This window comes from Heteronotia binoei, chromosome 3 (genome assembly GCF_032191835.1).
Source record: "Heteronotia binoei isolate CCM8104 ecotype False Entrance Well chromosome 3, APGP_CSIRO_Hbin_v1, whole genome shotgun sequence".
NCBI lineage: Eukaryota > Metazoa > Chordata > Lepidosauria > Squamata > Gekkonidae > Heteronotia > Heteronotia binoei.
The window spans coordinates 22,550,880-22,839,237 of record NC_083225.1 but is presented as its reverse complement, the minus strand read 5'-3'; the positions used below and the strand labels follow the sequence as shown (position 1 = coordinate 22,839,237).

Below are 288,358 nucleotides of genomic sequence, written 5' to 3'. Positions count from 1 at the left end.
GTGCTTAGAGACAGGAGAGAGGGTTTAGGCGAACCTCTCCGTCTCCCCCGTCATCCGCCTTTCTGCAGAGGACTTGTAGGTCAGCTGAATGACGGAAACTTTCCCTCTTGGTCGAACAAAGGAGGTGGGAAACGTGGGCCTAGCAAGAGGCCAGGCATGAGCTTTAATTGCAAAGAGGAAAATATGAACATCAGGCGGCTGCCACAGGGTGCCTTTGCAAGAATTTATAAGACCATTTAAATGTGTTCTTTGTGCTGAAACAGCAGCAGCGGAAATGAACGGCTGGGGCGCCAAGCCCCTCTTCTCATCGACTTCTCTCAGGCCTACCGGCCACTTCAGAAAGTTGTGTCACCTTCTGCAACATCGGCCACCACAACTAGGGGGGACTAGTCAGATGTGCACAGTATGAAAGACGTCCGCTCTCCATGAGGAGAGGTTCAAGACCAGAGCGATGGAGCCCTTTGGCGTGTGAAATGGGCTATAATGAACCAGAAAGCTCAGCGATGCTTTCTTCCCTTCCCCTATATAAGTTTATTGAGAAGCTGCAAATAATCGAAGCTTTAGTAGCCTGGAGCAAGGCAGTGCTCATGCCCTGCCCGGGAGCTGAAATTTCAACATCTCTGCAAAGTGTTACTATTTCAGGGAGCCACACAGCCTGGAAATTATTACTTGCGCTTCCAAAATGGCTCCATAACAGAAGTGAAAACCATTTCATAGATGTCTTGGCTTCCAACAAAATTTAAAAGAGGCCCTGCTTTACCGGAGAGCATCTGGTGATCTTTGCATAAATTGGCCAGCCAGGGAAAGTCCTGAGAGCCCCAAACAGAGGCCTCACCAGAGTCTTATAAGACATTCACGCCTCACTTTTCTCCCCAACGAGGGCCCAAAATGGCTTCCAGCCTCATCCTCTGTTTTCTCTCCGTTGCAACTACCTGGTGAGGTCAATTCGCTGGAGAGGGCGTGGCTGGCCCAAGGTCCCCCCCCCCCCCACAAGCACCATGGCACAGAAGGGGACTGGATCACTTAGCCAGGCAGGATGAAGGATAAATATTTAATAAGTACTTTAAGGAGCATGTAACACAACGTGTCATTTGGGCAAGAAGCCGTGGCAGAAAGCACTTCAGTCATTTCCCAGAAACGTCAGTCATCGAAAACAAGAAGACTCCACTAAGGCACAAAAGATCTGTCTCCCACTCCTGCCTCCAAGTCTCTTGTGCCAAAGAAGTCACCTTCCAGATAATGCAGGATATCTGGGCACAAACGACATCACAAAGAGGAATGGTGACGCACAACTTCCGCGGGAACTCCTTGCCCCCGACACACAACAATCAATGTCCGTGTATCTGTTTGGCCTCCTAAAACTCTCTTGTGTTTCTGTAAAAAGCAACATTTGCTGCTCTGCCTCCCACTGAGAACATCTGTCCTGATGATGATGATGGTGGTGGTGGTGGATGAAACAGAAGCAGGAGTCCAACAAAACATGAATGAACTCTTGACGTGAAATGCCCCATGCTGGACAGCCCAGCTGAGCTTAATCTTGCCAGATCTCATGAACCTTAGCAGGGTCAGCCCAGGCGGGTACTTGACCACCCTCATCTTGGAGATCTTAGAGCCGAACCGGAAGCCGGTGCATCAGCCTTGCTTTTGCCTATGCAAAAGGCAGCAAAGCAATGAAACGAGAGGGTAACTCATTACTCAGCCTGGACAAAGTCCAACAGTTGGCAGGGGAAGTGGAATTGCCATGAGTGGGATCTTAACAAATGCAAAAATTCTGAGAAAGAACAATTTGGTGCAACTATAGGTTACTCATTCATTCACAGAATTTGAGAAGATGTTGCGAAAAGCTGAAACTGCAAGTAATAATGTTACTTCAAATTGTATAATATTCTGTTAAGAGAAACACAATTTTCCTAAATGCTTCCAATATATCATTACAAGTTAATATGAAAGAAAAACCACAAGTTTCTCAGTTTTTGGTATTTAACCCCAAGTCGAATGAGAAATACATACAAAGCAGGTCAAGGGTGATGTTGGAAGGGATGTCCTGAAGTAGCTCCATGTTTCCACATCTGGTGGACCTGTGCTAATAGGCCAATATTCTGGACTCTGGAGACTGAGTCAGGCTAACAGCAGATTATTGGAGATGAGCTAAGTTTTGACCCACAGACCACGTGGTTAGGCTGTACAAAGGATGGACATGTGATCTACTCTTAGAGAAAGATACTCCAGAATTTATGAGTGGAAGCTTGTCTTGTCATTAGACAGCAGTAGAAGAAACCAGAATCTCCATCTGACCAGGACTAGATTCTGAATTGTTGTTCAGTCGCACAGTCAAGTCTGACTCTTTGCAGCCCCATGGACAAAGTCACGCTAGGCCCTCCTGTCTTCTATTTTATTTTATTTATTTATTTGATTTGATTTATACCCCGCCCTCCCTGCCGAAGCAGGCTCAGGGTGACTGAAGTCTGCTCAAATTTGTGTTAGTTACATCAGTAACACTGTCCAGCCATCTCATCTTTTGCCGCCCCCTTCTTCTTTTGTCTTCTGCCTTTCCCAGCATCAGGGTCTTCTCCAGTGAGTGCTCCCTTCTCATTGGGTGGCCAAAGTATTTGAGCTTCAGCTTCAGCATCTGACCTTCCAGGGAACAGTCTGGGTTGATTTCCCTTAGGACTGACTGATTTGATCTTGCAGTCCAGGGGACTCTCAAATTCTTCTCCAGCATCACATCTCAAAAGCATCTATTCTTCTGTGCTCGGCCTTCCTTATGGTCCAGCTCACACAGCCATACATTACTACTGGGAATACCATCGCTTTGACTATGTGGACTTTTGTTGGCAGGGTGATGTCTCTCCTTTTTATTATACTGCCTAGGTTCGCCATAGCTGTGCTCCCAAGGAGCAAAGGTCCTTACCGTTTTTGTCCTTTATCATGGCCATCTTTGCACGAAATGTTCCCTTGATTTCTCCAATTTTCTTGAAGAGATCTCTTGTCCTTCCCATTCTATTATTTTCCTCTATTGCTTTGCATTGTTCCTTCAGGAAGACCTCCTTATCTCTCCTTGCTGTTCTCTGGAAATCTGCATTCAATTGGGTGAATCTTTCCTTTTCAGCTTTGCCTTTCACTTTCCCTCTTTCCTCAGCTATTTGTAAAACCTCATCCGACAGCCACTTTGCTTTCTTACATTTCTTTTTCTTTGAGATGGTGCTGATTGCTGCCTTCTGTACGTCTCAAACCTCCATCCATAGTTCTTCAGGCACTCTGTCTATGAAATCTAGTTCGTTAAACCTATTCTTCACCTCCACTGTATATGTGATCAAGGTCATACCTGAATGGCCTAATGGTTTCCCCAGTTTTCTTCAGTTTAAGCCTGAATTTTGCGATGAGTAGCTCATGATCTGAGCTGCAGTCAGCTCCAGGTCTTGTTTTTGCTGACTGTAAGGAGCTTCTCCATCTTTGACTGCAGAGTATACAATCAATCTGATTTCTGTGTTGCTCATCAGGTGATGCCCATGTGTAGAGTTGCCTTTTAGGTTGTTGGAAGAGGCTGTTTGCTATGACCAGCTCGTTCTCTTGACAAAACTCTATTAGCCTTTGTCCAGCTTCATTTTGTTCTCGAAGGCAAAACTTGTCATTTGTTCCAGCTACCTTTTGACTTCCTACTTTGGCGTTCCAGTCCCCTATAATGAGGACATCTTTTTTGTGTGTGTTAATTCTAGAAGGTGTTGTAGATCTTCAGAGAAATGGTCCACTTCAGTCTCTTCTGCTTCAGTGGTTGGGTCATCTACTTGGATTACTGTGATATTGAATGGTTCACCTTGGATACAGACCGAGATCATTCTGTCATTTTTGAGATTGTATCCCATTACTGCCTTCCTCACTCTCTTGTTAACTATCATAGAATCATAGAGTTGGAAGGGACCTCTAGGGTCATCTAGTCCAACCCCCTGCACAATGCAGGAAACTCACAAACACACACCCCTAAATTCACAGGATCTTCATTGCTGTCAGATGGCCATCTAGCCTCTGTTTAAAAATCTCCAAGGAAGGAGAGCCCACCACCTCCCGAGGAAGCCTGTTCCACTGAGGAATCGCTCTAACAGTCAGGTAGTTCTTCCTAATGTTGAGCCGGAAACTCTGGTACTACCTTCCAGGGCCACAGAAAACAACTCCACACCATCCACTATATGGCAGCCCTTCAAGTCCTTGAAGATGGTGATCCTATCACCTCTCAGCCACCTCCTCTCCAGGCTAAACATCCTCAGCTCCTTCAACCTTTCCTCATAGGACTTGGTCTCCAGACCCCTCACTATCTTCATTGCCCTCCTCTGGACCCATTCCAGCTTGTCTATATCCTTCTTAAAATGTGGTGCCCAAAACTGAACACAATACTCCAGGTGAGGTCTTACTAGAGCAGAGTAAAGCGATACCATCACTTCACGTGATCTGGACACTATACTTCTGTTGATACAACCCCAAATTGCATTTGCCTTTTTAGCCACTGCATCACACTGTTGACTCATGTTCAGCATATGGTTCACTAAGACCCCTAGATCCTTTTCGCACAGACTACTGCTAAGACAAGTCTCCCCCATCCTTCTTCATTCTTTCTGTGGTTACTTGTACTAGCCCTCCGCTCTTCCCCAGTAGCATATTGGGCATTTTCTGACCTGAGGGGCTCATCTTCCAGTGCCATATCTTTTAGCCTTTTGTTACTATCCATGGTGTTTTCTTGGCAAGGATACTGGAGAATGTTTAGGACCTAACATTTATCCATAAATGGTCATAAGAAGTCAGAACTCAACAAGGGAGATCAAAAGATAATAAATTCTTGGAAGAATGGTGGCCACTGTCACATTTTTGGAAGAAACCCCTCTAACTTGGGGAAAACTAAACAAATGTAAGAGAATGTAAGAGAATGTTTTTATATTGATGTTATTAACCTATTTTGGCAGCAATGTGAGCAGGCAATGGGTTAAGGGCAGGGGAACAGAACTGGATACTTGTAGTGGTTGCGTATTCTCTTGTTTTTCTGTTTGTACTGTTAATGAAAAATAATAGTAAATATATATATATATATATATATATATATATATATATATATATATTACACAACTTGAATGTGTCTACTGACTTATATTACATTTAGTGTAGGATGATGTTAAGTGGCAGCACAGGGTCTAATTCGGGGTAGGGGGGGAGCTTTCGATCTAATTATATCCTTAACAGCACCCTCTTAAGGTTTTGACTGTTCAGGATAAAAATAGTTACCCTGTTTTATGGAACTTAAAATAAGCCAACTACACTCCTTGTTTCCAGCAATAGCCAGGATTATTGGAACGTTTTCTTTTCCTGCCATTTTGGGATGGGGGTGTTTCCTGTCCCATGCCTTTAATAATCCTCCCTCCCTCACCCCTCCCCTCTCCCAAATCATTCTATGGTCCTGAATGAAGAAATCACAATAGAAAAGCTGCACAGAGCCAAAAGCTAACATGCGAGATAAATTCTTCATATCCCAGCAGCTGGAAAAAGTTCTTTCTCACTTGCCAAAGAAACAGTGTTTGTATTTAGACAGGGTAGCAAATGCAAAGATCAGCTCGTGTTTCAAAGAGCTTTCTGAAATTTAAACAGCACGGAGTGTCAGGTTTCTGTCAGGAGGACCTGCTCCAGATGACCTTCGGCCAGTCTCACCTCACAGGGTTGTTGTGGGGACAAAATGGAAGGCGGGAGAAGATCCAGGCCTGCTCTCTTCAGCCCTTTCTCGGCAAACAAGGGATGGGTCCACAGCAATCAGTTCTACAAAAGTGCCCGGACTACTAGCGTGTAGACAGCATGTACAAAAAAGGAGAAGAGATTGGATTTATACCCCACTGTTCCCTACCCAAAGGAGTTTCAGAGCAGCTTACAAATCTCCTTTCCCTTCCCCTCCCCACAAGAGACCCACTGTGGAGTAGGTGGGACTGACTGAGAGAGCTCTGACTGAAAGCTGCTCTTTCCAGAAAACTTGTGACTGACTCAAGGGCAGTCAGCGGGTGCATGCGGAGGAGTGGGGAATCAAACCCCTTTCTTTCAGGTGAGAATCTATGTACTTAAGCATTACACTGAACCAGTGTAAAGAAAAAAGCCTGTAAGAAAGAACACTGAAAACTGTGAAAAATATAAGCAGCCTAGAGAAAAGGAAGACCCTCAACTTTGACGTTCTGCTTAGTTCTAAAGGATCAGAACATTGTTCAAAAGATCATTTTTAATTCTACATAAATGATTGTATTGTATAGTTCTACTTTGCCTTTTTAACCAAAGGCTTCAAAAAGAACCGTCTGATGTTTGATGTCAGCAAAGAAACTGTGGGAGAGGGAACAATACTGGGGGGAGGGATTTGTAGTGTGGAAATGGAAAGGGGGGGGGGACATCTGTTTTCCCTCTTGGTCCCTGCTCCAGCAGCAACTTTTCCTCTCTGAAAATAGCCATTGGGGACAAGCATCTGCAAAGGGACAACCTCACTGTGCCCATCTCGGAGATCCACTGAAATTGTGAGTGTATTCCTTTGAGCAAATGCATCTAGCATTGTGGTGGCAATCTTCCTTTGCTTTGAGATCTGTCAAAAATATGAATATTTTTGTACTTCCTGGTATGATGAAGACTGTATAGATTCAAGGTATATTGAGGAGGGGCATTGAATGCTATGCTGCAAATTTTATGCCTCTATCACAAAAAACAGCCCCCCCCCGAGCCCCAGACACCCACAGATCAATTCTCCATTATATCCTATGGGAATCAGTCTCCATAGGGAATAATGGAGTGCCCAGCAGACATTTCCCTCCCCTCCTGCTTTCTGATGACCCTGAAGTGGGGGGAGGGCCTCCAAACTGGAGGATCTCCTGCCCCCACCTGGGGACTGATAACCCTACTGGTTGGCCACCATGTGAGAGATAGGGGGCTGATCCAGCAGGGCTCTTATTATGTTCTTATGTCCTCCCTGTGGGAAAATGTATGATTAAAGAGATGCAGAGCTTTAAAAAAACAGATATCTTTGGATCCATGGAACAGTTATGGAGGAAAGATATCAAGTTTATAGCCAGTTTAGATCTAGCAAGATGTTAAGAGAAAATTGGTAGAAAATGTGTTTTTAGGTAACTAATTTTAAAACTACAAAGAAAAATGCTGGAAACATCTAGCTATAGATGGAACTTTCTTCCGTATGTGGTGGATGTGTAAAAAAAGCAAAACAAAAATTGGAAGGAGATAAGTGGAAAATGTAGAATATATTCAAGCTCAAATGCCCAGTGGCAGTCAAGAATATGCTATTAGTTATACTTCCTAACAAATTACCAAAAATTCCGGAAGAGATATTTAAATACATGATGACAGCAGCTAGCTGTTTATGCAGCAATACAAAAACGAGATGTCTGCTCGTGCTTAGAAAACTGGGAAAATAAACTTGCCAAATATGTAATAATGGAGAAATTAACAACTTATTTGAGAAACAGATCAATTATGAAATCCGAGGATAGATGGAGTGTGTATTATGCAGCAGGAGATAAATTTAAACTGAGAAGCATTTTACAGTCCTGTAAATATCTGTCCAAAGTCTCCTTTTTCAGATTATATTCAGCCTTGCTGTGCTCAAACACCAGTTGCCCAGCTCCTCTGTATTTGCGCCAGTCCAGATCCTGAACACCTGTGTCCTTACCTGCTGGACTCTCCGCTGTATTCAGCTCCAAAGAAGAAATTCTTAGGCACAATCTTGGCCAATCTAGGCCCTAGCACTGTGATAGAACAAGCCATATTTTTACTTGCAGATGTGGGAACAGAGGTCTCGTAGAAGGCTGTCCTTTTTGCCTTAGCAAAAACAAAGACTGAGTGGACGTTGATGGCTACTCTCCCTGGATTCACGTCAAGGAACAACGGATATTGAAGACTTTATTTCTAACAGGACTTTTTCTTGATATTGATTTATTGGTTTGCGAGTGGTATTATCACTTTAAGAATACATATATTTTGTGCTACTCAGTCTTTGTTTTTTTTCTAATCTATACTGAGTATCCATTGTTTGTACTATTCTTTTTGCCTTAGCGGCAAAGAAAATTCAGCCAAGCTGCTGTCAGCATAGGTTGGTTGCTTATGGAAGTTGTTCCTTCTCTTACGAAACAAGTTTTTAAAAGTAATTTTATAGTATTTTAACTCAGTCTTACTGCGCTGTGTTTTATCGTAGACATTTTTAAAGAGTTAACCCCTTGCAATGGCCACTGGCCCTATGCAATAAAATTGCACTGAACTATTGTAAGCAAATGATTATAATGAAGAAGCACAATGCAATTTAGTTTTAAATGTAACATCCTGAATATAAACATGTGTAAGGAAGTGGACATTGTGGAGAAACATCTTTTATTTTCTTATGAGATGTATAATGGGCTTTCCTTCTGTATTTTTGCTATATTAACTGTTCATAATTTCACTTATAGGCCAGGGAAAGAAATTGCAAATGGAGATGCCTTAAGATGTCTACCTCTGCAGATACTTGGCAGTAATAGTGAGCATGCAGAAGAGAAGAAAACATGCAGTGACTATTTATTATTATTTATTTCCATTAGACTCAGGGCTTTTTTTTTGTGCAGGAATGCACAGGAACGCATTCCTGGCTGGCTTTGTGTCAGGGGGTGTGGCCTAATATGCAAATGAGTCCCTGCTGGGCTTTTCCCACCAAAAAACTCTATGTAAAACAATGGTGATGTCAGGGGGTGTGGCCCAATAGGCAAATGAGTTCCTGCTGGGATTGTTCTACAAAGAAAGCCCTGATTAGACTTATATGTCAAGCATGCGGGTTCAATGACGAGTCGAAGTTGATACAAAGACTACGTTTATTGATAGACCGATACTTTCTGTGTAACAGGTTCTTGAGAGTAATGCTGCATATGCATTGATACAATACTTTTAAGGTTTACTTCAAAAGGATTCCAAAGGATGGGGGTGCGGGGTAGCTCTCACACATAAACTATCATAAATGTCTACATTCTCACAGTGTTATCAGGACTCTGTCCTTGCTTTCCCCAGATGTGCCGCACTCCCTACCAGGAATGTATGGGAAGGTGCTGATTACTTCTTCTCAAGTTAGTTTCATTTCTCACTACTTCTACTTTTCAGGCAATAAAGCAAGAAGGGGAGAGGGAAAGAATAACAAAGCTAGCAAAGCTGGGTCCTCCATGATACTTCACAGACCAGTGTTAGGCAGGACCCTATAACAATCAATTATCAATGGAATTTCACCATGCTTGACATTATATCCCGTCCTCCTCATGGACAGGCTCAGGGTATTTAAATATAAAGATGTGCCTCTTTGCTTTCTCCCCAGAAAGAGAAGTTACGGGGGTGAGGGGCATGACCTCTTCCACCCAAGCCTAACTCTGAGGCTGCACCATCAGGCTCCGGTTTACCAAACAGCACTCCAGGAAAGGACTGATCTTCTCCCATCTCATCTAACAGCTCTCAAGTGTGGGTGATGCAAGTGTCAATGTTTGTATGTTAATTATGATTTTTTAAATAGACAGTAACATTTTAAAGTTTTTTTTTTTAAATCTGCTGTTGTTGCTGCTAAGAGGAGTTTTCTCCATGGGTGGCACATCTGTCTTAAGGCAAAGCATGATGGGATGTCATTTATTCTGGTGAACGTGGCCTCACCCATGCCACACAGGGCACTGTACAAAGCCATGATGTCATGCATGGCAACACAGCCTTTAATTATCGAAAGACATGGCTGAGTCTTAATTGTGGTCTCTCTTTTTGATCCCTGAGACACAGTGAAGAAGAAGAAGCTTTGCCCAGTCCCAGAAACATTCCCTCTTCCTAATAACCGTTCCCTTATGGCAGCTGTCAACAAACCTTGTTCCCTTCTCTTCCATTTCTACCCATGCTGGGTACATGAAAGAGCTTACACAATGCTATTAATCACAACAGTGCCATTTGGTGTTTTGTTTCAGCATGCATGAAACAGAAATGCCAGAGCACACTCCGTGTCTTCCTATGAAGGCAACTGGTTGAGGTGCCCAAGCCTACCGCTTCCCCTTCCTCCGTCTCCCCAACACACTCTTGACTGGGACCACACTCCTCCTCGCCATTCCCTTCCATTGAATGAAACGTTCACACCCAGTGCACACGCCACACACACTCTTAGAAGATTCTACCCAACTGTGTCCCATAGACAAGGCATTCGCCTACCATATCAAGTAGGGATGGGCACAGACCAGAAAATGCTGGTTCGGTTCATGAACAGAACTAGACCGGTTCCTGGGCCAGTTCGCGATCCGAACCACAGCCTGGTTTGTGAACCAGTTTGCAAACTGGTCCAGTTTTTAAAAAGCCCCCCCCACAGGGCTTTGAGGCTCCAAAATGGCAGGTTATCTCCTGATCACCCACCAAGTTTGGACCACATTGGACTTCAGGGGGCTGAGTTACAGACCCCTAAAAAAGATCATTCAGTGCAATGCTTTTCAACGGGATGTCACCTCTGCTGGTTCAGGACTGACAAAAACTGACCTGGGTGAGCTAGAGGCCTTCAACGCACACAATTCCTCCCTGGGGTGACCCTCCACATGGCCCACATGTTACATGCATGTCAGATTTGGGGGGATCCAGGTAGCAGACCACCAAGCAAGGTAACTCCAGGAAACTGTTTTTGGGGGAGTTGTCCTGCACCATTTTGAGACACTACAGTGTGGACCTGATTAAGCTACCAGCATCAGACTCCCAGAGTACCTCCCCAGGGACCACCCACATGGCTGCAGGTGGCTGTGTCTTCCTCGGACCAGCCACCCAGCCCTGGTGACATGATAACTGATTGGGGCCAAGCCTTCCATCCTACCTGGGAAGGTGACAGGAACAACCAAGCCTGGCAACTGGGGTTCACTGCACAGCTGTGGGAGGGGGCACTGGTGGACTAGCTAAGGGAATGTGTGGGAATATGTGGCAGAGGAGAAAGGATGCTTTTTTGGAGGAGCGGAAAGGGGACCCCACAGCCAGGGAAGAGGGCAGTTAGCCCAGCCCCCCAGAAATCTGTAGATATGTTTCTAGCAAAGAAAAAGGTTGGGGAGGGAAGGGGAAGAAATGTAGCTCTGAATGCAAGGAAAGGAGAAAAAAGAGAGAGGTGATGCTTTTACTCTGGCAGTTTGTATAGAGGCCAGGAGATTCAACAGGTTTCTCCACCCACCCCAGTAATTCGCCTCCTCAGTCCACCAAAAGATATTCTTTCACATGTGAGAACAAGACTAGCAAAACCCAGATGCAAACAGAGGACAGCAATGCGCCTCCAGTGATTATATACATTCCCTCCCCCCATCCTGAGGAAGTCAGATCGATGCCTGTCATTGGAAATCAGACTTGCTTGTCAGCTTCAGACTGTTACTATTGGTCCTGCAATGGCTGTATATATATATCCCACCCATAACCACTTTTCAGTGCAAAACTCCATGAGTGGAGTTTCTTTGCCAAGAGTGCACAAGAGGTTCCGAACCAGGCAGAAAGTTCGGAGACTTCCTGGTCCGAACATGTGACTTTCAAACCGAACTTTCTGAACCTCCAAGAAGGTAAAGCCCGGGCCAGATTTTAGTTCGGTGTTCGGGTCTGTGCCCATCCCTAATATCAAGAAAGCAGAAATAACAGCACGATGCAGGTAGAAATAGTTGGCAAATGGGAATTATACTATTAAGGAACCATATCTTAAGCTGATCAGTTTCTGAAATCAGATAATTATGTCTTGTTTTTACAGCTAATTATCCTAGTGGTTACATATATATATATATGCACCAAATTGTGATGTTGTGGAAACTTATTTTTAAACCCATACTTGTAAAGAATACATTTTTATAGCTCCAGTTGTTCAAAGAGGATAATTTAAAGAATGTTAGACGTTAATACTATTTTACATTCACACCCATTCCCCGTGCACCTTGGATCAAGTTTCCCTAAGATCATTTGTCAGTGTAAAATATTTTCTGCACTACTGATGATTGACTTTGAATGCAAATGCATTCCCTAGCACTTATGATAACAGTAACAGCTTTATTTATAGTTAATAGGGGCTGTCATTGCCTTTAGAACTCAAATATAGCAAAAGCTGATTGAGGTCTCTTTGGATTAAATACCATCCACTTGTCTTTGAGTGTAATTTTGAAGACAAAAAGTTCAACAGTTGGAGATGCATCAGACAGAATGGTTGGAATAGTTGAGTCATGGGACAGAGAGGACAATAAAAGGATTCCAGAGGTTGATTCTCTCCATGACCTTGACAGGTCGGGGGGGGGAACCCTTAAGTCCTGTTCATTCTGCAAATGAGAAAAATAAATACCACCAAGCGTCTGAGGACAAATTTCCACAATCAGGTTAGCATGGCTACAATGTGGGTTTTGTGGCTCTGCTTCCAGTCAAGTTTATGGGATTGGAAGGGTGTTTCTGGGCTCAGAGGTGAAAGGCAGTGAATCACCCAGGAGGTTATCTACCACAACCCCAAGATCTCTCTCTTGGTTAGTCTCTGCCAGTTCACACCCCATCAACTTGTATTGTAGCTACGATTTTTGGCCAAAATTTTCATCACTTTGCACTTGGCCACATTGAATCTCATCTGCCACATTGACGCCTGCCCACCCAGCCTCAACAGATCCCTTTGGAGTGCCTCACAATCGTCTCTGGTTCTCACCACCCTGAACAATTTAGTGTCATCTGCAAACTTAGCCACTTCAATGCTTACTCCCAACTCCAAATCATTAATGAACAAGTTAAAGAGCATGGGACCCAGTAATGAACCCTGTAGCACTCCACTGCTTACCGTCTTCCACTGCGAAGACTGCCCATTTATACTCACTCTCTGTTTCCTATTAATTAGCCAGTTTTTGATCCACAAGAGGACTCCATGACTCTCGAGCTTACTAAAAAGCCTTTGATGAGGAAATTTATCAAAAGCGTTCTGGAAGTCATTCATTCTGTCTTTGATAATGGTTTCTACCAACTTTCTTGGTATTGAAGTCAGACTGACTGGCCTGTAATTTCCCAGATCTCCTCTGGAACCCTTTTTAAAGATGGGGATGACATTTGCTACCTCATAGTCCTCAGGAATGGAGGCAGATTTCAATGAAAGATTACTTATTTTTGTCAGGAGATCCACAAGATCACCTTCGAGTTCTTTCAGATCTCTTGGATGTATGCCATTCAAACCTGGTGACTTATTAGTTTTTAATTAGTCTATCAGTTGTAGGACCTTCTCTCTTGTCACCTCAATCTGACTCAGGTCTTTCAATACCCCTTCCAAAATTAGCAGTTCTGGAGTGGGCAAGCACTTCTCATCCACAGTGAAAACAGAGGCAAAAAATACATTCAGCTTCTCAGCCATTTCCCTATCCTCCATCAGTAATCCTTTGACCCTTTGGTCATCCAAGGGCCCCACTGCCTCCCTGATTGGTTTCCTGCTTCTAATATATTTGAAGAAATTTTCATTGTTGGTCTTTTTGTTTTTTGCAATATGCTCCTCATAGTCCCTTTTTGCCTGTCTGATCACAATCTTGCATTTGATTTTGCCACAGCCTGTGTTCACAGCTTCCATAACTTTGTTAACCGTGCAGGCCTTTTCTTATACCTGTTTGTGCCTTTCCTAACTTGTGGTATATATTTTATCTGAGCTTCTAGGATTGTAGTTTTAAATAGCCTCCAAGCCTCCCCAAGGGTTTTGACTTTCAGTTTCCTTTTCACATGCCTCCTCATCTCAGAGAATTTACCCCTTTTAAAGTTAAAAGTGATTGTGCTGGTCTTTTGGGGCACCTCCCTATTTATACAAATGGTGAAATCAATAACGTTATGGTCACTGCTCCCAAACGGTGCAATCACTTTTACATCTCTCACCAGGTCTTGGGCATTACTTAGGACCAAATCCAGGATCATCCCACCCATGGTAGGTTCTGTGACCATCTGCTCCATAGCACAGTCATTGAGAACATCTAGAAACTCAATCTTTTTCTCCCGACCAGAACACATATTGACCCAATCAATCTGCGGGTAGTTAAAATCACCTATTATGACAGTTTTTACGTTTAGCTATCTTTAATCCTTCCATCATATTATAATCATCCTCTATCTTTTGATTTGGTGGGCAATAACAAACTCCCATAGTTAAATTTCCTTTTGGGCCCACTATTTCGACCCCCCAAGTTTCAAAACGATTGGACCAGAGGGGTCCAATTCTATGAGCCCCAAAAGAAGGTGCCCCTATCCTTCATTATTTCCTATGGAAGGAAGACATTTAAAAAGGTGTGCTGTCCCTTTAAATGTGATGGCCAGAACTCTCTTGGAGTTCAATTATGCTTGTCATACCCTTGTTCCTGGCTCCGCCCCCAGTCAAGGCCCCGTCCTGACTTCCAGTTGGGGGGCAGCATGGCAATGGGTGAGCTCAGAGCCTGGCTCCTAGCACGCCTACTGCCACAATGCCCAGCTGACCCCTTTCAGGCTTCCCAGGTAATGGGAAGTCTGAGCAGGGTTGGGAGAGCGCTATAATGCTTGAGTGTGCTACACAAGGAGTGTGCTACACAAATGCCAGCACCAGCCCCTCCCAGGCTTCCCAGTGACCCGGGAGAGAGGGGCATCCCCAAGGCGGGGTGGTGCCCCAGGCAGTTGCCAACCCCTCCTGCTCACATGTTCCACCTCTGATCACAAAGGGACAAGGAGTAATATCTGGGGGAAGGGTATATATTCAGAAGCAGAGACACATCTCAAAGCAAGAAGTGGTTACAAAACTTTTGGGCTGACACTGACCCAAGTGTAGCTCTTGCTGCGGCAAAATTTTTATCTCTCGTTTTTGAACAAGCCGAGTCAAGTTAGCCTTTATTGGCATAAAATAGAAAGATAGATAGAGCAAATTGGTTAAAAGAGATAAAATGGAACAATTACGTACATATACATCAGAGTAAGCATAAACAGAAACTGTTTCTATGAGATCCTCTGGAGTACCTTTAAAACAGAATAAAGAAACAGCCACTTTCTCAGTGACACTAGATGAAGCATCATTCAAACGTCTATAGTCAGGGGTATCAAACATGTGGCCCGGAGCCCAAATCAGGCCCCCGAAGGACTCCTATCAGGCCCCCGAGCAACCAGAACTTGTCTGCTTCCTCCTCCCTTTCTCTTGCTTCCTTCTGCATCTCAATTTGATTTGCAAGGTTTGCTCAATCACACAGGAGCTACAGAGCAAAACCCTGATTTTCTCCATTGGTTGAGGCTCCTCCCCCTCCTGGTCCCCTGGGGAGGGAGGGAAAGAGCCAGAGTTTCCTTTGCCCACTTCCCTGGATCCCACGGGAGAAATACAAAGAAAGCACCTGTAAGACCAATGTTTTAAGCATGTTTTATTTTAAGGTGCTTTTAAAAAAATTAAGTCATGTTTGTCTGTATTCTTTTAAAGTTCATATCTCTGCTACCTAATCTTAAATAGGTGCACACACGGCCCAGCTCAACAAAGCCTGGCCCAGCCTGTTAAGTACCGTTTTCACGCTGGGTTTTAGCGGTTTACGTTTGCTACGCAAAAGCCATGGCATTTCCTGTAACTCCGGCACAGTTGGTGGGAAATCCAACCGGACGCTGCGGAGGGAACAGGATTGTGACTGCGAGGTAAGCTATGTGCGAAAACGGTAAAGGTCTCATTTATGTCAGATCCGGCCCTCATAACAAATGAGTTTGACCCCTGCTTTAAGTGCATCAGAACAATCCACCATGCTGACTAAAAGAGGATGTAAATGCTTGTGACAAAGATCTGTATGCAAATTACAGTAAAGAAGGATATGAGTCACTGACTCCACACATTTTTGCTTACAGAGGCAGTATCTGACTGAGTAGGCTGCCTTGGTGAATCTGCCTTAAAGAATGGCAGAGGGCATGGCGTTGCATTTTATACTCAGTATTCCTGGCCGTTTGTGTCAAGCATGGCTAATTCTGATCAATAACTGATGGGTTTAGGGCCTGACTAGAAGCAGACCTGGGAAAGATCCCAGAGAACCAAATGTTGTTAGTTTATTATTCTTTCCTGGCTTTCCTCCCGCTTTATGACTGCTTAATTAGAGGGAACAAAGCAATCAGCACCTTCCCATGAATTCTCCTCTGGGAGGATGAGCCATCTGGGCATTGCAAGGCCGAATGCCTGATAATGCCCTGGGAATGTATGTAGTTTTGATATTCTATGTGTGAACGCTCTCCTGCTTCCCCCTCCCTTTGGAATCCCTTTGAAGTGTGCCTTAAAAGTTGTGTATCAATGTATCAGTTTCATTCTTCTCAAGCACTGGCTCTAGCCAAAGTATCGGTCTATCAATAAACGTAGTCTTTGTATCAACTTCGACTCGTCATTGAACCCGCATGCTTGACAGTTTGGTTATTTTCAGTATTATTGGACGATATTATTCTGTACCATAACTGACTTGTTTGTTTAGACTGCAATATTCTGTAGCATAACGAATGTATAGGCTTATGTCCCTTTGGCCCGTAAGCATGAAGGACAGAATAAAGGAATATTGGCTGGTGGGGGGGGAGGCCCTGACAAACAGAGAAAAGGCATGTTGTTCTTGTGATCAGACATACGAACATGCAGAGAGATGAAGCTGCCTGGGATTCAGTCAGATGATCAGCCCCATAAGGTCAGGGCTCCCTACTCAAGCTGACAGTGGCTCTCCAGGGGCTCAGGCGAAGGTCTTGCACATCACTTACATCTACGGATGCGCATTCAGCTAAGCCGGACCGAATAAATACCCACAAATACCTTTTCTGTATTTGTTGGGTATTTATTCAGCTGAATCAGATTCTCTAATCTGATCTGGTGATCTGATAAGATGAACCTGAATAAAAGGCCAATCTTCTGTTTCGACAGATGTACAGTGTCCAGATCACATGAAGTGATGGTATCACTTTACTCTGCTTTGGCTAGACCTCCCCTAGAGTATTGTTTTCAGTTTTGGGCACCACGATTTAGAAGGATATAGACATGCTGGAACATGTTCAGAAGAGGGCAATGAAGATGGTGAGGGGTTTGGAGACCAAGTCCTATGAGGAAAGGCTGAAGGAGCTGGGGATGATTAGCCTGGAGAGGAGGAGGCTGAGAGCTGATATGATCACAGTCTTCAAGTACTTGAAGGGCTGTCATATAGAGGATGGTGCAGGATTGTTTTCTGTTGTCCCAGAAGATCAGACCAGGTTGAAATTAAATTAGAAGAGTTTCTGGCTAAACATTAGGAAGAACTTCCTGACCGTTAGAGCGGTTCCTCAGTGGACAGGCTTCCTCCTTGGGAGGTGGTGGGCTCTCCTTCCTTGGAGGTTTATAAGCAGAGGCTAGATGGTCATCTGACAGCAATGCTGATTCTGTGAATTAAGCAGATCACAAGAAGGAGGGCAGGAAGGGCTGCATCAGTGTTTAGTTCTCATGGCCCCTTCTTACACACTTGGGGAAATGCTGATTGCCACTTTGGGGTCAGTCAGAAATTTTTCTCCAGGCCAGTTTAGCAGGAATCCTGGATGTTTTTGCCATCTTCTGGGCATGGAGCCTGCAGGGGTCTCTGGGGATGTGTGTGGGGGGAAGGTATTTGTGAAGTCCCTGCATTGTGCAGCATGGCCCTGGAGGTTCCTTCCAGCTCTATGATTCTATGATCTGTTGGCACGGATCTAACAACGCCCCAAATTGCCAACTTGCCACAATATGGAGAGGGCAACTGCACTAGAATGACCTAGTGAGGGATGACCTTGGGGAGGGATGGTGGCTCAGTGGTAGAGCATCTGCTTGGGAAACAGAAGGTCCCTGGTTCAATCCCCGGCATCTCCAAAAAAGGGTCCAGGCAAATAGGTGTGAAAAACCTCAGCTTGAGACCCTGGAGAGCCGCTGGCAGTCTGAAAAGACAATACTGACTTTGATGGACCAAAGGTCTGATTCAGTAGAAGGCAGCTCCATATGACCTGACTTCACACTCAGGCAATAAGAACCCAATGAGATGCAATATATAACAAGTTCCATAGAAGCAAACCCTGCCCATTGTAGTAAATCCCACCTTGAAGCCCCGTGGCACGGAGTGGTCCGCTCCAGTTCTGCAGTCCAAGCTCCCTGCTCATGACCTGAGTTCAATCCTGGTAGAAGCTGGTTTCAGGTAGCCGGCTCCAGGTTGACTCGGCCTTCCATCCTTCCGAGGTCGGTAAAAGGAGTTTTACCTTTGCAGCTGTGTTCTACTAGGCCTTTGGTTGACGGCAGCAACAGTTTGTATTGGCTGGCACTTTCCTTTGCCTATCCTTCTCTGCCCCCCCCCCACACTTTCTGCTTCCCCCCACCCCACCTACCCAGTATGACAATCTGGTAGTCCAGGATGTAGAACAATGTATAGGGTGCCATCTAAGGCTTGGAGGGAAAACTAATTTAATTTGCTGTGTTGGTTTTAATACATGTTGCGCATCACCTGGGGTGAGCAGGTGATGCGCAATTAATCAGCTTTCATTAATTAATAATGGCGCCTTTATCAACTGTGGTGCCATCTGTGGAAGTCACCCAAGAGCTGGATTTGGGCTACTTCGCCCCCAAGCAGTGACTTCTGCTGGTCACCCCCACCAGCCGCAACACAAGACCGCCAGCGATAGATTTCCTTCCCAAATGCTGGGGACATGGCGGGCGTCCGAGGGCCTTCCAAATGTTAATGTTTCCTTTCGCAAGGAGGCACTTTGTTATCAGATAGTTTCCATGAAAGTCATTTAGCCGAGCTGACTGGCTGGCGTCATTCCTTCGACTTCAAAGGCGAGGAGGCACCCAGGCTGGCCGGAGCAGACAGCCTCCCCTTTATCGCCTGCATGTTTTCCAGATGCCACTTTGGGCAAGGGTTAAAATGTTTACATACCCCCTTGCATTTAAGCGGCCCGTTGCTCGTCAGATGCCACTGGGAGAGAGAGACAGCTGGAGTCTCTAAACGGAGCGCTTTGATCTTCCTCTCTGTAGAAAGAGGTCATTCGGTTTCCCCAAGAGCCACAGCCCTTGAGCTGATCCATGTGCGACTCAAGCAAGTATCTTGTTGGCTACATTTTTTCTATTTGTGTTTTTAAAAGGACTTTAAATGTAACACCTACTACTAAATTTTAATTTCATGTGTTTACCTACTAATCCATTGTGTGGCCACACAAATGCTTGCTTGTATGTATGCTTATTGTGTGTAGCCTGCCTGGGCTTGAATTCAGCAGGAGCTCCCAAGAGCACAGCTCCTGAGCCTCCAGCCAGCGTCTGCATGCAGTGGGGAGCTCTCTCCCCGCTGCACACAGGTCCCGGGGCATATGCAAATGAGATATGCTACTGAGCTCCTGCACCTTTTTTCCCTACAAAATGACCCCTGTGTGTACCCCTTTGCCTCAGCAATGTGGATAGATGGGAACTTCTGCTAAAAGCAGCCCTCGGCTATTCCTAGGGTGATAGTGTGATGGGAGTCCGGATGCAAGGAAGCCTGGGGGATCTTAACACTACAGGCTGTAATTCTGCATGCAATTAGGTTGCCCTGACGTGCCATGAGATTTATGTAGCCTAATAGCTGTAAGTGGGGTTCATTGCAGCCGGTGTTCTCTGCAGCATGAGCGGGTGTAGCAATGATGAAGAAATGAGAAATTCTGCAATGTGATAATATTGCCCAGGCAGGGGAGTGCGTCTCATGTCCCTGGCTGAAGGTGCTGCGCCCGCAAGAGACAGACAATAGCCCTGCAGAACTTCTGTCTGCATTTAGAATTATGGATCTAGCCTTCCTGACTAAGTATCTCCTCTTCTTGCATTGGAGAAAGCAAACCAGATTTGCAATCGGGAACAATATAAATTGCAGTTCCATCCCAGTCATGGGTTCAGAAGTGTTTTCATAGCTTTGGGACAAGAGATTTAAAAACAACAACCTGACAAAGAGAATCGGTGGCGGCGGGTTTTTTACACAAAGCCTGCAGAACTGCCCTGCAGCAATGAGTTGCAGCTTCCTTGTATTATACAGTGAAGTATGTAAGTTTTGCAGCTGCAAATTTTGGAATAAAGTTTCTGTTTCTAATCCTAGTGCTTGTTCTTAGATCTGTGTGCATGCTTCGGGACTTTTAGCCGTAGCAAAATATACTAGCAAGCCTGGTCACAGTTAACTCAGGGTTGTAAAAACATTCATTCATTTAGTTGCACAACACAGTGAAGGTCCAGCTCTCCCCAGCAGACTGAAAGGCAAGGGCAGGCTCATACCCTTGAAACTGCAAATCCCCACCACAGGCCAGGACAGTGCGGGGGGAAGGGGGTTTGCTAGAAATGCTTCTGTGCCCACGGGCTGACGGCACAAAAAATCAAGTTCTTTCTGTGCTCAAGGAAGCCCTCCTTGACCTGCAAAATGATGACGTTAAAAAGTCCCAGTCAGGGGGGAGAGAGAAGGCAGCCCTGGACTCTAGCAGGACAGCAGGGTGGGCAAAAGGCAGAAGGGAAGACAGTACCTTTCCATGCATGGAGCAACAACTTGCTGGATCAAGTTGCCAATCTCCTGGTGGGGGCTGGAGATCTCCCGGAATTACAAGTGCTCTTTCGACTACAGAGCTCAGCTCCCCTGGAGCTAGGGTTGCCAAGTCCAATTCAAGAACTATCTGGGGACTTTGGGGGTGGAGCCAGGAGACTTTGGGGGTGGAGCCAGGAGACATTAGGGGTGGAGCCAAGATCAAGGCTGTGACAAGCATAATTGAACTCCAAAGGGAGTTCTGGACATCACATTTAAAGGGACGGCACACCTTTTCAATTCCTTCCTTCCATAGGAAATAATGAAGGATAGGGGCACCTTCTTTTGGGGCTCATCGAATTGGACCCCCTGGTCCAATCTTTTTGAAACTTGGGGGGTATTTTGGGGAGAGGCACTAGATGCTATACTGAAAATTTGGTGTCTCTACCCCCAAACACAGTCCCCCCAGAGCCCCACATACCCGCGGATTAATTCTCCATGATTTTCTATGGGAATAAATCTCCCTAGGGAACAATAGAGTTCCCTGTAGACATTTCCCTCCCCTCCCCCCGCTTTCTGATGACCCTGAAGCGGGGGGAGGGCCTCCAAACCGGGGGATCCCCTGCCCCCACCTGGGGATTGGCAACCCTACCTGGAGCCTTTGGAGGGCAGACTCTATGGCCATGTGCCCCACTGAATTCCTGCCCCTCCCCAAACCTCACCCTCCCCAGACGCCACTCTCAAATCTCCAGGAGTTTCCCAACCTGGAGTTGGCAACGCTAGCGGTGGGCCTAATCCAGGGCCCCTCCCTTGTATGGCTCGGGTTTGGGAGGCGGGGGGGGGGGAGGAGCTGCTGCCGGCCAGGATGGGCAGGGCTGAGCTGGGGGGGTGGAGGGGAGGGGAGGCAGGGATTGGCTCTGACCAAGGAGGCTCCTCAGACACACCAGCTGGAGGCAGGCTGCACTGTGTTGTTCTGGGCACGGTCGTCAGTGCATGGGATTCTGCAGCGCTGCGGGTAGAAAATAAGTGTGCCATGGCAGCACTGTCAAGTCTCAGGGCCATTCGCCTTTCAGAAGGCCCCAGGCCTTCCTTCCCCTGGCCTGCAGAGATGCCAGCCTCCAGGGCAGCCTCCAGAAACACAGCTCATCTCCAGACCAAAGTTCCCTCTAAACTGTGGAGTCTTGTGAGCAAAAATTCTACTTCATGAGCTTCTGGTATTACAGTCGTGAGCTGCTGCATCAGTTAGTGCGCTCTGGGGCCATCCTTCCTGAGCTCAGACAAAAATGCGTGAGCTGGAGGCTAAAACTCTGTGAGCTAGCTCACCCTCACTCAGCTGAGAGGGAAGCCCGCTCCAGACTACAGAGAACAGCTCCCCTAGTGGAGAGTATGGAGCCTTTGGGGCGTGGACCGTCGGGCACTGCGCCGCACTGAGGCCTCTCTTCTCCCCAGGCCCCACCCCCTGCCAGGCAGAGAGACAACGCCGGGTCGCTTGTGCGGGCAGCAGGGAAGTGGCCACGGGAGCCGTTTAAACCGTGCTGCTTATTGAGCTGAGGCTGCTCCCTCTTACCAGCGTCATATAAGCTAGATGGACAGGAGTGGAAGCGCCCAGGGTTGCAGGAGCTGCACCTTGCAGAGGGGGAGGATGAGGCCTGAGCTGGTCCCCCTCCAAACCAGGACTGCAATTAGGCCAAGTAGGCACTTGCCTATGGGCCCCCATGCCTTTAGGGGCTCCGGGCTGGCTCCCCCCCGCCAGCTTCCCCCCTGCTTGCAGCCCTCCCATCCAGCGCCTGAGCCACTCTTTGCCCGACTTGCCTGGTGCGGCTGCTGCCGGTGTTGCCGCCAAGTTTGCCTCTCCCTCGCAGCTTTGTCAAAGGGGCTTTTGAGAAGGGGCCTGCAGGCTGCAGCGGGGGCCACAGGAAGCCAGGGCAGGCGTTCCAACTCTGAGATAATCTGCGAGGGAGGCCCTGAGATTTCGGCTGCCTCCTAGGGGCCTCCACAGGGTTGAATCCGGCACTGCTGCAAACAGGCAGGGCTAGAAGGGCAGGCGGTTCTTTTCTGCAGGGTTGACCCAGGCAGAGAGGAGGGGCCAAGAAGGGCTCTGGAGTCTCAGCCCTGCAGCTGCCCCCAAGCAAAGACTCTCTCCAGGTGGTCTGGCTCAGCTCCTTGAGTGATGTACAGAAACAGCCACCTCACAAGGAGGAGTCAGAGCGAGGGGGTCTCAGGGGACGCCACAGGCGATAGCCCTTGTCTGGGGCCCTCACAGCATCCTGCCTAAATTCAAGCCTTGGCAGAACCAGTGAGTTCTCACAGAAAAGTTAGGCGCCAACGGCATGCGATTGCTTTGCCTCCACAGTCCGATAGTGATGACCTTGCGAGAGTGTCTGTGCTGCCTCACAGCGTGGAGCGCAGCATTCTTGTTCCTGTCGCAGGAGGGGACCGGGAACTCCAGCCAGGCAGCATCACAAGATGCTCATTCACTGCAAAGGTCATACTTGACATGGAGGAGTCACTCAACCTGCTGGAGGACAGCTGGACTTGGACCCTGAAGGAATCCCCAAGCCCGGCTGGGCCAGCTAAGAGCAGGCTGCGGAGGAACCCTCTGGAGGGGGGAGCAGTGCTGCAGTTGCCAATTCTGGGTCGGGAAATTGCTGGAGATTGGGGGGGGGTGCCTGAGAGGGTGGGGACTTGAGGCCACAGAGTCTACCCTCCAAAGCAGCCATTTTCTCTAGGGGAACTGGTTTGGAGATCAGTGGTGTAATTCCCAGAGAATGGAAGGGACGGTGGCTCAGTGGTAGAGCATCTGCTTGGTTAAGCAGAAGGTCCCAGGTTCAATCCCTGGCATCTCCAACTAAAAAGGGTCCAGGCAAATAGGTGTGAAAAACCTCAGCTTGAGACTCTGGAGAGCCGCTGCCAGTCTGAGTAGACAAGACTGACTTTGATGGACCGAGCGTCTGATTCAGTAGAAGGCAGCTTCATATGTTCATATGTTTGGGTGTCCCAGGTTCCATCCCCAGCATCTCCAACTAAAAAGAGTCCAGGCAAATAGGCATGAAACACCTCAGCTGGAGACTCTGGAGAGCTGCAGCCAGTCTGAGTAGACAAGACTGACTTTGATGGACCGAGAAGGGTCTGATTCAGTACAAGGCAGCTTCATATGTTCATAGGAACAATGGATCTCCCAAAGCCTTTAGGGGAGGGACGGTGGCTCACTGGTAGAGCATCTGCTTGGTTAAGCAGAAGGTCCCAGGTTCAATCCCCGGCATCTCCAACTAAAAAGGGTCCAGGCAAGTAGGCGTGAAGAACCTCAGTTTGAGACCCTGGAGAGCCGCTGCCAGTCTGAGTAGACAATACTGACTTTGATGGACCCAGAGTCTGATTCAGTAGAAGGCAGCTTCATATGTTCATGCTCATATGATCGCTAGACCCTTCCTGGATGTTGGCACCCCTGTAGAGCAGGTTAAGTGGTCCAGAGACCTGCTTGAGCCAGAGGGGTTTGGAGGGATTCCATGATACCTACAGGTCAGTTGGACCTGAATGATGCAACACCCCCCCCCCCCGCCTTCCAGTCACTTAGGACCTTCTGGCTTCAGAAAGGAGGGAAGCTGTTTGGTGTGTTTGGGATGCGCAGAGGGGAAAGTCCAAAATTCCACTCTGGGTTCAAACCTTTGGGCTACTCTAAGGTTGCTTTTGTTCTGAATTCCATGAAGCAATTTGCCTTTTTAAAATTGCTAAGCAATAATTTGGATAAAAATATAGATCTGATAAAGGATTAGGCTGCTTGCCAACCTCCAGGTAGGGCCTGGAGATCCCCAGACTTACAATTACTCTCCAGAGTACAGAATTCAGTTCATTGAAGAAAATGGCCGCTGAAGAGGGCCAGCTGGATAATCTGCTGTAGGTTCTTGATGAAATCCCCTCCAGAGCCTCTTCCTCCCCCCCCCCCCCCCCGCTAATCTCCAAGAATTTCCCCAGTAGGATTTGGCAATCCACTATTACACTATAATTGGATGTGATCACATTTTGATTTTTTTTGGAGGGGGGAGTTAACAGGTTAAAATACTTTGAACTCTAACATAAACTAGGCATCTGTTAATTATTTATAATTACTTTTGAAAGCGCCTCACTATGAGAATCAGACGTGAAAAGGGATTTCAAGTTTTTGTCCTGAACTCTTCTCCCTGCTTGCTGGAAAATCTTTGTGTAGCTGGAAGTGCCGTTTTAGAGGGAAAGTTGGGGGCGGGGGGGGGGAGGGCTGGCGATACCATGAGAACCCCAGAAAGCCGAGGCCGATACGGGGGGCCTTTTGCTCCTTCATGACAAGAAAAATGGAGGGAGGGGGACTGCTTGACAGAAGGTCTGCAGACAAAGAGGAAATGGATTCTGTGTCAGAAAAGGGCCCAGCAGCTGTGGAAATTACTTAGCACTGAGAGGAAGACCCTCTGTGGGGACTGTGTTCCCCTGACTGGTTTGCTTGGCTGCAAGGATGAGGGCTAAATTATCAGACAGGTTGGGGGGACTGAATAAGTGGATGAATAAGGGATTTTAGATCCCTTTTAGCAGCTTTTGCTTTACTCTTGGTTTAAGCCACTAAAATTTCTTAGACTGCTATTTTAGATTGGTGTATTCCCTGGTTTTTATTGTTTGTTTGTTTTTAAGAAGGACTGCATGCCACCTTGAGTATCATTTGTGACTGGAAGGTGAGAGAAATACATAGAATGTGAATGTGGGGGTGGGGGGAGAGGCCAGGTCTCAGGGGTCTGATTCCTTTCCTGGCCTTTTATTCCCTTAGAAGCTCATTGATTTATAAATCTTGAGCAGCAGGGAAAAAATCACATCTTCATTTTTTGGATGCAAAAGATAAAAACATTTTGCTACTGCTAAAGTAATCTTAGGCTGTGGTCACACGAGCAGTTTGCTTCAGTATCATGGAGGTACCCTTGCGGATTTGAAGAGCATGATCAGACAGCGACATCTACCTTCAATGCACCAGTCAATGCCACCTCATTCTGTCCCATCTTCAAAGCGAACGGACACCAGGGAAACTGGTCCTTATGGATGCCAGCATTTTCACCCTGCATTTCTGGCTGTGTGAACTCCCTCTTGTGAAGTCAAGCTGTTTGGGAAGTCTGAACCTTCCCTTCCCTTTCTGCCTCCTTTCCCCCCTTTTGGATCAAGTAGCCTTTCTGGATCAGGAGTCCCCAGGGGAGTTATTTTTTAGGACAACCCTCCCCAAGCCCTTCTCTCCTGCTTCTGCATCAGAGCAATCCTGCATCAGAGTTGTCGTTGGAGTGTATCCCATGATTCACCCAAGGGTAAATGTACTGAAATCAATGGGACTACTTGTGTAAATCTACACTTTACCCCCTCCCCCAGGTATTCCAAAGAAGAGAGGTGAAGGGGAGGAGGCAGAGAGGGGCCGGAGCACTTGACCGAGGAATTGTGGAGCTGTCAAAAGGGAGCTGGAGCTTTGAACACACACTTATGACAAAAAAAAAAGATGCTGCAACAATCTAATTGATCAACCGTGGTGCGAGCTTGCAGTGAAGCCGGTTCAGGAAGGGATGTCTGATCAAAATTTACCATTACGAAATAAAACAGTGTAATTAGAGGCATGACCAAATTGTGCCAAGTCTGTAGTGTGACGGCAGCCTTAGAATCATTATCTCCAAGCAAGCAAAACAGAGATTCCAAAGTATACGCTAGTGCCTGATCCATATGGCCGGTTCATATAGCAGTCTCTGACAGTCTCCCAAAAATTGCATCTAAACAGAACATGGATCTCATTTTGTTTACCTTTAAAAGGCAGGTGATAAATAATCATATTCTTAATGTCAAAAAGGCTAAAATTTTGAGCCCCTGGAGAAGCAAGTCAGGGAAGAAAACTACCTTGAAATAGCCTCACAGTTGAACTCTCCACTTCCATCCCTCCTACTTTAAATTTAAGCAAGACAACACAACTGTGTAGTGCAGCGTCAGATGTTAGGTCTGGTCCAAGAACACCAGCAGCTTGATCTCCATCAACAGCTCAACTGTATTTGGTAAACCACCGCCACCCACCCACCACTACCACCAGTCAGCAGCATTTCACTCCCCTGGGTGCAGAGGGGGCGGTTTGCACCAGTCAGTCAGTAGGAGATCCTGTGCTAACTCATTCCAGTGGACCCACTGGTGGTTTTCTTGGGTTACCTGAAAGTTCTAGATAACTTTCAGAATTTCTCACCCCTGCTGTTTCAGCCAGAAAATTTTTGCTTTAATTTTGCTTCTCTCTCATACAAAAGGAATCATCGAGTATTTGTTTACACAGCGCTTTGTGTTTCCTCACACCAAATGTTTGTGTATGCATTTTCCAACATTACTTATACCAAAATTATATACATTAGTGCAATTTTTGTGGGCCCCTGGAAACCTGAATAAAAATACACGATACAAACAAATCTGCAAAACCAACAGAGGAAAGCTGAGAAATTCACTCCAGGCCCTGCAGGGAGGCCATTGGGCCAACCCCAACGTGGCATAAGACATGATTGGCAGAGTGGGTCTGGAGCGCAGCCAATAGGAAGGCTTGACAGAGAGGCTCCTGAGAGAGCTCTGCCTTGCTCATTCATTGTTGAATGCTGCTGAGCCCCCCCCCCCCAGCCTGCCCCCCTCAGAGCAGCCGGGATTAGCTGCCCTCTTTAGGGGCCAAGCAGGGTTTTTCTGACTGCCTGATGTGGGCAGCATTCGCTCACCTGCTCCGTGTTCTTGCTGGGTTTGCTTGTGTTATAAATAGGCCTGGTCTCTTGACTGGGGAGGGCTGGCAGCAATAGTGCATGTTCTTGAGAGACGGGCAGGGCTCACTGCAGCCAGCCAGAGGCATCTTGGGATAGAACAGCCTGTCATTCAATGGAGTGGTGGGAAGGCTAGGCAGGGGGTCTCAGCCGAGTGGCTGGAAAGGGATGAGGTGTGGCCACTTTCAGCAGACTCAGAGCACTGAAGCTGGTGCCGGGGCTGGCTGAGTCTGGAGCCAGGGGGCAGTGGCCCACGTGATGGCGGCTGCATCTTTAAAACCGGAGTGACTGTTGAAACACTGGAATCAACTCCCTGAAGCCGCCAAAACGAGCCAATATTTGGAAGGGGAGGGAAGACTGTGATGTGAGTGGAAGTGGGCCTGGAATATACACACACCATAGAGCTCTGGGGGTCTCCATCTGCGGCCGGGTTCCCTTTTGCCTCGAAGGAAAGATGGCCACTCTAGCAAAGGCTGCACCCTGCCTCTGCAGCTCCGCTGACAGGATGCCAAAGACCCTCCCACACATAGGGGGTCTGGACACCAGGCAAGGGTGGGGAAGACACCAGAGCAGCAACAAGACAACACCCAATTGCACCTTCTCCAACACACGGGGCCACAGTTCCTGGCTCTGTCAGTTTCTCTCAATGTTTAAACAAACTGCCATGTGCTCTAGCTGGCCCATGAGGGGGAAGGAGGGGCTGGGAGTCTGCTAGTCAGGCTGCCTGGCTTCCGGGCGGGGTGGCGGTTCTCCCGCCCTGGAGGTCCCCAGCCCACAGTGGGCCAGCAGGGGGATCCCCTCCTGACATTGCTGGCACAATGACGTCACTCACAAGGCGATGTTGTGCGCTGGCTGCTCTAGGAGCTTCTGAGGAAATTCTATGGTACGTTTCCCTCCCAACTTGCTACAGCGAGTAACATAATTGTGCTGTGCATGCTGTGCACATGAAAAAAGTCCCCTGCTAGAGGCCGCAGGAGATCTGGCAACCCTATCTGGTAGGGAGCACAATGACATCACTTCTGGGTGATATCAGTGCATCGGGGGATGCCCGCCCCCACTCCCAGAATGCCCCCCAGAGCCCCCCATTGTCAAGACATAGGGACCTGGCAGCCCTATGGCCATCAGCCTGGTGGCACTTGCAGGTTTGTCTCAAATCCCACAGCGGCCATATATAAGGTCTCACATGGGATAGAGAAGGTGGAGAAAGAAGTGTTTTTCTCCCTGTCTCACAATGCAAGAACTCATGGACACTCAATGAAATTGCTGAGCAGTCAGGTTAGAACGGATAAAAGGAAGTACTTTTTCACCCAAAGGGTGATTTACATGTGGAATTCACTGCCACAGGAGGTGGTAGCAGTTACAAGCACAGCTTGAAGAGGGGATTGGATCAACATCTGGAGCAGAGGTCCATCAGTGGCTATTAGCCACAGCGTATTGTTGGAACTCTCTCTCCGGGACAGTGATACTCTGTATTCTTGGTGCTTGAGAGGGAACACTGGGAGGGCTTCCAGTGTCCTGGCCCCACTAGTGGACCTCCTGATGACACCTGGGATTTTTTTGGCCACTGTGTGACACGGAGTGTTGGACTGGATGGGCCACTGGTCTAATCCAACATGGCTTCTCTGATGTTCTTACATAGACAGAGTTCCACCAAGCTGGAGCCAGAGATAGTTGGATGTTTTGGGGGCTGGGACTCACCAGCAAGTTATCCTTACGTTATCGTTATTTGAGCACGATCTTTGGGAGATGTATCAGCATATTTATATATTTATATGAAAAAGGAGCTTAAAAATGTAAACCGTAACAACGAACACATTTGAAATAGAGAGCATAACAAAATGTACAAAGAAATCACTTCAGTGCCGATGTTGTTAATGGCACAAGAGAGAGAGCCCCTGCCCTGACGCCTCTCCGGAGGGTCCCAAGAAGGCCCCCGGGAAGCCTGAGCTGCTCGGCACCAGGCCCCGCACCACGAAGTGGCATTGGCAGCAGTATACGCTCCTCTGGGAAAACAGTTCCAGTCCACAGTCAGGGACCTTTAAGACCAACCCCAAGTTTTAGTCAAGGGATCAGCTTTCGTGTGCAGGCCCACTTCCTCAGATACATTGGGGTGGAAGTTGCCAGTCCACCCATATGGCCTTGAGCCATTTCTGAGCTGGTGCCTGTTTGAAGTGAGTTGAGACTAGATCGCCTGTGATGAAACATTGTGAGATTACTCTAGTGTTCTATGGAAGAGGTTGTTGATACTGATTAACCGTGAAGCTGTATGGATTGTGGTTCGTGGATTATTTGATTTGAAGGAAAATGGAGTAGAGCTTTCCATTGCTTGAAGATTTATCAAAACAGGAACTACAAGTCGACTCCCTGTACTTTGGTGCTCTACTGTCTTCCACGAATGCAGCCTTTGAGAGTTTTGTCTATGTCTCTATGTATTTGTGTATTCTCCCCATTATCACATTATTGTATTGCTATATAGTTCTAGTAATTGTTGGTCACTATAACCATTTGTGGTTGTGTGTCTACTCAGTCCATACACCAGTATTTGTGTATTCTCCCCATTATCACATTATTGTATTGCTATATAGTTCTAGTAATTGTTGGTCACCATAACCATTTGTGGTTGTGTGTCTATTCAGTCCATCCAGCAGCAAATTAGCATAAAGCTTGCTAAAGTTTTTTGACAGATGCAAGGATCAAACTGGAATAACAACCTTAGTTTATATGGTCACCATTAGTTTGGGTTTAATTCTGGCAGAAAACATAGTGAAATAAATAAATTTGCCAAATATCAGAGATTGACGGGCAGAATATACCTTCAACTGCTTCATATGTAGGAGTTGCCATCCTGCTGTTCCTCCCGGAAATATTTGCCCAGTTTTAAAGTTCCTAGCATATCAAAGTTGAAATATTGGTCTGTTACAGCTTAGGGCATCTAGTATATTTCTAGCACAAATTTATATATTGCAAAGGGGGGAGGTGGAGAAAATGCATATTGGTGAGTTCTGGTGATCAAATTTACAAGTTCACATGTCTGAGATTTATGTAATACTAAGCAATCTGCAACGGCCACAAGAAAGTCACGTGCAAATATATTACTGACCTAGACTGACGTTATGATATCGATAGAACTTATATAGCATTTTGTATTAAATGCAGCAGTAGTTCCATAGCTTGTTTTGTATTTTCAGAATTTTAAAATGCTTGGAACAACAGTAAGGCAAGCACCCAGAGAACATGCAGAATTTTCATTTTGTTTCTACCTTAATTTGATCCAAAGAAGCATCAAATGTATCAGTACAAGTGGAAGCCAAAATTCAAACCAGACTTGGCATCATTTTTACTGCTAACAACAGCTGGTAGATGACTATGATATCTTTTTTTTTTTTAAATTATTTTAATTACACAGATTCAGAATTAAACCAAATATACATTGTGCATTCAAGACACAATTTGAGGTATATCAAAGAAATAAAAGAAAAAGAAAATAGTCTCTAAAGTCCAAATATTACTTAAAAGTACAGCATTTGTGCATATGAAGAATTACGTGGAACTATTTCATATTTTGATAAATACTCTACTATAGGAAACCAGATTGCTATAAATTGTGATTTGTACTTGTCTGCTGATGCAAGCATTATATTAGAAAGTTTAGACATAATAAAATGCTCCCAGAAATGATGTTGCCACTCAACAATTGATGATATCTTGATGTGGAAGGCAAAATATATGCTCTGCAATTGAGATAGTTTTATGGAAATGGTTAGTTATTATTATCGTGTGTGGGGGGGGAGCAGTGGGAATAATGGCAGAAAGAAGATCTCCCATATGTCAGCCTGTTCAGATAAGGCATATTCTTCCCATCTCGTTTAGAAAATAAGTTTCTTTAACAGTTAGAGCTCCATTCAAATTACAGGAGTGAGAACTGTAGAGGGTTAATAGGAAAATGTATTTCTTGAACCAGGGTCGTTCAAAAAAACTGAGAAAAGGCTTGAAACCACCTGAAGCTGAAGAAAGGGGCTGGATGTGGATGAATTAACACCTGCAGGTATAAATTGCTATAATATTCCAGCCCAAAGGCCTTTTACCTCTTGACTCTGGCTGGGCAAGAGAACGACAGATCCATTTTGCAGGGGCACAGCTCTTTCATGGGCAGTGACCTACAGATATTTGGGCTTAGATGGCCAGACGTAGAATATCTAAGACAATTCTCTTATGGAACTTGAAAGAGGTTTCAAATAATATAGGGTTGTAGCAGCTGAACGGTGAGTTGATGTTTTCTAGGAAAAAGCTGAAATGTCAACGTCTGATTGGCTTAATAGAATCTGAAAAAATAAAAGGTGAAAAATCACTCCTAATTTTGCAGCATGGATTATGTTAACAATCATGTTGGATAAAAGTATTCGTGTCTGTGAGGTTTTGTTATCGGAAATATCACAGCAGTGCTCATCCATATGTATGTGTTACTGTGTTATAATTTGTTAAATCATCTAAATGGTTTAGTCTTTTTTTAAAAAGAACCATTATTTGTGCCGCTTCTCTTGTTAATCTTTTTACCAGGCTCAGAGAGAGGAAAGCTGCTGGTGGTTGTGAGATTGACCAGACCGCTGCAGACTTCATGGCAGCTTCCTTGAAGCCTTTCTAGCTGCCTTCCCAGGCTTTGCCCATTTGCACAAATAATTGTGCAAGGACCGAGAAGGGGGGGGCAGGGGGCAGCCAGGCCGGCTTCCTGTTTTGCTGCTGCTGCACTTGCTGCTGTTTGAGCCTTAAATGGGGTGGCAAACTCTACAAACGACTCCTGGTCCTTTCCCATTCTAATTCTCCTGATTCCAGTACATTAAAATCCAGTTACAGCCATTCTGAGCAACACTCCAAACTTCTGGCACTGCTATATATGTAGGAAAAAATTAATAAATTATGATGTAAATTATAAAAAAACCCCAAGTTTCAGATGACCAAGGAAATCACGGGGGCTCCACGGCTATTAGTGCGGGCTGTGCACTGCCGGCCAGGTAGCCGTTTCTAGGAAAGTCTGTTACCTCATTCCTCTCCCCCCCCCCACCCCAAATGATCTCAGACTTGTCCATGTTCACCATCAAAATATCTCTTTGGGGGTGTTTTTGACACAATCTTGGCAGAGAAGACAATTCATAAGCCTACTCATCTGAGGTCATTGTTTCTATAAAATAGCACACTTATAATATCCAGACATTTCTCTGCTGCTATTAAAATACTCCGTCTCATTACTGTGCTACTGAAGACCTGGGAGAAATCCTATTAAGAAAATTAAAATGCTTACTTGTGGTAAGAGTTCAAGAATATTTATGTCACAGAAATACTGGAGTGATTTAGCAAAACGTGAATCATGGGATGTTTATATTTAAGGAGCCTGAGCACACGGCCAGTATTAATAGGTGAACTCCAGGAAACTCCCAAGTTAAATACCTTTTTAAAGGTTCAAAACACTGTTTTCTTCCAAGGAGTTTTTATGCCACCACCTTGGATGTGGAGTGGCCTTCATAGGAGAAATTAACAGTGCCTCAGTTTTGCTTGTTTCACTTTTTTAGGCAAGTTAGGCTCCATCTTTGTTGGTTAGCATTTCCCATTTCATTTTTAAATAGTTGTTGGACAGTGAGCAGATTCAGAATATAGCTGACTTCTTATAGGTGTGCTGAATATTTTTGGAGAACGAAGCTTTGAGTATTTCCTGAATACAGCTGGTTTCTAGATCTCTGCTGGTCTTTGTTTTAATAAAATAAATTGCTACTATGGTATAGGAAAAATGATATACAAAGTGTTGACATTTTCTAGGCTTCTGTTTCACAACCATTTTAGGATCCATTTTTCCTACAAGATTTAATATTTAAGCACATGTACATACTATGTTAAAGTATATTTTTCAGGAACAGGGAAGAGCATTATTTATAAATATGGCCAAATGTTGTTACCATCTCGACAGGCTCATGTGATAAGAGATTTGAGAATTTACGACGAAATATGTTCTAAAGGCACAGTTTCCCTGTTTCTGAAAAATATGCTTTGAATGTGTTTTAGACAAATTGTAGTTGCTCCTTTTTCAGTTTTTTTTGACAGTAAATATGTTCCAATAAAAGTTTTAAATAATAATCTAATTCTTTGAGCTATATAGATATATCTCTTACTTTGAAATGGTGGAGGTGAGACATCGCAGTGGAGAAAGTCAACCACATTGTGCAGGTTTATATTCCTTAGTCCTTTTATCATTTATCTTTAAGGATAATGAAGTCATTTAATAAAATAATCACAATTATTTAACTATTAACGGATGGTCACCATTACACAAAGAACTTATTTGGAGCAGTTGTTTTGCACATAAGGGACTTCTCACAAGAACATATGTCCTAATAGGAATCTGACCTCAGATTGATAAATCTGAAAGAAATGGGAGAAAAGTCTGCAAACTGACATTTTGGAAGAACACTATAAACATGTTTGTGAAATAGAACCAAACAAAAAGGGCAAATTTCCTTTATATTTGGTCAAATAGCAGCAGCAGGAGTATATCTGAGCTGGATAATAAAGATAAGTATTACATAGGTACCCGGCCATTTTGCTGGATGATACAGGAATGTATTAGTCCTGGGGACTTATGGAACATTTTTTAAAATTGTTCCTAGAATGAAGTGGGAAAGCACATGGGAGAAAACAAGGAAAAGCCCTCTGTGGAGCCACAGGGCAGAAAAGTCAGATATACTTCATAAAAGTGACTGGGTAGGGTGGAAGCGGGCAACCTAATCTTTGGAAAGAAGTGTCACAATCAGAGTCACCATTACCACTACAAGGTGATCATGTATTGGATCTGATGAGAGGGGTTTGATTGAACGGCATCAGTTTCCCTTTCCCTTTGCTGCTCCTGACTCATTTTGTTTTAACACCAAGCACTTTCTCCACTTTGTCAGTTGCTAAAATGGATAAAACAACTGCAAGTTGATTAGAGCATTTCTTTACCTTCCAAAAGGCCACATCAAGACAAATCTTTATCTTAGCAGATGCCTCTAATCTCTTTAACCAGGTTTTAAAAATAATCTTTCTGCCTTCTGGGGTCTTGGTCCGTGCCATCAAACCTTTCATCACTTCTTCTTCCACCACTGGACTGGGTCCATCTTTCTCAAATCAATTTGTTTAAGAACATTAACAATGAAACCCTTAATGGGAAGTTTGCAGCAACGGATCAGCAGCTTTTTGGGCCCTTTCTGGTCAGGTTTCTGACCAGTCATTTGTCTTCCTGGTTAAGCAGTGACAGGTTGGGCTCTGTAGAAAGCCATACTGTTTGTCTGTTTGCTTCGATTTTAAATATTTAGCTCCCTTCCTCTCTCCCTACTGTAGTAATTATGCTGTCTTTTGTCTTTACACTTATTGTGCATTTTATGTTCACAATGGATGTGTGCAAGTTGTAGTATTTATTAATAGAAATAAAATTTTAATACGAAGTAGCATAGTATATCATTGACTATATAATATTACGACTTATTTCCCAATAATTTTGTATCATTTTGTGTTTTGTAAGATTACCTTAGATTTTATGTGGAATATTTAAAAAAAAAAAACCCTAAATGTATATTAAATGTATATTCATCAACTTTAATTTATTTGAAGACATGAAATGGAAATATACCATGGAATATGTACAATATAGCAAAAGATCAGCAGGATTTAAAAGTTGTCTCTCAGTCTTGGCAGGAGGTTAAAATGCTTCCGTAAAGGTACATCCAGGTGGGCACATTTGGGTCAGCCGGAAGCAGCAGAACCCAGTTTGAGTCCAGTTGGGCACCTTCAAGACCAACAAAGCAATGAGCTTTCTTGTGCACACACAATTCCTCAGATGTAATGAAATAGAAGAAAACCCGAGTTCACCTATTAATACTGGCCGTGTGCTCAGGCTCCTTAAATATAAACATCCCATGATTCACGTTTTGCTAAATCACTCCAGTATTTCTGTGACATAAATATTCTTGAACTCTTACCACAAGTAAGCATTTTAATTTTCTTAACAGCTTCTGCTGGTACTCTAAGTCATATCGTGTTGCCCATTAAATGCTGGGAGAAAGGGGAAAGTTGAAATTTTAAAAAGTAAACAAAGCTACAGGAACCAATTAAATGTCAAATTCATGTTTGCACTGCTGAGAAAAACTGATATGGTAAGTTACTAAAAACTAAAAAGGTTTGCAAGTCATTTTCTACTCTGCCCCAAGGTATTTGACTGCTTGAGGCACAAAATCCCAAGAGTATCCCCCTCCCAATGCTGATGGGTAAGAGGGGGCAGCGCTTGTGGGTCGGGGTCGGTTCTCTCCTGCAAACTCCCTTCAGTACTGACCGTTGAAGCAGGAGACTTCAAGGCACTTGCAGAAGGACATGTCCCCCTCGGCCACTCTGCTGCCCTGGCGGGACCCCTACAGATACCACCTTTGGTGAACTGCACTGAGGAGTGAGGAGCCTGCCTCCAGAAGGCCTTGCAGCCAGCCCTGATTTCCCCCCTCTTATTAACAAGATCTCATCCACAAGATCACGGGACAGGCAGAACGCTCCATCTAAGTGGCTGCACCCACATGCATCTCAGTCCATAGACTGGCAAACAATTAACCTCCAAGGAGCTCCATTTCCCCTCTCCACCCCATAAAGATGGTGAGGAAATACGGATGTCAATGAGCCTGCCTCAGCAGAACTTAGAAGGTGGATTCTGCCACCCCACTCCCGCACACACACACAGGCCAGCTGGGCTAGCAGTTGCAGGGGGAGATTTTTGCCCCAACAGTAGCTGCAGGTCGAAAGGCCCTTGAACCCTCCAGAACGGCTCACATCCAGCCTCCTCTTGCCAGCAGGAAGCCAATCACAGGCCAGGCACTATCCACATGAATGCCCCCCCACACTCACCTCGCCACACGCCAAACACCAACTTTGCAAAAGAATGATGGAGAAAAAACAGACATGTAGAAGTAAAGAGCATACAAAAAAACCCCAAACCCTTCCTAGCTGGTGTTTGTCTGAGTCTGCCTGACGCACCTCCATGCCCAGAGCTGCCTGCCTGACTCTTAACCGGGCAAACCCAGCAGAGCCGCACACCTGTGGAAGTCAAGGCTGACCCTGCTGAGGCCACCTGAGCCAGAGGTCACCCCAAACAATCCCCCCCCTCAAATGCATTTCAGTGAACAATCCCCCCAATGCATTTTGTGCTGCCCCAGGAGGCCTTTTCAGATCACCACTGAGATCTTTTGATATTCACTAATCCAATAGCAAGTACCAGGTTCAAATCCCAACTTTTGTCCTAGATGCTGCTGCCCTGCAGGCTGGTTGTGAGGCTAAAATGGATGAAACTAGGAAACTGACTCCAAATCTGTGAGAGAAGGGCAGGCTGGAAACGTAATAGAAAGCCTTGCTTACCTTAGATTTTATGTAGAATATTTAAAAAAAAAACACTAAATGTATATTAAATGTATATTCATCAACTTTAATTTATTCGAAGACATGAAATGGAAATATACCATGGAATATGTGCAATATAGCAAAAGATCAGCAGGATTTAAAAGTTGTCTCTCAGTCTTGGCAGGAGGCTAAAATGCTTCCGTAAAGGTACATCCAGGTGGGCACATTCGGGTCAGCTGGAAGCAGCAGAACCCAGTTTGAGTCCAGTTGGGCACCTTCAAGACCAACAATGCAATGAGCTTTCTTGTGCACACACAATTCCGCAGATGTAATGAAACAGAAGAAAACCGTTCAGACTTATAGACAGAGGCTGAACACCAAATTAGCATATAACACGATGAAGATATTTTAAGATATGAAGAGACAAAACAAGAATAACAAGTTAAGTGTGTGGGATCAGCAGCTGTAAGAAGCACACAAAAGCTTATACCTTGAATAAAACCTTGTTGGTCTTAAAGGTGCCACGGGACTCTAACTTTATTCTAATGATTCCTTAAAGAAATTTTAATATAAAGCATTGAAAATTGATATCATTTAGAAGAAATTTTCCTGGAAGATTACTTCTCAGTAATGAATATTTCACATCAGAAAATGAAAGCTACGTATGTGTATACAGTCCATCAAGCATGAGAGTGAAGAAAGGAAGCCCAGTCTCTGGTCAGGAATTGCTGTTAAGGGACGGCCAAGCAGGGCTGCCTTCAGCCTCCCTTCTTCTTTCATTGGTAACTGTTTGGTTCCATAACAGTAACCGATGGCCTCCTTCTCCTCTTCCTCTTTACCTGGCAAAGTAAAGTGCAGCTGAGAAGGTGCTGCGGTCATCTGTACAGGTCGACCTAGACTGCAACTAAGAAACAAGGGACTGATTTGTTTAGTGCCACACTAAAGACAGGGCTCTGGAGGATCGCTCTTTGTGCCTAAAGGAGGCACAAAGGATGCATAAAGGAGGGCAAGTTGATGAGCAGGTTATGGATTACGTTTGTAGTTGTAAGTATCTGGGAGGTTTTGTTTTGTTTTCGGAAAGGTGACACCAAACTGAAACCTTTGAAATCTCTGGGAATTAGTCAATCTGTTTTTACAAGAAATAAAGGAGAAATTAAAGTATGCATAAAGGAAGTCCTCTCCAATAGTCTAATGGGATTTGATGAAGGTAGAACATTTTTTGAAAAAGCTGTATAACGTCACATAAAGGCAGCCTGATTTAAAGCAGAAAGCAGAGCTATGCTTCTGGAAAGTCCTGCAAATGAGTGATTATTCATTTCCAGGAACAAAAAGAAGAGCTAAATCTAAGGTTAATTTGGTCAGTGGTTTAGATATTTCCAAATTTCCCACATGGGAGCTTCCTTTAAAGATAAACAGAAACTATCTTTTAATCTCTCTCTGACACTGTTCGAAACCTTGCTCAGTACATAAACTGGGATTACCAAAGGTCTCATTTCAAAACTGTACAAGATATTGATTGGAATTAACTACTCTGCTCTGGCAAAGATTCACACAGCATGGTGAAAGGATTGTAATAATCACATACAAAACTCTGACTGGGAGGGAAAATACAATTCACCAAGCTTGATGTCTCCAATTTTAAACATTTGTTTAAATTCTTTCAAGCTTTTGCACAGATGGTACTTACCTCCAACTCACTTAAATCACATTTCTTCAAAACAGAACACTAAATGTTGGGGAAACTGGCTCTGCAGAAGACTTCATCCAGTGCTGGGGAGACCGTGCATTAATTCAGGCATTCTGGATTGAGACTTTTCACCAAATCCCCCCAATAACGGGCTACTCTGTCCCTGCAACCCCAGAAGCTGCTTTGCTCTTTAATTGGTCTCCCCCTAAAATTTAAAATTAACCAAATCAGCAGTGTTTAAAGAAAACATATACAAGATGATGTATCGATGGTACTTAACACCTGAAAGATTAAGTAAAATATACCCAAAGTATTCCAACAAATGTTGGAAATGCAGAAAAGTAAAGGGGTCCCTCTATCATATCTGGTGGCAGTGTGAATATGCAAAAAAATATTGGGCCCAGATTAATTTCTGGGCACAAAAAATATTAAGAATAAGGCTTCAACATACCCCAGAACTATATCTGTTGAATGTGTGTAAAGGGAATCTACCCAGACAAGAGAAAAAACTGTTGCTGTATATAATAACTGCCGTGAGAATTTTGTACGCGAAATACTGGAAAGTCTCTAAACTGCCAGACAGAGAAGAGTTTTTACAAAAACTATTTGACGCAGCTGAGATGGACATATTAACTGTAAGACTAAGAGGAGGTAATCTACAAGACTGTAGGAAGACATGGGATTATTTATATGTTTGGATAAAAAGTATGGGATTTACTATGAGAAATTCGGAATTGTGTTATGGTGAAGCCTTTTAAGCTCCTTGGGTGGAGGGATGGGTGGTGGTTTGTTTGTGTTTATGTATATTATAGCAGTGTATATGTAATCCTTCAATAAAGCATTTGTTTATTTGTCAAACAAAAATTGGTCTTCCCCTCTCAACAAAATAACCACAACCAAACTAATTTCCTACCTTCTTGCAATTGCTCAGACATTGATAGCTAACAAATGGAAAGACAACTCATCCCTCACTATCCTAATGTGGCCACACAAACTCTGGGATTTCTCCCTGCAGGGTAAAATCGCAAGCCGCTCCCTAATATCTAACCTAGATCAGGAGCAGAAATCATTTCAGGCTTTATGGTCACCTTTGGTAGAGTATCTTGTTGATAAAGAAATCTTGCCAAAGAATCCTTATTATGCCAAACTGAGCTTCTTTTAACTTCAGCAGTAAGAAATTGATCTCTTTTTGCCCATATAAAATAATGTTTTAGTATCATTATTATGGATAACTTTTATGTAAGTAAACCTCATTAGGCTAAGCTGATTGGAGTGTATTGCATATCACAGATTGTTTATTGCATGTAGCATTCATAAGTGATATATGTGACAGTTTGAATGTCTTTTTCTTTTTCTTTAATGTCTTTTTCTCATGTCACTGGTTACTGTCTATTGGTTGCTGGTTGTTTGTTGTATTATAATTTTTAAATATACATTTTTTAAAAAAATTTTAAAAAAATTGGTCAGGGTTAAAGAGATAAAATAGCAAAAAGTCTGCGATTGACTCTTCCCAGTGTTTTTAGAGGCTGAATGTAGCTTCAGCTTCCGAGCACGGCCAGATGGGGATGGCAGTAAGAATGGCCTTCCTCACAATCCAGTCTTTCCTCCTTCGTATTCTGACTCCCCTGCCCTGCACGGCCCTAACCTGAATCTGGGTTTTGTGTGCCTACAGTTAGGGGGATATGTAGACATAGATCATAAATAGGTAGTTATCATTCAGATATATGTATAAAGAAAATATATATGGAGACATGAGAATTATTGTTTCAAAGATGTTATATCTATCTATATCCATAAAATATTTAAAACTCTCTGAAACAATCATCCTCATATCTCCCATATAAGCCTTGCTGTGCAAACATTCCAAAAATTAAGGACCCTGAAACCCAAACCAAGAGGGGAAATGACTGAAAATAGGCTGGGTATTTGGTTTTCTACTCAAAAGGTAGAACCAGTATGTGCTGTTTTGCTTTCATATCTGTGCCTTACTAAAAGATGGAAATGCTTCTGAAATTTAATTTTTAATCATTTAACCCCTCCGTTCCTAGACAAGACTTTTTCCTTTTCCTTTTTTTGCATTTTGCCTAAATAATGCCTTTTCAGAGCCAATTTGGTGTAGTGGTTAAGTGTGTGGACTCTTACCTGGGAGAACAGGGTTTGCTTCCCCACTCCTCCACTTGCACCTGCTGGAATGGCCTTGGGTCAGCCATAGCTCTCGCAAGAGTTGTCCTTGAAAGGGCAGCCGCTGTGAGAGCCCTCTCAGCCCCACCCACCTCACAGGGTGTCTGTTTTGGGGGGAGAAGACATAGGAGATTGTAAGCGACTCTCTCTGATTCAGGGAGGAGGGCTGGGTATAAATCTGCAATTCTTCTTCTTCTTCAATAGCTTAAAGATGTGGGTTGTAGAAAATTCTAAAAGTCCCAAGGAGGTCTCTGTAGAGTGTGGGGAAAGGACCCTCTTTGCCCTTTAGCACTCCGTTGTGGAAGAAACTAACAGAGGAGCTGTTAGAACTATTCAGGGCCAGCCTCCACGATTCGGCTAAATTGGTCCTGAATCTTGCAAAATATATTTGTTCTGTAGAGCTTTAAAAGATTTAGCGTAGTTGCCTGAATAGCAAGTGAAATGTGTTGAGTAGATTATAAAAATTCCTCTATACAGTAATTTTCTCATGTGCTTATCAGTAGAGCGAATTTTAATGTCTTAAATTTTAGTTCATTCTATGATGTGTTTATTTTTACACCCTCACTGTGTGTGTCTAACTTCGAAAGAGGTGTAAAGAAAAAGGCCATATCTATATAGTCACACCAAGGTTACAGCCCTGTAGAAATTGAACATGCTTGAACTTACTTCTGAGTAGACACATTTAGAACTTGGCTGTCCAATCTGTATCTTAACAGGTGTTGCCATGATTAAAAGTTGAATATTTTATTTGACTTTCTTAGGATAAAACTATAACTAAATCCTGTAATTATTATTTTTATTTGTATAATTTCCAAAACATAATACGTACAAACTTAATGAAAAAAGCAAGATAACACGCTGTAATAGCAATAATGATAAAAAAAAATCTTTATTAGGGAACTGTTGGCTCTAAAGAAATAAATAAAATAGAGATAACATAATAAATAATAGCATTTTTCTCGGGGTTACATGCAAACCTCCTACAGTGGAACGTAGCTTATGGATTAGACCGTTGGCACCTTCCCTCTCTGTCCGAATTTCCCTGTACTCAGCTCACCCCAAAAGCCATTCGGGGGGTTGGGGTTGGAGACCTTGAAAAGAAACTGACCAGGGCTCCGGGTGTTCCACTTGGAAATGGGGGTCAGGAGAAATTAACCTCTTCCTCCTCTTCTGCGGATTCTCACACAAGGGGAGAAGGAGCTCCTTTGAGAACTGGGTGCTCTGAATCCACCCGCTGCGGATCCCTTCACTCGAGCCTCCTCAGAGCAGTTTTCCTGGGGCCAGATCTGTGGAGTATGAAGATGATGGAAACTCCATCTGTGGAGTTTGGATGTGATGGAAACACTGTCTCATTTTCCCAGGTGTTTGTGAATTGATCCGGAAGATGATCAGTTTCCTTGTCCTGATCGTTCCATCTGACTTCTTTTAGCACTTTGAAAATTAATATAACTAGCACAACTTTTTGAGCATGACTTCATTGCTTCTGCTTTTTTTAAAAAAAAACCAAGGTTTTATGTTGTGCTTTTGCCGCCGATTTAATGATTTTGGCTTGGTATCATCTGGTTTGATTTTTTTAAAAAAAATATTCAGTCAAGCACATTATCAACATGTACTAAATGGAGTAATGAATTACTGTAATCCTGATTCTAAAGTTCTACAAGGCTTTGAAGGAAAACATGTCAAAAAGGTGGTGAGCATGACATTTTAAATGGTGATTTTAAAAAGCTGAAGGTTGAATGAACAGGTTGTTGGGTATATTATTTTAGAAGTCATTTTCCATCTCCTTTGGTTGCAATCTCAAAAAGTGAAAGTGACTGGCATTTCCTTCTTGAAATCAATGTTATGTGTAATGATTGCCTCCAAATTCCCTCCTATACTTTTGTAACATATTATAAACCATTACATGAATACCGCCCCCCCCCCCCCCAAATTATCATCCACATCTCAATCCATATTTCATTGATCTTTGCTCAATCAGGCTCCAGTTTTCTTATAATTCACCCTGACCAATTGACTCTGCGCTCCACGCTCCTCATTCCCAGCCCCCCGCCCTTGAAATAGATTCCTGTATTTCTGGCTCATTTTTGTGGCTTAGCCTGATGATGTCCACGGCTTGATTGGACAAAGGTGAAGACTGATCCAGACAAACTGAAGGGCAAAAGTTTGAGGCAGTGAAATGTCTGCAGAACAAGCAATAAGGCTCTACAACAGCTGTGTGGTGTCAACTTTGCTCGATGCTGCAAAGACCTGGGGCATTACGCAAGCGGACAAGAAAAGATTTGATGCATTTGCTGGCAGGTGTTTAGGAAGGATGTATAATGTCAAACAGCACCACTATGTCAGGGACATCAAGTTTCAGAAGATAAAAGGAAATGGTATTACATACTTCCTAACAAGGCTAGAACTATGGTGGGATGTGGCTCTGACCTCTTGTGCTAAGAGTGCCCCTTGGCCAACTACCTTCAATGGCAGCCTAATGGCTCAGAACCTAATGAGCAGGGTTAAGTTAAGCTTTAACATCTGGCAGATCTATTTTGGCCATGTAGGAAGCTGGGACAATAGGAGCAGAAGAAGAAGAAATTGGATTTATACCCTACCCTTCACTTGGAGTCTCAGAGCAGCGTAAAGCTAAAGGTAGGCCTAATATGCAAAGGAGTTCCTGCTACAAAAAAAGCCCTGCATCATACAATCTCCTTCCCCTTCCCCTCCCCACAACAGATATCCTAAGTGGGGCTGAGAGAGGTCCAAGAGAACTTGTGGCTGACCCAAGATCACACTAGCAGCTGCGTGTGGAGGAGGAGTGGGGGATCAAACCTGGTTCCCCCAGAGTAGAGTCCACACTCTGAACCACTACACCAAACTGGCTCCCTGTTGGTTTACAACAAAGTCCATCCAGGCAACCACTGGATTTCCAACCAGATGCTGGGAAGTTTTCAAGCGGAGAATGATGGAGCAGCCCTTCCCTGGTGTTTGTCCCCAGCATCTGCTACCCAGGGCACATAGTTTTGGGGAATGAGACTTCACCCTGTCAGATTAACGGAAATCGCTAACCTCTTTGTCCCTTTGGGAGCTGCTTCAGAGAGGAAAGCCCTGGGCATGGTGCAGAACTCCAGACATGCAGACACGTCCTGATCTAAGAAATACTGAGTGCAAAAATACTTCCCACTGTATTCTAAAAGTATTTCTGTCTTGAATGAGAAGGGGAAGGGGAAACCCATGTACATGTCTGGTTCTGTATTGCCCCCATTACATGAATGCGAGTTTGAATGACTTTGAAAGGCCAAAATGCAGTGTGTTGAATTTAGAATCAATGGATGGAGTCCCTACAAGCAACCTTCCTTCTAATCCTGCCCCCCTACTCCCACCACTGAGCGGAGCAGTTCGCATCCTGAGCAGAAGCACCGCCGAGACTTTCCTCAAAGGGCTGGACTGTAGCACAGACTTGAGGGGAGTCTGGAGGAGGCGTTCCCACCTCTTTGACCAATGGCCAGCCGTGGTAGGAGCCTTGGGCCTCGGGGGTCAGTGTGGTCAAGCACAGGAAGTTTTTTTGGGGGGGCTCTATCAGGGGTGACATAGAGCCCACCAAGTTCTGTTTAAAACCGGTGGCTCTGGCATCACATTTTTTTTCTTGGAGCTTCAGCTTCTTGGTGGCTCAGCTCCTCTTTGGCCTTTTCCAGATTTTTAGTCTTTGCTCCTCTTCAGCTTTCAACAGACCACCCAGGCCGGCTCTTTGGGACTCAGTTGGAGCACCCAGCCGGTTGTTTGGCTTTCGCAGGCTTTTTAGTAGGTGGGATAGATGGACTCAATGGCTGCTGCTTCGTTGAGTTTCCTGCTGGTTCAGCACACTGGAGCCTTCCAGCTTTGCTACTTCCATTGTGGCTAGATGCTTTCCCTGGGAGACCCAAAGTCTCTCCTCTCCTTTCGGGTGAGTCATTTTGGCTACATTGAGGAACAGAGTTGGGATATAGTAAAATTGATTAGGTTAATAAAGACAAGTTAATATAATTGTACTTAAGGGAACCTATAATTAGGAATGGGCAGGTTCATGTTCATGGAGAGCCAGTTTGGTGTAGTGATTAAGAGTGCGGACTCTTATCTGGGAGAACCGGGTTTGATTCCCCACTCCTCCACTTGCACCTGCTAGCATCGCCTTGGGTCAGCCATAGCTCTCGTAGGAGTTGTCCTTGAAAGGGCAGCTGCTGTGAGAGCCCTCTCCAGTCCCACCCACCTCACAGGGTGTCTGTTGTGGGGGGGAGGAAGGGAAAGGAGATTGTGAGCCGCTCTGAGACTCTTTGGAGTGGAGGGCGGGATATAAATCCAATATCTTCATCTACCTCACAGGGTGTCTGTTGTGAGGGAGGAAGGTAAAGGAGATTGTGAGCCGCTCTGAGACTCTTCGGAGTGGAGGGCGGGATATAAATCCAATATCTTCTTCTACCTCACAGGGTGTCTGTTGTGAGGGAGGAAGGTAAAGGAGATTGTGAGCCGCTCTGAGACTCTTCGGAGTGGAGGGCGGGATATAAATCCAATATCTTCTTCTACCTCACAGGGTGTCTGTTGTGGGGGAGGAAGGTAAAGGAGATTGTGAGCCGTTCTGAGACTCTTCGGAGTGGAGGGCGGGATATAAATCCAATATCTTCTTCTACCTCACAGGGTGTCTGTTGTGGGGGAGGAAGGTAAAGGAGATTCTGAGCCGCTCTGAGACTCTCCAGAGTGGAGGGCGGGATATAAATCCAATATCTTCATCTACCTCACAGGGTGTCTGTTGTGGAGGAGGAAGGTAAAGGAGATTGTGAGCCACTCTGAGACTCTTCGGAGTGGAGGGCGGGATATAAATTCAATATCTTCTTCTTCTATACAGCTGGGTTGGTATTTTGGGGCATGTGAATGTGGGTTTTTTGCATAATTGCTGGTGTTTAGTCCTGGCTTGATTGTTTTCTGTTCTTACCTGACTGACCTTCCCAGCTTCCTTCCTTCTCTAGAATACCGGCTGCCCGAAGCTTTAATAGGGACAGTCCAGCTTTTGCTGCCCTGCAGGTGCTGTTGTGGGGTTATAATCTGCAGTTACCAATTTTCGCCAAGAGGCTCGTCTGGGTTTATTTACGCTCCGTTTACAGCTGTTGCAATGAAATCAAATTTAGCTACGTTGGGAATCGTCTTCAAGCAATTTTGATTCAGTGTCCCATAGATGGAGGCAGGTTCTCTTTTTGCTGTCTTTTAGTTTGGTTTTGAATTTGTGACAAATCTCATCATTTCGTGAGATGCCTCGAAAGCATCGTGCTTCCACCAGCAAATCCAGGACAATCAAAAGTGAAAACTGCCAGAAAAGGCCACACAGGGCCACTGCAATGGCAACAGAGCCAGTTAGAAGGCCAGCTAGCAATCCTCCCCCAGCTGTGCAGGGCCCTTCTTTCGCCTCTGCCGGGCCTGGGGTTGAGGCAGCGGCCGTCCTCTTATTCCATCATTTGGCCTCCCTTGTAGTGACAGCGTGCTTTATTACAGTGCTGTCTTATTGTTATTACCATCGTTTAAGGTGGGCCTACAACTGGTTACTGATACGCTGTGCCCTGTCCACCGGTGGTGCGTTTTATTTATTGTTTTTACTGTTTAATTTTAATATGGTGTTTTAACTTTGATACGTAGGGGTTTTTTTTTTAATTGTTATTTCTATATGTTGTGATCCGCCTTGAGCCCGTTTACGGGAAAAGGCGGAATATAAGCCTACTAAATAAATATAATAAATAAATAATAAAGTCCCCCAGGCCCTGGCATGGTCGGACTCCGGGCATGCCAACCCTTCCTTCCAACGCCTCTGGTTCTGGCAGTGCCCCTACTGCAACCCCGGTGGTCAATAATGCAGCCATTCTGCTGTGGATTGGTCCAATGGGAGGGCAGCGGGCAGGAACAGAGCCAAGAGCCCACTTTCCCCGTGCAACAATTCTAGTGAGGATGAAACCCAGCAAAATTACGAGAAGGAAATATACAAGGCAACAAGGAGACCTGGCAACCACTGTATGACTGGTTGGGTGCAGTGTAGGTGTGGAAATTGTGACACTAAGAAATAACACGTTTGTACATAAAAGAATGCCTAAAACAAGGAGTGAGTACTGTATAATATACTGAATAAGATGAAACAATTTCAGGAAATGTGTAGCTGAAAATGTGTAGTTGTAAGAATCCTAGAGAGTAGAAATGTTATAAGAGACAAAACAGAAAACACCAATCGTAAATGATATATAGACAGATTGATGTTTGAATCGGATGTATATGAAATGAGAAAGAAAATGTAATTAAGAGAGGGTTTTTGTCCTCATCTTCCAGCCCTGTCTTTCCCAGATCCCCTGGAAAACGTTCCCTTCCCCTTCTCCTATGACTGAAATCCAATAAAACTTTTAATTAAAAAAAAGAAAAGAACCCCAGCACCATCCCCTGCACAAGAAGAGGTGCACCAGGAAGTGCAAGTCTCAGGCAACCCTGGAGCAAGAGGCAGCCGGTAACGACCAGGTGAGTCTTCCTCTGATGGGATGCGGTGCATGCAGCTGTCAAGCCTGGTTCTTTTCCTAAGAGATGGTTGAGCAGATGTCAGGTTGAGCAAACACTCTGGCCTTTCCCCATTATTTACAACTTAGAGAACAGGTAGGCATCACCATCTGGCAGAGGAATGTTTATGGAAAAGGCCTGCTGTGTTTCAAGGATGTCCTCCCTAAATTCACTTGCTCCCTTATCAGTTGTAACGGTTTATGATACCCTATATAGTAAGCACATAACCTCTGGTATCTCAGTATTTCCATGGACCATGTTCCTTGTAGCACCTTTGAATTCCTAAATAAACCAGTCTATTTGAAAGAAAACAAAGGACTTCATTATTAGGAATCTCGGGGCTTGACAGCAGCAGGGGATTACTGGGGAGGGGGGTAAAGTGGGTCTGAATTGGTGTTCAGATCTTGGGCCTCTGAACTTGATTCTGAATTTTTCACAGGGCACTTGACTCTTAATTGACTCTGGACTTGACTGTGAATTTTGGGCACCACATTTTAAGAAGGATATAGACAAGCTGGGATGGGTCCAGAAGAGGGCGACAAAGATGGTGAGGAGTCTGGAGACCAAGTCCTATGAGGAAAGGTTGAAGCAGCTGGGGATGTTTAGCCTGGAAAAGAGGCGACTGAGAGGTGATAGGATCACCATCTTCAAGTACTTGAAGGGCTGTCATATAGAGGATGGTGTGGAATTGTTTTCTGTGGCCCTGGAAGGTAGGATCAGAACCAATGGGTTGAAATTAAATCAAAAGAGTTTCTGGCTCAACATTAGGAAGAACTTCCTGACCGTTAGAGCGATTCCTCAGTGGAACAGGCTTCCTCGGGAGGGGGTGGGTTCTCCTTCCTTGGAGGTTTTTAAACAGAGGCTGATGGCCATCTGACAGCAATGAAGATCCTGTGAATTTAGGGAGAAGTGTTTGTGAGTTCCTGCATTGTGCAGGGGGTTGGACTAGATGACCTTGGAGACCCCTTCCAACTCTATGATGCTATGATTCTAACTGGGTGTTACCCTTGCCTAAGGTAAAACAGAGGGGGTGACTCAACTTATGTACTTGGACATTTTACTGGATTCTAAATCGGGCATGGCACAGCTTCCTGACAAGCTTTCTGCCCTTTGTTCTGGTTGGGCCAGAGAGGAATGCGTTGGGCTTCCCTGTTAGATCTTGTGTTGCGGCAGGTTCTTCATCACAGTCCGCCAGGCACCTTAATTATTCAGCTGGGTGCAAATGATTTACCTGCCACAAAGGGATCAGAGTGATGTCATGCAATTACATGTGGTCTGGAGATCCTCATCACTTGCCTTCCTCACACCGGGTTATTTCGGCCAGGACTTTTGGAGCCCCAGAACTGGAGAGCTGCCATCAGCCCTGAGAAAGTGGACAAATGCACTTGAAAATTCACCATGGATTTGAGCAGCTTCATCATCAACCATGGAAACATTTCATTTTGGCAGGAGTCTTTCTACAGGGTGGATGGTGTTCACCTCTCCAAGTGGGGAAAGGACCCTGGGCTGTCCAGCGTAGAGGATGTCCTTCTGCCTTGGCTTCAACCTTAGGAGCTTTGGAGGGAATTTCCCCTTCCCCCACTCCGTGCCAGTTTTGCATATCTGGGCAGATCCATTTGAAGGAGAGGGGTCTGCGTGTCCATTGGGGACTCCCTTATGGAGTCTGAGCCACCAGGCACTATGCCCTGCTCAGGGGCTGTGGCCAGGCTCACTTATCAAATGCAATTACTCAGCTGCCCTTGTGATCTCATGAATGTTGGTCACTCCCAGGTTCTTTCCCAGCAGGGAGGCTGTGGGACGTTTTATTGAATGGCAGGTGGGTCACTTGATTGTCTAGAATCTGCCCCCATGCTTTGGCCATGCTCCTTGGTCTGTAATCAATAAATGCTGTGGTCTGTTGTTGATGTTGTTGTCCAAAATGTTGCTGTGTGTTTTGTGTTCCTCTGCAATAACTCTTCCTACTAAGCCCTGGGCCTGCAAGATAACTATTGTGATCTTAGGGATGGGCAATGGGCAGTGCCAGAATCTGGGTGGCTGCAGGTTCCTGCCTGTGTTCCTGAGCAGCCGTTCACCTCCACTGCCTTCAAGGCTCCCACTGTTTTGATATCTGAAGACAAGGATCTGTTGCTGCCACGCAAGACACAACATATCCTGGGAGAAAGATCCAGGTGGGCATCGGCCGTGTTGGTCTGAAGCAGCAGAACAAAGTAGGAGTCAAGTTTCCCACTGCCTAAGTCAGATTGACTGGCAAGTGATCTGAGACTTGACAAGTTCATCACTTGAAGGACCTATCCACAACCCTCTACCAGGTTAGTGCCGCCTTCTTTTTAGTGATCATAAGAACACAAGAACATAAGAGAAGCCCTGTTGGATCAGGCCAATGGCCCATCCAGTGCAACATTCTGTGTCACGTAAGAACAGAAGAGAAGCCATGTTGGATCAGGCCAATGGCCCATCTAGTCCAACACTCCGTGTCACATAAGAACATAAGAGAAGCCATGTTGGATCAGGCCAATGGCCCATCCAGTCCAACATTCTGTGTCACATAAGAACATAAGAGAAGCCCTGTTGGATCAGGCCAATGGCCCATCCAGTCCAACACTCTGTGTCACGTAAGAACAGAAGAGAAGCCATGTTGGATCAGGCCAATGGCCCATCTAGCCCAACACTCCGTATCACATAAGAACATAAGAGAAGCCATGTTGGATCAGGCCAATGGCCCATCCAGTCCAACACTCTGTGTCACATAAGAACATAAGAGAAGCCCTGTTGGATCAGGCCAATGGCCCATCCAGTCCAACACTCTGTGTCACGTAAGAACAGAAGAGAAGCCATGTTGGATCAGGCCAATGGCCCATCCAGCCCAACACTCTGTGTCACGTAAGAACAGAAGAGAAGCCATGTTGGATCAGGCCAATGGCCCATCCAGCCCAACACTCTGTGTCACATAAGAGCATAAGAGAAGCCATGTTGGATCAGGCCAATGGCCCATCCAGTCCAACACTCTGTGTCACATAAGACCAGAAGAGTAGCCCTGTTGGATCAGGCCAATGGCCCATCCAGTCCAACACTCTGTGTCTCACAGTGGCCACAAAAACCAGGTGCCATCAGGAAGTCCACTAGTGAGGCTAGAAGCCCTTCCACTGTGCAAGCACCAAGAATCCAGAGCATCACTGCAAAGAGGCAAAGAGTTCCAATAATACCCTGTGGCTAGTAGCTGCTGGTGGACCTCTGCTCCATATGCTTATCCAATCCCCTCTTGAAGCTATCTATGCTTGTAGCTGCCACCACCTCCTGTGGCAGTGAATTCCACGTGTTTATCACCCTTTGGGTGAAGAAGGACTTCCTTTTATCCGTTCTAACCTGACTGCTCAGCAATTTCATTGAATGTTCACGAGTTCTTGTATCGTGAGAAAGGGAGAAAAGTACTTATTTCTCCACCTTCTCTATCCCATGCATAATCTTGTAAACCCCTATCATGTCACCTCTCAGTCGATGTTTCTCCAAGCTAAAGAGCCCCAAGCGTTTTAACCTTTCTTCATAGGGAAAGTGTTCCAAACCTTTAATCATTCTAGTTGCCCTTTTCTGCACTTTTTCCAATGCGATATCTTTTTTGAGGTGTGGTGACCAGAATAGTACACAGTACTCCAAATGAGGTCACACCATCAATTTATACGGGGGCATTATGATACTGGCTGATTTGTTTTCAATTCCCTTCCTAAAAATTCCCAGCATAGCATTGGCCTTTTTTATTGCAGTCACACACTGTCTCAACATTTTCAATGAGTTATCTACCACAACCTCAAGATCTCTCTCTTGGTCAGTCTCCACCAGTTCACACCCCATCAACGTATTTAAAAATTGTCATCTTACCAGGCAGACAGCCACAGAAGCAATCCCAAGATGCAATAAACAAGTTACATATGTGGTTTTATTTGCCAAGACCCAACCTACCCATGACCCTGTAGCCTAAGTGGCTACTGTTTGGCACAGCATTCAAGCTGAACTTTGTGTGTAAACATTGAAGAAGTCCAGAGAAAGGCTTTGCTCACAAGAGGCTCAGAACAGAAAGGGCAACCAGCAGTCACGTTGAGGTTTCCTGCTTCCCTGCTCTCAGGAACCACCTCCTCCCCTGAGTTATGTGGTTGGGATCATCTCAGAAGCCTGGCAGCCCAAATACAAGGCCGTACCTGTGACTTTTAGCTCCATACCTTGGGGATCTAGTTGACAGCTGTTTTCAAGAGTTTTGACAAGGCTTGGCTTTCAAGGGGGAGTATTTTTCCTGGCTATGCCAATGGAGCCAGGTGCCCAAAGAAAGCAGAAGTTGACATGGAACTCAGAAGCAGTTGTAAAACCTTCCCAAAATAACCCCTTTGTGCACATGAGATAAGGTCAAGATCTTGAACTAAGAGGCAGTGATATTTTGGTTGAAGTGCTATGACACCAGGGAGAAGCTGATCTGGGGGGAGGATGTAAAGGAACGACAATGTGCTGCAGGAATGCCTGCTTTTGCTAATTCCAGATTAAAAGTAGACAAATTTGGATTTTACACAAGTACTTGACACAACAAAGAAGGATATGGTTGTACAAAGAGGACAAAGAGCTGGTCTGCAGAAGTGCCCTGGGTGGAAGGCAGGGAATGTTGAAGCCTCTTCTCTGCTGTGCACACAATGAGGCACGGAGGCAATGGAGCCTTATTTAAAAGAAAGCTCTTTAGAGCCAGTTTGGTGTAGTGGTTAAGTGCGCAGACTCTTATCTGGGAGAACTGGGTTTGATTTGCCAATCCTCCACTTGCACCTACTGAAATGGCCTTGGGTCAGCCATAGTTCTCAGAGATTGTCCTTGAAAGGGCAGCTTCTGTGAGAGCCCTCTCAGCCCCACCCACCTCACAGGGTGTCTGTTTTTGTTTCAGTTTATAGGTTCCATTTATTAAGAGTCTCCAGTGGGTATGCTCTCTGTCTCGGGGTCCAAGTCTGATCTGATTCACCAGAAAGCTCCTTCTAATCTCCCTCCAGGCCTGTAGCTAGGAAATTTTAAGCAGAGGGGCACTGGGGAAAGCGGTGGGGGCCGCAAAGCTCAAAATGATGTCACAAAATGTGACAAAAATAAAATAAAAACCCTCTTTTCGAATTGTATTTCCCCCTGCTCTTTTTCTGGAGTGTGTGTGTGTGGGGGGGGGAACCAAAAGACTGCGTGACCCCAGGGAAAGGGGAGGCAGGTCTGAGTACCAGATCTTGCAAAGAGGCAGGCCTGAGTGCCAGATCCGTATTGGTCCTGCAAAAGGGGGAGAATCTCCTCCTCTGTGCTCTTGTATTTCTGCAAGTGCTGACTGTGCTCTGCAAGAAGAAGGCGCCTTTCTACTCCTTTCTCCCAGATGTGCTGACGAAGAAGCCGCCTCCAAACCTGCCACAGCTGGGCAAAGAGGGAGGAAACCTTTGCCCTCATCCAGGAGCTCTGGATCTTTTGGAAGGAGCAGAAGGCTTCCCTGCAAAATCTGAGCAACTTGATCTTTAAAGCCTTTTTGCAAAGGGCGGTGAGCCTCTGCCTGAGGAAGGGGCTGTGCCTTGAGGCTCATTCCTGACCTTGGGCTTCTCTGTGGGGGACTCAAGCAGCCCCCTGAGGGGTGATCCAGGGCAGGGCTGCCTTAACGCATGGGCCTGATGGGCACTTGCCCGTGGGCTCCACGAACATAGGGGCCCCATACTAATCTGTGTATGCTGCAGTACTAATAACCATTTACATTTTTATTCCTGTGAGTAGTTGTCGTAGGGGCCCAGTACACTGCTTTGCCCAGGGCCCACAATGCTGTTAAGATGGCCCTGATCCAGGGGTTTGTCCTCCGGGGGGGCAGGCATGGAGCCCACTGGAGGTTTAGCCCAGGATCCAGGCCCGCGCCCTGCAGCTAGGAACTCCTTGCTGCCATGCGATGCCAGAACAAGTCCTCAAGGGACAGGTGGGCAAGCAAGCAAAGGAACACCCCCTTGCCTGGCTGGCTGGCACATGGATTGGGGTGGCTGGCAGGGGGGTAAGTGGTGGGGCTGGTCTCCTGTGGGCCCCATCATGGTTACAGGCCTTTGTAAGAGAACTTCTACTCTCAGGACAGCAACTGAGTGCCCCCCCTCCACACACACACTGGTTTTTGAATGCTGTAGAAGAAGTAAGACTTGTGTCCATTTTTTTCATTGCCCCGGATCAAACTGAGACCCAGATTTCCTATCTCATTACCAGTGATGATATCTCCATGCCTACAACTCTTCTGCCTATCGCACCTAATGCAATCAAGCCTATTGCCATTCAGCATCCGAAAATCATCTTTATAAAGTTTGTATCTCCAGCGCCTCATGTTACATTTTATGGCACGCATGGCCTGGCCTGACAAAGTGACATCTATGTCAGATCCAGCCCTCATAACAAACGAGTTTGACACCCCTGCTCTAATATCTATGTGGGCAGGCAAGTGAATAGAATTATTATAGGCCAGTAACTCACGGGAGCTTTCCTGCCCTTCGGGGAAAGCTCTTTTTCTTCGTGTTGCATCTCAATCGGTAGCTACTGCTTTGGGAGAGAAAGCCGTGGGTGGAGCAGAAGTGATCTGAACTCCGCCGTCGGTGCAAAGTCTCCTCAACACACAGGCCCAGAATCAGGCATTATGCGTAAAGGTTGTGGGGCAGCTGAAGCCCCATACCTTCCAAAGGAGCAAGGGCATCATTGCTTCCCAATATGGTGGGAGGGTGCAGTGTTTCCACCTCAGAGTGGAGGTGAAGAGGGAGAAGAACGCAGAACCTACCACATGACATGGGTGCTGTTTTACATGCAGTGGAATACTGGGCATCATTTTGCAAATGGCTGAGTTCTGGTATGTTGTCTTTCTGTTGCACAGCTGTAGACAGGACAGGCAAGCTGGCAAGAGTTTCCCATCAGGCAGCAACATTCTGTTCTCTAAGGGAGTTAGGGGACTCCATAGTCTACCAAGCTGTACCTATCACTGACAAACAGACACCAACATCCATCAAGCGTAAACAGGACAAACGAGTCATTGAATGTATCCCTTCAGATGCCCGTAGGTGCCCCCTTTTGTTTGCTGGGCACTGCCAGAGAAGGAGACCGTTCTCCTTTGCAATCTAGATGTGAACCGCAAGTGCTGAGACCCCTGCCTGCCCTTTCCCTTTCTTTCCTTTGCCACTTTCCTGATGCATACAGATGTGGTCTAGCAATTAGCGGCGCCTTCTGGACGAGAAGAACGATGTCCTTCAGCACCCATGCCCATGACTTGCCACCTTTGTGAAACAGCGGTGATGCTGAAAGAAATGCTTCTTTGACGGCGAGCATGTTGTTCTAAAGCTGCCACGCTGGGAAAGAAAAGCAGCGTTCAAAGCTGCCAGGCGATTGACTTTATGGCTCTATTGATGAGGAGGTTAATGCAGGGGAAAAAGAGCCTTTCATAAAAGACAGAGTAAGCTTACACATGACTTTTGATTCCTGTTTGCAAAAGAAATTTGATTTGGCAGATCTGAGAAGCACAAACTGTGCTGGTTAAAATGCTGGGTTCGTTTCACTCATGGAAAGTTTTTATTTTTAAAAAGAACAGAAATGTGGTAATCCAAACTGTGACTCAATAAAGACATCCTTAGATGATGAATTGGCAGGGGCCAACATTTCCCCCCATAAAAGCCTGCCTCAGGGAATTCTAACTGCATAACTCAAAATGACATACCTTTAGGCCTTGTTTTGTCTTAAAATAAAAAGAGAGCAGTTATGTTCACTCAGGACCTTTTTTTTTTTTTTTTTTTTTGCTTCCCTGGAGCAGCCATAATCAGAAACAGAGTCTTCTATGAAAGGAAAACATAAAATGTTTAGGTTTTTTCTTAAAAAGTACCGTTTATGTGCCCTCACAGAAGTCTAGCACAAATGGAGCTTCCTGCTTCCACTGGTTTTGAGAGCTCCTGGGATGGAAAATGTCTTGGAAAGAGGCAGGGAGGGCTCTTGGGCTCCATGACCATTTTGTCCATCAGTCCCCCCCCCCCCCGCCCCGTGGTGGTGTGGAGGGCTGCAGTTCAGTCTCTTGGCTTCCTCCTGGGCCATCCCAGGATCACTTGGCCCTCTTGGCCCTCTTTGCTCTTCATAAATCAAATCAAGTTTATCATATTTATCTCATTGGGCTCATAGGATTCCCTTTTCCCCTTCGTTGTTGCTGTTATGTTATTATTTAACTTGTTATATACGGTTGATTGTTTAGGATCACATTGCATTTTCTGTTGCTATATCTCAAATACCAGTTTGGCGCTGTGATGCCATTTACCGTTTCCTTTTGCCAAATTTATATGTACCTAATTATTGTATGATCCTTTTTATTTCAATAAAAGCTTAAAAAATTTTTTTTTAAAAAAAAGTTTGTTCTGCCCCCCCTTCTTCTTGCTTCTCTTCTCTCTCGAGTCCCCCTCTGCCCTCAACCCTCCCCCCACTCCACTCCAGCTGGCTCAGAGGGGAGCCAGCCCCCCACCCCCACCCCCAAGGCAGGCCACAGCTGGGGCACCTGAGCTTCCGGTTGGTCCCCATTGGCATTCACGGGGAAGGGGAGGGGGTTTGAAACTGCCTCACCAGCACAACAGCTTTGCCACCGGAACATATGAAGCTGCCTTATACTGAATAAGACCTTTAAGAACATAAGAACATAAGAGAAGCCATGTTGGATCAGGCCAACGGCCCATCAAGTCCAACACTCTGTGTCACACAGTGGCAAAAAATGTTATATACACACATACACTGTGGCTAATAGCCACTGATGGACCTGTGCTCCATACACTGTGGCTAATAGCCACTGATGGACCTGTGCTCCATACACTGTGGCTAATAGCCACTGATGGACCTGTGCTCCATATTTTTATCTAAACCCCTCTTGAAGGTGGCTATACTTGTGGCCGCCACCACCTCCTGTGGCAGTGAATTCCACATGTTAATCACCCTTTGGGTGAAGAAGTACTTCCTTTTATCCGTCTTAACCTGTCTGCTCAGCAATTTCATCGAATGCCCACGAGTTCTTGTATTGTGAGAAAGGGAGAAAAGTACTTCTTTCTCTACTTTCTCCATTCCATGCATTATCTTGTAAACCTCTATCATGTCACCCCGCAGTCGACGTTTCTCCAAGCTAAAGAGTCCCAAGCGTTTCAACCTTTCTTCATAGGGAAAGTGCTCCAGCCCTTTAATCATTCTAGTTGCCCTTGTCTGCACCTTCTCTAAAGCTATAATATCCTTTTTGAGGTGCGGCGACCAGAACTGCACACAGTACTCCAAATGAGACCGCACCATCGATTTATACAGGGGCATTATGATACTGGCTGATTTGTTTTCAATTCCCTTCCTAATAATTCCCAGCATGGCATTGGCCTTTTTTATTGCAAACGCACACTGTCTTGACACTTTCAGTGAGTTATCTATCATGACCCCAAGATCTCTCTCTTGATCAGTCTCTGCCAGTTCACACCCCATCAACTTGTATTTGTAGCTGGGATTCTTAGCCCCAATGTGCATTACTTTGCACTTGGCCACATTGAACCGCATCTGCCACGTTGACGCCCACTCACCCAGCCTCAACAGATCCCTTTGGAGTTCCTCACAATCCTCTCTGGTTCTCACCACCCTGAACAATTTAGTGTCATCCGCAAACTTGGCCACTTCACTGCTCACTCCGAACTCTAAATCATTTATGAACAAGTTAAAAAGCATGGGACCCAGTACCGAGCCCTGCGGCACCCCACTGCTTACCGTCCTCCACTGCGAAGACTGCCCATTTATACTCACTCTCTGCTTCCTATTACTCAGCCAGTTTTTGATCCACAAGAGGACCTGTCCTTTTACTCCATGATTCTCAAGCTTTCTAAGGAGCCTTTGATGAGGAACTTTATCAAAAGCTTTCTGGAAGTCAAGGTAAACAACATCTATCGGGTCTCCTTTGTCCACATGTTTGTTCACCCCCTCAAAGAAATGCAACAGGTTAGTGAGGCAAGATCTTCCCTTGCAGAACCCATGCTGAGTCTTCCTCAATAACCCGTGTTCATCAATGTGCCTACTCATTCTGTCCTTGATAATGGTTTCTACCAACTTTCCCGGTATTGAAGTCAGACTGACTGGCCTGTAGTTTCCCGGATCTCCTCTGGAACCTTTTTTAAAGATGGGGGTGACATTTGCTACCTTCCAGTCCTCAGGAATGGAGGCAGATTTCAATGAAAGATTACAGATTTTTGTTAGAAGATCCACAAGTTCAACTTTGAGTTCCTTCAGAACTCTCGGATGTATGCCATCCGGACCCGGTGACTTATTAGTTTTTAATTTGTCTATCAGTTGTAGGACCTCCTCATTTGTCACCTCAATCTGACTCAGGTCTTTCAACACCCCTTCCAAAATTAGTGGTTCTGGGGCGGGCAAAAAGTTCTCGTCTTCTACAGTGAAGACGGAGGCAAAAAATTCATTTAGCTTTTCAGCCATTTCCCTATCCTCCTTCAGTAATCCTTTTACCCCATGGTCATCCAAGGGCCCCACTGCCTCCCTGGCTGGTTTCCTACTTCTAATATATTTGAAGAAAGTTTTATTGTTGGTCTTTATGTTTTTTGCAATATGCTCCTCATAGTCCCTTTTTGCCTGCCTGATCACAGTCTTGCATTTGATTTGCCACTGCCTGTGTTCCCTTTTATTAATCTCACTTGGACTGGTTTTCCACCGCTTAAAGGAGTCCTTCTTACCTTTTACAGCTTCCATTACTTTATTTGTTAACCACGCAGGCCTTTTCTTATGCCTGTTTGTGCCTTTCCTAACTTGTGGTATGTATTTTATCTGAGCTTCTAGGATTATAGTTTTAAATAGCGTCCAAGCTTTCTCAAGGGTTTTGACCGTATGTACCTTTCCTTTCAGTTTCTTCCTCACATGCCTCCTCATCTCAGTGTATTTACCCCTTTTAAAGTTAAACGTGGTTGTGGTGGTCTTTTGGGGCAACTCCCTATTTATACAAACGGTGAAATCAATAACATTATGGTCACTGCTCCCAAGCGGCGCAATCACTTTTACATCTCTCACCAAGTCTTGGGCATTACTTAGGACCAAATCCAGGATCGCCCCACCCCTGGTAGGTTCTGAGACCATCTGCTCCATAGCACAGTCATTGAGAGCATCAAGAAACTCAATCTCTTTCTCTCGACCAGAACACATATTGACCCAATCAATCTGCGGGTAGTTAAAATCACCTATTACAACACAGTTTTTACGTTTAGCCGCTATCTTTAAGCCTTCCATCATATTATAATCGTCCTCTCTCTTTTGATTTGGTGGGCGATAACAAACTCCCATAGTTAAATTTCCTTTTGGGCCCTCTATTTCAACCCAAAGCATTTCTAAAAGTGAATCTAATTCTCTGATCTCAGCCTTACTGGACCGTATATCCTCTCTGACATACAGAGCCACCCCACCTCCAACCCTTCCCTCCCTATCCTTCCGATATAGCTTATATCCAGGAATCACCGTGTCCCACTGATTCTCCTCATTCCACCAAGTTTCTGAAATTCCCACAATGTCTATGTTTTCTCCCAGCACTAAACATTCCAATTCACCAATTTTACTTTGAACACTTCTAGCATTTGCATACAAACATCTATAATTTCCCAGGCGAGCTAGGCCCGCCACCTTCCTCCTGCCGCCTCGAGACACTGGCAGACAGTCCATATTGTTTGTTACCTTCACAGTGGACAACTCCGGTCCGTTACCCGGTAGAAAAATAGCAGCTAACCCTTCATCTCTTTGAGACGAGTCCTCCCGAACCAGAGACATTTCATCTCCTGTCGGCTTTCCCCCAAGATTTAGTTTAAAAACTGCTCTGCCACCTTTTTGATTTTAAGCGCCAGCAGCCTGGTTCCATCCGGGGACAAATGGAGACCGTCTCTTTTGTACAGCTCCCGCTTGTTCCAGAAAGCATCCCAGTGCCTAACAAACTTAAACCCTTCCTCCTTACACCATCGTCTCATCCACACATTGAGACTTCTAATTTGTGCCTGTCTCTCCTGCCCTGCACGTGGAACAGGTAGCACTTCCGAGAAGGCTACCTTGGAGGTCCTGGCCTTAAGTCTCCCGCCTAGCAGCCTAAATTTTTCCTCCAGGACCTCACGACTGCATTTCCCCACATCGTTGGTGCCAACATGCACCACGACCACAGGCTCCTCCCCAGCACTGTCTATCAGTCTATCTACTACACGCGTAATGTCCGCTACCTTCGCACCAGGCAGGCAAGTCACCATACGGTCAGTACGCGGTTTCGCCACCCGGCTGTCTACTTGCCTAATGATCGAATCACCAACTACCAATACCCCCCCTCTCCCCCTGCTCAGGGATGGTTCCTTGGCGCGAAAGGATTCCCGCTCACCGACCGAAGAAGAGGTCCCTTCTGAGGGCGCATTCCCCTTATCCTCAGCACGGTGCCCTGTTCCCTCTCGACCCTCACGCTCTCTGGCAGCAACGGGGCTGCTACGTTCTGAGCGGGGCTCATCTAATACGCCCCCGAGAGTCTTCCCCAAGTGCCTAACTGACCGTCTCTGCTTCTCCAGGGCAGTCACCTCGGCCTCAAGGGTACGAACTCGTTCCCTGAGGACCAGGAGCTCCTTGCATCGAGCACACACCCAAGACTTCTGTCCTTTGGGCAGATAGTCATACATGTGACACTCAGTGCAAAACACTGGTCCATCAAAGTCAGTACTGTCTTCTCAGACTGGCAGCGGCTCTCCAGGGTCTCAAGCTGAGGTTTATTCGCTCCTATTTGCCTGGACCCTTTTTTGGAGATGCCAGGGATTGAACCTGGGACCTTCTGCTTCCCAAGCAGATGCTCTACCACTGAGCCACCGCCCCTCCCCAAGGTCAACCTTGCCATTTATCTCAGCTGCGTCGCTATCAGGAAGATAGGACAATTACACCATTACCTCAAAGTCTGTTGGCCCCACCAAAGGCAAGACCTTCCCTTTCCCCTGCTGACTGTGTAATTGAATTGGAAGTTTATTTAAACCTCTGCATTTCATGGGATCATAGAGGTGGAAGAGGCCACAGAGGTCATCTAGTCCAACCCCCTGCTCAATACAGGATCAGCCTAAAGAATCCCTGCCAAGGGTTTGCCCAGCTGCTGCTTGAGGACTGCCACTGAGGGGGAGCTCAATGCTGCCCTTGGCGGTTGACGCCACTGCTGAACAACTCCGGTTGCAAAAAAAAGTCTTCCCAATATCCCTGCCCTTCATTTAGACCCATTCTTGAGACTCCTTTCCTGTGCTGCCAACAGGAACAGCTCCCTGCCTTTCTCTAAGGGACAGTCCTGCAAATATGTATACGGAGCAATCCTGTCCCTCCCCTCAACCTCCTCTTCTCTAGGCTGAGCATCCCCAAGTCCCCCAGCCTCTCCTCTCAGGGCTTCTTGGGGCGTTTTCGCACTTACCTTACACCGGAGCGACGTCCCTCTTCACCGCGCAGCGTCTGCACAGATTTCGCACTAATTGCTCCGCAGAACCTGGAAGAGCCGCAAAGTCCTGCAGCTTTTGCGTCGCAAATGTAACCCGCCAAAAACCAGTTTACATTTGCGACGCAAAAGCCGCAGGACTTTGCGGATCTTCTGGGTTCTGAGTAGCAATTAGTGCGAAATCCGCGCAGACGCTGTGTGGTGAAGAGGGACGTCGCTCCGGCGTAAGGTAAGTGCGAAAATGCCCTTGGTCTCCAGCCCCTGAGCATCTTTCTTGCTCTCTTCCTCACCCCCTCCATTCCGTCCACATCCTCGTTGAAGGAAGGCTGAGGTCCCCATCTCAACTGCTACTCTCTTCTCAACACAACAAAATTGTTCAACAAGGCTGGGGACCACTGGTTTTCATATATGGACTGACTTGATTTTACCGTATGGGCTGGTTTTAGTATAAGGGCTCTTAAACAGGCTTCCCTCCTTTGCTTAAATTGGCTGGGTGAGTTGCATCTCGAAACACTGTTTTCAGATTCGCATGGGAAGGTGCACAGAGCTGCCCTTCTGATGCTGGGGGGGCGGGGGTCTGCATGTGCCACCTCTCAGATGTTCCTTTGCCTTCCCGCTTTCCTTGCGGCTGCTCTGCTCAACCTTCACAAGTTATGCCATGCAAATATTGGTGCTTGGGAATCAAAATGGGTAATACATTTTTCTTTTTTTTCATTTTGCCAGTCTCTTTACATTATCGGAAGCTGACCTTTTGAATAATTCTAAATAAGTAGTTTTGTCTACTTTTCAGGGTTTTTTCTGCATCTGGACTGTAGGAAATGTTTCCAGTTTTTGCACATCCCCAAAGATCTGAACTGCAAAAGTTAACTGTCGTTGCAGGACAGAAATAAGTCAAGCTGAAAAGAAGCCCATTAAATCTATGGGATGCTTCAACAGTGTGATGGTTATATATTCTTGTGACTAGATAGTTACAGTTAAAGTTCTGCCTGATCCTTCCTAGGGTTGCCACTGAATTAGCAAAGATCAATGTTTGGGGATGGATTTGGTGGTCTTGCAGAGAGGAAGCCCCCCTCCCCCTGACCAGCAAGGTAATTGGTATCTACTTATTGCATATATAATTTACTTTTTGTGCAGTGTTAAAGTAGTTCAAGGATTCAGTGAGTTGTGTGAAGGAATAAGATGAAGGGTAGATGAATGGAGGAGCACCACTTTGCATCTACTTGCTTCTCTTTTGTAACAGGGAGCGAGTGCGGAGGATCTGCTCTTTCTTAAAGAACAGAAATGGAACCCCCGCACCCCCCCCCCGTGCTGTTCTCTGTGCCAAATACTAATGGCTACAAACATGCACCGTCTCAGATATTTCCTAAGAAGCCAGCTATTTAAAACTTCTCTGTTGGCTTCAAGCTTAGTCAAACCAAAGAGGAATGGAGCAGAAACTAAAGTCATGTTGCCTTTCCTTCCTAAGTATCTTTCCATCATAATTTTTGCCTAACTTATATCCTGCTTAAATATAACTTAAAAAAATAAAAGTGAAATCAAGACTTAAAATTAAAAGCCTATGGGGGGAAATGGAGAAAAACAGAAAGGACTTCAAAGGCTTATAAAATCCTAAATCTGGCAATTGATTTGTTTTTCATGGAAGTACCATTAGTATAGTTTTCAGTTTTTAAAAAACCTAATGAATAGGGTATGATTTCCATCCATGGATTTGTGCCTCAAATTCAGTTCAAATGCACAGGCAAAAACAGAGCCAGCATTACTGAAAACCCAGCCACTGAATTCTGAGAAGCTAAAAATGTAGAATTATGTCCGTTACAATGTAAGAACTGATTAATTGCAGCCTAACGGCATAAATCTATAGAATGGGTTTTAATGGCTCATTAATTGTAATGATTTTCATGCTGCTTTCATGATTTTATCTTCTTCAAAAAAGATGCCTTGAACAGAACTCTGGAGAATAAATACATAAATCCTATCTCTGAAGCCCAAAGAAGTTCAGCTTGGTTGTCCTGGAGATTTTGAGTCTGCCCCAGCTCGGATGAACAACAAATCATTTCCTTTAAGTTGAACTTCCTGGCATGAGTTCCATGATTATAACACAACAGCATGACTGAGGATAGAAGAGAAAACAAAGGGAAAGCCAATACTGCAAAAATGATTTATAATTAAACAAACAGCCTTGCAAGTGTCTCTTCCACCCTAAATTATTTTACAGGGTTTTTGTGAAGGAATGCCCCACATACGCTGCTCCATCCAAGAAGGATGGGTTACAACAACTATGAGAAACCAGAACAGAAAAAATAAACCCCGTCAAGCCGTTTTTCAGATGAAAACATGGTGGAAAATGATGAGCACTTATGGAGGCACCCTTCCCCCAAGAAAATAACTGCATAATGAATCAGGCCCTCCATCTGTCAGTGCCAATGTTGTCTACTCTAACTCCAAAGTCCAGAGTAGAGGTCTTTGACATCACCTACTCCTGGATCCTTTCAACTGGGGATACTGGATTCTGTTGCTGGTCTACAGCCCTCCCTCAATAGATCATTAGATACACAGAAAAAACTTTATCCATTCTACTAAGAAGTGATCAATGAACAAGACATTAAAATGTGCAGAGGAACATGCCATTTGGAGGAGTTGTTCTCTCGCCACTTCTGACGTCTTCATAATAAGAATGTCCCCCCTTCTTCCTTCTTTGATCAACAGCCTCTCATTGCTTCTTCACAGCAGGTTTCCCTCTTCTCTCTTTGCAAGCTCAGTTCCTCTTGAGCGAGCCCCTTGAACTTTTCTCAGGCTTTCACGTTTTAATCAAAATCCACTGGCTCCCCTGAACAAGTAGCTATGAATGGCTTGGGACAAGTTTATTGAGGAGATAACTGGCAGAACCTCACATTTGGCCAGGCAAAACAAGGCTAGGATTTATTAAAAGTTAGACAGAAGGAGTGACTCTTCGCTCAGAGAGCCATTGCCAGGAATCACACAATTAGCATAAATGATCACAATTATTGAAATCAAAAGCATGGGCAGACTCAAGTCTCCACCAGCTTGTCAGCTCTTTCCCAGAAAGTTCGGTACCCAGCAGCTGGAGACACTACATCCTTAGGGCCCCGTACCTTCAAAGCCAGCAGCTGCATTCCCAGGTGAGAATGTGCCCGTTGCTATGGTAGCAAGATAAGCAATATAACAGTAGCAGCAAAAGGTGCAAAGTAACAAGCATCTATCACACCCCCCCACCTCCTGCACACTCTTAGACACTCAAACACATGGTTCACAGGTCAGCAGCAAAGAAACAAAGCTTAACTTTGTCAGCAAGAAAGGAAATATGTCAGGCCCAGCCTGATAAAAGGGAGTGCGCTTACCTCTTTTTCTACCATTTCTGGGCTTTCCCTGTCATTTCTTCACTTCTCTGGGATCAGGGTGGGAGGGGAAGGCGGAGAGGAGTCCCCAACAGCCGAGCACAGCCATCTACTTCTGCAGGCTGGTGTCGCTGAGGGCTATGCCAGCCAGCTTGGCAAGTCGGCAACTCACAGAGATTGCTCCAGGAGTTAAAGCAGCCCCAACAACAGCACCCCAGTGCGCCCCAATGGCTTCCCTCGCCCCCTGCAATATCTCAGGAATGTGGGGGGCCCTGCAAGGCCACAGCTAAGGGGACTGCCATCTTCTGGGCATGGAGCAGAAGCCACTAGGGATGTATGTGTGTGGGGGGGGGGCAGTATTTGTGAATGTCCTGCATTGTGCAGGGGGTTGGACTAGATGACCCTGGAGGTCCCTTCCAACTCTATGATTGGTGGGGGACCTCCTGGAGCAACAGGCACCCAAAGAGGGGGCGCCACAGTTAGAGAGGGTGCCAGAGATGCAACAAGACAAAAACAGCTCTAGCAGGGGTGGGGTAGGGGCTGCTGGCATGGGCCTGGTCAGAACCCACAGCAGAAGGTCAGAGAACCCATCAGCCCACACCAGGGACCCCAAAATCCAGAGGAGAGAGAAGGGTAGAAAGGAGGCATGATAGACCCACAGCTCTCCTGCAGCCCCTGGGGGGGGGGCCAATTGGGGGGACTTTCTCCATTTGGGAGAGGCCCCCAGGGGGGATCAGGCCACTCCAGTGCTGTGGGCCCATCCTCAAAAAACCCAGGGATCCACAGTGTAGACAGTACCAGGGTAGGTGGGCAGGGAGGAATTGAAACCCCCCTTTCAGGAAACCGGAAGGTGTGCTGACGGGGGGAGGGGACTTGGTGGAGTAGCCCTGAGCTCTCCAGAGACACCTCCAGTGTAAACCCAGTGCCCCAAAACCCCAGGGATCCACACAGAAGACAGTGAAGCTAGGGGATCCAGCAGCAACGGATGGCTCCCTGAAGAGGTTCCTCAGGAGCAGAGAGGGCAGTGCCAGGGGGACCTGGAGGGGAACCTCACAAAATAACAGAGTCCAGAGGACAATCCCTGCAGCTGAAGGAGTTAGTTTTTCCTATCATAGGAGACAACGGTTGAGTAGGGGCACCCAAAGAGGTTGACCCCCTGGTCCAGTCATTTTGAAACTCAAGGGTTCTCTCAGGCAGAGGCTCCTGCAGATACACTGCAAATTGTGTGTCTCTTGCTCAAAACCCCTCCCCCCAACCCCCAGACATTACACCCTATGTTTTGCCATTGACTTCAATGGCCCATAGGGCATTGGGAAAGGAAAGGAAAGGTCCCCTGTGCAAGCAGCAGTCATTTCCGACTCTGGGGTGATGGTGCTTTCACAACGTTTTCACGGCAGACTTTTTACGGGGTGGTTTGCCATTGCCTTCCCCAGTCATCTACACTTCCCCCCCCAGCAAGCTGGGGACTCATTTTACCGACCTCGAAAGGATGGAGGGCTGAGTCAACCTGAGCCAGCTACCTGAAACCAACTTCCGCTGGGTTTGAACTCAGGTCGTGAGCAGAGCTTAGGACTGCAGTACTGCAGCTTTAACACTCTGCACCACGGGGCTCTTCCATAGGGCATAATGGAACTATATATTCTGAAATAGCTAAACATCTCTCAGACATATTCAGCTTCCTGAATACCCTTGAATCTGAATTTTACCATTTTTTTTCTTTTGCAGACCCCTACTGGGAACTGAAAGAGCCCCGTGGCGCAGAGTGGTAAAGCTGCAGTACTGCAATCAGAGCCCTCTGCTCATGACCTGAGTTCGATCCCAGCAGAAGCTGGTTCAGGTAGCCAGCTCCAGGTTGACTCAGCCTTCCATCCTTCCGAGGTCGGTCAAATGAGTCCCCAGCTTGCTGGGGGGAAAGTGTAGATGACTGAAGAAGGCAATGGCAAACCACCCCGTAAAAAGTCTGCAGTGAAAATGTTGTGAAAGCAACATCACCCTGGAGTCGGAAACAACTGCTGTTTGCACAGGGGGCTACCTTTACCTTACTGGGAACTGAGAGCAACTTTGAGCACTTAAACTAAGCCTGAGTTCGGTGGCACCTTTAGGACCAACAAAATTTCATTCTGGGTGTGCTCAGGGCTTTTTTTCTGGAAAAGGAGAGGGAAATGGAGAAACACAAGGGTGCCCCTCATGAACTTTTATTTTTTTAGAATTTTGTTTCCATGAGGAGGTTCCGGAATGCTGTTCCCCCAGGAAAAAAAGCCCTGTTTATACGCAGAATTAAACTTTGTTAGTCTTCAAGGTGTCACTGGACTTAAACTTTGTGAGACCAACACAGCTGCCCACATGGATCTGTCTTCACGGAAGGTGCCACCAGGGACGGCTCACCCACTAGGCAAACTAGGCACTTGCCTAGGGCGCTGGGAGGGAGGGGGCGCCAAATTGGGCTCCCCCACCCGCCCATGACAAACGGCTAGTTTGCCTGCCTCCCACTCTCCCCTCCACCGCCGCACTTTTCCTTCCCTTCCTGCCCCCCCATCGCCGCTGCCGCCACCGCACTTTCCCTTCCTTTCCCTCCCTTCCTGCCCCCCCGGATCACCGCCGCACTTTTCCTTCCCTTCCCTTTCTTCTCGACTCCCCCCCAACGCCGCCGCTGCCGCACTCTGCAGTGCTTTAAACCCACTATATTATAAACTCCATCAAGCGTCTGAAGAAGTCTGCCTGCACGTGAAAGCTCACACCTTGAATTAAACTTTGTTGGTCTTAAAGGTGCCTGACTGGAGTCAAACTTTGTTCTCTTGCTTCAGAGCAACACGGCTGCCCACCTGGATCTAGCTTTTGAGGGGATAACTTAATTCTTAGCTAGATTAGCTGGCAGGGATTAGGAGGGTGGAATATTCTGCATCTTCCTGCCATGTAGCCATGTGGTCATTTGTCTTTATGTCTACCTCCCTCATCCCCGCACCCAGTGTGCCTTCTCCATGTATTTTGCTTTGTTGATACATTTATTTTTGTCACACACATTGCACCTAGTAAAGCATCCTCATTCACTTCATGTAGTTTGGTCTTTATGGCTGCTTACAGACTGGCACTTTGAGCCAACTCAGGAACGCCTTAGAAATCAGCCAGAAAAATCCTTCCACACACAAACATTTGCCCCCCCCCCCCGTCTACGTCCCACACTCGCCCTGCCCTCCAGCCTCCACAGTGTGGCGCAAAAAGTTACCACTTCCAAAGTGGTAGCAAATATTTGAGCTGAATGCCAATCGCCATCTGGAAGCACAAAGGCACACGCAAGGTGCCTTTGTGTGTGAAACTGCCAAGCCTCCTCAAGCCATTTCCACCTTTTTCCCCCCTTAAAAAATGCCCAGAGCACGTGAGCACTTGACTTGGGGAGGGGGGAAGAGTGGTCTGGTTTCTGAGGCACCAGCCCATCTGAAGGCACGAAGCCACCTCCTGAACGGGATGGGGCTGCCTCCCCGGAAAGTGTGCAGGCTGAGGCTTCAGAACAGCTCTTTTTGGGGCAGCCGATTCGGGACACCTCCAATCTGGCCCCAAATGCCCACCTGTTATCAGCCTATCTATCCCTTACTGGCTGGCATTTGCCCAGGTTCAGATTTCAAACCAATTTATCTCTTCATCTGTTGAAGGGCATCTGGCTCCTAAGAAAGTACAATGATGGAAAAACAAGAAATGATGCTGTTGAGCGGGACAGGCTTAACAGACAGTCTTTGAATCACGAGTGTTCAGTAGAGCCTCATCTGTGCCTCTTGTGTAGCCCTCATGGTCTAAATGTAGTTCATATTCTCAGTGTCCAAAGAAGCCATCAGGAGCCAGGGTCGGATTAACAATTAGGCCAAGTAGGCACTGGCCTATGAGCCCCCAGGCCGATTGCCCCTCGGTTCCCCCCACCCCGCTTGCAGCACTCCCGGCCTGCGCATGCAGCCAGCAACTGAGCCGCTCTTTGCACGACTTGCCTGTAGGCTTCCCAACCCTCCCGCCCTGGCGGGGGACCCCAGGATTTCCAGCCTCTTCCCCCACTCCCCAAAAAAACGGAAGCGGGGGGAGGGGGGAAACGGCGCCAAGGAGCGTGGCGAGCCGCCCCATCTCGGAGCGGCCGACGCCGCTGCGTGGCTGCCGCCTCTTCTCCGCTTCACCGTGGCTGCTCCTTCAAGATGGGCTCAGGCTGGGCCCATCTCGGAGGAGCACCTGGGATGGGGCGGGGAGGGGGCAGCGGCGGGGCGGTGGCATCGCCCGCTCTGCCTCTGAGGTGGAGTCAGAGAGGGGGGGCAGGCCAGGACCGTGGCGGGCCGCGAGTCCGGATCCTTCTAGGACCTGTACTTGCGGCTCGCTGCGCTCCTGGCCTGCCTCCACCCTCCCCTTCTCTGGTTTCACCTCGGAGCGGGGCGGGCCACGCCGCTGCGCTGCCACCTTTTCTCCGCTTCACCGTGGCTGCTCCTCCGAGATGGGCTCAGGCTGGGCTCATCTCGGAGGAGCGGCTGCGGTGGGGTGGGGAAGAGGCAGCAGCAGCACGGCAGCGTCGCCCACTCCGCTCCGCCTCTGGGGTGGAATCGGAGAAGGGGAGGGTGGAGGGAAGGAAGGCATTTAAAAAGTTGTGAGGTCCCTTTAATTGTGATGGACAGAACTCCCTTTGGAGTTCAATTGTGCTTGTCACACCCTTGCTCCTAGCTCCACCCCAGTGTCTCCTAGCTCCACCCCAGTGTCTCCTGGCTCCACCCCCAAAGTCCCCAGATATTTCTGGAATTGGACTTGGCAACCCTACTTGCCTGGTGTGGCTGATGCTGGTGTCATTGCCAAGTTTGCCTCTCTCTGCCTTTCCCCCGCAGCTTTGTCCAAGGGGCTTTTGAGAAGGGGCCTGCAGGCTGCAGATAATTTGCAAGGGGTCCCCCAAGATTTTGACTGCCTGGGGGGGGGCCTCCACAGGGCCCTGTCAGGAGCCAGCATAGCTTGCTCAGGAATCACAATGCTCACCTCTGTTCTGAGGGGGGGGGGGGTGGACTCCAACTGCTGCTCATACTTCAGGCGAACTTATCTCACAGGCTAACAAGATGTGTGGCTGCAGGAGATGAGCTTCCGTGAGTCACTGCTTCAGATGCCCTCAGAAGAGGTGAGCAGTGACTCACGAAAGCTCCTGCCCCACAGCCACACATTTTGTGAGTCTTTCAGGCGCTCCTGGACTCTTGCTCTTTCCTACTGCTACAGAGGGGCTACCACAGAGGGGCTAGCCATCCATTGTGAGGAAATCCCACAATGACCTCAAATATGCAGTCCTGAGCTCCTGGCCAGAACCGCAGGCTACAAATCTAAAAAGTATAACAAAAATTATTTCAGTGGAGCAAGGAACTGCAAGCAGGAGAAGACACCGAGGCAGGCGGGCAGCTACTAGAATCTCTAGCAAGGCTGAAAACTCAAGAGTTTCCTTAGACTGACACGGAACATCGCCAAGTCCCATCCTCTAGCGCACAGGAGAGCCTTCCTGTTATGTAAATCTGCCAAATTCAGACAGTAACACTCGCCTCCAAGTTTCAGGAATGGAGCCACGGAAGTCTTCCCAGGATTCAGCTGACTCTAGTAGAAATGTGCTTGAGTTGGCAGAAGGACCCTGCCTGGAATTAGCAAAGTTTGAGGCAGAGATTCACCTTCAGCCAGATCTTAAGGCCAAGCACAGCACAGGCTTTGTTCCAGGTCTGAAAGAGTCCTCTTGAAGCCAAAATTTGGCCCAGAAGAGAGGAGAAGGGAGCAGAGGAGGAGGTGCCTTCATCTACAGCAGCCTCTTCCCAGCCTGGCTCTGGCCCTCTGGGAGCATTCATGAAAGGGGCTTCTGCTTCGTTTGACCTTGTTGTGCAATTGATGCTTCATTATCGTTGAGGATCCCCCCCCCCCCCATTTAAGTTTTCCCTTTGCATGTCCTTTTGGACAGCCTCCAAAGGTAACCTTCCTGTGACTCTCTCTCATGCAACAGACAAAGAGTCCTTTTGCGAACCAATTAGCTGGGGAGCAGCAAGGACAGATAGGTGGAACGAAGAAGAAGATATTGGATTTATATCCCACCCTCCACTCCAAATCTCAGAGCAGCTTACAATCGCCTTTATCTTCCTCTCCCACAACAGACCCCCAGATAAATTAATGCCCGTCATCCCTAATACCACGTTCTAGCATGTTAACTGTGGGAGTGGCTACCAGAAACATAGCAAAAAAAAAAAACCCACTATGTTGTCATCATTCTTTATTTAAAAGTTTTCATTTCAGCATATACAAAACCTTTTGGGAAAAGGCAAAAACCCACTCTGCTTCAAAACGCACAATATATTTGGTGTTGACTCCAAGCGCCCAAAATGGCCAGACCACGTTGTGGGTGAAGCTGTTTTATTAATAATAAATGCTAAATTGAAGTATCTAAATTAATCTTTAAATTTTATGTTATTAATGCAGCTGCCCTAGGAAAATTCCACAGAGAGTTTGCAAGTGTGGCTCAAAGCTTGGATGGTCAACATCCCATTCTGGGCTTTTCCTTGCCTGGCCTCCCACCCAAAATGAGCTGGGAAGTGTTGCCCAAGGATTGGCCTTTCCTCTACGCTGGGTCATCTCAGAGTGTCGAGTTTGCTGAACTGCCCCCCAAATCCACAGATGCCTTCTTAGGGCGTTTGCTGATCTGAAGAGGCTGAGAAGAAGTTCACCTTGAATGTTCAGGCAGCAAATTGGGGCTAGCCGAGCTCGGCAGCCCCTCCCGCCACCAAAGAGTAGCATTAGACACACGAGCTCCATTCTTGCTGGCTGCAGGTCGTGGACACCCAACTAGACAACAAGGACCTGCGTGGGACAGCCGCTCTTCAGACCACCCAGGGCAGCCAGCCGTACCACTTCATCCATCCCCTCTGAGCTTGATTTCCCCAATAAAATGGGGGGGGGGGGGCAGGAATTAAAAAAGGAAAGTGCAGACATCTTTTTATAAGGAACTCATAAAAAGGAATCAAGAAAAATGAGACTTGGTCGAGCAAGGGATGTATCAATATGTGATGATAAGAGAGCTCTGCTAAGGCACACCTACCGATTTCTGCACGGGCCTCGTGGCGATCAAAGACTTTTCATTTTCACAACAATTGGAAGATTTGTTCAGAGGGTGATAGAGTCATGGGTGGGGATTTGTAATGCTGAAATAGATAGGCCAATAGGGAATATAACTGGGCAATTATCCAAATTAGTATTGAGGCAAAATGGAAGATATGAGCAACTGCTCTCTGTGTGGCAACCCTTGAGCACTTGGGGCAAATTGTATACTTTTAATGTTACTTAAAAACAATTACTGTTCTACAATCCATCTCATTTTTGGTTTCACCATCTATAATAACTAAGGCGGAGGAGACACAATTGTCTATGCAGAGCATGCATCCATAATTATTTTCATGGACACAACATGAATGTTCAGTGTAAAACTATGGAGGTTAAATAATAGGTTTCTTATTAGGAAGTAAAAGAAAAGTGTGTGGGGGGGGAATCGTTCCACCACCATCAAAATCTAATCCATCCTTGTCTGACTGTCAGGCCCTGACAAGGATTTATCTCAAACGTGTGGTTCAGAAACTGTCTATTGATTTCCTAATAGTATTGTCATTACTGATGAACAGTCAATTATCCAAAGTCAGTTGAAGATGAAGAAGATATTGGATTTATATCCCGCCCTCCACTCCGAAGAGTCTCAGAGCGGCTCACAATCTCCTTTACCTTCCTCCCCCACAACAGACACCCTGTGAGGTGGGTGGGGCTGAGACGGCTCTCACAGCAGCTGCCCTTTCAAGGACAACCTCTGCCAGAGCTATGGCTGACCCAAGGCCATGCCAGCAGGTGCAAGTGGGGGAGTGGGGAATCAAACCCGGTTCTCCCAGATAAGAGTCCGCACACTTCACCACTACACCAAACTGGCTCTCTCCCTCCCCCACAACAGATACCCTGTGAGGTGGGTGGGGCTGGAGAGGGCTCTCCCAGCAGCTGCCCTTTCAAGGACAACCTCTGCCAGAGCTATGGCTGACCCAAGGCCATTCCAGCAGGTGCAAGTGGAGGAGTGGGGAATCAAACCCGGTTCTCCCAGATAAGAGTCCGCACACTTCACCACTACACCAAACTGGCTCTCCAAGGTATATTCATATTATTTTATGTGTTCATATATGTGAATTCTAAAACTAACCCATGTTTTAAAATACCAGTATTCATTAACTCTCATATATATATAATAGTATTAGTAACAAAGGAGGCCGCAGTAGAGAATTAGTCACTGTGGGAAGCAAGGCTGAATCTCGTCTCCCTGGTAATGGGCCGGCAGAAGATGCCTGCAAGAAGGAATGTGACTTTGGAGAAGAGTAACATTGGAGTCTGGGAACTAATTCAAAGACTTTTGAGTGGAAGACATTTAGGTGAGAGAAACGATGGGCTGTTAACCTACAACCTATATTTGGACTGTAACTTTCATTTTATGCCAGTCTGGCAAGACAAGTAGTCTTGTGTGTACATGCTACAAGTGTTTGCTACCTGATTCTTCATTAAAAGCTTATTTTGCATTTCTTCAAAAAGTCTTGTGAGAGATTCTGGGCAAAACCTTACACTGACACGTTTGCCAACTGGAAACTGTTCTGGTGTACCACATTCTGCCCTAATAGTGGTCTCTTGTCCACAGTACAGGTTGCACTTCAAAACAATCAGATGCTGTGGCTCACCTGTTTCTTTTAAAGCCAACCATAGCTTTTCATGATCAACTCCATCAAAAGCTTTGCTGTAATTTATGAAACACAAGCTGATTTTCTTCTGGAATTCTCATATGTCCCAGTATCCATAGTAAATGTGCAAGTATGATCTCTAGTGCCTCCTCCTTTTCTGAATGCAACCTGAATAGCTGGCATTTTTCACTCCATATATATAGAATCATAGAGTTGGAAGGGACCTCCAGGGTCATCTAGTCCAACCCTCTGCACAATGCAGAAACTTCACAAACACCTCCCCCGCGCATCCCTTTCCTGCCCTCCTTCTCATAGTCTGCCTAATTCACAAAATCAGCATTGTCAGATGGCCATGTAGCCTCTATTTAAAAACCTCCAAGGAAGGAGAGCCCACCACCTCCCAAGGAAGCCTGTTCCACTGAGGAACTGCTCTAATTGTTAGGAAATTGCCTGGGAAGGCTACTTTGGAGGTCCTGGCCTTGAGTCTCTTGCCTAGCAGCCTAAATCTTTCCTCCAGGATCTCCCGACTGCATTTCCCCACATCGTTGGTGCCAACAAGTACCACGACCACTGGGCTCCTCCCCAGCACTGTCTATCAGCCTATCTAAAACATGCATAATGTCTGCTACCTTCGCACCAGGCAGGCAAGTCACAATATGGTCAGTACGCAGTTTTGCCACCCAGTTGTCTACTTGTCTAAGGATTGAATCACCAACTACCAAAAAACCCCTCCCTCCTTGCCCAGGGATGGTTCACCAACTGAAGAAGAGATCCCTTCTGAGGGCACATTCCCCTTATCCTCAGCACTGTGCCCTGTTCCCTCTCAACCTTCATGCTCCCTGGCAGCAGCGGGGCTGCCATTTTCAGAGCGGAACACGTTTGGTAAGTCCCCAAGAATCTTCTCCAAGTGCCTGACTGTCTCTGCTTCTCCAGGTCAGCCATCTTGGTATCAAGGGTGTGAACTCCTTCTCTGAGAACCAGGAGCTCTTTGCACCAAGCACACCCCCAAGACTTCTGTCCAGTGGGCAGATAGTCATACATGTGACACTCAATGCAAAAAAATGAGATTTCTGTGTCGTCTTGCTGAATGCAGTTTGGTGGAGGTTTCTCTGCTGCTTCTCCTACTGTTTTCAAAATGGAAAGCTGTAATGTACTGAGTGACGAGACGTGTTGAAGGCGACATGCTTTATTAGTGAGTACATCACAAAAGCAAAGCAACGCGGGCTGGGTCCCGATTATATACATACCCCGGAACAGCCCTCAGTCTGGCCAGGTCCAATCCTGGTCAGTTAAACTTCCTGCCACAGATCTTGATTGGCAGAGCGTATTTGCGGAGCTACATCTGGGGACCAATGGACTTCCACTGGTCACCTCCGTAGCGACCGCTGTGTTGTAATTTCGGGACTGAAATGCAAGACACCACAAAAGCAATCTTGAAATTATTTTAAATGTGCTTGGAAAGAAAGAGAGAAGAGAAAGCTGAGATGCTCCCACGATTGCAGGAGCTGGGTTGGGCCTGAAGCCCCAGAGCAAGGCAAAGTCAGCTTCATCTGCCAGATCTCAAGCATTGCCCTGGGAGACCATGCGAAAGCAGCCCTATTAGACAGCGGAGGAAATGCAATCAAGACAGGCCGGCTTCAACTCACATTTTCCTCTTCTTCGGCTCACATTTTCCAGGCCATTTTTGAGAGCTCAAAATACAGAGGACCATGCTGTAGAAGAACAAACTGCGTTACCAAATTAATCATTACGTAATCTGTGGCCACACTGGCCCAGGGAATGAATGTTTTTATTTGTGGTCAAAGATAATTAATCATTCAAGTACGTTCTTATTAAAACTGAGGCGATTAATTCCAGCACAAAACATATGTTTAGACATTAAACCTTAAAAAACATTTTCAAAGTATAACCATCCCAAAATCTAAGGTAAGTCTAAAAGGTCTTATAGATATAAAAAGATTTCAAGTCATACAAGCAAAAAATTATACATGCTCATGCTTCATATTGTGAAATTTTCATTAATTAGAAGTCTCTCCAGGCATGCCTTATCTGCATCCGCTGTTGAGCTGTCTGGAAATGGGGAAATAAACTTATCCATATAAACCTGATGGGACGGGCACTGAGAGAACATATGAACCCTCGGTTCCACTTCTCCAACAGAACATGAACAAAATCTGTCTTCATATGGAATCTTCCTAAATAAGGAAGATATTTGGCCATATTCATGGCATATCTGGGCTCGATAGGGGCCAGGAAAGAAGGAGCTTGCATTAGATTTCGTTGTCACTCTGTACTGTGAACCCTTTTGTTTGATGGTACTTTTCACCTGGGCTCTGCTCTGAGTCAAAAGTTCCTAAGGGCCACACCTGAAAGGTTAACCGTGTTAGGTGAGGAGTCCTAACAGGGCTAAGCAAACTTTTTGGCCCAAGCGCCAGGAAAAAATGCAGCATCTACCTGGGAGGATGTTGCTTGGGAGCGCAGTAAGGGAGTTGAGGATTGTACTTGGCCGACCCTCCTTGGAGCAGGACTGCCAGCCTCTCTGTAGCAGCTCCACCTGGGCCTTAGCTGATGCTTATTTATTTGTTTGTTTCCGTTTATCTCCTGCAAGCAAGCTCAGGGGGCCTTAAGCATTCGACAAAACAAGCATCAATCAACAACAATCAATCAACAACGATAAGTTCTAAAATCAGCATTTTCAGTAGAAAATTCCTGATGCAGCATTAACAATATCTGTGCCAATATTAGGGAGGGCAACATTTCCCCTAGGGAGACCCGAGTCAGTTGGTCCTGGTCCCAGAATGGTAAAAGCAGGGCCTTAAACATGAAAGCAGATTGGCAGGTTGATCAAGCGAAGCAGGGAAGGCTGATGTTATCTTGGACGATTGCTGCCTGGCAAAATGCACCATTGCATTTTGTACCAGCTGAAGAGAGAGTGCAGTAACCTAACCTGGAAGTGGCCATTGCATGGATCATTGTCATGAGGTCATGGGGACGAGAGATAAGGAGCCAGATGGCTGACCAGCCACAAATGATAGAAGGCTGATCTGGCAGCATTGGACACCTGGGCCTCCATGGAAAGGGAGGCATCCATAATCACCCCTAGACTCTTCATTTTATTTATTTATTTATTTATTTAATTTATATCTCGCCCTCCCCGCCAGACCCCATTTGGGTCTGTGTCAATGACATCCCACCAAGGGTTGGGAATCATAGAGCTAACCAGGTATCAACCAAGTAGACTCTCCCTTATGAAGACATAGGTAAAGTTTAGTTGTTTCCATACAGGAGTCAACGCTCTGGCTAGCGGGTTGCCAGGAATGAAGTCAGTGATAATATAGTCAAACTGTGTGGACAAATGAGACTCTTCCCCCTCCCATCTTTTCACACCAAGGGGAGGGACGGTGGCTCAGTGGTAGAGCATCTGCTTGGGAAGCAGAAGGTCCCAGGTTCAATCCCTGGCATCTCCAAAAAAGGGTCCAGGCAAATAGGGGTGAAAAACATCAGCTTGAGACCCTGGAGAGCCGCTGCCAGTCTGAGAAGACAATACTGACTTTGATGGACCAAAGGTCTGATTCAGTATAAGGCAGCTTCATATGTTCATATATGTATATCAACCAGAGACAACACAGTCCATTGAGTTTGCATGTTCAAAAACCATTTGTGTAGCCTGGGCTGAGGGAAGAGCCATCATTTCAGGAGCCAGATCCTCATTACCATGACAACTAGATAAGCTATGAATTGCAGACACCAGATCTAAAGCTCCTAAAGTACAAAGCAAATAGCATCAACCCCTTCTTCCCCCTACCCCAAGCATCACAATCAGGCAGTTGAGATACATCAAAACATGCAGGAAAGAAACAACCCAAGACAGGACCCAATCCTGAGAAATACGTCCAGTGATGGTTCTCACTGTTGTGCTGAGCTGGACATCAAGTTCATGGATGTGGAGCCTGTTGAGCACCACTGAAGCACCATATTCTGCAGCACTAGACACCAACCCCAACGATGAGCATCTAACTGCTTTAGCAGACACACCCCAAGTTGTACCACATGATTCTTGGAGACTGTTGCTTTGCATGTGTATTTTCACCGCTACATTGGTAAGATGGTGTTTATAGCTCCAGGTAGTGCCAGGGAACTTTATTTATTCATTCATTTTATTGGATATTTCGCATCCCTCCCTTGTACAGCAGGGTTCAGGGTGGGTGACAAGAGTTAGAACCGGTAAAAACAGTAATTATAGTTCTAAACAATAATTACAAATTAACTATTTAAAATAGTCTCCATTGTACTATTAATATCTTAGCTTAGGTGTCTGGTTGTGTGTAAGTTGGGTGCCATTTAGGTAGACCTTCAGTTCACGACTCGCAAGATCGTTATTGAGATGGAAACAGGAGCATTCTGGTTTTTCCTGGGCTTGGGATAACCGGCCATTTACGGTACTAAGTCAAAAGGTCTAGGTCCCTAGTCAGTGTTTCCTCAGTCCTTTCTGTGGAGGAATTGTCATGTAATCGGCCTAAGCAAACTTCCAAGATATCATCTCAAGAACATCAGAGATTCATAGACTGGAAAGAACTGGAGTGAGGACCAAGCCCTGGTGTAGGCCATTATTGAGGGTTCTTTGCTTGCTGATTGACTGAGCCATAATTCCTTGGAAAGTTCTATCACTCAGCATGTTATTTAGGAGTCGAAATAATGTTCTGCAAGGGAAAACTTCTAAAAACTTGTACAGCACACCATCCCTCCAGACTGTGTCATATTATGTCTCAATATTTCAAGAGAACTTCTGACAGTTATACACACACACACAGAGCTGTTTTTTTCTGAATATCCTGGAATCAAATCATGCAGGCAGAAACCAGTGCGCCCATCAGAAGGCCTCACTGGGAGGGATACAAAACCTCTTCCGTGGACTTCCCCTGAATATGTGTGTCTGGACTCCTATTGTTCCTATCCCCCTTCAGAGTCAGGAGTTTTGAAAGGTAACGACTTAAAGCAACTCTAGCCTAACTTGCTGTGTGCATTTTTGGTGGGCACAGTAGAAGGGATGTTTGACTTGAACATCTGGGCATGAATTGTTCAAACACAAATAAAAAAAATCTGAATTTGGTCCTGGCACAGCTGACTGAGAGATTATGCTGATAATAAAAGAAATCCACTGGAGTGAAAAAAAAGGGTAGTTCTGCATAATGGAAAGAAAGGCTGTTGAAGTAAATAGGTAGACTGTTTAATGGAGCGGGGAAACCTGGAACTCTTTCAACACGGCACGCCATTCATTGTGACTGGTGCATTTTGTATCACTCTCCCCTTCCCATTTAATTTCTGTTCAGGGCTCTGGCTGAGAAAGGAGGCTCCTCAGCACAATCTGCGGGGTGATAACAATCTTTCTGTTGAGAAAATGAGACTGTGTAAAAAAAAACTGGTGTCCCACCTACTGTGCGGCTGAGGGCTTGAAGTATATCCTTCCTGTCCTGTTGGTGAAGAGATTCCATAGGATCCATTCAGGACAGAACACTAAAAGCTGCCTTTTTATCATACCCCTCGGACAATAGACGAGACAGGCAGGCTACTTTCACAGAGAAGGTATTTCACAGAGATTTCTTTGACTTTTTTTTGAGGGGGGGGGGGAGGTTTCTATGCTTTTGATCTTGTGCTATTGAGACATGCTTTCGAGAGGACAACAGGGTGTGTTTATATAGCGCAGAGCTGCTGAAAAGCTCCGCTGTAGATTCAAAGGCGCACCTGGCTTTAAGTGAGGCACACTCCGATGTGAAAAGTGCATACAAGACAGATCACAAAATTCTCGAGGTCACGATCAGGTTAAAGGCCCCACAGGTAAGGGAAAGCGGGGATGGCCCAGGAGTGGCTGAATCCGGCCAAAGCCTGCCCTGGGAAGGACCCCTCTCACGCCTGGTTCCTCCCCCCAGAGAAGCATCAGACAAGGCACATCAGACATCCATTGGGTTTTAGCAGGTGCTAACTTGGAGTGTCTTAGGTCCACCACCAGTGTTGGCGGCCCCCGAGTGGGAGTGGGGGATCTCTCGGTTTTGCAGGCTCCTGCCAGCCACTGGCCAGCCAGCCAACGGGGGAAGCCCCACCCCAACAACCACGACCCAACATGACACCCTCAACATGGTGATGTCACATGGAAGTAGCATCCCAGGGACATTGCGTGGTGATGCTCTGGTAATTTGGCGATGCTTTGGTAACCATAGAGATTTGCCAACAAATACCAGAGTATTGCTGCATGACATCTTCAATATGATGGCATCACTTTTGTGCTGTGTGCCTGTCTTTGTGGGCGAGGACGGCATTTTGTATGTGAAGGTCCAACAGCCAGCCTCACCAAGAAGCTCCTTCCGGCAGCCTCAGGAAGACCCAGAGAACTCCAGCGAGAGACGAGTAAGGTTTCGACAGGGAGGGTGGGAAGTGTCCAGGAACGCTGGGGAGAAGGGGGAGGAGAAAACTTCAAGGCTAGATTTAAAATTGCCAGAAATAGCTGTGAAAGAGACAGGGCAGCTCTGGCCTCAAGTCACAGGGAGAGAGCATTATGTTTACCACTTGCTTTATTTACCTTTTGTTTCATAGTCATTAGACTGCTTTTGCTCACCTATGTGCTTTCCCTTCTTTTGTAATCAATGACTGAAAATACAAGTCGTTATTTTTCCCTTTTATGAATTTAGTAGCACGGGGGACAGTTTCTCTCCACAAGGGAGGCCCGTGGCACAGAGTGGCCATCTGCAGTCCAAGCTCTGCTCACGACTTGAGTTCGATCCCGGCAGAAGCTGGGTTCAGGTAGCTGGCTCGAGGTTTGTCTTCCATCCTTCCCAGGTCAGTGAAATGAGTATCCAACTTGCTGGGGGGAAAGTGTAGAGGACAGGGGAAGGCAATGGCAAAACCACCCCATAAAATGTCTGCCAAGAAAACATTGTGATGTGAGTTGGTAACGACTCAGTGTTTGCACCGGGGACTTGCAGAGTTGGGCTTGTTGGGAGATACCAGCTTAGTCTTGACCGCCACTGGAGCCTCCTTCTCCCCACTGGCTCCCTCCCTGATCCCAGTTGCAGCCAGCCGGGGCCACCTCCTTGCCTTCCAGCACCCAGAGCCTGGCCCCCTGGCCCCCAAAACCAGGGGTGTCAAACTAATTTGTTATGAGGGCCGAATCTGACATAACTGAGACCATGTTGGGCCGGGCCACGCTGGGTAGGGCTGGGTATGTTCCTATTTAAGATTAGGTAGCAGAGATAGAAACTTTATAAAGGACACAGACAAACACAATTAAATATTTAAAAAACAAACAAACCTTAAAACATTAGCACTTGTTGGTCTTAAAGGTGCTTTCTTTGTATCTCTCTCATGGGATCCAAGGAACTGGGCAAAGGAAGCTCTAGCTCTTTCCTTCCTTTGCTAGGGGGCCAGGAGGAGCCTCAGCCAATAGAAAGAAGAGAGGCTTAGCTCAGTAGCTCTGCTGCGCAATTGAGAGAGCCGGGAAGCTCTGCCTCCCTCTCTTCCTCCCCAAGGGAGGGGCCTCAGCCAATGAAGAAAATCAAGGTTTTGCTCTGTAGCTCCTGTGCGATTGAGCAAGCCTGGCAAAGCAAGCTGAGATGCAGAAGGAAGCAAGAGAGAGGAAGAAGGGAGCAGACGACAGCCAGTTGCTTGGGGGCCTGATTCAGCCCCCGGGCTGCATGTCTGACACCCCTGCCCTAAACACAAAACCCTGCCTATGTGCCCCCCGCCCAAGCCTGAAATCCTGGCTACAGCCTGTCCCAGGTGCTCAGGGTAATCTCGAATAGGTGGAGCCAGGAGCGCTTAATTGGAAGAACTGCCTGCCTAGAGGGAAACAGAGAACGTCTTCCAGAAGCCTAAAGAAAGACATCTCTGGAATCTTCCAGTGACACTGGCCGTACAGATTGCATTGCTCTTGGAGAGGGGGGCTCCTCATTGTGGTCCAGCTGCTTGGGATCTGGGCTGGCTGCATAAATCCCAGGTCTTCCGTGGTAGAAGGTGGTGCTGGTGGAGGGGCCTGTGCCTTCCGTTCCCCCTTCAGTGTTGAAGGCTCACTGAAACAGGCCGCATTCATTGAATACAGGGACAAACGATCCACAACGTAGACTGTGCCTCATTTAGAAATAAAAGTTCCTGTTTAGTGCTGTTCTTTTCATCTGGAGGATTAACAGGCGGCTCTGAAGATTTAATGAAAGCAGGACGTTGTTCACTATTATTCAAGTCCTGAGGTCAACTGCATTGCCGGCAGTAGAAGAGAACACACCAGTTTTGCTGAGAAGCAAGTATCCTATGCAAAAAATATTCCTGTAACGCTGTTGTAGGCCAAATATTTGAAACACTCCATGTAACCATGGATCATAGGCAGGGTCGGGCAGTTATTTCTTTGTTCATGAACACATTTGCAAACCACTCTTTTAATGCTACACAGAATAGGTTTCCAGCTTTTTGAAGATAAGAAGATATTGAAGCTGTGCAATATGTGGCTTCGCAAAGAGAGGTTTATTCAGAATTAAGTCTCTCTATGTCCAGTTGGATTTTCTCCCAGGTGAGCATGTGTAGGATTGTACTCTCAATGATGCATACAGTCAAGGGGGTTTTGGAGTATTTTATTTGCAACATAATTTCCTGACGTCAAGTTGCTAAAAGCAACAGAGCACTATTCCATTAGTTCTTCTACTGCTTTCCCAAATTAATCCACCGCTTTTCATTTATTCTTAACCCCTGAAAAATGTTTCTGTGCCGCCTTTCCACCCAAATCGGGTTCTCAAGGTAGCAAAGTGAGTCTCCAGCACTTCTGTCTATTCAGTGGCCAGTCCCTGGGGAGGGGCGTGCACTAGAGGATTATCATTTTAGTCAAATGCCAGAAGTATTGCTATCATTGCAGAAAGCTGTGTTGGGGGAAATTTGTTTTAGTAATTCTACAAATTCAGCAGAAATGATAATCCTGCTGTGTGGATGAGAGACAGACGGGCAAGCTCTTCTGCAACAGTTCTGGACGGCAGAGATGGATTCCCAAAGACTGGCACCGCATGGGAAAGGCAGCACACTGCTTCTTTACAACTCAAAGGGAAAACACACCTCTTGGTTGGAAGGGCCACGTTCTGGGGGGCTGGAGCTCAGGAACCTGGCATCCAGACTGGGGAGCCCATGGGGGAGGCAGTCTGAAAAGAGAACGGGGTTGGAGCTGGATCCAGGAGGATTTTCTATGTGAGCGATGGAGGAGAGTGTGGCTTGTACCTCTGGGTGTGTGTGCATGTGCGCATGTGTGTGTACACTCAATAGGTACACAGCAGCCAACCTGGGCCAGATGTTCAAGGATTGAAAGTTCACTAGGCACTAATATTTCTTGTGTTGTGTATGAGGACCTAATTGAAGATTATTGTGTGTGTGTTCCTGCCTGGCTCATTGGAGCCATGAGCTTGGGGACTCAGGAACAATGGACTGCAAGATCCAAGTCCCTGCTGCCCTGCTCCAATCACGAGCCCCCTGCTGGTTTGAATGATCCAATCACGTGCTTGCGCAGAAACCCTGAGTTGCATATAGTTGGCCTCTTTGGCCCAGTTCTTCAGTCTTTGAGCGCAGCCCTCTACTGTGCTGCACCTAATAAAGAGCTATGATCACGACCACCTCGCCTCTTCCTTGCATAGAACCCACTATATTATATCTCGCATGTTCTTTTATTTTGCTTAGCTGTGCCTGGACCTGTCTTGTTACTAATAAGTCTGTGCCTTGTGGTTAATAAAGCTGTTTTACTGAGGAGCCTCACTCACTTCCTTACCCCTGGCCTAGGCTGCATGACGGGCGAGAGGGTGAAATGAACCAGAACCAGAGGTGGTGGCGTGCTGCAAGAGACAAGAGAGGGCAAGAGGCATCTTTCTGTCCCAGCTTCCTGATAGGGCTGCATGTAGGGTTGCCAATCCCCAGCTGGGGGCAGGGGATCCCCTGGTTTGGAGACCCTCCCCCCACTTCAGGGTCGTCAGAAAGCAGGGGGAGGGGAGGGAAATGTCTATTATTCTCTATGGAGATTTATTCCCATAAAAAAATCATGGAGAATTGATCCACGGGTATCTGGGGCTCTGGGGGGGCTGTTTTTTGGGGTAGAGGCACCAAATTTTCAGTATAGCATCATAGAGACACTAAATGCTATATTGAAAATTTGGTGCCTCTACCCCCAAAAAAGGCCCCCCCGGAGCCCCAGATACCCGTGGATCAATTTGCCATGATTTTCTATGGGACTAAATCTCCATAGGGAATAATAGAGTTCCCAGAAGACGTTTCCCTCCCCTCCCCCCGCTTTCTGACGACCCTGAAGCGGGGGGAGGGCCTCCAAACCGGGGGATCCCCTGCCCCCACCTGGGGATTGGCAACCCTACCTGAGCACACCACGCTGTGGAGGCCACGCTCCTGGGCCCTGCATTGGGGCCCGGACAAGCCCTGGGCTCCTCTGGCTAGAAGCAAATAATAAACTGAAACATGGTGGGATGACACTCACAACTGGAATATTAGGATTCAGGGGTAAAACTTCTTTAAAAGGGACAGGCAAATGAGAAAGGGCGGAGGCGCAGCAGTATATGTGAAGGAGGTATATACTTGTGAGGATATATGTGAATCTGAGCATGGCAGCTCAGTTGAGAGTCTCTGGGTAAAAATAAAAGGAGTAAGAAATAACAGTGATATTATTGTGGGGGTCTGCTATAGAACACCAAGTCAGGCAGAGGACTTGGATGAAATACTTCTACAGCAGATTGCAAAGTTCTCCAAGAGAAGGGATACAGTGATCATGGGAGATTTCAATTACCCAGACATCTGTTGGAAGTCCAACTCTGCTAAAAATGAAAAGTCAAACAGATTCCTGACTTGCCTTGCTGACAAATTCCTTTTCCAGAAAGTGAAGAAGGAAACCAGGGGATCTGCTATCTTGGATTTGATTCTCACCAACAAGGAAGAATTGATTGAAGAAGTAGAAATAGTGGGCACCCTGGGCAGTAGTGACCATGGTCGTTTTCGCACTCACCTTCCGCCGGCGCGACCCCCCTCTTCACCGCGCAGGATCTGCACGGATTTCGCACTAAAAGCTGCGGAGCAGAGAGAAAAGCCGGAAGCTCCCGGCGCAAAAGCCGCTCAAACTGAAACCGCCAAAAAGCAGTTTGGCGTTTGCGCGGCTTTTGCGATGGGAGCTTCCATCGCAAGAGGGGGGTCGTGAAGAGGGGGGTCGCGCCGGCGGAAGGTGAGTGCGAAAACGACCCATGTGATTTTGGAATTTACAGTTTTAGGGAAGGAAAAAGCTATACATAGTCAGACTTATAGGTTGGAGTTCAGAAAGACAAACTTTGATAAACTTAGAACTATGCTGGGTAAAATCCCATGGTCAGAAATACTTAGGAGGAAGGGGGTTCAGGAGGGGTGGGAATTTCTTAAAAACGAAATACTGAAAGAGCAATCACAGACAATTCCTATGAGAAGAAAAAATGGAAAAAGCCTAAAGAAGCCGAAGTGGCTCCATAAACAGCTCTCTAAAGACTTGAGAAATAAAAAAGACTCCTTTAGGAATTGGAAGGAGGGCCTTATAACCAAGGATGAATATAAACAGATCACCAGTGCTTGTAAAGAAAAAGTTAGGAAATCTAAAGCTCAGTATGAGCTTAGGCTGGCCAAAGATGCTAAAAACAACAAAAAAAGGTTCTTTTCTTATGTTCAGAGTAAGAAAAAGAGCAAGGACATGGTAAGTCCATTGTGAGGGCAAGAAAGTGAAATTGTAACAGGTAATGAAGAGAGGGCGGAACTGCTCAATTCCTACTTTTCCTCAGTCTTCTCTTCTGAGGGAAACGGTGCTCAACATGGCAAAAACAGAACATATAAGGAGGGTATGAAGTTCCAACCTAGGATCAGCATAAAGGTACTAATTGTCGCACCGTGGGCACCCCTCCTGGTCTCCCGGTGCCACCGTCGCCCCTCCCGGGCACTCTGGGGAGCTCCCCCGGAGGTCTCAGAAACAGGGGTGGGAGCCAGGTTACTTCACCATAGGCCCCCGTTCCCCTCCTGGCTGTACTGCGGCTCCTGTTCCTCTCTCTCACGAGGCAGCCTCAATAAGCACCAGCGAGCTTCCTTCCCGACCTCCTGCCTTCCCTTCCCTTTATCCCCCCGTCCCAATCCTCCCCCTTCCTGTGTTCCGCCCTTCTCTGGCTCCTCCCCCCCTTCAAAGCCCCAGACACCCGGGAGAGGCGAGCCGGGGCTGGGCTGCCTGGGCGTGCCTCGGGCGTCCTGGACCTCTGCAGCACGCTGGGGTGAGGCGTCTCTCGCCGCCACGGGTCAGGCGGCTCTCCTCCTCCCTGCCCAGCGCTGGGCTTAGCTTCTCCTTCCTGTTCCCCGACGTCTCACTCCGGCCAGGCTCCTCGGACCCGGAGACGGGTTCGTCGGCTGTGAGGTGTTGCTGTTGGCGCCCCGGCGGCCCAGGTGAAGGGTGGGGCCGCCCCGGGGGCTTGGGAAGGTGTGGGAGGCTCTCGGGGTGGCGACGGGGGCCGGGAGCGGCTGGCAGGCGCCGGGGGGTCCTCCTCACGCAGTCCTCGCCCGGGCTGGGCGGGACACACATAAACACCTAGTTTCTTTAAATGAAACAAAGTCTTCAGGGCCAGATAAATTGCATCCAAGGGTTCTAAAAGAGCTTGCAAATGTAATTTCTGAGCCTCTGGCTATTATTTTTGAGAATTCTTGGAGAACAGGAGTGGTTCCGGAAGATTCCGGAGGTGTGCAAATGTTGTCCCCATCTTCAAGAAGGGGAAAAAAGACAATCCGGGTAACTACCGACCCATTAGCTGGGCGTCTATACCTGGAAAAGTTTTAGAACAAATCATCAAACAGTCGGTCCTGGAACATTTAGAAAGAGTGGATGTGATTACTAAGAGCCAGCATGGGTTTCTCAAGAACAAGTCATGTCAGACTAACCTGATCCCTTTTTTTGAGAAAGTGACTACCTTGCTGGATCAGGGGAATGCTGTAGACATCGTTTATTTTGATTTCAGTAAGACTTTTGATAAGGTTCCACATAGTGTCCTTGTTGACAAGTTGGTAAAATGTGGTTTGGATCCTGTTACCGTAGGTGGATCTGTAACTGGATGACAGATCGCACCCAAAGAGTGCTTGTGAATGGTTCCTCATCCTCTTGGAGAGGAGTGACAAGTGGAGTACCTCAAGGATCTGTCCTGGGACCTGTTTTGTTAAACATCTTTATAAGTGATTTGGATGAAGGAATAGAGGGAATGCTTATTAAATTTGCAGATGATACTAAATTGGGAGGGGTTGCAAACACAGAAGAAGACAGAAACAGGATACAGGATGACCTTGACAGGCTGGAAAACTGGGCTAAAATCGATAAAATGAATTTTAACGGGGATTCGGTTTTTGTTCAGTTTTGGACACCACATTTTAAGAAGGATATAGAGAAGCTGGAACGGGTCCAGAGGAGGGCGACAAAGATGGTGAGGGGTCTGGAGACCAAGTCCTAAGAGGAAAAGTTGAAGGAGCTGGGGATGTTTAGCCTGGAGAGGAAGCAGCTGAGAGGTGATAGGATCACCATCTTCAAGTACTTGAATGGCTGTCATCTAGAGGATGGTGTGGAATTGTTTTCTGTGGCCCCAGAAGGTAGGACCAGAACCAATGGGTTGAAATTAAATCAAAAGAGTTTCCGGTTCAACATTAGGAAGAACTTCCTGACCGTTAGAGCGATTTCTCAGTGGAACAGGCTTCCTCGGGAGATGGTGGGCTCTCCTTCCTTGGAGGTTTTGAAACAGAGGCTAGATGGCTATCTGACAGCAATGAAGATCCTGTGAATGTAGGGGGAGGTGTTTGTGAGTTTCCTGCATTGTGCAGGGGGTTGGACTAGATGACCCTAGAGGTCCCTTCCAACTCTATGATTCTATAAACACAATGGAAACTAAGCACAAGGGATATAGATATTCTTGAAAAAACATTTCTGAAAGATTAATCCTTTCCTCTTCCCTCCCCTGTTCTTCTGTCTGTTTGCAGAAAGAGCTCAGCAAAAAGAGGGGGAACGGCTCTTGGAGATACTTTGATTTTAATTTGTCTGTAAACAAAACCAAGCAGTGCACAGGAAACAACTGCAATATACGTGAGGATCATTTGTGTCCTTCACAAAAAATAACACAGCAGAAATTCAGCAGCCTGAAGAGGGAACATGCCCATTTCCCTTGAATAAGCTCCATCACCATCAGCTTCCTCCGGGCACATGGCCCATTTCATGTAGCCTCTTTTAAAAACTCATTCCCATCTTGGAACGCTTCACTAAGCTCACACTGGTGGAGTGGATCTGAACACTTCTGCGCACAAGAGAAGGCCTTTGTCTGCCTTATCTGTGATCGCTGGTTGGGAGGGGGGGGCAGGAAGGCAGAGCGATAACAACAGCTTCTCTTGATGCCTTAAATGCTTTGGTCTCTCTTGGCTTGTCTTGATTGACATACCCAGGAGTGAGAGTGCCTGCTGCAACGAATGCCGTTCAGTTCTCTCCGCTTCTAGATAGCATCAGTAAAACAATCCTTAAAGTGGTCAGCAATCAATGCTGTGGAAATTTATATGTCCAAGTGGAGAGGCAGGTGGTGGTCTGGGCAGCAGCAGAGATGAACACACTGTGGAAAAGCCCCACCGCTTATCAGCCCCATCGGAGAAAGCAGCTCTGCTTCCACTCAGCAGCACAGGGGCTCCATTCACTCTCCCAGGCAGCCAGGGCTTCAGATCAGATCCCAGGAGAAGACCCACTCGCTGTGCAAAAAAAATCGCATATTCCTATCTGTTAAATTGGAAACAGGACCGATCTTTCTTGTGCAGCTGTCTCGGCATGTGAAGGGCCGATGAGTTGTTCAGACTAAAGTGAAAAACAATTTGCTTCATTCAGATAAACAACGGTACTGTTTCATAGCCCGGAGGCCTTGATTCCTGGGCTTGGGGAAGACGAGTGAAAGAATGCATTATAGCCTTCACACACGTTCACACGAGGATAGGCAATGGCTTGTTAAGAGGTGAGCCTGGGATGAAGCAGGAACAGGGTCTGACAACGAGCAGCAAGAATTGGCGGAGTCCTGTGTTCAATTCTGGTCACCACACCTCAAAAAATGATATTATAGCATTGGAAAAGAGCAACTAGAATGATTCAAGGGTTGGAACACTTTCCCTATGAAGAAAGGTTGAAACGCTTGGGACTCTTTAGCTTGGAGAAACGTTGACTGAGGAATGACATGAAAGAGGTTTACAAGATTATGCATAGGATAGAGAAGCAGGGCCGGATCTAAGGGGGGGGGCAGAGGGGGGGGTGCTTTCCCCGGGCGACGACGGAGGGGGGGCGCCAAATTGGGTATGGAGTCCATTGTATTCTATGGGACCATAAAATAAAATGGCCCATAAGGGGGCGCCATTTCTTAATTTTACCCCCCCCCCTCAAAAAACATGTAGATCCGGTAGAGAAGATGAGAAAGATGTACTTTTCTCTCTTTTTCACAAAACAAGAACTCAAGGACACTCAATGAAATTGCTGAGCAGTCAGGTTAGAACTTATAAAAGGAAGTATTTCTTCACCCAAAGGGTGATTAACATGTGGAATTCACTGCCACAGGAGGTGGTGGTGGCTACAAGCATAGCCAGCTTCAGGAGGGAATTGGATAAGCATATGGAGCAGAGGTCCCTCAGTGGCTATTAGCCACAGGGTATTGATGGAACGCTTTGTTTGGGGCAGTGATGCTCTGGATTCTTGGTGCTGTGGGGGCGGGGAGGGCAACAGTGGGAGGGTTCTGGAGTTCTGGCCCCATTGGTGAACCTCCTGATGGCACCTGGTTTCTTGGCCACTGTGTGGCACAGAGTGTTGGACCGGATGGGCCACTGGCCTGATCCAACATGGCTTCTCTTTGTTCTTATGTGACACAGAGTGTTGGACTGGATGGGCCATTGGCCTGATCCAACATGGCTTCTCTTATGTTCTTATGTGACACAGAGTGTTGGACTGGATGGGCCATTGGCATGATCCAACATGGCTTCTCTTATGTTCTTATGTGACACAGAGTGTTGGACCGGATGGGCCACTGGCCTGATCCAACATGGCTTCTCTTATGTTCTTATAAAAAATCATTAAGGATTGTTCATTCATGAGAAACCTCAACCTTGGATAGAGAGAGCTGCAGCAGACCTCTCAGTTCTGAGCATTTTACATTCCCGTAGCTAGGCTCAAAGAGTGAGATGCCTGGAAGGTGAATAATTCAAAATTGTTAAGTAGTCAGACATACTAAATCTGTTTAACTGATTTCATACTCTTATTGTGAAGAACAATTACTCTCTGTTGATTAGAGATTATTCTGTATGACAAGAGGGCTTGGTTCAAGGAAACAGCTGTATGGGTAAAGGGCTGATCCTTTCCCAAGAGCATAACACCTGTTCTTACTCTTATTATTCTGTTATCAATGAGAACTCTGCAACTCTGTTATCAATGAGAACTCTGTGGTCAGTGCTGAGAAGCTGTGGGTATCTCATGTGAAAATGTTGGCAGCATCGTGTTCTTGTAATATTTAGTATAGGAAAGGCATGCTAGGTCTGTGAGGTTTTGTCACTTATAGATCCAAACAACCTGTTGTCATAATGAAATGGTAGGACTTATTGGGATCAAATACAGAGCATGACCTTGTGCTGTTGCCAGCCAAAGCCAGGAATGACAAAAGCAATAATATTACTTAGAATTATAGGCAAAAAAAGCACGCTCAAAGAATCTCCACCCAACAAACTGCTGGTTCCATGGAAGGTGGTACCTAAGAGATATTTAGAGCATCAAGGTCAACAGCTAAATCTTACTGCCCTGTTGTCAGGGCAACATGATAACTAAGCTAGCCATGTCCAGAATGCAATCAACAACATCCCTCTTGCACATGTCTTAGCAGTTAGATATATGTTTCTTCAAGCAGCTACAAGAAATGAAAGCCAGAGCAAGCAACAACACCATGTCCGCTGCAAAACATGGCAGGCTCATCCTGACAGGGTCAAGTCATAAGTGAGGATACTGTTCTTATGGATGAGAAGCACCATTCTTAATGGGACTGAATCACACCAGATGAAAAACACACATTCACAATGATGATAGAACAGTTTAACGAGACAATTAATCGAGAAACACTTATAGTAGAGCGATGTCAAAGCAAGACATGGCCATGTCCTCCACACAAGCCTACAGAAAACTGCCACTTTAGGGAAAAGGTAAAGCTAGAATCCTAGGACATTAACAGTGCAATCCTAAACAGAATTCCATAATGAGTTCGATGGACTTAAAAGGATGTAACTCTGTTTAGGATTACACTGCTAGTTTTCTATATGAAAATGCATTTTTTTAAATGGAAGAGCATGCTGCCGTAACTCCCAGCTGCAATACACAGTGGTTCAGCCCATTTCATCACTTCAGGGGTAAGAAGAAGGATTCTTTTGCTGCTTCTTGAAAGGGAAAAGGAGTCTAGATATTATTGGTTCGATGTGCAGGTATTGGTCTTGTTGAGAGAGTAATCTTGTTGTTCTTCAGTTGCACAGTCAAGTCCGACTCTTTGCGACCCCCTGGACAAAGCCACGCCAGGCCCTTCTGTCTTCCACCATCCTTTGCAGTCTGCTCAAATTCATGTTTATTACATCAGTAACGCTGTCCAGTTATCTCATCTTTTGCCATCCCCTTCTTCTTTTGCCTTCTGTCTTTCCTAGTATCAAGATCTTCTCCAGGGAGTGCTCCCTTCTCATTTGGTGGCCAAAGTATTTGAGCTTCAGCTTCAGCATCTGACCTTCCAGGGAACAGTCTGGGTTGATTTCCCTTAGGACTGACTGATTGGATCTTCTTGCAGTCCAAGGGACTCTCAAGAGTCTTCTCCAGCACCACATCTTAAAAGCATCTATTCTTCTGCACTCGGCCTTCCTTATGGTCCAGCTCTCACAGTCATACATTACTACTGGGAATACCATCACTTTGACTATACGGACTTTTGTTGGCAGGGTGATGTCTCTACTTTTTATTATACTGCCCAGGTTCGCTATCCTACCAAGGAGCAAACGTCTTTTAATTTCATGGCTACAGTCACCATCTGCCGTGATCTTGGATCCCAGAAATGTGAAGTCTGTCACTACATCCATGTCTTCCCCTTCTATTTGCCAAGGTGTGATGTGGCCAGATGCCATGATCTTAGTTTTTTTGGTGTTGAGTTTCAAGCCTACTTTTGTGCTCTCCCCTTTCACCCTCAACAAGAGGTTCTTTAGGTCCTCCTAACTTTCTGCCATTAGAGTAGTGTCATCTGCATATCTGAGGTTGTTGATGTTTTCCCCGGCAATCTTAATTTCAGCTTGTGCTTCATCCAGGCCAGCATTCCTCATGATGTACTCTGCATATAAATTAAATAAGCAGGGTAACAATATACATCCTTGTCGAACTCCTTTTCCTATTCTAAACCAATCAGTTGTTCCATATTCCGTTTTGACCATTGCTTCTTGACCCTCATACAGGTTTCTCAGGAGACATGTGAGATGGTCTGGTACTCCCATCTCTTTAAGGACTTGCCACAGTTTGTTATGATCCACACAATCAAAGGCTTTAGAGTAGTCAATGAAGCAGAAATAGATGTTTTTCTGATACTCCTGTAATTAACACAACTGAGAGGCCTCCATTGTGGTGTGGGTGAAGTAACAGGAGGGCATATGTTAAATAAACCTTTCAGAAAATGCTTAGACAAGGCATTTGAAAATATAACTTTGGCCTCAATACTGTAGTGAAATGCCAAGATGGCAGCAAAATGCACTTTAATAGAAGAAGCAGAAAGCTCTGTATCTAATAAACCCAAGAGATAATCAAATACATATTATTGGGCAAGCCTCAGGTCGTATCCTGTTCCCCTGCCAAAGCAGCAAACCTCCTCCACTTAGAGTTGTAGGAAGGCCAAGCGGAGGCCTTACGAGAAGCCAGCAAAACCTCTGCCAGCCTCTCAACACATTTGTCCATGCTGAAAAGAACGAGGCATGGAAGTGGAGCATTCGTGCACTGTGAGGATGTAGTCAACCTATGGAAAGGATGTTGGGAGTCACGGACAGAGCAATGGCTCCATTCCTGGATAGGGCCTTGCGGTGAAGGAACCAGGGCCAGTTGAGGCCAAAGAGAGGCAATCGGAATGCAACACGTCCTCTGTACTGAAGTTTCAGCAGGGCCTTCAGAAGTAGAGGGAAAATGCATTAATTGGGGTGTCTGGCTGCCTGCGAAGGAATGCATTCCCTATACGGTTCTCTGTCCTTTCAGTTCTCACACAAAATGGCAGGCACCTCAAGTTCACTCATGACACAAAGTGGTCTGTCCCTGGGTTGCCCCATGTCTGAAAAATGGGTCTCAGAAATCTCACTGGAATGGATCAGTCTCCTGAGCATCTGCTTAGAGAGTCCACTAGACTGTTGTTTTGACTGGGAACGTGAATGGCTGTTAAATGAATGTTGTGCTTTTTGGCATCTGTCCAAAGAAAGGAGGTCTCTGTGCACAGTGACCCCATGCCTCCCTGCTTGCTCACATCAAATTTCATTGCCTGTAGATTGTAGAACCGTCTCGTCGCTGGCCAGGCCTGCAAGAGAAAGAAAAGCAGACCTTACCACTCCCATCTTCAGGATGCTGATATGCAACTTTGTCTTATAATTAGTTCAACAACCAGTAAGTTGTATGGAGCCATCCCTCCAGGGAAGCAGCCCTAGAGAGATGGAACTGAGGTGATGTGGAAGCTAAAGGCAAAGTGCTCCAAGGTCCCCCATCAAAACTTTGTCCAGACAAAGGGGGCACCGAGCTGCTAGGAAGGGGATTGTTGTCTTTAAAAGCATTAGGAGAAAATTAGGTCTTCTCCTAATAGTTTAGTTTATTCAACTTATATCCCACCCTCCCTGCCAAAGCAGGCTCAGGGCAGCTCACAATACACAATTCAGATAAACATTAAGTTAAAACAGTTAAAACAACTTAAAGAGTTTGGTGCTAATTTCCATTTAGTTACAGATGGCATTTGATGTTCTTAGACATCCTATTAGATCTTATATCTCAGCAGGTTCAGTTAAAGGCTAGCTGGAATAGAAGAAGAAGACGACGACATTGGATTTATATTCCGCCCTCCACTCAGAGTCTCAGAGCGACTTACAATCTCCTTTATCTCCCTCCCCCACAACAGATACCCTGTGAGGTAGAAGAAGATATTGGATTTATATCCCGCCCTCCACTCCGAAGAGTCTCAGAATCTCTCACAATCTCCTTTCCCTCCGGCTCTCCAGGGTCTCCTCCGAAGAGGCTCACAATCTCCTTTCCCTTCCTCCCCCACAACAGACACCCTGTGAGGTGGGTGCAGCTGAGAGGGCTCTCACAGCAGCTGCCCTTTCAAGGACAACCCCTGCCAGAGCTATGACTGACCCAAGGCCATTCCAGCAGTGCAAGTGGAGAAGTGGGGAATCAAACCTGGTTCTCCCAGATAAGAGTCTGCACACTTAACCACTACACCAAACTGGCTCTCAAGAATAGCATTGTCTTGAAGGCCTTGCAGAGCTAGGCAAGGTCCCGCAAGGCTCTGATCTCCTCAGGCAGTTGGTTCCACCAATGGGGGGGGGGGGCACCTTTCCCATTCCACTGCCTTCTGAACCTCGTAGCCCTTTGTTTCCCCTTTCTATGGGTGGGGTCATGATCTTCTCCCCACAGCTGCCTGTGGCCCAGTCCAGGCAGAACCACCATTTCAAGGGCACTGGCTCCATTGATTAGGGGGGAGGGCGTGGGGGTGCCTGAAGCTACTTCACCACCACAACAGCTCCACCAAGAAAAGGTCTGCCTCTTCTTTCCCTCTTCCTAGCAGCTACCACATCCTCAACTTTCCCTTCTCTACCTAACAAAATCTACCTTTTATCTGCCCCTACCTTTAGCTACTATTATCAATACATCTAATTCTCAGTGTGGCCCAATATCTAATGCTCAATGTGGGTCTTAAGCCCAAGGAGTGGGCTGTAGGCAAACAAGAAATCTCTTCCTACAAACTTGAGAAAAGCTCCAGGTTTGCAGAAAAATATGAAGTCTAAACAAAAACACAGGGGGGGGGGGCGGGATGGGGTTAAAGGCTATAGTAGGTTTTAATGCTCACTTACTTTTTACCTGTTGGATAGATGTTGAACAATAAGTTGCAGTAATCTTCTCCTAACATAAAACTTGGCTTGTTGTTTATATGCTGATGAGTTGTGGTTATGGTCGCTTATCTCAGTGAATGTTCATCAGATGTCAATGCCGTTGCACTGTATTGAAATTGCTAAAATTAATGTTAATATTATACTTTTTAAAAAAATGAATGTTACTGTCATGCCTTACAAGGTTGTGGTTGATTGAAACCAAATGATGCCACTGTCGCACTTTGAATGAACATATGAACATATGAAGCTGCCTTATACTGAATCAGACCCCCGCCGGTCCATCAAAGTCAGTATTGTCTTCTCAGACTGGCAGTGGCTCTCCAGGGTCTCAAGCTGAGGTTTTTCACACCTATTTGCCTGGACCCTTTTTTGGAGATGCCAGGGATTGAACCTGGGACCTTCTGCTTACCAAGCAGATGCTCTACCGCTGAGCCACCGTCCCTCCCCTTTAGTGGCTCTTCAGGGTCTCCAGCTGAGGTTTTTCACACCTACTTGCCTGGACCCTTTTTAGTTGGAGATGCCGGGGATTGAACTTGGGACCTTCTGCTTACCAAGCAGATGCTCTACCGCTGAGCCACCGTCCCTCCCCTTTAGTGGCTCTCCAGGGTCTCCAACTGAGGTTTTTCACATGTACTTGCCTGGACCCTTTTTAGTTGGAGATGCCAGGGATTGAACCTGGGACCTTCTGCTTACCAAGCAGATGCTCTACCACTGAGCCACCGTCCCTCCATTAAGGAATGTTGTATCAATGCTAAGCATTATTGAACTGACAATTTATGGATTTGTAGAACTTGAATAATGGGCTGGCGTGCAGCGTGTGAAGTTCTAAAGCTGGGCACGCCTTTGTTACAAATCTTAGCTGCTGTGATTTTTATCTATCAATGGCTACTGCTTTTTTTAAAAAAAGGCCCTTCAAATGATAGAAGCGATGCCTACAGCACAGAGGGGAGCTCTGAGGAGCAGAGCTCTGGGACCCTTGACAGCTAACTCCCCCCCATTTTGTTGACAACCGCCCCCCCCCCCATCAGAGGCCCTGCCTAAAGAGGCCCTGGTGAGGTCCTTGGTCGCAGCTTGCCTGCCACCTGCTTCTCCTGGCCCCCCCTGTTCTGGCGTCTCTTTGCGCCTTTTGCACCCAGGGCAGGCAGGCAGTATGAGTGGCAATTTGTTCAGAGAAAGTGGGAGAGAGGAGAAATGGACTTTTTTAAAATTAGAACTAGCTTTTTAAGGCCTTGTTTTGCTAACCGTTGCTCACATTATTACATTTTGATTTATCAGAGGGGTAACTGGATCAGCTCATTAGTCCTGGAATACAGTAAACAATATATTTTTCTAACACTCTGTATAAAAAAACCTGAGATTTAAATACCAGTTAAGACCTACTGGACTGAAGCTATTGTAAAAATTGGTCGAGGAAGTTGGTGACATCTACATAGATTGGCTCTTTCTCCAGCTCTTTCAAAGTTGAGTTAAAGTTTAAAGACAAAATTCACTATGTTCACTCTTAACTAGAGTGATTTATTCTTTTATTTCTTTTATTTGCTAGGTCACTACAGCTTTATTGCCAGCCTTCAAACCATAGTGTCTGTCTGAATAAGCCAGGGAGAGGGGTCCATACTGGAGAGCCAGTATGGTGTAGTGGTTAAGTGTGCGGACTCTTATCTGGGAGAACCGGGTTTGATTCCCCACTCCTCCACTTGCACCTGCTAGCATGGCCTGGGGTCAGCCATAGCTCTGGCAGAGGTTGTCCTTGAAAGGGCAGCTGCTGTGAGAGCCCTCTCCAGCCCCACCCACCTCACAGGGTGTCTGTTGTGGGGGAGGAAGGTAAAGGAGATTGTGAGCCGCTCTGAGACTCTTCAGAGTGGAGGGCGGGATATAAATCCAATATCTTCTTCTTCTTCTTTCCAGGGCTATTTGGGCATTTAAGGGAGAACTCCTTGAGGCCAGACCCAGCGGCAACAATCAGATGATGGACTATCACTCTGTTTGCACGACTCACCCAGTCTGTTGCCCCAAAGGGGGTGTCTCCTGTTTTGTGGGTGGGAATTAACGAAGGGACAGAGAGCTTGTGAGAGGGAGATAATCTAGCGAGATCCTCCTACCAGAGTTGATGGGGATTTTTCTCTTAGAGAGACTCTCAGCAAATAAACCAGGTGGTTGCTTGACCAAGAAAAGGTTGTTTCATTGAAAGAAGACATCTTTAAAGTGCACATACAGAAACAAATGCACACTGGAAAGCAAAGACACAGGCTAACAGAAATATAGGAAGGAGCTGGAGTTCAGGAGGGTTTTAGGGGGGATTATAGTTACCAATCTGGGAGAGGCAAGGTCCAGGAGAAGAGCAAGACCTCCTGAAGTCTCGCGTGTGCAGTTTGGATCCAGGAAAACACACACGTTGCATGGAGCAGAGGAGGTCCAGTTATAGGGCGAAATGCTACCTCAGGGCATGATGATACAATTGGCTCTTAGAACAATGTGCTGATAGGATTAGCTGGAAGTAGCATAATGTGTTGGGAAAGGCTGAATGCTGTTGCCAGGGATGAACAGCAGATCTGGGGAAACTCGTGATGTTTTGCATGTGTGTAGCCGAATGGGGTTGTCCCATTAAACTGTTAATGTTTCCTGTTGCAACGGTTGACGAGAATAAAGACATTAATGTTCCATCGATGATCCTTGACAGCGGGAGAAAAAAGCTAGCAGGTTGTGTGAATAGCCCACTGATTACCTCAGGAAGGACATAACCAGGGGAGATGAAGTCATTTCAGGGTGGAGATCTTCCTACGGAGGACCCCAATATATGGAGCTTAAGCATCACTTGATTTTAGGTGGGGAAAAAACTTATTAGCAACCAGGTGCTTGGGGAGGAAGATGGGGTATAAATGAAATAACTGAATAAAAATATATTGCAAGTACATAATCTCAGCTGAATCTGCTTCACAGAGTCATTATGAGGATAAAATGGAGGTGATGGAAGCTATTTCTGGTCCCCTAGGGAAACAGGTGATGACAGACAAACAGGAGATAATTAAGGAAATTAATAAACAGCAGTGATGATCTGCAAAGCACAGTTACTCTCACCATGGCCTATGGCTGCCTATATACCTGAGTTATATGGCCACAGAAATGCATGCATTTAATATGATATATTATAGCCTTACCACGTTTACATTTCAGCTTCTGCCGGAAGAGTAATTTGTACAATTAATATATTAGTCTCAAAAGAAAAGTTGAATAAATATTCAGCCTTCCCAAAAATATGGTCATTACAAGCCTTCTCAATTTGTTCTTAAACTTATAATAATACATTTGGGGGGGTGGGGAGTGGGGAGAGAAAAGTGGCTAAAAATAGGAGAGAAGAAATTTTCTTGTATGACCAAGCTATCAATATCAGAAATGTTGAAAGGCAGGCCCTGAATTAGAGATCCCTGCTGTGTTTCATTAGTTTTCCAACAAATATAAATTGAGTCTGTTTATAAAAACTGAGCTGTGATTGTGGATCGAAAATGAATTTTCAGCAACATGTTTTCAGTGCATTTCAATGCAATGCAAACTTTACTATTAAAGATGAAAAGTGATGAAGTGAATAAAAGTTAGTCTAGAAACTCACACTGATGTTTGTGTCAGTTAGGGTTGCCAATCCCCAGGAGGGGGCAGGGGATCCCCCGGTTTGGAGGCCCTTCCCCCACTTCAGGGTCGTCAGAAAGCCGGGGGGGGGAGGGGAGGGAAATGTCTGCTGGGAACTCTGTTATTCCCTATGGAGATTTATTCCCATAGAAAATCATGGAGAATTGATCCGTGGGTATCTGGGGGGGCTGTTTTTTGGGGTAGAGGCACCAAATTTTCAGTATAGCATCTAGTGCCTCTCCCCAAAATACCCCCCAAGTTTCAAAAAGATTGGACCAGGGCGTCCAATTCTATGAGCCCCGAAAGAAGGTGCCCCTATCCTTCATTATTTCCTATGGAAGGAAGGCATTGAAAAGGTGTGCCGTCCCTTTAAATGTGATGGCCAGAACTCCCTTTGGAGTTCAATGATGCTTGTCACAGCCTTGATCTTGGCTCCACCTCTAATGTCTCCTGGCTCCGCCCCCAAAGTCCCCAGATATTTCTTGAATTGGACTTGGCAACCCTAGTGTCAGTCTATATTTTCTGCGTTGCAAAACACCCCCGCAATAATTTTTACTGGCTCCTAAAGAAGATTTAGTTTTATTTTAATTGAAATAACTGCTTCCCCCCTGACTAATTCAGAATCCTAGACAGGTGACATCAGTGCCCCGTGGGGTCTTATGAAGTTCTGAGGAGCATGTAAGGCAGAGATGCTCTGCCAAGCCTTTGGTTGAGGACAGCAATGGTGAAGTGGTTCCAGGCTGGGGTCAGCAGAAACCTCAGCCAGGAGTTCCTCTTTATCACCTAAGACAGCTGTCGTCTGCTCTCCCTAGTCACTGCTGCCATTCTCACTACACTCCGGTTGCTGCAGGGGAGGATCCGCGGCCCCTCTCTCCGCCTCTTCCCTCAGCCTGCTCTTCTCTAGAGGCTCCTTCTGCCTGCCCCCTCAGCGAAGTCTCTGGCCCAAGGCAGATTCCCCTCTCCTGCTGGGAAAGGGCGCTTCCCTGCTGGAATGGGTCCGAGTCTCTCAGTCTCCAGGATGGCCCGGCTTTCCTCCTCCTGGGTCGCCACGCCCTCCTCTCCCCCGGGGTGACACGACCCCTGCATTGCCCTGGGCCGAGGCAGCTCCTTTCTCTGCAGAAATGCTCCCCTCTCCTCACACTTTACAAGTTTGGTTCCTGGTGACTATATTTACAGAGCAATTAAATCCCAGAATAGCTCTAACTGAGGATACAGGGTAGAATCTGATGTTTCATTGCCCCTGTATCCCTCACAGCCATCCACCCCTTCCACTCAAGGGACGCTGGATGCCACTGGAATTGTGAGGGGGGTTTCCTATTGCTCCCCAAGTCCTTCCTTCCTTCCCTCCCATCAAGTCAAGTGACCCTGGAGAATTTTCAAGGCCAGAGGTGGTCGGCCACTGCTTGCCACGGAGGAAGGAAGGTGCCAGCTGAATAGTATTTATTTAATTTTTTTCTTTATTAATGGGATGACTATCCTGCCCACCCCACCAAGACAGACTCAGCATGGTTAACAACATAGAAACACATATGTTCATTCACTAAAACTCTACAACCAACAGAGCAATAAATCACACCATTCGGTAAGCACCAGATGGCATCTCACCAGATGGAGAGCCAGTTTGGTGTAGTGGTTAAGTGTGCGGACTCTTATCTGGGAGAACCGGGTTTGATTCCCCACTCCTCCACTTGCACCTGCTGGAATAGCCTTGGGTCAGCCATAGCTCTGGCAGAGGTTGTCCTTGAAAGGGCAGCTGCTGGGAGAGCCCTCTCCAGCCCCACCCACCTCAAAGGGTGTCTGTTGTGTGGGGGGGAAGTAAAGGAGATTGTGAGCTGCTCTGAGACTCTTCAGAGTGGAGGGCAGGATATAAATCCAATATCTTCTTCTTCTTCTTCTATAACCTATGAATGCGCTCCAGGCCTGCTGATCCAGACCATGAGCAGTCAAAAGCAGATCTAGCCAGGATCCAGCTAATGGACAGCATCCAGCAGGAGAGGCAGAATGGAGTCAGATGTCCCAGGCTCCCCGGAAGGCCTGGCGGAAGAGTTCCGTCTTGCAGGCTCTGCAGAACCGCAATAGATCCCACAGCGTCCCGCTTTCCAAATGTGTCCTGTTGTTGCCTTCAGTCGGTCAGATAATGAACCGTTGCTGCCCTCTGTCAAAGGTCTGGTGGAACATCTCTGCCTTGCATAAGGTCCACAGGGCCTTGAGGTCACCTGGCAGAGAGTTCCACCAGGTTGGAGCCAGGGCCGAGAGGGCCCTACCCTGGTTGAGGCAGCCAGACTGCCCTAGGACTGGGAGCCAGTGATGTGTTATTCCCAACAGAGCTAGGCTTGCCAATCCCCAGGTCCCAGCGGGGGTTCTTCCGCTTTCCCTGGCTGCTTTCCGCCCCCAGTCAGCTGGCCGGCGGGGGAAGCCCCGCCCCCAAAGCCACCATGTGACTTTCCACCTCCGGAGGCTTCAGTCTCTGCTTGGAAAGGCTTCCTCTTGGGATGGGGTGTCTGTGTTACTTGGAAGAAGTTGGCTGCAACTCGTGAGTAGGCTTTTCCTTTTGACATTCTCATAGGGTATAATGGGGAATTGATCTGCAGGTTTCAGGGGCTCTGGGAGAGCTGTTTTTTGAGGTAGAGGCACCAAATTTTCTGTATATTATCTAGTGCCTCTCCCCAAAGTACCCCCCAAGTTTCAAAACGATTGGACCAGGGGGTCCAATTCTATGAGCCCCAAAAGAAGGTGCCCCTGTCCTTCATTATTTCCTATGGAGGGAAGGCATTTCAAAGGTGTGCGGTCCCTTTCAATGTGATAGAGTGCCATCTTACAGGCCCTGCAAAACTGTATGAGCACTCGAAGGGCACTAACTTCTTCCGGCAACTCATTCCACCAGCATGAGGCCACTACAGAGAAGGCCCTGGCCGTAGTTGTCATGAGCCCGGCCTCCTTAGAGCAGGGGATTGAGAGGAGATTTTGTGACCAAGACTGAAGTGCTCTCCGGGGAACATGTGGGGAAAGGCGATCCTTAGGGTATGCAGGTCCTTGGCCATATTGAGCTTAAAGGTAACTGACTATAGGAAGTTAAAATAAAGAATCCCTGTGTGGAAACAGAAGGCAACATACCTGACTTCTTTGGATCTTGTTTGATGATTTTAAGTCAAAAAATCCAGTGGCACACCAGGCAAAACTAATGCATCCCCACCTCACCTGATTTATGCCCCCAGAATGCACAACTTACGATGCTCCCCCCCACCCCCAGAACACCTGAAGATGATGATATTGGATTTATATCCCGCCCTCCACTCCGAAGAGTCTCAGAGCGGCTCACAATCTCCTTTCCCTTCCTCCCCCACAACAGACACCCTGTGAGGTGGGTGGGGCTGGAGAGGGCTCTCCCAGCAGCTGCCCTTTCAAGGACAACCTCTGCCAGAGCTATGGCTGACCCAAGGCCATGCTAGCAGGTGCAAGTGGAGGAGTGGGGAATCAAACCCGGTTCTCCCAGATAAGAGTCCGCACACTTAACCACTACACCAAACTGGCTCTCCTGATCATGATAACCATACCTGGGCCACCTATATGAATCCGACACCCCCACCAGAACGACACCATAAAGAGCTGTGCTTTTAGGGAAGGCTGCTCTCCCCCACTACGCTGAATCAGTATTGGGAGGGGGAAACTCAATGTCCGATAAAGCAGTGCGTTGCGCTTTGTGAGAAGATTAAATGTACACCAGTGGCCTAGAATTGCATCCAAGACAACTTGCTGTTCTGTGTCAGTCATATTAGTTATTGTTGTTATTCCGTTTATATCTTGCATTTCTCACATTTGTGAAACCGAAGCCAGCACACTGCATGGGGAAGGCTTCCAATATTTTAGCACACAGAAACTGAAAGCAACAGTCTGGCATCAGACCCTTTTCCCTCTGCAGAGAGCTTAGCAAGTTTTATCTCTGCTTCAGAGCCTGTCAGACTAAACATTTGCCTGCTTCAGACTTCCCGTAGACTGTTATCGACTAAATGCTGGCTCCTAGACCTTGTGTGGTGTGGGTGTGTGTAACACAGTGAGGAAAGCAAGCAACAGCGAAGGAGGCACACGGAGAGGTCTTCAGACTGACACACGAGACAAGAGCGGATCCTTTGCATGTGAAGCGAAACGTTGATGTTTTTCCGTGTCTGGTGTTTTAGTCCAGATTTCTGCAACTGCTACTACTATCATTTACGTTGAATTTCCAAGATTTACCGTAGAAAACCAACTCTTCCCAATCCAGACCACCCCAGGTAGTAAAGTGGATGTCCTGAGGTTCCCCCTCACAAAAAGATCCCCGCCTGCTGGAACGGCCCACCTGAGGTCAAGAAAACTCTCACACTTCCACAGTTCCACAAAATGAATACAAGAGACTTGTCCAGAAGTCATTTTTAGAAAATAAGTAAGCATAGTTAACATAGTTAAGGCAATCTTCTTCTCATACGGCCCTTATTGCATTGTTTTCTAATTCAGTAATTGCTTTACTTTATTGTTTTTTGCATGTATTATGTTCTACTGCGCATTGCTCTTTGGTCTTGGTAATCTAGGCTTATTGTTTGTATTAGGTTGTGTTTTAAACCCATCGTTGTCTAATTTTATGCTCTGAACATATTATACTGTTCTTATTGAATTGTTTTTAGTTGTAAACTGCCCCGAGTCTCAGTGGAAAAGGTGGACTTTAAATGAAGTAAATAAATAACCAAACATAAACAGAGGCTAGATGGCCATCTGACGGCAGTGCAGATCCTGTGAATTTAGGGGGAGGTATTTGTGAGTTTCCTGCATTGTGCAGGGGGTTGGACTAGATGACCCTGGAGGTCCCTTCCAACTCTAGGATTCAATGATTCTATAATTGTTTTTGAAACCCACCAGAATTGTCTTTGAAAGATTTCTTCTCCTCCGTTCTCCCTGCTCTAGTTCCCAATTTATTGAAGCACCCACTGACACCACCTGCATGGCCTTGATAGGTTTTTTTCCCTGAACTTGCTGCTCCCCCTGAATTTTAGTGTTTTAATTATATTAATCCACTGTCGTTTAAATAGGGCGTGGCTCATTGACACGGCAATCCCAGGAGGCAGCAGAATAGAAAAGAAAGGAGAAGATCCCACGAGAGCAAGGGCCATGGAGCAGTGGCCTGTGAGCAAGTCGGCCTGCCTGGGACCCAGGGGACTGAAAGAGTCGGCACCTCACTCTGAGGCAGGGAGGCAGCCTCGAAGGGAGGCAGAGCAGCACCGCCAACCCAGGAGCCAGGAGGACAAAAGAGGCAGTGCAGCCTCACTCTGAAGCTTCCTCCCCTTGCAAGAGTGAGGCCACCTCACCTCTTTCATCCACCCAGGTCCTGCTGCGACAGCTGATGGGGGGGGGGCAGACTGGTCTTCTGCTGCCTGGCCACCTAACGGGGAGGTGGCAGGAACAGCCCCAGTCCCCCCCCATCTAAAGACCCCCATGGGGGCAGGGATGGGGCATGGGCCAGCAAAAACCCAGTGCAGCCCCCCCCCCCGGTTCATGGAAGAATTGTCTTTCACGAAAGCAGTGCCAAAAAGGTGGGGGGCCACTGCATTAGAGCGCCTCTGGGAGAAGAAGGTGACCATTGTGCCAGTCATCAGTCTCTCTCTCGGCTTGGCTTCACGAACGAAGATTTAAGAAGGGTGCAATAGTCCACGTTTGCTGCAGGCTCGCTGGTGGCTGACAAGACCAATGCGGGACAGGCAGGTCCGGCCACAGCGGCTGCAGGGAAAGGTCTGATTTAGGGTTGGTGCTGTAGCAGTGCGATTCTTCCTCAATCTCCAGTAGAGCCCTTGAAAACAGTGCCTGAAACCACCAAGAAACACCTGGACATTCTGGGTATTGAGCAAAGAACACCAGCTCAGCTCCAGAAGACAGAAGGGTTAACTTGGACCACTAAGTATCTTACAAAGATACATCTGCAGTTCCCAGGTACTTGGTAAGATCTGGAATTGCAGAACACCATCTACCAGTCAAATATCTGACTGGCCGTTCATAATAAGAATCTTATCCTTTTCGACTCATTCTAGTGCAAGCTTCCTGAAATGTTGCCTTCTCTTTCTTTGTCAGTAAAAAAGGTAACGGCGGTCCCCCGTGCAAGCACCAGTCATTTTCGACTCTGGGGTGACATCGCATCACGACGTTTTCGCGGCAGACTTTTTTACGGGGTGGCTTGGCGTTGCCTTCCCCAGTCATCTTCGCTTTCCCCACAGCAAGCTCATTTTACGGACCTCGGAAGGATGGGAAGCTGAGTCTACCTGGAGCCGGCTACCTGAACCAACTTCTGCAAGGATCAAACTCAGGTCATGAGCAAAGAGTTCGGACTGCAGGACTGCAGCTTTACCGCTCTGCGTCACGGGGCTCTTTTCTTTGTCAGTAGAGGGCAAATGCACCACATACATACGCGCTCACTTCATTTGCCCAGTTCCAATTCCTGGAGAAGCCATCTGGAATAATGGCAAGCATCGTACGCACTAAAGATCAGGATCACTGTTTAAAAGCTGTCCCAGTAGTCTAGAGTAGGTACACTACTATGCAACTTCTGTTGATAATATTTTTGGGGGGGCCCTAGATTTCAAAGTGTGATGTTTTACATGACTTCGGAACTGAGGAGACAAGAATATTCGTGACTTGACTTTCATTGCAAATAAATGAACTCTCGCAAAATCTCTGGAACCAAAGTATTGGTTTTAAGGGATGTGGTGCCCTCTGCTGGTACGATCTGAAATAGACTATGCAATGTCCAAGTGAAGGAGTACAACACAAGGTTTGTTTTGAAGCTTTGTCACCTGCAGGCCTCAGATTCAGCAGGAGCTCACAGGAGCACAGCTCCTGAACCTTTCTGACACCCCCCACCTACCTTGTCCATTGCGGTCTCATTTGGAGTACTGTGTACAATTCTGGTCGCCGCACCTCAAAAAGGATATTATAGCATTGAGAAAAGTGCAGAAAAGGGCAACTAGAATGATTAAAGGGCTGGAACACTTTCCCTATGAAGAAAGGCTGAAACGCTTGGGGCTCTTTAGCTTGGAGAAATGTCGACTGCGGGGTGACATGATAGAAGTTGACAAGATTATGCATGGGATGGAGAAAGTAGAGAAAGAAGTCCTTTTCTCCCTTTCTCACAATACAAGGACTCGTGGGCATTCGATGAAATTGCTGAGCAGTCAGGTTAAAACGGATAAAAGGAAGTCTTTCTTCACCCAAAGGGTGATTAACACATGGAATTCACTGCCACAGGAGGTGGTGGCAGCTACAAGCATAGCCACCTTCAAGAGGGGATTGGATAAAAATATGGAGCAGAGGTCCATCAGTGGCTATTAGCTACAGCATTTTATTGGAACTGTCTGGGGCAGTGATGCTCTGTATTCTTGGTGTTTTGGCGGGGGGGAGGGCAAAGTGGAAGAGCTTCTAGTGCCACTTGTGAACCTACTTGTGATGGTACTTGGGGGTTTTTGGCCACTGTGTGACACAGAATGTTGGACTGGATAGGCCATTGGCCTGATCCAACATAGCTTCTCTTATGTTCTTAATAGTAGGCGCAGCTGCATAACAATCCCTGGATTAGGAGAGCGGGCAGGCAACCAGCCAGCTGCCAGGGATTTTGCCATGCCCCCAGAAGCCCTCATTAACCCCTGGAGAAACCCACACCACCCTTTCTCAATTTCTTTTGTGATTTTGGGTGGTAGGTGGCTTGCTGGCCTTTTGACTGGGGAGGGGGCAGCCCAGGAGCGCCCCAGGTGAGCGAAGCCTGAGTGGGCTGGCTAGATCTCTAGCCAGCCTAAGCAGGCCTCACTTGCCCAGGGTTCTCCTTTCTTGCATAGGATTGCTTTTGGCTGGGGGGCAGCGGCATATGCTAATGTGTTATGCTAATGAGTTCCACCACCTATTTTTCTACTATATTACCCCCTGGTCACCTGTGACGATGCATGTTAATTCAGAAGTGAGCCATGGAGGTTACTTGTAGGTAAACATGCTCCTTTCTCTTCTGAAGTCTGGTAGGAGGCCAATCAGTAGCTAGATGAGGATGGTACTGTTTAAACAAGAAGGATTAATATCTTTTCCTATGAGAAAGAGCCTCCACTGAGCAAACGTCCCCGCCTTGGGAGCGCTCCAATCCATCAGAGAGGCTGTTCTGAGCACCCAGGAGGAACAGGGGCAAGCAAAAGCAAGGAGACTTCATTTATATAGTTAAATATCTACATCCTGCCTTTCTTGATGGCTCAAGGCACTTGCAACTCATCACTAGAAACAATTTAAAACCAAGAATATAAAGCCGTATCTCCAGAGCCAGATCTGACATCAATGAGACCTTGTCGGGTCAGGCCAGGCGTGTCATAAAATGTAATACCAGCTAGTGAAGATATAAATTTTATAAAGGACACAAACACAAAGGTTTTTTTTTTAATTTAAAATAAAATATGCTTAAAAGATTAGCACCCTTGGAATGTTTTATTTAACAGTTTCTGATTATTGAGACCTCTTGCTCTGAATGGTTGTATCAAAAGCTGGAGACAATGTGCTGTAGCGATCTTGAATATGCCGTTCAGGTGTTGTTTAGGTATGTGTAAGTAAGTTGCAAACCTGCTTCTGATTTATTGACATTCATTACAGAAATCTCGTGGTCAATGCTTTGAGCCTAAGACCCAAGGGAAAACACGAAATCACTGGGCACTGCAAGCTTTTGTACATATGTTGCTTTCTGTGCTGGTCAGCCAATGGAGAAAAAGATGCTTTGCTCTGTAGCTCCTGTGTGACTGAGCAAGCCTGGCAAAGCAAGCTGCGATGCAGAAGGAAGCCAGAGAGAGAGAAGGAAGCAGATGACAGTGAGCTGCTTGCGGGCTTGGTAGGAGCCCTCTGGGGGCCTGATCTGGCCCTTAGGCCACACATTTGACACCCCTGCCCCAGATGAGTCACTTCCCACAAAGCCCTGGCAGATGAAGTGGCCTTTCTCATTAACGCAAGAAGCTCCAACAGAGAAGATATGAGCTCTGGGTGATGCCAGGCAGGCTACCTTTGGAGAGGGAACAGCCACTCAGTGGGTCTAGATTTTAAAGGTCTTAACCTGCCCCTGGAATTGGGCTCAGAAAAGAACTGATACTGCCCACACCAAGGTCCAAGTGTTCACAGTTTATTAGTGTCTGACTGAACACCATAGTGGCGTGAAGCTTTCTGATAATGGCAAAATTTAGCACTTTTGTTTTCTCTGGAAAAAACCACACACAATAAAATAGCAATAACAAGAGAGGTTTTTGCTTAAAGCACTTTTTAATAAAACTAGATCATTTACAATAGTGTGTCTCATAGATTTTATATGTGTGTAGATTTTTATATCAATTTTAAAATATACAGCAGCTAACATTTCTACTGAACAAGGCTTTCAGGTGCATTTATTTTTAGAATTGTTCTCCAAGACTACTGGACCCTATAAAAGTAGAGATGTAGAGTGAATTTTATTATTGCAAGTGAATTTTAATACATTATTTGTAAACAAAATTATTTTAATGAACATTATTAGAAAAAAACAAAGAACTGAAAATAGTAGCAATCATATGTAGCCAGAACTGCTTAAATATTTAAATTTATCCAAAAAATCCTAAAAGTATTCAAATTTTAGAGAACCACTGCTTGCATGTGTTTACTGCCTGAAGAATACCATAATTTAGCTACTATAAAAATATCATTTTAATACTACCTCTAAAAGAGCTGTTGTAACACTTCAGAACTGCAATGCTTCATGTACAGAAAGGCAACTATACACATCTCTCTATGAACTAGTTTTTATGTCAGATATTAATATGCTCAAGGTCAACTGTTTAAATTAAGAAATATATTCGTCGAAGTTCGTATGTCTCAGTGAATTAAACAGCCTGCCTCACCTGTGGTTTCTCATCCTAGTGCTCTAGCACCCACTTTTCATTTGGTTCATATTTATATGTATTTGCAAAAAAGAATAATGTATACAAAGTCTCTGCAATGAATATTGTGCACAGAATTTAACAAGCAGCCGGACACCATGTTAAGGAAAGAGCTGGGCAACAGAATATACAGCCTTTGGGGTTCTTCATGTACAGAAAGGCAACTTCCCTTTTTTTCCAGCGGGGCACAGTTGCATATTGGGTTCATGCGTTAATGTTATGGACTCATGGCAATTAATATAATGCATTTTATGCAGAACAAAACAAATGTGACATTTGCTGAATTTTCTTACCTAAATGTTGCTTCTGCAATAGATCGGCGAGACTGATGGGGCATCTTGCCACCACTGGGAGTGAAGATGTGGCTGTATTTCGACAAGGCTGTGGAGTTCCCAATCCAAAAACACTTGATAGGCTAATTTTATTATTTTGTGATGAGCCAATCTGGGACATGTAAGGAGTTTCTAACCTTGGCATTTGTAGCGGTGTTGACCTAGTAATTCAACCATCAAGAGTGATGTTATTTATTTGTTAAATTTCTATACCACTGTGCTGTTGCTCTAAGTGATCTACAGTAAAACATACTTGCCCTTACGGAAGTTAACTCTATGCATTTAAACGTGGAAACTGTTCATGTGCACAGGCCAGCCGCTGAATGTTCTGGAACTGGAATGCTGTGTGAACAAGAAAAGCTCCCCCCCACTCCTTCAACAGCTTTCCCCACCTTCACACTACATAAAGATGAAGGGGGAACTCTTCTACCCTCAGCTCATATGAGCAACCACCGCAGCCGATACAACACAGTGGCTCTGGGTGCCATGACATCCACCACTACTTCCCCTGGCATCCGCCAAGCTTTTCGGAACATGAGCAAGGCCACTGCAAGGCAGGGCTTGCTGTTAGCTGTCCTCATTCATAGAATCATAGCGTTGGAAGGGACCTCCAGGGTCATCTAGTCCAACCCCTGCACAATGCAGGAAACTCACAAACACCTCCCCCCTAAATTCACAGGATCTTCATTGCTGTCAGGTGGTCATCTAGCCTCTGTTTCAAAACCTCCAAGGAAGGAGAGCCCATCACCTCCCAAGGAGGAAGCCTGTTCCGCTGAGGAATTGATCTAACGGTCAGGAAGTTCTTCCTAATGTTGAGCCGGAAACTCTTTTGATTTAATTTCAACCCGCTGGTTCTGGTCCTACCTTTCAGGGCCACAGAAAACAATTCCACACCCTCCTCTAGATGACAGCCCTTCAAGTACTTGAAGATGGTGATCATATCACCTCTCAGCCGCCTCCTCTCCAGGCTAAACATCCCCGCTCCTTCAACCTTTCCTCATAGCACTTGGTCTCCAGACCCCTCACCATCTTCGTTGCCCTCCTCTGGACCCGTTCCAGCTTGTCTATATCCTTCTTAAAATGTGGTGCCCAAAACTGAAAACAATACTCCAGGTGAGGTCTTACCAGAGCAAAGTAAAGCAATACCATCACATCATGTGATCTGGACACTATACTTCTGTTGATACAGCCTAAAAATTGCATTTGCCTTTTTAGCCATCGCATCACACTGTTGACTCATGTTCAGCGTATGATCCACTAAGACCCCAGATTCTTTTTGCACATACTACTGCTAAGACAAGTCTCCTCCATCCTAAAACCATGCATTGGATTTTTCCTACCTAAATGCAGAACTTTACATTTATCCCTGTTAAAATTCATTTTATTGGTTTTAGCCCAGTTTTCCAGCCTGTCAAGGTCATCCTGTATCTTGCGTCTGTCTTCTGTGTTTGCAACCCCTCCCAATTTAGTATCATTGGCAAATTTAATAAGCATTCCCTCTATTCCCTCATCCAAATCATTGATAAAGATGTTGAACAAAACAGGTCCTAGGACAGATCCTTGAGGCACCCCACTTGTCACTCCTCTCCAAGAGGATGAGGAACCATTCACAAGCACTCTTTGGGTGCGATTTGTCAACCAGTGACAGATCCACCTAACGGTAACAGGATCCAAACCACATTTTACCAACTTGTCAACAAGGATAGTATGTGGAACTTTATCAAAAGCCTTACTGAAATCAAGATAAACGATGTCTAGAGCATTCCCTTGATCCAGCAAGGTAGTCACTTTCTTAAAAAAAGGGATCAGGTTAGTCTGACATGACTTGTTCTTGAGAAAACCATGCTGGCTCTTAGTAATCACATCCATCCTTTCTAAATGTTCCAGGACCAACTGTTTAATGACTTGTTCTAAAACTTTTCCAGATATAGATGTCAACCTGATGAGTTACCCAGATCCTCCTTTTACCCCTTCCTGAAGATGGGGACAACATTCGTCCGCCTTCAATCTTCTGGAACCTCTCCTGTTCTCCAAGAATTCTCAAAAATAATAGAAAGACGCTCAGAAATTACATCCGCAAGCTCTTTTAGAACCCTTGGATGCAAGTCATCTGGCCCTGAGGACTTTGTTTCATTTAAAGGTCTTTGTGTACTACCCCTATGCTGATCCTAGGTTGGATCATACCCTCCTTAAACGTTCTGTTTTTGCCATGCTGAGCACCGTTTCCCTCAGAAGAGAAGACTGAGGAAAAGTAGGAATTGAGCAGTTCCTCCCTCTCTTCATTACCTGTTACAATTTCACTTTCTTGCCCACACAATGGGCCATGTCCTTGCTCTTTTTCTTACTCTGAACATAAGAAAAGAACCCTTTTTGTTGTTTTTAGCATCTTTGGCCAATCTAAGCTCATACTGAGCTTTAGCTTTCCTAACTTTTTCTCTACAAGCACTGGTGATCTGTTTATAGTCATCCTTGTTATAAGGCCCTCCTTCCAATTCCTAAAGGAGCCTTTTTTATTTCTCAAGTCTTTAGAGAGCTGCTTATGGAGCCAACTCGGCTTCTTTAGGCTTTTTCCATTTTTTCTTCTCATAGGAATCGTCTGTGATTGCGCTTTCAGTACTTCGCTTTTAAGAAACTCCCACCCCTCCTGAACCCCCTTCCTCCTAAGTATTTCTGACCATGGGATTTTACGCAGCATAGTTCTAAGTTTATCGAAATTTGCCTTTCTGAAGTCCAACCTATAAGTCTGGCTACATACAGCTTTTCCCTTCTCTAAGACTAAATTCCAAAATCACATGGTCACTACTGCCCAGGGTGCCTACTATTTCTTCTTCTTCAATCAATTCTTCCTTCTTGGTGAGAATCAAATCCAAGATAGCAGATCCCCTGGTTTCCTTCTTCACTTTCTGGAAAAGCAAGTTGTCAGCAAGACAAGTCAGGAATCTATTTGACTTTTCATTTTTAGCAGAGTTGGACTTCCAACAGATGTCTGGGTAACTGATATCTCCCATGATCACTGTATCTCTTCTCTTGGAGAACTTTGCAATCTGCTGTAGAAGTATCTCATCCAAGTCCTCTGCCTGACTTGATGGTCTATAGCAGACCCCCACAATAATATCACTGTTATTTCTTACTCCTTTTATTTTTACCCAGAGACTCTCAACTGAGCTGCCATGCTCAGATTCACATAGTTCCTCACAAGTATATACCTCCTTCACATATACTGCTACGCCTCCGCCCTTTCTCATTTGCCTGTCCCTTTTAAAGGAGTTGTACCCCTGAATCCTAATATTCCAGTTGTAAGTGTCATCCCACCAAGTTTCAGTAAGGCCAATTATGTCATAGTCGCCTTCCTTTATTAGGACTTCCAGTTCCTCCTGTTTGTTTCCCATACTCTGTGCATTAGTGTAGAGACATCAGAACCCACGTTTTATGCATCCTGAGGGTTTAGTTTCCGAACAAGCCTGCAAGTTAAATTATGTAGCATATGCGCCACTCTTTGCAAATCTTTAATGTTCTTATCCCCAGTTTCTGGCATCATACGAGGCTTTGAATTATTGTCTCGCTCCCCCATACAATTTGGTTTAAAGCCCTCCTTATTAGGTTAGCAAGGCTGTTACCAAACACCCTTTTCCCTACCGCCGTAAGGTGCAAACCATCTCCCGATAGAAGACCACCATCTCGAAAGTATAAGCCATGGTCCAGAAATCCGAATCTTTCCTGCCAACACCATTGATGTAGCCAGTCGTTTATTTGAAGTATTCTTTTTTCTCGTCCTAAGCCACGGCCTTCAACAGGAAGCACTGACAAGAACACAACCTGTGCGCCCAGCTTCTTCACCTTCTGACCCAGAGCCACATAGTCTTTTCTAATACATTCAGGGCTATGATGGGCAGTATCATTTGTTCCCACATAGATCAGCAAGAAAGGATAGTAATCTGTGGGCTTGATAAGTCTTCCAATCCTTTCTGTCACATACTGGATGCATGCACCCGGCAGACAGCAGACCTCTTGGGATTACAAGTTCGGTCGGCACACTTTGGGCTCCACCCCTCTGAGTAAGGAGTCTCCAATCACCACCACCTTCCTCTTCCTATATTGGGGAGCAGAAGCTCCAGGCTTCTTATCCACAGGATCCTGAGAAACTCTCTTCAAGCTTTGTGGAGGCTGGGGAAGTAGCCCTTGTTCCAATGGTTCAGAATCAGTTACTGTGGGGAGATCCTGGAACCTGTTGCTGAGCATCAGGGGCTCAGAACATCTCCTGATTTTCTTTCTCCTTCGGGTTACATTTTTCCAGGAACCCTCCTCCTGCGTTGGGTTCTCTTCTAATTCCTGAGATACCATTTCCTCTCCCTCCTCTTCTCCTTTCAAGAGCGTCTCATGCGTTTCATTCAAATGAAAAGGATTTCCATGGATGCAAGCGCCACTGGAGAGGGGGATTTCTTCTGCAAAGAGAAAGAGAAGGCATCTCTGCCATCTGGATAGCAGTTGTAATTTTGAGTGATCTCCAGCCCTCACCTGGAAGTTGGCAACAGTGGTTCCCCATGAGGAAAGTCCTCTTCCGCAGAAGCCTGTAGTGATACCTCAGAAATCTCCCACCAACCTGGGCAAGCCTCCCAGCCTTGCTGTCTTCCCACCAACTCAAGTGAAGACATTCACTCCCAACACCACCACCACCTCAAGAGGAGCTGATCTCTGCCATCTGGAGAGCAGTTGTAATTCTGAGTGATCTTCAGCCCTCATCTGCTGTGAAAGAGCATTCCTTTTGTGTCAGTTGAAGAGAAGTAATTGCTACTGTTTGTCTCATGAACATGTCTCACACAGTTTACTGTTTGCTTCATGGCAGCATTGTTGTGGGGGAAGTTTGGGGGGGGGGAGATGGCAACAGGCCCCAGAAGAACCTGTCAGCAGAGAACTGTCTCCCTCAGAGGTCAGTGGCTGTCTGGTGGGGTTCTTGCCTGACAGGATCATTGGTGGGTGGGGGAGAGCAGAATCAGCCAATGGCATGCCAGAGACAGAGTGCAAGCCAATCCTGCATAGGCCACATCCAACCAATAAAAATCCTCAGATTTGCCACCACAGTAGGGCTTCTTCTTGATTGTAATGAAGTAAACAATAGCCGCTTCACAGACAATCCTCCCCTTATGAAAGAGGTACATCCACTTCACATCCACATGGTAGTGTGAAGATGCAGAAAAGTGCTGGGGGGTGGGGAGGCACCTTGCACTCAGATATTGCTCCAAAATATTTTTCTGCTGGCCCGCGAGCGTGCAGTTCCCATGCACAGAGATCACAACAATGTCTATTTGGTACTTGAAATGTCACAGTGCAGTAACTCACCTGTGATAAAGATACTTTCATCAAGGCCAATTAATTTAATAGTTCCGACTATTGTTTATTTCATCGAGGGAATTTTATGCCACTCCGCTAGAGCCTTGCATGAGGCGACGACAAGTAAAAACACTATAAAATTCTCATAAATTACCAATTTGAACATGTCATTAAAAATAAGCCAAAACATAAAACTAGTGTAAAATATCCATAAAACAGCCCCAAAACAAGAAGCAGAACGTCAAACAGCTAAAATAAATAAATAAATAACCCTCTTTAGTTTTTAAAAGCCTGGTTAAAAGGATAAGTTGTGACCTGGGCCCTAAATGACAGTCATGTCAGCACCAGGCCAGCCTGAAGGGAGAGGCCACCCCAAGGAGGAGGAGGAAGTGCCAGGTCTCCTCTCCTCCGAGGGCAGGCGGGGGCACAGAGAGGGCTGGACAGCGTGGAAGGAGGTGCGACTCCTGCCCTGGAAAGAGCCAGACTGGAAAAGACACTCGGGGAGCCATGGACGGAGCTGCTGCCCAACATGTTTAAGGTGAATGTAGCCAAGGGAGTGCCATGATTTGGGCCAAAGTCAGCGCAGAGGAAGGAAGGGCTTGGAGAGGGAGGGGGTTTAAACCCCCTCTGCCCACGTGCTGCTGAGGTCTGATCACCTGAACTGTGGTCCTCGTCTTAGTAAGGAACCCAGCTGGCAGCACTTTACTGCTCAAAAACACAAGGCAGATTTTGTTCACGGTTCTCCCAGCATCTCATCTAGTTGCCCCTGCAGTATCTCATTTCGACAGCTGAATCTCCCTGCAAGTCTGATTCCAATTACCTTACAGACTCCAAGGTCCCAGTCTGACATACAGCCGCTCCAGACAACCGAGAACTTCTGCAGGGAACACTGCCTGTAAATAAGATCCCTGATTATATCGGCGCACTCAAGCACATCTATCATCCCATAAGATATTATTTTCAGGACACGTTTCCCAAAACATAAATAAAGGTACCTCTTTGGGAAAGCGACATTTTCCATGAAGCGTCCATCAGACCTTTCAGTAACATTTCTGAAATCAGTAGGATTGGCTCATTGCTCCACATTTCAACACAAAACATTTCCCCCAGACATATGATTACAAACAGAACACAACAGCTTTATAAGCCATTAAAGGTAAAGGTGCAAGCACCAGTCATTTCCGACTCTGGGGTGACGTCGCATCACGACGTTTTCACGGCAGACTTTTTATGGGGTGGTTTGCCATTGCCTTCCCCAGTCCTCTACGCTTTCCCCCCAGCAAGCTGGGTACTCATTTTACGGACCTTGGAAGGATGGAAGGCTTCACACATTGCACATTCACTAATATGATTTCTCAGATACCGCAGGTATACCACTTTCATTTCTGCAGAAGACTCCACCTAACCATCCATCATCTACCTCCTTTGGTCTAACTTAATTGTAGATAATCAAGAGGTGTCACTAAAGGCCGCAATTAAGATAATTCCTATTACAGCATTTGCCATTACCATGCATGTTAAATCTTAGAGATATTCCTGTTATATTTAGATCAATTTTATTCTTAAATGTTTTATTGAATAGTTTTTGCTTTTGACTTGTACTGGTCATTGGCCGAATAAATTGACTGACTGATTGATTGATTGCTTGCTATGCGTGGAAATGTAAACTGGACGATGAAGAAAGTGGATGGGAAGAAAACTGATTCGTTTGAAATGTTCTCTCAACAGCAGTTCTGGGAGAGCTCTCTCAGCTCCACCTACCTCACAGGGTGTCTGCTGTGGGGAGAGGAAGGGGAAGGAAAATGCAAGCCACTCTGAGTGAAGGGTGGGATATAAATCCAATCATCATCGTTGTCTCCTCCTCCTCTTCAGCCCAGGTTGCCACCATTGCTAGACCAGCTTTCTATCATCTTCAGCTGGTCAAGCGACTGGTTCCCTATCTCACTTCCCTGCCCTTAGCTGCAGTGATGCAATGGTCACTTCCAGGCTAGATTATTGTAACTCGGTCTATATGGGGCTGCTTATGAACTTGACCAAGAAACTGCAGTTGGTGCAGGATGCGACAGCACATGTGCTGACAGTGCCACCTGTGCAGGGTGTGCATTCAGACAGTGCTCTGTCAACCGCACTGGCTGCCTATAGAGTACCAGATCCAGTCCAAGGTTCTAAAGGAGGAGGAGGAAGAGAAGGAGGTTGGATTTATACCCTGCCCTTCACGACCAATGTTCCCTCTAAGCTGCAGTCTTGGGAGCAAAAAATCCTTACTTTGTGAGCTACTGGCATTAAAGTTGTGAGCTGCTGCGTCAATTAGTGTGCTCCGGGGTCATCCTTCCTGAGCTAAGACAAAAATGTGTGAGCTGGAGGGTAAAAATCTGTGAGCTCGTTCAGTTTAGAGGGAACACTGTTCAAGACCCAAAGGAGTCTCAGAGCAGCTTACAATCTCCTTTCCCTTCTCCTCCCCACAGCAGACACCCTGAAGTAGGTGAAGCTCAGAGGGCTCTGACAAAAACTGCTCTTGAGAGAAACAGCTCTGTGAGACCTCAAGGTCACAGAGCAGGTGCATGTGGAGGAGTGGGGAATCAAACCAGGTTCTTCCAGAAAAGAGTCAGCACACTTAACCACTACACCAAACTGGCTCTCTATTAGAGCTATGGCTGACCCAAGGCCATTCCAGCAGGTGCAAGTGGAGGAGTGGGGAATCAAACCTGGTTCTCCCAGATAAGAGTGCACGCACTTAACCACTACACCAAACTCAGGAGTGCTCTATGTGGCCAAGATGTCAGGTACAAGTCCCTGACAATGTGATACTTTGTAGTGGCGGTGTCATGTGCTATATTGATTTCCTTATGGGTACTGACATTGCTTATGATAAGTTTGATTTTCTTACGATAAGTCAACTATTTATGATTTTATGACAAGTGCCTTAGCGATATATATGTAGGTATGTCTATGTATATTAATTACTAACTCCTTATAGTTATATCCATAGCCTTTTAGTTTTGCGGGTAACTTAGACTAATGGTTTATATTGTATATTCACTCTGGAGAGGAGGAGGACAAGCTGCTGGGAGAAGACCTCACCTAATCTTGTCTCCAAGGAGAGAAAGACTGATACCAAGTGGAGATGTCTGGGCAACTGGAATGTGGCCTTGGCAGAGAGTGCCACTGAGGCCTGGGAATAGAATTCAAAAGACTTAACAGTTAGGCGAGAAAAGGTGTTGAGCCAATGACTGGTAGTCTGTATGTGAACTGTAAATTTCAATTCTTTTCACCCTGGCAAATGCATGCTAACGGTGTTTTCTACCTGCTCTTTCAGGTTTGATTCCCCACTCCTCCACTTGCACCTGCTGGCATGGCCTTGGGTCAGCCAGAGCTCTGGCAGAGGTTGTCCTTGAAAGGGCAGCTGCTGTGAGAGTCCTCTCAGCCCCACCCACCTCACAGGGCGTCTGTTGTGGGGGAGGGAGATAAAGGAGATTGTGAGCCGCTCTGAGACTCTTGAGTGGAGAGCGGAATATAAATACAATGTCTTCTTCTTCAATGTCTTCTTTCAATAAAGGCTTCTTCTGCATACACTCAAGAGGTCTTGGGATAGTATCTGGGCAAAACCTTACACAATATGTATTGTCTCTTGTCCTGCCAAACCCATCTATTCAGAGGTAAACCTTGTTCCAGTTCCCAAGTCAAACTACTACTTTTTTCCAAACCAGCTCGCTGGAGCTGCTAATAAGGCAGCTTGATGAGATGTTATTAGAGGTGAGCAAAAAAAATGTGGTTTGTGAAAGTTCATGGCTCGTCGTTTCATGGTTCATGAAACAAAAGCTGTCACAAACATTTGTGATGTGGTAGAGACATGTGTGCTTGTGGAGACAGTGTGCTCGAGAGATTAAACTTCCAGGGGATCTCCAGCTGATTTCCCTTCTGCCCAGGGCCGCTTTGAGCCCTGATGAGAAGGGAGGAAGACGAGGACGATGAGGGCACTTGCCATTTTTCCCTGCTGAGGCCTGGGGCAGGGGGAGGGGCTGCTTCTAACCAGAGAAAGGATGGGGGTGCAAGTAGGTAGCCTTGCCAAGGGTGCCAAAAAGCCTGGCACTGGCCCTTCAACTACTCCACACCATTTTCCTGCTTTTATCTTCACTAAATTGTCTGGTTCTCAGATCTTATGGTCCTGCCCAACTGGACAGCTCTTTTATACTTAGTAATAAGAGGTGGGTTATTAGTTTTGTTTCTGGGTTGGAGGCAGGAGACTTAAATGCTGCTTTTGACTTTCCAGCCAGCCAGAGCTCTTTTTGTTATTTTTGATTTTATTATTTATCAGCAGGGCTTTTTTTGAGCAAGATCGCACAGGAATGCAGTTCCAGCTGGCTTGGAGTCTGGGGGTGCAAATGAGTTCCTGCTGGGCTTTATCTACAAAAAAGCCCTGTTTGGTGTAGTGGTTAAGTGTGCAGACTCTTATCTGGGAGAACCAGGTTTGATTCCCCACTCCTCCACCTGCAGCTGCTGGAATGGCCTTGGGTCAGCCATAGCTCTGGCAGAGGTTGTCCTTGAAAGGGCAGCTGCTGTGAGAGTCCTCTCAGTCCACCTCATAGGGTGTCTGTTGTGGGGGAGGGAGATAAAGGAGATTGTGAGCTGCTCTGAGATTCTTGAGTGGAGGGCAGAATATAAATCCAATGTCTTCTTCTTCTTCTATCAGTGTACTAGCGCAATTATGAAACAACCACTACAACATACAAAACAGTACCTCAGCATGCACACCCCAGCCCTGATATTTGGGAGGTGATAATGTTCAACTGATTCATAAAGGCTCTGAGAGAAAGGGGTTGAACTAGCTAGTTTGAGAGAGGACAGGAAGTAGTTAATAAACAGAGAAGAAAGGAATTTTAAAGGGACAATAGATATCATTAGCGCACTTGTTAATACCAAACAACATGGCACTATGAACATACATCTGTAAAACAAAACCGTCACAAATTAGGTCTGAAAAAAGATAAGCTACACAGATGGGATGGAAAAGGCTGACTGGAATACTGTATTGTCCACAGTGATGGAGTGAATAAATCAAAGAAATTCTAGATTAAACACCTAGTATGGAACCAACCAACACATGGTCTTGGAACAATTTTACTGTAGTCTTTGTCAATGTGTTACCAGAATAAAACACCAAATAGTTATTTCTGTTGAACAAAAGTAGGTTATCGATCATTCTTACCCATACGTCCATTCTGAGGAGGGCTTATCAGTGATATTCTTGATCCAGCCACTGTCTCAATCTGGGGACATTCAGAAATATTAAAAGTACAATACCATTAACAGTTGCATATTATTACGTGCACTATGCAGTAAATACAACACTATCAGTGGAGTACCCCTTACTATCTCTTGCCACAGGCAGCTTTAAAAAAAATAAACCATAGTTATAATAGATGAATTTTTATTTTAATTATAAACATGCCAATTACAAAAGCTCAAGTAGTTGTGCATAAATTTAATAAAATTATCATCAAAAAACTGTAATCACTGACAATGCAGCAGAACAAATTGTAATACAGCACAGGGGCTCCATTAAAATCAGAACTGTTATAGATCCAATACTTTTAAAACCAAATCTAATTTTTGTTCAGAAGTAGCTACTGTTATGTACTGTTCTGTGTCTCTCCTTTATCTGTGTGAAACATGAAATGTAGTCCATCCTTATTTGAGCTCAAAGTTTTATAAGCCATCTTTATTATAGGTGTATTCTGAATCCCTATAATCTCAAGAGGAGTACCATATCAACATCTAGCATGTGAAAACATCGACTGTTCCTTTTCCTTAATCATTGATCTCTTCAGAAATGTTAATAAACGTATCTGGGATCAATAGCCAAATCTACTGTTTAGAATTTTGTTTCTCATACCCATTGTATGAATCCACTACTAGACAATGCCACCAGCAATGGGGGGGTGGGATCTATTTCCTTTCCACTATATTCCCACAATCCCCACAACTTCGTGAGATCTATCCAGAGCAGTGTTTCTTCCATTTCAAAGAGATTTCCATCCACAGAGCATTTATGTGTTCCTTTACTGGACTTTTAGCTCTCCCTCCCCTGTTCAACAGGGCTCAGAGTGGGTGTAAACAATATTCATATAAACAATATTCATAATATTAGAATTATTTAAAAAAACACAACTCTTGCAGTGTTACTGGCAATCAGTAAATTTCAATATGGATTTTATTGTGTGTTGCGCATGATAAATGTTGTAACCCACCCGGAGCCTGTTCACGGAAAAGGTGGGCTAGAAATAAATAAGTTAATAAGTAAGTAAGTACATAAAAAGGGAAGCATGACATAGTGCCCCTGATCCAGGGGAGAACAGATGTCGTACAGACTAAATGGAGAATAACCAACAGGGGAAGAGGAAAGAGAGGAGGGGAAAAGGAAGGGAGGCAAGGAGGCCAGCTTAGACGGAAACTGTTGCTGTCCTCAGGTGTAAGCCTGGCAGAGCACCTCTCTTACAGGCCCTGTGGAACTGCACCAGATCCTGCAGGGCCCAATTCTTAGGCAAGGGCCAGGACCAAAAAGCTGTAACTCTGGTTGAAGACAGCCAGAAAGTTTTTGGGCCGGGCGTGACTTTCTCAGCTCCTCCAATCCTGCAACAGCTCCAAATGGCCCCTGCGGCCCTGTTCCCAGGAAGAGGACAGGAACTAGCAACACATGCATGAGCACAGGCAAAGCACCCTCCCTCCTTTTGCTCTTAAAAATGAGACACCGCCCCCCCCCCACCCCATGCTTCATACATGACTGAGACAGAATTCGGTTTAAACAAATGGGTCTGCTGTCCTGTGGGTGTTTATTCCATTGTAGACCTATGTTGCCCTGAAGGGCATGGGTTCAGTAGTTTTCTGATCCACATTAGGTAATAAAGTTGTTAAGAGGTCAAGATGACAGAAGTCTGCTAGACAGGAGTTTGTCCATTGTCACGATACTAACTCAGAACTGGAGCTGAGGGTTCACAGCAGCGACAATATGATTCTATCTAATGCACCTTCTATTGGTAAGATAAGCCACACCATAGGTATGAAAAGGAGAGACGGCTCTACACATAACAGGGTTGCCTCCAGGTATGTAATGGGTGGATCTGGCCATGCTGGAAGAGACTGAAGAGTTCATGTGCCATGGGAGGGATGGAATCATCAGGAGAGATACCTGAGTGATGGGGGTGGTGTAGACAAGAGGGCTGTGGGGGGGCCAGAGGAGACAATCAGGCAAGAACAGCAGGGAAGGAGGGAGGGAGGCTGCTGTGGAGAGGGGAGAATGGAAAAGATAGGTGGTGAGGAGTGGGATCTGGGTGGACCAGAGGGATACAATGGAGCAGATGAAGTGATTTCCTATAGTGGGAGAAGAAGCCAAGGGAAAGGAAGAGGAAGAACCAAGAGACAGAGGAAGAAGAAGAGAAGTGACTTAGAGAAGCGACTTGGAGAAGTGACTTAGGAGGAACAAGCAGAGATCAAAAGCAAGGGGAAAGGAGAGGTGCTGTGGGGCGACTGCAGTTTCATCAGATGGCTGTGCACAAGGAGAATCCTAGATTCAAAATATGGAACAACCTGGAGCATTCTGTTGTGCGCCCTCTCTGGCCCACCCAGAAAAGGGAAAGTCACTTACTTTTCTTACCGAAGGTTGTACATAATCTACTTCCATCGATGGGTCCCGTCTATTGGAATGGGGATACATAGTTGTCAAAGTAAATATACAAGTTGTCAAACTAAATGAATGCTATCAGAGATGTATATCAATAACAGTATTTCACATTCAACCCTGTATGTAATTTTTCTTTTGTTTTAACATTACAAATGATGAAATGTTGCAGCAATGAACATCTGATCTATATACTAAACTCATTTGGGAAGAATTGCTACATGTGGAGAAATGTATTTTATTTGGGGGTTTGGGCTCAATACCACCCCAACATTTGGTTTTTAATAATTGTCTCTCTCCTGGAAGCGGACAGGCAGGAAGGGGGAAGTCAACTGCCGCCATGTATTGCCCAAATGCCAAGTATTTGCCATGAAGTCTCTTCCAATTTATAGCAACCCATAATACCAGTTATCAAAGCTTTGGAAAAGCTAATCCTCATCTTGGCTAGAGACAATGAAATGGTTAGATCACACCTCGGCTAGAACCTGACACCACGCAGAAAAGGACGCTTTCACCCACAAGAGTAGAATCCTAAAATCATAGAGTTGGAAGGGACCTCTAGGGTCATCTAGTCCAGCCCCCTGCACAATGCAGGAGACTCACAAACACCTCCTCCTAAATTCACAGGATCCTCCTTGCTGTCAGATGGCCATCTAGCCTCTGGTTCAAAACCTCCAAGGAAGGAGAGCCCACCCCCTCCCACGGAAGCCTGTTCCACTGAAGAACTGCTCTAACGGTCAGGAAGTTCTTCCTGATGTTAGAATCTTAGAGTTGAAAGGGACCTCTAGGGTCAACTAGTCCAACCCCCTGCACAATGCAGGAAACTCACAAACACCTCCCCCTAAACTCACAAGATCTTCATTGCTGTCAGATGGCCATCTAGCCTCTGTTTAAAAACCTCCCAGGAAGGAGAGCCCACCACCTCCTGAGGAGGAAGCCTGTTCCACTGAGGAATCGCTCTAACTGTCAGCAAGTTCTTCCTAATGTTGAGCCGGAAACTCTTTTGATTTAATTTCAATCCATTAGTTCTGGTCTGACCTTCTGGGGCCGCAGAAAACAATTTCATACTATCCTCCAGATGACAGCCCTTCAAGTACTTGAAGATGGTGATCCTATCACCTCTCAGCTGTCTCCTCTCCAGGCTAAACATGCCCAGCTCCTGCAACCTTTCCTCATAGGACTTGGTCTCCAGACCCCTCGCCATCTTCGTTGCCCTCCTCTGGACCCATTCCAGCTTGTCTATATCCTTCTTAAAATGTGGTGCCCAAAATTGAACACAAGACTCCAGGTAAGGTCTTACCAGAGCAGAGTAAAGCGATACCATCACATCACGTGGTCTGGACACTATACTTCTGTTGATACAGCCCAAAATTGCATTTGCCTTTTTAGACACCGCATCACACTGTTGACTCATGTTCAGCGTATGATCCACTAAGACCCCTTGATCCTTTTCGCACGGACTACTGCTAAGACAAGTCTCCCCCATCCTATAACCACGCATTGGATTTTTCCTACCTAAATGCAGAACTTTACATTTATCCCTGTTAAAACTTTATAAAGATGATTTTGGATGCGATTAATTAAACTTGGTTGGTCTTAAAGGTGCTCTTGACTCCTGCTTTGTATAATAACAGTGGTGGTGGTGGTGGTGGGGGTGATGGCTTTTTTGAGCAGGAATGCACAGGAATGCAGTTCCAGTTGGCTTGGCATCAGGGGTGTGGCCTAATATGCAAATGAGTTCCTGCTGGGCTTTTTCTACAAAAAGCCATGATGGTGGTGGTGGTGACGACGATGATTATAGTGAATGGCAATAGCAGGCATGATTGGATTAGGTATACAGAGGGTTAGTGGGTGTGGAGATATCAGCGCTGGTAATGAGACAGGAAACCTAGGTCTCAGTTTGGTACTGAGTATTCAGTCCAGGAGGGTGCAAAGAAAAACAGGTTGCTTACCTGCAACTGATAGTCTTCGAGAGGTCAACTGTGCATTCACACCCTTGGCATCTAAGGCACCTGTGTCAACCCCAATCTATGATTCTTAAGCTCCATAGAGGGATTTTCACACCCTCATCTCTGAGCATGCCCAGGAACTCCACTGTGCATGCTCAGTAGGTGGCATACAGAGAACCCGCCTTCTGACTGGTGATCAACCCAATAGGAAGTGTTACTGGGCTGACTGCAGAGGGGAAGGATGGATGGGTGGTGTGAATGCACTATTGTTGGTTCATCCTATTAATTGTACTGATTTCCACTGTGTAATCTGCCTTCAGTCTCAGTAGGAAAGGCAGACTATAAAGTAAATAAATAAACATAACTGTAGTTATTTATTTTTTGCTATCTGTCAAAATTAATGGGGTTGGGGGGACGTTGGGGTTTTTTATTGCAACCTTCTGTCCCCGCTGCCCCAGTATTCTCCCTTGTTTAGCACCTGCTCCACTTCTACATAAAACATACAGACGTTCTCCATCTTTGTCGACTGGCTCATGCTGTTTCTACCTGGTGATTAAGGAAATTAACTGCAGGGAATTAACTGTAGTTCATACAAACTATTGTTCACAAATACAATTCAGAATGCAACTGTCACGTTAATAATGAAAATGCTGCTTACTGTCGCTGATGTTGTGTATGCTGCATTTGCTGCATTGCTTTCCGATATTCATCCACTTTTGTAATCTATACAGAATAATGGAACCATTTCAGTAAGAACTTCCCTCTTAGCCCATGTATTCTGATTTTTAAAAAAACCCTCACTGTCTTTAATCATGTCATGCCTTTCAATCAGCAATAGCGTCATCATGGAAAACCTCTCAAAGAGAGCTATGGAATGGTGTTGTCATGTAAGCCATTTTGGTGTAGTGGTTAAGTGCATGGACTCTCATCTGGGAGAACTGGGTTTGATTCCCTCCTCCACTTGCAGCTGCTGGAATGGCCTTGGGTCATCCATGGCTCTCGCAGAGGTGTCTTTGAAAGGGCACCTTCTGTCAGAGCTCTCTCAGCCCTACCTACCTCACAGGGTGTCTGTTGTGAGGGAGGAAGATAAAGGAGATTGTAAGTGGCTCTGAGACTCTGAGATTCAGAGTGAAGGACGGGATTTAAATCCAATATCATCAGCAATATCATAAACTTATCTTGGCTTAGAGCATATTAGCTCCTTGACTCCATCAAAATGGCTGCAAGACCACTTCCTTCTAGATGCCAGCCTTCCTAATAAGGAAGTGTCAGGCTGTGCAAGCACTAGAACTTAGCTCAGCATGCCTACCAGGTGATACTAAGTACCTTGCCTTGTTTAGTTGTTTCTTTGGGGGGAGGGCATGTTTTGAATTTTTATGTGTGTGCGCACACACCTGGAAGTGATGGTGACTTCTGGTGACTGATCCCTACTGGGGGCATGGGCGATATTCAGAGAGGTGGCTGAATAAAGCCCGCCCCTGCCTCCAGACTTTCTGGTATTCCCAGGAGGTTTAACCCAGACTTGAGGAACAACAGAGCAACTGACAGACTCAGCATTTATTGCCTTGTGACAATCTCACCGTCATTCTACAATTCTGACATTGTCTACTGCCTTTGTCGTTTTCCCACAGAAATGCTATCCAGACCAAACGTTATTCTTTCAGTTTGTTGATTTCACTATTTTTCCACTGGACAGAAAGTCCACAAAGTTTCCACATAACTTTGCACTATTTTGCATGCTTAACCACTGCCCACCAGTTATATGTAGCCCTGCTCACCGTACCCCATTGCATTGTCTGACGAAGTGTGCATGTTATCAAAGATTTCAGGTTTTCACGGCTAGTAACATCATTAGGGTTTGTAGAATCTTTCGGGCTCAAGTGCCATGTTCTACTGGAGAAAGTTTTTCTTCCAGACGTTTCGTTCTCGGCTACAGAGAACATCCTCAGTGGTGTTGCAGTCGGAGCAGGCGCTCTGACCTTCTTGGCTGCTGTGCATTGAGTGCTCTCCGCTGTCGATGTTCTCCGCAGCTGAGAACGAAACGTCTGGAAGAAAAACTTTCTCCAGTAGAACACGGCACTTGAGCCCGAAAGATTCTACAAACCCTAATGAAGTGTGCATGCACACAAAAGCTTACATTCTGAATACAACTGTGTTGGTCTTAAAGGTGCTACTGGACTCCTTTGTTCTAGGCTTGGATTAGTCACTTATTACCACCACAGCTGATTTATGGCAGTACTCACTGGCACTTGGTACTGGCGCCTGGGGGGGGGGGGCGGGGTGCTGGGCTGCCCTGCTCAGCCAAAGGAAGAGAGAAGGGACCCTCAGGAACAGCCCAACGGCAGCTCTTTAAACAAAACAAACCACTGCTCATTACTGTGCACCAGCGTTCTGCTGTTGCTGTGAAATAGCACTTGGTTTATACACGATCATATACACAATACAGTTCACGTTATTTGCATGGAGATTTTGCTCTTGCTTTCTGTTCCTGGCATGTCTGAGCCCAGATGATGTTGGGCTTGCCATTACAGCCTGTGCTGATTTATTAAAAGACGTTATTTTAGTAATATAATGTAAAAAAAAAAAATGTAAATGCAACTGCCATCAGCCTTTTCCCCCAGACCCTTCAAAGCAATGAGTCAAGAGTTATGGGTACCTTTCCCTTGTAGTAAGTTAATAAATGCCCTCTGTGTTTTTCCTGGAATTGTGAAATCTACAAATTAAGAAAAATAGGCATTATTTATCATGTTAAAACATTCTGAAAGAATAAACATCTAGAACCACCACACACAAAGAAAGCCAAACCTAAAGCAATGTAATTCTTTAGATGCATAAGTTCAAAGCTCTGTCCCTCCACAACACAGATGCCATCTCACTTCCAGGCATTCCAGGGTCACTAATTTCACGCTTCCTGCTCTTGACTCATCCTGCAGTCAGATATTTCTCGGGTCTCAAGCTTCTTCTCAGGTCCAAACTAAATGTTAATGACCGCACATGGGGCACAGAGGGCCTCCGAGGCCCCAAACCCGGGCAAATATGGCCTCCCAAAGCCATTTCTGCTACAGAGAGTAGTGTGGGAGGGACAGCTGAAGCCACCCAACCCATGTTGTCGTCCTATGCCAAATCAGGCTGCAGTGCAGTTGGGAATTTTGGTAACCAGTTTCACTTTTGAATGTGCAAAGATCAGAGTTGGGGCAGTGGAAGCCTGACTCAACTCAAACCAGATGTAACATCTGCAGGAAAGTCACAATTTGAAGAAAAGTTTAAGAATATAGACAAGCTGGAATGGGTCCAGAGGAGGGCGATGAAGATGGTGAGGGGTCTGGAGACCAAGTCCTATGAGGAAAGGCTGAAGGAGCTGGGGATGTTTTGCCTGGAGAGGGGGCAGCTGAGAGGTGATAGGATCACCATCTTCGGGTACTTGAAGGGCTGTCATATGCAGGATGGTGTGGAATTGTCCCTAAAAGGTCAGACCAGAACCAACAGGTTGAAATGCAATCAAAAGAGTTTTTGACTAAACATTAGGAAGGACTTCCTGACAGAGCAGTTCCTCAGTGGAACAGGCTTCCTCCTTGGGAGGTGGTGGGCTCCCCTTCTTTGGAGGTTTTTAAACAGAGGCTAGCTGGCCCTCTGACAGCACTGCTGATTCTGTGAACTGAGGCAGATCATGAGCAGGAGGGCAGGAAGGGCTGCACCAGGGCTTCGTTTCCCTTGCCCTTTCTTACACCCCCAGGGAAATGCTGCTCACCACTTTGGGGTCAGGCAGCAATTTGTCTCCAGGCCAGTTTGGCCAGGGATCCTGAAGGGGTTTTTTTTTGCCATCTTCTGGGCTTGGAGAAGGTGACACTGGGGGGTGGGAGGAAGGTATTTGTGAGTTTCGTGCATTGTGCAGGGAATTGGACTAGATGACCTTGGAGTTCCCTCCCAGCTCTGATCCTATGAGTGCATTCTACATAGCATAGTATAACATTGTGTTTCTTTTTAGATATTGCGGATATTTCTTGGGTCTCAAGCTTCTTCTCAGGTCCAAACTAAATGTTTGCCCAGAGGGCCCCCGAGGCTCCAAACCCATGCAAATATGGCTATGGTCAAACTCCATTAAACACCAGATAGTTGCAGATTATTTCATGTTCTAGCATTAGCTGGTTCAAGCATTTTTAATATATATATATAAATCAAGTTGTAAGGATTTGCGCAGACCCCACCCTTTCCCAAAGAGCCGCAAAGGCCAGAAACTCCAGGTACTGCAATTCAAGGGCTCTTTAAAGGTAAAGGTAAAGGTAAAGGTAAAGGTAGTCCCCTGTGCAAGCAAGTCCTTCCCAACTCTGGGGTGACATTGCTTTCATGTTTTCACGGCAGACTTTTTACGGGGTGGTTTGCCATTGCCTTCCCCAGCCATCTACGCTTTCCCCCCAGCAAGCTGGGTACTCATTTGACCGACCTCGGAAGGATGGAAGGCTGAATCAACCTCGAGCCGGCTACCTGAACCAGCTTCCACCGGGATCGAACTCAGGTCGTGAGCAGAGGGCTCCGACTGCAGTACTGCAGCTTTACCACTCTGCGCCACGGGGCTCTTGTTTAGTCACTCTCTGTTCTCACCACAAGGTGTCTCTCCAGGATAAACTAAGCCTCTGCTGTGACTTCGCTGCGAATTCCTTGGCTTGCCTGTTTCCCAGAGTGGCCACACTCCTCAGCCCCTCCCCTCAGGCCAGTCCTCCTTCCTCTCCAGGAGGCATATCTGACTTCACCTTTTCTGACAAGGCTCCTCTTTCTCAGGCTCCTGGCTCTCCCGGCTGCCTTCCTGATCCCTCTCTTGCACGATCCAGGCTGCCTGCAAACACACTCCAGCCCGGCCTCCCCCTTCATTCCTGGGCCCTCGGACTCCACCCTGCTCAGGATCGCTCCCCCCTGGGCTTCCCTACTCATCCTCTGCTGGCTATGCCCTGTCAGCCACTGCAACAGGCATTTCTATATTTATTTGAAACAATTCTATCTCACAAGTTGCTCTCTACAGCCCAGTGCAGCTTACAAAAAGAGCCACATAACACAACTGAAAACAGCACAACTGTATATTTAACAACAAAGCTCTCCACGGAAACCAAAGCACGTCAGTCACTTACCAGCAAAAAATAACACTACATCGTGGGTTAAAACTACCCCCTGTTGTTTTGGCTGCAACTAACCCTTGCTGGGAAAAGCGTGATCTGGGTGGAATGGTCTTAGGAACGGTGATAAAAATAAAAGGCTGAAGTGGGTGAAGAAAAGTGGTTGTCATATAATCAGCTATTAAAAATACAAGGCAGTAAAATAGAGCTGAAAACTGCGAAAGAGTTGAACAATAAATATTACTGGTTTCAAATGCAACAAATAAAGAGTTTGGTGGAAAAAGATATTAAAACTGAAGGAATAAAAAAAGAACAAACAGAAATGGAAATAGTTCTGCTTGGAGATAATGAAAAATTAATTTCAAAACTATATAAACTGCTTTTGAAAGGGTCTACAGGAGATGTAGTGAAATCTCAAATGATTAAGTGGGCAATTAATGTAAATAAAGAATTACAGATGGAAATTTGGGAATATCTTTGGAAGAATTCTATAAAGCTTTCAACATGTCATAGTATTAAAGAGAACTGTTTTAAAATGATGTATAGATGGTATATAACTCCTAAAAAGTTGGCAAAGATGGACAATAAGATGCCAGATAGATGTTGGAAGTGTAAAAAACATGAAGGCTCTTTTTACCATATGTGGTGGACTTGTGAAAGAGCAAAAAAGTATTGGCAGATGATTCAACAAGAAATATCTAGGATCTTGGGATATGAAATCAAGAAAGATGCAGAGACTTTTCTGTTGGGATTCTATATGGAAAAATTTCCAAAAGAAGACAGAACTATAATTTGGTACTAGCTCTCAGCTGCTAGGACATTGTATGCGCAGTTGTGGAAGCAAGAAAGAATACCAGAGAAATGGGATTGGATTATAAAAGTTATAACATGGAGTGAAATGGACAAATTGACAAGAATTTTAAAAGACTATGATTTAAAAACTTTTAAGTTGGAGTGGAAGAAGTTTAGAAGTTATATAGAAAAAGAGTGGAAAATAAAAGAAAATTGGACAATTTTTGATAATGATTAAGTCTTAAAAGAAAGAAAAATAGAAATTTTTGTTTTATTAGTTAAAGGTACCTTTAAATATTAGTATTTTAACACCAGCAAGTAACGGGGGGAGGAGGGGTTAGAAAAGTAATATATGGGAAAGATAAAAAGAAGTAATTAATAATGCAAGAATTGATTGTTACCATATGTTACTGGAATAAAATTGTTTTAAAACCAAGAATATGGTAATTGATTATGAGAACCTGTCCTCAGTTATATAACCAGATGAGAGAGGGGAATTCAAAACAGATGTTAACATCCTCGGGAAAGTTCCATAAAGAGAGATTTCTGATTGGATCCAAGAGAGCACCTGGTACCAGAGGGCAAAAGGCTATAAGCCATAGGGAAGCCATGCTAACTTTATGCTCATGCCATGCTAGTATGTTTTGATATGTTATACTTCGTCATGATGGACGACAACCAGGCCTCATTTTGGACAGCAGCTTACAGGAGCAGAGCTCCGGAAACTCTAAATTTTATTGTGCTCTTTATTTCTTACCCCTTGCAATACTTGCTTCTGGGCTCCATTGTTCAAACCCCCTGGGAGAATTTTACAATTTGACAAACTTTCTAATATTTTTTCCCCACAAAAAATGGAGAAATAACCAAAACATATAAAGCAGACAGGTGGAAATCATCATGCCACTGTGGCCACATAGCAGAAAACCATTGAAAAAGTATGATGGGAAGGGAGTAAGGTTTTATTATTACGATTATAACTCGAGAAGCATTTTAAGGTAGATGCTGAACTGATATAATTTAGTCCACCTTCTGATGATGTCAGGGGTGTGTGGCATATGCAAATGAGTTGTGCTAATGAGTTCGGGCACCTCTTTTTCTATTAAATGACCCCTGACTACAATGTATAGAATGCTTTTATGCTACTGCTTGGATTTTATGCTGCAAGAAGATTTGCCATCTAATACCAGCTATTCAAAGTAATAGACAGAACAGTTGGCTTCTTTATTTTCTCTGTTGCTACATTATGGAGATTGCACTGCATAATGAAATATTTTTAATCCTTTAATAAGTCTTTATATATATTTTAAAAGTCTGTTGTATTTGTCAGCATTTAACCTCAAGGACCCACAGGGCTGAGTATTGATCAAGAGACAAGGTGCAATAATCCAGGGGGATCCAGGCTTGGATTTCATTCTGACAGATGCCCAAGGTCATGATGAAATTATCGTGCAGTACGGGGGTCTCCAAGGTGACACACACGGGCACCATGGTGCCCACTGACACCTTTCCAGGTGCCCAAGTGTTTTTAGAGAGGAGGCAGGAGATGTGATTGGTCATGCAGTTTGTTTGTTTTTTAAAGAAGCTGCTTCGAAATCGGCTGCCACAAGCACGAGGCTACTTTGGTGGATGCAAAACAATATTTTAAAGAATAGGTTTATCTTTAAAAGGCATCCTGCTAAACAGAACTTCTGCCCAACATGTGGAAGAACCAGTGTTAGATTTATGCACAATCTGACTGACATTTTTGGTTGGCTCCGTCTTCTGGTAGCCATTTAATAGCTGTGTCCACCCCCCTGTGTCAGGATTCCCCAGGTGCCCACAGCCCCTGATGACCCCTGGTCCAGTAAGTTCCTGAGGACAAATCATTCAAATCTGTTCGCATGTAACTCACTTTTGAGACTTCTTTGGAATATTTTCTGCACAACTCATCTATTCTCATAAACAGTGACTGTACATCGGAATTCATCTGCGTGAAACAAAGTAAACGTGACCAAAAACCTTAATTACTTTGAAGTACATCAACAATCAGAAATTGTACAGGAATAAGACTGCAATGCCATTCACACTTACTTTAGAGAAAGCCCCACTGAACTTACCGCTGAGTGACTTAATGCCTGCCCCCCCTAAGTTTAGCTAATCTTGCAATCCGTTTTCATGATCATTCCTTCAACACTTGCCACCGACTGAGCAAGCACAAAAAGCAAGCCATGCGTTCTATTGAAGCTTACTGGGCAGGAGGAAAGGGAGGGAGAATGGCAACCTATTGAATGCTTTATACAAGTTTTGTCACTTTGACGACCTATGACCCCAAGGGATAGTGCCCCTTCTTTCGTTAACAAAACGATGGGGAAAAGCAGCCCCAAGTTGCAGTGACCGAGTTGCAGACCCCACACTCATCAGCACAGTAGTTTCCCCTCTGAATTCCCCCAAGGAAAACCACGGTGACCCAATCAGGAGTTTGCTTTGCATGTAACTGAAGGAGTCTGAACATTCACCTGGAGTCTGTACCTTCACCCGAAGAGCACATTCACCATTAAGTTCTCAGAATGCCTAACCACCTAAAGTGGTAAATGCAGGACAGCTTAGAGTTCTTCATTACCAAGCTAAACTCTTTTCACTTACTATTGGGACCTAGTTACACCATATGGTTTTCCTGCGTGTGTCACCAGAGCTGTGACCAGACTGGCAGCTTGGGGCACTTTGCAAGCACCAGAAATATCTGATTTTCCTATTGGTCAGATATGGCACTCCAACGCGCCATTAGATCATGTGGGGGCCGCGGTGGAGTGGTCACACTGTTGCCACATGCCATCCACTAACGTGGGTTTTTAAAAAAAGCAAACAGCCCTGATGCATGCACATTGTGGATGGGGGACCAACAGGAACGGATTGGCAGATCCACACCATCAATCTGTTTTCCTTGCACCCCCTGCGTTCAGACTTCTGGAAACGGGAGGAGGACACGGGGAGCCTTTGCCACTGTCAAAGTATTTTATTGTTGTAGCCATAGGCCACACCAAGCCACTGGATTCCACTTGGTGGCTATTTATTCCATCTTGGAGTCATCATAGAGGGGGGTAAAGTACGACTGGGAAACGGCTGGCTGGCAGCTGTCCCTGTCTGAATGAGTCCTTTAAATCCGCCTGGGACTATGCTGGGCCAAAATGCCCATCTGATTGCAGCCTAGGTTGGGTTGAATCTACATCAAGGTCCTGATTCTGGTATAAGGTGAAAAGAACTGCACGTGTATCAGCAAGAGGCACCTGCTCTGGGTTGGGAAATTCCAGGAGACTGGGGGGATGGAGAATGGAGTTTGGATCGGGGAAGGACCTCAGTGGGGTCTAATGCCGTACGTCCACCCTCCGAAGCAGCCGTTTTCTCCAGGGGAACTGATCTCTGTAGGCTGGGGAATCAATTGTCATTCCAGGAGGCTGGCAAACCAACCAGCCAGGATGTATTATAGATCCGTTTACGATACTGGGCTGGGCCGTAGCCCTGTGTTTTTATTTGTGGTTGGATTACACTAGTTCATTAGGGTGAAATACTAGTAAGACTCTAAATCTCAGCAATTTTGATCCTAAAGCTCTAAATGCAAAGTAACTTTTTTCTATACCTCTTTTGAAAGTGTTATTGTACGACAGGGAACTCTGCAAATCACACACACTTCTTTGTCACCTGTAAGATAAAAACCAAGAAACAGCAGGTGTCATTCCAACGGGCAGATGTACCCTTCTTGATTGCCTGACTGCAATCAAGAACAAGGATCCATGGGGGCAGGGGACTGGCAAGTTAAGCAAATGTGGCTGTTGACATGGTCTGGTTTGGGACCTGAGCGCACTCGGAGGCACCTCCCACTTGGCCCTGCTGTCCGCCACCAGGCCAAACGAGGCCCACCAGCTGACTCCAGCGGCACCCAGGGGAGTCTGTGTCACCCACAGGTGCAGCTCTCAACCCACCCAGGCAGGCAAGCTCTGCTGAGGGGAGTCTCATGCCTGCCGCAAGCCAGCTAACCGAGTGCCTATTTACTATAAATACAGCTGGGTTTTATTCCTCTGGCTTGACTTTTATGGTGTTTTCAGATTTTATTAGATCTACATGGACAATATTATAATTAGAGATATAAAATTTCTGGAAATTTTAAAGTCATGGAGGTGGGGAAACTTGGGCGGGGGGGGGGGGGCGGATTGAAATTTATGCATACTGACTTTCCCATCAAACCTAAACCTATTTTGCTGTCATAATGTATGACTTAGTTTGCATGTGAAATTGTATAACTGGCATATTTAGAGAATTTAAAAGTATAAATGCCTAAGTTTTTAGAAGTAAAACTGCAAATACACTCAATATTAAAGTGAGACAGCTACAAACTACTGCAACCTATCCTATATTAACATATTTCACTAATTCCACAGGAAGAGAATGTATTTTTTCCAATGCTCCTCCAAATTTTCCATTTTTCCTTTGGAAAAACTTTAAATGCTATAAATTTTGAGGGAGTAAAATCTTGACTTAAAAAGCATTTCACTCGTTTCAAAATAAAAAGCATGCATAGTCCCACCCACCCCAGCACTCTCCCAAATTCCCCAGTCTTCCCATTGGTAGAATGGGGGGAAAGTTCCTCCCCCCAATTGTCCAGGAGTTTTCCCCCTCCCCCCCAGGTATTAACGTCTGCAATTATACTAACTAGAAGTGTCATGCTAAACTGAGTCACGCCCTTCTATGATTGCTAAACTATGATTTGCTCAACTCATTCAGTCCTTACATATGTCTTCTCACCAAGAAGGGCTATACATCTTCTTTATTTTAGTGTGTTTCTCATTCAAAATAGTAGATTGGAACAATGATTGTAATGTGATACAATGAATATTGGAATGTATTTCTCTTATCCGGTAGCAGAGGAGACATAACACTGCCCAACCATTCACCCCACCTCAAAGAAAAGGATGTTGTTAGTAACCTCTGTGCTTGAGACAAATAGAACAAAACAACGTCTCACTTCATTACTCTTAGCATTCCAGAATTAAGATTACATTTACACATCACTCTCTGATTTTGACATATTTGCTTCACTGTTTCCCGCCAGAATTAAATCCAAACAAACGGTGACCATTTAAACTTAGCTTGTTATTCTATTTGGTCTTTACTTGTGTTAAAACAGGAGCGTCAAACTCATTTGTTATGAGGACCAAATCTGACATAAATGAGACCTTGTCAGGCCAGGCCACGTATGTTTTAAGATTAGGTAGATTTAAGATTAGGTAGGAAAGGAAAGTTCCCCTGTGCAAGCACCAGTCGTTTCCGATTCTGGGGTGACGTTGCTTTCACAACGTTTTCACGGCAGACTTTTAACAGGGTGGTTTGCCATTGCCTTCCCCAGTCATCTACACTTTCCCCCCAGCAAGCTGGGGACTCATTTGACCGACCTCAGAAGGATGGAAGGCTGTCAACCTGAGCCAGCTACCTGAACCAGCTTCCCGCTGGGACCGAACTCAGGTCGTGAGCAGAGTTTAGGACTGCAGTACTGCAGCTTTAACACTCTGTGCCACGGGGCTAAGATTAGGTAGCAGAGATATAAATTTTAGAAAGGACAGACAGACAGACACAATTAAAGTTTGGGGTTTTTTTAAACTTAAAACATGATTCAAGCATTAGCATTTGTTGGTCTTAAAGGTTCTTTCTTTATATTTCTCCCATGAGGTTCAGGGAACTGGGTTTCCTCAGTGTTTATTATTGGGATTATTTTTTAAGGTTACTTTCCCATAACAGTAATGCTCTATTGCTCCAGAGAGTTCCAATTTCTTCATGAAGAACTGTGAGAGAAATTGGGAGTCTAGAATTCAGCCTTCATGGACAAACTTGAGATCACGACCACTGAGTGAAGGGACAGAGAGCGGCCAATGGAATCCCACCCTCTCCCCTTCTGGGAGAAGTTCTCCTGCTCGCTCTTTCTTTCTCCGCCAGCCTTAACAGCAGCATTACAGAGAGCACCAAGCACAGACCACAGACTGCACTACTCCAGTTCCAATTCTGAATGAGGTAGTTCGGGACTGAGGGATAGCCATAATAACTGTGCTGGTCTGAAGCAGCAGAAGCAAGTTCCCTTTAAGCCCAGCCAGGTTTTCTCCAAGGTCTAAACTCCTGCGTGCCAGGTATCCGAAGGAGAGTGCTGGCAGGCAGGCATGTGGAAGTGCAGCCCTTGAGTAAAATGCAAGTGGTCCTGGAGGTGCTCAACCTTGGTTCCGTTGCCATGGATGCTGGCAGGGCCGGATCTAGGGGTAGGGAGGCAGAGGGGGGTGCTTGCCCCGGGCACTGACAGAGAGGGTGGCGCCAAATTGGGTATGGAGTCCATTGTATTCTATGGGACCATAACATATAATGGCTGGTGAGGGGGCGCCATTTTTTTATTTTGCCCCCCCCCCTCAAAAAATGTCAATCCGGTCCTGGACGTTGACCAGTGCAGCCCGCCAGAGAGAGGAGCGCGGGCTGTGTGTGCGTTGAACAAAGCAGGAGTCAAGCTGCCCCTTTAAGCCACAATCCCTGATCCCCTCGCCTGATGAAGTGCGCTTAGAGAGTGCATGAAAGCTGACGTTCTGAATCAAACTTGGCTGGTCTTCAAGGTGAAGCTTGACTCCTGCTTTGTTCAGCTGCTTCACACCAACAGGGCTGCCCAGCTGGATCTCTCTGTGGGTGCCTGAGAGAGAGAGGGAGAGCACCAAGCATAGAGGAGGTGGTGGCAGCTATAAGCATAGCCAGCTTTAATTGGATAAAAATTGGATTGGATAAAATTGGATAAAAATATGGAGCAGAGGTCCATCAGTGGCTAATTAGCCACAGTGTGTGTGTGTGTGTATGTATATATTTGTGTGTGTGTGTGTGTGTGTATGTATATATATATATATGTTTGTGTGTGTGTATGTATATATATGTGTGTGTGTATATATGTGTGTGTATATATGTGTATGTATATATATCTGTGTGTATGTATATATATGTGTGTATATGTGTATGTATATATATGTGTGTGTGTGTGTATGTGTGTGTATATATGCGTGTGTATGTATATATATGTGTGTGTGTGTGTGTATGTGTATCTTCAGTGGGGAGCCTGGAGCTGTGAGCAGGCCCAGCTGCCCTTTGCACAACCCAGCCAGCCCCAGCTGCCCCGCGGCCCCCCCTGCCTGCCTGCCTGCCTCCCTCCCCGGAGCTGCAAGGGGCCCAAGGCCTCGGGGCCGTTGCTAAGAGCCCAGGCGGGGTGCCTGACAGGCCGGCTGGCTGCCGCTCCTGGGCCCAGTCGTCTCGGCCTGGCCCGCGGGCTGCGAGGGGGAGGCGCTGGGGGGCCCGCCGTGTTGTGGTACCTGCGGGGGGGCGGCCCCGGCGGCGGCACGGCGGGCAGAGCAGGTGGCCGCAGCTGGTGAGGCAGAAGCCGGGGCCCGCGGAGGGGCCGCGCTGGAAGCAGCCGTTGCACAAGAAGCGCGCCATCCCCTCCCCGCCCGGACCCCTCCTGGCCGCCCGGGAATGCCAACCTCCCGGGGGAGAGACGGGGGGGGGCGCTTGTGCGCAGGTGCTGGGATCCCGCTGCTCTCCGGAGCTCTCTCAGCGGCACCGGGCAGGGCAAGGGGATTGCAAGAGGCTCCCAAGCGAAGGCATAAATCCAGTCTCTTTTCCTGCTCGCCGGCACGATGCACGCGAAGCTGTTGCTGCGTTCAGTTTCTCTGCCTGCCACGTGTCTGCTCTGCGCTTGTGTCCTGCTGAGGTCTCTCCGTCGTGAAGCTTCTGCAGCTCAGCAGCTTGTGGCGGCCTTTGGAGACGTGAGATGAGCGGGCTTTCCGCTCTTGCAGCTGTCATGTGGTCACAGGAAGGTATAAAGAATGCGAGAAAGGGAAGGGAAGGGAAGGTCCCCTGGGCAAGCACCGGTCGTTTCCGACTCTGGGGTGACGCTGCTTTCACGACGTTTTCACGGCAGACTTTTTACGGGGTGGTTTGCCATTGCCTTCCCCAGTCATCTACACTTTCCCCCCAGCAAGCCGGGGACTCATTTGACCGACCTCGGAAGGATGGAAGGCTGAATTGACCTGAGCCGGCTACCTGAAACCAACTTCTGCCGGGATCGAACTCAGGTCGTGAGCGGAGCTTGGACTGCAGTACTGCAGCTTTACTCCTCTGCGCCGCGGGGCTCTTAAAGAATGCCAACCACCCCTTAAAAAGCCTGCCATGAAAACGTCCCGATGCAACCTCACCGCTGGACTGGTTCTTGCACGGGCCACCTTTACCTTTTTATAAAGAATGTCTAGGTCTGGCTGGAGGAGCTGAGTCCGTGCAAAGGCAAATCATTTCCACTAGGAGGCATCATCCAGCTGCATTGTAGAGCTCAGAAAGTGCAAGACTCTCTCCTTAGTTCAAATAACACTGCCAGAATGCAAATGAGCAGGGGGGGGGGGAATAAGCTAAATACGTGAGAACTAAACAGTGTAATTCCCTAAATCCCAATTGGAAAATGCTCAGGCAAGCAGCCGCGACACTCCCACCAGGGCGCTGAGACAGGATGAGACATTCAAGGCTTTCTACAGAATCTGCAGATCTCCCCTTGGGAGTAGGGTTGCCAATCCCCAAGTGGGGGCAGGGGATCCCCCCCGTTTGGAGACCCTCCCCCTGCTTCAGGGTCGTCAGAAAGCGGGGGGAGGGGAGGGAAATGTCTGCTGGGAACTCTATTATTCCCTAGGGAGATTTATTCCCATAGAAAATCGTGGAGAACTGATCTGCAGGTATCTGGGGCTCGGGGGGGGGGGGCTGTTTTTGAGGTAGAGGCACCAAATTTTCAATATAGCATTTAGTGCCTCTCTCCAAAATACCCCCCAAGTTTCAAAATGATTGGATTAGGGGGTCCAATTCTATGAGCCCCAAAAGGAGGTGCCCCTATCCATTATTTCCTATGGAAGGAAGGAATTGAAAAACTGTGCCGTCCCTTTAAATGTGATGGCCAGAACTCTCTTTGGAGTTCAATTATGCTCGTCACAGCCTTGATCTTGGCTCCACCCCTAATGTCTCCTAGCCCCACCCCCAAAGTCTCCTGGCTCCACCCCCAAAGTCCCCAGGTATTTCTTGAATTGGACTAGGCAACCCTACTTGGGAGCGCCACTCGGGGTTGTGATTCAGCGCAGGGACTCTGTCCTAGGAGGACCGGGCGGGATCCTGCCGGAGCTCTCAGGGGAAGGGAGGGGCTTGTCGGGGCCGCTGTGCAGCGGTCAGCCGGAGGTGGCCGGAGGGCGAGTGATGGGCTGGGGTGGAGTGGAGGGCGAGCCCGCCTGGAGCTGCCGGGGCTTCCTTCCCCCGGGGCTGGCAGGTCCGGGGGCTTGCCGGGAAGGGGCGCTCGGAGCGGAGGGCAGGGAGGAAGGAGCTCCTCGGGAGGCGGCCCCAGGAGGGCAGCGGGGGGGGGGGATCCCCGGGGAGGCTGTGCCGCCGCCTCCTCCTCGGCTGCGCCCTGCTGCTCCTCCTTGCCCGGCGATGGCGAAGCGGCTCCCGAAGCCTCCCCGCCTCCTGCTGCCCGGAGCCTCGGGGGACGGCGGCGGCCCTTGCCCGGGGGAGGCCGCGGGCGGAGGCGAGCTGCTGGCCGAGGCGCTGCGGGACTTCCAGCACGTGCTGCACGAGCTCGCCCAGGAGCCTCGACGGCGGCGGCGGCTGCCTTCCCCGGAGCTCAGCCGGAAGCAGCAGCGGCCCGGAGGCGGCGGGGCCGGGAGCGCCTGGGCAGGTGAGTGGCGGCGGCGGCTGCGGGGGAGGCCTTGCAAATGCCCTCCTCGCCCAGGGGCCCTTCACGGCTGCCTCTCCCTCTGCAGCCCCTTCCCCTGCAGATGCCTCCTAGCCCACTTGCAGCCGGCCAGCGGCAGGGCTCGGATTCCGTGCAGCGAGGGAGCCCCGCAAGGACCGAGCGAGCCAGGCAGGGGCCTTGCGGTCCCCGAGGCAGCTGCTGGTGCGCGTGGAGGAGTCCCCCCCCCCCCCGTGGCTCTGCTTAGGCGGCTGCGCCACCGAGTTGGCTTCCTCCCAGATCAGCCGCGGGCGCCTGGAGTTTCCTGGGCCTCGATGAGCGGGAAGGATGACGACGGCGGCCAGAGAGCCAGTTTGGTGTAGTGGTGAAGTGTGCGGACTCTTATCTGGGAGAACCGGGTTGGATTCCCCACTCCTCCACTTGCACCTGCTGGAATGGCCTTGGGTCAGCCATAGCTCTGGCAGAGGTTGTCCTTGAAAGGGCAGCTGCTGTGAGAGTCCTCTCAGCCCCACCCACCTCACAAGGTGTCTGTTGTGGGGGAGGAAGGGAAAGGAGATTGTGAGCCGCTCTGAGACACTCTCCTTGAAAGGGCAGCTGCTGTGAGAGTCCTCTCAGCCCCACCCACCTCACAGGGTGTTTGTTGTGGGGGAGGAAGGTAAAGGAGATTGTGAGCCGCTCTGAGACTCTTCGGAGTGGAGGGCGGGATATAAATCCAATATCTTCTTCTTCTTCAGAGCAAGGTTGTGAGCCCAGCATTGCCTTGGAGGTGGGCTTGCTCTTTCGTAGACTTGGGGACAAGTGACTTGGACTGCTAACCGCCCCTTCCCACCCCCCCACTATCAACTTCTGTAGCTCCAGGGCCTCCAAGTCTGAAGAAGGCAGCAATGAGTCTCAGTGACTCCCTGTTCATCACCAGCACAGGCTGCCTTTGGAGAGGGCTTTACAGCTAAAGGCTCCAGAGCCCCAGAGGCTGGTTCTTGCCCAGGGAGGGGACCACCTGCTCCCACACAGCAGTGGCCCCGCCTTGCCTTCGGGCCTTTTTTTGGCTGCTGAGCCAGGAGGTTTGGAATCTCCACATTTTGTATTGGTGAGGAATTGTTTCCCAGTCCCTGAGATTGCTTCTGTGTCCGTTTTAGAAAATACACCCCTTGTGAGGCAAAGATGACCCAAACGGACAAACACAACTTCTCTCTTTTGTTTGGGTAAAGGGCGCAGTGGCCCCACATAGAAGGCCTGGCGACGCTTGGCGCCCAAAGCTAGGGGCAATAGGGTGTCAAAGCTTAAAGCGGCATTGTGGGAGAAAGCCCTTGAAGCGTCAGACCTTGAGCCGGCTATCTGAATCCAGCTTCCGCTGGAATCGAACTTAGGTCGTGAGCAGAGAGTTCAGACCGCAGTACTGCAGCTTTACCACTCTGAGCACTTAAACACTACACCAAACTGGCTTTTTTTTAAATTGGGGGAGATCTTAATGCAAGGATTGGTTCCAGTGACCAGTTCCTTTATGACATCTAGAAAGACTCTGTATCAATAACAGAAGGTGACCATACCTATATTCACCACCAGTGCTGCTCCAAAGAGACTAAAGCAGATTTCACTGACCTGTGGCTTGTTGGGATGGCTGGAACGGTAAACCTTCATATTTTGAATGGACCCACAAATGGGGATTTTCAAGGTGGCTTTACATGTATGACGGGAGACAGGTGTAGTACCACAGATTGTTTTCTTGCTGCCAGAAATATGTTTCCACTTTGAGCCAGTTTGGTGTAGTGGTTAAGTGCGTGGACTCCTATCTGGGAGAACCAGGTTTGATTCCCCACTCCTCCACTTGCACCTGCTAGCATGGCCTTGGGTCAGCCAGAGCTCTGGCAGAGGTTGTCCTTGAAAGGGCAGCTGCTGTGAGAGCCCTCTCCAGCCCCGCCCACCTCACAGGGTGTCTGTTGTGGGGGAGGAAGGTAAAGGAGATTGTGAGCCGCTCTGAGATTCTTTGGAGTGGAGGGCGGGATATAAATCCAATATCTATCTTAGAAGCCTTCCTACCTACCCTAGAGAGTGATTACCTACCCCTCCTTCTATGTCTTAATCTCTTATCTTTCAAAAGCTGTCTTAAAATCTAAATTGGGACACAGATCTTGCCAACAGAACAAATAGGCTGTCACGCCAAGTGGACAGTCCAATTAGAACGAAACTGGGAAGGGGTTCTTAGCTGAGGAGGGACGCATGGCCAATAGAGCGGCCATGATTGGCTATTCAGAGGGTGAGAAAGATCCCCTGATTCCCAAGGACAATCTATTTTTACAAGAAATGGAATTACAAAATAAGAAATTGAGATTTCCCTCTAAGAAATGGTTTGGGAAAGGTTGTCAAGCTGCTGAAAGATCCTGTATTTCTGCATTCTCTGCCTAAAAAATCGCACCTGATTTAGAAAACCCAGCTCTTTATCAATCTTTTTGGAATGCAAAGAAATCCTGCAAACCAACTGTGGCTAAAAAAGAGGAAAGCAGATAAAGTGGAAACATGGGGGAAATGGATCCAGGCGGCTTAAGATAAAAATCCCAAATTATTCTGGAAACTGACTTCTAAACATTCTTTCAAGAATTCCTTTCCCTTAGACTCAGGAATCACGGCCGGTGTTTGGAGATCCGACTTCCGAAAGGTCTTTGCAGAGAGCTCCCATGATTTCTGTTTACAAACAACATTTGACTTACCAGACTGACTGCCAATTTCAGCCAAAGATGTCATGGTGCTTATAAAGCAGTTGAAGAAAGGGAAAGTCCCTGGGATGGACAATATTCCCTCTGCTTTCCTAATGAATAACATTGAGTGGTGGGCAGCACACCACCTCCGGCTGGGCTTCTTTCATTTCTGGAGGCAGCAGGATGTATCCCAGTGGCCTGGAGACAGGCAGTCTTCACACCATCCTACAAGAAAGGGAGGAGAGAAGAGCCAGCCAACTACACACCTGTTAGCCTACTTAACATGATAGGCAATGACACACTAGTCATGTACTGGATAAACTAAAATGCTGGATTGAACAAGAAGATATCCTTGTTTTGGAACAGGCAGGTTTCAGGAAGGGAGTTCTCCCCACAAGATCAGCTGCTTCGCAGGCTCTTTTCAGCAATCCGGTTTAAAGGTGATGCCCAAGAGAGCCCCCGCGGAGCCCGTGGTGGGGCTGAGAGGTCTTCCTGGGGGACTCAGCTGCTTGGTGGGCTCTTTGGAGCAGCCTGCCCCCAAGAGACCCCCAGCTGAGCTGCCTGCCCCTCAGTGGGTTTTTTGCCCCTTTGCCCCTGCTTTTTTCCCCCTCGGTATTTTTCTGTTCAGGTTTATTGGACAAGAAAAAATTCTTGTCCAATAAACCTGAACAGGATTTCCAAAAAACCCCCAAATCTTTACAGATATAGAGATCCAGGGGGTTTTTTGGTGGTGGGGGGGGGGGGGGATCCTGAGATGTTTTTTCAGGTCCAATTTGCTGTTGCTTAAGAGGAGGCCCTATATTTAAGGAGTGTTTTTGAGGTTTGACTGTGAGGCCTAGAATAGAAATGGCTACAGCTACCCATGAATTATTTTGCGTGCCAAGATAAGCACCCCTCCTTCTCTACTCCAGTGGCCTCATTACGTTTTGCTTCAGCCTTAACCAAAAAGATTCCAATTGAAGTTCCAGTTGAAGAGCTGGTCTTGGCAAGAATTTTTCTTAGGTCGTTTTCGCACTCACCTTAATCAGCAGCGACGACCCTCTTCACCGCGCAGGATCTGCGCGGATTTCGCACTAATTGCCGCGGAGCACCCGGAAGAGCCGGAAAGTCCCGGCGCTTTTGCAGCGCAAACGGAAACTTCAGTTTGCGCCGCAAAAGCGCCGGGACTTTCCGGCTCTTCCGGGTGCTCCGCGGCAATTAGTGCGAAATCCGCGCAGATCCTGCGCGGTGAAGAGGGTCGTCGCTGCTGATTAAGGTGAGTGCGAAAACAACCTTAGATATCTTTTTGACAGCTTGGCATAAGCAGTTCATCCCCAGGTTAGTCCCTGAGCTCAGTCTGTCATGTCAAAACACCCCTGCACACAGACACAGAGGAGGCCCAAGTCCTGAAGTCTGGTTGGAACCATTTCAGCGCAATGTATACACTTGACTCCCGGAATTGAACAAGGCCGTCTGAAATATAAGGAAGACAATAGACTCCGTCTGCAAGTTACTTTTATTACCTTCTCAGAGTCCAGCTGCAGAGATTAAGGTCTGAAAAGAAAAAAGGAAACAACAATAAAAGCATCCTTCTCCTCGTTTCGGAGGGGACAGATCGGGTGTCTGGAGCAAGCGGAAGGCAGTGGGGGAACTCTCTAAGAGGGAGGGCTTGTGTTGGCCTTCTTGTGCACTTGGATTCACCTGGGGAAAGTGGCTGTTGGTACAGACCTCTGGATCCAAGATGGGACTGGCAAACTTTTGAGCCTTGGAGGTATTAGGCTACCCCTTGGTTCAAATGAGTTGCCAGCTCTCTGTTTGGAGCTACCCGGAGATTTGGGGGGGTGGGGCTTGGGAGGGCGGGGCTTGAGGGGGAGGGACCTTGGTGCATTCTAATCCACCCTCCAAAACAGCCGCTTCCTCCAGGGGAACTGACCTTGGTCATCTGGAGATCCACCGGCCCCTGCTTGGTGGAACTCTCTGTCTAGGGAGACCCCAACCCTAACCTGGAACAATTCTGCTGGGCTTGTAGGGCTGAGGATGTCCCAGCAGGCTGATGGGCAGGGATGGTGACCATGAAGAGCACTACCCTTCCTTCCTTCCTCTTGTGGTTCTGTTCCCCCCTCGCCTACCTCAATGGTGATCACCTGCAGTGTTTTCACCGGTTTTTACAAAAGGCTGTGGTAGACGGTTGGAGCCCGTGGTGCAGAATGGTAAAGCTGCAGTCCTAAACTCTGCTCACCACCTGAGTTCGATCCCAGTGGAAGCTGGGTTCAGGTAGCTGGCTCAAGGTTGACTCAGCCTTCCATCCTTCCGAGGTCGGTGAAATGAGTCCCCAGCTTGCTGGGGGGGGGAGTGTAAAAGACTGGGGAAGGCAAGGGCAAACCACCCCGTAAAAAAGTCTGCCATGAAAACATTGTGATGCGATGTCACCCCAGAGGCAGAAGCAACTGGGGACTATCTTTACCTTTTTATGGTAGATGGAATGATGTAAATCTTGTAAAATTATGTTTTCATTTATTATGATGTACCCCGCCCTGAGCAGGAAGGGTGGGTTAGAAATCAAACATATAAATGGATAAAACTGGAGGTTGGCATCCCTTGCAAGTGGTCCTACCTGGGCTGAAGATGGCATTACTCTGAGGAGTCCTACTGGGCAAGTGTCAGTGGCGTGTGGGGCCAAGGAGGCAGTGGGGGGAGAGCAGGGGGGACAAGCGCTGGGTTTTCCTCCTGCCTGGTATGACCCTCAGATTACATGGTGGCTGCGGGATGCAGCTGTCCCCATTCAGCCTCTTACAGCTGTGGTCTCGTGCAGAGCATCTCTATGTTGCAAAACAGATGCTAGAAAGATCTGCAGTCTGAGCTATTAAAGTTTAGAGGGGGACATAACGGAAAAAACAGACCTGCCCCAAGCAGATGCTGCCGTTGAAGAATATATGAGGCATATAAACAAAGAAAATCGGAGTGATGTCTTTGGACAGAGGAGAGGCTGTGCCCAGTGCTGGACCTGCCCCTGGGGGTACTCGCTGGGCGATCCCTTGGGGGGACCCTCAGCCCCGCCTCCCTCTCAGGGGTGTGGCCAGAGGGGAGGAGAAGGAAGGCAACCTCTGTGGGTCCCCCCTAGGGGGGAGGAAGGTGAAGGCAGGGAGGGAAATGAAGAGCTGGGAGGCTAGAAGGAAGAAAATGCCTTTCGAGGTACCTGAAAAACATTAAAGCTTGACCTGACGTGCCCCGTTCCAAGTCTGCCCGCCTCCACTTGGATAAAAATAGTGAGTTTGTTGGGTGAGCAGATGTCCAGCACACGGTGCAGCTGTATGATTAAGGGACTCTCTGTAATATGAATCTTTTCACCTCATAAATAGTATTATTTGAGCAGTGCTGCTATCGCAGGCAACAGCCAGGAATGTGAGACGACAGCGGAGCTGGCCACTCTGCCGTGGTTGAATGTTGCCAATGGTCAGAATCTTTTGGGACTCGTCTCCTGGCCCATGAGCTCCTGTGCTGTGCCGAGTGGCAGACTGACATTTAGCAAGCAGGCCTGGAGCCTTTCAGGGCCAGAGCCAGTTTGGTGTAGTGGTTAAGTGTGCGGACTCTTATCTGGGAGAACCGGGTTTGATTCTCCACTCCTCCACTTGCACCTGCTAGCATGGCCTTGGGTCAGCCATAGCTCTGGCAGAGGTTGCCCTTGAAAGGGCAGCTGCTGGGAGAGCCCTCTCCAGCCCCACCCACCTCACAGGGTGTCTGTTGTGGGGGAGGAAGGTAAAGGAGATTGTGAGCCGCTCTGAGACTCTGTCCTTGAAAGGGCAGTTGCTGTGAGAGCCCTCTCCAGCCCCACCCACCTCACAGGGTGTCTGTTGTGGGGGAGGAAGGGAAAGGAGATTGTGAGCTGCTCTGAGACTCTTCGGAGTGGAGGGCGGGATATAAATCCAATATCTTCATCTACCTCACAGGGTGTCTGTTGTGGGGGAGGAAGGTAAAGGAGATTGTGAGCCGCTCTGAGACTCTTCGGAGTGGAGGGCGGGATATAAATCCAGTATCTTCATCTACCTCACAGGGTGTCTGTTGTGGGGGAGGAAGGGAAAGGAGATTGTGAGCTGCTCTGAGACTCTTCGGAGTGGAGGGCGGGATATAAATCCAATATCTTCATCTACCTCACAGGGTGTCTGTTGTGGGGGAGGAAGGTAAAGGAGATTGTGAGCCGCTCTGAGACTCTTCGGAGTGGAGGGCGGGATATAAATCCAATATCTTCATCTACCTCACAGGGTGTCTGTTGTGGGGGAGGAAGGTAAAGGAGATTGTGAGCCGCTCTGAGACTCTTCAGAGTGGAGGGCGGGATATAAATCCAATATCTTCATCTACCTCACAGGGTGTCTGTTGTGGGGGAGGAAGGGAAAGGAGATTGTGAGCCGCTCTGAGACTCTTCAGAGTGGGGGGCGGGATATAAATCCAATATCTTCATCTACCTCACAGGGTGTTGTGGGGGGGGGGGGAAGGTAAAGGAGATTGTGAGCTGCTCTGAGACTCTGAGATTCTAAGTGGAGGGCGTGATATAAATCCAATATCTTCATCTACCTCACAGGGTGTCTGTTGTGAGGGGGGGAAGGTAAAGGAGATTGTGAGCTGCTCTGAGACTCTTCGGAGTGGAGGGCGGGATATAAATCCAATATCATTATCTTCTTCTTCTTCTTCTTCTTCTTTACACACTTGCACAGTGTGGTGGGGAGACTCAGATGCCAGCACAGGTCCCCACCACAACTGAAAAAACTAGCACAGTAGGGAGAAAGGCTGTGTCTTGGCCCACTTCTTTTTGTTACAGATACTGGTGAGCCCTCTGTTAAACTGGTTGCTTGCTGATATTCCATGATAATTGTGATCCATCCTTGACAGAAAGTGGCCTCCTACTAACTGGGATCTCTCTGCAGCTCTTGGTACGTAACACCCCTCGGAACTTGGGACGCATGATGGAAAAGGGCAGAGCAGCGGTGAAAAACAGTCTGGAATGGGAGAGAAGCATAGAGTTTTTGGAGCAAGGAGTTGTCTGGCGATGAAGCGATGCAATGCAGTGGCTCCGTGTCTGAGAGCCAGCTGCCTTCTGTGGAAGTGCCAGTTTGCAAGGGCAAGGGGCTGAATTTATTGACGAATGTACAAAGAAAGTTCCCAGCACTCTTTGCATTCAAAAGGAACAAAGCTGCAGCATTGCACCTGGGTTATATTTTCATCAACCAGGGAAGTGGAAAGTGTAGAACAGTATGGTCCTTACAAGAATCACTGAAGAAACAAGACATTTATCTCAAGACTGTAAGGAGAAAACAGCGGCCATGCTATCCTGACCATGAACTAGCCTTCTCAATTATTCTTGCAATTGCTTGCACTCCCCTTTATGTATATCCCCAATCTCCTTTATGTATATCCTTCAATAACTAAAATATTGAGGAAAATACTGAAAGGATTATTTCATTGTCAAAAGAAACTTAAGAAGATAAGAGGGAAGAGCTGTGCTTACGTTGAGCACGGACACTGACCCCTTAGCCCTTCTGTCATCTCTATAGCTGGCTCCAAACATGGTTTATCTTGATTTCAGGAAGGCTTTTGATAAGGTTCCACATACTATCCTTGTTGACAAGTTGGTGAAATGTGGTTTGGATCCTGTTACCGTTAGGTGGATCTGTAACTGGTTGACAGATCGCACCCAAAGAGTGCTTGTGAATGGTTCCTCATCCTCTTGGAGAGGAGGGATAAGTGGAGTGCCTCAAGGATCTGTCCTGGGACGTGTGTTTTTTAACGTCTTTATCAATTATTTGGATGAAGGAATAGAGGGAATGCTTATTAAATTTGCAGATGATACTAAATTGGGAGGGGTTGCAAATACAAAAGACAGAAAGAGGATACAGGATGACCCTGACAGGCTGGAAAACTGGGCTAAAATCAATAAAATGAATTTTAACGGGGATAAATGTCAAGTTCTGCATTTAGGTAGGAAAAATCCAATGCATGCTTATAGGATGAGGGAGACTTGTCTTAGCAGTAGTATGTGCGAAAAGGATCTAGGGGTTTTAGTGGATCATACACTGAACATGAGTCAACAGTGTGATACGGTGGCTAAAAAGGCAAATGCAGTTTTGGGCTGTATCAACAGAAGTATAATGTCCAGATCACGTGATGTGATGGTATCGCTTTACTCTGCTCTGGTAAGACCTCACCTGGAATATTGTGTTCAGTTTTGGGCACCACACTTTAAGAAGGATATAGACAAACTGGAATGGGTCCAGAGTAGGGCGATGCAGATGGTGAGTGGTCTGGAGACCAAGTCCTCTGAGGAAAGGTTGAAGGAGCTGGGGATGTTTAGCCTGGAGAGGAGGCGGCTGAGAGGTAATATGATCACCATCTTCAAGTACTTGAAGGGCTGTCATCTAGAGGATGGTGTGGAATTGTTTTCTGTGGCCCCAGAAGGTAGGACCAGAACCAATGTGTTGAAATTAAATCTAAAGAGTTTCCGGCTCAACATTAGGAAGAACTTCCTGACCGTTAGAGTGATTCCTCAGTGGAACAGGCTTCCTTGGGAGGTGGTGGGCTCTCCTTCCTTGGAGGTTTTTAAACAAGCTAGATGGCCATCTGACAGCAGTGAAGATCCTGTGAATTTAGGGGGAGGTGTTTGTGACTTTCCTGCATTGTGCAGGGGTTGGACTAGATGACCCTGGAGGTCCCTTCCAACTCTAGGATTCTAGAATTCTAACATCAGGAAGAACTTCCTGACCGTTAGAGCGGTTCCTCAGTGGAACAGGTTTCCTCGGGAGGGGGTGAGCTCTCCTTCCTGGGAGGTTTTTAAACAGAGGCTAGATGGCCATCTGACAGCAATGAATATCCCGTGAATTTAGGGGGAGGTGTTTGTGACTTTCCTGCATTGTGCAGGGGTTGGACTAGATGACCCTGGAGATCCCTTCCAACTCTATGATTCTATGAAAACCTTGTCTCCGTAGCAATGATCTTTATCCACACCATTTAGCTAGCGAAGGTGGCCGAGTTTTGAAAAGTGACTGGGCTGTGACTTCTGAAGCAGCTCTATAGGTTGGGTCTCATACAGTGGGCAGGATATTCCATTTCCACGAAGATGACAAATTGCACTGAGACTCTGTGGCTACTTGCTGTCTTCCAGATTGCATAAAATATCCTCACGCGGTTTGGCGTACTTGGGCATACCCATTTCTTTCCCTCAGAAGGAGCAGGCAGGCGTGTAGTAGACGGGATCCTTTGTGACATTTGGCACACAGACCGCAGCTGAGAGGCTGCAACAGCTGGGCAAAAAAGAGACAGATGGAGAAGAGGGAGCTCTGGGCTGGGAGGGACACAAAAGCCGAAGAGCACTAAGGCACAAGAAGGCAGCCCTCGGGAGGGACTCAGCCGCTGCTCTTGTCCTGCGTGATTCACATTGGCTGGCTGCTGTCTGGGCCCAGCCAACCTGAGCACTTCCGTGACAGGCCCCTCGTGCCGAGGAGTCCAGATTTCACAACAGGCCATTGACCAGCTGGCGGCCTGTGAGGAAGCCTCTTCCCATTCAAAACACCTTCTCTCTTCCAGGTTCCTATATAGCAGGAGTGGCCGACGGTAGCTCTCCAGATGTTTTTTGCCTACAACTCTCATCAGCCCCAGCCATTGGCCATGCTGGCTGGGGCTGATGGGAGTTGTAGGCAAAAAAACATCTGGAGAGCTACCGTCGGCCACCCCTGATCTAGAGGCAGTTCCCACGTGTCTGTTGCTCTCTTGTTGCTGGCCGTCCATTTTCCCTCAAGGTCATGTTTGTGGTGTTTTAGTGCTGGAACAGAGAAAACAAGGCCATGCTGCTGGGAAGTGCTCTTTCTGTTGCTCTTCTGTGAAGGCAGGAGGTCAGCCTCTAGAGAGAACTCCTGAGCTTTGGCTTGTGGACTGAAGTCTCTGTTAACCGACTCCAATTGATCTTGTTCTGCCAGCCAGAGTGGAGTGCCTGCGTCTTCTACCTTTTTTACTGATAGGAGAGCTGAAGGTTCTGAATGCTTGGCGTCTTTTATGCAGGTGCAGATTCACTCTACAGGAACAGCTTCAGTCTTCGTGATGAAAAGCTGGATTCTCCAGCCCTGCCTGCTCCAGCTGCAGCTGCTTCTGCAACAGCTATTCACAAAGGTAATGGGACAACTTTTTAAATTTTATTTTTGGAGGCTTGGCTTCTTCATCCTGAGTTGTGCGCTTGTCTTGATAAGCAGCTGCTTTGACGTGACACTTCTCCCTGTTTCTCTTTGCAAATCTGAACATTTCTGCATGCAGCGTCTGGGGGCAGGGGGTGGGGTTCAGTCAGTCTTCTGCTGGCCGACAAGTTCTTTTCCAAGAAGAACGGGACGGTGATATCCAGGTGTTGACATTTAAATATAAAAGGCCTGGCCTCTGTGCCAGTTCAGTCACAATTTGTGGTAGTTTTCTTCACAGATTGGTCACAAGGCTTCAATTTGCATTAGGTCTTAACCCCAGGATCACTTTTCGTATAAGGGGGCTAAATCCTGCACCATACGAAAGTAAGGGAGCTAAAGCCTGCACCACGTGACTATACAGTCTCTGTTGCTGGCAGTCTTGGAAGGGGAAGCATTCACTGTCCCTACAGCAGGGCACAGAAGACTGAAGTCTTTCAACCCACCTACAAACTTAACTGTTATCATTGACTCCTACAGTTGGATTTGTTTCAAGATATTTGGACTATATATGTACAGGAACATTAACATAATAGCCCCAGCCACACCCCCCCCCCCAAATTCTCCTCAGGATGTAAAGAGGACTTTGTAACAGGGAAAAAAAATCAAATTAATGCCTGCTCCTAATTTTCATCTTTTTCCTCATTTTTGTTGTTGCAATAAACACGATTTAGTGAATGCACCAGAGGCTGCAGCCCGGAGATGCACACACAAGCATTGCAAAATAGAAACAAAATAATCTAATAAAATGATGTTCCGAACTAGTCCTTGGCGTGCCAAAACAGAAATATTTCAATAAGTATTATAGATCTTATTGCAGTGACAAGGACTTTGACTGAAACTGTTTTGTAGATGGCAGAAAATGTGTCAGGAGGAGGGTGCCAGGCGGGGGGTGGGTCTGTGCCCCCCCCAGGGGAATCCTTGGTCTTTCCGTCATCTCCCAGAAGAGGAGGAGGGACATACATCTGACACAGAGGCCCTGTGCTTGACAAACCACTCAGCTGATGGGACCACTTGCTGTCCATCAAACCCCCTCCACAATGCAGGAAACTCACAAACACCTCCCCCTAAATTCACAGGATCTTCATTGCTGTCAGATGGCCAGCTAGCCTCTGTTTAAAAACCTCCAAGGAAGGAGAGCCCACCACCTCCCAAGGAGGAAGCCTGTTCCACTGAGGAACCGCTCTAACGGTCAGGAAGTTCTTCCTAATGTTGAGCCGGAAACTCTTTTGATTTAATTTCAACCCCTTGGTTCTGGTCCTACCTTCTAGGGCCACAGAAAACAATTCCACACCCTCCTCTAGATGACAGCCCTTCAAGTCCTTGAAGATGGTGATCCTATCACCTCAGTCGCCTCCTCTCCAGGCTAAACATGCCCAGCTCCTTCAGCCTTTCTTCATAGGACTTCTCCAGACCCCTCGCCATCTTCATCTCCCTCCTCTGGACCCGTTCCAGCTTGTATATATCCTTCTTAAAATGTGGTGCCCAAAATTGAACACAAGACTCCAGGGGAGTTCTTACAGAGAAGAACAGAGTCCGCTCTGCCTGCCACAGAATCAAAGGGGGAAGTCAAGGGCCTTTGACACTGCCCTGGGTGACTGGACACCTTTGGCTCTCTGCAGTGTTTTTTGGAATGTTTACTTATTTAGTCAATTTATAGCCCCTTTCCCACCCCCCCCCCACCAAGGCAGACTCAGGCTGGCTAATATGTAAGCAAATGGGAAAGAAGAGAAGAAGGGATCGTCTCCTATCCCATATGACTCCTGGGGGACTCAAGTGTCTACCTGCACATTACTGAATATTCCTTTTTATTTGTCTTATTCAATAATACCATGAAATCAATAAGGTGGGACATTTTTGGTTTTTTCTAGCAAAGCTTGGAGACACAAAAGAGCTGGAAGAGCTTATTGCTGACCTTGATAGGACCTTGGCAAGTAAGTACAAATAATGAGCAGCCTAACTTAATGAAGGTGGCTGGGGCAGGGAGTGGGATCCTGTTCCATTAATGGCTGGAGCGTCTTCTGCCAGGGGGAGAGATCCAGGTACCAGAGGAAGGCCCCGTGCGCTACAGCAGGCCTCTTTGGGCTTTTTGAGCCAGTGAGCACCACTGGAATTCTGGCACATTCTGGTGATGGCTGCTATAGGAGGCGGAGCCAACTACAAAATGGCTGCCACAAGAGGCAGAAACACGCACACAGATGAAGCCCAAGTGCAGAGGATAAGAGGGATAATTAAAAACACACTAGGAAAGAGAGATGAGAGAGAATAAAACAAACACCGAGACAATATTATTTTAATCAGCTCTTCAAAAGCTCCACCTGCTTTATAAAAACATTTGGTAGGCGCCAAGAAACAGCCCCGCGGCGCAGAGGGGTAAAGCTCCAGTGCTGCATTCGGAGCCCTCTGCTCACAACCTGGGTTCAATCCCAGCAGAAGCTGGGTTCAGGTAGCCGGCTCAAGGTTGACTCAGCCTTCCATCCTTCCGAGGTCGGTCAAATGAGTCCCCAGCTTGCTGGGGGGAAAGCGTAGATGACTGGGGAAGGCAAGGGCAAACCACCCCGAAAAAGTTTGCCGTGAAAACATTGTGAAAGCAACGTCACCCCAGAGTCGGAAACGACTGGTGCTTGCACAGGGGACTTTTCCTTTACCTTTTAAAAAAGAAAGGTCTGGCCGGCACCATCTTGGGGACCCCTGCACTCGAGCGAAGCCCCAAAGAAAACAAATGGGCTGGAGCCAGTCCGGCATCACTCAGACACTGGCCATGCCTACAGGGGGCACCCATGGTCTCTTTGTCCCTGTGGGAGTGTGTGGGTTTGAGCCCTAAGGGCTGAGCGGTCATGAGGATCACAGGGGTCATGTGTCACAGGGGACTGGCAGCTTGGGCTTAGGTGGTCTTGCAGGGTTTTAGCTCCTGAAGCATTTTAGTATTCTTCTTTAACAGGATCCTGCTAAAGATCAAAGTTTAAGGAAGGCGATGGAAGAGTGGCTTGGGGGTAGATGACAGAATATTGTTTTGATTGGCCATCTGTTATACTTAACAGGTATGTGAGCCAGGTGTTTTGGCAGGAGTGTCCAGCTGTGTCTGAGCTGATACCCACCCGGGTCGATGTCAGAGGGGGGGGGCTCCGAAGTCTGTCTGGCCGTCTCCTCCTGCCCTTGTAAGCACTCTTAACTGTTGTGTCTTTCCCTCCAGATGTAAATAACACATTTTCTGGTGTGCTTTTTTCATAAAATATAGTTCAAGATTAATGTATATGTACTTTAAGGAAAATATTTGCAATTTTATACAGCTAACTTTATTAATACGTTCTTGTTTTGTTTTTACAATGTATTTTTGTATACAATTAAACTCTGAAATGGAATTTTTTTAAAAAATGCTTAAGTGGTGGGGGGGGGGGCTGCTGTTTTATGATTGCCTTTCACCCTCTTCTCTAGGATGCGCCCAGGAGTTCCCGGGGGGGGGGGGGTGGCATTCTCCATTCTGGCACCAGTGAGGCCACTTCTGGCATAAAGACCGGATCCTTCGGGCTGCCTTCGGCTCTTGTGCCCCAACACTTGGAATAGACAAAATCTCCAGTGACGTCATCTTTCCAGGGCTGGGACCAGGATTTTGGGCACCCTAGGCGAGGCTACCCACTTGTACCCCCCCCCCCCAACCAATTTTTTAAAAAGAGAAGAAATGTGGGAAAAATACAAATCACAAAACTTTAGACTTGATGAGAAGGAGGGCAGGAAGGGCTGCATCCGGGCTTCGTTCTCGTGGCCCTTCCTTTGACAATTTGGGGTCAGTCAGCAATTTTTCTTTAGGCCAGTTTGTACAAGGAGCAAGGGCCACTGGGGATGTACGTGGTGGTGGGGGGGAGGAAGCTATGAGTTTCCTGCATCGTGCAGGGGGTTGGGCTAGATGACCCTGGAGGTCCCTCCCTACTCTAGGATTCTGTGAATACAATAAATGGCAAGGAAAGGAAAGGTCTCCTGTGCAAGCACCAGTCGTTTCTGACTCTGGGGTGACGTTGCTTTCACATTTTCACGGCAGACGTTTTACGGGGTGGTTTGCCATTGCCTTCTCCAATCCTCTACACTTTCCCCCCAGCAAGCTGGGTACTCATTTGACCAGCCTCAGAAGGATGGAAGGCTGAGTCAACCTTGGGCCGGCTACCTGAACCAGCTTTCGTTGGGATAGAACTCAGGTTGTGAGCAGAGAATTCAGACCCACAGTATTGCTGCTTTACCACTCTGCGCCACAGGACCGTTTACAATAAATGAGAGGGTTGCATTTCTCCGGACCGATTTTTGTGCCCAAATCTGTGGTCCTTCTCTGTTTCTATAGCCTGTCAGTCTGACAGCCAGCTACACAAAAGGGAGCTTTTCTTGGCAAGAGATTTGTGAAGTTGGGTCTCGCTTTCATCCAACTTCCCCTGAAAGGGGCTCTTTTTCCCCTCTTCTTTTCAGTCCCCTGATCTAATTGATGCCACTTTTCATTCCACCAAAATGGTGGTTGCGGGGGGAGAGAAACTACTTGCTGGGGGCTCTCATTCAGGAGGGAGGGAGTCTGCTGCTCCTCAGTCACTCACCATTCACCCCCTAAACCTCAGTGGTGGCCAACATTCCTCCTGTGTCTGCCTATCAAAGGAGCCTTTGCCTCCCCTCCCCCCCCCACCCACAGATCCTGCTCTGGCCCTGCAAGACCGGGAAGGGAGGGACGGTGGCTCAGTGGTAGAGCATCTGCTTGGGAAGCAGAAGGTCCCAGGTTCAATCCCTGGCATCTCCAACTAAAAAGGGTTCAGGCAAATAGGCGTGAAAAGCCTCAGCTTGAGACCCTGGAGAGCCGCTGCCTGTCTGAGTAGACAATACTGACTCTGATGGACTGAGGGGGTCTGATTCAGTAGAAGGCAGCTTCATATGTTCATGGGAGGGATGGTGGCTCAGTGGCAGAGCATCTGCTTGGTAAGCAGAAGGTCCCAGGTTCAATCCCCACTGGCATTGCCAACTAAAAATGGCCCAGGCAAGTAGGCGTGAAAAACCTCAGCTGGAAACCCTGGAGAGCCACTGCCCATCTGAGTAGACAAGACTTGACTTTGATGGACCGAAGAGGGTCTGATTCAGTAGAAGGCAGCTTCAGATGTTCATGAATAAGTCACGAATAAGGAACTGGGAATAAGGAACCAACTTCAGCCTCCTTTTAAGGGAAGGGATGGTGGCTCAGTGGTAGAGCATTTGCTTGGTAAGCAGAAGGTCCAGGTTCAATCCCCGGCATCTCCAACTAAAAAGGGTCCAGGCAAGTAGGTGTGAAAAACCTCAGCTTGAGACCCTGGAGAACCGCTGCCAGTCTGAGGAGACAATACTGACTTTGATGGACCAAGGGACTGATTCAGTATAAAAAAGGTAAAGGTTGTCCCTTGTGCAAGCACCAGTCGTAGGGGGATGGGTGGTGGCTCAGTGGTAGAGCATTTGCTTGGTAAGCAGAAGGTCCCAGGTTCAATCCCCGGCATCTCCAACAAAAAAGGGTCCAGGCAAATAGGTGTGAATAACCTCAGCTGGAGACCCTGGAGAGCCATGAATGGGGCTGTGGCTCAGTGGTAGAGCATCTGCTTGGTAAGCAGAAGATCCCAGGTTCAATCCCCGGCATCTCCAACTAAAAAGGGTCCAGGCAAGTAGGTGTGAATAACCTCAGCTGGAGACCTTGGAGAGCCATGAATGGGGCTGTGGCTCAGTGGTAGAGCATCCGTTTGGTGAGCAGAAGGTCCCAGGTTCAATCCCCGGCATCTCCAACTAAAAAGGGTCCAGGCAAATCGGTGTGAAAAACCTCAGCTTGAGACCCTGAAGAGCCGCTGCCAGTCTGAGAAGACAGTACTGACTTTGATGGACCCAGGGTCTGATTCAGTAGAAAGCTTCATATGTTCACAAGGAATGAAGGCAACTTTAAGGGAGGGATGGTAGCTCAGTGGTAGAGCATCTGCTTGGGAAGCAGAAGGTCCCAGGTTCAATCCCCGGCATCTCCAACTAAAAGGGTCCAAGCAAGCAGGTGTGAAAAACCTCAGCTTGAGACCCTGGAGGGCCGCTGCCAGTCTGAGAAGACAATACTGACTTTGATGGACCGAGGGTCTGATTCAGTATAAGGCAGCTTCATATGTCCATATGTCTGTCTGGAAGCGCATCCAAAGGGCCATCCTGTGCCAGGGGATGCCATCCAGAAAGACCAGCTCTCTCACCTGAATACGCCTGGGGGTGTGGATCTGGTTGGTGCCCGTGGCTGCCAGACCAGCAAGTGACACGTGAGCCTGCAGACACAGGCAAGATCTGGGCCACGGAAGAGAAGGCAGGAAAACTTGGACGTGATAGTGACAGATCTGTCGGTTTGAACATGGATCAGCATAGGAAGGGGGTTTTGTGTGTCTGTGTTTTAAGCAAAATGGATGCATAGGAAGGGGGGGCTGCTGCTCATCTCTTGACAGTCTCCCCACCTCCCTCCATTTCTCCCCTCCCTTTTCTGCTCAGCTGAATTCTGAGACAGGAAGCGTGGGGGATGAGAACATCTCCCCCAGGGGTTCCCTGTACTGTTCAAAGTAGACTCCCCTCCTTAGGAAATTGGTGCAGAGGTAGAGCTCTGTGTGAGTCTGCACACGTCCCGATTGGTCCTTGATGGCCAGCAGAATGTTTTTGTCCTCTGCACATGCTCAGTTTCCCCTGCACTACTAGCACGGCAATCTGAATAGCGCAGCTGTGGAATGAATCCCTCTGGCCTTTTGCCTCTTCTGCTCGCGCTGATCTGAGTCTTAGCTGTACAACATCATCCTGGTGCGTTGATGGAAGCAGGGCTGGGCGAAATGTAGAGGCTGGCAGGATCGGACCGCTTGCGTGCCTGACACGCTGCCCCTTTTTGACAAAGGGTGGCAAAGGCCCAGGTCTCTGCTTGAAAACCTGAGACTTCCTCTTGCAAAGAATGCAGAGCTCTTGCACCCCATGCTGGGATGAGGGAGCCAGGAGGTTTCAGTCACATAGCCTGCCCTTGGCATCTTTTCCAGCCCCACCTCACTGAATGGCTAAAGACACAACAGGTCACCAGCAATGTTCCCACTAAGCAGCAGAGGCTTGTGAGCAAGAATTCTACTTCGTGAGCTACTGGCATTAAAGTTGTGGGCTACTGCATAAATTATTGTGCTCTGAGGTCATCCTTCCTGAGCTAAGACAAAAATGTGTGAGCCGGAGGGTAAAAATCCGTGAGCTAGCTCACGCTCACTCAGCTTAGAGGGAACACTGGTCACCGGGTGCAGCTGCCAGCCTAAAAGTTGGTTTCCCCCCATGGAATAATCACCTGCGTCTAGAAAGTGACCATGTTGGAGAAAAGGGCCCCAGCCCAGACATCTGCCTGAAAGAGGTGTGTGAAGAACTGAACCAAATAGAACTGACCCCAAAGGAAGTTCTAGAGCTCACTGCCTAATCAAAAAGTAACAAATCCCTGGTTCCAGATGGGATATGCACCCAAGAGGGACTCAAAGAACTCAAAAATGAAATTGCCGATCTAACAAATGTACGGAGTTTGTCATTAACATCAGCCTCTGGGCTGGAACAGCCAGTTTTTGGTGTTTTTGTTTTTTTTTTTAAGAAAAAGGATCTAGAAGACTACAGACTGGTTAGTGTAATATCTGTCCCTGGTACAGCTTTATAGAAAGTGTTATTAAAAGTAGAATTTTTGCACACCAGATGAACTAGCCTTGCTGAACAGAAACCAAGATGGTGTCTGCCCAGGACAGTCCAGCACCTCCCAAGCCTTTGAGGTTTTTGAGAGTGTCAAGAAGCCTGTAGCCTGGGGTGACCCAGTAGATGTTGTATGCTTGGACGTCCAAAACATATTTCTCCAGGTGCCTTGCTGAAGCCTTCTGAGTAGACGGCAGTTATGGGTGGAGGAGATGTGTCCCTACGTGGAGGAGTGACAGGTTAAAAAAAAGAAGGAAAGGGTGAGAAGAACTAAATGGTTTTCCCTGGAGAGGGGAGTTCCCCCCAGAGGTCTGTGTGGGGGACCAGTGAGATAGAGAGGTTTGGGGATGAAAGCCAACTGTTCAAAGTGGTGAAAACACAATATGGCGGAAGGATTAATATGGGACAAGTAATGTATAGTAATGTATTACAAGTCCCCTTTGTAGTTATGTTTGGAGTGCCACGTACACCTCTGGTCACCTCATCTTAAGAAGAACATTGAGAAGCAGGGAGAAACCACTGGCCATAGGGTTGGAACATCTGGGGTGTCGTTACGGGGGAAAGGCAGTTAAAGAACTGCATGATGGATCCCTTGCAGCCCCACCACAGCTGCAGAGAGGGGCTTTTGGGAAAACCACAGAGAGCACGGGCAGGCCCGGAATGCAGTTCTCAGGAGAAGGAAGATCGCCTGCACCCCCCGCTCCTCCCCCCCCTCCGCCCATGCCGCCACTTTCCCACGCAGAAATAGTCCTGGGGGAGGTGGTTTTTGCTGCTCCACAAGCTCATAGTACTCCACATGGAGCAAGAGCAGGAAGGAAATACCCCTCCCTCCCAGCACCCTTTCAGCATGGGAGAATGGGCTGCAGGGGAGCCTTTGGGAGCTATTTGGGTTTTGTTTGGTTTATATTTGAACATATGAAGCTGCCTTCTGCTGAATCAGACCCCCCTGGGTCCATCAAAGTCAGTATTGTCTACTCAGACTGGTAGTGGCTCTCCAGCTGAGGTTTTTCACGCCTATTTGCCTGGACCCTTTTTAGTTGGAGATGCCAGGGATTGAACCTGGGACCTTCTGCTTACCAAGCAGATGTTCTGCCACTGAGCCACTATCCCTCCCCAGTGGTTAAGTGTAGTGGTTAAGTGTGTGGGCTCTTATCTGGAAGAACCAGGTTTGATTCCCCACCCCTCCACTTACACCTGCTGGAATGGCCTTGGGTCAGCCATAGTTCTGGCAGAGGTTGTCCTTGAAAGGGCTGCTGCTGTGAGAGCCCTCTCAGCCCCACCCACTTCACAGGGTGTCTGTTGTGGGGGGAGAAAATATAGGAGACTGAGAGCTGCTCTGAGTCTCTGATTCAGAGAGAAGGGCGGGGTATAAATCTGCAATTCTTCTTAAACGCCATTCCCTACAGCTGCTGGGAGGGGGAGGAGGTGGAAGAAGAGGAGGAGGAAGAGTTGGGCTTATACTCCACCGTTCACTCAGAGGGGCTTATAATCTCTTTCCCTTCCTCTTCCCCACAACAGACACCCTGTGAGGTAGGTGGGGCTGAGAGAGCTCTCACAGAAACTGCTCTTGCGAGAACAGCTCTGAGAGAAACTGTGACTGACCCAAGGTCACCCAGCAGCTGCATGTGGAGGAGGAGTGGGGAATCAAACCCAGTTCTCCAGATTAGAGTCTGCCGCTCTCTTAACCACTACACCTAACTGGCTCTTACACCAAACTGTCAAAGAAGGAAAGCGAGACTCAACTGTTTAAAAACCCAAATGTGTAGTTTGTCCCTTAGATAGATAAATGGGCATATCTATGGGAGCTCAGCTGGACTTGCAGGGTTGGTGGGAGAAGGCCTCGCATTGTGGGCTGCTGGGCAGCCTTGTCAGATGTGGGCTTCGCTGTGTGATCTCGTTGGCCACTGAGGAAAGCAGGATGCCCGTCTAGAGCCTGTGGGCACCCTTGGAATCCTGGCACAGTGTGGTGGGTGCAGCCACAACCTGCCACAGGAGGCAGAACCAGCCACACAGCGGCCGCCACAGCTTCCCTTCAGCCACACAGCCAATCAAATATCCAGCAGCCAATCAGATCAGCTGGACAAAAGCCTCACCCATTTTAAATATTTAGGGGGCACCGGGAGAGGTCCTGGCAGGCAGGATGGTGGCCATGGGCACTATGTTGGGCACCCCTGCTCTGGACGGCCCCTTAGTTTGACCCAGCATGGTCACCCTCTACAAGCTACATTCTGTATACAGCCAGTGTTTGATATAGACTAGAATTCAATTATGCAACCTGCATTCTGCAAGAAAGAGGTGTTGTGTGACCTTTCTGAACATACTGGCCTGTCCTTAGAAGTTTAATACTAAAGAAGAAGAATAAAATACAGTCCTGGGATTGTATCACTGGAGAACTGGGATTTCTGTGTTTTCCCACCTACATAGGAATAGAGGCTGAGAATAAATTGTTCCCTATTTAAAACTGCCGTCCCACCTCCAGACAAATATACATTTGTAATCACATTCATTCCCACTGGGGAACATTTTGGAAAGACTATTTGTGAGGAATTAACACTGGAAGACGTTTCTTTTTCCACTGCTTTCAGCTAAGGACAGAAATAAAGATCTGTATACAGCGTTGTTCTCTAGCTACAAAGAGACCCTTATTTATTCTTCCCAGCATCTAAATTGGGGAAACAGCTTCTTATTGTCTGGGCCCGAGTCGGGCTATGTATGGGCAGATGGCTCTGCAAAGCTGCATTTCAGTGCTTGCCAGGGTTGCTAAACTGGGAGAGGCCAGAAAACCATGATCGGCCAGTGTTGCGGGCAAAGAAGAATGATGAATGTGTCCAAATTTAGCTCGCATCCTAAAAAAGAGAGGTGTCCTCATGAGTAGATGCAGAAATCCCTTTTCCTTAATCCCTCTTGTAAGGAAGAGATGGTGGGAGGAAACGTGGACTGCCTGGTATTGGCCCTTTCAGCTGACCACAAAGTCCTGGGCAGGCCTGGCTGTGCTCCTCAGCCCTGGGGTGCGGTCACACTCACCATTAAATCCATCTGCAACGCGCCCCTATTATAATCCGCACAACCAATTTCCCAATCAGACAACAGCCAGGCTCCCGTTCTATCCCATGTGCGTCCCGTCGCTGGTCGATCAGAGTGCTCTACCGGACCTCGTTTCATGAGACATCAATCTGCATTAGCGCAGGCGCAGTGATGCCCGCTATCTGCACTATCGAGCAGATCCAGCATCTCCTCCCTTCTCCACGAGAGACCTCGCACACCCATCATGACCTCATTCTCGAGGGCGGGGATGCGCGTCACTTTTAAATGGGTCAAATCACTAACAGTTTTGCTAGTCTGTTGGCACTACTTTTCCAGCACGAGCACTACACATGCAGAAAAAACCCCAGGAATTCAAATCAGTTCACATCTACTTTCAAAAGTGAGTTTTGTTTCTGGACATAGGGGCGGGTAAACGATTTATCGAGCCAACATTCGCTCGCTCATTCACTGGCGCAGTGATATCACTTGCAGGGGGCCTTGGGAGGGAAGCGGTGGTGCACTTCCGACGAGTCGCCAACGATGGAGCGTTCAAACAGAGAAATTCCGCTCAGGAACCGTCAGAAGAATTTTGTTCTGGATTTAAAGCAGTATCAAATTAGTCCGCGCCCCAGTCGTCTCAACGCGGGACTCGAATGAGCTAACCACCATTCTCAGATGCTGACGTTTGGACAACCGCTTAAAATCCGACATGCTTCCGGACTCCACTCATGCCCGTAGTGGGATTTTCTGAACGTTTGACCTCTCTTTTTTCTCCTCTGCCACATGCACCACTTCCCATGTGAGCCAGGCGTTCCCTCCAAATACATGATCTTGCTGGCCTGCAAGCCACATGGGGAAGAGGGCTTAGCTTGACTGGGAAGTTTGGAACTTCAAGGTATTCTTTAATCTGGTTTCAAAAACTGGAGTCATGTCTGTAACTTCAATGTGATCATCCAAGGTCCAAACCGCAGCTGGAAGAGCTACCACAGATACCAGGTCTTTACCAGGCAGCCCTCCAGCTTCCATTCAGGCACAGCGGTGTGTGTGTATGTGTGTGAGGGGGGTGGAATCAGAAAGTTTCAGAAACTGACTCCCCATCATTACCCTTGAATTAAACTCCAGAAGTAAAATGCTGCTGTTGCCATCATCTCTTGAAAAAGCCATCTTTAGATCCAAGTGATGTGGCCAACTCCCACCCAGTGTCGAACTTAACATTACAGTGTAATGTAGAAGTCAGTGGTGTTCTGACAAAGCTTGCATGTAGAACTTCAAATAGACAAGAGCATGTAGCAAAAAGACATTCACAGAAGACAGTTCAAAAACAGTCTTTCCAAGGAGTGACAATATTCCAGCATTTAGTTCATGGAACCAAAAGAGCCCTTCCAAAGACATCTGTTCTAGATATCAAGAAGTTTCATCCGTCTTTCTTCAATTTGGAGGCTTATTTCAGAACATGCCTGAGATTTCCCAGAGGGAGAATCCATCTGTGGGGCTCTTTTCTGAGATGGAGGTGCCAACAGTTCAACATCCCACCCAGTGCCTCAGGAGGGTGCAGTGAGGGTACCAGAACACACAGCCTGCTGCCTGCCCTCTTATAGGGGGAGGGAGATGCTCTTGTGAGGCCCCCTCTGGAGGGGGTGGAGGAAGGCTGGGGGGGGTGCGGGGGGTGGCCTGGGGGGCAGGGGGTGCATCACCTCATGTAGCTGCCCCATGGAGTGAGGATGTCCAAAACTCACAGTCACAGAACCTTTATTGGCATAACAGCAACAATACATAACAGGGGAGGTGGTTAATTAAACATTCTAAACAGACTTCTCCTCTTATAAGCACAGTAAAGGGAGTCTGCCACCACTTCAACAGTTTCAGCCTTATTTGAGGCTAGTAAGTTTACGATCTTATTTTCATCAGATTCACCCTCTTGGGATTGCAATATAGGATCCAGATAGGATGCACGTGAATCACAGTAGAATCTACAGGATAAAAGTTCATGGTCTGTTCCTTCAGTTTCCTCCAGCCCTAGAGTTGCCAAGTCCAATTCAAGAAATATCTGGGGACTTTAGGGGTGGAGCCAGGAGACTTTGGGGGTGGAGCCAGGAATAAGGGTGTGACAAGCATAATTGAACTCTAAGGGAGTTCTGGCCATCACATTTAAAGGATCCGCACACCTTTTTAAATGTCTTCCTTCCATAGGAAATAATGAAGGATAGGGGCACCTTCTTTTGGGGCTCATAGAATGGGACCTCCTGGTCCAATCGTTTTGAAACTTGGGAGATACTTTGGGGAGAGTCACTAGATACTATACTGAAAATTTGGTGCCTCTACATCAAAAAACAGCTCCCACAGAGCCCCCGAAACCTCCAGATCAATTCCCCATTATACCCTACGAGAATCAATCTCCACATAGAGAATAATGCTCAGCAGACGTGTCCCCCCCCCCGCCCCCCATTTCTGGCGACTCTGAAGAGGATGCTGCCAACTTCTTCAAAGTAACACAGACACACCATCCCAAGAGGAAGCCTTTCAATCAGCGACTGAAGCCTTCGGAGGTAGAAACGCACATGGTCCAGACTCCCCGAGGAGACGCCAGCCGGAGAGGATGCAAGGACTACAAGTCCCAGCATGCATCTCGCAAAGGGAGGCCAGACTGGAGCGAATAGCAGGCCGGCGGTGGGCGGGTCTTTGTGACTCGGAGGAAGGGAGAAGCCTGAAGCCAGGCAGGGAAAGAGATACTGCGCCGTTCCACACACCCCCACCCCCGCTATCAGATTTTTAGAGAGCGGGGGATTAGGCTGCTAATCCAGGGGTCCCCCAGCAGGGCGGGGGGGTTGGGAAGCCTATCCAGCCCGCAGGGACACAGCGTATCAAGGAATGGCATTTTTTTCAAACCTCCCCTATAACACAGCAGAAGGAAGCCCATTAAAACGGGCCAACATAAATGCCCTTCAAATAAGGGGGGGGGTCAATCAAACAAGAAAAATACTCTGTAGGGAACCACCAGGAGGAATCCCCCCTTGCATGCCAGAGCAAGGCCCAGAAGCCAGACTTCTGAGGTCCTGAAGCTCCCTGTCAATCAATCTCTGTTTCATCCAGACAAAAGCAGGCCTCTCCCGCCAAAAGAGGGCAATTCCACAGGGGAAAGTTCCTCTCCCGCTCTGTTCATCTCCTTCCTCGCACCCCCTATGCCCCACCCCTCCCCACGCTCCCCCATTCGCTGGCCTCCCTGTCACTCTCCGTCCCCTCGCCCTCATTCGTGCCCCACGAAGTCTCCACCCCTCGCACACCCGCTGCCTCCCTGACTCCGCCCCCGGCCCAGACACACCCCTCTTCTGCGGCCCCGCCCAGGAGAGACCACGAGGAAGCTTGTTCATTTGTGGCATGACATTTCTGTGCTCCCTGCAAGTGGCTCACAGCAGAGGGCAATGAACTCACAGGGAACACAGCAGGAAAGCAAGGGAAAAGGCAACCCCCGCAGGACCTCCCCCACCCCAGACCTCGCAAGAAGAAAATGAAGGAGAAACTTGTGGGATCCTTTGCAGCAATGACAGCTCCCTGCGCGATGCACTGGTCTCTACCTTAAAGCGGTTTCCAAGCTTGAGACATGTCACCAGCTTCCTCCATTCTTTTTGGAGTCTTGCTTTTGGTGCTTCGTGCTGAGCGATGGATAACCTTGAAGCACCCCTGCTTTACCCTACCCATGAGGACAACCAGAAGAGTCTCTGTCCCATGACCAGGGTGGGAGCCAGGCTGGAAGGGGTCTAAAGCCAGGGTGTCCTCCAGGACGCTCTGGAGCTGCTCAGTGGCCGCTCTGTCATCGAAAGGTTCAAACCCGGGTGGTAGTTGGGTGTGTCAGAAGGATCCAGTGATAAGTTTCTCCAGGAGCAGTCTCTTGTAAACCCACTGAGCTAAGGGACAGACTGACAATGTGCATCAGAGAGAACAGTGTACCTCACCACTGGGTCACACCAGCCACGAAGGACACGGGATTAAGAGGCAAGTGGGTGGCTCCAGAGCACTCAGAATCCTGTCTGCATTGGCCCGAAGTTGTTGAATACGGAATCCAAAGATGGCCAAGGAGTCTCTAGTTCACAGACTGTATCAAGGTTGACAGGCAGGTCACAGCAGAGTGACAAGGCTTTCTCTGGAGAAAAGCTAGCAAAGGTATTCCAAATGAGGCTGCACCATCGATTTATACAGAGGCATTGTGATACTGGCTGATTTGTTTTCAGTCACCCAATCATCCCCGGCATAGCATTGGCCTTTTTTACTGCAGTCACACACTGGGCGTTTTCGCACTGACCTTAATCGGCAGCGACGCCCCTCTTCAGCGTGCAGGATCTGCCCGGATTTCGCACCAATTGCCGCGGAGCACCCGGAAGAGGCGGAAAGTCCCGCGGCTTTTGCGGCGCAAATGGAAACCGCCAAAAACCAGTTTCCATTTGCGCCGCAAAAGCCGCGGGACTTTCCGCCTCTTCCGGGTGCTCCGCGGCAATTGGTGCGAAATCCGGGCAGATCCTGCGCGCTGAAGAGGGGCGTCGCTGCCGATTAAGGTCAGTGCGAAAACGCCCACTGTCTCTCTTTTGGTCATTCCTTAACAGTTTGGACCCCCCATCAACGTGTATTTATAGTCAGGGGGGTTTTTTGCTCCAATGTGCTTTACTTTGCACTTGGCCATGTTGACAGCCACTCGCCCAGCCTCAGCAGATCCCTCTGGAGCTCCTCTGTGAATCTGAGAAGGGATCATCTACTGGGAATGTGTGAGAATGGACTACGCCGTTATGACTTTCAACTGAATTATTCAATAAATTGGAAAGCTTGAGTATAATTGGAACGGGCTTGTGTCTATTTCTATTGTATGACTGTTCTAAGTGATTACAAGAGCATTTTTATCCATAGTAATTTTGGGTCACACAGTAGCCTTTTTTAGCTTTTGGCCTTGCTCCACTTGGAGGTTGGCTGCCCTTGGCCGGGCTGTTTGCCCCTCTTCACCGGCAGCCCCCCCCCCATGACAGCCAGTGGGGCGCAGGGGTTAGTGCTCCAGGGCAGGATCTGCCAGAACCAGGTTCCGGCCGCGGAAGCTGACTGGATGATTTTGGGCAGCAAGGGGGGGGGGCACTTGCCCGAGGCCTCTTTCTAGAGCCGGTTGCATTTCCCCCCACAACAGGCTGTATTCCTAGTAATGCCAACATGGTTTTTTTCTCCTCAAAATATTTTTTATTGTAAAACTATTTAGATTACAGCAGATTTTAGACTATTGCAATAGAACAAAAAGCATTTCTCTTGGTAAGTAATGCCGAAAAGGTTTCCCCACCAAAGCAGCAGGGGAACTGATCTCTTTCTGGAGGTCAGCTGCAATTGTGGGTGGTCTCCCACCTCTGGCTGGAGGCTGGCAGCCCCACCCTCTGCCCCTCTGCTGGCTAGTGGGGCCACTGGTGAGGAACAGACATACCAAGATGACTGATCAGCAGGGAAAGCTGGACTCCTGCCAGCAACACCATCTTCTTTAGAGCTCAATAGCAGCCTGCACTCCAATCCACCCCCCCCCCCCCCGAAAGAAGAATAAGAAAAGAGACTGGATTTATACCCCACCCTTCACTTGGAGTCTCTGAGCAGCTTCCAATCCCCTTCCCTTCCCACAGACACCCTGGGAGGCAGGTGGGGCTGAGAGAGCTCTTGAGAGAACAGCTCTGAGAGAACTTGTGACTAGCACAAGGTCACACCAGCAGGGGCATGTGGAGGAGTGAGGAATCAAACCTGGACAGGAGGGAGGGAGGAAGGAAGGGAGGGAGGGAGGAAGGAAGGAAGGGAAGGGAGGAGGGAAGGAAGGGAAGGGAAGGGAGGAGGGAAGGAAGGCAGGCAGGCATTTTTATTTGAAAAGAGCCACCTTGATTTCTGTGTAGCACCTGGAATTTCAAATTCTTCATAAGGAACATAAGGCTGTCAGGTGAGTCTGACTCAAATAATGAGGTGAGCAAAGACCTTTAAGCTGAGATGTTCTAAGTTTGAAAAACCACCCCATGGGGTCCTTTCTTTCGCGGGCATTTCAAAATAAAGAATAAACATGCCCAAGAAGAGCAGCAGCGGAATATTCAGAAATGAGCCCCTTGCCTTTGGGTTCTGTTTGTTACTTCAGATCAAGCCCTGTGCATTTGGAAACATGAGGGATCTTCTGGCCCCAAAGTTCTCTCTGAAAATAGTGAGAAATATCCTTTGTTAGCCTCTCTTCAATGGGCAGTTCTTGTATGACATATAAGAAACCCTCAATAGAAAGCTTTTAAGTTCATAATCGTTGACTGCAGTTTTTTTAAAGACCGTTCTCTGTGGCAAAGAGTTACAGATGTCTGGGGACGAGTTCATTCAATATTTATTTCTATATAGAACATAATAATAGTCATAGTCCTATTGTTAGATCATCTTCTGGATTATCCGGAGCTCCATTCCACACTGAATTATTTCTAGGTGCTGGAGAGCATGGTAGAAGTGAAGATCTGTTGCAGAATCTGTGGTATTTCCTTGGTATCCATGGCGATAAAAGCCCGGCCAGCTGGCAGCGTCCTCTGCAGTCTAAAGACCAGGAAGAGAAAAGAGAGAATCTGACCTAGGAAGTCCGGGGGTCTCATGCAGAGGGAGGTGAGGGCAAACCCCCTCTCTCAGTTTCATTCATTATGTTTGATTTATAACCCACTTTTCCTGAAACCAGGAAACCAGCTCAGGGGGAGTGACAATTCATACATATACAATTTAAAACTTTAATACAACAAGCAATTAAACAAAACAATAAATAATAAGATCAATACAACAGTTAATTTTGATTGATCATCTTTTGCCTTGAAAATGCTACAGGCTGTCTTAAGTCAGCTGTGTTTGGGCAGCCCTTTCTGCCCCAGCGCCAGCAAGGGCCCTTAGAAGAGGAGGAGGAGAAGATACTGGATTTATATCCCGCCCTCCACTCCGAAGAGTCTAAGAGCGGCTCACAATCTCCTTTATCTCCCTCCCCCACAACAGACACCCTGTGAGGTGGATGGGGCTGGAGAGGGTTCTCACAGCAGCTGTCCTTTCAAGGACAGAGTCTCAGAGCAGCCTACAATCTCCTTTACCTTCCTCCCCCACAACAGACACCCTGTGAGGTGGGTGGGGCTGAGAGGGCTCTCGCAGCAGCTGCCCTTTCAAGGACAGAGTCTCAGAGCAGCTCACAAGCTCCTTTCCCTTCCTCCCCAACAACAGACACCCTGCGAGGTGGGTGGGGCTGGAGAGGGCTCTCCCAGCAGCTGCCCTTTCAAGGACAACCTCTGCCAGAGCTATGGCTGACCCATAGCCATTCCAGCAGGAGCAAGTGGAGGAGTGGGGAATCAAACCTGGTTCTCCCAGATAAGAGTCCGCACACTTAGCCGCTGCACCAAACTGGCTCTCGAGGAGGAGGAGGACGTCTCACGTAACAGGGAACTTTGGAGCCTGTCGATGCAAGGCGACTCCATCTGCACCCCCCTCCACACAGGAGATGGGAGTCCCTTGCAGGGAGGGAGGGGTGGCCGTACAAGAGAAACAGGCTCAGGTCACATTGAGGCCCATCAGGAGCAGAGGTTCCCCCCAGCTTATAAAGAACTCAGGTGAATGGGTCACCTGTGCATGACTCTGCCTTGCCGGGAGACTTGCTTTGGTGAGCAGACTTCCGCGCAGCATATTACAAGCCTGTTCCATCAGGCAGAACCCAGTGAGATGCAAAACATGATGCAATAAGTGTGAGTACACATACACAGCAGACCCCAGGCCTGGAGAGCCAGTTTGGTGTAGTGGTTAAGTGTGCGAACTCTTATCTGGGAGAACCGGGTTTGATTCCCCACTCCTCCACTTGCACCTGCTAGCATGGCCTTGGGTCAGCCATAGCTCTGGCAGAGGTTGTCCTTGAAAGGGCAGCCGCTTGAGAGCCCTCTCAGCCCCACCCACCTCACAGGGTGTCTGTTGTGGGGGAGGAAGGGAAAGGAGATTGTGAGCCGCTCTGAGACTCTTCGGAGTGGAGGGCGGGATATAAATCCAATATCTTCTTCTTTCAAATTCCGTTTTGTAGCTTTTGTGTCACTGCTGTTTTTTGCACTTGTTTTGCTCCCTCTAGCGGCCAATTTGATATTGCATCATTGTTATGTCCAGCGTATCATTTCCCTGCATATGTCCAGCATATCAAACACCCGGCATCGAGTCCTACAAACACGCCAGACACACAGCAATGTAATATTGAATCAGCCACCGAAGAGAGCAAAATAAAATGCACGTGGGAGAGGAAAAACAAGGAAGCAATAGGGACACATAAGCAATGAAAACGAGACTGAGGGAAGCCCCCACACATCCTTTTCCCTGCTCCACCGGATGACTGACTCACCTGCCGGCCTGGTCGCCCAGGGACCCAATGAAGATGGTGAAGGCATTCACTTGGGGGTTGATGGTCAAGGCCTCGGCAAACCTGGCTGGTGGGATGCCATACCGCTCCAGGTTGGCATCACTTAAGACGATGACAAAGTACTCGTCTGCCTCTTCCTTGGCAATCTCCCGGATGGCATGCTCTGTGCCTTCCAGTGTGTGGTCACCACTCATGCAGAACTGAGCGTGGGCGTGCATGATCTGGGGAGACGCAGGACACAAGGAAACAAGCACAGGCAGGAGGCACTACATTGACAACAGGAATCATTTGCTGCGGCTTCATTCGCACCCCACATGCTCAGACCCACCATTCCCCACAACAGCTAACAAGTCAGTCCCATAAACAACAATACATCGACACACATACAAGACAGCAAATGTTTTCCAACACTGGACTCAACAGTTATAAGAACGTAAGAAGGACCTTGCTGGATCAGACCAGAGGTTCATCGAGTCCAGCATCCCGTCTCACACAGTGGCCAACCAGTTCCTCTGCAAAGCCAACAGGGCAAAGAAGCCGAGGCCTTCATAAGAACATCAAGAGAGCCCTGCTGGATCAGGCCAGGGAGGATCCACCTAGTCCGGCCTCCTGTCTCACACAGCAGCCAACCAGTTCCTCTGGAGGGCCAACAACAGGGCAGATAGGCCGAGGCCTTCCCCTGAGAAGAGCATCAGAAGAGCCCTGCTGGGTCAGACCAGTGAGGGTCCATCTAGTCCGGCCTCCTGTCTCACACAGCAGGCAGCCAGTTCCTCTGGAGGGCCAGCAACACGGCAGAGAGGCTGAGGCCTGATGCTGCCTCCCGGCTGTGGGATTCAGAGATTTACTGCTTTTGAATGTGGAAATCCCATTTAGTCACCATGGCTGGTGGCCACTGATAGACCCTATCCTCTGTAAATCTGATGAACGCCCTTTTAGAACCATCGATACCCGAGGCCTTCACTAATCCTCTGGCAGCAAGTTCCACATTTGAACGATGTGCCAGCACGCGAATCCCTCTAGAAATCCTCCCAGCCACGTTCGACTTAGAAATGGAATTACATGGTTAATTTCCAATTTAAGAATTCGTTAAGAACAGAAAAGGTGAACTAAAGCCAAGATTATGTCTTTTGTTTCTCGAGCAAGAGAGATGAGAGACCCCCAAGGGGAAGCCAGTCTGCCATTGTGTTCTCATAAGTCTGTGGGCAAAAGACATGCGACAAATCTCTAACATACACTGGAAGACCTTCTCCACAGAAGATGGCGCCACAATTCTCAACTCCTCGCCCACCATGGGAGTTCCACTACAGTGGCCTGCCTAGTCTGTCCATCCCAGTTTCATGAAGTTTCTCCAGCTGGCCGCCTGGCAAGACTCCTGGGCCTGGTACTGACAGGGGGGGTGGGGGGGCTGCCAGGGATGAAGCCCCAGAGCCCACCCAAGAAGCTGGAGCAGCTGCAGCCCTGCTGACCCTGTATGGCCCACTGGGGAGTCTCCTCGGAGCTGAAGAGCCTGGAATTAAGCAAAGGAACTGAGACATCAAACTTCATGGTCTTGAACTTGTCGCACTGCAGCTGCCCTCCTCATTGTTCAGCTTTTCGTTCTCCACTACTACTGCTGCTGACTCTCCAGAGCTGACCTGGTATCGAAATAAAATTCAGAACTCTGGAAAACATCTTGGAGAAATGCATTTTCTCCTGGAGGGAGGTTGGCAAGCAGAAAGTTGGCATTTTAAAAGGGTTTCCCCCCCCCCTACAGAGAGCCAGTTTGGTGTAGTGGTTAAGTGGACAGACTCTTATCTGAGAGAACCCGGTTTGATTCCTCACTGCTCCACATATGGCAGCTGGGGTGACTTTGGGTCAGCTGCAGTTCTCTCAGAGCTGTTCCTCTCAAGAGCAGTTCGTGTCAGAGCTCTCTCAGTTCCACCTGCCTCCCAGGGTGTCTGTTGTGGGGAGGGGAAGGAAAGGAGATTGGAAGCCGCCCTGAGACTCTGAGTGAGGAGGAGGGTATAAATCCAATAATCTCCTCCTCCTCCAGGCTGGGAAAGAGGAACTGCCCCACTGCCTCCCAGATGCCTCTCTTAAGGAATGCGAAGGGGTCTTGCTAGAGACAAAGGGACAGGCCAGTTCAGGGAACATGGGGGGGGGGGGCTTAGAGGGCTTTTTGCTGGACAGGCAGCCCCCCCCCGCCCCTTTCCCTTGGGTTGCTTGGCTGAGGAGGGCGTTGGGCTCTGTTCTGGGGCAGGCTTTGAAAGTCATGGAAGATCTTTAGAGAACTGGAACCCCTCCAACAGAAAGCCTGTCCTAACTGTAACATCTAGTTAGGGCGTGTTTTAGACAAAGGGACAGAGGACCTACGTTTATTTCTTTTGTTGTTCTTTCCTTCACGCTGGCATAGCGCCAAAAGGGTACTTGCCAAGATTTTATTTGTAATAAGTATTTTAAACGTTTGATTCTGAAAGTGGTTCTCCCTACTGCACAGACCCCCCCCCCCCCGCCCCACACACACTGTTTCAGACACGCTGCTTTGAAAGGGACTCAGGAGGAGGGAAGGCAGGTGGTCGGCAACTGGCTCTCCCCCCAGAGGCCCTCAAGGTGACATTCTTCTGTCCCCGCGGGCTAGGGGGAGCCACTGAGGCCAGGAACGGGAGCTGGGCGTCCTGGTCCTCTCAGAGGGGAACCCCTCTGTCGATCAGACGATACTGGTGGCTTCCCTAGAAAGAAGGGGAAGCCGCTATGGGGACCCCAAGCAGAGCAAGGGGCCTGCAGGCCAGAGGGGGCCCGTTCTGCCACAAGCATCATTTGGAACGCTACTGCTAAAGGCTCTTTGGAAAACACCTGCCATTGAGCCCTACAGATGGTCTAGCCAAACACAAAACTTGGTTAAGCTCCAGTCATGTCAATGGGACGGTGTTAATCTCGCCTTTGCAGTCAACACAAAATTAAAGTATTTAACTTTGGCTGGATTGCGATTAAAAAACGACATTTCTATCGTGGCCCTCCAGAAACATGCTAATATGTTTGAAATCTACTGGCCAATCACTGTTATCCCTTCACCGGATAAGCGGTCTAATTATGTTGGCTTTGGGGGAATGAAGGGCTCCAAGTACACATTCCCCCAGATCCCCGGACCACATGAACTCAAAGGTATGCCCCTCTGCTTTCACTAGGGGGGTGGGGCTGCTTCCAATTAAGAACACTGCTGACTGCAGCACTGGACATGGCTCTTTGTCAAGATGGTCTTAAAAGTCCCACCTGTGGGCAGCCTGGACTTCCTATAATTCAACATCAAGCACCATGTACAAGGAAACAGAAGGGGACCACCAGTTGCTCCTTATGAAGTGATCAGAGCAGCCATTGTGACATCAGAAGAATCATAGAATCCTAGAGTTGGAAGGGACCTCCAGGGTCATCTAGTCCAACCCCTGCACAATGCAGGAAACTCACAAACACCTCCCCCTAAATTCACAGGATCTTCATCGCTGTCAGATGGCCATCTAGCCTCTGCTTCAAAACCTCCAAGGAAGGGGAGCCCACCACCTCCCAAGGAGGAAGCCTGTTAGAATCGTAGGAAGGGACCTCCAAGGTCATCTAGTGCAACCCCTGAACAATGCAGGAAACTCACAAACACCTCCCCCTAAATTCACAGGATCTTCATTGCTGTCAGATGGACATCAGGCCTCTGTTTAGAAACCTCCAAGGAAGGAGAGCCCACCCCCTCCCGAGGAGGAAGCCTGTTCCACTGAGGAACCGCTCTAAACTCACAGATACCTCCCCCTAAATTCACAGGATCTTCATCGCCGTCAGATGGCCATCTAGCCTCTGTTTAAAGGAAGGAGAGCCCACCACCTCCCAAGGAAGCCTGTTCCACTGAGGAATCACTCTAATGGTCAGGAAGTTCTTCCTAATGTTGAGCCGGAAACTAATGTTGATTTAATTTCAACCCATTGTTTCTGGTTCTGAGAAGAGACAGGGTCTTCCCAGTTGTAGCTCCCCTGGAGGGGAAGAGAAGGAGGAGGGGCACCTATTGACCTCTGCGTGAGACAGGAGAATGGGACAAGATGGACTGTAACGAAAGACAATCATAATTCAGAGAACAGGTTCCGTGACCAAGAGTGAGAGGGAGAGCTGCTATGGACAATTTGCTTTTACAGAGCATTCCAGCATGAGTGCCGAACAACTGTTGTAACCTCAGCTTTAAAAACAAACTGTCCTATGACCCATCAACAACACGACAGGAGAAGCTGCAGGACGGGCTGACGAGGCTTCTCCTAGCCTCAGCCACACGGAGCCCTCAGCATCTCCCGAGCTCTGAGGTGCTCGTCCAAGACCTGCAGCGGGAGGGAAATCAAAAGGGCCACACAGGAGGAAACAAAATGGCTCAGGCTGCAAATTGGTTTTTTATATAAGCCAGACTGCATTTCCACACACCCCTGCACTTCTTCTCTAGTAGGATCCACTGTGATGAATATAAGCCACCACCAAAACATATTCTCACTTGTAGCCTGGATCATTTACCTTCAAAACTTCTAATCTTTCTTTGTTATTCTTCGGGACTTTGTCACTGCTGACCAAAGCAATGTTGAAACCATCTCCAGAATGGCCAGCAATGTCATACTGCAAAGGAAAAGATTTACACAACGAGCTTCGATTAGCTGTCATATAAGAGAAAGAGACAGAGCAGGAGGGAGAGCACAACAGAATGGCAAGAAGATGGATCCTGAGCCCCTTCACTTGGGTGCCCCAAACTCCCCATCCAAAGAGGCATACAAATAATCCGAACAACAGAACTGGCTTTAAAAGAAAAACACACTGGCATTTAGAAACACTGGGTATCTCATTGGAGGTGAGATCTTTTAAGGGAAGCCAAAGCACCTCTTTTGTCCCAAGTGTCTCTACTGGGAGGGGGAGGAAAGGAAGTGAGGAGAAAGGCCCCTCATTCGCCCCTCAAGCACCCCCTCGCTGCCTTCCTTTCTTCCCATTTGGACAAACACCAATAGCAGAGGAATACTTTGCACTGCTGGGAATCACTTGTGTCTCACAGGAAAACTGGAGCCATCACATTTTAGATGCAGATTTTGGATCAGGAATCAGACCGGGGTTGATGGGAGCAGAATCCAGGCTTCTGGCTGTTTCCCAGTGGAGTCCACTCACACCCTCAGCTCAGTGCATGACTTCAAAGAGCAGAGGGCTCCCATGGAAGAGGGCAACACCCGCAAGCAGAGAGGATCGTTAGAGTGCCCCCCCCCCTGAGAAATGTCCCAGCAAACCCCTCTCCTGCACAAGGGCTTTTAGTTGTGGCAACCCAGTTTTTTCACCCCACCGTTTTTATCTCATGCACTACAAAATGCCAGCTTGAGGCTTGAGAGGCAGGTTGTGTTGGCTTGCGTTTTAGGCATCCATTGCAAAGAGATCTGTGATTTGAACCATGAAAATGTTTTTTGCAAGGAGAATTAGCATGTTTATGGAGCAAAGAGAGGCGATTCCATAATTGTTCTCACACCGTCTTCTGTGGTGCCTTAAAGACAAAGAGACGGGTGTCCTTCTGGAGACTAGAATACAGTTCCTGAAGCACAAAGTAGGAAGGAAGATGGCAGACAGAGAGAGGCCCAGGGGGAGGTGGGGGACACACAGGACTCCCCTACAGTGAAGGGAGCAGGTTTTCAGACAGGAGAAGATGGAGATGCAGGAAAGAGAGAGCCAACCTATTCTGCAAAGTGGTCTGAGGGACCATTCTGTGATCGTTCTGCCCCAAAATCCAGACTCTTCCACACCACTATAATTTAAATATATATATTTTAGATATTTTCGTTATTAAAACAATTTTATTGGTAACATATGGTAATAAATCTATATCTTACATCTTTAAAAACTTCTTTTATCTACCCCATATATTACTTTCTACCCACCCCTCCCTCCCGTTACTTGACCCCCGCCAGTGTTATTTACCTTAAAAAGCAAATATTTAAAGGTACCCTTAACTATTAAAACAAAAATTTATATCCTTCTTCTTTTTAAAACTTAATCATTCTCCAAAATTGTCCAATGTCCTTTTATTTTCCACTCTTTTTCTACATATATATTTTAGATATTTTTAAACCTCCTCTTAGTAACATATACAGTGATTTTAGAATTGGCTGGTGAACATTTTGATTTTAATCTGGATTTATGGTTTCTTCAGTAGTTTTATGCATTTGATAGTATGTTATGTTTATGATGGAAGGCACCTTGCGAACCCACACATATGGCTTTAGAGCCGTAGAACACGAGTGGATTCAGCAACGATCGAAAGACGGTCGAATGCAGCCTCCTCAAGCGCAGGGACTTCAGCTGCTGATGGGAAGTTATCTGGGCAGCTCAGCAGGGTCAGTCCTGGGGGGGTATTTGGATGGGAGACCCCCACGGAAGCCCCCGGTCGCCCTGCAGAGGCAGGCAAGGGCCAGCCGCCTCCATAGGAGAGCCAGTTTGGTGTAGTGGTGAAGTGTGCGGACTCTTATCTGGGACAACCGGGTTTGATTCCTCACTCCTCCCCTTGCACCTGCTAGCATGGCCTTGGGTCAGCCATAGCTCTGGCAGAGGTTGTCCTTGAAAGGGCAGCTGCTGTGAGAGCCCTCTCCAGCCCCACCCACCTCACAGGGTGTCTGTTGTGGGGGAGGAAGGTAAAGGAGATTGTGAGCCGCTCTGAGACTCTTCGGAGTGGAGGGTGGGATATAAATCCAATATCATTATCATCATTATCCTTATCATTCAACAACTGCACTGTTGTGAATCCCTCTGTCTCCTGCTCTGTCAGGAAGAGGTTAACTATTTTAATGCACTGCGTTTATTCGTCTTAATCCTATGGTTTTTATTGTCTGATTATGTTGTCATCCGTCCCGAGCCCGCTCGCGGGGCAGGGCGGAATGTGGCTTGAGGGCAGTTTCCCCTCCCCAGGCTTCCTTCCGCTTTCTTCCAACGCCCACATGAAGCCATAGCTGTGAAATCCTGGGCCAGGGGGGGAAAACACTCACCTTGAACTTGTGCTCATAATTCTCAAAGGCTTCCATCACCATGCAGGCCGCTTCCATGGAGCGTTCCAGCCGCCCGTCCACTCCGTTGAAGCGATACATGCTGCCCGAGACGTCCACCACCACGCGGAGGCGCTTGGGCTTCTGCAGAGGGCTCCCCAGCTTCGGGGGGGGGGGGGGAAGGAGATCATGAGCAAGAGGAGGTACCAAGTCACACACACACCCCCCCCAGTCCAGGCCGCAGCCTTCCTTCTCCCCGGACACGGCTGCGGTGTCTCGAAGTGGTCAGTTTTGCTTGTATAGTGCAAAGTTGGGGCGGGCGTGACAGTTAAGTAACATTATTTTATTTTGTGACTTGTGACTGCCGCTTTAACTCATGTTTGTCAGCCACTCCGAGCGACAGAAATGTTTAAAATGAAACAAATATGTCAAGCACTGGGCAAAATACAGATACAGCAAGATAGACTTAAAGACTTTTCTTGGAGCAAATCCACCAAAAAATACAACTGAATCACCATCTGACGACAGTGAGATCATGTGGGTGGGGCATCTGAGCCGCCCTTGACCTGGAACACCTTTTTCTTTAGGGGAGGGGCCGTGGCAAGTGCAGAAGGCCCCAGGTTCAATCCCCAGCAAGGATCACGACGGCCCCCAATTTGCTAAAGTGGAAAAATGCCACGCAAACTGCAAAGAGCAGGAGAAGAACTGGTGCAAAGATCCCACACAGGCGACTTACTTGTGGGTCAAGTTCTCCCCGACGCTTGTAGATGGCTTTTTCACCGGTCAGGCTATCAATGATTTTGGTGTCGTCCAGTTCTCCGACTGCCTGGTGCCTCAGCCACTGCCTTTCCTTCCCTTTGGCCTTCAAAATAAAAGGAACACCCCCTCACTCGGGAAGATGCCCCCCTCTCAGCGCTTGCAGGAACGCGGCTCCTCATGCAGAACCCGGAACGAGCGCTTGGCCTTGCAAAGGGAATGCTCTTCTGAGCATTAAGGGGGAACTGGCGTTATACAAGTTATACAAATAATTCTTTTCCAGCATTCAGATCTTTGCAAAACACGCAATTTTAAATATAAACTATGAAATCCTTGCTTTTTATTAACACCAGAAAGACAACAGCTGCTCCTGACAAAGGCCGCTTCTGTACACTCCGAGGCTCTTGACTGGGCACGCCGCTAGCCCCCGGTCCAGATTCCTCCCTGCACCACCCCCCACAGGCGGACTCCTCCCCCGCCCCCACAGCCCAGCCCTTGAAGGAGGCTCACCCTCTTCTCAGCCCTGAATAAGCTCTGCTGTTTCAAGTCCTATTTCCGTGCAAGAAACCAGAACTTGAAGCAGGATCCCTGAAACCGCATCACGTCCAAAGAGAACAGCCCTGCAGCGGCACCTGCCACAGACAACTCTCCGTTGTCCTCAGCAAAGCTGGAAGAGACATCGGGGGGGGCCTGGTGAAGTTCCAGCACACAGAGTCACCACTCACTGGCCGCAGTGTGGGCAAAGAACAGATTCATCGTTGGGAGTCCAACTGAAATCCAAATCCTCGCTGAAATCAAAGCCAAGACTGTAAGCTGGGATTTAGCTCCTGAGTGCAATCTCACAGTCTTCTCGGTCATTTACTGGATCCGTTTTTACAGCCAGTTTGATTCCGCCTGCATTTTTGCATATAAAATACAGCTGTGCATTTTTTGGGATGATATGCAGTGCACCGGTTATGGAGTTATTTTCAGAGTCCTCCTCGCTTCCCCGCGAGCCCAGAAGGGAGTCCGCTGGCGGATGGGGAGGGCTGCCTCTGCCAGGGAAAGTGGAAAAGCCCCGCGTGGCCCCAGAAGCCCCGAAGCTTTACCTGCAGGCTGTCCAAGATGACGCGGAGCAACTGAACTTGCCGTCGAACGGCCCCAGAGAACCTCTCGTACGTTGCTGCGTCATATTCACTCATCTTGATCTCCTTGAGCCTGAAACGGGACAAAGAAGGGGCCCTGAGCTGGGCTTCCAGGATTCCACCCACATGCTGGGTTATACCAGACTGACAAACTACGCCTGGCAGAACGCAGCAGCCCCAGGAGGATCCACCGACTAGAACTGAGATTAGAGTTCTTTGGGAGGTGGTGGGCTCTCCCTTCCATACAGAGGTCAGATGGCTATCTGACAGAGTGGTCCCTCTCACAGGACTTCAGCCTCACAAACCTCTTCCTGTTCTTCTGGAAATCGGCTGCTCTGCCTTTCAAGGTTTAATGAAGCCAACCTGGAATTTAGTATTTTAAAAGGACAGAAGTTGGGCGTGGAATTTCATTCTAAAAAATGTGTCAGTTCCAGGAACAGAAATATTGACCGGGCAACTGCTGACCTCTGTTTAAAAGCCTTTTCGCCCATCTCTCTGGCGGCTCTCTTCACTTCTTCAGGCACAGCGTCTTTCTCCGCCTGAGACACCTGGTACACCTTGTGGCCAGCATCCAGCCGGTACGGCCCCCCTTTGCCCCCCAGGCCAGCAGTGTCTCTCCCACCTGGAAGGCAATCAGGAAGGGGGAAAAAGCTTTTATTTTGAAACAGAGACTGTGCGTTTGGGAATGGATGACTGGGCATAAGAAGAAGAAGATATTGGATTTATATCCCGCCCTCCACTCCGAAGAGTCTCAGAGCGGCTCACAATCTCCTTTACTTTCCTCCCCCACAACAGACACCCTGTGAGGTGGGTGGGGCTGGAGAGGGCTCTCACAGCAGCTGCCCTTTCAAGGACAACTCCTGCCAGAGCTATGGCTGACCCAAGGCCATTCCAGCAGGTGCAAGGGGAGGAGTGGGGAATCAAATCCGGTCCTCCCAGATAAGAGTCCGCACGCTTCACCACTACACCAAACTGGCTCTCCAAATCAGCAGGTGGTGCACACAAATATCCTTGCAGATCTCAAAGGTACCCCAAAGCCAGCCTAATCCATATAACTGCTGGTTGATCCCAAAACCCTTTCACTTTTCTTGCCTCTACTTCTGAGGCGCTGACAGACCTGTCACCCTAGGCCAACCTCCTTTGCTCTAGTAACAACGTTCCCATAGTGCACTGCTCCTTATTTGCGGCACACTGCAGTTAAGATTTCTATTTGAAGAAGAAGATGAATGGATGGTCCTTTTTCTGATGGGAGGGGCTCAACTGTATCCTCATCTGTTCTGACTGATTCTAACGTTCAGAGTCCTTTAGCTGGACTTGCACTCTTGAAACCACATCTCTCCGAGACGTCTGGACTATTTTTTGGATAGTCAACCGATCTGTAAATGTAATCAATAGGGGAACATCTGGCCCAGGCCAGCCCGATCTCATCAGAGCTTGGAAGCTAAGCAGAGTTGGCCCCGGTTACTCCTTGGATGGGGGACGCCCAAGGAAGCCCACGGTTGCTACACAGAGGAACCCAAGAGCAAGCCACTTCTGAACGTTTCTCGACATGAAAGCTCGACACCGTCAGCAGAGTCAACTGGGACTTGGTGGCCCTTTCTATCACAAAGGAGGCATCTAATTCCACAAAGACACCCAGGCAGGTCAAGAGGTTTGTCAAGAGTCACTCCATCTTTGTTCCTCTTGCCACATGTATCTAAATGGCTAACAGTTATACAATGCGAATGCTGTGCTTGCTATGCTGGCTGATTGCTTTGAAGCATCCCCACTGCTTATCTGGAGGGAGGGTGGCATGTCTGGGAACTCGCACGTTACTATGCAACCAAAGTCAGAGAAGCTGGTGGAGATGTGGCCGAGGGGGTAGATAACAGGCAACTGGGGTGATGATAGAATAGGAGGGAACCCGCGCAAAACCCCCGCTGCAGCTTGGCGCGCTTGGCTTGAATGGTAACTGTCAGGGCAAGGGGTTATAAGAGCGGGGAACTGGCAGGAGAGCCAGTTCCAACAACGCCTGTACCTGCCTATGATGCTGGAATAAAGAGCTTGAACTTTACTTGTCTGTCCCTTGCCTCTGGGTCTGGCAAGGTTAAGTGGGTTGAAATCAAATCAAAAGGGTTTTCAGCTAAACATTACAAAGAATTTCCTGATATCAAAGATTTCAGGTTTTCACGGCTGGTATCATCATTAGGGTTTGTAGAATCTTTCGGGCTCAAGTGCCGTGTTCTACTGGAAAAAGTTTTTCTTCCAGACGTTTCGTTCTCAGCTGCGGAGAACATCCTCAGTGGCGTTGCAGTCCTTATCACCACCCTTCCAGGAAGCCCCACCAAACAATGGGTACATTCACAAATGAATTGCCCTCTCACCACACCCCCTCCAGCCTAGAAATAGCAGCTCTCCAGCAGCCCTAGCCTCACTCAATGCACAGCAGCCAAGAAGGTCAGAACGCCTGCTCCGGCTGCAATGCCACTGAGGATGCTCTCCGCAGCTGAGAACAAAACGTCTGGAAGAAAAACTTTCTCCAGTAGAACACGGCACTTGAGCCCGAAAGATTCTACAAACCCTAATTTCCTGATAGTTAGAGCAGTTCCTCAGTGGAACAGGCTTCCTCCCTGGGAGGTGGTGGGCTCTCCTTCCTTGGAGGTTTCTAAAAGAGACTAGGTGGCCAACTGACAGCAAGGCTGATTCTGTGAACTGAGGCAGATCATGAGAAGGAGGGCAGGAAGGGCTGCATCAGTGCTGAGTTCTCATGGCCCTTTCTTACATGCCCAGGGAAATGCTGCTCACCTCTGTGGGGTCAGGAAGCCATTTTTCTCCTTGCCAGTTTGGCCAGGGATCCTGAAGGGATTTTTGCCCTGTTCTGGGCATGGAGCCTGCAGGGGTCACTGAGGATGTTGTGGGAGAAGTATTTGTGAGTTTCCTGCATTGTGTAGGGGGTTGGACTAGATGACCCCGGAGGTCCCTTCCAACTCTATGATCCTACAGTTGTAGACTACAAAGTCTCCACTCCCACCAGTTATGCTTCATGGTGTGATGGCAAAAGGCTCTCCCAGCTGTCTTGCAGACGCATCCACAAGCTCATAGGAATATAAAACCATCAGAAGAGCTCTGCTGGATCGGACCAATGAAGGTCTCTCTAGTTCAGCCTCCTGTCTCACTCAGTGGCCAACCAGCTCCACTGGAGGGCCCACAACAGGGCAGAGAGGCTGAGGCCTTCCCTTGAGAAGAACATCAGAAGAGCCCTGCTGGGTCAGACCAGTGAAGGTCCATCTAGTCCAGCATCGTGTCTCACACAGTGGCCAACCAGCTCCTCTGGAGGGCCCATAACAGGGCAGAGGGGCCGAGGCCTTCCCTTGAGAAGAACATCAGAAGAGCCCTGCTGGGTCAGACCAGTGAAGGTCCATCTAGTCCAGCATCGTGTCTCACACAGTAGCCAACCAGCTCCTCTGGAGGGCCCATAACAGGGCAGAGGGGCCGAGGCCTTCCTCTGATGTCTCCTCCTGGCTCTCAGAGTGAGAGGATTAGTGCCTCCGAATGTGGAAGTTTCCTCAGTCACCCTGGCTAGCAGCCATTGCTGGACTTCATCAGTCTATCTAATCTCTTTTTCAATCTGTTTATTCCTGTGGCCATCAGCACATCCAGAGGATGGCAGCGAATTCCACATTCGAACCACTCTCTGTGTCAAGCAGGATCTCATTTTGCCTGTCCTAAACCTGAAGCTCATTTACTATGCCAGTAAATGGACTTGAAACCCTAGACTGGTTTGCACCCAAATACGGACAGCTGGATGCAATTTGTAGGGGGCCTGGCTGCCTTTTCAGCACTTGGAAGTGCCACTTGGGCTACTCAGAAAGTAGCAACTGCTAATGCATCTAAGAAGGCAGGAATTTCCTAATATAAATATACACATATGGGTTCAGAAACAGTCTTGTTTACTTTGAAGAAACTAAATTCTTTACAAATGTTAAGCGCTGGGCTAATGGGTGGTGGGGAGAGCTGCTGTTCAAGTCACTCTGATCCATGACTAGAATCAGCCAGCCCCCAGTGCTGTTGGCATTCCTGGCCCAAGAGAATAAGCAGTGCAAACAGAGAGGGAGACAACACGCCACGACCTCAACAGAACACGGCACTCCCTGCCAGCCCTGGGTCTGTCTCTCCCAATGATCCCGCAGAGCCCTGGAGCCCCTTCGAGACCAAGGAAGTTTCCAGGGCAGGAGCTTCTGAGAGTCAAAGGTCCCTCTCGTTGGTCTTATATATGAACATATGAAGCTGCCTTCTACTGAATCAGACCCTGGGTCCATCAAAGTCAGTATTGTCTTCTCAGACTGGCAGCGGCTCTCCAGGGTCTCAAGCTGAGCTTTTTCACACCTATTTGCCTGGACCCTTTTTAGTTGGAGATGCCAGGGATTGAACCTGGGACCTTCTGCTTCCCAAGCAGATGCTCTACCACTGAGCCACCATCCCTCCCCATCCCTCTCGACTCTTGTAGTCCTGCTGGAGACCAACACGGCTGCCACCCTCCCCCCCACCGCCAAACAACCTGGAGGTAGCCCCTGAGAGATGCCATCGGTGGACATCATGATCCTTTACCTGTCCCACCAGCCCAGGTGTTTCCACCAACGTGAGGAGCATTGTCCACATCTACTTTCCCGTGCTTTGGAGAACTGACATCCAAGCCGCTGTCTCGCTCGATGGTTATCTGAGGAGGCAAAAAATGTGGCGAAGAGGGTTAATTCATCACGCCCTATTTATAAGATGTCACCACAGAACAGATATGACTGGATCCTAAAGGAGGGATGATAACATTCCAAAGTAACGTTCCGGGGAAGGAAAAGACGTTAGTGCTTTATCTGGGGCATCAAAAAGCACGCACAAGTCAAAGTCCGTCATGCCAAGCTGGAGCTGGGTGGCCCAGCCCTTCCCCGTGCTGCTTAACCACTGCAGGAAACTCTGGGCTCCCTCTAGGACTCATAGGGCCCTCCTGGCCATGGGGGGGTGGGGGGGGGAATGGAGGCTGGGGAGGGCAGGGACCTCTTGGTGGGGGCCTCCAGAGCAGGTGTTTCCTCCAGGAGAGCCAGTTTGGTGTAGTGGTTACGTGCACGGACTCTTATCTGGGAGAACTAGGTTTGATTCCCCACTCCTCCACTTGCACCTGCTGGAATGGCCTTGGGTCAGCCATAGCTCTGGCAGAGGTTGTCCTTGAAAGGGCAGCTGCTGTGAGAGCCCTCTCCAGCCCCACCCACCTCACAGGGTGTCTGTTGTGGGGGAGGAAGGGAAAGGAGATTGTGAGCCGCTCTGAGACTCTTCGGAGTGGAGGGCGGGATATAAACCCAATATCTTCATCTTCTTCTTCTCCAGGGGGAGAACTGATCTCTGCAGTCTGCAGCTGAGCTGTGATTCTAGGCGATCCCCAGGCCCCACCTGGAGGCTGCTGGCATCCCAGGCTAGCTTCCGGCTGCAAATGAGACACTGGCAACTGACCAGGGAGTTAAAGGGCCATCCCAAACCCCTCATTTTGTCAGTCCTTCCAACTGAATAAACTGGAATGACTGGGGAGATAATGAGCCCTCCCCCCCCCTCCCAGAACTCAAAAGAGCAGAGGCAGGAGGCTTAAAATGCTGGCTCAGCATTGCGCTAATCTGAGTCTCTTCCCTTCGACAAGGTGAGATCTCTGCCAAAAACAAAGCACGAGTGGAATACAACCCTATACTTCGGTAATAAACTACTGTGCTTTCCCCCAAGGGTTTAGAGTGCAAAAATCAACCTAGTTTTCAAGCAACAAGAAATACGAAGGATCTGGGAAATGAAGTTTTACAAAATACCAAATCAAAATAAACAATTCTTTGACGCAATTCGTATCATTGACATGAATCGCCGAATGCGTTGGGAATGTTGAGGGTTGTCAGAACGCGTTGGACAACCCTTGGAAATGTCAAGGGTTACAATAAAAAATCCCACTTGACCCAGGAAATTAACCCTGTAGACCGAAAAACAGGCTCTCCAAAGTTAGTTGCTGCGATGCTGTATTTAGTTTCATTTTTCAATGAGAAACAGGCCCTGCGAGTGGCAGAACTCCCAACGCGCGCCCCCTCCCCAAGTAAAAAATTTCGCACATGCAAAGCGCGCGGCATGATGGCATCAGTGACGTCACCGCACTGGGCACTCAACGTCACTCTTTCGGCTCTGTGTGTGTGTGTGTGTGTGTAACTTTTTTTGGCCACTGTGTGACAGAGTGTTGGACTGGATGGGCCATTGTCCTGATCCAGCATGGTGTCTTTGATGTTTTTATAGGACATTGACATGATCCAACATGGCTTCTCTTATGTTCTTATAGGCCATTGGCCTCATCCAGCATGGCTTCTCTTATGTTCTTACACGTGGCCTTTCTCTCCCCTGCCGCCCTCAGAGGACACCGGGAGAGGGAAGCGCAGCTCTTTTGGCTCTCAGGGATCGGGTCCAAAGAGTGGCAGAGGCTCAGGGATGGCACAAGTGGGGAGGGGGTGTGCTAGGAGCCGGCGCCCTAGGCGATCACCTAGTTCGTCAACTCCCACTCGCAGGCCCTGGCAAGAAAATACAGGCCAAGGACTATTATACTATGGAAATAAATGGAAAATTGTTTAACTGGAAGAGTCATATGTAGAGCAAGAACAACAGCTATCCTTTTTGGCTGATCTTACAGACTGTTAATATCTCTCATGTTTTAAAAGTTTCATTCTAGGACTGTGAGGGATTCTCTTGGTTTTCAACTGCTTGGCTACTGGGAGTTTTGTTGCTGGGAGCAGCAAGCAAATCAGCTCCCTTCTCAGAAGCTCTCTTTGCATTTGATTCTGTTCTAGCAGGTTTCCCATTTCAAAGTCAGGATCCAACCATTTTAATTGCCCCTCTGGCTGAGGTTTTTGTCGCAGCCTCATGGCCCAGCCCTGCCCTGTCTCTTTGCTCGGCTCGGGCACCGGCAGCCCAGACTGCAGGCGGCAAGACTCGGCATCTCACATTTCAGACTCCATGTTCTCAGCTGAGTAATAACAGACAATTATTTCATTTCCAATCTGGTCCTTTCCCCACTGTTTCTCTGGAAAGAATCCCAACAGCAGACTTGGGAATATTCTGATCAAGACTTGGCTGGTTTATTTGATGCAGGCGGGGCTAAGAGAAGCTTAATGAAAGGATCAGACTTTTCTCCTGCATCAGTCACATCAAGGGATCTAAATAGCCCACTGAGGAGGAAATCTGAGTTGTTAATTTAAACCTGCAGGTTGTTAATGCAAACCTGCCTTTGTCTCCTTTGGGGGATTTGTAGCTGCCATTCGGGTTTTGTGCAGTCACACGGAGGGGAAGCCTCCAGAGAGCTGGGAGATAGCTGGGAAACCCCAGGAGGGGTCAACAGGAGTCAGCTGCGACTTGAGGGCCCACCAAAAGGTTTGGGCAGCACAGTTTAATATTTGGTCAGTAGATGGCGCTGACGCTTGCCTGTGGACCAGGGCACCAGATGGCAGGAGCTGAGTCATAACAACACCATAAATGGGCTACTGGAAGCCTTTTTTCTCATGACCTGTGAAAAACTGTGGGTGACCTCATCGGCCAGAGCCTGTCAGCAGCCGCACAAGATCCTGTAAACACAAGACATTTGCAGAGAAGCTGAGCGGCCCAGAAAAGACAACCAGCAGAAGCTTCTTGGCTTTCCCCATCCTGGGACTTTGAGCTCCCCCCACAACCGTTACAGGCAGACGGTCGAAGACAAATGAGGAAGGATTTATACACCCACTTTCTGTCAAGTAGAAGCCAAGACTAAAAAGCAGCTGCATGCATGCAAGTATTGCAACTCTCTTTGCTGCAATTAATGTTCTCCTTTGTATGCTCTTTTGGGCCAGGCCAGACATTGGACCCAGGAAGCTGTAGGAGACCCCAGCCGCCCTTCCCTGGGTTCGGAGTCACAATAAACACAAGCAGGCCTTTGGCTGGAGGGGGCCAAAGAGCAAGAAGCAAAAGCTCCCTTCTGTTGAGCCGGCTGGCCAATCCCAAACCAGCTGCAGGGGCTCCTTTGAAAGAAGGTTCCGGCACAGGGAGTTCCACGCAGCCCTGCCAGCCACTGCGGCAGTGCCGGACCTGAACTAGCTTCTCTTACAAGGCTGCTCCAGCCCCATTCAGGAGACGAAAAACGCAATGAGCAGAATTTGCAGGCTGCCTTCCTCTGCACACGACACCCCCTACCTGCACGGGTCTGCCGTCCTCTTGCCCAATCATGTTCCTCCATTCCTGGAGGGATCTCTTCAGGCTCTCGAAGCTGGTCTCCCAGAGCCTGACGTTGCCCCCCATATCCACAGTGACCACACCGGATTCGCCGAGCTTTGCCAAGAGGACGTCTGTGTCAGAAATCACGGACAGCCACGAAGTATAGGGAGTCAGGGAGGTTGACCTGAAAGCCAAAAGAAGGGAGGAGAAGGTGAAGCAGGGTGAGACTTTGAACGAGGTGCAACCAGAACATACCTGGATCCCTCCCAGGGACAGCAGGGGGCTCAGGTGTGGAAGGAAGGGCTGCTTCCCCCTTCTTGGTCCAGCTATTATGCCGCCCAAAGAAGCTTTAGTGCCAAAGGCTGAATCCCTGGCTGAAGGATCCTTCAACAGTGCCAGGTTCCCATGTCACAAAAGTGTCTTTAGCTGGATGACCAGTGCCAAGAGAGATGTCATGTTTGGGCCTGAGGGGTGGGGAGGGTGCGGACAACCAGTCTGCCCCCCTCCCAACCATAGGCTGCAAATGGCTCTCTTAAAGAGAGGCACAGAGACATCGCAGCACTCCTCAGGCCAAGATGCACAGGATCCAACCCTCAAGTGTTTTGCAGTTTTACAGGCACCGGGTTCAAATTAAAGCTGTGATCATAAAACGGGTGTCCCTGCACAGGAGAGGTCCCCTGCAGCCTGGGTCCTCAGCACAGCTATCAAGCCCCCTGGAGGGGGGAAACAGCCCCCCCCCGCTGCCCTGAGGCCCTCTGTCAGGAGAAGCTGCCCTGAGCCCTTGGGGGCAAAGGCTGCAAGAGGCTTGCAAGTTCAGCCTTGGGTTGGACCGTCTTGCCCCTGCCTTTCACTCCCCAGCCGGAGCTGCAGTGGCAGCCATGGGAGAGAAGTTCTGGGTTCTTCTGCCTTGTGCCCAGCTGTGCACCTGCTCAGTAGGGGCACTGAGTCCTCCCCAAAGTCAGGGCGACCAATCAGAACAGCTCTTTGCCATGATACACTTGGTTGCTTGCAGAAGACAAGGGCTTAGAGCAGGGATGGGCAAACTTCCTTAACATAAGAGCCACACAGAATAAACGTCAGATGTTTGAGAGCCGCACAATATGAATGTCAGATGTTCAAGAGTCGCAAGACAGGAAGGGTGGTAATAAAGGTTGGGAAGAAAACAAATAGATGGGAGAGGGAGGGAGAGGTGGAAAGAAAGCAACTTTAACTTTAAATGCATTCTCCAAGCTGCCAGTTAGCTTAGCTTGGAGAAGTGATTTAAAGAGACAAATGGCTTCTCCAAGCCAGCCAATTGGGCAGTGGGGGCCTTGAGAGCCATAAAAATATGTGTGAAAGAGCCACATGTGGCTACTGAGCCATAGTTTTGCCTCCCCTGGCTCAGAGAGTCAGGGGGACTTGCAGTGGCTGGATGCCTAGCCTGGCATGGTAGCAACATCACCAGGGACACCTCCGGAAGGCATGTCATTGCATTGTGGGATGCTCTGGGATTTGGGCAAAAGCCCTATAGTAGAAGCTGGTTTTTCCATAGAGTTTTTGCCCAAATAGCAGAGGACCTTGTGTCACTGGTGATGCAATGACGTCACCGAGTTGCTGGGCTTCCCTCACTGGCCAGCTGATCAGTGGGAGGGGGCAGCAGCTGGGGGCGGGGCCTGGCAGCTCTACTGGGGCTTCTCCAGAATGCTCTCAGAATGCAAAACTCCTCAGGAGAAGCGGTCCCACCTCCGAGGCAGCTGGAGATGCTTCTAGTTCATTTGAAGAAGAAGAAGAAGATGATGATTTTGGATTTATATCCCGCCCTCCACTCCGAAGAGTCTCAGAGCGGCTCACAATCTCCTCTCCCTTCCTCCCCTACAACAGACACCCTGTGAGGTGGGTGGGGCTGGAAAGGGCTCTCACAGCAGCTGCCCTTTCAAAGACAACCTCTGCCAGAGCTATGGCTGACCCAAGGCCATTCCATCAAACGCGGTTCTCCCAGATAAGAGTCCGCACACTTAACCACTACACCAAGCCGGCTCTCCTTGAGTTGGTCAAGAAGAGCCTGGCGATTAAATTTAACGCATGGCACAAGAAACTTAAAAGGAAAAAACACGAAGAAATACTTGCGAATCTTAAAGTTAAAGAAGACTCTCTTAAGAAGGATCCTAATATCAAGACTTTGAAGAAGGAGATACAGTTTTTACAACATCAGTTAAATCTCTTGGGAACATTTTTCCATGTATGGTGGTTGTGTAAAAGTGTAAAGGAATTTTGGACGAAAGTTTATGAAACACTTCAAAAAAGTTGCAGCCCTGGCCTTACTCAATGCACAGCAGCCAAGAAGGTCAGAGCGCCTGCTCCGGCTGCAACGCCACTGAGGATGTTCTCCGCAGCTGAGAACGAAACGTCTGGAAGAAAAACTTTCTCCAGTAGAACACGGCACTGGAGCCCAAAAGATTCTACAAACCCTAATGATGATGCCAGTCGTGAAAACCTGAAATCTTTGATAACTTCAAAAAATGTTAAAAACTATCATTCCTTTTAAGCTAGAGCTGTTTCTATTAAATTTATTGCCAGACAAATTGGGGAAAGTTGAGAAACATTTACTAGTTTACGTTAATACAGCTGCGAGGATTTTGTTAGCGCAGTATTGGAAAAGAACTGAAATGCCAACAACGGATGAGTTAATAGTAAAAGTAACTGATACTGTTGAAATGGATAAACTTTCTAATTTGTTAAGAACTAGACCTAAGAAGCATGTTGGTGTAAACTGGAATTTATTTTATGAGTGGTTAACAAAGGGATGAATCATTAAAAGTTGAGAGAGATAAATGAACGTCTCCAAAACAGGAGATGACGTATGTATGCTCATCGAGAGGTGGGAATCTATTTTTCTTTTGGATATAGACATCTAGCTGTATTTAAGAATGTGAGGTTGTAGGCAAACATATCTATAGTAAGTGTTGCCGTATCTCCTTTCTCCATTTATGTTTCTACTTGTTGCATTTGTATGTTTTTGTTTGTATTTGTTATTGTTCGTCACTGGTCATTTGATAATAAAAAATATAAACTGGCAAAGAGCCTGAGGTTTCTGCATGCCTTTGGGCTGCTCCACAAGAGGAGGAGTCTAACCTCTAGCCCGGGCCACCCTGCACACAGCTGCCTGTCTCTGCCCCCAACTACCCTGAAAAGAATGGGGGCTTTTGGATGCAGCCCCAAGGACAGCCTGCATTCAAATAAACCCAGCACTGTGTGGATCGGACGTTACCTTCTGCTCACACTAAAAGCTTGGAAAAGGGCTCTATATTTCCTTTTCATAAGCTATACCGAAAGCAGCCCAAAGAAGGAAGTGGAAACATTACCAAATGTAGAACGAACTTTCATAATACAAACACAGTTTTTTTTTTCAAAATGTTTCAGATCTGAAAGGAACAGATGTGTCACGATGCATAATGTAGTCCAGTGGCTTCCAAAACTGAGAAGACAACATTCAGTTACCTGGGAACAGGTATATATTTAAGTTTCTTGATCGTAAGGTCTGTTATCTCCAAATATCCAGCAGTCTGAGGAGGGGTGACATCTGCAGAAAGGAATGTGGGGAATTGGTTAACGGGGAATTCCTTCATGAAATCACATGATCTGTGTCTCACAGGAACCTTCTCCCAGTGTCGTGTCAGGAGGAAGAAAAACAGAAAAGCAATGCTAATGACTGCCTCAGATGTGAGCTCCCATTAAATGAAGAAGCAACGGCAAGCAAAGGAAGAAAGAGCAATCTTTTTTTGTGTGTGAAAGCAATTTTTATTATTCTGCAATATATTGTAATAATACTCATCTATTATTAACAGCTTAGTACCAATACATTACATTTCCACCTCCCTCCCCCGCTTTTCGCGACTTCCACCGGTGCATTTTAATTAAAATACTAAAAAGAAATAAAAGGTAATTTTAACATTTTAAGAATCTTCATAAAAAATCTCATAACTATAATGAATTAAAAATAAAGAAAAAACCATTTACTACGATTATCATCCATCTTCATTATAATCCTTTAGTCCTTATCCCAAAAATAAGATTGAAGAGATATACATTCCCATAGTCTCATTTTAAACTATAATCCTTATCAAAATAAGTTCAGAGAGAGAAAAAAAAGGTAGTCTCATTTTTTAACTATAGTCCATTTACTATCCCCCTAGCATTCAACTATTGTCAAAAATCACCAAATGTCCTTTAACCTTCCATTGTTTTTCAACATATTTCTGAAATTTTCCCCACTCATTTTTAAAGTTCTCTACATCATATTCTTTTAAGATTCTTGTAAGCTTGTCCATTTCACTCCAATGCATAACTTTCATAATCCAGTCCCATTTTTCCAGTACTTCGTCTTGCTTCCACATTGAAGAAAGAGCAATCTTGATGCTATAGCTCAGGGGTTCCCAACCACCAGGCCCACGGACTGGAACCACACCACCCCTGCTGACCGGGGACCCAGGCAGATGAAACAAGCAGGGAGGCAGCCTTGGAGCAAGGCCACGCCCACTCTTTTGTCCACCTGGGTCCCTCCCGGGCTGGTGGAAGAGGCAGTGCTGCTGCGATCTTAGCCTACCCCTCAGTTACAGACCCCCCACCAATCAGCTGATTGGCAGGGGTCTTTAAATGGGAGGGGGAGGCAGACTGGCCTTCAGCTGCCTGGCCACCTAGCGAGGAGGTGGCAGAAACAGCCCCAGTCTTCCCCCCCATTTAAAGACCCCCATGGGGGCCAGGAACAGGGCACAGGCAGGGGGGCAGCCTGGGATAGCAAAATCTCAGTGCTGCCCCTCCCCCTTGGTACGTGGAAAAATTGTCTTCCACAAAACCGGTCCCCGATGCTGAAAAGGTTGGGAGCCACTGCTGTAGCTGCTGCTGTCAACAAAGAATATAAATAAGAGTTAATTAGGCCTCCTTGCCTGTCATCTAAATTTGTCATCCACGAACTCTCTGGTGAAAGCACATTTGAAGAGCATTTCACAATAGAGGGCTTGGGGGAGGCTGAATGCTAAAAAGAGGTGTTTGTGGACTCAAACTGGTTCTCCTTCAGGCCAACTAACTGCATTTCCCCACTCTCTGGTGGGGATCCAGTGCACCTGAACTGCTAGAGACAAAAAGCTCCTTTGAAGGATGTCATAAACTTGACACAGGACACGGCAGAGACTCTCCTTCATCCACACATAAAGTCAATACCTGTGAACTCAGAGGCCACAACAACACCCCCCCCCCTCCAATTCTGCAGCCGTTATTTTTTTCTTTTGCCAGCCCAGCCTCCAGGATCCCCTGATCAAGGAAGAGAAGGGCACAGGAAGAGAAGCAGAAACGGTCACATGAACTCTTTCCTCCCTGTGAGGAGCGATTCACGAAAGCTCCTTCCCGTTCATCTTTCAGCTGCTGCTGGACTCTTGCTCTTTTTTGCTGCTACAGACAGACCAACATGGCTTCGCCTCCACATTGTTTTTACTCCCGCTGGGGAAATAATATGGATACTGCAAAGCTTTCCACAGCTACAGTAAATGGTGGTTCCGGGCAGGTGGTGGTGGCTTTCTCCAGACGGAAAATGCCAGGGGAGGAAATGGTTAACGTTTTCTTTCTATCCACTCACTATTTCCCTCCTTCATAAAGCATCAGCAGGGAAAAAAACTACGGCATTTGGAAAGTGGAACTGGGCACTTGCAACAATACACACACAGGGTCTTACTTTCAGCTGCATGATTTCACACCACGAAACTGGGCTGCTAAAGAAGGCAACATGCAAGTGGAAAACTCATGTCATACATGAACCGCAAAGAACTGACGGCAAATATGCAGAGACCAGGAACAAGGCCTTTTGTGAGAATAAATACAACGGGCTCCAGAAAGAGGTGCACCAGCCTTGGGTACTCAGCGTCCATTTGCCGTGGCATAAGGCATCATCCCCTGCAGGTGGTTGATGCCTGATGCCATGGCAGATGGTAACCCTGCACGGGTGTGAAGATGGATGTTATACCTCTTGACTTGAGCCGATCACCAAACACCTGCACAGCCCTTATACACAAGCACTGGAGGCATACATCAACAGCTGGCTAATTCTGCTCTCTGTAGGCTGGAGCCACGGCCAACACCTGGAAACAAACAGTCAGCCGTACTTCCGAGGGGATCTTCGTTAATGTAGGAGTTGAAAACTTGCTTATTCCTAGGAGGCCTCATTCCGAAGCCAGCCCGACATTCTGAGCATTCGAGGCGCACAACACAATCTATTTTATACAGCTAAAAAACATTACCTTAGCTTTCTACCAAATCAGCACAGGCAGCTTAGAAAAAGCCAATCATCATAACATCATAAAAAACATCCCTTCACTAAAATAGCAACATTTTACGAGACATTATAAATAACCAACTAAAGCTCCAGAAAAACAATAAAGTAAAAAAAGGAAGGAAAGAGAGGGTTAAGATAAACAAAGAAGAAAAGATTCTGCATTTGTCTGGCAAAGAGTTGTACAGTTTTTCAGCAACTTTCCAGTCTCTTCCACACTCAACTAGGGATCTTATAGCCTGATTTGATACCAGTTTACTCAGAACTAATCCCATTTTCTTCTGGCTAATACACATAAGATTGTGGCCTAAGTGGAACACCACAATAATCACCCTCTATCTAGGGCTGCCAGCTTCCAGACGGCACCTGGAGATCTCCCACTAGTACAACTGATCACCAGATGAAAGAGATCAGTCCCTCTCTGGGAGAAAACGGCTGGGGGAGGGGTAGGGTGGACACTAGGGCGGGGGGGGGGCAACGGTAGCTCTCCAGATGTTTTTTGCCTACAACTCCCATCAGCCCCAGCCAGCATGGCCAATGGCTGGGGCTGATGGGAATTGTAGGCAAAAAAAACATCTGGAGAGCTACCGTTGGCCGCCCCTGCTCTAGGGTATCAAATCCCCACTTCCTGTCCCAAACCCCGCCCTCCCCAAGCTCCACCCCCCCACATCTCCAGGAATTCCTAACCCAAAGCTGGCAACCCAACTTATATCCAACGCAAGACTTATATCCAAAGCTTGAGGTTTTTGGGTTACCTTTGGGATAAAGTTCCTTCAGAGGCACATCTCCAGGAGACAGAACTCTGACCACCTGGTTGGCGGCTGAGAGAGTCACACAGTTGCTCCGCTTTGCCCTCCTGCCTTGGCTGGGCCTTCCATAGTAAAGGGGGTCCGAAGGCAAAGGCTGTTTCTTGCCCAGGGTGGAGTCTCTCCTCCAGCTGTAGACCTCGTTGGAGGACTGCGGGGAGAGAGGAGAGATACAAGACCGAGTAGAGCACAGGAGGGGCGTGGGGGGAAGTCCGTTCAAGCCCCGGATGACTTAGGGGGACCTCTCATGGGGCCTTCAAGGTGCTTTGCTCTTGCCTGCCTCCCCGCCACGACCCTGGTCTCCCCTGGAGATCTCCCATCCAGCTACTAGCCAGGGCCAACCCTCCTTAGCTTCTGACAAGATCTGGCTCGCCTGGGCTCTCTGGGTCAGGGCAGGGCACATGAGAGACCCACTAAAAGGTGTGGAGGGCTAATCTCAGAAAAATCTATGGGCTCAAAAGTCAACCTCTGTAACCTGCCCCCGACAGAATGGACAGGGTCACTTTTGCCATGGACTCTGCTTCTCTTCTGAAGGAGAACACAGAGGAGGAGCAACGTATAAAACACTCAACTATTCCCCACACCACCCCCGCATCAGTGAACGAATGTACTAGGAGGCCAGGAAGGAAGCCACTGGCGGGGGGGGGGGGGGGTGTTGCATGAGAATTAGAGTGCCTGCCTTGCGGGGTGAGTCTAGCCCCAGCCTCTCCATGCAGGTGCCACCTTCTTGGTCTCTCCAGCTGGGGGGCACAGAAAAGGAGCACCTTCTCATGGCCTTGGGTGCCTGGTGGAGAGGGCACCTGCCCAAGCTGTGAAGATGGTCGGCCCTTTGCTGGGCAGGATCCACCACTGAAAGATCAGCTTCTGGGATTGGTCCTGCAAGGGACCCGCCCCCCCCCCCCAGCACAGGTTGGGCTGCAGAGCTCTGCGGTCACTATTAATAGGCTGTTTGGGACACAGAAATATGCAGCGGCAAGGCAGCAGGGACAGAAAGCTGAGTGACAGGGAGGGAGGGAGGGAGGGAGGGAGGGAGGGAGGAAGGAAGGAAGGAAGGAAGGAAGGAAGGAAGGAAGGAAGGAAGGAAGGAAGGAAGGAAGGAAGGAAGGAAGGAAGGAAGGAAGGAAGGAAGGAAGGAAGGAAGGAAGGAAGGGAGGGAGGGAGGGAGGGAGGGAGGGAGGGATATTTTGTGTCAGAAGCCCTAAGCACAAATAATTACAGAATGTTCAGATCATTGGAATAAGAAAAATAATGGGATCATTGTAAATTACAAATGTATATATTTTTTTCTTCCGTATATTCACTACCGCTTATTGGCCTGTGATGCTTTCCCCTTCTTTTATTTTTAGGATGCAGAAAAGCCATGCTGATCTGGGCCCAGCCACCACTGTGTGGGAGTGGGTGTTACTCCCCCACTGACTGGCTGGGGGTGGGGGTGGAGTTGACCCTTTCAAACGAGGTCACATCAGCCAAGTGGGTGGTGAGCAAGGCACAGGTGGTGGCAGCTTTTGCAGTGGGGAGCCCCCAACGTCTTGGGAGAAGCTGGAAGTGGGCTGGTCGGGCCTGTTCTACAAGGGGCTGGGAAGCAGCTGAGGCAGGTAAGACCAGCTCTCCAGAAGGTGCCCACAAGCCCCCTCCCCTCCAGGTCTGAGGCCTGAGGAACAGGCCCAGGCCCACCCTCTGTCCCTGCCCATGGAGGAATGAGTTAAGCCACTGCAAGGCTACCCCATGGACGCCAACATCAGCTAGTGGTACTGTGACCCCTAACTAGTTGAAAGGGTCTGACCAGACCGGAGAGAAGGGCAGAAGCAGCCTAATTACAGGATACAAGCCAGGACACACTCTTTCCAACTCAGAACCTCTTTCTTTGGTTGCTAAGCAATTCTTTATTTTCTTTATTATTATTTTTTTAAAAATCCACTTTTCTGCCCTTCCAAGAGCTTCCAAGGTGGCTAACATTTCAAAACGTGTGGTAAAAATCGCATTACAAAACCCATTAAAATCAATTCCCCCTCCCAAACACAGATCATTAAAACGATTTTAAAAAGAGTTAATAAACGGAATTAAAATACATACTAAACTGAGTTAAAATACATGCAAAACATAAACTCATTGGTTAGGAAGGAGGGAAATACCGTTTTACACAGAGAATGATTAAGATACGGAATTTGCTGCCAGAGGATGTAATGAATAAAACAGCTTTAAACAGGCATTAGATAGAATCATGGAGGATAAGTCTATCAATGGCTACTAGCTATGGTGACTGAGGGGAATCTCTGAATCTCAGAGCCAGGAGGCAACTACAGGGAGGAGGCCTTGGCCTCTCTGCCCTGTTGTTGCCCTTTGAGAGGAATCAGTTGGTCACTGTGTGAGACAGGATGTTGGACTGGATGGACCCTCACTGGTCTGACCCAGCAGGGCTCTTCTGGTGTTCTTCTATGGGGAAGGCCTCAGCCTCTCTGCCCTGTTGTCGGCCCTCCAGAGGAACTGGTTGGCCACTGTGAGACAGGATGTTGGACTGGATGGACCCTCACTGGTCTAACCCAGCAGGGGTCTTCTGATGTTCTTCTCAAGGGAAGGCCTCGGACTCTCTACCCTGTTGCTGGCCATTCAGAGGAACTGGTTGGCCACTGTGTGAGACAGGAGGCTGGATTAGATGGACCCTCACTGGTTTGATCCAGCAGGGCTCTTCTTCTCAGGGGAAGGCCTCGGCCTATCTGCCCTGTTGTTGGCCCTCCGGAGGAACTGGCTGGCCACTGTGTGAGACAGGAGGCTGGACTAGATGGACCCTCAGTGGTCTGATCCAGCATGGCTCTTCTGATGTTTTTCTCAGGGGAAGGCCTTGGCCTATCTGCCCTGTTGTTGGCCCTCCAGAGGAACTGGTTGGCCACTGTGTGAGACAGGAGGCTGGACTAGATGGACCCTCACTGATCTGATCCAGCAGGGCTCTTCTGATGTTCTTCTTAGGGGAAGGACTCGGCCTCTCTGCCCTGTTGTTGGCCCTCCAGAGGAACTGGTTGGCCACTGTGTGAGACAGGAGGCTGGACTAGATGGACCCTCACTGGTCTGATCCAGCAGGGCTCTTCTGATGTTCCGATCCTTGAGGGAATTCCAAAGAGAGCAAAAAAGATGGCTGTAGCACCTACCATGAGATCTGGGAAGCCAACCACCACAGTGGCGTAATTCTGCTCATCAGAGAGCACTCTGTTGGGCGAGCTGATCTTCTGCCCAATGGCTGCACTGAGGTTCTCTGGAGACAGCTGGTCACTGGCAACAATCTGCGGCTCAATCAGTTCTGAAGCTGGGCAAATGGAAAGCGAATAAGGAAAAGTTAATTTATTTAATCCAGAGAAGCAAAGTAGAAAACTAGGTAGGCAGGTTGATAAGGGGCTTTTCTAATTCAGGAGCAGCTAGGCAAAACACAGGAACTGTTCCTTTGAATTGGATCAAAATCTCAAAAAGTTGAGATGCAGTTGTCCTCTGGTAGTAGTAATTACGATTGTATGGCAGTATACATGGAGATCCTTAGATTGCCCGGCAGCCAGAAATTCTAGTTCTTAGCAATATGCACCACTAGGTGGTGAGCTAGAGTTGGTTTTTTTTTTAAGGCAAGGGATGTTTCAGAGGTGGTGTGCCTCTGTGTCACGGCCCTGGTGCTCTTGGGTGGTCTCCCATGCAAATACTATTCAGGGCCGGCCCTGCTTACCTTCCCAGACCTGGCGAGATCACTGGGCTCGCCTGGGCCACGATCCAGGCCAGGGCGTCTGGCTACTAGCAGCTGGCATGAAGAAGCAAGTGAGCCCCCAAGGCATCGTTTCCACACTTGAGTTAATGCTTTCCTAAGTGTATCTGGGTAACTGATACAACAAGAAATCTCCAAAATTTTGGGTTACGACTTCAAGAAAACTGCAGAGACTTTTTTGCTTGGATTACAATTAGAAAAATTTCCAAAGGAAGACAGGACTTTAATTTGGTACTTGCTCTCAGCTGCTAGGACATTGTATGCGCAGCTGTGGAAACAGGGAAAAATACCAGAGAAATGGGACTGGATTGTGAAAGTTTTATCGTGGAGTGAGATGGACAAATTAACTAAAACTTTAAGAGACTATGATTTAGATATATTCAAAAAGGAGTGGAAGAAATTTAAAGGATATATGGAGAAAGAGTGGAATGTAAAAAGACATTGGACAATTTTTTAGTATTAACGAGAGAAGAAAAATATTGAACTTTGATTGGTTAGCGGTACCTTTATAATTGAATTTAAATTTATAACTTCGGGGAAGTCAAATATTGGAGGGAGGGAGGGGGGTTGAAATACCATATGGGTTAGTATAGAAAAGAGACAATTAATTATTGTAACCATATGTTATTAATAAATTGTTAAAACACAAAAAGAAAAGCCTGGCCAGAAGGACCTGAGACCCCAAGGCTGTCTTTCAAATGCAACAGGCTGGATTTGTTATGATTGTTGTATAAATTTACACTGTTTTCAGAAGAAAAAAAAAAGTGTATCTGGGTAACTTCCTTTTGCTAAGGCTCAATGCTACACTCTCCTCCTCACAATTGCTTATTCAGTTTCCCAAGGTGGAATCACAATGGACCAGGGACTCATACCTCCCAAGTCCAGGTCCCAAACTGTATCCTGCGGCCCACAACGGAAGCCTGTCAGAAACCTTTTCCAAGTATCCTTTTTTCACCGTTATCACCAATGGCAATTGTGCAGGGCAAACCTGAGCATGCAGAAAACCTGGAGTGATACCGAGCAGGGCAAGCTGACCTCCCTACCTGTGGTGACTCCAAACCCAGCCTCCACGGGCTCCTCACTCACGGCATACAACTGGCAAACGTGACTCTCTTCAGACGCCATGTGCACAGGCTTCGTCAAAAGGTATTTCCTGCAAATTATGAGGGAGCTATTCAGAAGTGCTAAAGGGCTCAATGCTACACTCTCCTCACAATTATCTACAGGCATTTAATGAACGCCCTTGCCTGCAGCTCCATTCCAAACCACAAGAACCATCAGAAGAGCCCTGCTGGATCAGGCCGGTGAAGGTCCATCCAGTCCAGCATCTTTCCTGCCTCACAGAGTGGCCAACCAGTCCCTCTGGAGCGCAGAGAGGCTGAGGCCTTCCCATGATGTTGCCTCCTGGCTCTGGGATCCAGAAGTTTACTGCCTCTGAATGTGGAGGTTCCCTTTAGTTCACCACGGCTAGTAGCCACGGATGGACTCCTGTTCTCCATGAATCTGCCTAATCTCCTTTTAAACCAGTTAAACAGTGGGACCGCAGGGTAATGAACACTTTCCCTATGAAGAAAGGTTGAAACGCTTGGGGCTCTTTAGCTTGGAGAAACGCCGCCTGCGGGGTGACATGATAGAGGCTTACAAGATAATGCATGGGATGGAGAAAGCAGAGAAAGAAGTCCTTTTCTCCCTTTCTCACAATACAAGAGCTAGTGGGCATTTGATGAAATTGCTGAGCAGACAGGTTAAAACGGATAAAAGGAAATCCTTCTTCACCCAAAGGGTGATTAACATGTGGAATTCACTGCCACAGGAGGTGGTGGCGGCCACAAGCATAGCCACCTTCAAAAGGGGGTTAGATAAAAATATGGAGCAGAGGTCCATCAGTGGCTATTAGCCACAGTGTGTGTTTATACACACACACACACACACACACACACACATATATATATATATATATATATATATATATATATATATATATATATATATATATATATATATATATATATATATATATATAATTTTCTTTTGGCCACTGTGTGACACAGAGTGTTGGACTGGATGGGCCATTGGCCTGATCTAACATGGCTTCCCTTATGTTCTTAAACTGAGTAGAAAAAGAAACCTCACCGTGTACTAATTGATTTTCTATATTTTTATATAAATAAATTCTGTTTTACAAAAATATTCAATTGTGTCTATATATCGATTTAAACCTTCCCTGCTAGTCCAGCTAAAGGTACAAGCAATCAGTTTCTACATTCTGCATTTTAAATAAAAAAAGCACTAGCGCTTTTGCCACCGTTTTCCACATATCAACGAACCATCAGCTTACAGAATACAAATACGCTTAATATATCTCTCCTGATGGAATCTGAATAACTACCTAGTCCATTTCGGTCCTCTGTCAAGGGCGCTGGGTCTGTTTGGACGGATGTGCTATAGATCTGGCAACTTGCTGGCTTCCAAAGAATATTTCAGCATCTTAAATGTGGAACGCCATTCCATGCTGTTCGTAAGATCCTCTAACGCAACAGTCCCTTGTTGCATAAAGAAGGATTTCCTTTCGTCCATCTTAAATTACTGCCCCTCAGCTTTATTGAAACCACACCAAGTAACACCTACGCACGAAGAATCCAGTGGCACAGATGGATGACACAGTTGTCCTTTGTGCCCAGAAACAATGTGAGTGTGTGTGGAGGGGGGGTGAAGTGAAGCCACAACTAGCAGTGTTAGAATGAGCCCTGGGTCTATAAAACAGGGTCTCCCTACACAGAGATTTCAAAAAGCCTCCGTCTCCCCAGCCACAGATATCGCTAGCCTTGGTTCATCTCTGTAGGTTTTACTTGCTACGCAAGTGTCACAATATTCCTATGGCAGGAAAAAGAACATTATTATTTTATTTAGCAATTTTTCAAAATGGAAATTAATGACATAACCCAACAACAACTTTAAAATCCGATTAGTTTTGATGAGAATAAAGGAAAGCAGTGTCCCCGCTGAACTTGGTACAGCTCTAGAAGTACTTCTTTTTCACTGAGTGCTGCCCCAAACCTTTTGCAGATATTGGGAGGGGGAAGAGTTTTCCAAGTTTACGAAGACAAATTTCTACAAATTTGTGCCTGGAAGAAGAGAGACGACTCTTTGACAGGACGCTTGCAGAACTTAAGATAGTTTCAAGGTTATTGTTTGCAGACATGCAAGATGCGTCCTGAAGATCACTTGACTCAGGATTCAGTCCTTGTCAACACAATTGACCTTTCCTTATGTACACAAAGGAGTGTGGTGAAAAATGACAAAGCAGTGGCTTCTCCCCTCCCCATTTCAGCACAGAGTGTATTTGCCATTCTCATTTGGGTCGAGGAGAGACCACCTACGAGTTTCCCTCAGGAAGAGGCCCCCTGGGGACCTCTCCCAACAGGGAACGCCACTGGCACACAGCACGAGCACAGGTGCTCCCAGGATGACGGGCCTACCTCATGCAATGAAGCTGCTGCTAAACAACAGAAAAGTGTGTGTGTGTGAGAGAGAGAGAGAGAGAGAATGCAAAACTTGCAAAGGGGGACGTTCCTCTGCATGCTCAGTATATGGTGCAGATCAACTCTGTCAAAGATGTGAGGTTTTGATTGTCATCTTAGGTCAATAAACATGAAATCAAAGGGTTTCGCTTTGTCCGTGCACCCTACCCTACTTCTCTTAGGCAAAGGTGGATTTTCCTGCTTTTTCCCATCAGTGTATGCCCAGGAACAGCTCATGGTTGGGGGGGGGGGGAGGATCAGCAGGTATCAGCCCCTCCTCTTTTGCAAATGGACATGCCCACCTCTCTCCTACGTTCGTCCAAAGGAACAAGCCAGGTGCCTCCCAAGGAGGCCAAGCGCCATGAACGTGGTCTGCAAACGTGCCAAGAAGCATTGTGCGGATGTCTTTACACTGGTGTGGGAACAATCAAGTCAAGGGAGATGCATGTAAAAGGACTAAGCGAACTTGTCCCCGGAGAGCACTTATGACAGAACATCTTGTCAAGCCAGAAACATTTATGCTGACCACAGAGATACACAGAGGAGTATGTTTGTCCTACTGGTTTGTCTTGCTTTCCACAAGGAGCCACTGGTCTTCAGCCACCAAAAAGACCGACTGGAGCTTGATGGGGAGTGAGATGGTGTGAGCACGGCCCTCCAGGGCATCGAGAACAACGAGGTGGCCCCTGGAAAACAGAGGGGTGAAAAAACCAAGAGTTGGGTGCAGAATGATACCATGAGAAGGGCATTTTTTGAACCTTGAGGGCAGGAGGTATGAAAGGATAGTCCCTGCTCACCCTTCTTCTTTGTAGAACACGAGCCAGTTCTTGTGGGAAAACTCTTTGCACATTTTATGACTCCTCTAAGGAAAGCAAATGGCAAAGTTAACAATCTCAAAATACTGCAATATTTTAATAGTTTTGTTCCTTGCTAGAAATACCAGGCCCAGAGCTGGACAGCCCCAGCTAGCATGGTCTCCTCAGATCTCAGAAGCTAAGTGGGGCCGGCCATGGTCAGGAGTTGGCGGAAAGACCCCCAAGGGAGTCCAGGGGTTCTGCACACAGGCAGGCAAGGGATAAAACAGCCCCTGAACACTCCTTGTCTTAAAAACCCTACAGGGTCACCAGACGTTGGCCGTGCCTTCACAGAAAAATACCTGGCTACTATATTAAAAAGATGGCTGAAGCGAGACCCCGAAATTCACAGGGAATCTCTCTGAGAGAAAACAGTGCCACTGCCCACAGCCTTGCTTCTCTGGCCACTGAAACCACTCAAGTCCCCACCCCCACCCCGTGGAACTGGCAGCATCATCAGAAACAGGAGACCCCCCCCCTTGGCTGGCTGTGCCACAGAAGGTCACACCATGCCCCAGTGGGAGGTTCTCTGCTTACACACACATTACGGCTGCCGGTATCGAGTCATCTTCAACATAACCTGGATTCCTAACTGTGACAGCTAAGAGTGGACAACAAATGACTTCTTACATTCAGGGCTTTCTTGGTAGTAAAAGCCCAGCAGGAATCATTTGCATATTAGGCCACACCCCCTGACACCAAGCCAGCCAGAACCGCATTCCTGCTCAAAAAAAGCCCTACTTACATTAAGCTGCCTTATAATGTGTTAGATTGTTCCTTGATCAGAGCTGCTAACGTTGGCCCGGCTCTTGCAGGTCTTTTTTTTTTTATGGGGGGGTGGCAGTGGGGGGGGGACTCACCAGTACTGAGTACTGACACCTTTTTAGAGGCTCTCCCAAGCACTAAGTGGGGGGGAATTGGTGTAACCTTAGCTATGAAGGTGGGGGGAAGTGACATCAAGTCCCAGCTGACTCCCAGAAAGCCTGGTGGGGTTTTCAAGGCCAGAGACGAACAGAGGTGGTTTGCTATTGCCTGGTTTTTCAAGGAGGTCTACGATCCAAATACTAGCCAGGGTGACCTTTCCTCTGGAGGGCCACCAACAGGACAGAGAGACCGAGGCCTTCCCTTGAGAAGAACATAAGAAGAGCCCTGCTGGATCAGATCAGTGAAGGCCCATCTAGTTCAGCCTCCTGCCTCACACAGGGGCCAACCAGTTCCTCTGGAGGGCCAACAATAGGCCAGAAAGGCTGAGGCCTTCCCCTGAGAAGAACATCAGAAGATGCTGGGTCAGACCACTGAGGGTCCATCCAGTCCAGCCTCCTGTCTCACACTGTGGCCAACCAGTTCCTCTGGAGGGCCAACAACAGGGCAAAGAGGTCGAGGTCTTCCCCTGAGAAGAACATCAAGAGAGCCCTGTTGGATCAGTCCAGTGAGGGTCCATCCAGTCAAGCCTCCTGTCACACAGTGGTCAGTCAGTTCCTCTAGAGGGCCAACAACAGGTCAGAAAGGCTGAGGCCTTCCCCTGAGAAGAACACCAGAAGAGTCCTGCTGGATGAGACCATCTAGTCCATCTCACACAGGGTCCATCTAGTCCATCTCACACAGTGGCCAGCCAGTTTCTCTGGAGGGCCAACAACAGGGCATGGAGACCAAGGCCTTCCCCTGAGAAGAACCTCAGAAGAGTCCTGCTGGATCAGATCAGTGAGGGTCCATCTAGTCCAGTCTCCTGTCTCACACAGTGGCCAACCAGTTCCTCTGGAGGGCCAAAAACAAGGCAGAGGGGCTGAGGCTTTCCCCTGAGAAGAGCACCAGAAGAGCCCTGCTAGATGAGACCAGTGAGGGTCCATCTAGTCCAGCATCCCATCTCACAGAGTGGCCAGTCAGTTCCTCTGGAGGGCCAACAAGAGGGCATTGTTTAATTGACATTATTTATAGTCCACCTTCGTCTCTGGGACTCAGGGCAGATTCTATAGGCTAAATCAGTACCATCGACAGAGTGGGACATCCAAAAGACAAGGCCTTAAGTGTCTCTCTCACCTGAAGAGAGCTGGAAAACCAACCTAAGGTGAAGCATGTCGTAAAGACTATACGATACAACAAATGAAAGCAAAAACTACACAGGAGGAGCCCACTTAAAGCAACGGACAGTTTGTTTTCGTTGTTCTGCTGTCAAGGTGCAGCTGGCTTCCAGTGACCCTGTGGGGTTTGCAAGGGAAGAGACAGTCCAAGGTGGGCGGCCACGGCCTGCCTCTTGCGCAGGTACCCGGGGCTTCTTCCTTGGTGATCTCCCGTAGCAATAAGGGCTGACCCTGCTCAGCTTCCGAGATCTGATGAGACTCAGCTAGTGGTAGAGCCCACAGTCCCCAACCACCACCACCCCGCCTCTCTCTGAGCCACACGGTCACACTGCAGCCAGGCTGCCTGGACAGAAAACCCCCCTAGAATAGTCCAGGTTTGCAGTTTGCAGAAAGCCAGGTGAAGGCACGTGATCATTAGGACCGCTTGGGCAGCACCTTAAAATACGGCGACAGTACAGGTTGTTTCCAGAGGGATGAGGCCAGAGATAAGGGGGCCTGTGTCTTCGTGCATGTGGGCACAGCAATGAGCAGTGTGCTGCTGCTACCCACCAAAGATGTATGGGAACACCCCCCCCCCCCCGGCTACCTAATCATTTCCCCACAGCCACACGTAGGATCTTCCTCCCCACCTCTCCTTTGCTGCCCCACCAGGAAGTCCTTCTAGGAGCCTCCCGCATCTCTGGCGACAGCAGAAGTTGGCGTATGGTGCGAGTGTTGGTGTCCAGCAGCAGGATAGCGTTCGTCTGCAAAGAGAAAGGGGAAAGAAAGCCTGGTAGCACTCGGGAGAGCTCAAGGTGGATTTCACGCTCCTAGAAAAGAGGAGTTGGTGTCCTACACCTTGTACAAGGAGATGGCTCTCAAACACCTTTCTTGGTTCACATTTCTGAGATGCTCCCCCTCCTGGCACAGAGTTATCTCTAATTGTCTCTCCCTTCCCCCTCTCCCCACCCACCCCCCACCCCGGTCGCATTGTTAGAAAGCAGAGAAGACCATCTGCACACCTGGAGGTGCCATTCTTGAGATGACCGCAAAGGAGCCATCAGACGCCTGCTGCAGATCACTTTGTTAAGTTGCTGGATTCAAAATCAGGGTTACCAGCCTCCAGGTTGTGGCTGGAGACCTCTGGGGGCTGCAGCTGATCTCCAGGCAAAGTCATCTGTTCCCCTGGAGAAAATGGCCGCTTTGGCAAGTGGACTCTGGGGCATTCTATCCCACCGAAGCCCCTCCCCTCCTCAAACCCCACCCTCCCCAGGTTCCTCCCCCCAAATCTCCATGAATTTCCCAACCCAGAGCTGGTGAGCATTGCTAAAATTCTCCAGTTGGCGGTCTGACTCCAGCACATGAGACTTAAGAAAGGGGTGAACAGACTTAATTGAAAAGTGCCCCAAGAGTGTGAAGTGGACACGAGTAACCCCAGTCCTGGCTCAGACTTGCCCTCTATTTTGAGAAACCAAAATCTTATTTCAAAAAGGAGCACTTGGCGGGCTCGAACGGCGCAAACCGTTATCTAGCATTGGTGTGGAATTTCCTGCAAAGTTCCAAAACCGTTTCCAAGTTACAACCACACCAGAGACGGTATTTATGCCAAAGGACTTCAAGAAGAAAAACAATGAACCTCTGGATTTCCTGACCACTACGACGGCCTGCCTTTCCTCTCTCCTTGGAGAATCTGCATGTGCAACTGAACCAAAACGAAATGTGAAGATGGTTTTCCAAGTCTCCTTGAGGCACAAAGGCAGTTCTGTTCTCTCAGTTAGCGTGAAGCTGACAGAGTCAGCTGGCCAAACAGCCGGGCGGTTTTCTCCACCATCCTGGATGCTAATGATTCCCAGATGCACCAAGGGACTGGTGGGGTGTATAAAAATAGGATTTTGCGTCAGCGGTGAAGACTTCCAGTTGCAGCTTTGGCAGTCCTTCCAGGGGCGGGGGGGGGGGGGGGCCGGGACAGAAAGGCTGTGCTGCTCGGTGGCTTCTGTGATGTTTATTTTTTGCTGGGAGAAGAGAGACCTCCGGGTGACCCGGCGTCCCCAGTGCCTCCGATTCCAAACACTCCACAGATGGAACGGCCATTATTTGGAGGTGGTGCCCTTTTATTTTTAGCTTCTGCAAAGCTTCCCTTTCCTCGCCACAGTTTGTGACTTCCCCAGTGTCTTCCTGCCTTTAGAAAAGCTTAGCACCAACAAGTATTTAACTGCAACTCAAGAAGAAGAAGAAGATATTGGATTTATATCCCGCCCTCCACTCCGAAGAGTCTCAGAGCGGCTCACAATCTCCTTTCCCTTCCTCCCCCACAACAGACACCCTGTGAGGTAGATGAAAATATTGGATTTATATCCCGCCCTCCACTCCGAAGAGTCTCAGAGTGGCTCACAATCTCCTTTACCTTCCTCCCCCACAACAGACACCCTGTGAGGTAGATGAAGATATTGGATTTATATCCCGCCCGCCACTCCGAAGAGTCTCAGAGCGGCTCACAATCTCCTTTCCCTTCCTCTCCCACAACAGACACCCTGTGAGGTAGATGAAGATATTGGATTTATATCCCGCCCTCCACTCCGAAGAGTCTCAGAGCGGCTCACAATCTCCTTTACCTTCCTCCCCCACAACAGACACCCTGTGAGGTAGATGAAGATATTGGATTTATATCCCGCCCTCCACTCCGAAGAGTCTCAGAGCGGCTCACAATCTCCTTTCCCTTCCTCCCCCACAACAGACACCCTGTGAGGTAGATGAAGATATTGGATTTATATCCCGCCCTCCACTCCGAAGAGTCTCAGAGCGGCTCACAATCTCCTTTACCTTCCTCCCCCACAACAGACACCATGTGAGGTAGATGAAGATATTGGATTTATATCCCGCCCTCCACTCCGAAGAGTCTCAGAGCGGCTCACAATCTCCTTTACCTTCCTCCCCCACAACAGACACCCTGTGAGGTGGGTGGGGCTAAAAGAGCTCTCCCAGCAGCTGCCCTTTCAAGGACAGAGTCTCAGAGCGGTTCACAATCTGCTTTCCCTTCTTTCCCCACAACTGACCCCCTGTGAGGTGGGTGGGGCTGGAGAGGGCTCTCACAGCAGCTGCCCTTTCAAGGACAACCTCTGCCAGAGCTCTGGCTGACCCAAGGCCATTCCAGCAGGTGCAAGTGGAGGAGGGGGGAATCAAACCCGGTTCTTCCAGATAAGAGTCCACACACTTAACCACTACACCAAACCGGCTCAAAACTCAGGGCAAGGGAAGTGGCTACCTGCAGATCTCCAAAGGAGGAGGAGCTGGACACTGAAGCCCTCCTCACTGCTGGCCAGCCTCTTTGCCGACAACAGAACCTCCCACATCTATTCCCGCTCTTCCTGGCCTCTCTCGCACTCGCTTCAGCACAGCCTGCCTCACTGGATTGTTGCACTGTGTTGCATTTCTCAGATGGGTGCTGCCAAGGGGGCAGCCACAGCATGGGGATGAGTGATGGATTCCACGCCCCCCCCCACACCCCACAAACAGGAGTCACCCGTCTCCTTCCCCTTCCCCTCGTCAACGTTCAGCCGTGCAAAGCAGGGAAGGTGGTGATCTCATGTCACTTGGAGTTTTCCCCCGCCCCACGAATGCAGCGGAAGGAGAGCAGGAAGTCTGCCCACTTAGGCAGAAGGAAAGGAACGGAGGGAGTTCATTTCCTGGTGAGGAAGCCTCGTTTCCCTACCTGCTCTTCGTGCAGAATGACTTGTCCCCAGAGTGGCTCTCCCAGGGGGGCCACAGTCACCATAGGCTGCCAGATGCCTCCGACCGTCCTTGGGAAGATGTCATACAAGTCCACGTAGTGTCCTTTTGCACTGGACATCTCCATGAAGTATAAAGACACTGGATTGCAAGTAGCCACATAAAGGGAGGTTTTGGTTTCGTTCTCTTCAAAGAAGGAGAGGAGGAAGGAAGAGGCAGATTAGATGCACGTTCAACAGTTCTCTGTTATGAAAAGGCTGTTTGGGGACTAACACGGTTACTTTGACTTTACGCAAGAACACATTCACTATGTTTAATCTGACATTCATTACGCTTCCGGTGCTCTGAAAATCAAGGTGGAGATGGCCACACGTTTTGCCATAAGATCACTCGGCAAGTCCCAGAGTTTGGAAACCACAGGACAAAAAATGGAGCAGGCACCACCTCTGTTAGCTGTGTATCTATAATACGGTTCCTTTGTGCAAGGCCTGCCCCACCTCCCACCCCATTGCCCCCCCATTGTACCTCTTAGGGTCATGGAACAAAGGGAAAGCAGGAGGCCAGAGAACTCAGGGGCCCCGTCGCCCTCATTTCTTTAAATGAAAGCTGAGATCTGCCATCCAAACCACCTTCCACAGCAGTCATCTGCTCCAGCGGGGCTCAGCTCTGTCCTCTGAGGCCAGCTGCAACGCTGGGAGATCTCCAGTCCTCACCTGGAGGTTGGCAAGCTTACCAACCGGCCCATGGCCCCAGGGGGAGGGGGAGGCAATCTTATCCTCTCCTACCTTTTCAAGCGCTAAAACAGCTCTCCGTGGCATTTTTAGATGGTCAAGCTGTTCTATAAAACGGTGTTGGTGTAATGCGTAGTTTGGCCCTCAGCCTTTAGTTCGGACCAAGCAGCAGAGGCCTGGCTTCTGCAGTCTGCTGAAAGGGGGTGGGCTGCACTGCCTGGGAAAACCTCCAGGCCTTGTGAAACTGTTGAATCGAGGTGTTTGGGGTCAGCCCAGTGGTATACCAAGTTCGCTACAAAGTGCTGGTTATCACCTTTAAAGCCCTATATGGCCGAGGACCTGCCTACCTGAAGGACCGTCTCTCCCCATACGAGCCCCAGAGAGCGCTGAGATCAGCTGGAAAAAACCAGCTGAATGTCCCTGGGCCAAGGGAGGCCAGATTGAAGACCACCCGGGATCGGGCCTTCTCTGTCGCAGCTCCACTGCTGTGGAATCAACTCCCAGAGGAGGTGTGGGCCCTACGATGCTTAGATCAATTCCGTAGGGCCTGTAAAACCCACCTTTTCAAGATAGCCTTCAACTAATGACAAGCTAGGAAGTGCCGCTGAAAATGCTTTTAGTTACTGAATTCTACTGAAGATCTAATGTTTATAGCACCATATTGTTAATGTTAATTTTAATAATCTGTAATTTGTTTTAACCATGATTTTATAAGTATAATTTGATGTATAATGTATTTTATGTTGTGAGCCGCCCTGAGCCTGCCTCGGCGGGGAGGGCGGGATAGAAATAAAAAGTTATTATATTATTATTATTATTATTATTATTATTATTATTATTATTATTTACAAGTCTGCTCTGTTCATGGATGAAATGATGGAGGCCTCTGTTAGAAAAGACCAGACTCATTTTTCTCCTGCCGTTACAGACTAAGACCCAACGAACCCCAGAAGCAGTCGGGACTGCGTCGAAAGCGAAACGTCCCAGGATATATCAAACAGAATCCAAGGATATCAGGCAAACATGATTCATACCAGTAATTCATAAGGACACAGAATCCAACTTTTAGATATATCCCATCTCGGTTATGCTGGAGCGATTTAACACGGAACCACCGGCTGCACTGCCTGTAGCCACTATTGCAAAACACCGACACAGGAACAGCTGGCTGCCCAGAGCTTCCAAGCTGTAGGAGAATTAGTCTGTAACCACGTTCAGTGGGCAACAGCATTAGGAACAAAGTCCTGGAGTCTTCTACTGCAGACCAACATGGCTACCTTCTGAAACTGTCTTCATGCAGTTGCTCTGACCTGGATATCCCAAGCCAGCCCAATCTCTCTCGTCAGATCTCAGAAGCTAAGCATGTTTGCCCCTGGCTAGTATTCGGATGAGTGGTCTCCAAGAAATACCAGGGGCATGACACAGAAGACAGGACAATGGCACACCACCTCTGAAACATCTCTTGCCTTAAAAACAAGTCTAGCTCGCCGCCTAGTGGCCATAATGCTAAAAAAGAGCTGGCGCTTCTGGCTGCCAGACAAACTTAGGATCTCTTGGCTACTATACATACATACAACAACAACAACAAATTATTATTAATGACAACAACAATGCAGTTTTATATTATCAGTTTAGCAAAAGTGAGATTCCACTCTACCTTGTGCCACAGCAACGTCACACACTAAATTAACTTCATTCAAAGGCAGAGACCAAAACATCTGTTCTTCGGTGAAGCTCTGGGACCTGGCTTCATGTCTCTCCAGGGGGAACGCCTGCACATTTAAGTACAGTGGGCCCTGAAAGAAAGTGAGGAGAAATACCCTGAAGCTCAGTTGCTTCAGCATTCTTTACAGACAGCATCATTAAGGGCAGACCTACATACAATCCTCACTTGTTAATGGGGTGCAGGAAATCTCTCTGAGAGAAGCCAAATAGTGCTGAGTTGTGAAGGTTTCCATGTCAGGAAAGCTGAAAGCTTCTTGGGGGGCTGGATTTGGTTTTCTGGTTTCAGGGGTGGGGCTTCATCTCTGAGGCCCTGTTTCCATGCCCCTGTAATGTCTGCTCACAGCATCCATTTGCAAAGAAAGAGACTGTCGCAAAGAAGTTTAAGCCTCCGGCACTGTCTCTTCCATAACGTTCTTCCCTTGTAAACTTCCCACAAAGATAATTTCAGAGACATCAGCTCTGGAGGGCCAAAGCCCCTTTTGTCAGAGGTCTGACCAATGAGGGATCTTTGCCTCTCAAAAACGTCTACCCCGAAAGCCTTGTTGGCCTCTGAGGGGCTCCTGGAATCCAGCCGAACTTCCCACTGTTGGGAGAGGAAGGGGAGTGGGGAGTCCAAGTGGGGAGCAACGCTGCAGATGAACACGAGGGCTCAGCTGGGGTTATGAACTCTGGAGGCTCCCCTGAGGTCAGTGCAAGGAGGAAGGGGCTGCAGGAGAGGACCCTCATCTCCAGGAGGCCCCGCTCAAACCCCAGGACAGCATCAGGATCAGGAGATCAGCAAGATACACAGCATTTATTTTGTCTTATTTTCTTCATTTCTATCCCACGGTTCTTCCCAATGGAGACCCCAAGGGGCTTCTATTGCTGGATGACTACAGACTTGCAACCCAAATGAAAAACTGCACACACCTTTACATCGATGCGACGTGTTTCAGTTGGGCACAAAAGTTTCTGTTGTGCTTTGCCCAAATGGTTGACTTTCCAGTAGCCCATAAATTTTGGATCCGGCAGCGGGAACCTGTCCAGAAAACATTATGATTAATAACTCACTTAATAAGATGTGATGTCACCTATCAATATAATTATCTGAATTGAAAAAGGCTTGTTGTTTTCCCTGTCGTCACAGTCGTAAACTGCCATTAGCACAAGAAGGAGTTCCATTTCAGAAAGACCCAAAGTGACCTCTGCAACAGAAATATGTGCTGACAAATCCAGCAGCCCTTCAAATAAGCTGCCAGGGGCTAAAATGTGGGGAACTAGGAAATGCATCTCCTAGCAAATACAAATGCACTTTCTGCCTCTTCTAAAATACCTTTTTTCCTGCCCTTCATCCCCACAATAACCCTGTGAAGTAGGCTGGGGAAGACTGCTTAACTGATGGTCACTCAACTGGGTATGTGAGCCTTGGCCTTCTAGCCAAATCACAACATGACTTGTGGCTGGAACCTTAATGACGTTTTCCTGGGAGGAAGCCCCACCGAATAACATAGGACTTGCATTCTGAATAGACTCGCTTAGGAATGCTCCCTTTGCCTTGTGAAATGAAGCTTGCAGATGAGGCCTTGCTGCAAATATTGCGGCTCAGAGTCTTTGAGAACTTAAGAGGAGCAGGAGACGAGGCACCAAATGCACGTCTGAGCTACTCGTTCCTTTCAATCATTTGGAATGATGTGCTGAATTATCATTTGAATTGATGACGTATTCCTACTTGAAAACTTGGCCTATGCCAATGAAAACATTGCAGGACGCACATCTGCAACCAGACAGGCAGAAGAGGAAACCCACTGCAGACTTGAATTCTTAAGGATTGTAACAGGTAATGAAGAGAGGGCGGAACTGCTCAATCCCTACTTTTCGTCAGTCTTCTCTTCTGAGGGAAACGGTGCTCAACATGGCAAAAACAGAACATATAAGGAGGGTATGAAGTTCCAACCTAGGATCAGCATAGGGGTAGTACATAAACACCTAGTTTCTTTAAATGAAACTAAGTCCTCAGGGCCAGATGAACTGCATCCAAGGGTTCTAAAAGAGCTTGTGGATGTAATTTCTGAGCCTCTGGCTATTATTTTTGAGAATTCTTGGAGAACAGGAGTGGTGCCGGAAGATTGGAGGCTGGGGAATGTTGTCCCCATCTTCAAGAAGGGAAAAAAGACGATCCGGGTAACCACCGACCCGTCAGCTTGACGTCTATACCTGGAAAAGTTTTAGAACAAATCATCAGTCAGTCAGTCCTGGAACATTTAGAAAGAATGGATGTGATTACTAAGAGCCAGCATGGTTTTCTCAAGGCATGTCAAACTAACCTGATCTCTTTTTTTTGAGAAAGTAACTACCTTGGTGGATCAGAGGAATGCTGTAAGCATCGTTTATCTTGATTTCAGTAAGGCTTTTGATAAGGTTCCACATACTATCCTTGTTGACAAGTTGGTAAAATGTGGTTTGGATCCTGTTACTGTTAGGTAGATCTGTAGCTGGTTGACAGATCGCACCCAAAGAGTGCTTGTGAATGGTTCCTCATCCTCTTGGAGAGAAGTGACAAGTGGAGTGCCTCAAGGATCTGTCCTGGGACCTGTTTTGTTCAACATCTTTATAAACGATTTGGATGAAGAAATAGAGGGAATGCTTATTAAATTTGCAGATGATACTAAATTGGGAGGGGTTGCAAATACAGTAGAAGACAGAAACAGGATACACGATGACCTTGATAGGCTGGAAAACTGGGCTAAAATCAATAAAATGAATTTTAACAGGGATAAATGTAAAGTTCTGCATTTAGGTAGGAAAAATCCAATGCATGGTTATAGGATGGGGGAAACTTGTCTTAGCAGTAGTATGTGCGAAAAGGATTTAGGGGTCTTAGTGGATCATACGCTGAACATGAGCCAAAAGTGTGATGCGGTGGCTAAAAAGGCAAATGCAATTTTGAGCTGTATCAACAGAAGTATAGTGTCCAGATCACTTTACTCTGCTCTGGTAAGACCTCACCTGGAGTCTTGTGTTCAGTTTTGGGCACCACATTTTAAGAAGGATATGGACAAGCTGGAACGCGTCCAGAGGAGGGCGACAAAGATGGTGAGGGGTCTGGAGACCAAGTCCTATGAGGAAAGGTTGAAGGAGCTGGGCATGTTTAGCCTGGAGAAGAGGCGGCTGAGAGTTGATATGATCACCATCTTCAAGTACTTGAAGGGCTGTCATCTAGAGGATGGTGTGGAATTGTTTTCTGTGGTCCCAGAAGGTAGGACCAGAACCAATGGGTTGAAATTAAATCCAAAGTTTCCGGCTCAACATTAGGAAGAACTTCCTGACCGTTAGAGCGGTTCCTCGGTAGAACAGGCTTCCTCCTTGGGAGGTGGTGGGCTCTCCTTCCTTGGAGGTCTTTAAACAGAGGCTAGATGGTCATTTGACAGCAATAAAGATCCTGTGAATTTAGGGGGAGGTGTTTGTGAGTTTCCTGCATTGTGCAGGAGGTTGGACTAGATGACCCTAGAGGTCCCTTCCAACTCTATGATTCTAGGATACAGCAGTAGCATTCAATTGAATTTATTTATTATTAAAACATTTCTATCTTGCCTTTCCTCTTGGCTCAAGGCAGCTTTGGGAGCAAAGTTCCCCTTTGGAACATTTTTATTTAGGATGTGATTTAAAATTGCTCTTTTTACAGTACTTCAGCAAATGTGAGCAAAGTTACTGCTTGGACAACAGCACAAAGTTTGGATCCAGTGGCACCTTTAAGGCCAACGAAGTTTAATACTGGGTACTGTAGTGGGGGTACTGTAGCAGTACTGTAGTTAGGGTTAAGAACCGCCGTCTGGGGCTATAAAAGACTGTGAGTTGCTGTACTCGATGCTCAGTCTCTCTCGGGAGCCTGAGACCCTACACGTGTTTGTAATAAACCAGAAGCTGTTTTCCTGACAACGCCTCTCTGCCTCTGTTATTGATCCAACTGAAATTGGTAACGTATAGCTCTCCCGCTACAGTACAAACTTTCATGTGCACACACATTTCCTCATTTATACTGAAAAAGTTTTCCTCAAGGCTTATATCTATAGACTACGAATAAGGCCCATTTTAAAGAAAAATACAATGGGTTCTAAAAAGAGACTCCAGGCGAGTGTCTCCCCACTCTTGCTGTCTTCCCACCCACCCAAGTGAAGGCATTCACTCCCCCCCCCCCCCCCCCCCCCACAACTCAAGGCAAGCTGATCACTGCCATCTGGAGATCAGTTGTAATTCTGAGTGATCTCCAGCCCTCAACTGGAGATTGGCAACAGTGGTTCCCTAGGAGGAAATGGCTGGTTTGGAGGGTGACATCTATGGCATTGTATCTGTCTGAGGTCCCGCCCCTCCTCAAACCCTACCCTCTCTAGGCTCTACCCCTCAAATTTCCAGGTATTTCCCAACCTGGATTTGGTAACTACTAATATCTGGAAATTTGGATCAAGCATGATTTAGACTGAATAAGAGATTTAAGAACCAGAAACTTCAAGGTAAAATTGTGAAAGATCTCTGCTAGTGATTGGCATTGGTGTTTGACACAGATTTGTAGGAAGATGAGCATCACAGCAAAATACTATTGCTTATAAATATGCCTCCAAGAAACAAAGTGACACATATTACCTTCCTTCAAGAGTCTAAAATTTTCTCTAGACTGGAAGGGATTGGGTTTGGTCAGGTAAAACTCAGAAGGGAAAACAGGACATTTTAATGAGATTCTGAGTAAGGCAGTAACTGGAAGCACAATTAACATTTAAAAAATTCATCAGCATGCCCCTAATTGGGCCTTTGGTATAAATTGAAATGCCTCTTCTGGGCTTTCTCTATTAATCTGTGCATGTTATAATAAAGTAACATACATCTGGAATGCTGGCCTTTGCTTCTAATTGAATGTTTTGTAGGAAAGAACGGGGGGGGGGGGGCTTGTTATGCGATCTCCATTTTTGTCTTGGTTTTACTAAACCATGGGCAGTGCCATGTCTCAATGCTTGGATTGTAGGCAATGTCTTCATTCGTTGCAACATAAAAAGGACTGGGCGACACACAAATAAGTAACTAAGTATAAACTCAGCCTGTGGCCATGAGGATAAACTGAGGTACAGCTGTGAGGCTGCCCCTTTGAAAATGCCCCCGGAATGCCAGGCATGATCCAAAGAATGAGTGACATGCTGCCAACCGACCAAGACATCTGGAAGCCGCTCTCCTCTTCCCCCCATCGGCAGTTTTGTCAAAACGATGCAACTCGGTAAAAAAAAAAAAAAAAAACCCAGCTTGCCCAGCAACACCCTTTTGTGTTTCTGCTGGAGGAAGGGAAATATTTGTTCTTTCTCTAATACATGATTTTGGGAATCAATTTGAGGGTTGCACCGTAACAAGACCTAACAAAATATCTTGGCTTGAATTTCATATTTTAAAAAAGAGCAACGCCAAGAGGCATGAAATAGCTCCTTTCAGGGAAATTAGCCAGGATCCGTCAAGAGTTTTAGAGATGTGGATGATCACACATCTGGAAATGTTGACTCAAGTCACAAATGCTTGCTGTTCGTGCGGATTACAAAATGTCCACCCCAGAAGTGTGCTGGCAGTTTTGTGCAGGATTAGGAGCCAGCATGCACCCACGTTACAGATAAAATAATCTGGGTCAGCTGCTAACTGTAGTGAGAAATTCAAGACAGATAACGGAGAAAAAACAAATATTTCCTTTTATTGAATTTATTCAGTTATTGAATTTCATTATTGAAAATATTCACAATCTATTAATAATGACTTGGCCTGTAAGTATACAAATTAATAAATAACACAATAAAATCTCAGTCTTTGGCAACAGAGGTTGCATCAAGCATTCCAGGTTACTCTTAATTAGCAGAAATAAGCAGCTGGTGTATTCCTTACTCCTTGGCAAGATGGACGGAGGTAGGTTTTGCTCCAATTGGAATCCCGTGCTTGTGTAAGATCCTAATTAAAATCTCACACATTTCATGATTGTAGGAGTCAAAATCAAAGACATTTCTGACGACATTTGCAAGTCCTTCTGTTGGAAATTTCTGCAGAGAAAAGGGAAAAAAACACCCCCATCAGCTGCCACAGACAGAAATGACAGCCTCATTCAGACTCCCTGCTATATCGGGGGGGGGGGGGGGGGGGGCAAACTTTCTTAACTTAAGAGCCACAAAGAATAAAGTAAGCTGTTTGAGAGCCACGAGACATGAACGTCAGATGTTTGAGAGCCACAAGATGGAAGGAAGGAAATAAATAGATGGGGGAAAGAGAGGTGGAAAGCAACCAACTTTAAAGCATTCTCCAAGCCACCAGCTGGCTTGGCTTGGAAAAGTGATTTAAAGAGACAAATGGCTTCTCCAAGCTGGCTGACGGGGCAGTGAGGGCTTTGAGAGCCACACAATATGTGTGAAAGAGCCACATCTGGCTCCCAAGCCATCCCTGTGCTATATGAATAGCTCTGGGAAATGCCCCCATGTTCTCAGCCCCCTCCAAAACTGCTACGGCCTCCAGGCAGAACCTCCAAGAGCCCACACACCTTTCTTGTTGAAATAAGACATTGTGGAGGTGTATTATGGCTCATTCGGATCAGAACCCTCTTCCCCGTGAGGAGATCTGCAAAGGAGGGAAGGGCAAGTCGAACAGCACAGAAGTCCGGAATGTTGATATTGGGGCTCTGCTATTGGAGGACCATTGCACTGACTGCCCCTCATAGCGGGGCCCTCCCCTGACCTGCCAAGGAAGCATCCATGATGAGCATGACCTGGGGAACCCAAAAGCCAAACTGGACGCCCATGAAAAGGCCAGCCTCCTCCAGCCACCAACGGGGGGATTTCAGAACTGCCCTGAGAATGGAGAAGCCACAATCAGAAGAAGGCTTGGGGTGGTGGTGGTGGATATTTCTTTACAAACTTCAACTGGCAACCCGAACACAGGAAGCATAACAAGTGGGATAACAGTCACGGTTGACACCACCAGGCCTAACAGCCTTCAGACGGATTTAACCGACTGCCAACTTTCCCTCAGGTACCAAAGTCTTGAGGGTCCTTGCCCTCACACTGCCTGCAGCAGCAATGCTGTGGACTGAACCAGGGACCTTCTACATGCAAAAGAGAGGCTCTGTCACTGAGCCCCACCCGGCCCACTGGGCTGCTTTCATTCACAGATACCGTCTCTGCAAAGGGAAAAACTGCATACAGGAAAGAAGACATTGGAAGACACTGGATTTATAATCCGCCCTCCACTCAAGAGTCTCAGAGCGGCTCACAATCTCCTTTCCCTTCCTCTCCCACAACAGACACCCCGTGAGGTTGGTGGGGCTTAGAGGGCTCTCACAGCAGCTGCCCTTTCAAGGACAACCTCTGCCAGAGCTATGGCTGACCCAAGGCCATTCCAGCAGGTGCAAGTGGAGGAGTGGGGAATCAAACCCGGTTCTCCCAGATAAGAGTCCGCACACTTAACCACTACACCAAACCGGCTCTCTTGTAATAAGAAAAACATGGAACATGCAGAACACAGAAGGCACACGTCTCTTGCACTTTTTAAGGTTCGCTTCTAACTTGAAAAGGATGTTGGATGTTTGATGGAGGCAGCTGTCAAAGCTCCTCCTCCCGCTTCGACAGGACCCTGCTGCAGCTGAGGACTGGAGCCCTGCCCTCCACTGACGGACCCTGCAGCAGGCCTCAGCAGGGAAGCGGGGGGGCAGCCTTCCTTCAGCAGACAAGCCAGGCAAGGATGCTCCGCCATCCTTAGGAGAGACCTCCTCCAATGTCAGGGAAGCTCCCCTCTGGCTGGAGAAGGAAGGCCCCACCTGCCGGATCACGTCAGCTCTGGCACTAGCTCTGCTCCTGAGGAGCTCTTACCCTTCACCTTGTGGGGAACACCTTGGGGCAACTTCTGCTAAAAGACGGGATGCACACGTAACATCTCTGCAATGGATGCACGGTACCTGCAGGTGCTTGACTATATTCACGACTTCTCTCGTTGAGTAAGGATAATTAATGATTCCTTGATCAGCCAAGCTCCGGAGCTCCCCGAAAGCAGCCACCAGTTTCTGCAGGACCGGCTCCGGAACCTCCGGCCCGTACTGACGCAGCATCGCCAGCTCCGAGGTTGGCTTCGGGTTATCAACTGCGTGGCAGCTGAAGATATCACCTGAAAGAAAAAGGGAATGCCGACAGTTAAGTGAAAGCAGTAGCAAGTTAAAGGTAAAAGCTCATTTAACCTGATTTGTTAGGAGCCGTAATGATCCTCTAGGATGTTGTCGCTACTGACAAGGCGGCTCCCTCTCAGCTCTGTATTTCTTGCCCTCCAGGTCAGGGGTGGCAAACCTGCGGCCCGGGTGCCAAATCAGGCCCCCGGAGGGCTCCTATCAGGCCCGCAAGCAAGTCTGCTTCCTTCTCCCTCTCTCTGGCTTCCTTCAGTTATCAGAGGCTGTGAAATAAAATACTGCACAAGTGCCAATCTTTTAAGCGTGTTTTATTTAAAGCTTTAAAAAAAATTCTTCAATCGTATTTGTCTCTTTTCCTTTTTAAAGTTTCTGTCTCCGCTACCTGGCCTTACCTTTGATGACACAGTCCTACAAGGCCTCGTATGTGGCAGATCCGGCCCTCATAACCAATGAACATATGAAGCTGCCTTCTACTGAATCAGACCCTGGGTCCATCAAAGTCAGTATTGTCTACTCAGACTGGCAGCGGCTCTCCAGGGTCTCAAGCTGAGGTTTTTCACACCTACTTGCCTGGACCCTTTTTTGGAGATGCCAGGGATTGAACCTGGGACCTTCTGCTTCCCAAGCAGATGCTCCACCACTGAGCCACTGTCCCTCCCCCAATGAGTTTGACACCTCTGCTCCAGGCTGTGGGGATCCTGGGGTCATCCATTCCCATTCCCGTGAGGAAGGAACACAGCCCCACTTGTCCAGGGGAGCTATGAAAGTGTAACTGTTGCCTCCCCCCCGCCACATTTGGAATAAGCAAGGGATTCATGACTGTAAGATCTCCCACAGCTGCCTCCCCCTGCCCAGCCCTGACTGGGCCTTTACTGCAAAGCACCCAGAGGCTCTCTGCGCCCTGCCTGGGAGCTGGCCAGCACAACTGAGGCGGGCAGCAAAAGCCACAGAGAGGCCCACCAGTTGAACACTGCAGCAAAGAAGAAGGAAGAGAGACTGGAGTTATGCCCCCTTGCCCTTCACTACCCAAAGGAGTTTCGGAGCGGCTTCCAATCGCCTTTCCCTCCCCCTCCCCACAACAGACAACCTGTGAGGGCTGAAGGAGCTCTGACAAAAACTGCTCTTGAGAGGAACAGCTCTGTGAGAACTTGTAAGAAGATAATGGATTTATATCCCGCCCTCCACTCCGAAGAGTCTCAGAGCGGCTCACAATCTCCTTTACCTTCCCCTCCCCCACAACAGACACCCTGTGAGGTGGGTGGGGCTGGAGAGGGCTCTCACAGCAGCTGCCCTTTCAAGGACAGAGTCTCAGAGCGGCTTACAATCTCCTTTACCTTCCCCCCCACCACAACAGACACCCTGTGAGGTGGGTGGGGCTAAAAGAGCTCTCCCAGCAGCTGCCCTTTCAAGGACAACCTCTGCCAGAGCTATGGCTGACCCAAGGCCATTCCAGCAGGTGCAAGTGGAGGAGTGGGGAATCAAACCCGGTTCTCCCAGATAAGAGTCCGCACACTTAACCACTACACCAAACTGGCTCAACTTGTGGCTGACTCAAGGTCACAGCAGCAGGTGCATGAGGAGGAGGAGTGGGGAGTCAGGCCCGGTTCTCCCAGGTAAGCGTCTGTGCATTTAACCACTACCCCAAACTGAAAGGCCATGCTCTGTATACAGTAGCTCCCAGGTTTACTCAGACATCTCTACTTACGTTAGGAGGACACAGAGAGAGAAAAGGCCTTAGACAGCTCCTGCCAGGTAGCAGAGACAGAAGGGGAGCTGAATGGACCAGCTCAGTATAGCACCTGCCTACAATTTTTTGAATCTTGCCTTCTCACTCTGAACTCATTTTACACAAATGCCTGGAATGTATTTTCTCTCATTTGTATCTTGAAAACAGCTGTTCTGCTGCTTCATCAGCAAAATACGTTCATATTATTAATTTTTTTTTCCTCAATCCCGACATTCTTTCTGCGCAACCGTTTCTCCCAGAAGAACTCCAGATTGATGAAATGTAAGAAATACACAATTTTCAAGGGACCACCTTGAGCTGGGATGCGGAAGCAGACAACAACAAAACCGAGATGGCCTCCTGCGTGACTTTTCTGCCAAGGCAACTTTTCGAAACAAAGCCGGCATCCGCAATGCTGAATTCCATAAAAAAAAAGGGAAAAACCCACAACATTTTGGTAAAGGTCCCACTTACCTAGTGTTCCAAAAAAGTCATTACCCAAGAAAGGAAATCCAGGTCTGTTGGCCAAAACTATCATCCTAAAGTCTGGATGGATGACTATCACATTCTTCCTCCCGCTCACGCTCGCAGGATCTGTGGAGTAGGCAGATTTGCAGTTAATATATTCCATTTTGCAAGGTGCTACCTGAGTAGCAAAACCCCGGCCCATCAGAGGTCTGCATGATGCCCATCCCGAGTGGTCCACTCCAGCCCAGGGCTCAGGAGGCCCAGAAGAAGTCACAGATGGTGCAAAAGGCAGCTCCCCAACCCCACCCCCGTCACAGCAAGAGGGGAGATGGCTCCAGGGTATGGATAGAATAACTGCTGGGGACGGAGAAGTCTTATTCAGGTTGGCGCCTGACAGTTCAGCAGGGCTGTCCCCAGCAGAGCCACATTCCTCAAAGCCCAGAAGGGGGCAACTGGGGAAGGGAAGGGATGGTGGCTCAGTGGTAGAGCATCTGCTTGGGAAGCAGAAGGTCCCAGGTTCGATCCCTGGCATCTCCAAAAAAGGGTCCAGGCAAATAGGTGTGAAAAACCTCAGCTTGAGACCCTGGAGAGCCGCTGCCAGTCTGAGAAGACAATACTGGCTTTGATGGACCCAAGGGTCTGATTCAGTAGAAGGCAGCTTCATATGGGGAGAGACGGTGGCTCAGTGGTAGAGCATCTGCTTGGGAAGCAGAAGGTCCCAGGTTCAATCCCTGGCATCTCCAAAAAAGGGTCCAGGCAAATAGGTGTGAAAAACCTCAGCTTGAGACCCTGGAGAGCCGCTGCCAGTCTGAGAAGACAATACTGGCTTTGATGGACCCAAGGGTCTGATTCAGTAGAAGGCAGCTTCATATGGGGAGAGACGGTGGCTCAGTGGTAGAGCATCTGCTTGGGAAGCAGAAGGTCCCAGGTTCAATCCCTGGCATCTCCAAAAAAGGGTCCAGGCAAATAGGTGTGAAAAACCTCAGCTTGAGACCCTGGAGAGCCGCTGCCAGTCTGAGAAGACAAGACTGACTTTGATGGACCAAGGGTCTGATTTAGTATAAGGCAGCTTCATATGTTCAAGGCAGGGGTGAGACTTGCTGATTCCCAGGATTTCCTCCAGCACTGCTGTGTGTGGGGGGGAGGTTCCCTCACATGGCCCAGCAGCAGAACCTCTGCCTGGCCCACAAAAGGTCCCAGGTCCCATCTCAGCATCTCCACCCAAAAAGATCAGGCGGCAGCAGCAGCAGCAGCGGCAACTGATCCCCAGGCCTTCCCCTTGAGACTGTGGACGACACGGCCAGTCTGAGTGGACAATACTGACCCTGGCAGACTGGGAGGCGGGGGTGGGTGGGTCTGATGGAACAGAAGGCAGTTTCATGTCTGTGGTACTTCCGATCCAGCCCACCGTTCCTCGAAAAAGATAACATTAACAGAATGGGTTTGATCCAAACCTCTTCTGCTCCTGCTGCGGAGGGTGGTCCCCCCACCCCCACCCTAAATGTCTCCGACTCCATTCCAGAGGGTCTCCTGGACCCTGCAAGGCCAGGTGGTCATGAAGGAGAGGGGCAGCAGGAGGGGCAAGGCAGAAGAGCTCTGAGCCCTGCCCATTCTTATTACAGCATCATTCCGAACCCATTCCCTTTTTAACTGAATGGCTTTCAGTTTGCAACCTATCATTTGTGTAACAGAAACAAGGCCCCCTCAAAAGAGTCATGTACTACAATACATTTTAAACAGCACACTGTTGACAAGAATCTAATCAATTCTGCATTTCACTTCTAAGTTGTCCTTTGCAACCTCAGGGCAAAGCTGTGCATTCCTTATACAGACATACAATAAATTTGTATATTTACGAAGAAAAGGAAAAGAAAGGTCCCCTGTGCAAGCACCAGTCGTTTCCGACTCTGGGGTGACGCTGCTTTCACAACGTTTTCATGGCAGACTTTTTACGGGGTGGTTTGCCATTGCCTTCCCCAGTCATCTACACTTTCCCCCCAGCAAGCTGGGGACTCATTTGACCGACCTCAGAAGGATGGAAGGCTGCGTCAACCTTGGGCCGGCTACCTGAACCAGCTTCCGCTTTTTTACGGGGTGGTTTGCCCTGGCCTTCCCCAGTCATCTGCGCTTTCCCCCCAGCAGGCTGGGTACTCATTTGACCGACCTCAGAAGGATGGAAGGCTGAGTCAACCTCGGGCCGGCTACCTGAACTAGCTTTCGCTGGGATATAACTCAGGTCGTGAGCAGAGAGTCCAGATCACAGTACTGCTGCTTTACCACTCTGCGCCACGGGGCCAATTATTTACAAAGAAGCCTCATGCTTATTTTAGAGTCTATGGATCCGATAAAGTAGGGGGAGATACTTACTGGCAACGAGGCGCCTTCCATCTGAGAGGATCATTTCTCCACTTTCCACTAAAGCTTTCAAAATGCAGGTGACATTTGTTGGCGCCTTATCTGCCTCATCAATAACTAAAACGTGACCCAACTTGACCGCTTTCACCTGGAAAAATTATTTAGGCGTCATCACACAGATCGTAGGACATGGCATTGTCAACCTCTACAAGCCTTTCAAGAATATTTAAAATTTACATTCCAGCTATTCATGTACCCAGCTAGAAAAGAACATGGGTAGAAACAAAGACTGTGCTTCAGGCCCGCCTGTACCGTCACTGTATTGTTATCCGGCCTCAGCAATAACCAGGCAGAGCCCTGCTTTCTTCCAGGGATGGGGCTCATATCTGGGGCTCCTGTAGGCCACTCATGGGGTGAGCAAGCTCAGAAGAGTGGACTCATGGAACTTGCAATTCTTGAGGCAAGATTTTGAGGTGCCAGGCTGGAAGGGACTGGGAGCAAGAGGGAGCTTGGCAAAAACAGACATCTCGATGGGTGTGGCTGCCTGCACAGTTGCAGGGTCAGAAACAGCAACACCTTCGAACGCTCACAATTTAGGTCCTCAGGTGAACCCTATGGAGAAAGGTTAAAACGCTTGGGGCTCTTAAGCTAGGAGAAACGTCGACTGCGGGGTGGCATGAGAGAGGTTGACAAGATTATGCATGGGATGGAGAAAGTAGAGAAAGAGGTCCTTTTCTCCCTTTCTCACAATACAAGAACTCGTGGGCATTCGATGAAATTGCTGAGCAGTCGGGTTAAAATGGATAAAAGGATGTCCTTCTTCACCCAAAGGGTGATTAACGTGGAATTCACTGCCACAGGAGGTGGTGGCGGCTACAAGCACAGCCAGCTTCAAGAGGGGGTTAGATAAAAATATGGAGCAGAGGTCCATCAGTGGCTATTAGTCACAGTGCGTGTGTGTGTATGTGTGTACAATTTTTTTTTGCCACTGTGTGACACAGAGTGTTGGACTGGATGGGCCATTGACCTGATCCAACATGGCCTCTCTTATGTTCTTACGTGACACAGAGTGTTGGACTGGATGGGCCATTGCCCTGATCCAACATGGTGTCTCTTGTGTTCTTATGTGACACAGAGTGTTGGACTGGATGGGCCATTGACCTGATCCAACATGGCCTCTCTTATGTTCTTATGTGACACAGAGTGTTGGACTGGATGGGCCATTGACCTGATCCAACATGGCCTCTCTTATGTTCTTATGTGACACAGAGTGTTGGACTGGATAGGCCATTGACCTGATCCAGCATGGCCTTTCTTATGTTCTTATGTGACACAGAGTGTTGGACTGGATGGGCCATTGACCTGATCCAACATGGCCTCTCTTATGTTCTTATGTGACACAGAGTGTTGGACTGGATGGGCCATTGACCTGATCCAACATGGCTTCTCTTATGTGACACAGAGTGTTGGACTGGATGGGCCATTGACCTGATCCAACATGGCTTCTCTTATGTTCTTATGTGACACAGAGTGTTGGACTGGATGGGCCACTGGCCGGATCCAACATGGCTTCTCTTATGTTCTTATTCATAGAACGTTAAATGCTGCACTGAATGCTGGTAACTGGCCCACTGTTTCTTGATGGGAGTAAAAATGGGGCTCATACAGGGGGACAAAAAGAGGCTGTTTTACCAGCAGGAAAGGAAACGTGGATTTCACACACTGATACTACGACTGATCCTTCAGAAATCACCTTCATGTGCCTATCATAGCTATTAATTACCAAACATTTGTGCCAATATAGGATGTATATATAGTGTCCAGATCACATGAAGTGATAGTATCGCTTTACTCTGCTCTGGTAAGACCTCACCTGGAGTATTGTGTTCAGTTTCAGGAACCACAATCTAAGAAGGATATAGACAAGCTGAAAGGGGTCCAGAGGAGGGCAATGAAGATGGTGAGGGGTCTGGAGACCAAGTCCTATGAGGAAAGGCTGAAGGACCTGGGGATGTTTAGCCTGGAGAGGAGACGGCTGAGAGGTGATGTGATCACCATCTTCAAGTTCTTGAAGGACTGTCATACAGAGAATGGTGTGGAATTGTTTTCTGTGGCCCCGGAAGGTAGGACCAGAACCAATGGGTTTAAATTAAATCAAATGAGTTTCTGGCTCAAGATGAGGAAGAACTCCCTGAGAGTCAGACTGGTTCTTCAGTGGAACAGGCTTCCTTGGGAGGTGGTGGGCTCTCCTTCCTTGGAGGTTTTGAAACAGGGACTAGATTTTTATCATTGGAGTGTGTCATGCTGACAGCCACAATACACATACTGTATATCAAGATCAACTTACTATACAGAAAATCTCTTATACTCTAATGTAAGCTTTAATTGCAGGCAACTTACAAGTGGAGAATCCTCATACACAACAAGACCGTCTTTTACAGAAGGCTGCAGTGTAAGACTTTGGACAGTGGTGTCTCTAAGACCAAACAAGAACACACAGGCTTTATCCAATGCAAACAAGGGAGAAAAAGCATTAAACCACCCAAAATCTCGGCCAGCACCAGTTTTAACTGGAGGAGCAGGCTCAATATTTCAAACCATGGTATGGTCACAGAAACACCCACCCACAGATGGTCGTGTCACTAATGAGGCACTTTAAGGAAGTGTGGGATATAGATCATCATCACAGAATGGTTTGGGGAGAGGAATCTCAATCACTTCCATGTCTGGCTGCTGAGTGCGGTTGTGAGGGGCACAAGCCGTGTTCCCTCCCCTCCCCCATCATTCCCACCCACAAAGCCCAACTGAAGCCTCTTCTGGTTTTGGATGATTTCACCAGTCTTCAATTTGCCGGGACATCTGGATGTCTGGGGAAAATGGAGTTTGTTTCCTTCTCACCAACTGGGATTCCAAGCCAAGGTTTCAAAACCAGGAAAGTTTCAGACACACTCCATACATGAGGGGAAGCCGAAACACAACACCAGGCATGTTTTCACCTATCATCAACCCAGAGAGGTTTGTCCTGATGTCTAAATAAAGCCAGAGTCTTTTTACATTAAAAACTAGATTAACGGCTATTAATGAGGTCACGTTTTCACCCTTCACCTTCATCAGCAGCCCTGGAAGCTGAGCTATTTCTACAGCCTCTCAGTCTCTACCCTGAGGGGCTCTGTGGATTTTTAACAAACACTGTTACGGCCATTTTCTTTCAGTTTCTAAAGTAGATTTTTCTGCTTGACCACACATGCTCTTTTAAAAACAAATCTCATCCATTTTGACTAAAGTACACTTTGGAATGCGCAAGCAAGCATTTCCTTTTATGTGATTTTTTAAAAAATTGTGTCAAGCTTCTAAAAAGAAAACGACATAATTTGTTCAAAAACAGAGTGGATGGATTCCAGAGAGTCCCCCTTTCTCCTTCAGAGCCAGTTTGGTGTAGTGGTTAAGTGCACGGACTCTTATCTGGGAGAACCGGGTTTGATTCCCCACTCCTCCACTTGCAGCTGCTGGGATGGCCTTGGGTCAGCCATAGCTCTCGTAGAAGTTGTCCTTGAAAGGGCAGCTTCTGGGAGAACTCTCTCAGCCCCACTCACCTCACAGGGCGTCTGTTGTGGGGGAAGAAGATAAAGGAGATTGTGAGCCGCTCTGAGACTCTGATTCAGAGAGAAGGGCAGGGTATAAATCTACAGTCTTCATCATCAGCAAGAGGGCTAATTTATGTGGAACACTCTCCCCCTGGAGGTGCACCTGCCCCCCCCCACCCCTGTTGATCCTCAGGAAGTAGCTGAAGACGATTTTATTTAGGAGTGCACTTGACTAATGTAGTTTTCATTTCTGGAAGATGTAATTGAAGCTTTTAAATTATGACTTTTTGTAAGTTTTTATAATTGTTGTTTCTATTGTGTTTTTTATAATGTTTTATTTATACCGTAAGCCAACATCAGTTCTGCAAGGGAGAAAGGCAGCTAAAATTACAAACAAACAAACAAACGATGTGGATCTCTCTCCAAAAGGCCTCCCCGCCCCCCAGGGAAATATTTCTGACAGGACCTCTCTGCTCTGTCAAGAGGGTCTGCTTCCAAGTGGTCTTCCATCCCAGGCTGCTGGCCGGTTCCCACACCCATTTAGACCCAGACTAAGCCTTCCGTCTCTCAAGCGGCTACCCCAGGGCTTGCAGTCACACAGCTGCAAGTACCCAGCACACGGGCGACCTCCTGAGAGAGCAAATGATCCGGAGGAATGGCTGTAATACAGGGGAGGAGCCTGAAGGTCCCACGTTCAATCCCCACCCTCTCCAGTTCAAAGGACAAGGCTATAGGTGAGGTGAAAGACCTCAGACGGAGGCCTGGAGAGATGCTGTTGGTCTGAGGAGACAAGGCTGACCGTGATGGACCAAGAGGGGACCAATTCAGTACTCGGCAGCTTCACGTGTTCATGAAGTCCTTTCGCCACCCCCACGCTGCAGTCTTCCTCCATGCTGGGCTGCTGAAATGTACTGGGATTAAATTCCCAATGGGAATTTACAGCTGCAGATCTCCATGGTGGCTGGGAGTCTGATGGAGCATCTAGTTTGGTCTGTAGCCTCAGTAGTGCCACAGCATCCGGTGCTGCCAGACCGGGCTCTGAGCTCTGCCTCTAGCCTGCGTCAATCCTAGAATCACAGGGTTGGAAGAGTCCACAGAGGCCATCTAGTCCAACCCCCTGTTCAGTGCAGGATCAGCCTGACCTGGCTTTTAGTTTATGACCATCTAGGCCAACCCCCTGTTCAGTGCAGGATCTCTGACCAGTGTCCGTCCAGCCGCTGGTTCAAGGCTGCCGGGGAGGAGGAGCTCACACACACCCCGCCACCGAGGGAGCTGATTCCAGTGCTGAACAGCTTGGACTGTAAAAACGTTCTTCCTAATATCCAGCCCAAGCGGTAGCTAGGCAGAGCCCTGCTTTGTTTCGGGCACGGTAGGCATGAAGAAAACAAAGAAGCACACAGATGCCAAAGAATTCAATATCTCTTACCTATGTAGCTGCAAATATTCCCTTGGCCTATTCATCAGCTGAAGGAATCTGTCAACGACTTTGTTTTTCCCCACACCCTGTGGAGACAAAGACGACGCTTATCCGTAACTTTAAATTAACAGAAAGCGCTTCACACTTGATCATCGACAAGGATAATGCGGCCCCCCCCCCCCCCCCCCCAAGACTCCGTCATATTCAGCCACTGAAGCTGGCACAGTTCCGAGGACAGGCCAGCAAAGAAGGCCCACGCTGGGATGCTTCCCGGCTGCCCCAGGGTCACATGCCGGTCGTCCCAGCAAGTTCTACCCACACGGTTGGCAAGGGGGCAGCTGGGTGACCGCCGTAACACCAGAGAGGTCAACCACCCTGAATCCCTGCTCGCCTTCCACCGAGACTGAGTCTCTACACCAGGGGAGCCCCCCCCCCCCCAAAAAAGAGCAGACTGCAGTCTGCCCAGATCATTGGCTCCATCTGGGCGTATCAGGAGGGACCGGGAGTCCCCCAGCACAGCACTCCTTGACTTAAATCCACGTGCCTCGTCTTCCCCCCGCCTCCTGTTTCCCAGGAGGTTTCCACCCTGCAGGTGCTGGCTCATCCTGTGAGGACAACCTGTCTAGCACAGCCATCTCTTCTCTAGTAACAGAACTAGCGCTGTGCAGCCTCTAGAGCACGGGATGCCTGCAGTCTAGTCTTCGGCTGCCGCCAGATGGTGCACTTTTCGGACAAGGAGATATGAAGCTGCCTTCTACTGAATCAGACCCTCCTGCGTCCATCAAAGTCAGTCTTGTCTCCTCAGACTGGCAGCAGCTTTCTCCAGGGTCTCCAGCTGAGGTTTTTCACACCTACTTGCCTGGACCCTTTTTAGTTGGAGATGCCGGGGATTGAATCTGGGACTTTCTGCTTACCAAGCAGATGCTCTAGCACTGAGCCACCATCCCTCCCTTTAAGTCAGTCTTGTCTACTCAGACTGGCAGCGGCTCTCCAGGGTCTCAAGCTGAGGTTTTTCCATGCCTATTTGCCTGGACCCTTTTTAGTTGGAGATGCCGGGGATTGAACCTGGGACCTCCTGCTTACCAAGCAGATGCTCTCCCACTGAGCCACTGTCCCTCCATCTCCATCACCTACTGCCTGGACCCTTTTTAGTTGGAGATGCCGGGGATTGAACCTGGGACCTCCTGCTTACCAAGCAGATGCTCTCCCACCGAGCCACCGTCCCTCCATCTCCATCACCTACTGCCTGGACCCTTTTTAGTTGGAGATGCCGGGGATTGAACCTGGGACCTCCTGCTTACCAAGCAGATGCTCTACCACTGAGCCACCGTCCCTCCCCAAAGTTCTGACTGCACTTCTATTTGATCCGATTTTTTGTATGTGTTGGAGAATTTCAATCTACCGTAACCTGCTTCTCCACATACTCATCCCATAGTTGACCGTCCAGGTTATGGCCATGCGGCAACTACGGAGTGGGTGGTCGGGCAGGCAGCATCCTTTTCTGCTTGCTTTTTCACCCATGGGCATAAGTGCCCAGCCGAAACACCAGCTCCTTTCTAACAGCTCCACAATTCCTCCACCAAGTACTGTGATCGTTGGTTCCTTTGCAACTGTATTTCCCCACCAGAAATCACCCCCTTTCCTGCCTGATCTCACTCCCTTCCCTGCTCATTTCAGGGTGACATTCTCCCTTTTTCTCTCCCCACAGAGCTTTCCCACCAGAGCAATATTCTGCAGGGGCTTGGAGTAAGGTTCTGGGGGAGGGAGCAGGGGGAAGAATCCTGGCCACTGATACAGGAGCCTTTTAAATATAGACTGTTTCCAGCCCTGTCCCACCCCAAGAAATGGCAGAACGAGTCGTTTTTCTTGAGTTTATCATTCAAAAACACCTCTGGGTGTTCCCAGTCCTGACAGAACATTTGGGTACTACAATGAGCAAGTGGTGGCACGTGACCCGGGCACAAATATGTGGTTAGGACCACATCACTGACTTTTCTTTTTTTAAGCAGCTCAAAAACGGAAGGGAAGGTTCAGACTTCCCAAGCGGCTGGAGATCACCACAGGGGAGTTCAGATACCCAGAAATGGATCTCGCAGGCAGGGCCCCTCCTCTGAAAGGGGAGCATGTTCCCCCCACCAGGCCAGGTTAAGCAGATGTCCTTCAGGCCGGGGACAACCAGCAAACGGTGGTCCGCAGAGCGCAAAGCTCTCCGGGGCACACAAGGGGAGAGGCGGTCCCTCAGTCCCAGGACACACAGGGCTTCAAAGGTCATCGCCAGCACTTTGAAATGAATCCGGTACTTGACTGGTAGCCGGTGCAATTAGCGGAGCAGTGGTGGCCTATACACAGAATTAAACTTTGTTGGTCTTAAAGGTGCCACTGGACTCAAACTTTATTCTGTATCAGGGGTGGCCCAACTCGCTTCATGCAAAAGCCACGTGCAATAAACGTCAGATGTTTGAAAGCCACAAGGAGGGAGGGAAGGGTGGATTAAATGCATTCTCCAAGCTGCAGGCTGGCTTGGCTTCGTGAAGTGGCTGAAAGAGAAAAAAGCCTTCTCTCCAAGCCGGCCAGTAGGGCAGTGGGGGCTTCTAGAGCCGCACAATAAGCGTGAAAGAGCCACAGGTGGCTCCTGAGCCACAGTTTGGCCACCCCCGGTCTATAGCCAAACAAAAGCATGCATGTGACTAGCAACAAAACTGTCGACCACTCTCACCTGGTTGCCGACTAACAGCAGGTGCTCTCCAAGCAAGAAGTCTTTTAGCATATCTTCCATCACCATCATATGCTAGAAGGGAAGGAATAGAGTTTTGTGTGTATTAAAAGAGTCTATGCCAGGGGTGTCAAATTCAGTTATGAGTGCTGAATCTGACATAAATAAGACCTCGTGGGGCCGAGCCATGTCAGGTTGGGCTGCACCAGGTGTGTACCTATTTATGATTAGGCAGCAGAGATATAAACTTTATAAAGGACACAAAGACAAGAGATTTTTTTTAAAAAAAAACCTTAAAACATCCTTAAGGTATTAGCACTTGGTCTTAAAAGGTGCTTTTTTTTTTGTATTTCTCCCATGGGGCCGAGGGAACTGGACAAAGGAAGCTCTGGCTCAGTAGCTCTGCCGTGCCTGCCCAAGCAAGCTCTCTCTCCCCTCCTTCCTCAACAGAGGAGTCTCAGCCAAGGGAGAAAATAGAGGTTTTGCTCTGTAGCTCTTGTGCGATTGGGCAAACCTGGCAAAGCAAGCTGGGATGCAGAAGGCAGAAAGAGAGAGGGAGAAGGAAGCAGATGATAGCCAGTTGTTCGGGGGCCCGACAGGAGCCCTCCGGGGGCCTGATTCAGCCCCCCAGGCTGCATGTTTGACACCCCTGGTCTATGCAGCTCTAGGTCAGAAGGTGAAGGGGCTGGGAGCGCAAGCTGTGTTTTCATCAGTACTCCTGTTGCAGGCTGTGGCTTTCGTGTGCAGTCTCTGTGCACACGAAAACGCATACACCTTGAATAAAACTCTGATGGTCTTAAAGGTGCTCCGAGATTCAAACAGTATCTCCGTTGTGTCAGACAGGGGTCAAAAGGCTTCATCCAGATCTCGCAGTGAGCAGAGATGAGGCCCAAACACCACCCGGGTCGGAGGCTGTGCTCTTCCCATCTCTTCTTGTGGGGGAGCCCTGGGTGCGGGAACATTCCTTCCAGCATATCCAAAGGCAGTGGGGGGAGGTAAATGATGTGAACAGACAACTGGCCTTTTGAGATTGAGGAATACTTTCTTTAAAAAGAAAAAACCCTTTCACAGCAACGGGGGGGAGTCGCATTTTAGAAAGAAACTGCAGTTTGTTGTGATATCTGAATTGGGACACTGCCAATAAACTGTCGTTTCTGCCTTGCCTAGAAAGTGAACTGTAAAATCAAGAATAAGGCAGGGCTTAGAATTTGGCCCTGAAAGCAAGAACATAATCTTGATCAAATAATACACTGTACACTGCCCAAAGCGCCACTCTGGCCGGGATTGCCTGGTTCATAAATTTAATAAATAATAATAGACATATCTGAAATTATTTAACAAACCAGCAAGTAAAACTGGTAGCTTTTTCCTAAAGAAATAAATAATGATAAAAATACCTGAAATTATTTAACAAACTAGCAGGGGAAACTGGTAGCTTTTTCCTAAAGAAAGAAATAATGATAAAAATATCTGAAATTATTTAACAAACTAGCAGGGAAAACTGGTAGCTTTCTCCTAAAGAAAGAAATAATGAGAAAAAATATCTGAAATTATTTAACAAACTAGCAGGGAAAACTGGTAGCTTTCTCCTAAAGAAAGAAATAATGAGAAAAAATATCTGAAATTATTTAACAAACTAGTAGGGAAAACTGGTAGCTTTCCCCTAAAGAAATAGCTTTATTTGTTGCCAGCTCTTTATTCTGAAAAAACCAGACTGTCCCCGTCCAGGCAGAACCCCTTACTTGAGTGTTTTCATAGAAGAGCACGTCCGGCACCTTCATCCTGGCGTCGGGGTTGTGCACTGGGATGGTGGCAGCACCAATCCTCAAGACTCCCATGTTGATTTCACCTGGATGTTTCATACAAATTGAGCATTACCCACTTTTGCACAATTAGGCACACTGCAGTTAAAGAGGCAATGGGTCTCTTTTATTTCACCCAGGTCAGAGCCACAGGTGTGGAACAAAAAAAGCAGCAAGACAAAGGAGACACACACAGTTAGTGGCAGAGCACGTGCCAAGTATGCCCACCCTGGTATCTGTTGTTAAAGGGCTCGGATAAGGAAAAAGGGAGTGGGGAAAAGACCTTGGTCTGGAGAGCAGATGCCAGTTAAGTGTTGATGTTGCTGGAGGGACCAATAGTTGGTCCTTAAATGAAACTTGGAAAGAACGGAGGAATGTTGCTGGGCAGGATAAGTGCTGAATAACATGTCACTACACCATTCTAGTAAGACATTTTTCACATGTTACAGGCGGCATTGCAAAAGCACAAAACACAATATAACTTGAACTAGAGTCTGAAGGGTAAAAATGGTGCCCCGCTTGAAGCCACGAGGTCTTATCAGCTGGCATCACATTCCAAGCCACCCTCCTCCTCCCTTGTTAAAAGGAGATACCGGTGTGTGTGGGGGGGGGGGGAGAACTATATTGGAAGCCACTTCTTCCCCCTGGTCTCTTGCACACCCATTTCTCTTCCTCTGTGATCAGCCACTTGACACGTTTGCTTCAAAGGAGGAGGCACCAGGGACACCACAAGGGAAAGGACTGCCTCAGAAGTGACACAAGAGACATGTCAGGGAATGGCAAAGGAAGGGGACTCACTTTGAGACTCACTTTGAGCTGCTCTCACCGCCCCCACCCTCACCCCCTCCCAAATGGCTCACAGGCAAAGATGCATGGTATGGAAGGAACCAGAGAGACCTGCTGAGAGATCCTAGCTTCCGAAGGCAGCCATGTTGGGCTGCTGTAGGACAGCTGGCTTCAAGGAGCACCTCAGAGACCAGCAGAAAGAGCATCAGGGCGAAAGCTGCCTTCTGACAAAGAGTCTGACAAGCTCTGACCCCTCCAGATCTTCTTGGTCTCTGGAGTGCTGAGAGAGGAGAAGCTACGCCTGGTTTCTACTGGGCATGGCTGCTCATCCTTCTGCCCTCGAACAGGGGACAACTCAACAGCAATAAACCTTCAGCATGCAGGACTTTTGTCACTGGAACGCCAGCAGAGAGCTGGATCACAGATGCTGGCAGGCAGTGTTCACGTGTACAGAAGCGGGGGGGAATGTTATCAGCTTACAACTCAGAGCCTTGGCGTCTGTCTCCTCTGTATCGGCGGCGCTTCCATGAATTCCACAGTCCAGCAGATTTTTATGTAAGGCAGATGCTGCAAGGCTAGGTAGAAACCTAATGAGAAGGGAGGGGGAAAAGATGGAAATGTTATTTCCAGGAGAGTTTTCTGCTGCATTCTGCAGCCACAGACCCTAGGGGCTGCTGTGCTTTTAGCGTCTGGATATGACCAGCCTCTGTCTGTACTGCTACAATCAGCACTCCAAGCCCCACACCCAGGACACAAAACATGTGATTTGCAAGCCAGTTCTGTGCCTGCTTACTCCAAAGTAAGCCTCACACAGTAAAGCTCCTCTCTTGTGTACATATAAAGCTGCCTCCTACTGAATCAGACCCTCCTGCATCCATCCAAGTCAGTCTTGCCTACTGAGGCAGCGGCTCTCCAGTGGAGGTTTTTTACGCCTACTTGCCTGGGCCGTTTTTAGTTGGAGATGCCAGTGGGGATTGAACCTGGGACCTACTGCTTACCAAGCAGATGCTCTACCACTGAGCCACTGTCCTTCCCTAGAACATCTGAAGCTGCCTTCTACTGAATCAGACCCCCTCGGTCCATCCAAGTCAGTTTTGTCTCCTCAGACTGGCAGTGGCTCTCCAGGGTCTCAAGCTGAGGTTTTTCACGCCTACTTGCCTGGACACTTTTTAGTTGGAGATGCCGGGGATTGAACCTGGGACCTTCTGCTTACCAAACAAATGCTCTACCACTGAGCCACCATCCCTTCCCTTAAAAGGAGGCTGAAGTTGGTTCCTTATTCCCAGTTCCTTATTCGTGAGCATCTGAAGCTGCCTTCTACTGAATCAGACCCCCTTCGGTCCATCAAAGTCAGTCTTGTCTACTCAGACGAGCAGCATCTCTCCAGGGTCTCCAGCTGAGGTTTTTCATGCCTACTTGGATGGGCCATTTTTAGTTGGCGATGCCAGTGGGGATTGAACCTGGGACCTTCTGCTTACCAAGCAGATGCTCTGCCACTGAGCCACCATCCCTCCCATGAACATATGAAGCTGCCTTCTACTGAATCAGACCCTCAGTCCATCAGAGTCAGTATTGTCTACTCAGACAGGCAGCAGCTCTCCAGGGTCTCAAGCTTTCACACCTACTTGTCTGGACCCTTTTTAGTTGGAGATGCCGGGGAACAAACCTGGGACCTTCTGCTTACCAAGGAGATGCTCTACCACTGAGCCACCATCCCTCTTCATAAGCAATCCCAAATGTAGCTACTCAGGTCAACCCACTGCAGAGGAAGAGCCTGGAGGTGGGCATCTCTCCCAACTGCTCAGACCACCCTACAAGCTGGGGGTGGCACAAGGAGGCGGGTACCGTCCTCCGTCAGGTGACTGTCTCAGGGGAAACCCTACACAACTGGGACCCATTATGGCGGGGTAACGTTGCATGGTCACCGCTGTTCAGTTAGGCTTGTAATTAGGGGATTGAGCCTTTAAAACTGTGTTGCCAGTCTACTTTCAGCCTGAGGAGTGCATTAGGGAGCTTACTTCAGGCTGCTAAATGTTTTATCCTGATTCTAATGACTGGATTTTAGTGGCTGTAACTTTTTTTTTTTTAATTTGACACTCGCACGCTTTATGTCTCTGTTCTGTTTTGTGTTGTCTGCTACCTCAAAAGCAGGTGGTGTGAAGAAATGGCACACCCGATTTCCCCAACAGAGAAATAAATTCCGTCTCCTGGGGGAATCCCATGTCGTGGCTGGCCTCCCCACACGCTGCAGGCTTGCATCGTGAAGGAACCAGTGGGGGCTTTGTAGTCTCCCCACGCATGGATTCCACGCTGCCCATCCCTTCCGGGGTCAGAGGCAGGAGGACTAGAGCCTGCCTGGCCTATCAGAAGCCAGCCTTTGGGCACGCTCGGAAGGAGGGAGAGAACCCGTTTCCAGCCTTGCTGAACTTTAAAAGCGACAACACTAGAAATCCGTACCGAGAAAGACAAGCTTTATTGATTGTGCGGTAGAGGCTCTCATCTGGGTAGTGGGACAGCCGCCGGCAAACCCTCAGGAGCTGCCTCGTGGACAAGGACGATGCCAACGACTGCGTCTGTGCAAAGCAGAAATAATTTCATTCAGGAGTCCTTCTTCTATAGCTTAGGAGGGAAACTCACTTATATGAGAGGCCATCCTTGCATCAAGATATGTCTGCAATAGGTCTAAAAGTTGAGAACAGACTAGATCAGAGAAAGCAGGCTGCACTTTTCTCATAAATGTCATTTACCCCGTGGTCACCTTCTGCACCCATCCAGGCCACGTAGCCGCTTGGAAGCTGTGCCATACTGATGGCGTGGCATGGAGAAGGCACGGGAAGGGGCCAAAGTCTCTCTCTAAATGCCTTCTTGAAGCCCTGCCAATGCGACATTTGTGGAAAGGAACCACACGAACTCACCTGGGAGGTTCACGGGGCTCATGAGGGCAGCGTGGCAGGAACCCTACAGACCGGGCATGGTTTGTGACAAACTGAGCCTTGTAATTCGGCCTGTGCCCATCCCTAGCCTCCAGCTAGAATGCCCTGAACAGCACAAGCCGCTGGCATCTCCCGGGAAAAGCGCTTCAGAGGCTCCTCCCCCAAAAGGCACACAGCAGACACAAACACGCCGAGAAGGCCTTTCTCCCACAAAGGGACTGCTTTGGTTCCGCAAAGTCACAGGAAAGGCCTGGAAGCCCCCATTTCTTCACACGGAGCTTCAAAGAGCAGCCCCTCCCCCCCCACAGCAGCAGAGAGAGAACTGGGGGAGGGGGCAGTCTGCATCCCCCCCCACCTTTGCACTGGAAAAGGCACGAGAGGAGCCCCCTCGGTTATTTCTGAGCTTCAAAAGTCTCTCTGGGGCAGGTCTGCGTCTACGCAGTGACCCGTGTGGGACTGCACGGGTACCACGGTGATGAGGAGATATTTTGCTTGTCGCTCAACCGACTGCTGGAGCTACTCAACTTCAAAACCTCCAAATTTCCAAAAAACGGTAACCCACCCGGTGTTGCTAGAGATCTCATAGTTCAGGGAACAAGAGCATCAAGGATTAAGCATTCCTTCGGCCGCGAGAAAAGCGAGGCCAAGAGTCACAGTTCCCGTTTGACCAAGTCTGGATGCCAGAAGGTAAAACTTCCTACGTTTGGTGACTTAGCAAACCCTGGCTAGCAAGAAAGCTGGTTCTCCTCAGGACCTGATCCCTTCGTCATGGCTAAGAGGCTCTGCTCTGCGTGTTTATCAATCAGTTCAGCATGTTCAATTCAAGAGCCATCCCACCTGCTCTGATGCGTTGTCTCGCATCAGTGGCTTCCACATGCAACCCACGGGGGTTTCTGTCCCCCTGCAGGCTGGCCATGTAGCTCCTGGAGACTCCTACGGGGTGAGCAGACGGGCTGCTGGTTTTGCCTCTTGCTCTTCACCTCAGCCATCTCCTTGGCCCCGAATCTTTCAAGAATCTCTCAAAAGCTACAAACCATGGCCACAGAATCCTTTGATTCAGCTGGCCATCTCAGAACACACAGGCCAGTCTACTGTTTGGGAGCCCCACCGAGCGTTCCCCTCAACTAACGCTCTTTTCCTCCAGAGGCGATGCCAACAAGGCAAAGGCAATTTTGGGCTATATCAACAGAAGTCTAGTGTCCAGATCACGTGAAGTGATGGTATCACTTTACTCTGCTCTGGTAAGACCTCACCTGGAGTATTGTGTTCAGTTTGGGGCACCACATTTTAAGTCCTATGAAGAAAGGTTGAAGGAGCTGGGGATGTTTAGCCTGGAGAGGAGACGACTGAGAGGTGATACGATCACCATCTTCAAGTATTTGAAGGGTTGTTCAATAGAGGATGGTGTGGAATTGTTTTCTGTGGCCCCGGAAGGTAGGACCAGAACCAACGGGTTGAAATCAAATCAAAAGAGCTTCCACCTCAACATTAGGAAGAACTTCCTGACTGTTAGAGCAATTCCCCAGTGGAACAGGCTTCCTCGGGAGGTGGTGGTCTCTCCTTCCTTGGAGGTTTTTAAACAGAGGCTAGATGGCCATCTGACTGCAATGAAGATCCTGTGAATTTAGGGGGAGGTATTTGTGAGTTTCCTGCATTGTGCAGGGGGTTGGACTAGATGACCCTAGAGGTCCCTTCCAACTCTAGGATTCTATGATTCTAAGACATGATCTCTGGGACATCTGAACGCCTGCTCTAATTAAATATGCATCCATTTTGGAGTCTGCAGGGGGCACTTGGGGAATTTGGACGCCGTGTGGTGGGAGCAGCCACAAAATGGCTGCCACAGCTGACCTTCAGTCACACAGGGAAGACACTGGGCTACATTTTTAAAAACCTGCACAGGCAATGGAATTTCCAATGGCAAGAGCCGTGTGTGTGGGGGGGGGGGGGACACCAGGAGAGGTGTTGGTGGCATCCAGTTTGGGGAACCCTAAATCAGCCATTTTCTAAAACCAGCAAGAGCCATCTTCAAAACAAAATGAAAAAGCTGGCAAAAACATCAAAGAACAGGACGTAGGGTCACAATTAGCAGTAAGACTAATATATGGATATAAAAATAGGCTGGCAGTGGAGGTCATGTTGTGGTGCTCTTGTTTTACGCAAGCATCCGCAGGCGTCTGGCCCCGCCTGCGTGAGGAAAGGCTGCCACCATCTCCTCCTGTCCCCCTGCCTGAGTCCCTTGCGGAAGCCGTTTCCACTCCCAGCACCAGCCGCCTATTTATAGCCCCTTCTGCAGAGGGCCTGTCACTCCTCATTGGCAGGAATTTCCCCTCCGTCTGCACCGTGACTCACGGAGATGATGGCGAGGAGGAGGAGGAGGAGGAGGAGGCCGGCTGCCGCTGGACATTTCCCCGTTTCTGAAAAGGCCTCCCTGCCAAGAGGGTCTCTTCCCCCCCATCCTCATTACCAGTAATTAAGGATCACTAGACAATTTGGGCAGAAAACTGTACCTCCGCCAAGCTCCACATATATTTATCCAGATGGACAGATGGAGCGAAGGCATTAAATGCAACCCACGGGGATTAAAAGGTCTTGGTATTTCCAAAATTAGCATCAGTCAAGACGCACACTGGGCAATTATTTCTCCTTAAAGTCAAGCATTCTCAATAAAGATAACCAAGTGAGACAGTCTCTCCCTGATCCTCTTCCGTCTGGCAGTTCTCCGCTCTGCTCTCACGGTGGACTTGCTCAGCAACCGCGGGCTGGATCATGTGACACAAGCCCTGCCCAATCAGAACCAAGGAAGGGGAGCTGCAGGCCAAAGGGCCCAAGCCCCTCCCCCCACAACTCCCCGCCCCCTAGGGATTGATCCATCTCAAGCGCAGGACATCCTTAAGTCGCCTCTAAGACTGCCTAGCAGGAGACCCCGCTTGCCGGCCATGCTGGGCATAGAAAAGATAGGGAGCAAAGCACAAGCGCAAGAGGGCTCAAAAGAGGTTCTCACTCGGGGGTCCTGAGTCTCACGAAGCCTGTGTGTCAACTTCAACAGCTGCTCCACCGCAGCACTGGGCACGTTTGGCACCTGACAGGAGGAAAAACACACAAACACACCCACCGAATTACAAATGATCCCTGCTACGAGCAGGCAGACATGTCCACGTTCTCTCTGTGCGCCTCCTCAATTATCCACCCCATACAAGAAACAAATAGGGGAGGAGAGAGGCTCCAGCGGGGCTCCAGCCCTCCCAGCACAGCTCCCTCCCCCCCCCCCAACCAGACAGAGGGATGCCCAAGAAGGAGCCCAGCAGCCTCCGGGGCACACTGACCTTCTCGTTGAGAACTCTCATTTCTTCCCTCTTGCTCAGAGGCTTCACAGAATGGAAGAGGAAGAGGGTTAAGAGCTCTGGGACCAGCCACTGCTGCGTGGCGCTGCTGACGACCGGGGGCTCCGCTAAAGCAATGATTCTGAAGGACGGGTGGATGGGGAAAATGGACCTGGGAGGAGGAGAAGCAGCTTTAGGAGTTTTGTCTTCTACAGGCCTAGAAAACAGAGGAAGGCCCTTTGGGAGCTGGGTGCATTTCTGTCCACAGCACAATTCCCAGAGGGACAGCCAGACTGCTCCGCTCTCCCGTTTGTGCAACCAGCACGAGGCAGAAAACATTGTGAATAAGAAACGAGAGCGACATGAGGCCGCAGGACACACCAAGCCCGGGGCTCCACCCCTTGGGAGCTCTCCTTCAGGACAAAACTCTGCTGGTGCCCTCCGCTCCTGGGAGCAGAAAGCTCCGAGGATAGTCTTGGACCGAGAGAAGGAAAGCAAAAAGGTATTCGAAAGGACCAGGTGAAAGGGAAGGAAATCGCCAGGCAGCAGCCAAATCACAGCCCACCCATCATATCTTGCGAACGGTTTCTCTCTGTGATGCCTTTGGTCTGTGATCTGGTTCCTTCTCCTACAGGAAAACAGGACCCTGATTGCTTGGCCTGTGCTGACAGAAATCACTGCGGAGAGAAGGGCAAGTGATCCTCAGCCCCAGTGAGATGCGAGGGGAAGAAAAGCACGTCTTAAGGGCAGCTGCAGACCCCGTCTCAAAAACAGTGAAGAAAAAGGCTAAAAGGGGGGGAAAGGCTTGTTTTAAGGACTTATTTAAAAGAAACAAACAGGGAAAACAGGCTGGATACTTTGCCAGAAGAAGATGATGATTTTGGATTTATATCCCGTCCTATACTCTGAATCTCAGAGCAGTCACAATCTCCTCTACCTTCCCCCCCGCAACAAACACCCTGTGAGGTGGGTGGGGCTGAGAGTGCTTTTACAGCAGCTGCCCTTTCAAAGACAGTTTCTACGAAAGCTATGGCTGACCCAAGGCCATCTCAGCAGGTGCAAGTGGGGGAGCGGGGAATCAAACCCGGTTCTCCCAGATATGAGTCAGCACACTTAACCACTACACCAAACTGGCTCTCTATTAGAGCTATGGCTGACCCAAGGCCATTCCAGCAGGTGCAAGTGGAGGAGTGGGGAATCAAACCCGGTTCTCCCAGATAAGAGTCGGCACACTTAACCATGACACCAAACTGGCAAGAGTATTGACACAGCTGAAAGATGGACTTGAGAGAAAAGCCAATGAGGAAGAAAGACAGGTGGAACCCCTGGAAAGTGGCAAGTGAGGCCACCCAAGTGAGACCTGGGAACAGCTGGATTCATTTTGGCACAGAACCAGTGGGCACCAAGCACCCTCCTGCTCTTCTCAGAATCGCTGGCCAAAGCTTCCGTTAAAGACGCTGGGAGCCTCAGAGCGCTACAGCCTGGCCCCCCAAAGGCATCAAGCGAGACTGCACTCCCTGCCATTCACACCCAGAAATCGATTCCAGACCCTCGCGGTGGAGGCCGAGATGGAAACGCTGCTGGCAGAAGCATCACAAACACAAGGAAGACACGGAGAGGTGGGCGGGGAGATACAAAGAAACGGCACAGGAAGGGAAAGAAAGGTGTTGGTCATAAGGTGCCCCCTGCTGAAGAGGATGGAACGTCATGCGTCCAGACCTCACCCCCTGGCCTAAGAGCTATGCTGCTTGCCAGGGGAGAAAGTTAAAGACATTACAGACAGGATCCTGAAACTCATCATACCTACAGCGCATTACCCATTTGTGATGGTCCATGTGGGAACCAGTAATATGGCCTTGAGGGCCACTGGAAGCATCAAGGCTGACTCTGAAGCTCTCAGGAGGAAGCGGAAGGGAATGGGGGTGCAGCACGCGGGGTTCTCTTCAGTTCCTTCTTTCGTAGGAAGCTGCATGCGCTGGGAGCAGACGATAACGGAGGTGAACCACTGGCTGCGTTGGTGGTGCTGGATTCTGGGGCCACAGGCTAGGTCTTCTGAACCATGACCTACTAGCACAAGATGGACTTCACCTGTCGAAGTCCAGGAAGAAGGTGTTTGGCAGAAATCTGGAGAGATTCATCAACAGGGCTTTGAACTGTCAGCACGAGGGAAAGAAGATGACCAACTTAAACGAAGGAGAGCAAACAACGGAGCTCAGCCTGGGAGGGCCAGAGGGTCTAATGGGGACAAAGGTGCGAGGCTTCAGGTGGCTACACACCAATGCCCAAAGCGTGGCCAATAAGAAGGAAGAGCTTCTAATGGAGATGGAGGGGTATGGTTTAGTAGGCATTACAGAGACTTGGTGGGAGGATTCCCAGTGGATGAACATAAGAACATAAGAGAAGCCATGTTGGATCAGGCCAATGGCCCATCTAGTCCAACAGTCTGTGTCACACAGTGGCCAATATATGTGTGTGTGTGTGTGTATATACACACACACCTATATATATATATATATATATATATATATATATATATATATATATAAACATATACTGTGGCTAATAGCCACTGATGGACCTCTGCTCCATATTTTTATCTAAACCCCTCTTGAAGCTTGTAGCCGCCACCACCTCCTGTGGCAGTGAATTCCACATATTAATCACCCTTTGGGTGAAGAAGGACTTCCTTTTATCCGTTTTAACCTGACTGCTCAGCAATTTCATTGAATGCTGACGAGTTCTTGTATTGTGAGAAAGGGAAAAAAGGACTCCTTTCTCTACTTTCTCCATCCCATGCATAATCTTGTAAACCTCTATCATGTCATCCCGCAGTCGACGTTTCTCCAAGCTAAAGAGCCCCAAGCGTTTTAACCTTTCTTCATAGGGAAAGTGTTCCAACCCTTTAATCATTCTAGTTGCCCTTTTCTGCACTTTCTTCAATGCTATAATATCCTTTTTGAGGTGCGGTGACCAGAATTGCACACAGTATTCCAAATGAGACCGCACCATCGATTTATACAGGGGCATTATGATACTGGCTGATTTGTTTTCAATTCCCTTCCTAATAATCCCCAGTATGGCGTTGGCCTTTTTTATTGCAATCGCACACCGCCTTGACGTTTTCAGTGAGGATATGAGCTGCTCAAGGAAACCCAAAAGGGTCGAAGAGGCATTGCATGTGAGGAGAGGGTTGCTTTGTCAGGAAATACTGGAGGAGAAGGGCAGCAGTCCAGTGGGCAGTGTCTGGGTGAGGCTAAGGGAAGGAAGGGCAAACAGGATTGTGGCTGGGGGTCCTGACCAAGATCAGGAGGTGGATGCTGCCTTCTCGAACTGCTTGACGGGGTATCCAAACCACACAACCTGGTAGCTACGGGTGACTTCAGTGTGTGCTGGGAGACAAACTCTGCAAAGTTTCCGCAGTCGAACGCATTCCTGACCTGTCTGGCTGACAACTTCCTTCATCTAACGGTGGAAGAAGCAATGAGGGAGGGGCTCGGCCATACCTGACTTAACGGGCAAGAGATGGCAGATAATAATAATAATAAATTTTATTTGTATCCCACCCTCCCCGCCGAAGCAGGCTCAGGGCAGCTAACAGGACATGGTATACACCATGATTTTACATAAAACAATTTTAAAATACAATTAATAAATACATTTAAAAACAGTTACATAAAAATTTAAAACGACAGTAAATTAAGGTGCTATTCAATAGGTGTGTTCCGATGGCTGGATGTCGTTTTCAGGGTTCCTTATGAGCTTGCAGAAAGAGGGTGGTTTTGCAAGCCCTGCGGAACTGATTAAAGTCCCGCAGGGCTCGCACTTCCTCCGGTAGTTGATTCCACCAGTGGGGGGCCATTATGGAGAAGGCCTGCTCCCTCGTTACTTTCAATTTGGCCTTTGGTCCAGGGATCCTTAAAAGGCTTTGGGAGCTAGATCTTAGTGCTCTCTGGGGAACGTGTGGAGCGAGGTGGTCCCTAAGGTAGGCAGGTCCTCGGCCATATAGGGCTTTAAAGGTAATGACCAGATGGGATGAAGGAGGTGGGGACCTCAGGGGGAAGTGACCGTGTCTTGCTAGAATTCCTTTTTTGCTGTAGGGGACCAAGGAAGTTCATAGCCACACATGTATATTAGATTTCAGTAGGGCAGGCAGACTTTAACAGAAGCATGATGAGAATCACTCCGCGGGCAGGGCTGCTGGAAGGGCAAGGAGCAAGTGAGGGGTGGGCCCTCCTAAAACAAGAGCTCTTGCAAGCTCAAGCCATCACGAGTCCAACAAGAAGGAAGTGTGAACGGGGACCCAAAAAGCCATTGTGGATAAACAAAGAACTCCGATATCTGCTAAGGGGGAAAAGGGAAATGTTCAAGGAATGGAGGCTGGGACATAAGTCTAAAGAAGAGTATCCGTGGGCTGCCAGGCACTGTATGTCGGCCATCAGAGAGGCCAAAGCTCACAGGGAGCGAAAGCTGGCCGGGGAGGCTCACTACAACAACAAAATCTTCTTCGGATGTATGAGAAGCAAACACAAAATAAGAGAGACACTGGGATGACAATGGAGAAACTCTGACAGAGGAAGAAAGCAGAAAGGACACATACACAGCTCATAATTCCTCCTCTTTATGTTTTCCTCACAACCCTTTTAGTAATGACCACTTTGGAAAAAACCACTAGAAGTATTTTTTTTTTCAAGGCAAAAACGTTGACCAAATCACATCAGAGGGAAGCCTTGAGAGCCAGTTTGGTGTAGTGGTTAAGTGTGCGGACTCTTATCTGGGAGAGCCGGGTTTGATTCCCCACTTACACCTGCTGAGATGGCCTTGGGTCAGCCATAGCTTTCATAGAAGCTGTCCTTGAAAGGGCAGCTGCTGTAAAAGCACTCTCAGCCCCACCTACCTCACAGGGTGTTTGTTGTGGGGGGGGGGGGAGGTAGAGGAGATTGTAACCGCTCTGAGACTCTGAGATTCAGAGTATAGGGCGGGATATAAATCCAAAATCTTCTTCTTCTTCTTAGAACAGCTCGCGCCAAGTCCAGGAGCGCCTTCAAGAGAAACACGATTTATCTGGTTGTTTTATTGCTTTAATATTGTTTCGTTTACTGTCTATTTTATGCTGCGAGCCGTCTTGAGTCTGTATGGAACGGGCGGGATGCAAATATAAAGTAAATAAATAAAAGATTTGGGGGTGGAGGGAGGAGGCACTTGCAAAAGCCAAGGGATCTTTGACTCTCAAAAGCTCAAACCCCCAAAATCTTTTGAGTCTCCAAAGTGCTCCTGGACTGAGCTCCAGCTCTTAACCAAATTAAACCTCTCCCCATCCAGAATGTTAAAGAAATCACTGCCTACTCGATGGGCCCGGGGAATTCTGAGCCCATGGCCTCCTCCTCCTCCAAGGGATGGGTTACCTTTGCTGCAGGTTTTCGTCTGACAGCTGCAGCTCTTCTTTTAACTTTTCATATCTGTCTTGCCTGAGCAGGAGGCCCCCGTCATAAAGAGCAATCTCTCGATCGTGAATTAACCTGCAAAATAAGTTGAGAGAACATTATGGGATGGCAAAGCTTCATACCATGCTCATTCTGCCTGATTCCCTAAAGAAGAAGAAGAAGAAGATATTGAAACCATTTAGAAGGATGCAGAACAAATTAAGAAATGTCACCACTCTGGGCATAAAACAAGAATTTTGGAAATCATTGCTCTTACACTGGGCCACTTATTGCTTTATACAGAAGATGCAGCTGTTCCTGCATTAGGACCTTCGAGCATACTAGAAGGGAAGATGCTTGTCAGTAAATGAAAACGGCGGCATGCATCGTTTGTAAGCCACAAACAGCAGCTTACATGAGGACACGGCAGATTTCTGAATCTGGGTCTCTCTGCTGCAGACTGATTGTGAAAAAACCCTGTTTCCTGATACGGAGGAAACAGGTCTGGCCACGTGAAAGGTCAAATGAACCCTCAGATTAAGCAGCGCTTGACTCCGCAAGCAATTCCATTGCTGTTTCTATTACTGCTCAATGTAAGCAATGCACATAAAATCTAATCGTCTACACAGGAAATAAACTGCACAGTACAAAATGGTTCAAACTCACTTGCATAAATGAGCAGTAAGCAGAATCCTACTGTGTCATTTTTGCACTGCTCATAAGAACATAAGAGAAGCCATGTTGGATCAGACCAATGGCCCATCCAGTCCAACACTCTGTGTCACATAAGAACATAAGAGAAGCCCTGTTGGATCAGGCCACTGGCCCATCCAGTCCAACACTCTGTGTCACATAAGAACATGAGAGAAGCCATGTTGGATCAGGCCAGTGGCCCCTTCCAGTCCAACACTCTGTGTCACATAAGAACATGAGAGAAGTCACGTTGGATCAGGCTAATGGCCCATCCAGTCCAACACTCTGTGTCACATAAGAACATGAGAGAAGTCACGTTGGATCAGGCTAATGGCCCATCCAGTCCAACACTCTGTGTCACATAAGAACATAAGAGAAGCCATGTTGGATCAGGCCAGTGGCCCCTTCCAGTCCAACACTCTGTGTCACATAAGAACATGAGAGAAGTCACGTTGGATCAGGCTAATGGCCCATCCAGTCCAACACTCTGTGTCACATAAGAACATAAGAGAAGCCCTGTTGGATCAGGCCAATGGCCCATCCAGTCCAACCCTCTGTGTCACACAGTGGCCAATATATATATATATATATATATATATATATATATACACACACACACACACACACACACACACATACACACACACAGACACACACACATATATATAGACACACACTGTGGCTAATAGCCACTGATGGACCTCTGCTCCATATTTTTATCCAATCCCCTCTTGAAGCTGGCTATGCTTGTAGTCGCCACCACCTCCTGTGGCAGTGAATTCCACATGTTAATCACCCTTTGGGTGAAGAAGTACTGCCTTTTATCCGTTTTAACCTGACTGCTCAGCAATTTCATTGAATGCCCAAGAGTTCTTGTATTGTGAGAAAGGGAGAAAAGGACTCCTTTCTCTACTTTCTCTATCCCATGCATAATTTTGTAAACCTCTATCATGTCACCCTACAGTCGACGTTTCTCCAAGCTAAAGAGCCCCAAGCGTTTTAACCTTTCTTCATAGGGAAAGTGTTCCAACCCTTTAATCATTCCAGTTGCCCTTTTCTGCACTTTCTTCAATGCTATAATATCCTTTTTGAGGTGCAGTGACCAGAATTGCACACAGTATTCCAAATGAGGCCGCACCATCGATTTATACAGGGGCATGATGATACTGGCTGATTTGTTTTCAATTCCCTTCCTATTAATTCCCAGCATGGCGTTGGCCTTTTTTATTGCAATCGCACACCGCCTTGATGTTTTCAGTGAGGATATGAGCTGCTCAAGGAAACCCAAAAGGGTCGAAGAGGCATTGCATGTGAGGAGAGGGTTGCTTTGTCAGGAAATACTGGAGGAGAAGGGCAGCAGTCCAGCGGGCAGTGTCTGGGTGAGGCTAAGGGAAGGAAGGGCAAACAGGATTGTGGCTGGGGGTCCTGACCAAGATCAGGAGGTGGATGCTGCCTTCTCGAACTGCTTGACGGGGTATCCAAACCACACGACCTGGTAGCTACGGGTGACTTCAGTGAGTTATCTACCACGACCCCAATGTGTCACATGAATACTTTTGCTGTGCTTCTACAATTCTAACCCCTGTTGCATTTTTCACTGGACGTTTAATTTTGCTGCCTCTACTGGGTGACCCACCCTGAGTCCCTGTGAGAAAGGTGGACTGTAAAGAATGCAAATAAATAAGAACATAAGAGAAGCCATGTTAGATCAGGCCAATGGCCCATCCAGTCCAACACTCTGTGTCACACAGTGGCCAAAAAAATTATATTTTTATATATATATACACACACACACACACACACACACACTGTGGCTAATAGCCACTGATGGACCTCTGCTCCATATTTTTATCTAAACCCCTCTTGAAGGTGGCTATGCTTGTGGCCACCACCACCTCCTGTGGCTGTGAATTCCACATGTTAATCACCCTTTGGGTGAAGAAGTACTTCCTTTCATCTGTTTTAACCTGTCTGCTCAGCAATTTCATCGAATGCCCACGAGACAGGAGAAGGGAGATTAATGCATACCACTCTGAGTTCCTTGGAGAAACAGAAGGATTGAAATGCATCAAGTAAACGAAAGGAGTAAGTGAAGTGCCTGTCCTGTCACAGGATCCAGAAGCCCACTTAGGAGGCCCTGCAGGGGGTTACAGTTGGACTGGGAACATCCAGAAACACCACTGCTATGAGACATCTGACAGCTAGAATGGCTGCAATCTGTACAGTTGTGGTGGCCTTCAGAAGCATCACTACAGTAGCCCCCTTCCCCAGAGACAGGGACACTGCTTGAGCCATGCCAGGCGGCCCATATTCCAGAGAGGCACCAGGTAGTCCGAACCCATTGCTCCGGAGGGCACACGCCTCACCACTCCCACCCTTCAGGCGCCGCAGTAGCTCCCCTCGTCACACTGACCTCTGGAGGACCGCGAGGGTGCCCGGGTTGACCCTGTGGATGCCGTCGAGGATGACCAGCTTCCCTTCGAGGGCGGCTGTGATCAGCGGGGAGGGTCTCCAAGAGGTGTCTCCGTTCGGGAGGGTGCACCTTTGCTGCAGCAGGTCTCGGGCAGTCATATCCTGCAAGCAACAAGAACAGCAGAACCGCAATGAACGGGAGTGTCAAGATCAGAGCAATGTGATTCCACTCACCACGTCCATCTTCGGCTTCAACTGCGGCATGAAGGGCAAGAAAAGGCTGCCTTTCTGATTTCAGCAGTGGGCTTGCGCACGTCTGTAGTCTCCAAAAAGGAATGTTTTCTACATACACATGAAGAACCTACGCAGCTGCCCTATGCTGAATTGGGGCATGGGTCCCTCAAGGTGCTCAGACTGGCAGTGGCCCTCCTGGGAGATCCCAGGGATTGACCCTGGGACCTTCGACATACCAAGCAGGTACTCTGCCATTGAGCCACGGCCCCTCCCCCTATTTAGAGAGCCGCTGCCAGGCTGAGAAGACAATACTGACTTTGATGGACCAAAGGTCTGATTCAGTATAAGGCAGCTTCATATGTTAGTTATGACACCTTTGCCTACAGAAAGGCCAATGAACGCTCCCTAACAAGCTTGAAGACTCCTTGAGAATTATCCTCTGCTTCTCTACTGAGCTCCACACACCAAGTTTCAATTTTGTTCCATGTTCCTGATTTTCTAGCCCCAGAGTCCTGGGGGCGAGGGGAGAAGAACAGTTTCCACCACGTCACAAGTAGGGGACCAGGGAGGGCCTTCTACTGGCTGCCACCACTCTGGTAAGGGTCTTTCTGGAGGGCCCAGAGCCCCCACCCAACCCGTCTTCCATCTCAGCAAGCACCTTTTATTTGTGACTGAAAAGATGTGCAGATCCAGCAGTATAACAATATGTTTATTGTAAGTGCTCAAAAACAAACAAGTGGGTTTTAACATCTAATGCAATAGTGAACATGGAAACAGTAAAAGTGGTACAAAGCAAAATAAAAAGGCCTGGTGCAACTAACTATAAGATTTCTTCCTCTAATTCCAACTGACTCACCACTCTTTGGATGAGGGAGCTCTCATGACTGCAGCCAAGCCTTTCCAGAGAGAACTCTCCTGACTGCAGCTCCTCCAGAAGGAACAACCCTCCCTCTCTAGCTAGTTCTTTTATTAGTTCCTCCCAGGTCCCACCCCTCTGTTCTTCACTGGGCAAGTTCTACCTCCTAAACTTCTGCCCATGCACTCAGAAGGAATCCTGGAAAATGTAGGCCTCGTTACTACTTCAGTACAGGCTTTGCTGGAGCCTGTAGGTCACACTAGGCCTAGGCTCATGACACACCAGCTCTCTCTTCTGGACTTCTCTGCTGACCCATCCCATATTATCTTACATATCTGTCTCCAGAACACAATTTCATTTTCACTGCAAAAGGGGATATTTCTCAGTATCTGAGAGGGAATCTGTCCTTGTTTCTGTGAATCCATTATTTTGGGATAGAAGTAAGTTTACCTGATAGAGCATGAAGGATTCTATGCTGTATCCTAAGGCATCTGAAAACTCCTTAGCAACCACTGTTTTCCCACAGCCCTGAAAGGAAAAACGAGTAATAACAATTAATACAGCACATCAAATTATTCAAAGGGATTCATGCAGCCTGTCTGGGAGAAGTCCTTACAACAGTCAAGAAGGCCTGGGGGAAGGTCCCCAGACTGCCCACCTGACAGGTGTGGGGGGAGGGAGGGAGGGCAGAGGCTTCCTACTGACTTCTTGGCAGAGGTGAAACTCAAACCAAGAAGGGCTCCTTGATCCATCCAGGTTTAGATGAGATCACGAAGGGGCTGGCAGTCCCGGCTCAACACCTGTAGCTCTGGTTCACGTCCCTCAGGCCCACCAGTGGCTCCCCTTCTCACACTGACCTCCAGAAGACAGCAAGAGTGCCTTTGAATGACTTCTCAATGCTTAAGTAGCTACAAATTCCTTCCTTTGTATCTGCTGTTTCCCAACTTAATATTCCTCTCCTCTGTGTTTATAGCGGCCCCGTGGCGCAGAGGTGTAAAGCAGCAGTACTGTAGTACTGTGGTCTGAACTCTCTGCTCACGACCTGGGTTCAATTCCGGCAGAAGCTGGATTCAGGTAGCCAGGCCAAGGTTGACTCAGCCTTCCATCCTTCCGAGGTTTGTCAAATGAGTCCCCAGCTTGCTGGGGAGAAAGTGTAAAAACTGCGGAAGGCAATGGCAAACCACTCCGTAAAAAGTCTGCCGTGAAAACGTTGTGAAAGCAACGTCACCCCAGAGTCGGAAATGACTGGTACTTGCACAGGGGACCTTTCCTTTAATAGCAGCCCCGTGGCACAGACTGGTAAAGCAGCGGTACTGCAGTCTGAGCTCCCTGCTCATGACCTGAATTCGATCCCAGCAGAAGCTGGTTCAGATAGCCGGCTCCAGGTTGACTCAGCCTTCCATCCTTCCGAGGTCGGTTAAATGAGTCCCCAGCTTGCTGGGGAGAAAGTGTAAAAGACGGGGAAGGCAAGGGCAAACCAACCCATAAAAAGTCTGCCGTGAAAACGTTGTGAAAGCAACGTCACCCCAGAGTCGGAAACAACTGGTGCTTGCACAGGGGACCTTTCCTTTCCTTTTCCTGTGTTTATAATCCATCCTGATATCCAAACTAGTGCTGCTGCTTGATGATATAACCTAACAGATGGTACTGCCAAGCCTCCTCTGTTTTCCTCATCTTGCATTATTTTAAACCTTATCTGCCCCACAGAGACCACCTTCCAAAGCAGCCATTTCCTCCATGGGAACTGATCTCTGTGATATGCAGATCAGCTGCAGGAAATCTCCAGGCACCACCTGGAGGCTGGCAAGCCCAAATCATCAGATGCCTTCTCCACTAGCGGCTTGGCAAACAGCTGTCCGAACTGAGCAACTCCAAGGCATTCTGGATGAAGCCACTCTGGGACAAAGGGGAGCTGCTGCATTAGACTTAACAAAGGGGAGTTCAATGGTGTCACTCACTCTGGCTCCAATCAAGCAGATGTCTTTGACCATATGAGACACCATCATTTCTGCCAACAGCTGCTCATGGCTGGGAGTCCGGATGAAGCCCCCTGGCCCCGAACACAGATTGGTGGGTTCCGTCCCAGCAGGAACCTGCCGAAGATTGCCAATGTTAAGAGTTTGGTTAATTGTCTCTTCACTAAACCGACAATCCAAAGTCCTCCTTGCTCAAACAACAAAGATTTATCTTTGGAAAACTGACATAAAACTCACATCAGCTCGCATCTGTGGCCCAGCCTGAACCTCTTTCACTAACTTCAGGTTCAGTTTCTAGTGCAACTTCAGGTTCAGTCTCTAGTGCAATTCACAGCTCCATTTCTGATCTTTATGGTCTAGATGAAGAACTTCTCAACCACAGCTTCATTTCACTTAAGCTTCTCTGTGTGCTTGCTAATCTGGAGTGGAGAGGGGAGGGGCCAAAGAGCTCTGCTCCACTCCAGGACGTAAGAATCTAATGCATCTCTCAGTTCACGTGCCTAATTCTGGACAACAATGCTGAAAAGGAAGGCGTCCCCCATTTGCAAAGCTCAGTGGTAGAGCATCTGCTTGGGAAGCAGAAGGTCCCAGGTACAATCCCCGGCATCTCCAACTGAAAAGGGCCCAGGCAAATAGGTGTGAAAAACCTCAGCTTGAGACCCTGGAGAGCCACTGCCAGTCTGAGTAGACAAGACTGACTTTAGGGATGGATGATGGCTTAGTGGTAGAGCATCTGCTTGGGAAGCAGAAGGTCCCAGGTTCAATCCCTGGCATCTCCAAAAAAGGGTCCAGGCAAATAGGTGTGAAAAACCTCAGCTTGAGACCCTGGAGAGCCGCTGCCAGTCTGAGAAGACAATACTGACTTTGATGGACCAAGGGTCTGATTCAGTATAAGGCAGCTTCATATGTTCATATGTTTTGTTCATATTATTACCTGAAAGGTCACTTCTTTCCCAGCTATGTGAACCGTCACGTCAGCCTGGAAGTTCTGGTCATTCTCTCTCTTTCTGACATTTGTAACTCTTGTAGGAAGTGAAGGTTTTGTTGAATCCCGGAGCTCAAACCTCTAAGAAACAAAAGACATTTAAGCATTAACTACATATAGGCAGGGTATCACAAACCAGGACCTGAAGTTGATTTATTAGCCACAGGCCAATTCGAGCGCAGGAGGACCTAACAGGCCAAAGACAGCAGAGGCAGAATCCAGGTCCTCTTGGAGAATATTATAATTGTGGGGGAGAACAGAAATGGAATAAAGATTTCAGGTTTTCACGGCTGGTAACATCATTAGGGTTTGTAGAATCTTTCGGGCTCAAGTGCTGTGTTCTATTGGAGAAAGTTTTCCTTCCAGACGTTTCGTTCTCAGCTGCGGAGAACATCCTCAGTGGCGTTGCAGCTGGAGCAGGCGCTCTGACCTTCTTGGCTGCTGTGCGTTGAGTGGGGCCAGGGCTGCTGGAGAGCTGCTATTTCTAGGCTGGAGGGGGTGTGGTGAAAGGGCAATAGGTTTGTGGATGTGCCCATTGTTTGGTGGGGCTTCCTGGAAGGGTAGTGATAAGGAAACTGGCTGTTGAATATGACCATTGTTCTGTGTTAATTGCTGGGAGGGTTGGAAGGGGTGTGAAGATAAGGAAGATGGTTGTTGATGGTTGTTGGAATAAATAAATCCATGCAGGGATTTTCCCAGGGACTCTAAAGGAAGCAGCAGTGAGGCCTCCTTTAAAGAAGCCACCTTTGGATCCCACTGAGCCATCCACCTACGGCGCAGTTTGAGTCTTCCATTCCTGGGCAAGGTAGTTGAGAGAACAACAACTGGACACCTCCAGACGTTTGTGGATGACTCCTTGGTCCCTTCCAATCCAGCTTTCACCCTGGCTATGGGATGGAGACGGCGCTGGTCGCCCTCATGGAGAACCAATGAGAAATGCTCCCCCCCACCACAGTGAGAATGACAACTTCCTGGCTCGGAACAAACTTCAGTTTGTCATGCTGTCTGAATGTGATGCCTGTACATACAGCGACTGGGTTGTTGCCCACAAACTGGGAATCTAACTAGGGATTAATTCATTGTTTTAGACAAGCAATTTGTTAAAGTGTCCAAACCTCCAAAGTCTTAAAGTTTGGCCCTGATAGATGAAGAGAGGACAGAGCACAGTAAACCAACGAGTTCAGTCAAACCGTGGTTCACAACACGAATGAGCCAGAACTCCCGGGGTTTGCGTGATCTCTCTCCACACAGCCCTCCCATCACAGACCAGGCTGGACCTGCTAATTTCAAACTAACTGCTCTGGTTCCTATAACAAAATGTGGGTTAATTCTTACCAATAAACCAGGATCCTCTTTCTTGTCTATTCTTGTTCGGAATAGTAGCTTGTAGGCCAGAAATAAACTGCAATTGAATAAAGTGGCCAATTTGGATACTGAAAAAAATTGCAGTTAATTGGAAACCAGGAAGTCTTCGGCCTCCACAGTCCCCAAGGGCAAGAACGGGGGAAGGAGCAAAGTTTCCAAGACTTCTTCTGAGCCCAAAGAAATTCAGTTTGATGGCTGGTCTCTACAGGCTGCCAGGGGTGGGCACACAGGCCCCAGGAGGCAGGCCAGAGAAGCCGGGGACAGTTTCAGGTTTAGGGAAACTAATGCAGGAGGTCACTGCAGTTATGGTCCCCTCCCTCCCCCCCACCCCGACCTTTCTTCTTCTGTTTGACAACACACTGAACACAGAACACACACAGAGCTCCTGACAGGGCAGGTAAACTAACTGGGGCTGGGCTGTTCTCCTGGTCCCATTTAAGGACTTCCTAATGCAGATGATCCAGAGTTTGCATTCTGCAGCCTGACGGAAGCAAAACCTGAAGTAATTTTTAATTGGAAAAATGTCAAATGTTCCATTTTGTACACGCAAATATACGAAACGTACATGGGGTCAATTTTTAACATGCTCGGCAGCAACCCAAATTCTGAGCAGCCAGGCTCCCTTACGTAAAGGGAAGGGAGACAACACGGACGGCTTGTGGGAAAGGTGCCCCCGTTTATAGCCAAGTGGACGAAACATCACAACGGCGATTATTCTGGGCCCCTTCATTTTCGGATTTGCTCTCTTCAGATGCCTCCTGGGGAGGGAGAGGCTCTGATCCAGCGGGAGGTGTGCCTTCCAGGGTGCCAACTCCTGACTGGGAAGCCCCTGGAGGGTCGAGGGAAGACTGTGAGAAAGGCAGGCTCAGTGAGAACCCACCCTCCCATTTCCTCCGGGGGATCCCATTTCTGTGGCCTCCGAAGCAGCTGCCCTTCTGTTTCCCACCCCTTCTTTAGGTACTAACAGGCTGTCTCTTAGAGGAGGGCAGGGAGTGGTTCCTGTTGGCAGCAAAGAAGAGGACTGGCAATAACAGGTTTAAATTAAGGGTGGGAAGGTACCAGCTGGATATTGGGGAAAACCTTTTTTACGGCCAGAGTTGTCCAACGGTGGAATCGGCTCTCGAGGGATGTGGTGAGCTCCCCTCGCTCGCAGCCTTCAAGCAATGGCTGGGAAAACACTTGTTGGGGATGCTCTAGGCTGATCCTGCACTGAGCAGGGGGTGGGACTAATTGGCCTCTATGGCCCCTTCCGACACTGTGATTCTACTCTAACGTGAGAGAACCGCAAGCCGCAGCCCGCGGCTGCACACAGCAAACATGCACTTGTACTCACTTTTAAAGCATCTTCCACTGCCGTCTTCCCTTCCTTTCCTAGCAGAACCTCATACGGATAAAGCCAGCGGACTAGGCTCTGGATGGACATCATTGGGAAGGTGTTCTGGGGTGAGGGAGAATACAGAAAAGGCGAGCACGCCATCACTAACGCAGTAAAGGTGAACAATGCAAATTGCCGCGCTCCTAGAACATCCGTCCCCATTTCCACAAGAGCTCAGCTAATCCTGCCTTCCAAAGTTCCGGGTCCCAGTGAATGTGAAGGGAAGGAGGCCAAGACATGAGAAGCAGTGCGGGAGATTTCGAAAGGAAACCTGCAAAAACATTCCCCTGCACGATGCCTGGCGCCCAAAAGAGCTTCGCACACCAACTAAGACTGCAATCCTAAAACATTTTCCCAGGAGTAAGCCCTGAAAAGAATGGGCTTTACTTTGGAGTTAGACCTGCTTAGGATGGAGCCTGTCAAATTCACAAACATGATTATTTCCTTGAGACTCATTTTAGATATATCTTACGCACAGTGGGACACAAGTGCACATATTCCACTTGTGGGGGGTATCAACAGGCACGTCCACCCCATCCTCCTCTGAATTCAGGAGCATCCCACTAGCTTCAAGCCAAGGGCTACACAAGCAGCTCAAAGCATACAACAAACTTTTTCTGCCTCTTTGCATAGACCTACCAGAATCTTTACGGCAGACGACAGGCTGTCTAAAGGGAAATCTGGAAGCCCCAACGCAGAAGATTCTTGGCTGCACAGAGTTGTCGCAAAGGACAGCAGCTGGGAAATTCTACAAAGGAAACAACCAGCAACCATTTTTATCCTTACTTTCAGAAAACGAAGGATGTCTTTAAATTTGTGACCAGAAAAGTGTCCGGAAATCTTCCACCCCACCCATGTGCCAAGAACGACAACTTCGGTGTAGTTTGGTGTAGTGGTGAAGTGTGCAGACTCTTATCTGGGAGAACCAGGTTTGATTCCCCACTCCTCCTCCACTTGCATCTTCCGGAATGGAAGAGCTCTCACAGAGGTTGTCCTTGAAAGGGCAGCTGCTGTGAGAGCCCTCTCAGCCCCACCCACCTCACAGGGTGTCTGTTATGGGGGAGGAAGAGAAAGGAGATTGTGAGCCACTCTGAGACTCTGAGATTCGGAGTGGAGGGCGGGATATAAGTCCAATATCATCATCATCTTCCTAAACTGTTGAAACCAGCAAAGTCAGGCACTCTAGCAAACTTCTGTGTCCTTTTGATATGCAGTATTTGGGCTTCCCTAATCCAGAACTCACTAGTCTGCCAAACCCCAACAAGGCCATCTGACAGCAATGAGGATCCTGTGAATTTAGGGGGAGGTGTTTGTGAGCTTCCTGCATTGTGCAGGGGGTTGAACTAGATGACCCTAGAGGTCCCTTCCAACTCTTCTAAGATTCTAACAGGCTTCCTCCTTGGAAGGTGGTGGGCTCCCCTTCCTTGGACGTTTTTAAGCAGAGGCTAGATGGCCATCTGACAGCAATGAAGATCCTGTGAATTTAGGGGGAGGTGTTTGTGAGTTTCCTGCCTTGTGCAGGGGGTTGGACTTGATGGCCCTGGAGGTCCCTTCCAACTCTAGGGTCCTATGATTCTAAGCAGACCCTCCTCACAATCCTCCATAACTGTTTTCTTGAGCTTCACTTTTACCAAGCCTTTCCGCCCAGTGGGGAATTTAAGTGCCTGCCATCAGTCTCCTCTCCTCTCCACAGCTGCCCTGTGAGGTGGGGGAGGCGGGGGGAGTGGGGGGAGGGGCCCACGGGCTTCTGTGCCAGAGGAGGGTGGATCGGGGCCAGGTCTCCCAGATCCCCGTTGAGCACTCCAACCCCTGCCCGACCCCTCCCTGCTGGCTCTCAGGACCACCCATGGGAACCTGTGGCTTACGACGACAAGCTAAACATGCCGTAACGTTTCCACCACAACTGGAAAAAGGGGCTTATCTCAACTTATTCGCTGAAAATTCTCCTCCATCCTCTCTCAAAGACACCCTGAAAGCTACAACATGGCTTAGCGTACAATCTGAAGCAAAGTTGCAACATTCTAAGTCCATTAACGGCAGCAGTGGGTGTAAACGAATTTAATTTATTTCATCGCATTTATTTGGGCGTAATCGAATTTAAGATCCCACCGTTAATTTAGTACTTAACGAAGGAACACCGTAGAATCGCTAGAAGTTGTAGCAACGGCAACTACTCTGTTGGGCTTCAGAAGGAGATGAGCCAAGTCCAAAGAGGACAGGCCCATCAATGGTTCCCAGCCACAATGACTAAGTCATCCTCTGAAGGCTGGTCTTAGGAGGCTTTGCCCTCCCCCCATCTTGTAGACCTTTTTTGGGAGGGAGGGGGAATGATCTGGTTGGCCACTTTGTGAATGGGATGCTGGACTAGGGAAACTAATGGCTTGACCCAGGATAGCTCCTCTTACATAGCTTTCCCCTCCCACCCCCATTCTGCAAGGCAGAGCGGCAAAACAATCCCTGCTGTTGCCATCCAGCAGCCCTGGGGGCGGGATCTCTGCGCCTCGAGCCCTCCCCACACCACCCTCCAGCTGCTTTCCTGCCACTCACGGTGGCTCAAGCAGAAGCAAAAAGTTCTGAATACGAAGAACTAATCAACCGCATTGTCTGTTTAAGGAGCCACATCTATAATAATTTACAGCCGTACGCTTATCAAAAGCACAGGAGGAACGCAATTAATAGCTTCCACTCAATAAAGTGCATATTTTATATTTATAAAAACACACACATGCACACTCATGGTGGCTCAGCAGGACAGCCAGCAGCAAATTAAAACTGTGTAGACATCGTTTTAAGGAATTTACCTCTCCGTTGGAACGTTAGAGCCAATGCAATATAACAGTGCAAGATGATCCTAAAAGAGAGCACAACACCACATATCAGGCTGCGGGTGCTTGTCTTTCCTGTGCAAGAGCCCTGCTGTCCTATGATCATTCAGTAGACCACTGAACCCCAGCGTGGCACCCACAAAGTGCCCAGGCACCCCAAACTCCAATAGCCATGAACAGAACAATGAGATCCAACAAGGAAAGGAAAGGAAAGGTCCCCTGTGCAAGCACCAGTCGTTTCTGACTCTGGGGTGACGTTGCTTTAATTCACGGCAGACTTTTTACGGGGTGGTTTGCCATTGCCTTCCCCAGTCATCTACACTTCCCCCCAGCAAGCTGGGGACTCATTTTACCCACCTCGGAAGGATGGAAGGCTGAGTCAACCTTGAGCTGGCTACCTGAAAACCCAGTTTCCACCAACACACTGGCAAAATGCGGCGTTCCCCCTGGGCAGGTGCACTCCAGTCTCTTTGGAAACTGCTGCCTCATTAGCCACTCTGCCTCCACATCCCGGTCAAGGTCCCAAATTCAATGCAATTCAAGCCCTTCATGACCTGGTGGGAGCCACACATACGAAGGACCCTTTCCTTCCACACATTCAGATTTTTAATTTCTGAGTCGCCCAATCCCTGACTGCACAGAGCTCTGGGCAATTTACAGCAGATTACAAACATCAGCATCACAGTATTGAAACACAACACGAAGCCCTCGAAATCAGCAATCCCAACTAGCAGTCTCCAGCTGGTGTCCCTAATTCGATCTGGACTGATCCTCTGTCTCACAGGCAGGTTAAAAGGAGGAGGCTGAAGTGGGTAAGACGGAAGAAAAGAGGAGGGGGCCAGCCAGGATGGAAAACTGTTGCTCTCCTCAACCAAACACCCAGTGGGACATCTCTGCCTTCCAGGCCCTGTGGAATTGCAATGGGTCCCACAGGGCCCTGGTGAAAGCCAGCAGAGAGTTCCACCAGGTCACAGCCTGGCCATGTCACGGACAGCCGATCTCTCTGTCAGGTCCCTGGGCAGCAGCCGCAGCCATCAGTCTGCCAGCTACCCTGACACTCAGTGACAACCAGAGCCCAGGCCGTTTCCAACACGGGTCCAGCTCTGGGGAAGGAGCTATTCAAAGAGTCGTGGGGACTTTTAGAAGGTGCTGCCAGGCCTACCTGCCTGCCTGCCAGTGCTATTGAGGGGGGGTTGAACGGCAGGCATCTTTTAACAAGAGAGGGAGGGACAGTGATTTTAGTCTGGTTTTAACTGGAATTTTAAAAAAGCTATTATTGTAATGTAAGCCAGCTCATGATTGGCCACATCCCCACTTTGGCTGCTACAAGAGTGCCACGGGGGCGGGAGGAGGGGAGAGACAGTCATTTTGTGGCAACATCCACTGTCTTCTCTAAGGATCCCAAGGTGTGCGCATGCTGACATGGTTAAGGAACACTGACTCTCACAACTTAATTTTGTGCATACCCTTCGCTTCAACATTTTAAAAACCATAGTCTCTTGTATCAAAAGGCTTAGTTCCAGAGTATGGGATTGATTTTTAGTACATAATCTTCAATACAGAATGCACTAACTAATCCCGAGCCAACATTTTAAGATTAAACATAATACGTGAACGAAAAAGCACTGCGGACAAGATCCCAGATTTGTGACATGACTTACCTTAAAGGGAAGGCAGTAAATATCTCTAGCTTGAAATCTAGACCGAAGAGGTGGGTCTAATGAGTTGCCCAAATACCGGGGAACAGGCAGGCCCAAGGCAATCACTCGGAAGTCTTCGCTGACTCGAACAAGTTTCCATGCATCCAGCTCGGCTTTTTTATGTTCCTACATAAAAGGAGAATCCAGCAGCATCTTCAGAAAACGGATCAGGTTTCGCAAAAAAGACGGACTTTTGGCGGGGAAAACGTGGAGCTGGCACCATTGCAAACGTGGAGCTGGCACCATTCAACACAATGGAAACATCCACCCCCTATTTAATGGACTGCTTATCTTGAGTTTAGTACTTTAAGAGGTACTTCCGCAAACTGAACCCAGTTCTTGTTGCCTGTGTTTTCTCCAGGAACATGCGTTTTCTCAGGAACATGAGAGCAACATTCAGGCTCCCTCCCTTTAGCCAAGCCTGCATCTCCTCTACCCCACCAAGTCATCCCTGCCCTTCCTCCAGAAGCAGTCAAAGGAAAGGAGTTCTTCTCTTGCGGTTTTTATAAGGCCTACCATGAAAACTCTGTTCAAAGCGTGGAAAGAATTTGAAGCCATTCTAATTTGCACACCAGATCAGAACCTTGGAAGGTAAAATAAATTCACCGGTTTGATTGAGTTTGCCGATATTCGATCCCAAAGGACTGAGGATGAGCATAAATTGCAATTATATATTTGTTAAGAGATAAAAAATTACAACATAATCACAAAAATGTTACTTTGTCTTCTGCTGCCTGAAGGCTATGGTGACAGCAGCATCTGAACCTTTTCTCCCTTTCTCACAATACAAGAACTCCTCAGCATTCAATGAAATTGCTGAGCAGTCAGGTTAAAACGGGTAAAAGGAAGTACTTCTTCACCCAAAGGGTGATTAACATGTGGAATTCACTGCCACAGGAGGTGGCGGCGGCTACAAGCACAGCCAGCTTCAAGAGGGGTTGGATAAAAATATGGAGCAGAGGTCCATCAATGGCTATTAGCCACAGTGTGTGTGTGTCTGTCTGTCTATGTGTCTGTCTGTATGTATGTATACATTAACCACTGTGTGCCACAGAGTGTTGGACTGGATGGGCCACTGGCCTGATACAACATGGCTTCTCTTATGTTCTTATGTGATGCAGAGTGTTGGACTGGATGGGCCACTGGCCTGATCCAACATGGCTTCTCTTATGTTCTTATGCGACACAGAGTGTTGGACTGGATGGGCCATTGGCCTGATCCAACATGGCTTCTCTTATGTGACACAGAGTGCTGGACTGGATGGCCCATCCAGTCCAACACTCTGTGTCACAAAAGAACATAAGAGAAGCCATGTTGGATCAGGCCAATGGCCCATCCAGTCCAACACTCTGTGTCGCATAAGAACATAAGAGAAGCCATGTTGGATCAGGCCAACGGCCCTTCCAGTCCAACACTCTGTGTCACACCCAGGTGCCATCAGGAGGTCCTCCAGTGGGGCCAGGACACTAGAAGCCCTCCCACTGTGCCCCCCCAAGCACCAAGAATCCAGAGCATCACTGCCCCAGACAGAGAGTTCCAACAATATGCTGTGGCTAACAGCCACTGATGGACCTCTGCTCCATATCCCCTCTTGCAACTGACTATGCTTGTAGCCGCCACCACCCCCTGTGGCAGTGAATTCCATGTTTTAATCACCTTTTGGGCGAAGAAGGACTTTATCATTCTAACCCAACTGCTCAGCAATTCCATTGAATGTTCACGAGTTCTTGTATTGTGAGAAAGGGAGAAAAGGAAAGGGAGAGGAATAGCTCTGTGAGAACCTGTGACTAACTCAAGGCCACATCAGCAGCTGCATGTAGAAGAGGAGTGAGGAATCAAACCCGGTTCTCCCAGATCAGAGTCCATGCACTTAACCACTACACCAAGCAGGTTCTCTTAGAACTTGCAGAGAGACTGGGGGAGGGGGGGGCAGTCAGTGCCCTGAAGCAGACAAGTCACCAAACTGCAAAGAACCAGAGCTGTACGAAAGAGCCGTAGCCTCCCTGAGCTGACCAAAGGCTGCTTTGGCACCTTGTTTCCATTCAGGCCAGTAACAAATTATCTGTTGGTGAGACTAGCATGAGAGCCAATTTATTCCTAGTACCTTCAGCAGTTTGTCGTAACGTTCTGCCGAGACGAGGAAACGGCCGTCTTCGAGCTGCATCTCCCGGTTCTCCAGCAGATTATTCAGCACCGGCAGGACATTGCGCTCCGCCTTCTCCAGCCCTTCCAGAACCAGGACTCTACCTTCCATAGCAGCACGGACGGCACACTGGGGACCCACCAAACACAGAGTGAGCAGCTGCAGAAACAGACGCTCACGCCCAGAACCCAACCACGATGCCAAGAGCTACTTTTTGTTCGAACCTGTCTACATGGCTTCTTTTAGACCCCGCCCCCAGATGAAGCGGAAGGGAAAGGATAAGCGAATCAGTGATGGAGAAGGGAGCACCGAGGACGACACGCACCCTGGGCACATGTGCGGCAAACTGGGGGTGAAGCAGGAAAGGAACGGGAGAAGGAGATACACGAGGAGCTGAGAGATTAGCAGGGAAAGACGAGGAAAGGGGAGGAGAGGCAAAAACTTTGACAAGGAAAAGGCAAACTGTTCTTTCCGTGTAACTCTAAAAGCCCCCCACCCTCGGCCCACTGGAAGAAGAGACTGGATTTATATCCTGCCTTCCCATGGAGTCTCAGAGCATCTTACAATCGCCTTTTCCTTCCCCTCCCCACAGCAGACACCCTGGGAGGCAGGTGGGGCTGAGAGAGCTCTCTCAGAAACTGCCCTTTCAAGGACAGAGGCTCAGAGCGGCCTACAATCTCCTTTCCCTTCCTCCCCCTCAACAGACACCCTGTGAGGTGGGTGGGGCTGAGAGAGCTCTCCCAGAAGCTGCCCTTTCAAGGACAGAGGCTCAGAGCGGCCTACAATTTCCTTTCCCTTCCTCCCCCACGGCAGACACCCTGGGAGGCAGGTGTGGCTGAGAGAGCTCTCCCAGAAACTGCCCTTTCAAGGACAGAGGCTCAGAGCGGCCTACAATCTTCTTTCCCTTCCTCCCCCACAGCAGACACCCTGGGAGGCAGGTGGGGCTGAGAGAGCTCTCCCAGAAACTGCCCTTTCAAGGACAGAGGCTCAGAGCGGCCTACAATCTCCTTTCCCTTCCTCCCCCACACCAGACACCCTGGGAGGCAGGTGGGGCTGAGAGAGCTCTCCCAGAAACTGTCCTTTCAAGGACAGAGGCTCAGAGCAGCCTACAATCTCCTTTCCCTTCCTCCCCCACAGCAGACACCCTGAGAGGCAGGTGGGGCTGAGAGAACTCTCAGAGAACTTATGGCTGTTCCAAAGTCACACCAGTAGCTGCATGTGGAGGAGGAGTGGGGAATCAAACCCGGTTCTCCCAGATTAGAGTAGTCTGCACTCTGAACCACTACACTACGTGGACGACACCAAACTAACGGTATCTGTAGCAAACCAAAGATGCCCTTATTACTGACAGAGAAACTCCCCAAGTTTCTTCAGCCACCAATTCTCACCAGGGTACTCAAGAGAGGTCTGGGCTGTCACAGCCTCTCACCTGATCCACGTAGTAGGCGGTGCCAGCCCGGATCTCCCTCCGCTGCTTGAGATCCGTTTCTGTCGTGTCCCTGGAGAGGGCAACGTACTCCACCTCCCGCTTGGTCAGCTCCTGCAGGGCACAGCAGCACAAGAAGGCTGAAGGAAACCCCACCTCAGAACCAACGTCTTCCCTGAACGGAGACCACGACATGCAGCTTCAGCCAGCAGGGCTGCGTTTCACTGGCTTTGTTTCGCTCAAGCCCTGTCCAGCTCAGGAAACGCCACCCAGAGAGTGCAGTTTCACCAGCCAGGCTCAAAGCAGAAAGTGAACACTGACCTGCCAGGGGAGCAATAATCCTGCGTAGCCCTGCCCCCCCCCCTCCCGGCATCCTGTCAGCACAGCTCACAGCTATAAGCCAGGGGTCCCCGACCCAGCTGTTCTCAGAATGGGGCCAGGGCCAGTGGGGCATTTGTCCAGCAAGGCTTCTGACTGGCTGTGCCAATATTTTTTTCAAATGCTGCTTTGGCAGCAGCTGCCAAAACAGCCAAAGACCTTTACAGCATGACTGAAGGTAAGCTGTGGCAGCCATTTTGTGGCTGTGCCCACCACACTGTGTCAGAAATCCAAAGGGGCCCAAAGGCTCAAAAAAGCTAGGGCCCCGTGAGGTAAAGAAGGCTCCTCTGAAGCTCAACAGCGGTCACTGCAGTTGCTGGATCCTTAGTACACTCAGTCACGACCCCTTCAAACAGGCACACAAGGAAAAACTGGGAGATGAGACGCAGGCTCTGGTGTTAAAAAATACCTTGAAATGACTATTTATAACCTCTGGGGCCAGACTAACCAGGCAGTTTCCAGCAACTCCCCTCCCCACTGCAGGCCCCACAGGTTGTTCCTCAGGGCCCTGTGCCCCCCCACCCCACCCCGCCCTGCCCCAGAGTAGCACTCTGTAGAGATCAGTGGTAGGAGGGCAGCAGAGAAGCACCAGTCTGCTGAGGGAGAAGTGGGCCTGCATCCAGCCCAGTCTCTTCACAAACGCCCCAGTCCATTCACACGTATGGCACACTCCACACGGGGACCTTTCAAACCACTGCTTCAGCTCTGGGGGCAGATGTTTTAAATATTTTAAATATATATTTATAGATTTTTTAAAAAAAAAACAACAATTCACTAGAGTACATAACAAATAAAACAACCATTAAAAATTCTTGAAGTGTTTTGTTTCAAACTGGGAAAGAACCCTGAAAGACTCTTCTTCACCACAGAGCTGGTTCTCCACATGGGTCTGCGGGGCAAGGGCCAGATTAGACACCAACCAGACTTTGAGGGTATTGAAGAGCTTTTGAGAGCTTCTTTGCCTCAAATCCGGTTGGTCTCTAAGAACCTCGCTTCTTCGCCCATCATACCCTGCTCACTCCTTCCCAGGGTTTTCTGCCAGAAACCCAAGCAAATGCCTCCATGCCTTTCCCTTAGACTGGTGAGCAGCGCTCCCTTTAAGCTGAGTTAATGCGAGCTAGCTCACAGGTTTTTAGCCTCCAGCTCACACATTTTGGTCTTAGCTCAGGAAGGAGGACCCCAGAGCACACTAATTTATGCGGTAGCTCACAACTTTAATGCCAGCGGCTCCCAAAGTAGAATTTTTGCTCACAAGACTCTGCAGCTCAGAGGGAACATTGCTGGCGAGCTGTACTGAATCACATAAACTGCTAGCACTGACTTGAACATGAACATACGAAGCTGCCTTATACTGAATCAGACCCTCGGTCCATCAAAGTCAGTATTGTCTTCTCAGACTGGCAGCGGCTCTCCAGGGTCTCAAGCTGAGGTTTTTCCACACCTATTTGCCTGGACCCTTTTGAGTTGGAGATGCCAGGGATTGAACCTGGGACCTTCTGCTTCCCAAGCAGAGGCTCTACCACTGAGCCACAGCCCCATTCATGGCTCTCCAGGGTCTCAAGCTGAGGTTTTTCACACCTATTTGCCTGGACCCTTTTTAGTTGGGAGATGCCAGGGATTGAACCTGGGACCTTCTGCTTCCCAAGCAGAGGCTCTACCACTGAGCCACAGCCCCATTCATGGCTCTCCAGGGTCTCAAGCTGAGGTTTTTCACACCTATTTGCCTGGACCCTTTTTAGTTGGAGATGCCAGGGATTGAACCTGGGACCTTCTGCTTCCCAAGCAGATGCTCTACCACTGAGCCACTGTCCCTCCCCAATCTGAATTCCCCAATGAAAATCCGGCATCTTTTCAAAACCCTTACCAAGTACTGCATTGCTATAGATCGCCGCAGGGGCCCGGGGGGTCCAATAAGGAAGACGTCTTGCCCCAAAAGGTCTTTCTGCATAATCCATCGTAGATGCTGGGTGACAGACTGCGCCAGGGGCTCTGAAACTAAACAGAAAAGGCAACACCACAGATGTTTATCCCAAACAGCATAACCCACCCAAACTTTTGGCTGGTGGAAGCAGAGTATTCCCTCCCCTTGCTCTTCCCTGAGCCGCTATTCTAAAATAAGTTCACTCGCTTCTCAGCATCCACTTATTTTAGAATATGACCTTTTAAATCAGCATACAAAATACCAACGCTGGAACACTTTTCCACAATGCAACAATTCCTTTTAAACTCAAATGTGCTTCGATGCCTGAAAAATTAATTTTACAGAAGAAAAAAATTCAGACACATTTTACGGCCGTGGAAGAATATTCCACTTGGAAAGGACTGGGACATCTCCCCACCCCAGCTAGAACAGTACAGTTAGTTCAAAATACAACAGGCAGGCTATTGAAAATTGTATCAAGGGTGTGCTTTGCTACAATACTGCCCTTCCCCATATGGGCAGTTCTACACCCTTTTAAGTTTAAAACCCTTTTGATAAAACGAAGGGTCACGGCCTGCAGACAAACCGGCATGGCACAAGACGGGCACGGCTGCAAGCTGCAGAAGGGCTGGGCCAGTGCAGCGTTATCGCTGGACACCTACCCAGCAGTGACTCAAGGCAGTGAAATCAGCACCCCAATCGGAACGGAGAGAATTGCACCCATGGAGTTATGGGAGCAAAAATCAAGGCCCTGACACTGTTCTGGACACTGAAGGTCCACATTTATTATTTCCTTCTCCCCACTTAAAGTATGCCAAACATTCAGAAATATGCCAGTGGTCTTCACCTTGATGCCTTAGTGAAAACCTGCTGTGTACGAAGGTCTGTATTTCCTGTTTTAATTCTGTGTTAAAATACTAAGAGCGCTATTTCGCCCTGACTTGGAAGGCCCAGGTTGGCCCGATCTCATCAGATCTGGGCAGCTCAGCAGGATCAGCCCTGTTAGTGCTTGGATGGGAGATGCCCAGGGAAGCCCCAGGGTCTCTATGCAGAGGCAGGCAAGGACCAGCCACCTCTGAATGCCCCATGAGGCTTTTCCAATGTGGGCGTGTGTGATTGGTCAAGCGAGCCTTGTCTATACAAATGGCTGCCACCCGCCCAGTGGAGGAGGCAACCTGGGGTCAGACTATTGAAAAGCACTTTCAAAAGGAAGGAAGGAAGGAAGGAAGGAAGGAAGGAAGGAAGGAAGGAAGGAAGGAAGGAAGGAAGGAAGGAAGGAAGGAAGGAAGGAAGGAAGGAAGGAAGGAAGGAAGGAACCAACCAACCAACCAACCAACCAACCAACCAACCAACCAACCGGCTTGGTTTAGTGAAGTGCTTTAAAGAGATAAATGCCTTCTCCAAGCCAGCCAACAAGGCAGTGGGGGCTTCAAGAGCCACACAATATTTGTGAAAGAGCCACATGTGGCTCCCAAGCCATAGTTTGGCCACCCCTCCCCTAGACAAATCTAGGTGGTTTGCAGGGTGGGTGTTTCTTCACCTGCTGTCACCCATGTCAGGACGAACTAAGAAGAGAAAGGGGAACCAAACTAACAGATTTAGAGGGCATGTGATTTAACACCAGGCAACCAGAGAGTATCAAAGGGTGATGTGGCACAGAGACACACCAAGTGACCACAGCTCCCATCAAGCCACCACTTAATCAATGATGAGGATCTCTGTGATACTCTGAAGACCTCTGCCTCAAAACACAGACTGTGGTGGGATTTATCTCTCTCTTTCACACACACACAGAGATAGAGGCCACTGAACCACCAAAAAGGTACCAGCTCTCAGGGCTATCCTGCCTTGGAGCAGCCCCGTCCAAAGTACATACAAGCAGGAGGCAAGGAACAGACTTGTGTAGAACACCACCACAATGCTCCATTGTAGTAACATAATGGACAGAAACTGAAGGACAGGGTGTGACGCCCAAGAGAAAGAAACCCTGGGCTGAAAGAGAAAATTATGAATATGGAATTGAGTTAATGTACAATCTGTGCAACCAAAGGAAGCACTCCCAAGAACTTCCCCATGGCCAGCGGAGGAGTTACACTCCAGCTTCACCAGAATCCACACAGGAAACAGTGCCAGAAACCGCCTCCTGCGGCCCCCTCAGAACACCAGCAGGCAGCCATTTCCTCACAGTCCGGACCACCATGAGGGGTCCTGACCACGTCAGGGCTGCACCAGGGCTTCCGTGGGCCCATAGGGGGTGGGGCAGGATAGAAATCAAATCACATCAATAATATCAACTTCTGTTTTCTGTTTTAGGCAAAATTTAATAGATTTTCATGGACTCTAAAATTTCATTTTTTTCCTGCTGTGAGAAGATAATTAAGACATTTTCTTTGACCCTAAAAGCTTTCCCTTCTGATTTTAAAAGAAATTAAAACGACTGGACCAGTCGGCCCTGGATTCAGTGGCTGAGCTTCTTTGAGAACCAGTTTGGTGTAGTGGTTAAGTGCATGGACTCTTATCTGGGAGAACCAGGTTTGATTCCCCACTCCTCCGCTTGCAGCTGCTGGAATGGCCTTGGGTCAGCCATAGCTCTCTTATCTGGGAGAACCGGGTTTGATTCCTTGAAAGGGCAGCTTCTGGGAGAGCTCTCTCAGCCCCACCCACCTCACATGGCATCTGTTGTGGGGGCGGAAGGGAAAGGAGATTGTGGGCTGCTCTGAGGCTCTGTCCTTGAAAGAGCAGCTGCTATGAGAGCCCTCTCAGCCCCACCCACCTCTTGTGGGGGAGGAAGGGAAAGGAGATTGTGGGCTGCTCTGAGACTCTGTCCTTGAAAGAGCAGCTGCTATGAGAGCCCTCTCAGCCCCACCCACCTCTTGTGGGGGAGGAAGGGAAAGGAGATTGTGGGCTGCTCTGAGGCTCTGTCCTTGAAAGAGCAGCTGCTATGAGAGCCCTCTCAGCCTCACCCACCTCTTGTGGGGGAGGAAGGGAAAGGAGATTGTGGGCTGCTCTGAGGCTCTGTCCTTGAAAGAGCAGCTGCTATGAGAGCCCTCTCAGCCCCACCCACCTCTTGTGGGGGAGGAAGGGAAAGGAGATTGTGGGCTGCTCTGAGACTCTGTCCTTGAAAGAGCAGCTGCTATGAGAGCCCTCTCAGCCCCACCCACCTCTTGTGGGGGAGGAAGGGAAAGGAGATTGTGGGCTGCTCTGAGACTCTGTCCTTGAAAGGGCAGCTGCTGTGAGAGCCCTCTCAGCCCCACCCACCTCACAGGGTGTCTGTTGGGGGGGGAAGGTAAAGGAGATTGTGACCACTGTGAGATTCAGAGTATGGGGCAGGATATAAATCCAATATCTTCTTTATCTTCTTCTTCTGCCTGGCCTGCTGCGACTCCAGTGAAAAGGACTGTGTTGCAGGGGATGATGGGACAGAGCCCTGCCTGGGACCTTGGAGCCCCTCCTGACCCTCATGGACAACTAATGGTCTGATCCAGAAGAAAGCAGCTCCAGGCAGCCCCTCAAAATGGCTTGCAGGAGCACAAACCCTGCAGGCCCCAAAGGCAAAGCCTAGATTCTGCAAGCAAAGCCCTCGTGCATCGTTCTGCTGCAATCAGCCTCAAGTCTGAGGCAGGAATGTGGACTGCGAATAAAGTAAAGGGAAAGGCAGTCCCCCGTGCAAGCACCAGTCATTTCTGACGTTTTCACGGCAGACTTTTTACGGGGTGGTTTGCCATTGCCTTCCCCAGTCATCTACACTCCCCCCGCTCCCCCCCCCCATACAATTTGACCGACCTCGGAAGGATGGAAGGCTGAGTCAACCTCAAACTGGCTACCTGAATCCAGCTTCTGCCGAGATCGAACTCAGGTCGTGAGCAGAGAGCTCGGACTGCAGTACTGCAGCTTTACCCCTCTGCTCACCAGTAAAGCGACCACAAGCCCTATGAGGTGAGGAGCGGGAGGACTGCCAAACCAGCTCCTCCACAATGCCGGCTCCAAAAGCACAGCACGGACTCCGACCAGCCACATCCCGTGCCAAAGGTGAGCTTTACATCACCTTCCCCATCGCAAACACACCAGGTCAATTCGGAAAGGAGCAACGGCAAAGAACTGAAGAGCCCTTCATGAGCAGGCCTGGGAGCCCACAGACGGCGGCAGTGGAAGGCGTGTGGGGGTGGCGGCCGCGCAGGAGGAGGAGAGGACCAGAGGAGAGCCAGGTTGTCCCACGCTCAATGGCCCGGGCCTCAGCTTCAGCTACTGCTCCTCTGCACAGCCATTCTTTCAAAGGCAATCCCACACAACCCCACAGAAAGCTCACTAGGAACCGAACAAGAGCCGCTATCGGTGACACCTGCCAGCCACCATTTCTCACCAGGAACGAACAGTCTGTAACCAAAAGCAATACGATCGCTTTTTGTTTATTAGTTTCGTGTCTACCTTGGGGCTGTCTCCTTCATTCCTCCAGTCAATGGGGCCCAGGGGCTGCTAGACTGTCTCGAGACAGGGCACTGGAGGCATTAGACCCTCAGCTGGCTCTTGGCAGAGTATGCTCTGGGCTGCTTTTTGGTATCCCACCCCTTCTTCCCCATCCAAATTATTTTCAACAATGGACTCTGCCCCCAGATATTGGTGGGCTCTTTTTTGGCCAGCCTAAAGCCTTGCCCGACGGCTGTTCTGGCAGCTGGATTCCAAGGAGGAGGAGGAGGAGGAGGAGGAGGAGGAGGAAGAGGAAGAGGAAGAGGAAGAAGAAGAAGAAGAAGAAGAAGAAGAAGAAGAAGAAGAAGAAGAAGAAGAAGAAGATGATGATGATATTGGATTTCTATCCCGCCCTCCACTCCAAAGAGTCTCAGAGCGGCTCACAATCTCCTTTCCCTTCCCCCCCCCCCAACAACAGACACTCTGTGAGGTAGATGAAGATATTGGATTTCTATCCCGCCCTCCACTCCGAAGAGTCTCAGAGCGGCTCACAATCTCCTTTCCCTTCCTCCCCCACAACAGACACCCTGTAAGGTGGGTGGGGCTGAAGAGGGCTCTCACAGCAGCTGCCCTTTCAAGGACAACCTCTGCCAGAGCTATGGCTGACCCAAGGCCACTCCAGCAGGTGCAAGTGGAGGAGTGGAGAATCAAACCCGGTTCTCCCAGATAAGAGTCCGCACACTTAACCACTACACCAAACTGGCTCTCCACCAGGAACACCTTATTTGGACAATTACGTGCATCTGGAGTGACTGGAACTCCCCCCCCCCCCCCATATTGCTGAGATGATGTGTTGATTGCCCTTCTGCGGGGCTTGTTTTGCCCAGCAGGGCTCCAGGAGGCCCCTGCCACAGCATCGCTCAGCCCCACAAGCCCAGCAGGCAAGCTAGGCTCCAGGAGGACACCACTGCAGCATGGCCCAGCCCTACAAGCCCAGCTGGCTCTGCCTTCCTTTTTTTTTTGAGCTGGAGCCCTGGCCAAACCAGCCGGAGCAGCACTCCGGTGCGCTCCAGCTCCAAAAAAGCCCTGCCCCTCTGAGAGATCTATGGACCCAGATGGGGATAGCTTCCAAGGGCTTCCTTGTTTCTGTGCCTCTCCAGCTCCCTGACACTGATCCTGGTATTACCTTAGCTGTGACTAGAATTTTGACAGCTGTGGCTTCTATCTGAGGAGGGAAACAGAAAGCGGCATTTGGAAGACTGGCTCTATCCAAGACCACTGGGCCACTGGATCATAAAATAACAAACATGTATACCGTGTATCTCAGCATCTTACAATTAAAAGCAACAGCAACGTGTATTGCAAAGAACGGTGCTTCCGTCCTTTCCCTTTCTGCAGCAGCAAAGGTGTCAATGACTCAAGTCCGCTCGGCAAGCCCTCCGGCTGACCTGATGGCTGCGGCGGGCGTTGTGTCAGTTCGCAACGCTGTTGTGAAACACGACACGGACAAGGAGGGACACGGAGGGACGGTGGCTCAGTGGTAGGGCATCTGCTTGGGAAGCAGAAGGTCCCAGGTTCAATCCCTGGCATCTCCAAAAAAGGGTCCAGGCAAATAGGTGTGAAAAACCTCAGCTGGAGACCCTGGATAGCCGCTGCTCGTCTGAGAAGACAATACTGACTTTGATGGACCAAAGGTCTGATTCAGTAGAAGGCAGCTTCATATGTTCATATGTAAGTAGAGCCTGAAACCTGCACTGCTGAGATGGAATCCCAACCTCTGCAATGGGTGCTGCTGCCACAGTTCTGGAGCTTTCTGGAATTGGTACAGAATCATGGGATGCCTGTAGCCCTTTCCACATGGATAAGGGCACTGTATGGAAGGGAATCACAGGGAAATGTCTGGCGCCCAGGAAGCAGTCTGCGGAGGACCAATGGCTTTGCGGAGCAATGGCTCCAGTGCCAGTGGTGGGTGGCTGCTCTCCTTGTCTTGTCCTGTTAGCTCTTTTCCCCCCAGCATACGGTACTGACCAGGCTGCACTCATCCAAGCCCTGCGGCAGGGTCAGATCTCATTGGAGGGCATCGGCTGCAAGTGAGCAGCCCAAGGGAAGTTTTCTTACTACAAAACCAAATCCTGCTGGTACATTTCACATTAATAAGGGCAGCCAGCGCTATTTTTAGTAATGCCTCGAAGAAAAGAAGCTGGATCAGGCTTTTGAGATGCCTAAAATAGAAAATTCAGGAATGCAAAACAATCGGTCGTGCGGAACGGATCAAAAACGTTATCTAGCAATCCAAGAATTGCTCAGGAGTGGATATCACCCGTCTGGATCTGCATCCACTCCACTGCACTGAAGCCCTCCTGCTCCTCTTCTAGCAGCACCCAGCCAGCACTCTTTAGCTCAGAGGATTTGCACGCTTTGCTCAATTCCCACAAAACGTGGAAAAGGTTCTTTCTTAGAAGCAAAGAGGTGATGGAAGGACCTGTAGAGCTGGACGTAGCGCCAGCATTTCTGAGCGAGCAGTTCTGACATCTTGAGTCCCCCAGCTATAGCTGTCAAGTCATCCCCTAATGACCACGGAAGGTCCCCGGACACATGACCTTGTCCCAGACTCTGCCATTCCCACCTCTCCATCCTCTGGCATCCTGCAGCAAGTGGCCTGGAGGGACCTCTACACCTTCTGCATTGTCCGAAGGGCTCCAAAATCAAATGGCTTTTTAGTGAAAACTGCCATTAAAGGTAAAATCCAGTAGCGAGGTGGGAGGAAACAGAAGCTCTTTCACTTCCATGTCTCCCTCTCCAAGAAATCAAACGGTAAGAATTGCTGGTTTGACTCGCACTCAAGCATCTCGCATCCTGTGTTATCAGCTCACACCCAGGGTTGCGGTGACACGCAAAACTGCTTCCTCGCCAAGGCAGTTTTTGCATTCAGCTGCTCGGGGAAAGGACCAAAGCCACACTTCACAACCGACGGCCTCACTCACAAGTTGCACACGTACATTCCATCTTCTCCTTATACATGCGTTGGGTACTTCTCAGGTTAGTCAATGCACATAGAGCTGAATGTATGATCGGAACAACGCATTTATCCAGGCGCTGGGCTCTGCTTCCATTTGCAAAGCGAACGCACGCTGAACCGAGAATATTCCCATACCCCACATCTTGTAGAGACGGCAAACATGCCCCCCTCCCCATCTGCATGAGGCCACCTGCCACCAGCTTGGGGGTGGTCTGAGCCTCTGACTCAAAGTGGAGGCCTGGGACATGCAAGGCCATCCATGGGCCTAGCGGGAGGCAACTCAGCTGGCCATGCCTCTCTAAAGGAAGCCCAAGAGCTGTAGGTCCCAAAATGAGGTGTAGACGGCATCATGTGTTTAGTACGTTTTTATCCTGCCTGACCTTTAGGAATTCAGGACAGAGTACATAGCATGCTCTCTTTCTCGCTCCCATCCCATCCCATCCCCACCCACCCCCATTTTATCCTCACAACAACCCAATAATAATAATAATTTTTTATTTACTGTATTTTTCGGACCATAAGGCGCTCCGGACCATAGGACGCACCTTCCTCCTGGGGGGCGATCCGTTGCCTCCGCCTCCGATCCCGGCGCCTGCCTGCCTGGCTCCAGCTTCTTCCAGCAAGTGCTGGGATCGCTCCACGCTGCCCCCACCGCAAACCCAGCGCTTCGCGAGCGCCGGCTGCGGAGGAGGCAGCGTGCTTCCTCCGTGCCTGTCTGCCTGGCTTCAGCTCTGATGCTTAAAGCAAGCGCTGGGATCGGAGGGCGGAGGGAGCGATCCCAGCGCTTGCTTTAAGCGTCAGAGCTGGAGCCAGGCAGACAGGCACGGAGGAAGCACGCTGCCCTCTCCGCAGCCGGCGCTTGCGAAGCGCTGGGTTTGCGGTGGGGGCAGCGTGGAGCGATCCCAGCGCTTGCTGGAAGAAGCTGAAGCCAGGCAGGCAGGCGCGGGGGAAGCGCCGGGATCAGAGGCGGAGGCAATGGATCGCCCCCCCTCCCAGAAGGTACCTTTGCTCCATAAGACGCACACACTTCCCCCCCTTTTTTTGGGGAAAAAGTGCATCTTATGGTCCGAAAAATACGATATATCCCGCCCTCCCCGCCAAGGCAGGCTCAGGGCGGCTTACAAGATATCATACATATACCATGATATAACAATAAAATACAATTAATACAATAAAATACAGTTAAATACACATTTGTACATTTAAGTTAAATAAACAATTTAAAACCGATATAAATTAATGGTGCTACAGTTTCAGTGCATATATAAAGATGGCTGGGTATCAATAAGACTAGTTAGATATAATGACGGCCCTGGTCTTTCTAGCAAACATCACGATGGAACACAGATTTGAACCTGGATCTCCGTGGTTTAATCTAACCCTCTAGCCACAATGAAATACATTCACATTTATAGATTTGTTCAACTGCATGCCTATTTTAAGCAAGATTTTAGGGGGGAAAAAATGTGTCTTCTTACTGTAGTTCCCTGGAACAAGTTCTGGATTCTTCGGTGCTTTGAGTTTGAATGACACATCGCCAATGGTAACTTTATCACCTGAAATGTACGATTTTCACTTATCATTGCCTTTTTACATACAAAGGGAAATGGTTGCGCAGATAGCTCTCTGCACAGCACCCAAAAAACATTTCAGCATACATGTCCTTATAACCCCTTTCCCCGCCCCCCTTTATTAAGAAATAAAATAGATACACAACGAATAGCACCATAACCCCTTGATCTGTGTTCTGGAGCTGTAGCAGTACACCTTAGAACACCCTGCTAAACTAATATATTCAGGGTTCATTCGCCTTCCAGAATAAACTCCAGACCTTTAAAATTGCCGTTATTATTTTTGAAAACAAAACACACGTAAATGAAGATCTCCATCAGTCTTGGCCTATCTGCAGTCTCTCAGAATACAGCTCATTCCCCCTGGCCTGGATTATAGCCTAGGAGGCAAGTCGGATCTCATCAGGTCTCAGAAGCTCAGAAGGGCCAACTCCAGCAAGTGCCTGGATGGGAGACCTCCTTGAAATGGCAGCAGCAGTCGGGAGGTGGGGGCAGGCTTCATTCAGTCACCTCTCTAAATATCCCCAGCCCCCCTGCAGGGCTCCGTCACCAGAGCTTGACATGACTTCCAGACGCAGACACCCCCACCCACCCTGACAAAATACAAAAACACCGCTAATTCGTTGGAATCATGATTTCCCCCCACCCCCACCCCCCACTAAAACCTTCATCCCACCAGGTGCCATTAGGAGGGAAGACTGCCAGGAAATAAATTTCACAGCATCCTTCCTCCTCCCCACCTCCAAAGGCATTTAAGGAGTCCATATAAGTGATATGCCAATTTTTATTGCATGTCCTTGTGAACAAATCGAACCAGGCCTGCTTCTAGGGACGACCCATCTTAGGAAGTGGCTTTCAGAATACCTTTAGAGTGCAATTTCCCCCTAGCTATTTAGCTATTATAATTTTTACCACAAAGGAAAATACCACTTCGATTTCCCCATTAGCCTCTGGCACTCGACTTCCACCACTTTGGCTGTGATTTGCATGTCCTGATACATTACAGGAATTATAAATCTGAGGAACAGACTGTACCCAATTGTTACTAAGGTCATAAATTTCATCTCATCTACTGAGGTAATTAACAGCGCAATCCTAAACATGTATACTCAGAAGGTAATCCTACTGCATTCAATGGGCCTTACTTCCCAGTAAGTGTGTTTAGGATTGAAGTCTAAATGTGTGTATAATAATAATTTTTTATTTATATCCCGCCCTCCCCGCCGAGGCAGGCTCAGGGCGGCTATCTGACTTCTGTAAAACTGCAGCCAAATTATTAATCTAACAAAAACCAGAATGATAAAACAGGAATAGGAATCGTATCAAAGTATCCAAAACCTCCGACAGCAATGCTGATTCTGTGAACTGAGGCACATCGTGAGAAGGAGGGCAGGGGGAGGGCCTTGTGAGTTTCCTGCACTGTGCAGGGGGGTAGATAACCCTGGAGGCCCCTTCCAATTCTAGGATTCTATGATTCTAACACTGCAGATGAATGAGGAGGTTTGGCGGGGGGGGAGGGGTGTCACAAAACAATAATGTGTGCTCCTCCAGTGCTTATATACATCCTCTCCCCCAAATCAGGATGAGTATTATTGGCAAGTGGTGGTGTTGCCTAACAAGCTGGGGGGGGGGGTGTCTATTTGTGTGTTTATGGCTGAGAAATACTACCCCCACCAGCATTTGAATGCAAAAGTTCCTGGGCGGGAAGAAGAAGAAGAAGAAGAAGAAGAAGAAGAAGAAGAAGAAGAAGAAGAAGAAGAAGAAGAAGAAGAAGAAGAAGAAGAAGAAGAAGAAGAAGAAGAGCAAATTTTTACCCCGCCCTTCTCTCTGAATCAGAGACTCAGAGCAGCTTACAATCTCCTTTCCCTTCCTCCCCCCACAACAGTCACCCTGTGAGGTGGGTGGGGCTGAGAGGGCTCTCACAGCAGCTGCCCTTTCAAGGACAACCTCTGCCAGAGCTATGGCTGACCCAGGGCCATTCCAGCAGGTGCAAGTGCAGGAGTGGGGAATCAAACCCGGTTCTCCCAAAGAAGAGTCTGCACACTTAACCACTACACCAAACTGGCTCTCTGGAGTGCTTCTGACCACAGCAAAAAGCTCAGAGAGGTTTCTGCTGAGCATGTGATTCCCACATCACGCCTCCCGAGCTTTGAGCTGGGCACACTTCAGCCTGGACCTCCAAAGTCCGAATCAGTTAGTGCCCATCCCCAGGACACACACACATGTCCAGGGGGGGGGGGGGGTCTGTCCTGCAGTTGAAAAAAAAAATTGATGTTCGATCTCTACGAAGGCAGAAAGGGTTAAGAGGCAGGCAGCTCCAGGGAAAACCTCTCTGGGCTGGGGAGATACCTGAGACCTTCTGCAGACGGAGAGACACTGCAGAGCAGCAGAACAAAAGCATCACACAGACAGTAACATGGGGAGAAGAGGGAATTCTTCTGAATAAAGACGTGCAATCCATTGGCGGTGGAAAGTGCTGTCAGGTGACAGCCAACTTACGGTGACCTCGTGGGTTTTTCAAGGCAAGAGCCCTTCAGAGGTGGTTTGCTGTTGCCTGCCTCTTCACAGCAACCCTGGCCTTCCTTGGTGGTCTCCCATCCAAGACCTAACCAGAGCTGACCCTGCTTAGCTTCTGAGATCTGATGAGCTCAGTCTAGCCTGGTCATCCAGGCCAGGGTGCACATCACTAAACAACACCACAGTCATTGAGTCTGGGGAAAAGGTTTTCAGCAGGAAAGTAGTGGTGAATCTGATTTCGGTATATAAAGGGAACAACCTGCTAGACTCCACAAGCGCTTGGGCAACTGGGTTGCTTTTTATGGCAGCCCTAGATAAGCAGCTGTGGGGTCACGGGGAGCTGTCCATGTGTGGCTCTCTGGATCACCCCAGCTCTGCCTGGAAGTGGCTCAAGGTACCCACAAGGTCCAGAACCCTGCACTCAAAAGAGCAACAAACAAGACACTATGAATGGCTACAATGCCCAGACAGAGGGAACGGTCTGCATTGGGGGTGACTCAAAGCCTTTTTACTGATAACCTGCTAGAAACTGCTGCCATCACCAAATAAACATGAACATATGAAGCTGCCTTCTACTGAATCAGACCCTCGGTCCATCAAAGTCAGTCTTGTCTTCTCAGACTGGCAGCGGCTCTCCAGGGTCTCAAGCTGAGGTTTTTCACACCTATTTGCCTGGACCCTTTTTTGGAGATGCCAGGGATTGAACCTGGGACCTTCTGCTTACCAAGCAGATACTCTACCACTGAGCCACCGTCCCTCCCTGATAAAGAACATATGAAGCTGCCTTATACTGAATCGGACCCTCGGTCCATCAAAGTCAGTATTGTCTTCTCAGACTGGCAGCGGCTCTCCAGGTCTCAAGCTGAGGTTTTTCACGCCTACTTGCCTGGACCCTTTTCAGTTGGAGATGCCGGGGATTGAACCTGGGACCTTCTGCTTACCAAGCGGATGCTCTACCACTGAGCCACAGCCCCATTCATGGCTCTCCAGGGTCTCCAGCTGAGGTTATTCACACCTACTTGCCTGGACCCTTTTCAGTTGGAGATGCCGGGGATTGAACCTGGGACCTTCTGCTTACCAAGCAGATGCTCTGCCACTGAGCCACTGTCCCTCCCCTTTAGTGGCTCTCCAGGGTCTCCAGCTGAGGTTTTTCACACCTACTTGCCTGGACCCATTTTAGTTGGAGATGCCGGGGATTGAACCTGGGACCTTCTGCTTACCAAGCAGATGCTCTGCCACTGAGCCACCGTCCCTCCCCCAACAACAATGGCCAACAACACTCCATCTTATACATTTTAGGATGGAACTGAAGCTACTGGAGGGGGGGGGGCACGAGGTGTTAATGGAATAAAGCATCGAGATTCAAGTTTAGCAAGAGCATGCTCCAGAAACAGTATGAGAGAAATGAAGGAAGTGCATAACCCTTGGAGCATCTGCGTCTATAGGACAAGATCATCACGAACACAGACCATTAATGCAGATGGGGAGGGGTGAAAAAGAAGCCAGGTCAGGAAAATCTACAACAGGACTCCACAAATACAAACCTCCTCACTCACTCCAGCTGAACTCTACAATCAAAAGATCCACATCTGCACGGTCCCAAAACGTCCCTGCGATCCCACCTCAATCAACTAAAGATCAGACCGCTCTCCAGAGAGGCAGCAGAACAAAGCAAAAAAAATTACACTCATAAAAGCCAGCTCAGAAGCACCAGTGTAGACACAGCTTTGCCTTTCACCAAACACAAGGGCAGAATTCAGGATCAGCTCAGTTAATCCCCGCCCCCCCTTTGGCAGGCAGACTGCTCAGAGCTGGTAGGAAGTGCCCTCAAGTCCCAGCTGATGTATGGTGAGCCAGTGGGCTTTTCAAGGCAAGAGACGTTCCACAGGTGGTGCCAGGGGCCCAGGAATTCTTGGAGGGCTCCCACCCAAGGACGAGCCAGGACCAAACCCTGCTTAGCTGTGGAGATCTGACAAGACCAGGCTAGCTGGGGCCATGCAAGCCAGGGCACCTCTTCAGCACAAAGACTCAAAACAACTCTTCATTCATTCACTTACAACATAGTATATCATGGCTTGTAAACAGCTCAGCTATAATCACTCAGGTGAGAGCAAGAATCACCCTCCAACCATCAGAGTCACAGAGTTGGAAGGGACCTCCAGGGTCATCTAGTCCAACCCTCTACACAATGCAGGAGATTCACAAATACCTCCTCTTACACGCACACCCAGTGACTCCTGTTCCACGGGCAGAAGATGGCAAAAATCCTCCAGGATCCCTGGCCAAACTAGTCTGGAGAAAAATGTTTCCTGTTCCCAAAGTGGCGATCAGCATTTCCCTGAGTGCATAAGAAGGGGTCACAAGAACTAAGCACCAGGGATGGACACAAACTGATCCACAAATGGTGATTCATGCACAAATCAGACCGGTTTGTGGTTCATTCTGAACTTGTTTGGTCCTTGGTAGTTTGTTTGGAAGAGGTGGCAAGAATACACAGAAGAATTATACAAGAAGGATCTCAATGTCCCGGACAACCACGACAGTGAAATCAATGACCTTGAGCCAGACATCCTGGAGAGTGAAGTTAAATGGGCTTTAGAAAGCATTACTAACAACAAAGCGAGCGGAGATGATGGTATCCCAGTTGAGCTATTCAAAGTCCTAAAAGATGATGCTGTTAAAGTGATACACACATTATGTCAACAAATTTGGAAAACACAAGTGGCCACAGGATTGGAAAAGATCGGTTCATATTCCAATCCCAAAGAAGGGTAATGCCAAAGAATGTTCAAACTATTGCACCATTGCACTCATTTCACATGCCAGCAAGGTCATGTTAAAGATCCTACAAGCTAAGCGTCAATGTAGATCGGGAACTACCAGAAGTTCAAGCTGGGTTTCGGAGAGGTAGAGGAACTAGAGATCAAACTGCCAACATTCGATGGATTACGGAGAAAACACGGGAGTACCAGAAAAACGTTTATTTCTGCTTCATTGACTATGCTAAAGCCTTTGATTGTGTGGATCACAACAAACTGTGGCAAGTCCTTAAAGAGATGGGAGTACCAGACCATGTCTCCCGAGAAACCTGTATAAGGGTAAAGAAGCAACTGTCAGAACGGGATATGGAACAACTGATTGGTTTAGAATAGGAAAAGGAGTTCGACAAGGATATATATTGTCACCCTGCTTATTTAATTTATATGCAGAGTACATCATGAGGAATGCTGGCCTGGAAGAAACACAAGCTGGAATTAAGATTGCCGGGAAAAACATCAACAACATCAGATATGTAGATGACACTACTCTAATGGCAGAAAATGAGGAGGACCTCAAGAACCTCTTGTTGAGGGTGAAAGAGGAGAGCACAAAAGTAGGCTTGAAACTCAACATCAAAAAAACTAAGATCATGGCATCTGGCCCCATCAAACCTTGGCAAATAGAAGGGGAAGACATGGAAGTAGTGACAGACTTCACATTTCTGGGATCCAAGATCACTGCAGATGATGACTGTAGCCATGAAATTAAAAGACGTTTGCTCCTTGGGAGGACAGCTATGGCGAACCTGGCCAGTATAATAAAAAGTAGAGACATCAGCCTGCCAACAAAGCAATGGTATTCCCAGTAGTCATGTATGGCTGTGAGAGCTGGACCATAAGGAAGGCCGAGCGCAGAAGAATAAATGCTTTTGAGCTGTGGTGCTGGAGAAGACTCTTGAGAGTTCCTTGGACTGCAAGAAGATCCAATCAGTCAGTCTTAAGGGAAATCAACCCAGACTGTTCACTGGAAGGTCAGATGCTGAAGCTGAAACTCAAATACTTTGGCCACCCAATGAGACGGGAGCACTCCCTGGAGAAGATCCTGATGCTAGAAAAGACAGAAGGCAAAAGGAGAAGGGGACGGCAAAAGATGAGATGGCTGGACAGTGTTACTGATGTAACAAACACGATTTTGAGCAGACTGCAAAGGATGGTGGAAGACAGGAGGGCCTGGCGTGGGTTTGTCCATGGGGTTGCAAAAAGTCGGACTCGACTGTGCGACTGAACAACATAAGTTTGTTTGCTTCATTTTTGCGGTTCATTTTCCCAGACAGCCTGACGTTAATTCAACCAATTCCTAGGCAATGCTGGAGGTGGACTTCTGGGAGCCCTAGAAACACCCACAGCAGTTGTCCATAGCTTGATTGGCAGCTCTGGGAGCCAATCACAGAGCTCCCATTCTGCTTTATGGGAGCAGACACCCTGACTCAGCTGCTTTCACTTTGCAGCACGAAGAGCTGTCAGGATGACAGCGGAGCTTTCCTGGGGGCACCTGCTGGGGGGGGCTGTAATTTGGGACATTCCAAATCCTACCTTTGCCAAACTTGGTGGGCGGGTGGAGAAGAGCCTGCTGAAGACGCCTGGTGAGTTTTACACCTCCTGAACCAAATGAACCAAGGAAACACAAACTGGTTTGGGCAATCAAATGAATGAACTGAACCACCATTTTCTCAATTTGTGCTAAACCCTGATGCAGCCCTTCCTGCCTTCCTGTTCACGATCTGCCAAAGTTCAGAGGATCAGCCTTGCTGTCAAATGGCCATCTAGCCTCTGTTTCGAAACCTCCAAAGAAGAACAGCCCACCACCTCCCAAGGAAGTCTGTTCCACTGAGGAACTACTCTGACTGTCAGCAAGTTCTAACAGCCTAACAATCAGGGAAGTTTTACAAGAGCTGAAGAGCCGCAAATTGCTAATATAGACAGACTAGTAAAAATGCCTCTGGGTTAGCTTCAGCTAACTTATCTGAAAGGCTGATAATGTTAATCTCCAACTTTAGAAGACAACCTCTTTCAAAACCATATAGCACTATTAAGATTCCCCAGCACAGAGCAAAGTCAAGAGTCCAGGGCACCTTTAAGACTCGCAAAGTTTTATTCAAGGTATAAGCTTTGGTGTGCATATCTGAGGAAGTGAGCCTGCACAAGAAAGCTCCTACGTTGAATTGTAACAGGAACTCCTTTGCATATTAGGCCACACTCCTCTGATGTAGCCAATCCTCCTGGAGTGTACAGTAGAGCCCTGCACTAAGAGCCCTGTAAGTTCTCGGAGGATTGGCTATGTCAGGGGTGTGTGGCCTAATATGCAAAGGAGTTCCTGCTACAACAAAAAGTCCTGAATGGAACCTTGTTGGTCTTGAAGGTGCCTGGCTGGACTCCAACCTTGTTCAGCCCAAGATGGCTGGCGGCCCACCTGTGTCTCTTGCATCCTGGCCCCTAAGTGGCAATCAGCTTTTAAAGACATTTAAAAGAGAGCTAGTTTGGTGTAGCGGTTATCTGGGAGAACCGGGCTTGATTCCCTGCTCTTCCACTTGCAGCTGCTGGAATGGCCTTGAGTTAGCCATAGCTCTTGCAGAATTGTCCTTGAAAGGGCAGCTTCTGGGACAGCCCTCTCAGCCCCACCCGCCTCACAGGTTGGGGGGGAGGGAAAGGAGACTGTGGGCTGCTCTGAGACTCTGTCCTTGAAACGGCAGCTTCTGGGGGAGCTGTCTCAGCCCCTCTTGACTCACAGGATGTCTGTTGCGGGGGAGGAAGGGAAAGGAGATTGTAGGCCGCTCTGAGACTCTGTCCTTGAAAGGGCAGCTGCTGTGAGAGCCCTCTCCAGCCCCACCCACCTCACACGGTGTCTGTTGTGGGGGAGGAAGGGAAAGAAGATTGTGAGCCGCTCTGAGACTCTGTCCTTGAAAGGGCAGCTGCTGGGAGACCTCTCTCAGCCCCACCCACTCACGGGGTGTCTATTGCGGGGGAGGAAGGGAAAGGAGATTGCCGGCCGCTCTGAGAGGAGGGTGGAATATAAATCCAACGTCGTCGTCTTCTCTCTCAGCCAGCACGGCAACCCCCAGGGGGGCTCCTGCGACTCTTTGCCACAAGTAATTGAATCAAGGGCAGGAGGTGCGCTCGCAAGAGAAAAGCAGGGCCAGAACCTCGCCCGGGGGCTGCTGCTGAAGGGCGGCTCTGGCCAGGCCGCCCAGCTGCTGCAAGGGGCTCCCCGGCCCGCACCGGAGGAGGAATGGGGGGGGGGCGGGCTGGCCCTGCGGGGCCTTACCTGCTTTGGCCCCGCCGCCATGCGCCGCCCTGGGTCGCCCCGCCGCCTCCACTTGGCGGAGCAGCAGCCGCACCCGCCGGGCCGCCCCGCCGCCGCCGCCCCCCGCGCCCAGCTGCACCAGCCGCCACTGCATGGAGGAAGCGGAGAGGAGAGGAGGCGGAAGGGCGCGCAAGGGGGACGGGAGCGGCGGCGCACAGCCTCCCTCCGGAAACGCCGCCCCGCGCCCCATGGGCCGGCCCGGACCAGACCAGGAGGAGCTGCTGCTGCTGCAGCCTCCCGCTGCTTCCTCCGCTGCCAGCCTCCAGCTGCGGCCTGGAGATCTCCCGCCCGCCCGGCCTCTACACCGCAGGGGGCCCCGCACCTTCGCCCTCAGGGAGGCTCCCCTCGCTCTGGGCTCACAACAGCCCTGACAGGTCTCCCACCAGTAGGGTTGCCAAGTCCAATTCAAGAAATATCTGGGGACTTTGGGGGTGGAGCCAGGAGTAAGGTTGCGACAAGCATAATTGAACTCTGAAGGCAATTCTGGCCATCACATTTAAAGGGACTGCACACCTTTTAAATACCTTCCCTCCAGCAGAGATGTAGGATAGGGGCATCTTCTTTTGGGGCTCATAGAATTGGACTCCCTGGTCCAATCTTTTTGAAACCTGAGGGATGTCTTGAGTAGAGGAACGTGATGTTATGCTGAAATTTTGGTGTCTCTACCTCAAAAAACAGCCTCTCCAGAGCCCCAGATACCCATGGATCAATTCTCCATTATTCCCTATGGGAATTGGTTTCCATAGGGAATAATGGAGTGCTCAGCAGACATTTCCCTCCTCCCCCACTTTCTGATGACCCTGAAGCAGGGGGGAGGGCCTCCAAACCGGGGAATCCCCTACCCCCACCTGGGGATTGGCAACCCTACCCACCAGCACTCCCGTCAAACCCCCGCCAGCTGCTCAAGCCACTGGGGAGAGCTTGCACCCACTGCAGACAACCACAGCACCTTCCCCTGAGCAGCACAAAGTGGGAGTCCGGTCAGGCACCTTCAAGGCCAACCTCTCTTTGCTCAGGATGCTGAAGGTGGCTCCCCATTCGCAGATCCTTATTCGTTCCTTGTTCGTGAATGCAACCAAAAACACTGAAGAGAGTTTGAAAGCTCTGAACCCCAAAATAAGGTCTGGACCCCCATATATCATACACCCCCTTGTTCAGGGGACTCTGCCCTTCAAGAAGACATGTGCTGCCTCACGGTCCAATGAGCGGTTCTCGTGCCAACTGATCCAAAGCAAGGTGCCCCCAGGGCTCCCAAACAGGAAAACACTGGCACCAGGCTCTGCCCCAAAACAATGTTTCGACCAGTCCAAGTGACGCATGCCCACGCTCGGGACCCTGTCCCCTGCAAGAAGACATGCAGTATTGCCTGATCCAAACTCTTCTTTTGGGGCTCATAGAACTGGACCCCCTGGTCCAATCTTTTTGAAACTTGGAGGGTGTGGGCTGCCCCACATTTCCTCAGACAGGGGGAAATGGAACTTCCCAGTCCATGTAGAGGCTCAACAGCAGAGCAGCATACAACAGAATGAACTGTTTTTACAGGTGCAAACAGGGATAACAAGCTAGGTTTATAAGGTCATCATTGCGTAGATTCAATTCCAGGGGAAAACACCAAGTCAAATAAATAGGTCAGAATTGGCAATAGACGTATAAATAGATCCTTCTTAATTATGGGATGTTAAGAGCAACTGCCTGAGCCTGCCCTCACTGCCCTTGAGGGTTTAAGGGGCTCTTGCAAGGACAGAAACATCTCTCAGGAGATGGAGCACAATATTCTAACTAGTGAGTTCACCCAATTAGGAGAAACGCATTCTGTCTGGAAGAATTCTAGCAATGAGTGCACTGCAATTCTGTTTCTTCCAGTTGGGGATATTTCTTGCCATTTGTTTTTAATTTAGATAATAAATCTCCATTAAAAAAAAATAAATGCCTCCATTTAATTTTGGACTTTGGTTCAGCTGTGTGTGTGTGTTCCAAATATCTGGTCTATGGGAGCATTTGCCAGATTCAGCCCTGCCTCCTTGTCTAATGCAAGTTGCAGGATTAGGAAATTGCCCCACTTTTTTCTGCCATTGGTGGCAGATCTAAGGAAAGAGTGAGCTGCTGGTACAGATGGCTGGACCCTGAGCAGCTGCTGCATTCAGGGAGCCCAGATCTTTGCACCAGGTACCTGAGTCCTGCCCACCTCCCCTGGACAGCCATAGCAAACTGGAAGATAGCAGAGGAGAATACAAGGTGCCATTATCCCCCTGGCCTGGATGGCCCAGGCTATCACCTCTTGGCTGCTAAAGCAGCGGAGGAGCCCTTGGGGCACAGGAGGCCAACTCATATCTTTGCATTCTGTGGCCTTTTTTCTTTCACCCTCCCTCCCAACGGAACCTCTTGGTGCCACTAGGGTGCCAGCCCTGGCTAGCTCTCCCATCAGGCGGTGGAGGGGAAGGCAAGAGCCAAAGGGGCCAGTGCAACAGAAGGGCATGGATAATGTAGGAAGATGAACAAATGAATGAGCCTGAGATGGTGTCGTTAATGCTGTTAGATCCAGGGATTGTGTGCGTTAGGTCCACTGATGCCAACAGTGCCCTTCAGTTCTCTACATAGGGCAAACAGGACAAAAAGGTAAAATAATAAATGGACACAAATCTGACATCTGAAATCACAAAACTGAGAAACCTGCAGGAGAACACTTTAACCTCCTGGAATGTTCAATGGGTGACCTCAAAGCAGCTGTTTTACTGCAAAGGAACTTCAAGAACAGAATGGAGAGAGAAATTGCTGAATTACAGATTATTATGAAACTTGGAACAAACACCTCCCCAGGACTGAACAGGAATATTGGTTTTTTTATCTCATTACAGATGCTAAACCCACTCTCAGAACTTCAAGAACAGAATGCAGAGGGAAATTGCTGAATTACAAATTATTATGAAAGCTGGAACAACACCTTCCTAGGATTGAACAGGGATAGTGGTTTTTTATCTCATTACGTATGCTAAACCTTTTCTCACCAAGTAGAGCTATATAGCCACAATATTCCAATGCATTTCTCTTTTAGAATAGCATATCAAAATAATGTTTTTGTATTGACATACTCAAACAAGAAATATTGGCTATTTATCTCGTTACATATACTAAACCCATCTTCTGCTATATTTTAATGTGTTTTTTTTCTAATGGTAAACTAGAAAGACGTTTATAACATTATGTTACATATTAAAAAGTAAATTAGGTGGATAGGAAAATATCTGGGAGAAGACATGTCCTCTGTTTAACCCCAAACTTGCAAGCAATAGAGCAATTAACAGACAGCATTTATTGCCTCATTCTCCCGTTCTGACATGTTACTGTCTTATTGGTTTCCCACGCAAATGCTATCCAGACCAAATGTTCTTTCAGTTTGTTAATTTCACTATTTTACCATTGGATTCTTTGTACCATTTTGCATTCTTATCCACTGCCCAAGAGCTATAAGTAACTCTGCTCACGGTACCCCATTCCATTGTCCAAACATTCTGCAGACAAACGACATACCCCATTCCATTGTCTGACGAAGTGTGCATGCATACAAAAGCTTACATTCGGAATAAAACTTGGTTGGTCTTAAAGGTGTAACTGGACTCCTACTTTGTTCCCGTTAATCACACTTTGGCGTGCTCTACCCTGCCCCCAATCAGTGCAAGAGTTGGGTAGGGAGCAAAGTTTTGTTTTGAATGGCCCATGGTTTAAAGTTGGCGATTCCCAGGTGGGGGCAGGAGATCCCCTGGTTTGGAGGCTCTCCCCCCACTTCATGGTCATCAGAAAGCAGGAGTGGGGAGGGAAATGTCTGCTGGTCATTGCATTATTCCCTATGGAGACCAATTTCCATAGGGTATAATGGAAAATTGATCTGCTGGTAACTGAGACTCAGGAGGGGGCTATTTTTTTAGGTAAGAGGCACCAAATTTGCATCATAGCATCCAGTGCCTATCCTCAAAACACCCTCCAAGTTTCAAAAAGATTGGACCAAGGGGTCCAATTCTATGAGCCCCAAAAGAAGGTGCCCCAGCCTTCATTATTTTCAATGGAGGGAATGCATTTAAAAGGTACAGTGGTGGGAACAGGCATAGACTTAAGGGAAAGAGCCTGAGATATCAGCAGGCTGCATGGGTTTTCCAAAAAACATCCATTGAAAACAGGTATGTGTGAAGTTCTTCATTTTTTTATTTTTATTGAAAAACCACTGACTACAAGAATAATAACATTTATTGGCATTTATTGGGGAAGGGACGGTGGCTCAGTGGCAGAGCACCTGCTTGGGAAGCAGAAGGTCCCAGGTTCAATCCCCGGCATCTCCAACTAAAAAGGGTCCAAGCAAATAGGTGTGAAAAACTTCAGCTTGAGACCCTGGAGAGCTGCTACCAGTCTGAGTAGACAATACTGACTTTGATGGACCCAGGGTTTGATTCAGTAGAAGGCAGCTTCATATTGGCATAATATCCAACATGACAAGGAACCAGCCCATCCATCAAATGGCATTTTGCAAATACGTTAAGTGCCTCCTAGATGCTAAATACAAACATTTTCAACCGTTTCAGTTACCACTTGCTTCCAAGTCGACAGCAAGAAGGCAATTTTGCATCTGTCAGGCTGAAAGCAGGCACCTCAGGGAAGAGGTTCTTAGGTGGTGTGTCTGAGCCAAAAAGTCACACCAGAGCTGGGAAGTCAAGTTTGCAAAAGGAATATTCCTTTATTATAATAAAGGAAGCCCTTTTTAGCTGAAATACTCAGCCACAAAAGCTTAATTCAACAACAGTACGTACAATTTTATACCCGAGGTTGCTCCTCCTCAAAACCACCCCATGTGACATCATTGGGGCATGCTCATTTGAATGTCTTTGTTTAGAACCTGGAGCATGCCGTACCAACAACCTCTTTGATCTTCTCACAGTTGGCACATATTTGTTTGTGCTTTTTCAGATAATGGTGTTTTAAATTTACTACTGATGAAATGTTTCAGACCAATTATCATCTGCAAGGCTGATAATGGTTCGTTGTTTAGAAGACAGCCTCTTTCAAAACCGTATGGAACGATTAGGATTCCCCAGCACAGAGCAAAGTCAAGAGTCCGGGGCACCTTTAAGACCCGCAAAGTTCTATTCAAGGTATGAGCTTTTGTGTGCATATCTGAGGACGTGAGCCTGCACAAGAAAGCTTCTGCCTTAAATGGAACCCTGTTGGTCTTGAAGGTGCCTGATTGGACTCCTTGGGCGTTTTCGCACAGGGCTTACCCCAGAGCGACGTCCCTCTTCACCGCGCAGCGTCTGCGTGGATTTCGCAGCAACTGCTCCGCAGAACCCAGAAGAGCCGCGAAGAGCTGCGGCTTTTGCATCACAAATGTAAAGTTGGTTTTTGGTGGTTCACATTTGCGACGCAAAAGCCGTGGCACTACGTGGCTCTTCCGGGTTCTGCGGAACAGTTGGTGCGAAATCCGCGCAGACGCTGCGCGGTGAAGAGGGACGTCGCTCCGGGGTAAGCCCTGTGCGAAAACGCCCCTTGTTTTAAATTTACTACTGATAAAATGTTCCAGACCAATTATTTCAAACCAATGGTTCAAGATTTTACTCCTAGACACTTAATGAGCACATACATTTCAAACAACAAGGGTTCAAAAGACATGATCAGACCTTACCTGTTGAAGCTTTTTCTCTCTATAATTACTTTTACAAAGCAAGGCCCTTTTACTACAACAAGCTAATGAGAGAGATACCTGTTGAACTCCAGATGATCCTATGCAAGTCCTTTCTAGTTCTCCAGTTGCATACAACAGGTGTTTAACTTACAGCCTTAGTGAGGACTAGCTTCTTACAGTGTGCCCAGCTTTGTTGGCAAGCAACCTCAAAACGCAGCTGCTTGTCCGTGAAGGCACCTATATGGCATATTTCTTGCTCCAAGGCCGAATTCAAAGCTTATTAAGAGTTGCCTACTTTTTGCTTAAAGAGTTCACATTTAAAGTTCAGGCTTGTCAGGCTGCCAATAATATTCTTGACCTTCCTAATGAGACTTCCCTGTCTGGTCACTCAGGCAGGGGTCAGTGAGTAGGGGACGTAGGTCAGAATAAAAAGTACTGTTGAGTGCTTGGCAGGAGACAGGGCAGACTCTCTGATACCGCCACTGTACAATACAAAAACAATGGAGTGACGGTATATTGCAAATATGACAATAATTGTGACGGACACTAGGCAACAATTAATAAACATTCATTTCCACGCTGAAGTTCTGTTAGCCCATGAAGTCCCGATGAAGACCCCGGGTGTTTTTTATTTCTCCATTTCAATTTTTAGAAAATCTTCGACAGTGGTATAAACTAAAAAACAGAACATAACGTACACTAATATCCTCATAAGGTAAAGATTAAAACAAATTATTAATTCTTATTTTTTATTATCATTACAAGCTGACCTTCAGAATTGTATTTGGACAACTGCAGTTAATGCTTCTTATCTTCCTTTATAAAAGTGAATAAAACATGGTCAGTTACTTGTGTTGTCATCATTTCTCCAAACCAGAATTATATATAGCACAATCTTAACAGAAAAAGATCGTCACTCGGCCAAAATTGCTAAGCCCTCTCACAGACTGAAGCCACTGGCCACCTGTCCTGCCCCACCACCAATGTGTGGATTGAGAGTTTGTTCTGCTGCACGCCCCTGTAGAAGGTGACCGTGCTTGCTGGTGAATCGGATGTCTTCCTCCTCTGCCCCTCTTGCTGAGGAGACCTCCTCTGGTATGACCGTTCAGGGAGTGTTACAGCCTCTCACCTGGCTCACCCACCTCGCCGTGACCAGGTGACGATGAGACGCCCCCCTCAAAGTCCTTGGGCCCTCACAGGGACCTAGGCAGAAAGGGCTACCCAGA

General features: G+C 48.0%; 2 protein-coding genes across 2 annotated transcripts; one reads left to right on the top strand and one right to left on the bottom strand.

Annotated features, from left to right (window-relative positions):
- Positions 1-138,043: 138,043 nt before the first annotated feature.
- On the top strand, positions 138,044-152,546 carry RGCC (regulator of cell cycle). The gene is made up of 4 exons (XM_060235230.1): positions 138,044-138,287; positions 149,018-149,125; positions 151,056-151,118; positions 152,226-152,546. Exons 1-4 carry the CDS (start codon positions 138,044-138,046, stop codon positions 152,231-152,233), a joined length of 423 nt encoding a protein of 140 aa, XP_060091213.1. The 3' UTR covers positions 152,234-152,546.
- Positions 152,547-166,245: 13,699 nt separating this feature from the next.
- Positions 166,246-272,851, bottom strand: VWA8 (von Willebrand factor A domain containing 8). Its single transcript, XM_060233579.1, has 44 exons — positions 272,738-272,851; positions 263,780-263,910; positions 261,541-261,651; positions 260,073-260,240; positions 257,930-258,094; positions 256,245-256,294; positions 254,083-254,191; positions 253,402-253,506; positions 250,653-250,784; positions 249,701-249,835; positions 248,193-248,270; positions 246,654-246,814; positions 243,530-243,643; positions 238,131-238,299; positions 237,809-237,886; positions 234,329-234,444; positions 232,352-232,458; positions 231,026-231,132; positions 229,287-229,358; positions 226,580-226,656; positions 223,970-224,045; positions 221,582-221,717; positions 219,221-219,340; positions 216,799-217,004; positions 214,746-214,897; positions 209,769-209,877; positions 208,792-208,930; positions 206,387-206,589; positions 203,328-203,441; positions 200,564-200,628; positions 200,327-200,452; positions 197,289-197,398; positions 195,650-195,804; positions 192,456-192,657; positions 188,880-188,961; positions 185,382-185,586; positions 181,764-181,872; positions 177,642-177,798; positions 177,141-177,249; positions 176,033-176,158; positions 175,300-175,458; positions 172,808-172,906; positions 168,278-168,516; positions 166,246-166,467 (listed from the first exon to the last, which is right to left on the bottom strand). Exons 2-44 carry the CDS (start codon positions 263,861-263,863, stop codon positions 166,359-166,361), a joined length of 5,445 nt encoding a protein of 1,814 aa, XP_060089562.1. The 5' UTR covers positions 263,864-263,910; positions 272,738-272,851; the 3' UTR covers positions 166,246-166,358.
- Between the last annotated feature and the right edge of the window lie 15,507 nt (positions 272,852-288,358).

What these genes read in the sequence shown, in the direction of transcription:
- VWA8 (XM_060233579.1), bottom strand. Translation starts at nt 263,863, where the DNA reads ATGCAGAAAGACCTTTTGGGGCAAGACGTCTTCCTTATTGGACCCCCC. An exon ending in AAATATATACCTGTTCCCAG is followed by an intron (nt 185,587 to 188,879) that starts GTAACTGAATGT and finishes TTTGGCTTTCAG; the next exon opens with GTCAACCTCCCTGACTCCCT. An exon ending in TCATCTTGGACAGCCTGCAG is followed by an intron (nt 176,159 to 177,140) that starts GTAAAGCTTCGG and finishes TTTATTTTGAAG; the next exon opens with GCCAAAGGGAAGGAAAGGCA.
- RGCC (XM_060235230.1), top strand. Translation starts at nt 138,044, where the DNA reads ATGGCGAAGCGGCTCCCGAAGCCTCCCCGCCTCCTGCTGCCCGGAGCC. An exon ending in GGCCGGGAGCGCCTGGGCAG is followed by an intron (nt 138,288 to 149,017) that starts GTGAGTGGCGGC and finishes TCTTTTATGCAG; the next exon opens with GTGCAGATTCACTCTACAGG. An exon ending in TGCAACAGCTATTCACAAAG is followed by an intron (nt 149,126 to 151,055) that starts GTAATGGGACAA and finishes GGTTTTTTCTAG; the next exon opens with CAAAGCTTGGAGACACAAAA.